At 32.4% G+C, this 288358-nt stretch overlaps 7 protein-coding genes and 1 long non-coding RNA gene across 33 annotated transcripts in view; 4 read left to right on the top strand and 4 right to left on the bottom strand.

The window, feature by feature from the left end:
• Positions 1–9950: 9950 nt before the first annotated feature.
• On the bottom strand, positions 9951–58346 carry LOC148622974 (zwei Ig domain protein zig-8-like). 14 transcript variants are annotated; one of them, XM_088573374.1, is made up of 14 exons: positions 58271–58346; positions 57919–58024; positions 44588–44707; positions 32106–32228; positions 23765–23918; positions 17928–18044; positions 17517–17641; positions 16674–16884; positions 13438–13482; positions 13039–13059; positions 12534–12818; positions 11995–12021; positions 11303–11329; positions 9951–10480 (listed from the first exon to the last, which is right to left on the bottom strand). In XM_088573374.1, the coding sequence occupies exons 6-14, from the start codon at positions 18010–18012 to the stop codon at positions 10377–10379; spliced, it is 930 nt and encodes a 309-aa protein (XP_088429500.1). In that variant the 5' UTR covers positions 18013–18044; positions 23765–23918; positions 32106–32228; positions 44588–44707; positions 57919–58024; positions 58271–58346; the 3' UTR covers positions 9951–10376. The 14 variants fall into 14 exon arrangements, with proteins under 14 accessions (XP_088429500.1, XP_088429499.1, XP_088429502.1 ...); XM_088573373.1 differs by lacking the exons at positions 57919–58024; positions 58271–58346 and adding exons at positions 21760–21833; positions 47626–48040; XM_088573376.1 differs by lacking the exon at positions 57919–58024 and having other exon boundaries at positions 58271–58290.
• Positions 58347–84638: 26292 nt separating this feature from the next.
• LOC148622973 (zwei Ig domain protein zig-8-like) lies at positions 84639–95280 on the top strand. 5 transcript variants are annotated; one of them, XM_088573369.1, is made up of 10 exons: positions 84641–84801; positions 85207–85278; positions 86514–86642; positions 87279–87403; positions 89914–90124; positions 91477–91533; positions 91820–92104; positions 92373–92399; positions 93737–93757; positions 94855–95280. In XM_088573369.1, exons 3-10 carry the CDS (start codon positions 86546–86548, stop codon positions 94968–94970), a joined length of 939 nt encoding a protein of 312 aa, XP_088429495.1. In that variant the 5' UTR covers positions 84641–84801; positions 85207–85278; positions 86514–86545; the 3' UTR covers positions 94971–95280. The 5 variants fall into 5 exon arrangements, with proteins under 5 accessions (XP_088429496.1, XP_088429495.1, XP_088429494.1 ...); XM_088573368.1 differs by having other exon boundaries at positions 84641–84849; XM_088573370.1 differs by having other exon boundaries at positions 84639–85278; positions 92376–92399.
• LOC148622972 (uncharacterized) lies at positions 94957–102893 on the bottom strand. The gene is made up of 3 exons (XR_015920741.1): positions 102802–102893; positions 97269–97297; positions 94957–95087 (listed from the first exon to the last, which is right to left on the bottom strand). It is a non-coding gene; the product is annotated as an uncharacterized LOC148622972 (long non-coding RNA).
• A 13650-nt stretch (positions 102894–116543) lies between these two features.
• Positions 116544–129879, top strand: LOC148622971 (uncharacterized). Its single transcript, XM_088573366.1, has 3 exons — positions 116544–116566; positions 125856–126862; positions 127139–129879. The coding sequence occupies exons 2-3, from the start codon at positions 125860–125862 to the stop codon at positions 129757–129759; spliced, it is 3624 nt and encodes a 1207-aa protein (XP_088429492.1). The 5' UTR covers positions 116544–116566; positions 125856–125859; the 3' UTR covers positions 129760–129879.
• Positions 129880–135913: 6034 nt separating this feature from the next.
• Positions 135914–166902, top strand: LOC148622970 (anoctamin-8-like). Of its 7 annotated transcripts, none has more exons than XR_015920740.1 (16): positions 136319–136500; positions 143308–143337; positions 147893–148142; positions 152286–152518; positions 152757–152873; positions 153178–153305; positions 153869–154030; positions 154546–154834; positions 155386–155441; positions 155939–156013; positions 157381–157725; positions 158099–158296; positions 161947–162078; positions 162339–162449; positions 164067–164983; positions 165022–166902. XR_015920740.1 is itself a non-coding variant. In XM_088573360.1 (15 exons), the coding sequence occupies exons 1-15, from the start codon at positions 136458–136460 to the stop codon at positions 164922–164924; spliced, it is 3027 nt and encodes a 1008-aa protein (XP_088429486.1). In that variant the 5' UTR covers positions 136319–136457; the 3' UTR covers positions 164925–166902. The 7 variants fall into 7 exon arrangements, 5 of the variants coding, with proteins under 5 accessions (XP_088429488.1, XP_088429486.1, XP_088429491.1 ...); XR_015920739.1 differs by having other exon boundaries at positions 164067–165172; positions 165290–166902; XM_088573360.1 differs by having other exon boundaries at positions 164067–166902.
• A 1654-nt stretch (positions 166903–168556) lies between these two features.
• LOC148622968 (transient receptor potential cation channel subfamily M member 3-like) lies at positions 168557–265757 on the bottom strand. 3 transcript variants are annotated; one of them, XM_088573356.1, is made up of 27 exons: positions 265581–265757; positions 250824–250916; positions 220298–220377; positions 214974–215145; positions 210761–210977; positions 210203–210327; positions 209189–209360; positions 205525–205708; positions 202304–202427; positions 201762–201831; positions 199368–199468; positions 198463–198597; positions 197786–197836; positions 196852–196983; positions 196489–196503; positions 194630–194806; positions 194199–194296; positions 193826–194054; positions 193378–193539; positions 191413–191640; positions 188377–188505; positions 176550–176798; positions 175734–175908; positions 175209–175335; positions 174277–174467; positions 173888–174020; positions 168557–172596 (listed from the first exon to the last, which is right to left on the bottom strand). In XM_088573356.1, exons 2-27 carry the CDS (start codon positions 250899–250901, stop codon positions 171237–171239), a joined length of 4914 nt encoding a protein of 1637 aa, XP_088429482.1. In that variant the 5' UTR covers positions 250902–250916; positions 265581–265757; the 3' UTR covers positions 168557–171236. The 3 variants fall into 3 exon arrangements, with proteins under 3 accessions (XP_088429482.1, XP_088429483.1, XP_088429484.1); XM_088573357.1 differs by lacking the exon at positions 265581–265757 and adding an exon at positions 253924–253942; XM_088573358.1 differs by lacking the exon at positions 196489–196503.
• LOC148622969 (thyrotropin-releasing hormone receptor-like) lies at positions 178391–184864 on the top strand. The gene is made up of 2 exons (XM_088573359.1): positions 178391–178569; positions 180731–184864. The coding sequence occupies exon 2, from the start codon at positions 180781–180783 to the stop codon at positions 181996–181998; it is 1218 nt and encodes a 405-aa protein (XP_088429485.1). The 5' UTR covers positions 178391–178569; positions 180731–180780; the 3' UTR covers positions 181999–184864.
• Positions 265758–276325: 10568 nt separating the features above from the next.
• The window catches only part of LOC148622967 (stress-induced-phosphoprotein 1-like), an 18044-nt gene continuing 6011 nt past the window's right edge, over positions 276326–288358 (bottom strand). The window contains exons 2-8 of the mRNA XM_088573355.1: positions 285284–285489; positions 284495–284563; positions 283521–283605; positions 281982–282082; positions 279050–279120; positions 277719–277777; positions 276326–276681 (exon numbers count right to left, since the gene is read on the bottom strand). Of these exons, the coding sequence (XP_088429481.1) occupies positions 276557–276681; positions 277719–277777; positions 279050–279120; positions 281982–282082; positions 283521–283605; positions 284495–284563; positions 285284–285489 (716 nt within the window). The 3' untranslated portion in view covers positions 276326–276556. The remainder of the gene's footprint in view (positions 276682–277718; positions 277778–279049; positions 279121–281981; positions 282083–283520; positions 283606–284494; positions 284564–285283; positions 285490–288358) is intronic.

Here is a 288358-nt window from a genome sequence, read left to right as displayed (position 1 = left end):
AAAAGACCCCACTTTATCAAAAAACATTGTCTACTATACATGACAGGTATGTTGTAGTACCAAACGACAAAGCCTAAAACAACGTATTACTTTAAATGTTTATTATCAGAGGTAGACATGAACAATAAGTAATTAGACCTATACTGCTTCCACAATCTCCAAAGAAGAGATAGTGGAAAGCCATAAATCTGTGCTATCCTCTTTAGCAAAGACGATGATTGTGTTCTACGTCAATGTACTGGATTCATAAACTTCACAAGAATCTATACAAACAACGTTAGATAACTAGATCTGCAAAATGTACCGCCAACTCTTTATACTCATACTCTTCATAGTCAGTTAAAATCCTGACTCAAAAACATTATTCATCGTTGTCACTCAATAAGGACGGTACACCTAGATACAAATATGTAGTTCTTAGTAGAGATTCTCATACTGGGTAAAAAACGATTCTATATCATCTTCCAAATGTACCAAAGAAGATATTTTTAAATTGCTGGAAATTTAGATCTACAGAATGTTTGTCCAGTGTTGTGGACGCGTTTTACAACAAACGGCCGGCATTCCAATGGAAACAAATTGTGCTCCTCTACTTGCTGTCCTATTCCTTCACTAAAATGAGGCTGACTCCATAGCTGATCTGATCCAAAAGAAGCAACATCGTTTAGCTAGATCCTTTAATCTCAGTTTCCTTTATATAGATGACGTATTATCATTAAACAATCCAAGTTTCGGGGATTTATACTTCGCATCTACCACAAAGATCTTGAGATAAAGGATACTACAGACAATTGAAGTCAGCCTCATATCTTGACCTACTCTTAGAGATCGATGGTAAAGGAAAACTACTGACCAAACTCCTGCGTATTGAGTTTTTGTATCACAACTCATACCTTATGCTAGAGTTTGCTGTAACCCCGCAGACTTTTGTACCGTGCTAGACTTCTTACAATCAGTCTCATGGATCGTACGTAGTATCAATCTGCACCATGAAAACTGATTTGTTCAAGGTGTCATAATTTTCCTTTTCACTACAGAAGTTTTATGGTCGTCATCATGTACTCGGTGTTTCCATTTGCGCCATGAAAACTGATTTGTTCAACGTCGTAAAGTTTTCCTTTCCCCTTTCGTTTACCCCGGACTCGATGTCGCTTACCCTACCGGTGCACCTGGTCCATGCTCCCATGTTTTAGTGGTAAGAGTTGCTCATTTACTTTTATTCCTTTATATGTATTGTTTTGGTTGTTTTGTGTTCTTTGTTTTGTGTGTCTGTTTTCCATGTATGGTCGTAGTCCCTGGATTACATTGTTTTAATATCTGCTTGAATTTTGGTTCTTTTGATTACTCGTATATTTAGTCAATACAGTCAATACATGTTTTTTTGGATGGGTAGGTATCTAGAGTTTGAAGGGTACTGTACTTAATTTAACAAAAGCAACGGTGGATATGAGTGTCGCAAAACAAGTTTATGGGTGATGTGTCAGGGGAGTCAGTAAAAGTTTATTTTGAAATATATTCAACCACAAGATAGTAATCTAAATTTAGAAAAATGCTGCTATCAGGAATTTTACACAAGTGAGGTCGTTAATCGTAAAAATGTGCAACTTTATCCCTTGAAACTTGGACCTAACAATGATTTCGTTTGGTCCCATTTGATGAATAATTACAGACGATGTTGTTCTACTCATTGCCTGCAAAACAATCTTTGGAAGTAATAGTAAAACATAAATATAAATGGGATTAAGTATTTATCACTTGCATGAAAGAGTACCCGATAAAACGTCTGACTCAATTGTGCATCACACAAGTTAAATTGTAGATGATGAGTAATAATTTTTAATCATAAAATATACATGGCATTTTTATCTATTATAATCACAATGACATGAGACGAAAAAAATGGAAATTAAGACAAGACTTTCACGATAACAAAGACGATGAGCTCTCACTGGCCTAAAATACAACTGAAAGAGTAATCAAGGGAACCAAGGTTATAGCGGTAATCAAAAGAATGTAATCCAGGGACAAAGACCAGACATGGAAAACAGACATACACAAAGAACATAAAGTAACTAAAATCACACATACAAAGTAACAAAAGCAAATGAGCAACTCGAACTCCACTAAAAACTGGGAGCATGGACCAGGTGCACCGGTAGGGTAAGCGTCCTCTGCTTTTCTAGAAACACCTGCCGATTTGCTCATAAAAAGTCAAGTCCGGGGTAGACAAACGAGGAAAGGAAAACTATGACCCGTTGAATAAATCAGTTTTCATGGTGCAGATGGATACACCATAACGATCCACGAGTTCATGATGATGAAAATTAATCATAAAGTGTTGAAAGATTCTATTGTAAATTAGTGCACTTGAAGCCAAACTAGTTAAAAGAGATAAAACAACAGTCAATTTTGGTATACTGTATGACTCAAAAACAGACCAAGCACACAGTTGCCAGGAGACAAACGCGCTTAAAAGAGTAATCAATATTCGAGTGTTAACCAAAAGAATAAACCCAAGGAAAGAGACTATAGATAAGGAAAACAGATATACACAATAAAGAACATGAAATCGCCAAAACCAACATATAAAAAGAAAGAAAAGTAAATAAGCAACCCGGACTTCATTGCAAAACTGGAAATATGGACCAGCTGCATCAGCAGGGTAAGCATGCTCTGCGTTTCTGGAAACACACTGGCGAATTGCCCATACAATGCCACGTCTAGAGTAAAGGAAAGAGGAAAAAAGAAGTCTAATTGTCAGAAGTTTACAAAATTACCACAGATGATAGGAAAATTGAGAATGAGAAGTCATCGAATTTGTCTTATAGTTTGGCCATAAGTTTTCCTTTTCCGTCGATCTCTAAGAGTAGGTCAAAATATGAGACTGACTTCATAATGTCTGTAGCGCCCTTTTATCTCAAGTTCTTCAGGGTAATGAAATGTATAAAACTCGCAAAACTAGGATTGTTTAAATACAAATGTCATCTATATAGCGGCAACTGAGATCAAAGGATCTACTAAATAATGTTCCATCTTTTGGATGAGATCAGTCATAAAGGCAGCCTCATAAGAGCTTGTTGTTGCTGTTGCTGTTATTGTATTATTTTTTTTATTTCTCTCTGTAAATATTTGTTATATATAAATTACAATCCACTTGATATACATATGTAGAAATACAAAGCATTCAAATTCATGTGTTATTTTTTAATTATGTCCCTTATACCATCTCTGTATTGATAAGGAGGAGAAATATTTGTGAAGTAATTTCCATGAACATTTTAAATGCACGACGTACGCGTTGTTTTCCATGTAGGCAGTATTTTGATATACACGTTTCTTACTGACGATATTATCTTAATTAGTAGTCGCTAAATTTTGTAGGATTCAATTGCATGGCCCAAATACGCCCATTACTTACATCTCACCAGCTGTTACTAACCGGTGCTGTATTTCTTCGCTACACGCTTCCATATATCAATAAATCATGATTAGTATTTATGTGTAGTTTCGCATGAAAGTATCCATGTCATAGTCTGGTGGTTCCGTTCAAACCCCGGGGTTCCAACAAGCATTCGAAATTCAGATGATTTAAGAAATCTAATGATAATTTGCTAATCTTACTGTTAAAGTACGTTTCTTAACATTGGTATTCGGTAATATTTATGTACGTTTGACTAGCAAAATATTGTCCAATTTTACACTGCTAGCACACCCCTACTTATTTTACATTGCTTAAAATAAATGGAATTCAACGTGCAATACCATTGAGTTGATATCCGGAGTGACTGGTCTCTATTTCCTAGGAGTGCAGAGAAGGTGCATAAGAATAAGTTTGTTTTACTCTACTATCCCATCATTCATAAATTAACCATTACGATGAACTTGGTGAAAGTGTGGGTATGAAAATTGCGAAATTGATTCACAAAATACAACTATTCTGATGAAATAGCTATTCAAGAATGTTTGAGTGCTCCATGAAATCTGCTGTAAGAGATATCCGTTTATCGTCAATCAGAATCATGTGATGTCCTACTACATAATTATTATGAGTATGAGCAAAATATCAACACTAACCAAAATAAAAAAAAACAACCACCTTTTCCTAGACAATTATATCATGCATGTAATAGATAAATTGAAGATAAAAATAAAAAGCGCGCCGCTACAAAAGTATGGAACAAATCAGATATATTCATACAGAAAACACAAGACCCTAACCCAAATTAGTCAATCATTCAAAGGGGATCAAAAATATGGAAATGAAAAAATGTTTCCACCGTGATAGGATTGCCAATATACGTAGGGATGAATGAATACGGTACATCCCACCACATACAACATTATCCATGTAAAACAGACAAAGGAAATCGAAAATATGGTAAAGAGAAAATGTTTTCACTGTGATCGGATTGCCAATATACGTAGGGATGAATAAATACCGGTACATCCCACCACATACAACATTATCCATGTAAAACAGTTCAAAGAATACAGAAATCGATGTTATAGTTTTGAATATTTTAATATCTATAATTAAATATCCCAGCTAAGAGACGACTAGCTTTTAGAAAAGCTAATACTTTTAGTGTTTAGTGTTGACGTTCATGTTGTTTTGAGTTTGCCATTGTACCAATTCAGAGATTTGGATGTTGAACCAACCATGGAACATTTACAGATTTGGCAAAAAAGATTTATACCAGTTTCAAATTCAGTACAAAATTAGCTTATCAACTGGAAAGACTTATAGAAATATTTTTGTTTTTAAAAGATAACTTTACCAAGAAAAATATCTTTCTGAGTTGGTACAACATTAACGTGACAAAATGACATCATAAAGCATCATCTTTATACATCTTTCTATAATTTCTTACGAAATTTGGAGGTTAACAGTTTTTTTTCTTTAGTCGGACAAATTGATTACATGCTCCGAAAAAGTGGATATTTTGTCAAAAATTGTCCTTCAAAAATGTTCTAAGGAATATTTAAGATGTTGACGCATGAATGTACAAGCCCCTTTTAAATCAAGGGTTTCATTTGTAAATTACTAGTATTGTATTATATTTATCTCACAAAATTTTTCATTATGTTTCCTATTACAAACTATAGTGTTAACACATATTTTGAGTTATTTTCGACGTAAAAATATCAGTATTGTATATTCTCAACAAAATAATTAGGGAAACACTTTTCTATCAAATATCTGCATTATAATTGTTCTTTTTTCAATTATTAAAGATCTCTTATATCTCTGTAGAAAGGAAAAAGTTGAAAGACCGAACTGAAACTAGAGGTTCTAAAGAGCCTGAATCGCTCCCCTGGGTCGATAAGCAACATTCTATTTTAAGCTTACCTGGCCATCGTCCATCGTCGTCGTTGATAATTTAAAAAAAAAACTCTTCTCCCCTTAAACTATAGGAACAAAAAGAATCAACTAGGTGTAACTGTTCTTTGAAGTTCTCTGCATAGCATCGATCTGCGGATTTTTGATTTGTCAAAAACAGAAGTGGAGAAGACTTTTGATGAAACAAGAACATTTACAAGAGCAGAAAAACTGAAAACCGTCGAAAAAATGGCAATAATTCCCACTTGGCTAAAAGGATTAAAACGAATACTTGACTTCAGATAGATCTGAACACGTCCCTTTTTCAGAATTTGGCTTAACCTAACAATTACGGAGAGATATGCGAAAAACCTCTGTCAGAACCCTATGTTCTATTTTTAGTAACGGCGGCCATGTTTTTCAACAGATAAAAATTCTCAACATTTATTTTATGCAGAATATCCTAAGGAACATTCATAACAAGTTTTGATTGGTCCTGTAGTGTCAGAGGAGAAGATTTCTAAAAGAAAAGAAAAAAATAGAAATAGCACCCCCCCAAAAAAAAACAAAAACAAAACAAAAACAAAACACAAAAAAAAAAAAAAAAAAAATAAATAGATAAACAAAAAAAAACAAAAAAAAAAAAAGAAAAAGATCAGTTTTATACTGAACAGTCCAAGGAACATTTTGGTTCTAATTGATCTGGTAATACAACACACATGTTATAAACAGACGTACAGAAAGAACGAACCTATAAGGGAGTAGTGTTTGCACTATTAAAAACTTGAGGTGAACGTAGGTGGGCAAAAAGTGAGCATGCTTATTACTACATGCTGAAACTTTACGATATGTGTTGTACGCATAGAGATAAATATTCAAGAAATTAATGTTGGAATAAAAAAAAGACGTTATTTGATTACAAATTTCGTACCCATAGACTTATAGTAAAATTCCTCATATTCAATATAAAAGAAGAACAAAACAGTTTGAAAACAAGAACAGATATATATTCATGGAAAAATACAGCTTTCAGATTGAAACTTAAATGTCCAAGTTCTAAACTATTTCCTAAAGACAATTTTTACATCGGATCTACGCCAACTGTGTGTTTCTCTTGGTATACATGCACCTCTCGTATCATTTGTCTGGGATTAAATAATTTTACTATAGCACTCTTCCACAAGAAACAATTTATTAGTTCTAATGCAAATTAGACCTCTCATTATAGACGTCATGAAAGCCGACATAGAATAATGAAGAACATGCTATTCACCAGAATGAAAACCTTGTTACGATCATGTTATTGTGCAAGTCATAAATATCGAAACTAATCTGTTAAATATTCATGAAAATTAAATTGAAACAAAATAATTTCCTTTTCTTAATTAATTAATCGAGATTTTTAATTAGGAAATTTGAATTTCCCGCCCCTATGAGCACCACCATGATCGGTTGAACAGTGATCTCACGAAGTCGGCTTGTAAAGTGAAAGTAAATAGATAATTGATTACGATGTCCGAAGAAATCGCAAATTTGGGACTTTTCCCCTATAATTTCAACCCAAAATTATAGAAGAATAGATTGAGGCACAACATGTAAGCAAATGTCAGACATCATTGACGAACAACGGGATTTGCAGCCAGATGACTAGTATTTGTAAGGAAAATCTTATGGCTACTTCCGAAGAATGTTCGTGCTGCCGGTAAAAAAACCAAACTTTCAGAACATTTCTCTTTTATCATTCGTGCAATTGTAAACATGATCGTAGAAATATTTACGGAATATTCTTTGTTTACATATTATTTGCAGAACTTGTATCAGTTTCAAACCGACTTAGTGACGTCACGAGCAAATCGGAAGCTATCGGTAAAAATCAATAAAATCTGGCTATGATCTTCCTTCAGATAGGAGAGTTCTGCAAGATGGCCATCTACATAAATTTGGACATTCGCATAGCCTAGAGCATTTTGTAAAAGCGCATTTTGCATTAAAGTTTATTTATGATTTATCATAAGAGCCTAACTTAATGCAAAGGTGGTCTTTCCCTTTAATTTCATACCATTTTGATTGATTCCTTGTTGCTACAAAGTGTTTTTGTTGATATTGACCTTTGACTGTTTTAATTCTTATGGACATTTTCCAGTCAAAATTATTTGACGACATCGTGCTATTTTTTTTATTCTTGAGTCTGCAAACCTTTTTCTTTTCTTCTTGTTTTTTTTACATTTTTTTCTGTAATTACATGCAACTTTCCGTGGTAACAGCAGTGATCTAAAACAGCTCCGACAGTCCAGAAGATGAATGCAAAAGTTTAGAAAATTTGCGAATGGCAACAATCAAGTCAGTTGAAACTTATACCTTGAATTTGCGTTGATTCATACGTCCAAAGGGTTTTTTGCTTGGCCAGTAGTTAAGTGAAGTTGTGTATAGTTTTACTGTTTTTCCGGTGTCCCTTCACGGTTATTTCGTTCATTGTGGAGCTTCAATTCATACGACATCAAAAATTCGGACACGTTGGATAACATGATGTATGTGCATATATTTCATGAATAGACGTGGTAACAATAACGATTCCGATGACCAAACTATGACCCTATTCGTATATTTGTGTATGACAGGGCTGGTTGGCGAGTTCAATCCGGACTTAAGCTTACAGTTTTCAATTATAATTAAAGTTCTTGCAATTAAAGTGTAGGTGAACAGGGGTTGGGATAAGGGGGTTAAAGATAACGGGGAACGGTGGTGAGAGGGTACGGAGATTGGACAATAAGGGAAGCGGGGATTATGGTTGCGAACATATAACTGGTATACAATGAAAGGGATCGGGAAGTGGTGGTCAGGAGAGTGTGAGGCGGTGGTTTAATGAGGGAAGCACGGGATGAAGTACCCCCTGACTATCCCTCATTAATCCATGTATAGTTACAATCAGATCTACCTAGCCGTTCTTATAAACTTACATATTCTCCTACAGAATCGTTTTTAACTCTTTCTTTTTATGATGGACGGTGGTACCGCCGGGTATTTACCTTTCATTTGATAAATAAATGTTGATAAAGGTGCATGTAGTGCATAAATATATAACACTAAAACTAACTAACTTTCGACTAAATACAAAGGAAATAACAATGTCAAATAATGTATGGAAACCCATATGAAAATGTATGGAGCTTTATACCCCATTTTACTTATATTACTATGGTTCAGTGTTTACAGCTCTTCATATTGGCATTGAGAGAGGGTCCGCGGCGGTATCGACATTTTATTAATATTTAAAAAATGTCTACGGATAAAATAAGAAATTTAACAGGTTTTATTCAGAAATGCCTAAAATTTTCGCATGGGCAGGTTCGTTCGAACGATTTGTAGCGTCAAGTCTTCATTTGATTGGCTGTTGTACGAACTGCGCAGTTATAAATGGGTTTCATTTAAAAGGTAAATAGGAGATCAGTTCAGTGCTTGAAGTCATTCAACACAACATTTTTCAAAAAACTTTGCATTGAACAGGCAAAGATTGCGGAGGACATTTACTATTAACGTCTTCCATGTTCTATTTTTCATAACATATTCCGAATACAAATCATTTTATATGACTTTGATGATTTACGCCACTATGCATTTGATAGCATATGTTCTAATTTAGGTTGTGTTGTAGTCTATTTTTTTTTCATGATTTTGTTTATTTATACTTGACTATTTGAATGTTACCATAGCCAAACACAACTTAAACATGCATATCTTGCAAAGTATCAAAAGATGGTGACTTGACAAACTAAGAAGCCAGACAAATCTTACAAATACAAACTCCGATTCATTTGATCAAGTTGTAAATTTATATTTTGCGATAAGACCCATAACGTGTCTGAACACGCGTCATCGTAATATATTTGATATATTCACTATGCCTATTCTCGTTATATTGTTCAATAGATATGGGATTACACAATGTAGGCACAGTTTAAAACGTATAGTGAAGAAAAATGGCTAAGTTTATGAAAAACAATTATCAAGAAAAGGTACCCCCTAAGCCTGACTGAGGGACAGTCAAGGGGCTACTTGGCTTACTTTCACCGTTGATGACGCAGGTAAAAAAATAGTGAGGTCCCCAGATCATGCTTAATTTTAGCACCAAATCATCAATTAGAAATGATGGTATCAGCGTGAAACATTAAATATCTGTATATAAACCAATGAAACTAAATTTTAGAAGATTTTTAAAATGGTAAATATATCATACTAAGCAAGAATCGATTTAAATTACAACAGCCAGCAGTTCATTATCTAAAATATGATATAACTTATTCTTAATATACACAATACAGAAAAAGTAATGTAAGATGGGTAGATTTTATTTAGTTCTCATGTTAATTAAATACAATTTACCCTAGCATTCAATGGCAGTTTAACCCACGTGACATACAGATATTTCGAACATACCTATTCTCATTTAGATTAACTTAAATATGTGTTAAAGTACTTTTTTCGAAAAATGGCTTTAATTTTTTATAAGAACAATGATTAATATCAGTCTAGAAGATGACAAGAAAACATACACACAAAATGAATGCATTGTTTCAATTTGTGTATCACATAACTTGTGAATGTCAAGGTTCAAATCTTCTAAAACAATAAGTACATCTTAACTTTTAATGATTGATTAATTTTGTTACTTTCAATACAAAGTGCCTGTATAAGCCTAGAAACTGGAAATACACATACCACAAACCTATTCAATAATACACAAAACCTGAACATGCGATGAAATTAGACAAATGTTCCTATCAAATAGTAATACGAAAACAAAATGAAGTAAAACTTATCTAGAGAGGTAAATATCGTTTTGTAATTTCCAGAATGTAGCATATGTAGCGCGCACATACTATTCATTTTGAATAAAGATAATAACTGATACTATCCTTCTTCTTACTTTTGGTTGCTACCACTAGCGGGAACTACCAACTTTTTTCCAATCGGTGCTCGTCAGTTGAAATCATTTATAACAATCTTAGTGGAATAAGTAACAATTCAATGAGATTTTGATTGCATTGATTCCCTCCAATCATGATATATACCATGGGTGTATTATCCACGACATTAGTGTGCATAATAATTGAACATAAAAATGTACATTACAACATGAAGGTGCTGTGTTTCCTGAAACTCCTGAAATAACAATATCAATGACAAAAATAGAATTTCATATCGATAAAATTTGAATATTAAGTATGTGTACAACATTAAAAACAATAGCGTATACATGGTATGCCTATAACATGTATTGATCAAGGAGTAGTTCTTGCCAGTAAGTAATTCTCGCCAACCGATGTTTCGTTCTCTCCTTTGAAACAAGTTCACGCCCACAATTTAAGAAAAAGCGTCCAACGGATTGGCGATATTTTGCTCCAAAATGAGCTATCTTACAATAATTTTCATTGAGGAATAAAATGTTGGAGAGCAGATTGGCGAGAATTGCTTCTGTCTTGAAAACGGCAAGATCTAGACTCTGGCCAGTGTGTTTATGTAAACAGTTGAGTAGTTACTTTACGGCTCCAATTAAACCTCTATATTTTATTATATGCTCATAGATAATTATAGATATATCGACGGTCAGGTCATTTGAAAGTTTTTATTGTGGTATTCTTTAAAACGTTTCAGTTTAATAGAATTAGCGAGAAAAAAGGAGATAAAAATGCCATGCATTAGTCGCCTTTAAACGGCGGATAGATGACATTGAAATATTAAGTGACAAGTATCGTAGCTGCAGATATGTGTTGTCGTTAAATAAAGACTTTCATAACATTGATGGTGTTATTGTTAGTTTGTATTGTTGTGTGAATTTGGTTAATGTATAGAAAAGTCGTAAGATGGTATAAAGTTGGTTCCGTAAGTGAATTGCATGATGTAAAGCTACATGAAAATATACTGTTTAATACTGCAATTAATTAATTTGACACTCAATAAGTCCTTTAGTTTACAAGTAATTACCTTCCCTGGACGGTTCATCACCATCACCTTGATTAAGAAAAACGTGTATATTAACTGGAATGAGTGTTATCGAACGAAGGCAACCAGACGAAAAGATAAAAATCAATATGTCAAAAACAAAACTTAATAAGGTACTTAGTGTAAATGTTTCTCTTACTCTGTCATATAGTTATAAAAAGTTCAGCTATAAATTAAGTTGTTTGTTCTATGATACGATAGAATGAAAAGTCTTCGCCTAACAATATGACCACAGTGGTAAACATAAGTAGAATTAAGAATAATATATTTGTTATAACATCAAAGACAAAACGTTTGACAGTTCATGTTACTTTATTAAGTATTAGTTAAAAATCATTTCATTTTGAATGAAAATGGAATGAAAATGGATATATGCATTGATTTTGTTTGTTTGTTTGTGGGGTTTAACGTCCGAGTAGCAATATTTCAGCTATAATCAGACGATGAACATGAAACTGATGATAAAATGAACATGAAATGATGATGAAATGAAAAAGGGATGGGACACAACCCCCAGCTAGGATTCTGAGAACTATTTAGTCGCCTTTTACGACAAGCTTAGCGCTGCTGCAGGCCTATTCTTTTAACACCCGGACCTCCACCGGGCTATATGCCTTGACCTTTTTCTATATACATTGCAAAAAAATCAATTATAATGAGGATGTAACTCTTACCTCTTTTCATGTGGTTCGACTTTTCCTCTGAAATATAGTTTGAATTATGAATCTTTTTTCCTATGTTAGGAACTGCCGAATTACACATTACTTAATTACCCCATTTTACATTCCCCACAGAAAACTTTCCAGAGGGAAAAATATTTGTTATATTGATCTGTATCATAACGGTCATTTCATAAGCAATGTAGTCGGTTGGTTCTAGAATGAAGAGGATGCTTGTGATCTTTATTCAATTCAGTGTGTTTTTGTTAGTTTCCCAAAGTTCCTCAATGATTCACAATATGAAGGTTTTTTTTTGTCATTCAAGTTATAGACGTGGTCTCAACAATGGCAACTCCTGATTTCGGTTTAAAAATATTTGGCTTGTTATTTGTATATGAAGTTTTTACAATTATATTACAAACATGCTTATTTCATATTTTACGTAAGTACAATATAAGCTTTTTTTTTTAAATTTGCTGAAGAGATTGTGGCACCTTAAGTTAAAATTCACCAACAATTACAACAAAATGTCAATAAAGAACTTCAAAACATACCATCCAAAATATGTATAGTGATACTTGCAGTCTCTGAATTAGGGCCTCGACAAACATAAATGCCTTTATCCGCCATTGTAGAACGTCGTATTTGTAACGTACTGTACAAAGTCCTTCTGTCATTGTCATTAAAAATTCTAACACGTTGAGTTTGTCGTGAATTCACTTTATGTCCATTGATGAACCAATCTACTTCGTCAGGTGCATAGTCCTCTCCTGTCGCATTGCAAGTGAGAAAGATATTTTGTCCTTTGCTTACAAACTTTTTTCCTGAGAGAACCACACCTTTAATAAAAGTATATGATTAAATTATACAAGTCTTTCTTTTTAAATATTGTTCTTTACAGAAGTTTGAAACAAAAACTTCAAACGTATCATACAGTTCTAGCATTGACTTTTCTTGACTGTTATGTAAAACATATGTAAAAAGAAAATCATTTTTAAGGTGATCGCCAGCACGTATTGAAATAAGCTTCTGATTTGAACAACATAATTGTTTACTTACTTTGTGGTGATTTCTGTGCATCTGAAATGTACATATGTATATATATGTAGTTTTCTTTTCTTTTTTTCTTATTTCCAAGAAAAGACATAGACTGCGGTGACGGAGCAATAAGATAATATACACTTTATACTATCATTCGTATAACTATGGGTTTTAGTTTGTAACTGTTTTCTACAATATCAAAACATCCAGAAGCCTTTCAATTTTAACAAACATAGCATCATATTTATCAAATGTTGCTGATAGCACTATATATCTTTATATATTATCATATACTTAATGATTTCATTTCTATCATATTTTGTTAATATTTTGTATATAAAAAATAACAAGCTTTATTTCCCAAAATAACCTATTTGATTCATTCAACACATTATCAGTAAATATGATTTTACTAACCATCAGTATTGCTTTGTCGATTCTTAATCGTATTGTGTGATTTTTCTAGAAAGACAAATAATAAAATTATTTTTTTAACAAATGAAAGCATCAAATATCTGATAAAAAAAATTAACTGCTATAATGATCATATATATTGCGATAAAAAGAGTTTTCAGCTAAAAAATAGAATTAACACATTCATCAAGATTATACGTAAAACTATCTAAAAAGAATGTCTGACAATGGAATTAAAGTACACTCCGTTTTAAAGCGATTCAACATGACCAGAACATTTGCTCAACAAATGCTTACCCTTCCGGAGCACCTGCCGCCATTTCAGGTATTTGTTGCGAGTCAATAATGCAGGTGCTTTATTATTAAGAAGCGACGTTAACCAAATTTACACTTTTGCACTTGAACCCATTTATATAAATAAAATCATCTGAAACCGTTTTGAATTACAATTATTACAGGAGAATAGCAGCCTAACATACATATTCGACCATATTCCAAACTATTGTGATGTCACAATAACTTGTTATTTCAAGTCAATGACTGTATATCGCTTATACTTTTGCAGAAATACTTTCGACCGCTTTAAAGAGGGTGTATTTCTTTTACTAGAACCTCAGATAGAAACACCTGCCAAGTTGCTAATAAAAAGTCATGTCTAGAGTAGAGGAAAGAGGGAAGAATAACTATGACACATTGAACAAATCAGTTTTCATGGTGCAAATAGATACACCGTAACGATATACGAGTTCATGCAGTCGACCATAACACTTCTGTATTGATTACTTCAATCTTGTAGCAACATAACCCTATTCCAGAAGCCTAATTGTAAGAAGTCTAGTGCGAAACAAGAAGTCTGCGTAGCTACCTCAAGCTCTTGAATAAAGTATGAGTTGTGATATGAAAACTCCACACAGGTGCAGAAGGGATGTTGCCACAGATGTCTCAAATCCCCGAAACTAGGATTGTTTAACAATAATACGTCATCTACACCTCCTGAAACATGTAACGTTCCCAATCCCACGCACACGAAACACGTTGCACGAAGCACGATAAACGAATGATCGTGTCTGCCCGAAGTATTCTTCTCAGTAATTGGTATATTTCGAAATCCAACTTACAAAACGAAACTAATAATGATTTATTATATACAGTGTACATGTTCTTCGTATTTTATTGATTGCTAACATCTTACATGTAATTTTACATTAATGTGAATTAGGCATTAATAAACACATTCGGTATACACAATTTGTAAATGTCTATAAATATTTTGATATAAAATCACGTTAATTTTCGTCATACATCGTATATTGCGAAAACATTGTCATTGGTCTGGAAGTATGAAAATGTTGAAAGCTCTTAAAATTGAAGGAAAATTATAAAAAAATAGTGATTAAGTTCTTTTTTTTTTACCATACAATCATTTTGCTTTGAATATGAAATAAATAGAACTATCTTATATGTAAAATGTCCATATTTGTTAAATTTGGATCTTTGTGATAAAAACACTCTATTTTGAAATAATTGTGCTATTTTAACTGATGCGATATCATCTTATTAGTCCACAAAAGATAATATTGCATTGTTGATATGAAAAATGTCCATTTTTATTATACATGGTATATTGCAAAAGATTTTTCACTACTCTGGGAGTATGAAAATATTGAAATTTCATAATTTGGGGTAAAATATACTCTATTTTTAACGCAAAACAAAAAGCTATAGTTCGTCGAACTTTTCCCCGACCATTATGGAAGGCATTTCAAAGTTTCATTATCAGCTGATTATATATACAAATGATGTACGAATGTTTGAAACTAATTTTTTACTACATGTATTGATTCCTGAATTTTTTCAGTGCAATAGGAACACTGATTTTGGTTTAGAAAACGAAATTGCAACGGTTTTCCGTAAAATTGATCTTTTTTTATCATCCAATCAAAATACAGAACCGTTGCACGAAGACGAAGATCGTTGAACGATACACGAAGAACGAAGCACGAAGTGGTCACACGAAACGCACACGCACACGAATCCCACGCTGCACGTCACACGATCCCACGAAACAAGCACACGAAGCACATGATACACGCACACGAAGTTCGCTTAAATGGGAATGTTACACGTTTCAGGATGTGTATATAGCGGCAATTGAGATAAAGGAATCTAGCCAAACGATGTTCTTTCTTTCGGATCAGATCAGCTTTAAAGTCAGCCTCATAAGAGTGATGGAATAGGTCAACAGGTAGAGGAGCACAATTTGTTCCCATTGGAATGCCGTCCACCACACTAGTCAAATATGTTGTAGATAAAAAATTCAAGCATTTTGAAGAAAATTTCTCCTGTAAATTTGGAAGATGATTTGGAATCAGGTTTTACAAAGTATGAGAAATCTCTACAAAGAGCTATTCATTTATATCTAGGTGTACCATCTTTTTGGAGGAACAACGATATAGAATGTTTTTGAGTCGGTATTTTAACTGAGAATGGGGAATAGAAGTATAAAGTGTTGAAAAATCAATCATAGGTTTTAATGTTATTGTATTGTGATAATAATTTTGAATGGAAGACCTCCAGAAGATCCTTCGAATTTTTAAGAATCCACATTGAATTAATGCCACTAAAATGGGAGTGTTGTGGTAGAACTGGAGACCTTCTTTGACAGCTGTGAGTATAGAAGTTAAACGTTTTGAAAGAGGATTGGTGGTACACTTTTCAAATGCAGCTATGTAGCTGTAGCGTTGTTTGTATGTATTCTTGTGGACTTTAAGAATCCAATACAAAAACCTTGTAATAAAAAAAAATAAGAGAAGAAATAATATAATGTAGTAACACGAAAGATCCACTAGAAGAAACTGTTCAATAATTAAAACGTACTAACAAATCACTACATTTTTTTAAAGAATCACTCATCGAAAATTTAACATTTGGATGTCGACATAGTAGACAAAATGGGCGATTAAAAAATCCTTTTGAAGGATTTTGTTTTCTGATGTTTCGTTTTCAGTTTTAAAATTTTACAAATGATCTTTTTGTATATTTTGTGCATTACCTTGCAATGTATATTGGTTTTCATTAGATTAAGTCGATGTTAGAGATAATTTAAACAAATGTACTTTGAGAAGAACAAATAACGAATCGGATGTGAAGGAATAACATCTTCCTTAATTGCCTTGAATGTAGAAAAAATGAAAGAAACAGAACAAAGAGTGTTAAATGATGGAATAATATTGATTTACCTATAACGTTTAGTATCACATGTGTTCTGTATTTTTCTCTCGAGCTTACAGCACATTCGTATACTCCTGAGTCTCTTAGTTGTACATCTTTAATAATAAGATTCCATTCATTTTTTTCTTCAACTCTCATTAATGAGATTCTGTCATCTGGAGCATAGACAAAATCTCCTATAGTCAACGGATTCGGCTCAGACATTCGCCTCCAGATCAGCTGAAGAAATTATGATAATATAACTATCTACACAAATTCTCTATAGATTCAACTAGAATTGGAAATATCGTATATATTTTTTGTCTAATTTTGTCATAGTTTTAAATTTGATTCTGGAAGAGCTGTTTTATTTGAGCGTAAAATAAAAGAGCAAAGTAAAAACAAATGACATGCAGAAAAAATAGAGACAAACAGAAGTACAAAACACCATCGTGTTAAAAATAATCTTGAGTCTAATCCAAACAGTAATTAACACAAAGTTAAAGAAAGGTAAACCTGGTTTTTGCAGTATATGTAGGGTTTTGCAAACGGTAGATCACTGCAGTTTAATAGAACCGACTTGATTATTGTAAATTCTTAACAATATCATCATAATGCTGAAGAAAACGTTAATTTCATAACGTCGCTTCATTTTGACCCTTTGGTCAATATATAGAATTAGTATCGGGAATAACTTCGTTTCATATGCTCAAATGTATAGGTATAGAGATTTTTTACTCTTTCAGTGCCCTTTACATATATCGACTGCGACTTATGTCGTACTTAAGTACATTAGTTGAACAAAATTCCTTATCTACCGGGATACACGTAAGTTACTGTTGTGTCGAATATGAAAATAGTGTTGTACTTACATATCGCGTTTGAAGACCCTTAACAGCACAGTGCAAAGTAGCAGTTTCTCCAACGTAGGCTGTAATGTTATCTTTTCTGGGTTCAAATATTGGAACACTATTCTGCAGACCCACTACGACCGAAGCTTCATATAAAAGAAATTGAGTAAAGTGTTAATACATTTTCATAAACAATTGCGTTTTGAATTTTTTTTTATCAATTTTATTTTTTATATCGATATATAGAAATAAACTGGAATTTTAGGACAAGTGTAAAAGTAATTATTCCCTAGTCATGTTTTGCTTCCCATAATTTATTATGCTGTGGAGGAATAACTACTAATGCTTTAAATCAAGATGGTGAAGATAGTCAGAGTTTATTTCATGTTGCTATCAACATAACTAAACGTAATAACATTTCAATAGACATACCATGAAGAATCGAAACAACAATCAGAAATTCCAACACTTTATACTGTATTGATATTTTTTGTTGTAATCGTCCATTCCGTACCATCCTTTACATGTTCATCATTTAAAAATCAACATCTGAAATTTAAGAATTAGTAATTGAAACTTTGATGAAACTTCAGTGCATTTCCGCTTTGTTACCCCCAATAAAATTAAAATAGGTTATTGTTTACTAAATATAATGTTATACTAGAGATCCCAGAAGCCGCCCGGAGTAACTCTTTTGTCTTATGAATATTTGATGTCAGGAATAAAAGACTTTCTAGAAACTAAATGAAACAGTTCCTAAATCTGCTACGGTTCTTGAATATAAGCACAAAATGTACGAAGTATAAGTTCACATAACCTCACGTCCAGGTGAACAAAAATTGGAATTGAAAATATTGCGTTGCTCATATTGGAATAAACAAGTCATACCGAAAATCAAAATATTTGTGACAGTGTTTTTTTTGTTTTTTTTTTTTAATTATTAATCTTTAGTGTCAGTTATATACATGGTTTCAGTGGATGCGTTTTTCAACAAACGATCGCCATTCCAATAGGAACAAATTGTGCTCCTCTACTTGCTGACCTATTCCTTCACTCTTATGAGGCTGTTTTTATGACTGATCTGATCAGAAAGAAATAAAATCGTTTAGCTCGATCTCAGTTTCCGCTATATAGATCACGTATTATCGTTAAACAATTCCAGTTTCGCGGATTTGATACATCGCATCTACCCCAAAGAACTTGAGATACAGGATACTACAGACTCTGTGAAGTCAGCCTCATATCATGATCTTCACTTAGAGATCGTTGGCAAAGGAAAACTATGAGCAAATTTTACGACAAACGTGATGATTTTCGTTCTGAACTGTCAACTTTCCTTTCATCTGTGGTAACATCCCTTTAGCACCTGCGTAAGGAGTTTTCATATCCCAGCAGATACGTTATGCCACCCCAGAGCTTGCCGGAACTACGCAGACTTTTTGTATCACACTAGACTTCTTACAATTAGGCATCTGGAACAGTGTTATGTTGCTTAAAGATTGAAGTTATCACTACAGAGGTTTTATGGTCATAATCATGATTGTTACGGTATACCCATCTGCACCATGAAAACTGATTTATTCAACGGGTCATAGTTTTCCTCTCCTCGTTTTTTTTCTAACCCGGACTTGACTTTTTATGAACAACTCGGCGTGTGTTTCTAGAAAAGTAGAGGACGCTTATCCTACCGGTGTCTCTGGATTAAATTCTTTTGATTTCCACTGGAATTTTGGTTCCCTTGATTACTCTTTAAATATCTTGTTTTAATATTGTGATGTCCCAATATTAACTTCTGAGAATATAGAAAAGAGATCACGTTGCTGTCAAAAGCAATTCTATCTAGACAATTAATAGATGTTGTTCCTTTTATTATATATTGGATTTGCTCGTCTAAAATTAACATTAAATTGACTTTTCAAAGCAGTTTGAACAGTCAGTTTTATGAAAAAAAACAACCAAATTTGTAGGTGTATGGAGTATTTCATGATTGCACTGTAATTATACACAATGAACGCCGAACACTGGTAAAATTTACCTCGGAATTAAATTAGCATTACTACAGAACCAAAGGCATGATAGGCCTATTATTACTTTTACTAATGACTAATGCGACGGCAACCTTGTTTATGGTAGCAAGTGTCTAATTTTGCTCACCTGATGTTTATATGACCTAGATGACATGTTTCACGATTAACAAAAAATGTTTTAAGTAAACATATATTTTGTTTTCATGCAACTTGAGGTGAAACGCTGTGGCTGAGTGAAAGATGAGTTGCTATATTACCTCCTTTTTTAATTTGATGTGTGCAAATCGAATTGTTTGTAGTCAATAAGCGCAATATATTGAATACAGTTTTAGCCAAAAGCATGTTGAAATTTTGATAAAGATTCGAAAATCACTAAATCGCCCAAAAGTGATTATATATATATGTACGTCTCAGAATGTGACGACTCTATTCGCTACACTGCTCCATCTTATCAAATTGATACGGAGAAGATAATAGAAACTTATAGAAGGGTTTGAAAAATTTCCAACGATGTTAGAACTCTTAAATTTGCGATGCAAATTGTTGGTCGTTCCCTCCGCGGGACTCAATCTCGTACCGCAGTGACATCTATGGCAACACCGCCTGTACAAATCCCAGTGTAGCGAATAGAGTCGTAACATTCTGAGACGTTTGTATGATATTGATTTGTTGTGACATGCATCATTAATTTGATCCTCTATCCTACATAATAACATTTAAATGTGCAGGCTGTGTTGTCATAGATGTCACAGCGGTACAAGTTCGAGTCCCGCGGAGGGAATGACCAAAACTTTACATCGCAAATTTGACAGTTCTAACATCGTTAGGAATTTTGCAAACCCTTCTATAAGTTTCTATTATCTTCTTCGTATCTTCAGACCTTTCTATACGTTTACATATCTTCCTTGTATCAATTTGATCCGATGGAGCAGTGTAGCGAATAGAGTCGTCACATTCTGAGACTTTATATATACAGTCTAAAGGAATCTGCCAACCAGCAAACTTAATGGGTATCGGATCGTCCAGTCATGACGATGTAGCACAAACAAAATAATTTTATAAGTCTAAAGGATTGAACAACGATACCGATAAAGATGTTAATACACTATAATAAAATATATAATGAGCAAAATTTTTTCAGTCAACAAATGACCTTCTTCAGTGCCTTAAGTAAACTGAGTGGCTCAGTTTACTTAAGGCACTGACGAAGCTCATTTGTTATATATATATTACTTTTTCTACTTCATATTTAACAATAAAACTGCATCATATAGACTTAGATACATGAATTGGGGTTAAATGGGTAGGTGATATTAAGTTGACTCTCTGGTTGAAACATTTTGTTACGTGTAAGTATTTGTAAGAATTAGGCAAAAGGGGAAAAATCAGAAACATGCATGTCAAAACCCCACCGATCAGACAATGTAATATCACTCAAGGATACTTTCTCTATTTGAAAAGACTATTATTTAATCTCTACATCACTGGCTTTGTGCATGAATATTTCAATAGAATTTTAGAAAGATTAGGTTTTTGTCAGAGTTATTTGCCCTTGAAATGTTCTTTTTCAGTGCATGTCAATGAAAATTTCTCAAAATTTCTCAATGGTCCAGTATGATATGGAAAACCTTGTCTGTTTTCCTTAATTCTGAAGGTCAAATAGTCAAATTACACTGTTAAAATGATGTTTATTCCATATCATGTTTCACCTACTATCTGATTCTTACAGGGACTGACAATTAATTGCATTTTGGCAAAAACATACCGAAGCAATCAAAATCCACTGATACAATTAAACCATTGAAAAAGACATGTAACCCATGCATGAAACTTATAGATAAATTCAGATTAAGAATATTTGTAGATGTAATCTAATTCAGTTTATGTTAAAACGTAGTTGCATGCGTAATTAAAAGATGCTTTTAAAACGCTATTCTTTTAACAGGGATTAAAGACTGTTCTGATCAGCAAGACAAATCAGTACATTTCAAGTGTAATGAATGCTGTTTGTAATATTACATATCATTACAGATTTAAAAGTTACCTGCAGCAAAGGTATTAAGTGCAATGACTGATTACCAAAAGATGAACGTAATCATTACCGTGATTTAATGCAAAGAATGTTACAACATTGATATGGGTTAAGAATCACGTTATTATACTGCTGCAGCTGTTTGTTAAAGTATATCAAGCTTTAGTAGATTAATAAACATATCATAGTTGAAGGAAAATCTTACCTGTTAAAATATTGCGTGTTTACTACGATCATAAAAGTTGTCCATAGTAACCTTGCTCTCTTGTTAGCCTATAGCTAACGAAACAATTTAATTTCATAAGTTCCCTTCGTGTTTCATCTATTTATTTCGATATTTATTTATTCATTAGAATCCTTACACGGATTGAATTAAATTTTTGCTTAAGGCAAGCAGGATTTCCGCCTTTTCTAATAATTTTATTGCGAACCAATTTCTGTGAAAAATAGTTACTGCTTCATTATGAATCAAGAGTTACCTGTACTGTATACATGAAGAAAAAAAAACTAGTTCATGCATTCTACTTCAGGGTATCTATGGCATTGTGCAGACCAAATAAAGCGGCATTTTATAATGTTCTTTCAAATGCCTAAAATGCTGGCTCAGTGACGACAATACTACTAATATAAACTGTATGTTACTTGCATATTAACAAAAACTAAAGTTATTATAAGTTGTCTATAAACAAAAGTAATTTAAATTCACTTTTATTTTAATCAAAGTTTAATTGCACATTCGATTGAATTCTTCATACACAGATCAGATGTTATAATGCGACATGAATATGTCGACACATATAGTATAACCAGTTGCCGAAAATCCAACAACTAATAAAAAAATCCGGATTTAGGACCACACAAGAACACAGCAATACAAATCTCTAAAATAATAAGTTGTAAGAGATTGAAGTGCTGAACTGCATTATACATGTTTTTGACTAAAACTAGATAATTTATCAGTGAAAGGAAGAAACAACGATGCACTTAAAAAAAAAAACAAAAAAAAACTATATGTCTATATATAACTGTATACAGAAAAAAGTGACTTTTAGAAAAGATTGTCCCCTTTTTGAATTGAAATGACAAATCTTTAGTTTTTGAATACTATTCCCTATTATTTAAGATCCAGCATCAAGCTAAGTTATCCAAAAAGGACAACTTTTAAGGCATGGTGTGTAATAGTAGGTTCTCAAAAATTTCAGAAATACAATATCCAAAATGAAAACCTCAAAACACTATTTAACAATTAATAAACAAACAGAAAACAGACCTCAGTGAAGAATTAAAGTGTCTTTGAATGATTTACTGTTCTTCACTCATGATATTTACAGTAGGCCATAAAAAACACAAGTATGCGGGTTGTTTGTCATCGACGAAAATGAAACTTATACTCCATAGCAGTTAATATCAGATCCGACCATATCCCATTCGAACACGCTTTGTAGTAATCTCATTAAAATTAGTTCGTCCATTTCTAGTTTCTTCCTATCAATTTTAGTGTTCGTTTAGCGCTTTTAAAGCAAATATGTCCAATATCATCATTAATTTGGTAGACCATTTCAAATACCACAAGTTTCCCCATATTTATTTCAGGGGAAATAATTCAAATTCATATAATGTAATAGGTACTCGACGGAATAAATAAATCTGTCATGTATGTATCTCGAACAGTTTGGAGATATAATCTGTAATTTTGCAGGCAATATTTTACGCTCAATCGACACGTTTTGTAGCATGTATGTTAACAATTGCCCATAGTTGGTTACAATCCATTCAGTAGTTTCAGCGAAGAGCATTTTGAGAGAGAAGTATTTGACGACAACAGACTATAACAACAATAACAGATGCAAAGAGATGATAAAAGCACACAATGACAAAAGGCCAGATGAAACTAACGTAAATATATATTATGACATTATGAAGAAGTACTAAATATTCATGAGAAATATAAAAAGATACTCCTTTAAAGAATTTAAACCCTTTGTATTTTGTTTGTCTCTATAATTCAAGTTCTGTGTTAAAAGAAGAATAAACGATAAAAATACTACCGCGAATGTTGGAAGCAAAGAATGTACTGTCATCCTTGGTAAATCGAAATGATAAAAATCGGTTAACTTGAACTTGTATTAACTTTATCATTTTTTTGTTTGGTATTCTTGTGTATTCAACAACATTTAAGGTGTTCGAAACAAATCTAAAATTATACTTACAAAAAGTGTGAAATAGAACTGCGTGATGTTTATATCATTCATATTTAGTAAACAATATATTTCGGCTTAATATCAAATCAATGTGATTTTTATTATATAACTAGTCCGCAATTATTGCTCAGCAGTCTTTACCATGGATTCATAATGATCATATCTGAAAAATATAAAATTCAAACAACTATTATTTGATGATATTTTTTAAAAGTTCAAATCGTGTCTCTATATTATCGTTAATACGTATAATATATATGAATTGGTTCGAAGTGCCGATTCTTATTCGTGGTTATCAAATCCGGTTTTGAATATGCACGTGAAACAAAACAGTCCATACTATTCTGCAGCTTTGTCCTGGCATACTCTGTCACACAAAACAGTCCACGCTATTCAACAACACAATCCTTTTATACAAAACAGTCCATACCATTCAACAACATAATCCTGTCATACCATACAGTCCATACCATTCAACAGCATACTCCTGCCATACAAAACAGTCCATATCATTCAACAACATAATCCTGTCATACAAAACAGTCCATATCATTCAACAACATAATCCTGTCATACAAAACAATCCATATCATTCAACAACATAATCCTGTCATACAAAACAATCCATATCATTCAACAGCATAATCCTGTCATACAAAACAGTCCATACCATTCAACAACAGAATCCTGTCATACAAGCAGTCCATGACATTTTGCAGGTCAATCCTGTCATACAAACAGTCCATGACATTCTGCAGGTCAATCCTGTCATACAAAACAGTCCACACCATTCAACAGCATAATCCTGTCATACAAAACAGTCCATGCTATTCAACAACACAATCCTTTTATACAAAACAGACCATGCCATTCAAAACCGCAATCCTGTCATACAAAACAATCCATGTCATTCTGCAGTCTGATCCTACAAACAACCAGTATTTCAGCATTAAATGATATGCATACTAGCGATATGTGAAGAATATATACTGCTTCGTATAGTCTTTATTCAAGGGCATTATTAAGTAAAAAATGTACATATTTTAACAAAAACATTATAAACGTTTGGAACAACAGACTAAAGCGGCATAAACTTCCTGTGTGACGAATTAAATTGTTGGCTTTGGGTATAAAAAATTCTGTTTTAAATGTTTTTCTTGTTAAGTTTTTATTAAAGAATTCTTGATGTAAATTTGATCGTGGTTTCTGTTTATCTAACTAGACAATATATAATCCGAAAACATCAATCAAATATAAATATATACATGTATATAAAATCAATTGTTTCCTTATTCCTTACATTTTTACAGGAATTTGTCTATAGTTGCTTTAGGTTGAAAAACTTGTAAATCAAGTAAGACATTCATTTTTTCTACATGACAACATTCTCCGTGAATGGTAACTAGTTTTCATTAAAAATTCTTCCCGAAACGCAATTTCATACTGGTTCCTATCGAAATTTTCCCCGAAATGATAATGCTTACTCTTTCTTATGGAAGTATCGGTAACTTCCCTAAGTGCTTAGCAAAATACTAGTTAGTGTTGTTAAAGAGGCTTATAATTGAAATGAGAAAAAGATGGTTTTTACGACATATTGTCCGCTATTTCTATTTGTATATAATCATTCATGCATACTTTTTTTCATTTGAATTTGTTTTGTATCAGGAAATAGTTAAGTTGCACTAATATGTATAAAAAGTAATGAGACGAAGGTTTAGAAATATTCCTAACATTATTGTACCAGTAACCGTTTAAATAGCATTGCTTGTGTGCATGGCATATGATGTACTTGAAAGTCAATATGAAATTCACTAGACAAAGTTTTAGGCTAAAAATTGAGATAACTAAACAAATGAAAAAAAAATGAAATATAGACACTTTTTCAGCAATTCATACAAGGTATAGAATAGACTAAGGTAATGCAAACAGTGATTCATTCAAAGAGGTTATTCATACTATATATAGCTGGTGTTTTGGCATGCTCAACTATTAATCAACACAAAAAAAGAAAGGCATACAGCAAGAATTGCAGTGTCGTATCACCAACTCTAGAGTCATCCTTGAAAAGTTTATCTAAATTAACATTTTTACGACTGAGAGTTTTACTCGTCAATTTTATTATAATTTTTATTTACTTTCGTCATTAAATATTACTTGTAGACCCTTTACAGCATAGAGTACCTCAGACGTTACTGCTGCTCCAAATTCAGCACTATAACAATTTTGTTTATCACTTTTAATGCTTTCACTAATGCAAATTTTAATTACTGTTAACATTTTTTATAAGGTTAACTGGTTCACATTTCTGAATCCAGGTAGTACACACGAACATGAATGAAAATTAAGCTACACATGATTTTGATTTAAACTGAAATATGTTCAGCTTTTTCAAAGCGGATTACATAGTATTGAGAGATGCAATATGTAAAGCCATGCTAAAACGCTTAGAAACTAGTCAAGAGTTAAACAGGATTTTCTCATACAAAACGGCTTAAACATAAGAGAAAAATGTGTATCTAATTTTCTATCAACACTTGCTCTTTTTCTTATAAAATTAAATGTTTCATGTCTATTTATCAAAATAATAGGCAAGTACCGAACAAGGCATTTTATGCACCTACCTATTACATGGCTATATTATATGTCTTTGGAAAGGTCTGATCGTACTTTTAGAATTACTTAGGCGTAAAAATGAGAAGTGGTCACAATTTTTTTTAAACAGCCAAAACAGCAAAAAATGAGTATTTAAAAATCATATAACATTTAAATAAAAACGTCGTTTAAAAAGAAAACATATTTTAAAATTTTATCAAAATTGTTATTCAATCAAGTTAAATCTAAGCTTTATTCATTTTTAAAGTTACCTTCATGTAGTTCTCTAAAATTTAAGAAAAAAACGCATAATTTTGTAAAAAAAAATAAATTTTGGGGGATTTCCATATTAAACGACCTTGCCTTATTAACAAAACAAAAAAAACTTACATTTGATCACAAGAACATATCTATCTGTAAACCTAAGATCGTGATTGATTATAAAATAAATTGATAAGATTGATAAATATGAGAAATCTATCCTTACTATCCTTACTATTAATTCCGATATATTATTAGTGTCAAGTTGATGATGATAATTGTTTTAGGACCGTTAAATTAATGAAGGTTTAAAACAATTTTGCCATACTCGCTTAATTTATTTTAAGCTCAGGACATGATAACCAAAAATTCCTTCGTATGGTATAGGTTTGAGATTTATTAATCTATGAGGACATATACATATATATACTTAACGGCCAACTCATTCGACCCTCCAATTTGAAATTGTATTTTATATGTATTTTCTTCGCTCAATTTTGGATAGTTGCATTTAAAATACGACTGTTTTAGCGATGAAAGTTTAGTTACAGTCGACATAAATGAGATGGATTTTAAACTGGCGCCTAAAACAAGGTTAATTTTTCAATTGGGGGCCATTTGTAGAAATTGGTCATTGAAAGTCTTCGGACAGCGTGAATTTAAATTGATAAATTGATCTTATTATGTTACATTTGTTATGTTATTTAATTTAAATTAAGTGAAGAGTAAAACTTCGAATTATTTTATTTGTAGACGTTTAAAATAAAAAAAAAATCTTTTTAAACAGCAATCTGAATGCCAGTTACTGTTTTAATTACTTGTTAACCTGATAAAAACATTCAAAGAGAGAAAATGTTATTCGTTTAACTTACTTTAAAATGATATCTCCAAATTCACAATTCTATTCCAATAGACATGATGAAGAGACTGTTAATGGCAATAAAATTAAACTAGAATAGTTATGCGTTTCAAATCTCAACATTAATGCAAGGAAATTTCAATTCTACATTTTAATCATGGATCATCATTTACATTCTTTTGATGAGATTGTCAATTTTCCAAAGTTTCGCTTCCGGCGGTATCATATGTCATTCAGGTTGCAGTGGAGAATTAGATTTAATCTCAGTGGTGATCTTTTATATTGAGGCTTTCAAATCTAACGGCTAAATTGCTTTTTAATATAATGAAATGCAGCACGATGAGTTAGACCCGGGATAATTTAGAACATAAGAAGTACAACAACTCTTCGTAAAATTCTGAGCTTAAAATGCCATCAAAGCCAGGCTACAATGAGCATGAACAATTGTTTGACGAGGAAAAACTGAGGATATATATCCTAAAAATTTACAGAACCGGTTTGACAAAAATGTTTTGTATCATTACTTTTATGAGGCTGACTTTATAGCTGATTTGATCAGAAAGAAAGAATATCGTTTGGCTAGATCCTTCAATCTCAGTTTCCGCTATATAGATGACGTATTATCTTTAAACAATCCTAATTTCGGGGATTTGATACATCGCATCTACCCAAAAGAACTTGAGATAAATGATACTACAGATACTGTGAAGTCAGCCTCATATGTTGACCTACACTTAGAAATCGATGGTAAAGGAAAACTATTGACCAAACTGTACGACGAACGTGATTACTTTTCATTCGGAATTGTCAACTTTCCTTTCATCTGTGTCAACATCCCTTCGACTCCTGGGTATGGAGTGTTCATATCACAACTCATACGCTGTGCCAGAGCTTGCCGAAACTACGCAGACTTTTTGTATCAGGCTAGAAGTCTAACAAATAGGCTTCTGAAACAGGGTTATGTTGCTACAAGATTGAAGTTATCACTACAGACGTTTTATGGTCGTCATCATAAACTCGTGGATCGTTATGATGTATCCATCAACACCATGAAAACTGATTTATTCAACGGGTCATAGTTTGCCTTTCCTCGTTTGGGTACCCCGGACTTGACTTTTTATGAGCAACTCGGTGGGTGTTTCTAGAAAAACAGAGGACGCTTACCCTTCCGGTGCACCTGGTCCATGCTCCCAGTTTTTAGTGGAGTCCGCCGAGTTGCTCATTTACTTTTGTTACTTTGTATGTATGATTTTAGTTACTTTATGTTCTTTGTTGTGTGTGTCTGTTTTCCATGTCTGGTCTTTGTCCCTGGATTACATTCTTTTGATTACCACTATAACCTTGGTTCCCTTGATTACTCTTTTTAACACTTCTAACCAAAATTATATAGGCAAATTTTATTAATTTCATTATTTTTATTTTATAAATTTAATTAAGTAATACTAAATTTGGACGTGTATGGACAAGTTTTAATGTAAACATTCAATGTAAGGTAAGGGACAAACAAGACTTTTTGTGATTGTATAAATTCCTTGCAAGCTTATAAGAAGAAATGATTAAACATATACAAGTGAACAATATAACAAATGTAACATTAAAACGTTTACGTGAGGAGACTATGATTCAAGATTTCTTTGAAATGACTATTAAGCATTTTAATGTAATAGTTTATTGACTATTTTTGCATGGATGACTTTGACATCAATTAAAAAAAAAACAACAAAATAACTTTCCTGTCTTCACACTGAAATCCGATGGCGTTAAAACTATTTCAATAAGGATTTTTTTTTCTATTTTCAAGTATCCATAGAGTATTTTAGCAAACAACAGGCAGTAGGTGGCACATGTCAAATTTCGTTTTCAAACAAGGTTCATCCATTTCACGTCACACATGCACCCTTTTTTAAAGTTGAATGTTGCTTTCTTATTAACTACAACAGTAAAAGAGAAATAAATTACATAGAAAGCATTGAAATTCATTGAAGTGGGGAGATAACTCTTTTATTTTGTGCAAAATTTGGTTGATTTCTTAGGGAACTTTAGAATCATTTTCTGAGCAATCCATTGTCGATTAAACAAATCTTTATTGAATTTGAAACACTCTTTATATTAATATTACATTGGAAGAAAACAATCAGTGAGATAAAAATTTACCATGTGCCAATCGTATTACAGATACTGACTGTTTTTGGTATGGGTAGCCTCTTTCAAACCACTCTTATTTAGATCTTTTTTAAAGAAGCAGTTCTGACATAATCTTGCATTACAAAGGAAAAAAAGACAAAAATATTGGTCTTTTTTCCAAGTCATATAAGTACAAAAAATTCAATCGCTGAAATGACAAACAAAAAGTCTATCTCGTACAGTAATAAAAAAAAAAACGTTTTCCTTAAAAAATCGACTCCTTAAAAATCAAATCAACATCAAACAATAAAATCACTGTAGTTTTTAATGGATTCACTTTTCAACTTTCGTTTCTACGATATTTACATTTCATTTCACATCTTTTTACGATCATAATAAATGTTTAATTAGTTACAATAAAAACCATTAAAGACAATGTCGGTTTACTTAGTCTGAACTCATGAATTCATTCATTTCATTTAAAAGGCTTTGTTTCCAAACACGTCGTGTATTTTTTTAATTCGTTGAGAGGTTATTCAGGTGTAAAACAAATGTATAAACCATTTGACATATTGTTAGCGATATCCAAAGATGGCTACAACTAGTTACGTGATGAAGTACATCATTGATAGCATCAGCCCAGTAAACAATGAAATAAGATGGCCACAACTAGTTACGTGAAGAAGTACATCATTGATAGCATCACTGAAATGAGGGCGTTTTCTACAGTAACTAAAATATAAATCGTTTCAAATATGTTCCTAGTGTCAATAAGTAATCTATGAAGGCTTTCATAGCTGAGAGATTTATAGTTCACCATTTTGGCATCAATGATACTTAATACCAAGAAATTACTACATTAAGGTTTTCAAAATTGTCAAATTTCCTTTCATCTGTGGCAACATCCCTTCAGCACCCGTGTATGGAGTGTTCATACGTTCATACGTTATGCCAGAGCTTGCCGAAACTATACGCAGACTTTTGTATCGCGCTAGAACTCTAACAAATAGGCTTCTGGAACAGGGTTATGTTGCTACAAAATTGAAGTCATCACTACAGAAGTTTTATGGTCATCATCATGAACTCGTGGATCGTTATGGTGGATCCATCAGCACCATGAAAACTGATTTATTCAACGGGCTATAGTTTTCCTTTCCTCGTCTGTGTACCCCGGACTTGAGTTTTTATGAGCAACTCGGTGAGTGTTTCTAGAAAAACAGAGGACGCTTACCCTACCGGTGCACCTGGTCCATGCTCCCAGTTTTTAGTGGAGTCTGAGTTGCTCATTGGCTTTTGTTACTTTGTATGTATAATTTTAGTTACTTTATGTTCTTCGTTGTGTGTGTTTGTTTTCCATGTCTGGTTTTTGTCCCTGGATTGCGTTCTTTTGGTTGCCACTATAACTTTGATCCCGTTGATTGCTCTTGGTCTGGAGTTGGCATGCCAGTTAAATGCTAGTAGTCCTTGTACTTTCTGTACTTTATAATTAGCTTCTTCATTTCCATCGTAACAAGGGACTTATACCTTTTTGAATATAATTTTAGGTATGTTTAATTATGTAATATTTTTTCACAGTGACCAAATTTTAAAGGGGGAGGGTTGTGATCACACTACAGTACTTTAACCCTGTCGTATTTTTGCGTCTGTCAAAAGTCGGGAATATATGTATGCCTTGTTTTAGTTTATTTTTATATTACTGGAGTATATAGGGACTACTTTTTACTGTACTTGTATACAATGATGTTTGGGTGCCAACTGCAGCTTGCTCTGTGGCGTGAGGTTTTCTGCGTCGTTCATTGAAGACCAATGAAACCCCGGTGGGGTTTGTTGTCTCTTTGATATATTCACCATACCTATTTTTGTTATATTTCAGTATTGTTCACATCAAAGATAACCTTGACCAAAAATACTGTAAAATTTTCAGATAAAAAAGAGAAGTCACGATTTGAATTTCGGGATAATTGAGTCCAAATATAAGCGATATTTTTGCAATATTTTGTAGGGGGAATTTTCAGTTTTGCTCTTTACTAAAAACTGCTAAATGAAATGTCTTAAAAATTTGTATAAAGAACACTTATGTGACATCATTTCATGTTTAAAAAAAAAGAAAATTGGGAGTCACCAAACTTGCAATATTAAAAAAGCTAAGATTCCCTAAACATTTCTATAAAACACTATCCCGTCAATCATCCGCTCTTATGGTTACTACTCCGGGAGAATACCACAGTAGCCCCTTGAAAGAGGATTTATGATATTTAAGTTGGTAATTTTACCATATAAAGGTATATACCAAAAAAATCAAAAATGTCACCATTTGTTTTTTGCACCATGCAAACACTATTTGCTCATTAAAAATACACATTTCTATATGATTTTTGAATAGACAAAAATATGCTCCGTGTAATAGGTTTGATTTACCTTGCACAAAGGGAAACGAAATTAATGGTCAAGTTTGATAAATAACAAAACAAAAACAAATAAAAAATAAAAATGAAGTAAAGGAGAAATACTTACAATTACAGCAGAAATTCCTAACATTTTCCCATGACTTCGAAATATTAATCACATAGAATAGATCACATAGTCAGCAAATTAAACATTGACATTCTCACTATAGATAGTATTTCCCATCACAACCTGAAAATAGATTTAAACAAATTATTGCGCACACTAACAATAGTATGATTGCATAATTAAGCAATTTTGTCGTAGTTTTATTATAATTTTGGTTATCTATGATTTTTACAAATATTTTTCTATATGATGACATTTGATCCGTATTCTAGCACAGAGAGTAAAAAAATCGTGAGTACAAAAATAACATATACAGTGCAAATATATACAGATGTTATATAGGTTTCATTTGAATTTTTACATAGTCGTTAACATTTTGTATGAATAAATGGTTAAAAATTCCTTTAATTGTCACTGTTGTAGTATAACTCTTCACATTCACATCTTTAGTCTAAAGTACAAATATTGACGACATACTGTAAGATTAATCTAGCTGGAAACGTTCATTCATGCAGACAATAGGATTTTCTGTACAAAAGGAACTATTTATCCGATATTAATCCGATATTGATATGAAGATTTAGATAGTAGTGCACCAATTATTATGGATTTTATTTATTTTTATTTTCATATTTCACACACACACATATTTTCATCTACATAAGTCATCTAAGACAAAGTCGATATTAACTGTTGGAATTTGCAATAACCCTTAAGCCGTTACAAGACAAAATATTTCAGTGTTACAAAGGGACTATGTCCCCGTGCAGGTCCGGGTGTCAAACGAATTGTCCTGCAGCAGCGCTAAGCTTGTCGTAAAAGGCGACTAAATAGTTCTCAGAACCCTAGCCGGGGCTATGGCGCTCTGCCCACAGTAACTGGGTTGTGTGCCCCTGGTGGTGGAATGGGGTACCCCTGGCGTGTTACATGCTGGGGTTGGCAGGCTATAATACGGAAAACCTGACCGCAAACCATAGTGGTGAACCGTGTTGGGAAAGAAGCCACGTTCCTCGCACGTTAAAGAACCCTACTGTGGTATTCTCCCGGAGTAGGAACGATAGGGCTCCACCACAGGAGGCTAAATTGCCCGACCCTACCCATCCCTCTTTTTTCTTGTGGCAATCAAAATTTGTCGACCCTATTATCCTTGTGTCCCATCCCATTTTTTCTTTTCATCATCATCATCATCATCATTTCATGTTCATTATATCATCCCTTTCATGTTCATTGCCTGACTATAGCTGAAATATTGCTGCTCGGGCGTGAAACCCCAACAAACAATCCAATCAATCAAAGGGATAACTTTCATTCTAGAAATGCTCGAATCAGGCGACAAAATGTCGGAAAAATAAATCAAGGACAGATGTTTTAAAACCACAAGATATATACAACTAAAATGTGTATCCTTGAGGTTTCAAACGTGTCGATAATATTTAACTTTATTTTTAAAATTTAATTAAACTTATAAAAATCAGTCTACCAAAAAGTCTTTCCGAAAAGTGAAGTAAAGTAATATGCAGACCAGTGCGTTTTCATCTTAATCAAGTGTTAATTTATAAGATTTATTCTAAGCATAAGAAATCTCTTAGTCTTAAAGCCGCTGAAGAAAATATGTTAGTTTATGTCAATCATAAGACAGATATAAACTGATGCCGTATAGGTCACGTATAATTATTTGACAACCTTTTGAACGTACAACAAAGCCCTTTCATGCGAAAAGATTATAACACACATCAGACAGTTTAAGTTATCAATAACAACTATTTTACTTCCAGTTATACTTTATGCCACGTAATACAAAGGTGGAAATAATACATAATCTCAGCAGTTCTCCTTTTATAGCAACTTTCAAATCGGGGTCTTGATTGCTGTTTAATATAACGACATGCATGGCGATGAGTATGGACTAAGATAATTTAACTTAGATTGAATTATTTTAAAGCTATATTTGACACCCTTAAGCTCTCGCTGTATTGATTGTACTCTTGAGAATTTCCAATAACCATCGGGATGATTATACGGTTAAAAAAGGCAACGTTTTGTTCCTACATGATACTATGGGGTATGGCCCATGTATAAAATAAAAGAACATGTCAAGAAATCAAGGTAAAGTTTCAGGTACAGGTAATCACTAATCAAATTTAGAAGAAAAAAACAGTGACAAATATATATTAAAAATATGTTTGGGCGTGATGATTATACATTAAAGGTAATGCATGCGATAGTCTCTTCACAACAGTTGCGATAAATCAGGTAGATTATAAAAAAGAAAATTGAGCAATACCATTACACGCTACAGAAGTATACTCAAACCGACATCCATATCCTTACTACTATTGTATTAAGTTTTAAGGGTTATTACATAAAGCGGAATATCAAACTATGTTGATACAGATATGTTAGTTTGAAAATGCCATAGACATATTATTTCATATGATTGCGATAGAAAAATAAGATTTTTGTTCGGTTTTGGTTCAGGAATTTCAGGTGGAAATATTTGGTTAAACCAGGTTTAATAGCGCACCTAACAGCGCTTCGATTAAGATTTATTATTTCCGTTTTGTTGTAAAACATTTATGCGGCACAAATTGCCACTGGATAAAGTTGGTTCAATCAATAATTGAACAATACAGAAGCTATATTGATGATAAGTATGACCAACTCGACGGGTTTGATCTTCCAATTGTCGTACCTTTGTAAGTGTAAGGAATTTATGTTCTATACACGGTGCAAGAAATTGTGATGATTTCATCTACTTTCTTGATAGGGTCAAGGAATACCCTACTAGTACAAGGCTATCTGTACAATATTGTAAGAATGAGTTGAATTTCTATATGGATAGGAATCATTTTGGCTACTTATAAGAATAAGCTGGTACTGATTTTAAAAAAAATGAAACTATGAACTATCTCGTTACGGAAAGAATATAACAAGTCTTTAGAACTAATTTTGCTGATTATCAGTAACTGCACTCTTTGTTTGCCGCAACAGTATACTCAAGAAACTTAAATGACTTGTGAAAAAAATATAGAAAGAAGTAAGATGACACTGCTCTCGGGTGAGTATCTCTAGATAGGGAAAATGAGGAACACTTCTAGTTTCAATTTGCCAACAGAAGTAAGAGGCAAACAAAATGACAAACATTAAGTCATTCTTGGAAAGTTGATGTCATTATTTATTTAGTTTCCAAATAAAACCAAGTCAAAACCAAAGATAAAATGAACTATAGCAAATTAATTACAGAATTCAGAAACAAGACGTACAGTCTTATATCAATCCGTCTCCTGAAATCATGAATAATATTTATTCTCTCGTGGACATAAAGCATAGACAAGTGATCATAACATGCCTTTGCTGAGTTAGGTGCAAAGTGAAGAGGTTGATATTTAATGCTCTAAGTATTTACTCAGGTCAAAAAGAATTTTCAATATTATTCAAAAGAAGTAACTGTGTTATTTAGATTTTTAATTTTATGTGTTTGCGCTGTATCAGAACGTTTTGGGCCTAAGTAAAGATTTTAACGTCATACTCATCTGATCCAAATAGGAGACGATTTGAAATCAGTTGATCAGGAAGTCAAAGTGTCGAGATATGTTATTTCCTAAGGACTTCCTGGCAGAAGTAACGTTTTGTATATATTGAATAAATCAAGACACTACCAAATATAGTGTATTAGTCCCTTAAGTAATTAAACTACAGAAGACTATACGAAAACTGTATAATTAATAAAAAAAAACATGAAAACAAATGACTTTATAATCATATCAATCAAACTACTATAAAATCTATCGTGATAGGATTTTTAGATCAAAGAAAATTTTAAGGGACATATGGTGAATTTTTTGTCTATAATTACTTCATAAGCAACAGTTGTCCATCAAATACGAATATAAGGAATTAGACCGCAAAATGTACGACGAATTAAGCTTTGTCATCATTATAGCTATACTTGGTAAACTTGATAGTTTAAGTATCGGACACAAAAACGAATAAAGTTCTATAATTTTGTTAGTATAAGTACCAAGTCACAACAATTATAACTCAGCTTTTATAATTTGTCGAACTCTGAATTGTGATATCCTAATATGATTTTACAAGGCGTCGTTTTTTGGGTTCCAATTTTGGTTTAAAGTTTTCATGCATACAAAAAATCATTGGACGACAGCGTGTTATTGATAGTTGAAACAGTAACACACAAAAAATTAAAAAAAAAGAAGCAAAAAATAAAAACAAATAAAAACAAATAAAGACAAACAAACAAGCAAAACAAAACATTTAAACGAAATAACTTTAAAAAATTGTCTTTGAGAACAATTTAGTCATAACAATATCGAATTATCGATATAAACTAAACAGATAAATGTCATCATCTTATAAAGTTTTCTTCAAATGTAATGTTAGACTTTTGATTTCAGAAAGAACGGGGGTTTTTCAATTCATAAAGTGGATAACTGAGAATATATATTCCAAGTTAACAACGATCATCGCTACTTCAAAAACAGAACAAATCAAAACAAATATCATGCTACATAATATATTAAACATTGCCAAGTAATAGAATCCGTAGAAATAAAAGTTAATTCTACTCTGATTCCAGTTTTCAATATAAATCCTCTGAAAGTAAATAAGTATTTTATATATCATTCCCAAAGTGAAAGCGATTGCACCCAATCCTTACTTACCAAGTATCTATTATTAACAAGTCCTAAGTAATAAATATAACGATAATGAAATGCAATAAATTCACTCATAAATGTCTTATTAATGCAATTTCAACAAAACTAGTGAGCTACGTCGTGACTAAATAGCGGATTATAGATTGCAAATTTAAATTTATCGATATTCAGTATGAGAGAGGTTTCTCTCTTAAAGAACCATCTGTTCATTCACAACGATTTTTCCTCTTTAACCGTCAGTTGTAAAATCAAAGCTAAAACGGGCGTATTTTAATCTTAAACAAGTCGAACAGCCTTTTTCGATAATAATACAAACTCTGACTCTACGTATTTTTTTAAAAAGAAGTTAATAACGGAGATTGAAAAGATTTAAAATACAAATGAAACAAAATATAAAGTATGAATTGAAATTTGGACATGCTATCCATTGTCCGAGGACAGAGAATAAAACAAGGCATTGAAGCTCCATTGTTTCAAGTTTGATGAATTATTAATACGTTTGGGAAAGAAACAGTCAAAACATCATAAAGTAAATTAAAATAAAACATACACAGAAAGTAATGTATAAATGAATATCCCTGACTCCACTAAACCGTCCATGGAGTATGGAGCAGAGGTATCAGTCCTATACTGTTCTAGAAACATCCGCTAATGTCAAATCCGAGTATAAGCCAAACTACGATATAGTGTATTACACCTATATTGTTACAACATAAAATAAAGTTTGTCCAAAAAGCTTATTTGTAAGAAGTTTAGGACGGTACAAAAATACATGTAGTCTCGACAGTCTGTGGAATAGGGGATGATCTGGGATTTAAATTATATTGACAGTGACCGAAGGGTACAGGCAAATGGAAAATTGACAATTATCTGTAGTGTCGATCCCTTATCTTGAGGTGTATCTTACAAAGGCACGTAAAATAAATCATGGAATCTTTGATGGTTTTTATCAATTAATACCATCCTATGATGAAGAAACTGAGATAAAAGCACCTGACGAAGTGTTATTTGTAATAACAGATATGTTATGAAGTTTGTCCCATTAAAGTAAAGTAACTGATTGACAAACGGAGGAAGACAATTTGACTCTATTAGTACCGGAGGTTTTTTTAAGTAATAAATTTCTCGACTACTTGACAAATATGTTCCATGTATCTTCAGTATATTGGGAATATGATAAAGATCAATTTTTTCAACAAAATAAGAGTTTTGGGCCTAGTATTATGTATTCCATCTTGATGTTCCATCGTCCGTCGAATATAGAATTTATCTGTTCCGGAGTATAGATTTCACCTGCGGGTATGAAATTATAGTTAGAAGTGAAAATTAAAGGCAATTGGGCTATTATATTTTGAGAGCAATCTTTAATCTAGATTTGCAACCCATCTCTAATATTTTTATCATTCATACTACGATAACATGTGTCCTGATAGGACTGAAGGCCATCTGCAAGAACAAATATAAGAAATGTAAAAACAGGCTTGACAGTGAACTTTGCACGAAGAAACTGTCATAACAAGGCCTTGAAGGCACATTGAAGGAAGATCCATATCGACATCCTTTTGTAGATGAAGATGATACCGATGTATAGTTATTATCAATTTCTGGCTTCGATAGCTTGGTAGCTATTTGTAGTATGCATTGTAATACTTCCTTACAAACAAAACAAAGATATTCATCATCTTGATAAAAAATAATTGATTTTTTAAGAACAGGCATACTTGCGGAATATTGGGTAGATTTGAAATAATTTTATTAAAGGGATATAATTCTTTCATAATCAGATTTCATTTTAAAACAAAACTGACATGATGAAAGTGTCACATGTTATTGGGCTGTTGTCATTTAAACTTGACTGGACATGATACATTCAAAGCTTGTCATTTAAACCTTACATGAAATACCTAGCTGTTGTTAATTATCACAATTTTGAAACAATTTAAAGTTACAAGTTAGTTCGTTGGAAATACTCAAAATAGCATATCTAGCTTCATGTTTCGGATCCTGCATTCGTACATCCGATTCTAGATTGTTTTAAATTGTGAACTGCATTGTCTTTTCCGATATTTGGGTTCAAAGATCTGATTTCTTTGCAAACTCATCAGAATAAACAAAAAATTAAATTTAAATGTAAAAACATTAAAACGTACACGAAGAGTACAGAGAACAAGTTAATCCTCCCTAAACCAACCTACAAAACACACAAAACTAAATAAGTAACTGTTACTCTGCTTAAACATGCGCCAGCAATAACAATTTGTTAATGTCTATGAGTTACATACGCCAGCAGTAACAATTTGTTAATGTCTATGAGTTACATACACCAGCAGTAACAATGTGTTAATGTCCATGAGTTACATACACCAGCAGTAACAATTTGTTAATGTCTATGAGTTACATACACCAGCAGTAACAATGTGTTAATGTCTATGAGTTACATACGCCAGCAGTAACAATTTGTTAATGTCTATGAGTTACATACGCCAGCAGTAACAATGTGTTAATGTCCATGAGTTACATACGCCAGCAGTAACAATCTGTTAATGTCTATGAGTTACATACGCCAGCAGTAACAATGTGTTAATGTCCATGAGTTACATACGCCAGCAGTAACAATTTGTTAATGTCCATGAGTTACATACGCCAGCAGTAACAATGTGTTAATGTCCATGAGTTACATACGCCAGCAGTAACAATGTGTTAATGTCTATGAGTTACATACGCCAGCAGCAACAATTTGTTAATGTCCATGAGTTACATACACCAGCAGTAACAATTTGTTAATGTCTATGAGTTACATACACCAGCAGTAACAATGTGTTAATGTCCATGAGTTACATACGCCAGCAGTAACAATTTGTTAATGTCTAGAAACATACGCCAGCAGTAACAATTTGTTAATGTCTAGAAACATACCCCAGCAATAAAAAAATATTAGTTCTAGAAACATACACCAGCAGTAACAATTTGTTAATGTCTATGAGTTACATACGCCAGCAGTAACAATTTGTTAATGTCTAGAAACATACGCCGGCAGTAAAATTTTGTTAATGTTAAACCGCCCACCAAACTTCTAATGTTCATTTCAGTAGACTACAGTAAAACAACACTGATTAAAATACCCAAGCCCGTAAGATCAACATGAAACGTAAAATTATCTGCGAAACAGTTTTCAATTAATTGCATTGTATAAAATGTGTACAAAAATACATGACCCGCTATGTATTTTCAAGAAAAATGCAATTAACTTTGCTTTAAATATACTTAATGCTTCCCGAACAGTATTGTAAATCACATACAATAGCCTTCGAATTTTTAAACTTATTCCGAAATGTTTTGGGTTTTTTTTCCGTCATTTTCAGAAAGTGTTAATCAAAGTTTCGTATTAATCCTTCGTCGCAGGGGAATTACGGGAAAATGAATTGATTGTCTTATAACACTCGCTTACCATTACTGTGACATAATAAAACAAGTAACTTATTACTTGTTTTTATGTTAACATGATCAAATGCAGTGTGTGTGTTACAGTTCTTTAAATGGTCATAGAAGGTTTTGTTTTAATGTACAAAAATGAATACATAAAATCCGGAGTAAAAAAAACTTTTTTACCCATAACTAATTAAGTCGTCTTATTCTTTTTCTTTCTCTTCTTCTTCTTCTTCTTCTTCTTCTTCTTCTTCTTCTTCTTCTTCTTATTATTATTATTATTAAGTTCCCGAACATGAAGTGTTGGGGACTTATTGTTTTTACTCTGTTTCTTCTTCTTCTTCTGCTTATTATTATTATTGTTTTTAAGTCCGCAAACACGAAGTGTCGGGCACTTATTGTTTTTTTACGGTTGTTTTTACCAGTGAACTTGTTCGCGTGTTTTCTCGGAAACTAATGGAGGGAAAGAAAGGAAACTTTCTATGAAGTTGGGCCTCACCCCACAGCTGTGCATCAATGATTCAAACAAACTTCCATTTCAAAATGGTTGCCAAGGCGGTCGAAAATTTGATTTTGATGAAAATTGACATCTAGGTTCTTAGAGCCGTTCTCAGTAATAATCTGTGGCTCCATTGTCAATTTGAAATACGTATCGGTCGCCATTTTCAAAATGGCCGCCACCGTGGCTAAAATTCAAAGTTATCCAATTTTGATGAAAATTGATATCTAGGTTCTTTAAGTCATCCGATTAAGAATTTGCGGATCGATCGATAATTTGAATTACGTATCGACCGCCATTCTCAAAATGGCCGCCATCGCGGTCAAAAATTCAAAGTTGTTCCATTTCGATCAAATTTTATATCTAGGTTCTTTACTCGATTCATTATATGCAGTTCAACTGACGATATGTTTCTCAAAAAATAGACCAGGAAACGGGAGGCGACTTCTACACGTTTCGTTGAAACGTAAATTTTAATTCCTTATTACTTTAACAATACGTCTTTATGATACGATGCTATTATGTTATTTTATTATATATAATATTATTTTAATTATGTATATCAAATATTATTTATGTATTTGATAATATATATTTTAACAAATTATTCTTCCGAGGGAAAAAAAAACGAGACTAAACAGTTTTTGTCCTGACACATATAAATGTCATATAGTACAACCATCAGAAGTTTATCACATAATATGCATTCACTGAACGATAGCTAAATGAGTTTTGATAACTCTACAAATAGTCAATTATACCGCAAATCAAGCTTTTACAAAATTTATTGTCCTTTTAAACGAATAGCGAGTAAGTATTTCAAATCAATCTGGAACACTTAAATGCCATAGTCGTATATTGAATCGGTTTATAATTGTTTACTTAGAAGTACTTTGTAGACTGGAATTATTTACATGCCCTTTTATGTTTTTTATACGACACTATACCTATGTAACAGTAGATTATTTTTGTATTTATTAAAAATACATGTATTGTAACTGCATATTTCAACATTTTATTATTCAAAGAAAGGTTAAATATTATGAGAATGGATGGATGGATATGATGTCAAATAGACAACCCCACCGGGATGAAACATGTGCGCTGAAGGCCTCCCATTGAGCGACTAAGAAACCCTTACTCCACAGGGTTAAAGTTTGTTTCAATAGTTTTTATCGTATTTGTAACCTGATATTAAAATCATGCAGGTATTGTAGGAATCAAGCATGGTGAATAGCTTAGCATTTTCACACAGCAAGACTGTTTATCAATAAGATCTGCTGTCACGGTTTTTACGTTTTCAGATATCCTTAGTGTAAACGATGTTATAAAGCCATGCAGCAAATAAAAAAAATAAAAATGTTATTTGAAAGTATATATAAATGTATGTGGTTATCCTGGATTTTATAAGACAGTTCAGATTATAACAGTATCGATAACTGTTGAAAGGTAGAGTCAGTCGAAATATTGAGCATACCGATAACAATTCTGTTCTGTTTTATTCCTGGACGCGAATCTATTCTTAGTTAAAAGGAACTGAAGTATCAAAAAGCAATGTATGAAACATAAACTTTCCCAAAGTTGGTTATATCAAACTTTTTCAATAATTAAAAATCAATGATTAATTAGATGAATTTCACATTCCTCTTTTGGCCATAAATGTAAAGTGGTAAATATGAGAGGCCGAACACACTATATTTAATGATAAGTTCACGTGCAAATGTAGTAGATGGCATATGTAGTACATTACTATTTGTACTCATTCGGATTCTTATTGTGTGTTGACACATTTATCCACCAAAGTTAACAAAGATGACAGAAATAATTTGATCAACGATAAATTTGTTTTTGGGTTTATATTTATCTTTACCCATGCAGACTTTATGTTGTTCATGACGCAATATGTCTGCTTCGTTTCCCGCCATTTATAAGCAAAATAAAATGAAAATCTTATTTGAAAAAAAATATAGAATATTTAAATTTAATTTGAATTAACTTTTCAATACATTTTATGGATTTAACAGTATATTGATGTAGAATAGTAAGTTGCAGTCATTCTGATATTTAAAAAAATATTACTACTCAAATATTTAGACTATTAGAGATATGACAAAAAGATAAAATGAGGTTATCCACAATGTGACATTTGCGATAGTGATATTAAAAAGTCTCCAATGTTTCTCCGAGCGTTATGTAAATTAAGAAATATATTATAGACATGCAGACTTTTGCTATGACACGAATATAGAAAGTTTACAGGTGATTCGAATAAAAAAAAAAACATGCGCATTTAAATAAGGAAGAAAGACGCAAAAAGGAAAACGTTTACAAAATAGTATACCATGAAATCATGAAAAGTCATAAACAAGAAATAGGAATCATACTTCAGTTAATTAAAAGCGCGTGTTCAAAGCACGGAAAATAGTGATGGATTAGTATACACACATCTTAATGAAATTTACGTGCATATTGCAATGAACAGCTAAATATCTTTCCATATCTTTCTTATAATTTCCTCACATCGTATTTAATGCCGAGGAAATGCGACACATAACAGCAATATCGCAGGTTGGTTTGTGTAAAACAATCAATAAATGGTTTACATGGACAGATTTGTATAAGGCAGTTTCAACTACATATTCTTTATAGGTTAATATCAACATATCAAAGGGCATAGTCCTGTACAGTGGATAGGTATGGTAGTATATCATTGTTAAAGGAAGATATTGTATCAGAGAAAGTGAACCTTAAGACCTACTACAAGTCACTTGGTTCATTTCTAAGGAAATTGTGAAAACCTGCATGACTTTCAGTTTACTCTTCATGGTCAAATTATATGAAGCTGTGCTTAACAGGAAGACTGAAGTGAGTCTAGTGAAATGTCAATGCTTAAATGATGTCTAAGGCTTTTCTTCATAAAAAAATGTGCTTCGAAATTCAATACAAAATAAATTTCATGACTAGAAACGTTGTGATCTTTACTGGGGACAACCAGGTTAATACTAAGTTCAATTTTCTAATACTTTTTGTTTTTATACAGATATTAATGAAGTATTACGGAATTATAGATATTAAATGAAGGATTTTGTATATTTCTATCTCCATGGCACTTCATAGAAATTATTGTCTAATAACGGTGTCAGAAATTAAAGAACATTTGACTACACATTATAATTGGTCTGTCACTGTTTGACATGCAAGCACTACAAATAAACATAGTCTTGCTGTAGAAAACTGTTTTCATTGTTTTGGCATAATGTCATTAAATAGTATGATGTCAGATTGATTTGTCGGCGTATCTTTTTATGTAAAATTATATCTTGGTCTAGCACTTCTGATATGTCCATAAAACGTATTTTCCCACTGGTTTACCTTCTAGAATTATTTTATACCATTAATGTGTCATTAGAAAATTAAATCAAAAAGCGTTGGTTATCTTTCACATTTAATTTTTATTACTGACAACAAATGACTTTTTGATATAATGAAAGACAAGATGATGAGTATGGACTAAGATAATTTCGTTTTGATTGCATTGATATTGAATACTGCTTTGGAGTCATGTAGCTTTTTGCAAAATAACTATACTCTCGTGAATAAAAACTGACATTCAATGCATATTTGCTTATACATCACAAAATAGGTCACACAAATTGGAATAAAATTGAAAATAATTACTTATTGTGATCTAGCTATACGTAGATAAAAAATGATGTCTATATATTCTTTTTAATCAACAAAAGTATTTGTCTGCATATATGAATACATTGTAATGACATGTTCAATAAAACAACAGTTTATGAGACCTCATTTTGTTTCAGGCCGAATTTAGTTAAGATTTTGAAACAAATGCAGGAAACGTATGATCTAGGTTAACATACCTTTTTAGCGGGTAAAATATTTATTAGTCATCAGTTCACAAATTGTTAACTGCCCATTCCATCGAATCAAATAATAATCGCCCAGATTTCGTCGTGAACTAGATTACCAATTGAATAAACCTGAAATTAAACAAAAAATCAAATCGAAAATTGAAGTAAATTAAAAACAATTGACCACAATACTTCCACGAAAAAAAAAACATCTAAAAAAGGACTTGTGAATAATAATGACTTATTAGGATTGTTCAGTGATTATATCATAATCTAAATTTACTTTATTTTAAAATTGAATTAAAAAAATATTTATCATTAATCATTGCTAAGTGTTGACTAGTTGATGAGATTATTGATGGTTAAACGTTCGCTTAAAATTTAAATATGTAGCAAAATCTAATCATAAGACCTTAACCTTGTATTTCATGTATCCTAGAATGATTATAAATCCATTGTTTGATATATCAATATTACCATTACGTATATATGTATGCTGGGAACTCATATATTACAACACTTGTAATGACAATATAAAACAGATCTTTAAAGGGTTTTTTTATGTAATTCAGGAAAACGTTTTGTTATACGATGGGCATCATCATGATATTATCAATAAACCATTATGTGTTTTGAGAAATGGAGAAGATACAGCATGATCTAGCCTTTGAACAGTTACGTAACATTTCATTTATAATATAACTACGTTGTTCGTCCGGTTCTGGATTTGCTATATTTCTTTGTGTAATTTTGTTCTCATCATTTAAGAATATCCTCGTGTAAGTGTTATCTATTCGTTTTGCTATTTTCATTTATTTTTATGTGCATATGATTTCGAATTTATGTTTATTCTCATTATTTATTCATATATGCTCTGTTTTGGAGATTCGAAAAACAGTCTGCATCTCACCTTTTAACATACAATTAACCTATTGTCCCAATGCCAAAGTAACCAAACTTAAGAGTTAAACTGATTTTGTGTTTCAACTAGCTAGTTGCATAAAGCGAGAAATCAGTCGTTCACCACACAGTTGAACTTCCACTGTAGATAATTAATATCGTATTTTTTTTGAATTAACTAACTAAATTGTCAATTATTATAAGTCGAAACAAAATTACCACACAAAATTATTATGATGGAGCGTTGTGAAACTTGGTAAAATATGAACTTAACAAAGTACTTAATGAATAGTGTGTGCAGACATCATGGATAAAGGCGTTTATTTACGACAGAATATGATGATTTTGTTTCTCCTTTTAAATTGGTTAAATGCATGCAAACATTTGTGAAATTACTTTCAGTCAAAAATCAGGTAATGTATATGACTAACATCGTACATCAGTAAAAAAATGCCTGTATTTAAATGTTTCACTGGCTTGCGAGTAAAGTAATGCATGCTCTATTCAGAATATATGCCCAAATAATCTACTAATCTTAAAGTTTTATAATTGAGTAGTATACAAATTTAAAGGTGAATTATCAATGGTGTTACTAAACAATCTTAAACCTTTAGTAAAAATGAGTAATAACACATTTGTATTGATGGACTATCTACAGAAAATCTTTGTATGTGATGAATCTGGATTATACAACTGCCAACTGATAAGATAATTTCGCGGTGAAAGAAGCTATTTTACTTTTTTTAAGTTATCTGATCAGACGCCTGTATAATAAAGCTATGTTTACTGAATCAATGACAAAAATGTTTCTCTGATATGTGCTATGGATATGTTTTAAGACTAAGATTCTAATCAAACAACTGATGCCTATTAAACTACCAATCAGGTGGCAAGCTAAAGTCTTTTCTTCGCTGATAAAACGTTACTGATAAGTGGCTATTTGGATACCAGGGTGTTAAATAAGACAAAACACTCAAAAAGAATAAAATGTCATGTCCGCGGTAGACGAACGAGGAATGGATAACTGTATTAAAGTAAACAAATCGGTTACGATGACGATGGTAAGTGATGACTTTCATTTTTAAGCAACACAACATGTTACAAAAGCCTAATTGAAAGAAATCTAGAGGTGTACAAAAAATCCCGGCAAGCTCTGGCATAACGTATGACATCCATTCGCAGGAGCTGAAGGGGTTTTGCCATAGATGAAAGAAAAGTTGACTATACGACAAATCATCCCGTTCGTTGTATAGTTTCCTTCCCGCTTCCATTAATATAACAGTTCATAACTTCCGTTATGTTTAATTGTACAAAAATTAGTTCAACTAGAACATTATTTTTTTGAGTTTTGTAATCAGATCAAGATTATTTTTATGAAATTAAGAATTGTTATTTTGCAGATTTTAATAAAGGTCTAAAGAAAATGGGTGCTGTTGAGAATTTCGTCGTCAAAATGCCGCGTGTTTTAACGGTTAATTCAAAATGACTTTCTCAGCTTCTGAGAAATCATTTACTGCTTATTACTGGTATACAAGAAAATATATCATATCAAAATTTCTATTAACAAATTTTATGATGGAGTACAATGTACAATCGATAATAAATTTCCTTCCAACAATCGTTGTTTATCATGAGACACATTTTTTTTTATATACATTGAAACTTGTTAAAGTCCTCTCCACCTTACAAAGATATCGTTGTAATGGTTGGACGACGAATATTGAAGAAAAACTGTAACCGTACATAAACTATGAAAATGGAGATACAAGCTGATACTAGTGAATTACTTAGGAACCTGCTTTCAACAAACTTTTAATTTTCCTATTTATTTTCAAATTAAGTCGTGAAAATAAAATATGAGCATTTCATCATTGTTGAATTTTCAGAATAAATTACGAAAAGAAGGTTCTATCGTCTATACCGTACAGTTTTATAATTATATACAGATCTGATATTGTTAAACACTTCTGTTCTTTGCTTTTGAAACTTCTGAAAACCCCGAAAAATCCAAATTCAGGTAGGTCTTGTTTAATCAAAATCAATCATAAACAATATAACAAGAAAAACTTACGGATAAACGTTATCTATTTTGCACTGTATAATATATATATATATTATCTAAGGTGTAAGAAAAGAATACAACTTACCAAATATAACGATACTTTATATGAAAAATAAATTCCGTAAAGAAATAAAAACTAACTATATCATGAAGAGTTAAATTCCCAAAGGTAAACTTTAGATCCAATACACGTCAGTTAAATGTTATCCAATATTCGTATCAAGAACTTTTATGCTGAAACCGTACAATGTATTAGCTGTCAAGTATTTACTTAGAACCACTTTGTAGATTTGTTTTATTTACATACTATTTCATCGCTTGTTATCACACGAACAGGAAGTATTTGAATTATCCCAACCCATGTTTGATGCCATTTATGTAAAACTTAGGTATTTTCATTATTCGTTTAGTATTCCTTTAGTATTAATGCCGCGTAAAGTGGTAACATTTGAGATTTATGCTGATCGTCACATATATGTTTCCGAAGTTCTTTATACATAATGAAGTATAATGCATCTGTATACTGTTTAAAACATATGTTTGTTTTTTTTTAAAGGTGAGGCAAAAGTACATTTGAATCATCCAAATTTTACATTGCACGTAATCAATGAAATTCATGTATATTGTAATTGTGATGTGATGTGATATGACAAAAACAGAACCCGGGATGATACGCTTGTAACAGCTCGTGCCGTAAACAAAATACATTTTTCAGTATTCACAGGTCATTCAACAAAATCATAGTTTTTGTTTTAATGGTAAAACTATTACAATATTTGACTATTGATATGATACAGACTGCAATTGTAAATAATATGAGTCTCGTGAAGCCAAATAACAAATAAACCTGTCCCCAGGGTGCTTTGGAAAGACAAAATAGTCGATAAGAGTATATGTCAGGAGGTATTAGTCCACAAAGTCTGAGACTTGATACCATCAATGAATAATACATTTTTTTATCGAGAGAAAAAAAAAACAAAACTGGCATTAATTTATCCTGAGCAAAGCATATTTTACATCCTATAGAGGAAGAAGCCAAAATAAATCACGTTATGTTCTAAAATAGTTTCTGAAATCAATAAATACTTCAATCTTTCAAAATTTGGAATTTACAGATGAAATGACAAGAGTAAAAATAAAAAAAGTAGTATATCACATTTGAAGAGCTAATTATTCTTTTATGTATTATATAATGGAAGATAAATAGATGATGGAATATTATCCTCTCGCTAAAAATATAATTGTAAATTTTCAAGACCATCAAATTGCAGTAAGAGCTTTTTTCCACGGGCTCGCAAATTATGTCATAGATTCACCACTTTCTATCGCTCGGGAGAAATGATTTGCGGTCGGTGGTAAACCAAATGACAAACTGGATAGACTTGAGACTCCGTGAACAATTACGTCAGTCTACATTAATATTTGCTTCTAACTTAAAACTGATATCGATGACATTGGTTTACTTATAACAAAGTGTTATATTTGATAATTAGATGTTCGTCCAATCGATCAGATAAACAATCTGACATTGACTGTAAACCATTGATGTGCAATATACCAATGATGTTCTCATTAAACTTCACATTTTAAAGATAATTGTTTCCCTATTCCATTAAAATATTGACAACAAATCAAGTTTTAAACGACCTTTCTGCGTGATGTGCGTTCTTTAAATTCACATACAGGAAGATATCAGAAAAATTCGTTACATCATGACTCAGGAATTTTATTGTTTCATTTTGCCATTTTTCAGCATGTCGTAACGGCAAGCAGTAGTAATTGATATTCAATAGATGAATATGATACAGTATATTGGTCCTTTATTTTATCACAACTAGATTGAGAAAATCGTCTCGGTTCAATGTTTAAATAGTAAGCTACAGACAACCTTCAGTGGCAGCGTTTGAAAAAGTGAAGATGAAATGGGTGTTTATTTTACCGCACATTTGCTTCGTATCCACCATATTTTTATAATTCTATAAAAAAATACTTAACGTATTTAAAAAGCAATAAATCCATCAGTGTCAGAACAATCATTTGGTTGTAATTTTTGATGTTTACGAAATAGCAGTCTTCACAAATTAGACTACCCAAGACGGTATCATGACACTTCTAAACACACTAATTAGTTCGCAAAAAATTCTAGATTCAGCATTATTAGCTCGTGTCTTATCATATTTTAATATGTTTATTCTGTTTAGAGATTGATGTAAATAAATAAATCGATGAATGTTGATGAATTCTATACGTTCAGAATAACACCAAATGACAATGGTTTTGCATATCATAACATACTGACAGGAAGAAATGGTTTCAATGATCTTTCAATATGTCATTTATTTGTGCGTTTTATATACTATACTTTGCTGAAATCAAATTATAATTTAAAATAACAGATTTAAAAAATATAGCAGGAAATGGAGGGGAACATATCTGAAAACATCATAATCACAATTGATTAAGAAAAATTTACATACAACTCAAGGAAACAAACCTAAACAATTACAGCAAAAACTACTGAAGAACGAGTTGAACACAAGTGCTCTAGAGGGTGAATTGTTTATTCTTCTAGTAATTATCTTGCCGAACTGTTCATGGACGTGCATATCCAGAGTAAAGTCGAAGACGGCAACAACTTAAGTACCTTAATAGTCATTAAGATTAACAGCGAACAAAACAGTAACATTTTCTACTTAAACTCTACCAAAACAAAGTATTTTTTAACTGTTTTATTTTGAGTATAACTATTTATTTCATGATTTCTTTAGATTAACCAAAGTTGGATTTAATTGTTATTGGAAGGGAACGTCTTATATATGTAGGTTTGAAACCTGATTGTTCCATAGTACATAACGTAATTTTGAAATGAATATGCAAACTTTATATGCTGACACAGAAAATTTTATAAAATAAAAACAAAGGAACAAACACGGATATAAATTGCTTACTTATAATAAAAAAGTATAAATTCAAAGTTTCAGGCTGTTGCTAAGCAGAACGTTTCGCATAACCCGTTAAACTATCTTTGAATAATTTAACTAGTAAATAGAATGTGGTTCTAAAGTACTTGCAATTCTATAAACACGTATATCAATTAAGGATATTCAACTTTTAGAGTGTGACTATCATTTCATGTATTAGAATGATGTTTAATACCAATTACACCAACGGTCGCATTTGATATTCAATCAAAACGGAAAAGGTATCAGACAAGCCCCCAGGAATAGATCAGGAAAGTGAATTCGAAGTGAAAGTAGCCTTTGAATTGATTTAAAATTAAGCTATGCAATTGAAAAACCAAGGAAGAATGAAAACGAATTATTTAGAGTATCTAGATCTGGTCCGTTAAATTCTCTAATAATGGACAACCGTTTACCTATCCTATCACACCCCTTGTCTGTATAATATTGTCCACAGTTTTCCCCTCTAATGTTATCTGTGTTATATTGTCCACGGGTTCTCCCTCTAATGTTATCTGTGTTATATGGTCCACGGGTTCTCCCTCTAATGTTATCTGTGTTATATTGTCCACAGTTTTCCCCTCTAATGTTATCTGTGTTATATGGTCCACGGGTTCTCCCTCTAGTGTTATCTGTGTTATATTGTCCACGGGTTCTCCCGCCAATGTTATCTGTGTTATATGGTCCACGGGTTCTCCCTCTAATGTTATCTGTGTTATATTGTCCACGGGTTCCCCTCTAATGTTATCTGTGTTATATTGTCCACGGGTTCTCCCGCCAATGTTATCTGTGTTATATGGTCCATGGGTTCTCCCTCTAATGTTATCTGTGTTATATTGTCCATGGGTTCTCCCGCCAATGTTATCTGTGTAATATTGTCCACGGATTCCCCCTCTAATGTTATCTGTACCATATTGTCCACGGGATCCCCTCTAATGTTATCTGTGTTATATGGTCCATGGGTTCTCCCGCCAATGTTATCTGTGAAATATTGTCCACGGATTCCCCTCTAATGTTATCTGTGTTATATTGTATATGCTATTATCTGTGTAATATAGTCCACAGAGTCCCTCTTTTTGTTATCTTTGTTATGTTTTCGACGGAATCCCCCTATGCTGTTATCTGTGTAATATATCCGCGTATTCCCCCTATGCTATTATCTGTGTAATATAGTCCACAGATTCCCCTTTATTGTTATCTGTGTAATGTTGTCCACGTACCCCCACCTTTATTGTGATCTGAAGACTTAAAAGATATGCAGTACAAAAAAAGAAAAAAAAAGAAAACTCTGAATTTATATTAATGTGTATTATGATATTCAATTGTTATCATCAGCTTTGTACCATGTCCTTAATATCTGTGTGGCTAATGAAGATTTAATACCCCATAGTCATTTTTAATTCGCATAACTTGGTCAAACATTGGAAACAATACCACATACTATACATCATGTAGGTTATTTGACATGACAGAATATAGCAGATATGAAATTTTTAACACATAAATATAAATTAATCATGAACATATAGTATGATTTTCTACAAAGTAGGGTGAATAGCAGTAGTATGTAATTAACAATTGAGTATTTTTTTTTTAAAGAAAGTCTCTACGAAGTTAAAAGCTCTATAAATAATATTGCACAATTTTCTGATACTTTCTAAATTAAACAGCTACAGAAGCTTTTAAACAAAAGTTTCTTTTCCAAAATTAAGGTTCAATAAGCAGCTATCTTAAATCTTGATAAAATGGATATACAAGTATAAAATGGAATAAGGAAACGAGACGTCACACTAATAAATATAAAACCGGGAGTGACATCAGGTGGTCTGGAATCATAAGCATGTCTTGATCCACCAGTGGCAATTGTCACATTGAAAGTGAGTAATATCCAGTAAAAGTTAAAACAATGAAATAATGTTGTTCCCAGCATCATATGTCAATGCGTAGTCACAAAGGGGTGCCATAAATAACAATGGATCAACTCCGTGTACAATTCATACTTGGGCGATATCACAAAATTTAACAAAGAGTAATCAAGGATACAAAAATTCGAGGAGAAATCAATAGGATATAATCAAATGATAAAGACCAGACAGGGAAAACTGACACACATAAAACAGAACATGAAATAACCAAATAACACGTTCATGATATTAAAAGCAAATGAGCACCTCGGAGACCACCAAAAACTGTGAGCATGGACCAGAGTAAGCGTAGTTTCATGATGTTTATATTATAGAAATGGTGGAAAACCATCCAATATAGAAAGCAAGATTCTGGAATTATAAGAGGTCTGATGTGGAAATGTTGTACTTCAATCCTTACTAATCTTTTCTTTTGCTTGATGCTAACTCATTTGTATGAACATGTTAACATCAGTTCTTGTGTCATTATCAGACTTTATATGTTTGCACATTTCTATAATCAAGCAAATTATGGTGAAAACCTCCGCACAAAACAATAAACAAAATTGAACGAGCTATTCATAGGTTACAAACTGTAATAAATTAAAGTTATAAATTGTATAATGTATATATAATGACTGTATCAAAACAAATTCCAGCGTAGCATATCTTTAGTACTCTTATATCACTATTTTCGTGTTGTCTTTTGATCAAAATATGAAATAAAAAAAATCAAGTATTATTAGAGATATATTTTTTCTAGAGTACAGAACCATTACTAACAGAAGCATGTTGCCAATATCCAGGAAGTTCCACATGAACGATTACATCCATTACCTTGTTTATGACATCATTAACTATCGATGAAAAATAACGAGTTTCATAACAAATCATTAATTCTTGGGCATAATGTATTTATTCAGATAGTTTGAGTACTGCACTTTCATGTTTCATTGAAAGACCAGTTATTTAGAAATTAGGAATGAAGCACTGTAAAACAAGGATGCGTTGTTTTCATTTACTAAATACCACGACAAGGTTCAAAACATTTGTAGTTTATAGTTTATTTAAAGCTAATGTCAACACTTCTTCTAAGGATTTTATCATTCTAGATGAACCCTAAGAAATGTCTAATTATTTGACGCTTTCAATACAGGGTAAATTTAAAGCACAATCGTGCATGTCATTTCCAATTTTAGAAGTAATGTCTCTTCCAACCGTTTTGAATTCACTATTATTTCATGTATTTATTTTTTTGAAAATCCTACTCAATATGCAAACCTTAAGAATAAAAGCTACAGATTGCACATCTGTACTTCCATGCATAACAATAATGACCTTTCCAATGTTATTTTGGCCGTCCAGCCATGTTTCTAGTTTTTAAAATGAAAAGATCGAGAAAGGATTTTAATTAACATGTTGTTGAAAGGAAATTCTAGACATCCCTACATTTGTATGAATTTCAAATCTGAATGTCATCAAGTTCACTGGATAGGCCAAAAAATTAAAGTAATTTATTTATCGACCAGATCCGTATGGTCTTTTATAAGGGGAACGTGCATGAATTGGAATACTGCCCATTTGTTCCGCATTTGTAAATTTTAGGCAAAATAAAGGTGGAATTTTGTAGGACAGCTGGAAAGTATGAACTTGTTCATTACTTATTAATTGCTGGCCTATCAAAACAAAAGATTCCAGGGAGCTGTCTATTTGTCTGTTTTAATTTTAGTAGCCATGTCAATATGTAATTTTATACATACATGTTACATATAGATATAACAACGAAGATAACAAAAGTCTACATTTTGCAACTTTAAGATCATGTAAGCACAAATACACAATGTTCTCATGAACTGTTCATTGTCACTTGCCAAGATATATCAAATAAGAAGCTGCATCAGCATACTGCACTACTACTGTCATCTTTACGAAGCCTGTGTTCGAGATGTTGTGGTCTGTTGCCAATATTACAATCTCTGACTGTTTTGTGTGGTTATGTGGTCGGTAACGTGTACGTTTTCTACACTTTCCTGTAGTACCAGTGGCAGTTCTGCTGATCTGCGTCGGGCTCTGCATACTAACGCTGTGATGACCTCTCTGTATGCAATATGCAATATGTAGTCCCAAATTTGCGATTTCTTCGGACATAGCAATCAATTACCTATTTACTTTCACTTTACAAACCGACTTCGTGACGTTACAGTTCAACCGATCATGGTTGCGCCCATAGGCGCGGGAAATTCAAATTTCCTAATTATAAATCTCGATTAAATAATTAAGAAAAGGACATTATTTTGTTTCAATTTAATTTTCATGAATATTTAACAGATTAGTTTCGATATTTATGACTTGCATAATAACATGGTTTTCTCCTTTAATGAGAGTGGTATGAAAGTAACACAGATGTATGTTTATACACTCAAAGTTTGAAATAAAATAAACAGAACATAAATTGTATGACATTCAACAGTCAACTTAAATACACCAGTCGGATCTAGTGTAATTTCAAAGAAAGGGTTCTCTCATTTTCTGTGAACAGAGTGGCATATTGAGAATACCAATCGGATACAACTGTTGTTTGATGTATAATCAAGATTTTATACATGCACTAACTTGTCTTTGAACTCAAACTACATTAACCGATTTAGAAAACAAAAAAAGTTGTTAGTTATGAGCTATGTTATTTTCGTCTTTTCAAGATAATGTCATAAATATCATCATTAGGAATGAAATTAAATTGTCTTGCATGATAGAAGATAAGGTCAATGGAACAGAAGGAGTTAGTCATAGGTATACGCATACTTTTACCAGGAAACGACAGACTACTCAATAACAAGTGTGGTAAAAAGGGGTAATAATCTTCCTACAAATGTTATCTCATACTGTACTGCGATGATGCCTACTTTGAATATGTTTTGTTTTGTTTCGTTTTGCCTTTGCTTTTGTTTGCGTTTTTTTTTTTCTTTTTTTTTCTTTTTTTTCTTTTTTGATTTTGTCCGATTAAAATAGCAATACCTTTGAATACATTTGATGTCCAAGGTAACGCTCAAATTTAAGTGGTTATTAAGTTATATGTTATAACATCCTTTGTTCTCTATGTATACTGCATATAAATTCTTACATTCTCTACAAGATCTTGTAACACGAATAACCTTGAATTCCCTAAATATTTTAATTCCTTTTAGTAGCAGTCTTTAAAAAAGTCAGACAGGAAGTGATTCATGCATGTCAAAAACCCACTGAAGACAGGAAGTGATTCATGCATGTCAGAAACTCACTGAAGGCAGGAAGTGGTTCATGCATGTCAAAAACCCACCGAATGTTTTATTTCTTCTTCAGAAACTGTTATAGATCACGTAACCAGTAAGAGTAAGTAAGTAAGAGTTATTGTTCTTGATTTAGTGTAATTTGGTTGATTTTTGTGGGATGTTAAAGTGTAGTTTTCTCAAAAGTACAGATCTAAATACAGAAAGGGTCATCGTCACATACAAATATAGCATATGTAGATCAAAAAAGCATCGTTTGATCCATGTTTTTTCTACATCATAAATCACCTTACCATAGGCAGTGTCTGAATTGTATATGGACTGGTATTTAATTAAAGAGAAAATACATCTTGAATTAAAAAATTGCGTGTCGCTATTATGAAAACATCGACCAATATGGTTAGACGAAATCAAAACATATTCGTTCCTTTGACATTGTTTTCTTCTTCCCTGGAATAAACGGTTATTGATGTTATGTAATACATTGGAGAAAAAAAAACCGATTTTAATATAATTACATTACAACCCTTGCACTTAGGGATGCAGACATTGTTTGGCGGAATCGAGAATAAAAATAAACCATTGGTCCAACGAGCTAAGACATAAGTAATAATTCAGATGTGTAAACAACAGGTAGACAATTAACTGAGAAAAGCAGTATTTGCAATATCAAGATTGCTCATTAAAATGCAGAAGTTTTAGATTTAAAAAAAAAATTGTTACTAAGGGATGTTCGCTGGTTATGTTCGGCCATTTTTGTCGTTTTTCAGTCACCTCCGTTTTTATCCATTTCATGGCATTCATGTTTTTTCCCAGTCACCCACTTTTCTTTTCATAAGGTCTTTAACTTCACCTTAAAATACTATTTGGGAAGCTTTATGAAATCTTTGTTATATCATCTATGGTTTTAACAAAAAAAAACCTACTAAGATGATACTTATAGAAAAATCAAAAGAAATCTGTTCTGGCAAAATTTCAAATGCTTCTATCTAAAAAACGAGCACACTGACCTATCTATATGTATTTTTAATCTTATATTGTTCTAGCATGAAATATGTTTAAAGATTTCACAACCCTTTGAAATCATTATTATATTTATAAGATCAGCGAACATTCTTAAAATCATATAAATAAATTTTCCTCTAGAGATGAAAATACCAAAATACCAATCATAAAAAATGTAAATTTGTGTATGCTGTACGCTTGTTTCAAGGAGTAATCTGTCATAAGAATGGCAGAAAATCATTTGAAATAATGTAATTTTAGAATGTTATTTTCTTCGGTGATTAAGTTTCTGGTGATATAATATAACTTGAGTTACTGTAACCATTCACATTCTACCAACAAACATTATCTAGTATTATACAACACAGAAATTTTGTTTTCCTTTAACAGTTTTTAAGACCCCAGGTTTTGTGTTACATGATTTTTTACCAAAACACTAGATTTAATCAAAACAAAAGAATAAGTTACGCCACAACTAATGAGAGTATGTGTTTGTACTGTAGATCGTATTCATTTTAAAGGCAAGGATATAATTGTGTATAAGAGTTCTCCCTAAGGTACTCGGAAAGGAAATACTTCTTATTAACTCATTTCGCATTCAACACGAATATTTTGAACCATTTGTTAATATGTATGTTAAATTGCCTTTCATTGTCTTGGGAAAAGTTTCCCCAGTTTTCTTATAAAGACTGCTTTAGTATATTGCGTTGTCGTCTACATAGATAGATATTGGTTCTATATTACATCACGGAAATACAACAACTGTGAGTGGAATTTCTGTAATTAACATATGTAGTTGTGTAAGCGAGTGTTTCTAGAAAAGCAGAGGACGCTTACCCTACCGATGCACCTGGTCCATGCTCCCAGTTTTTTAGTGGAGTCCGAGTTGCTCATTTACTTTTTTTACTTTGTATGTATGATTTTAGTTACTTTATGTTCTTTGTTGTGTATGTCTGTTTTCCATGTCTGGTCTTTGTCCCTGGATTACATTCTTTTGATTACCGCTATAACCTTGGTTCCCTTGATTACTCTTAAATATATATATTGACTGTTCTTTATAACTGTGTATAAAATGACATATATTTTAGACATCAACCATATATACAAACATGCAAATAAATCCTTAATACTGCATATTTAATATATACATAATGCCCGTTCCATATGTTTCTTTAATTATTCAATCTGAGATTTTCTAAACAGAACCATCCCAAGTAGAGGGATTTGGATCAATGTTACTTACATTGTTAAATATCATGCATAAGAAAATTTATCATGTGAAGTCAATCTTTGCCGGAATTACTGTTGGTTGACATCAAGTGTTCCTTATTTATCTTCTATTTATTGTTCTGGAATGAAACAGATAACAAATATAACGTTATCCTAATTTGGCTATTCTCATTTCTCTTATATTTCTTTACAAACACACGACCCTTTGATTGATGAACAGCCTAATAATTGTATTGAACTTTCAGGGCAAAGGAGAATCTCTAGTGAGTTTGATAAAATTTGTATAGTCAATATTATCTTGTGATTTTCCAAAAGTGTGTATCATTGTTCTCCCTTACTAAAAAATTAAATGTTTCTAAACTTACCCTGTTTTAAAAGTACTGCGTAAACGTTGGTTTTATAATCCTTTTTGATGTTTCATCATATATTCTTACACGAACAATCATGTAATAAATACATAGAATGTGTGTAATCACGTGCACAAATTTCAGAAAGCAGCTAACACAATTTTTGCACTTTCTGTAAAGTGATTATCGCAGTATAAATTGATATAAATCAAAGTTTTTTATTCAGACAATATCAAGGAAAAATTTAATTTCACGGAAGTCGTATATATATATATATATTTGATTCGTGCTATATTAAATCAAATCAAATCTACAACTATTGTTGATTTGAAGTTAATCACGTAGCTAGCATCAAAAAGTTCGGTATAATTCTAAAGACCGTTTTTAAAGTCTAAAATTTTACTTTTCTAAACTCAAATGATAATCAGTCGTATCGTAAGCTTAAAATGATTTATTTATTTAATGAACAAAAATTGGTTTGCAGTAGAAAAGCATGGTTTCTTTAGTACACTGTATCCAATAAGTGCAGAGAAATAAAGCATCAAAGCGTACATTAATGAATTGCCCAATTGATCTTGAAAATAAGTGCAAATGTTTAATGAAATTAAGAGTCTCCATTAACTCCTATATAATTTAATTTTCCAGCCCCTTCCAAATGTCAAATTAAATTATAGTTAACTTGGTATATCACTTAACTAAGTTGCCAAATAAGATCACCGTTGAAGGAAGTAATTTGGATCATTGTTAGAAATTAACGGTTTTCATTTATTATACTCGTAGCTTTAAATTCTAAACTTCCGTCTATTTCAGATTTATGGGAAAAAGTAACTGCACGTGAGGTATGACGACAATAACATGGCTATATATCTGTTCTGTATTCAAAATGTATCGGAAGTATAATTAAGCATAATTATGACAATCAACTTTATATCAGACATTACTTTTTTTACTATTTTATTTTTTTTTATTAACACTTGCCTCTGAACATTAAGTGTCTACACGTCAGACAGATATGTCCGAAATATCAGTTAACTTCAATCGGGGTTTTGCCCTTTTATTTCATTTGACGCTTTCATGAAACAATATGATATTGTTAGGTAATAGCTGTTTTAATCTTATTACTAAATCATTAGTACACTGTCAAACTTTTTACCTAATTTTGCTTATGTTTACGTGTGTAACACATTTTCTTCGTATAAGGAGGGTTTCTGATATCTCACAAAACAGCTCAAATTTTCTGAAAAGCTGTAATACTGCATTGAGATAATCTTTCTTTTCATACTTTATTTTTTATCCAATAGCTTGTTCTTTCAATGCATCGTAAAGACAATGTTCAATTCTTTTAAAAACGTGATGAAAGATGACATCAACTACGATAGACGCCATTTGAGTTTCAAGTTACAATGAACCAATACGACATGACACTTAAATTATATTATTATCTCGTATCGTTCTTTTACTTTTTTTAAGAAGAAGAGAACTTTTTCCGCATCAAGCTGTTATTTGGATAACACTGTAGGAATATTTGTACCTTGCGGGATTTTGTATGCTCATTCTTAGGATACATAGTCTGTATAAAATCAGATGGCCCACGACTTCCATCAGTCCCAGATGCCCTCCTCCCCTCGGGTACACTTTCCAACGGGAAGGACTGAAGTGTCTACATGAAAAGTATCCCTCCACTTTTCAAAAAAACATTAGTTCAACCTCGATTTAAGATCGATGTGCTCGTTTGATTATTTAAATCATTCCTTCATATGTAGGTTATTTGGTGTTCCCGGGTAGGTACACATTTTCCCCCTTTTCGCTACTTTGATGATAATATTTTTCAATCATTTTTTTTTTCAAAACTAACAAATTATTTCTAATAAAAGCAAATGTCGACATCGTGCGTTTATTTGTAGATCAAACTAGCCTTTTGTTTAGGAATTAAGATTTAGCAATCAACTGTTATGTGCATTTTTTATTTAAGACAATATAGAAACTGATCAATCACTGTCGACAAATCAAAATTTTCGTCTAAAAATATGCAAAGCATAGACGTAGTTTGCGATCATTTGATTAGACTACCCAAGATGATACCAGGTTATGTCAAGCATCCAAGTAAAGTGCACTAATTTCTGGTTTTATTGTATGTAATACAGCATCTTATCTTATCGTCTTTTCGTTATTTCTTCTTAAACATCCTCCCAGATCTAATCATTTCGAATTAATCATCAATGTCTCCCTTGTACTTTGTTATATCTTTTCAGAGTGATTTTCACACTGGTAGTGATCGCATATTTTACAATTTTTTGGCAAGAAGACGATTTGATTGGGGTCGATAGACGGAAACTGCTGAGAAACGATTATTTAATATTCTTCCGCTTCGATAATGATATACATGTACTCTTAAAAATGGTTTATTCGATTCCAATTTGTAACAACAAACATATGTAGGATATCATGTGCATATTTTCTTTCTTTTTTATTTCTTTCGGCAAATATAAAAAAGTATTCATGTTTATAGCACCATATTACAAAGAGAGTAGAGAAGAATTAGCTTCACCTGCACTTCAAGTGCAATCAGAATTATTGAAGCTTTCATATTGCATTATTAAAATTTGAAGAAAAAGTCAAAACTGGAACCTAGTTCAGAATTTAATGCTTTAAATTAATGAAAACATAGCGACTAGATCATAGAAATTTATATTTCAAATTTATATGAAAGGAAAACGCAAGTTAGTCGCCCATCAAAACTAATTTTACATACATACAGTGTAAAACAATTTACAAACATTTTATAGTTAGAGCCATATCCACTTGGTAGTATTTCACAAGAAAGACAACTACTCACATGATTTTAAAAAGCTCACATACATTAAATAAAGAAATCGATATTGAGGTTTGATATTGGAAGACAAATTGTTAAACAGAGAAATTGAAGATGAGAAAACATTTTTAACGAGATGTCTACTTTTAAATATTCATAAAAAGTCTTTATTTCAATATACTTGAAGAAAATTAAAAAAAAGAAGAAATTATATTGCTTCATGTTATCAGACGAATACTATTATCATACTATTTGTTCCGTAATTAAACATGTGATTCTTAAAAATGAATAAACCATTGGTCAAACTTGTAAGCAATTACCACGTGGAATGAAACATTAAAACACTTGAAATGCAACATGTTTTTTTTTTCGCAAAATACAGTAACAATGATGACCTCTGTATTTACCTTAATGTTAAAGTTTAAATTATCTCAATTTAAAAAACAAAACCAAAGTACCTATATAACCATAATGAAAAATGACGATTTTAGTATTGGTTTATGACATGACGAGAATGGATATAGTGAATACTGAAAACGTATTAAATTTAGTATTGGTTAATGATATGACGATGTTGGATATGGTGAATACTGTAAACGCATTAAATTTAGTATTGGTTAATGATATGACGATATTGGATATGGTGAATACTGTAAACGCATTAAATTTAGTATTGGTTTATGATGTGACAAGAATGGATATAGTGAATACTGTAAACGCATTAAATTTTGCGGTTGCTAATTTTTGCGGATTCTGTCAAATGACCATATTCGCGTGGATCGATTTTCACGGTTTTAAAAAACATTGATTAGTGTTGATTAGGATAAAAATCAATTTCACGGGTACAATATTTCGTCCTTTTCAGTCCACTGCGAAAATTGCGATAATTAATACATTTACAGTGTGTCAAACAGACAACAACTCCAACGGGAAATGTCAGCTCAAGGCTGCCCAATGAATGACGAGGAAACCCTCACACAAGCAGGCAGGCTGCAGCGAGTCCCAAAACGATATTATGTAGTCGTTATAAATAGTTGCCCTAATATACTCTACCAACATAAAAGTAAACTGAAAACGCCAGAGAAATTCCTGACTCGGGACATACGTAAAAATGCAGCGGGGTTAAAGTACTTTGGTGTGATTACAATCCTCCCCCTTTTAAATGTAGACACTGCGAAAAAATATTACTCAATTAAATACACCTAAAATCAGTCCAAAAAGGGTGAGTCCCCAGTTAAAACAAGAACAAAGAAACTGATTATAAGTGTCACAAATGCACAAACAAAGTACTACTAGAAGTTAACTGGCATACGATCTCCAGTCCAGTTTAAAATTACAAAAAATTATGCCTTCACTGTATATAATATTATTTGCATATTGAGAATGTGTTCCTTGTATCGTTTGAAAGATTCTGTGAATGTTTTTACGTGCTTGTGATATCGAAAAACTTGATATAGTAATTTCTCGGGTATATAAAGATTTCTTCCACCGGAATCGGATATATATTACAAATATAAGCAAATCGAACCAATTTTGATATATAAGCACTATATGATGGTGACAAGGGGGAGCGTCACCATCTGAAAACGGATAGTTACAATAAGGAATAAAAATTCATCCCATTTATCGTAAATAACAGTATTCAGTTTACAATTATTGATATAGAGACTTAGATCAAGAAGTTCGTTATTTCAATATTTGTTTCATTCGAAGAGAGTTCTGTGGACTTTATATCTTCAGTATAAGTAGTCGTCTTTCTTAAGAGCAAAAACCAAATATATGAAGGAGGCTTTTAATTACAACTTTAAGTGTTGTACTGTAATCATAACTCATAAATATATGTGTGTATTTAATGTTTTCATCATACATCGCTGTTCAATTGTAGACACATCATTCATTGGGGATGTTTTCGAATGAGCTTTGATCTATAGGTAAAGAAGTAGTTCGTTACAGTGTAAAATATTAATTAACTTTGGCATAAAACACTTTTTATTATTTACAGACATTTTAGTACCCGTTATGACATCATTCATTAAGAGCTTTCGCCACTTTAAAATATAATTATTGTCTATAATTTATTTCTCACATGCTCTATTTATGAATATGCTGGTAGCATCGTATTTTTCTTAAGTAAAACAAATGTTGTCATCCTTTTTGTTTTGTTTATTTACTGTTTGATTAATTGTATGAAATAGTGTTTCCTTTAACATATTGTTACAACTTTATTTGAAGGGGCAAAAACGCCATTTACTACATCAAAACTGTTCATTAATTTTTTATTCATGCTTGTGACATCTTAAGTTTTGTTGTATTATCGCTTCATTTCTTTAGTTCACGAGTATTTCTGAGGCATTCAAAATAAATCACCGGTTTCAAATGAAACATGCACATCAGAGAGAATTTAAAAAACATATCCTACTTCATGGTACACATCTATACTCCTAACTGTATTTACATTTTACCATATGTTTTAGAATCCTGACTAAGCGAATAAAACAGTCACAGAAACAAAAAAATAAAGAGATAACAATTTCTTCAAATTATACTTACAAAGCAAAAGACCGGTTTAGGACATGACCAGTGGTAGGGAAAATGTCTACTAAAACATCTCTGATATCGGGAAGAAACTCGTGGTGATAATCTGTTATCCCAGTTAAATGGTCATAAAAACCCAAAACAAAACAAATTAAACAAACCAACAAACAAACAAAAACGATCAGAATCAATCATCATAAATCTGCATTAAAATGTACTGATTTGTATCGAATATGAAAATCTATATGATATTGGTAAGATTCCGAATAACTTTTAAGCTGATATTTGGCTTTGTGCAGAAATGATAGAAAATGACCAAAAATTAAATTGAAAGTAACGATTGACAATAAATGATTATCACATTTGTCTAGTCGTTACGCTTCCTTTCTGGTTGCTAATCAAATTTAAGTTTTCATTTGTTTTCGTTTAGTTGCAATAAGCAATTTAAAGATTCTTGTTTTCGTGTCTTGCAATAATTTTAGGTCATGATTTCAATCTATTAAAGAGCGTTAATACCGTATCGATCACATCGAAATGTGATGTTATTTCAGTTCCAAGAAGACGCTTTTGATCAAATGTGAAGTTTAATTAGCTCAAGAGAGGATAATATCACATTATTGTTTAAAAGAAACCTTTTAGTGACAAGTTATTTTTCTGAAACGAAGATAGATTACATCATTATATTGTACATTGCAAACTGTTATTGAATTGAACACATTGTAATATAGCAAGACGTGCTTTGTAGTAGCTATTGAAATGTCAAAATACAAATAGGTTAATCATTCAACGACGATCATATATCAAATTTATGGAACGAATGTGTATTTTATTTAATTATTTTCATTGGTTATTAACATGCAGAATTATAGTTCTTATAATTTATACTATGTTTAAAGCAAAACATTACTGTTATATATATATTTTGTAGAGAGAGAAAGGGTCTGAAAAATTCCCAACGATTTTAGAACTGCCAAATATTTAGTCGTTCTCTCCGCGGGATTCGAACTCATACCATGTGACATCTGCGGCAACACCGCCTGCACAAAGTCCAGCGCCCTAGACCGCTCGGCCAGCTAGGCTATATAAAAATATAGTTTTTGCTGTCCTGGTCATTCCTCCTCGTAGGATTAATCTTCGGCTGTAACTAAGTACACGATGTTTGGTAGTACGGGACAGCTCATTTATATGTTATTATGTAGGATAGAGGATCAAATTAATGATGCATGTCACAACAAATCAATATTATACAACGTCTCAGAATGTGACGACTCTATTCGCTACACTGCTCCGTCGAATCAAATTGATACAGGGAAGATAATGTAAACGTATAGAAAAGTCTGAAAAATTCCCAACGATGTTAGAACTGCCAAATTTGCGATGTAAATTTTTAGTCGTTCCCTCCGCGGGATTCGAACTCGTACCGCTGTGACATCTGTGACAACACCGCCTGCACAAAGTCCAGTCAGTGGTCTAGTGTGCAGGATGAATGACCCGGCTACCGAAAGCTATATTTTATATAGCCTAGCTGGCCGAGTGGTCTAGGGTACTGGACAGTAAGCAAGTGGTGTTGACATAGGTGTCACACCGGTACGAGTTCGAGTCCGCAGAGGGAACGACAAAAAATAAATTTGCTTCAATTTGACAGAGCAGTTCTAACATCGTTGGGATTTTTTAGAGCCTTCTATGCTTACGTTATCTTTCCTGTATCAATTTGATCCGATGGAGCAGTGTAGCGAATAAAGTCGTCTCATTCTGAGATGTTTGTACAATATTGATTAGTTGTAACATGCATCGTTAATTTGATCCTCTATCCTACTTAACAACACCTAGATGAGCTGTCCAGTACTACCATAAATCGTGTATTAAGTTACAGCCATAGATCAATACTAAGAGTAATCAAGAGAACCAAGGCCATAGCGGTAACCACAAGAATGCAATCCAGGGACAAAGACCAGACATGGAAAACAGACATACACAACAGAGAACACAAAGCAACCAAAATCATACATACAAAGTAACAAAAGCCAATGAGCAACTCGGACTCCACTAAAAACTGGGATCATGGACCAGGTGCACCGGTAGGGTAAGCGTCCTCTGCTTGTCAAGAAACATCCGCCGAGTTGCTCATAAAAAGTCAAGTCCGGGGTAGACAAACGAGGAAAGGAAAACTTTGACCCGTTGAATAAATCAGTTTTCATGGTGCTGATGGATACACCAATACGATCCATGAGTTCATGATGACGACCATAAAACTTTTGTAGTGATGACTTCAATCTTGTAGCAACATTTGAGGAATGACCCCGTCAGCTAAAGCTATATTTTTATATAGCCTAGCCGGCCGAATGTTCTAGGGCGCTGGAATTTGTGCAAGCGGTGTTGACATAGATGTCACAAAGCTACGAGTTCGTGTCCGCGGAGGAAACGACCAAAAATTTGATTCGTAAATTTGACAGTTCTAACACCATTGGGAATTTTTCAGACCCTTACGTCATCTTCCCTGCATCAATTTGATCAGATGGGGCAGTGTAGCGAATATTTATTTATTCTTTAAATAGCTTTTTTTAAGTTATCATGTTGAAGTCTGGTAAATTTATTTGCGATTTCATCTATGTACATAGTACTAAATCTGCAGACGTTACGCCCACGATTGAATATGCCCTGTTAGGGTATTCCTTTGGCTCCCATTGTAATGTCTTTCGCAGAGTAACTGATTCGATCGTTCGGGTTGAACTACACTATTAACATCACATATTGGCAACTATATCGGTCTTAATTGAAGTCATACAGGTTTGAACTACCATGAATTTCTCATTGAACAATAATTAACCTATAATTTTTTTCAAGCTATTTGATTTACCGAAATACCATTTTCTATTGATATTCTGATATAATACAATATTAGAGTATTTTATATAAATGTTATTCCTGTATCTTTTTGTGGTGATAGTACACTGTTAGATATTATTAGATATAACACTTCTAGAAAATTTATTTGCATGTTGAGGACTGTTAATACTAATGTGAGCACACAGCATGGACATATTTTTTAAATCCAGTAATGCTTGATATTTCAACAATTACCCTTCTTGTCGCAAAAAAATACCAAAACGGGCTGCAAGCTTTTAACGAATTGTAAGCAGTTTCCAAAGTCAAGAGTCTGCAGCAAATGAAACAATTATAGCGTTTCAGCTAAAAATGTATCACACAAAATTTAGTCAAAATACCACAGAGGATGTCAGAGGGTCATGACTTGGAACAGGGGCAAACGATGATGAGGTGTTGAAATAATTTGATGAGTCTTACTCTCCTAACTCAGGTAAATGTAGTTTATTTGAGAATTGATATGTTTACATCTGAATTTATAAAAATATTTCATTTTTATCTTGTTTTGTTATTGTCTTATCTTATCAAATGTGCTTAAATGTGTTCTCTGAAACTAATTTTTCATCACTTGTGTGAAGAGAATAAGGATATTTTCTTTTCGATTGTATATCGGTGTATAGCCCAAGGTCTGAAATTTTTAAATCGAGCTGCAGAAATGAAAATCAATCAGAAAGAAAGAAAAAGCTACATTTCTGATAACTTCCCTACTTCTGGTTAGAATGTCTCATTTAATATCTATCACATCTTTGTTCGCTTCATGTAAATATCATTTCCATCAACTTGAGTTGCTATCGTAATGGTCAAATAATTTGCCTGTTAAGATATAAATAAAATAGTACAGAAATACTTTATTTTGTTTCTATGCTGATTTAACCATTTATATTTGATTGTAATTTAAAATATTGATGTTTAGTCATCAAATGTATTTGTATCCTAGCTTGATATAGAATGTAATTGAACAATTCGTTTGGTAGAAATTTCTATTTCTTCCTTAAATGTAAAACCGGTAGTATTTTGCAACACAAACAAACAGCATCGTATTATATCTAATTGTATTGCAAACTGTTTATCAGTTTACCTTAATGCACTTTCAAATATCTATATTTAATTGTAAGCAACATCATATATGTCATTATTTTGTAACTGACAATGTTTTGTTCATTTTCTCATCTGTACAAAAAAAAGTGATCCTCTTCTTACTGATCTTTATATATTCTCCTTTTTGAGACTGATAAAGCTTTCTCTAACTTATTGCGGTGTACGCTATATAAATTATGTTTTAAATAACCAAAAAATCCTACAACAGCCTTGCTTCATATAAAAATACTACATAGTTTAGTCTGCTTATTATATTGGCCTCATGTTGAATTTTAGAATAGAGGAAAGATTTTAACTACACTGTTTGATGAAGTCAACGAACTGAATATACCGAGATCAAGTACGTTGGATATTCGATGTTCGATATTCGACAATCAAACTTTTCAATGTCAAACTGAATATCAAACGGTAAAATTTTACCGTTTGCTATTCGTTTGATATTCACTCCTGGCTACTTTTAAGAATGTAAACTCTAAATGAATATCAAATGAATATCAAACGGTTATCTTTGAATTACTCTTTCGCAATAATAAACCATACGTTATGCCAGAGATTGTCCAAATTTTTTATAATTTTTGTACAATGCAAGACTTCTCAGAGCTAGATTTTTTAAACAGGGTATTGTTGCTACAAGATTAAAGTGGATCGTTATGTTTGTCTGCATCATGAAAACTGATTTGTTCATCGTGTCATAGTTTTTCTTATCTTTTTCGTCTACCCTGGACTTGACTTTTTATGAGCAACTCGGCGGGAGTTTCTTGAAAAGCAGAGGACGCTTATCCTACCGGTACACCTGTTGCATGCTCCCAGTTTTTAGCGGAGTCCAAGTTTACTTTTGTTACTTTGTATTTATTATTTTAGTTACTTTATGTTCTTTATTGTGTTTTTGTCTGTTTTTCATGTCTGGACTTTGTCCCTTGATTACATTCTTTTGATTTCAGCTAGAATCTTGGTACCCATGATTGCTTTTTTACCATGTCATATTTCTTTTTCGTCTTTTTTGGATGTGAAATTTGATTACAAAACGTCAGTTGCTTCTACAAAAGCAGAGTCAACTTATAACTGGTTCATGCTTTAAGTTTTTATCGAAGTCAGGGTTTTGTTATTCCACATTCATTGATATGTGTGTCTGTTTTTCTATATTTAGTTGTTGTCCATGAAAATATGTTATTCTTTCTTACTATTTTAATCCTGGTTTCCTTGATAAATCTTTCTACAAGTTTCATCGGAGAAACAAATTCTCCTTCAAGTTATCTACTTTCTAGCTGGAACTCGCGTTCTGCTGGAGTGGAAAACAATTCATTACATCAATTATATATTGTTCATTTAATTTTATTTTCATGTCATGTGATGACTGAATTTCCAGTATATTATTTTCTAAATAAAAACACTGCCCCGATATTTGTAAGAATTATATTCGTCCTTGATATTTTAAAACGATTGCAATTTTCAAGGAAAGGCAGTCTTTATCTTTTCCAAATAAGATCATTATTTTCTAAAAACACAATTTAGACTGCCTTCAAGCTTTTTCTGTATTTGGGTTTATATTTTCTTTAAAGTGGTTGTATTCATTTCTAAAATAAATTGCATTGAAGCAAAAAAACTGTTGTTATCAAGAGGAACCTTGTTTTTCTTGTTACATGAGCGCTATTTTGATGACTTCTTTTTGTTTTTCATTCTCAGATATTCTGGGGGCGTCCATTTTCCGAGGTGTTTCAATACTACCATGTAGATAATTTCATATGGGAACATAGGAGTATTTAATAGAATAGAATGTCAGGAAAGGAGTAAAGTTCGGCATCAACATAAAGTCGTATAGATTAGGAAAAAAATTCAAATTCATTTTTAGCGAACATTATCATAAGTATTAAACATAAAAACAAAGAAATTTAAGTACAAGGAAATTTTGAAATTATTATCTTGAAACTGTTTTGGTCTCAGCAAAGAAGAAACCAGTTAAAACATTCAGATGAAGGGTCAATAAAAAACAGCTGTTGTTCCAGGGTGAGGATGAGGGCAAATAAAAGCTTTATTTTTCCTTTGAACTTTTTTGTGAAGGCGAAGGCAGTTGCTTATAAATATAAGTGTAAGTGAAAGACTAATCAAGGGAACCAAGGTTATAGCGGTAATCAAAAGAATGTAATCCAGGGACAAAGACCAGACATGGAAAACAGACATACACATAAAGTAACTAAAATCATACATACAAAGTAACAAAAGTAAATGAGCAACTCGGACTCAAGTTCCACAATCAGTAAAATCGGAACTAATTGTGTATAACAGTCAGGTAACCGGGGTTGTCACATTGAAATGAAATCATTCGAGGACAATGTAATGGTAATGTAACCTTACGTCAGAAATGAAAATATTCATTTTCAGCATTTCGCATAGTAAATTAAATTAAACATTATTCTTGTTCAAAGCACTGAGTTTTTTTAATGTTTTTTTTTCATTCCTCTTTACCAGATTGCCAGTATGAATGCCATCAAGCTGATAAAATTGTTCGAAATAAGGGCAATAAAATTGTTTTATTGGTATCTGGAGTCTGATTACTTCATCTCAAACTGATACTTTAAAAAGTATAACTCATATTAATGTTCAGCTTATCTATATTCCAGAGATAATTATAACCGCCTCTTTATGGAGCAATACGAAACAAACTTTTGTTTGTTTTGTACTTTCAATAAATCAATAGAATTAATTAGATTTTCATCATATGTTTATGCTTTCGAAAGAATACATTTTTTGTATCTGACAAGCGTTGTTTAATTCTGTTATGAAATATATTTCGAAAATTGGCATAGTGAGTATGACATTATTCTGATTTTAATTGACGAAAAATCGTACAATTATATTTGCGGTATCTCACCAACAAGTATAAAACTGTAAATATACTGAAAAATATGAACGGTACCTTAAAAAGACAATTGACCAAACATTTCCTAATGTCTGTTATGTTTTGAATGTGTGTTTTATGTTTTATAGGTGTCCTTTTTGGTTTTGTTTTGGGGTGTACAGTATCATATACGTATGTTGACTTGCCCCAAAAAATACCCCACGTTTTAAATTAGCTTCCAAGGTTTGTTGAGTGATATTTAACTGTATACAATGATAGCTCTTTATCATCTCGTGTTGTCAATGATTGATATGTATATGTGGATATTTTTTTCTCTAATTCTTGGACAAAAGAACGAAAATCTCCAGAATGTTTGATTTTGTATTCCACAAAATATCTGTAATGTTTACAATGACGTGGACAAGAACTTCTAGAAACTATCAGTTTTCCCAATCAAATAAATGTGTGCACAAATATTTGCAAAACTGTTTCTTTAATCAGTATGCCAACTTTTGATTTAAACGATAGTAAAGAGTATTTGAAACAACGCGAGAAAAGAAAACTATACTATCTTTTCTCCATTTCTAAAGAAATCCGCAAAGGAAACAAAGTCTGTATTGGCTGGTAAGTAACAGGCACACTTTCCAACATATGAACCTCAGCCATCGCTCAGGGTATTTATATTTTTATTTAGTTGCCTTTTTTGTTTCGTTTTATTTTGTTTGTACTTTTGTTTGTTTGTTTTTGTTAGTTGTTTTTTTTAAATTTATGTCTAACTGTTGGCCTAAAACAAAGTGTGATCTTTTCCTTCAATTGTTTATTTACTGGTGAACCTTGGTTATCATTGATTTCTCGTTGAATCCATGAAGGTCAACGACAGAAATCATTATATAAGTAAATCTATCTTTAACTTTTACAGCATTTTCTAATTTCTTTGGCATTACCTTTCTCTTTTTTTAACATCAAAACTTCATTTGATACGAACTTGATAACTTGTAAGCACATTGTGCACTGGCAAGAGTAATCAAGGGAACCAAAGTTATAGTGGTAATCAAAAGAATGTAATCCAGGGACAAAGACCAGACATGGAAACCAAACATACACAACAAAGAACATAAAGTAACTAAAACCATACATACAAAGTAACAAAAGTAAATGAGCAACTCGTACTCCACTAAAAACTGGGAGCATGGCAAGTATATATGGAGAATGGATATGGTAAATATGTCAATGAGACGACAACCTAGTCATCCATGGGTCTTCAATAAATGAAACTATATAAGAGCATACTTGCATGACTGTTATTTACAATAGAATATAAGAACAAATTGACAAATACTTGATGTTATGGACAATATACACGTATACATATTGTGTTCTGTATAGAATGCTATACAAATAACAAAAGCTCACATATTCTTGTCAATTGTTAGACAGTTTATAATGTTATTGCTAATTAATCAAGTGAAAAATAAAATCATTTTTGTGATTCTTTTCCCTGTAATGTGATTTAATGGTGTACTAGCTTGAGATATGACAAGTTGTGTCCAAATACTATATTGTGAATGGTGAACACCGTTTTATGTTTTTTCATGAAGTAACAAATTTGCATTCTATTCTAATTCAGTTGTGAAGAATTACTGACAATGAAAAGTAAGTAATACTTGAGGATGTATCCATCTGCACCATGAAAACTGATTTATTCAACGGGTAATATTTTCCTTTCCTTGTTTGTCTACCCCGGACTTGACTTTTTATGAGCAACTCGGTAAGTGTTTCTAGAAAAGCAGAGAACGCTTACCCTACCGGTGCATCTAGTCCACGCTCCCAGTTTTTAGTGGAGCCGGAGTTGCTCATTTGCTTTTGTTACTTTGTATGTATGATTTTAGTTATTTTATGTTCTTTGTTGTGTATGTCTGTTTTCCATGTCTGGTCTTTTTCCCTGGATTACATTCTTTTGATTACCGCTATAACCTTGATTCCCTTGATTACTCTTTTTACAGATCAAATTTCGTTTTACATGATGCACTGATGTTATGCTTTTGTGTTTGTATAAGGATTTTATTTGAACAAGATTCATGTCATGTATGCAGATTAATATTAAGATGACCAAAAGACAGAGCAATTTGTGTTAAAATTTTTAAAAGCTGAATTGGAAAAGAAGATTATGTACAATGCGTTCTATAAATGCTCTTAATGGAAACATTTAATAGTACTTCATATAAACATGCTTCAAATGAAATGTGGAGTGAGAACTGATTTATCCTGAAGTTATACACGAAAGAATAAATGGAAAGTATAAAATTAATACTATGTATTTCTTTATTTAGACACACCGTTTTAAGTTTTTTTTCATGAAGTAACAAATTTACATTCTATTCTAATTCAGTTTTGAAGAATTACTGACAATGAAAAACTAAGTACTACGTGAGGATTTGTCACAGACAAAGTAGTGTCACAGACTAGTCATGAAATATTAAGACATCATTTTATGTTTTAATTTGTGTTTTATTAATTTGGTGTCAAATGCAGTGCAGGGGGTTCACGTTGCTGAATGGCTGCTTATTCTCAGACTGCAAAAGGGGACTACTTATTTGTTCAAATATGAATTAGCTTTGTCCTATAGATTTAATATAAAACTTTCTTTCAAATACATTGAAATTGGACGGATTATAAAAACCCTTAAGTTTTGATATTACTTAATTCAACAGTTGTTTTTTTTTTCTTCTTTTCTGGAAGTTGTTTTCTACCGTTTTGAAGTAATAGAGTTAAAATATAAAAGCAGTTGTACTAAACAGATTATTTAGAACTGATTTTCTAGTAATCATTGAAATTGGCATAAATTGTTGAATATTATTATATTAATGATTTTACCTAAAATAATGTCGGCTGTATAATTTGATAAGGTCATGTGCTAAATGAATTAAGTCGATAAATTTGAAATTTTCTTGCCAAGAGGATGTTCTGGTTAGAGATGATGATGATGTGCTGATAAACAAATTGAAATTCGAATACCCAGATGAATATTTGTATGAGCTTTTATGGTATATTATTGTTCCAGATGCTTCTTAGCAAAAATCATACAATATTCAATAGAAGTTACGTGTTTTATATTTAAATGACAATGTTAAATACTTGAAATGTGATTCTAATTAATAAAATATGTTTTATCTAATTCATAAATAGCCCCACATGGTTGCATAATAAAAAAATTCATCTCAGCAAAAAGTACACAAATGCAAAATAAGTAAAAAAACTCAGAGATAATTAGAAAACGAAATTTTCATATCATGCTGTGCGTTATCTGGAATCAAGTCAGAATGGGAAAATATTTACGTTCGTTCAAAATACATGACATTTCATGCAGATAAGACTATGATAAATCTTATTCGATTTCAAATTTTATAATATACAAAAATATCATGGTTTTTATTTCTTTACTAACTAGCCATTTTTGTCTATGCGTATCTTTTAGTGTTTTTGCATTGTTCAGCTATAAAATTGTCCTTGATTATACCTTCGATATGGCTACTTTGTCTTACGGTAAAGCTCAGTTATTGTGGATGTTATTTTTAGCGCTTCAAACTTAATGTACGTACACAAGTTATATTTCAATTCTGCAGCTTTTTATTCCTATTCGTTGATGATGGTTAATTCCAATCTAACGAAGATCATTTCAACTAAAAATCTATATACAATACCTTACCATTAAAATTAAACCCCTAACAACAGTGGAGACATAAATTCATAGTGTTATGTTTTTTTTGGTTGCATAAACGTATTCTGGGTGCCATTTTGAACATTCTTAAATGAAAATATTCAAACAAGCTGTTGGGATGTTAAGTAATGAATCATTGTGTTGTAGTGAACATCACTCCACATGATGTTTGCCCTGTAAATGAAGCTCGAATTTAAGACTGCGTCATAAATGATCAATATATTAAACATTTAGTAGTTCAAAAGATAACATTTTATGTTTGTCCTTATTTTTTTTCAATCACCACATCATACATACAAAGTAACAAAAGCGAATGAGCAACACGGACTCCACTAAAAACGGGGAGCATGGACCAGGTGCACCGATAGGGGAAGGTCCTCTGTTTTTCAAAAAACACCCGCCGAGTTGTTCATAAAAAGTCAAGTCCGGGGTAGACCAAAGAGGAAAGGAAAACTATGACACGTTTAATAATCAGTTTTCATGGCGCAGATGGATAGACCGTAGCGATTCACAGGTTCATGATGACGACCTAAAACTTCTGTAGTGATGACTTTAATCATTTGGCAACATTACCCTGGCTCAGAAGCCTGTTTGTTAGAATTTTGTTCATTATTGGATTTACTCAGAAATATTTCAATAGAATGTAAGAAAATGAGTTGTCTTACCTTAAAATGATCATTTTAGTACATTTCAATGAAATTATAACTCAATTTACAAAAATGGAATGGAATTGTATTTTCCTTTGATTCTTACAGAGACTAACACTTAATACAACTGAGAGCATCTCAACCAGTTGTAAAACTAAGTTCTCATCCTATGTTAAATCAGTAAGAAAATGTCAGCCTTCCGGGAATTATACTCAATAAAACTATCTAGTCAATTGAATGAAGTCCTACTTTTCCGTGATAACGGACATGGTATAATTACAGACAGGAAACTTGATAATAAGTTCCAAAATTGTTTTGCTCTCTTGTCATTAATAATAAAAAGCTAATTCTAGAAGCGAAATAATTCGCTTGCCAGATTAACTTACAAATTTTGTCGAATTAGTCTTGCTGATGAAGAACATTGAAACCCGTGAGACTTTCATAACAAATATATAACACTGTATTCATAGACTTCTATTCAATACAGTTGTTTCCATGTCCATAGTCGAACATTTTGCAACCCATTTTAAGACTGAACTAGGTTTAAGAAACGACCTAATAAATGTTGCACCGGCTGATATCTTACCATTAACCCTAGTTTTCTCAATTTTTAATATAAGATCATATATTGATAAAATACCAATACGTGTACATCAAACTGAAATGACCCTCTTCTACTACTATATAAAAATAAAGTTAAACACAAAACAACCTTTCAACACAATGATAGTTATAACCATGTAAAACATGTGGATGATGATTTCATTCAAAAAGGTATAGCAAATAAAGCGTAAAATACGTGAATACGTCAGGCAAAAGTAAGAAGTTTGTAAATCAATTTTAAAATGGGCAATTTCAAGGCAAAAACTGGAAAGTTGGATAATACGCAATTGTCCTGACTGGGTACAGGTAATTACGATGGAAGTGTGGATGGAAACAAATTTAAAAGCGCAATCAACTTTCCCCTTACATTACGAAATATTGTTTCAGAATATTGAAATACCTACACTACATACAAATGGAAATCATTTCATGATCAAAGCAACTCCAGGAACACATAAAAGATAATATATGAGGAATCAACATAAACAAAAGAAAAGGTAAACACAGACAAATAAACGGCTCTATGGGGGAGAAAAACAAATGGTGCGAAATTCTACTGACGTCTAAGTGCGTTTTAAGTAACAAATCAGTTTTGAGTTAGTTTTGAATTATGTTCCTACAAGGAGAACTGGGTACCGTCCGCTCCATGTTTACACAATTGAAATTATCTTTTGTCTATCAACTTACTTATATAAAAATCAAACATGTGTTTAGATTTTAACAGAAAAATATATTGAAATTATTTTTAATGGAAATGTCTACATGATTCTAAAACCTGCTCCAACCAGTCAAAAGAATTTTCAATCGCTGTTAATACTATAAAACAGACATCGCAAGGCGTTAAACATCATTTCCCTATTAATGCTACTCCAGTATGACAAAGGTATTCCATTCCTGAATCACTTATTCAATAATTACGGCCGAATAACACTGACTTGAACAAGAGACACGTGACAAGTCAATTCGAACAGAGAATTCAGTGTAATTAAAGTATTTAAGTATGAACAGATTATCTCAACTTCTTGGATTTGTTCAATTCAATCATGTATTTGGAAAGAACACATAAGAGACATATCAAATACATGTACATATAAGTTGACTAATATAGTAAAGTACCGACATTATAATTATCAATTAAATTTCAGCGTTCACATTCATAAATGACGAAAGCAATTTTATGAGTTTGATGGTACTATTTTCAAATGTTCCGTTATGAATTTGTTCCGTTTTCAAAGAAATTTGACTTTACAGTTTTGATAGAAATTTGTTAAAATTGTTATATATTGCTAAACATTTTCAAAATTTACTTTTAGACAGTTACGTGAAAAGGGTGTATGTTTCGCTATTTTCTACTTATTTCATTATTGTGTATTCATTTTATTTTCCGTCATCTGCTATATATGTTCTCCAGTATGTTTAAAGTTTTGATCATTCACACTTTATTGAGTGTGGTTGTGATAGTTTCTACCTTTACAATGCTAATTGTCCCACCAGATTTAGTTCTCTGTTGTCAGCTCTGATTGGTCAGACAAATCACGTTGGATTTTAAAAATTAAACTTGAAAATGGAAGTTCAATAGTAAACTTGGAAACATTGTGCTACACTCTTGAAATAATTCACATTCTCAGAAAATGATATACATTTAAGTGCACATCTTTAGTGCGGAAGGAACACTCGATTAAGTAGCACTTAATATCTGGTAAGTATATTATCATACTTTGTAGAGTGTAGAGAGTGAATGGCGTATGTACTACGTGTAATGTCCGTAGGTGGTAAGTTTGGCCTTCGATCCGATTGATATGATAGATAAGAGATTATTTATGCATCTGTTAATGTATTATGAAATAAATCTGTAGTTTGAAAGATTCTAAATAGATTCTGTGAGCGACCTTGACCCTTGCAGTTATGGGTTTATATTTGACATCGCATGATTATTATGTATACTAGTCTTGTTGATTGTAACTATGCTAGTATCTACATGTATTAATACTTTCATCATAAAGGTATGTTAAATTGATATTTTTTGAGAATTATATATCTCATGGATCGTGTAATGAGTGTCTGTATTACATGATGGATTCATAGCTTTGATCCGAGTATTTATGCTGTATTATTTAATTTCAGGAGATACTACACGTGCTGACTCAGTATGTTGTTATACATGCAGCTGTAGACTATTAACCTAGTCTTATATATTGGTAGATGTATATGCTTTATAGTGCACCTGGTTTTATATGTGAATTACTTAGAGTAGTATTTTGATAAGGTCTATGATTGTCATTCATTCACGTGAAGAAATTTGTTTATTCATTTATGACTATTTTTAGTATGACTGCTAGATATATTTTTAACTTGAGTATTTTCATGGTCAGTGTTTTCTAATTATATACCGAGAGTGTAAACAGCAGTCTATTGATGATAGTTCGACAGCAAGTTGTTATATTTACTTACATAATCTGTGGTATTGTAACTACTTTATTGTTGTACTGTTGTATTTCAGGGTTGTTTATTTTACAAAATAAAGGTTTAGAGCCCAAGAAGCCGTGTTTGATACGACCTGCTATACTTATAATGGGGGAATTTGAATAATAAATGCATCTCATTCTCGACTAAAAAATGCAAAATCTTTCACTTAGGGATTTTTTGGTTTGGGATTTATATCAGTTTCAATTAGTAGTATTTCTTTTTTTAATTAATTGGGAAATTCTTTTTGAATGTTGAAGGTAAGATATTCTTGCTATTCAAATAGGTAAAAAACTGCACTATAGGACATGAATTTACCAGAAGATCCTCTTTGGGATAATTCAAAATCAATTTTCATTTTGTAGTTATTTCTTGTAACTTTCATATAGAAGGTAGTCTTGAAGTATTAAGCAAATCAATTGTTTGGGATTTTTTTCTGTATTTGTTTGTTTTTGTTTGTTGTTTGTTTATTGTTGTTATTGTTGTTGTTTTTTTTTAAATATGCAATTATGCCACGAATGTTCTATGTCGGTGAAAGTTTTTCAGTATCAAAAGCAGCCTTAAGAATGCTGACCGGACCTTCCGAATGTTCATCAATATAATGTTATCTTGAGTAATAACTCAACATATGTTTATAGCATTTCATGTGAAGTGAGACTGTTCTTAATTCACATCTTACAGCCATTTTCGAAGATTAAGAGTTACATACATCTTGTATAAGCATCGGTAAAAGGAAATATTAAAAAGAAAAACAATAGAACACCTCGTGTCAGACCTTTAAAAAATAGAAATTCATGAAACAAAGAAATGTTACTGTGATATCTTAGAAAACTAGGGACAAAGATGAGGCAGAAAAGCAAAAAGCAAACATAAGGAAAATAAAATTAAAACTAAGTAAGCAAACACATACTCCAGGAGACTCAAAATCCTTATTGGAATGTATAGTAGTTTGTAACTCTCATGTAATCTCAATGCATGCAACATCATATTTTATGATACACATATGATATATTGCCCGAGGCCCATTTTCCACTCACTTAGTGAGTAACTCTACAAATTGTTTTTAAAAACAAATATATTGGTTGACGTTTAATAGGTCGAGTCAAGTACGTGTAGCCAGTTTTTCTTTAATATGTATTCATTTTTTATGCATTTTTGAAAGTTAACAAAATTAGGCAAATACCTACAAATAGACCAATCAATTATTTACTACTGTTTCTGATAATTCAAATACCAAAAACAAAATTACTTCGAATATAAACAGCTTACATCAGCCGTGCAAAATTATTTGTAATCAAAATATCATAAAACAAGAATTTGTTAGAAATACATTGTAAAAATGGAAAATATAAAATACGATATGTAATAATATAATAAATACTAAACCCAAAATCCATCGTAGTTAAGAATAGTCCTTTAAACACAGAGAAAATGGTTGTTACAAATCGATGTAATTTTTTAGAGTGACTCATCAAGTTTGAATTTCCTCATGGTGGACATTGGCATACTATCTTGACAAAGTCATCTAGATTGGCAAAATATCTTGACAAAATCATCTAGATTGGTATGATATACTAACAAAGTAATGTAGGCAGTCGACATTCTGTAGCGTGGACTTAAATTTAAATATAGGATATTCTGAAAGATGATTGGCATACAAGTGTGTAAGTTCCGTGATCTCTGGAATAAAGTATGAATGGAAGTATAAAAACTATTCGCGAGAGCAGATTCAATATTGGACAAATAAATCATTACAAACAGACTGATATTTGACAAATTACTAGAAATATTCCGACTTTAAAGTATGAACCATGTAAACCATCATTGCCACATAAAGGTGATTTTCGAAAATTGTGTTAACGTTGAATTTTCCCTGTGAAGAAATACATTGAGTTGGTGCATAGTACTGCAATACTTTACCCCACATTGACATGAAAATATTGATATTGCTTTATCTTTACATATACTATGCGAAAAAAATGAAATGATATGAAAAAATAAAACGATATAAATAATTGTATAAAGTATATAAAGAGATTTTTCATGTGATAGACGACTTCAAATAATTTTACAATACAATCGATATTATGCCGTTGAAACAGAAAAGAAAACGTATTTATTTCATATGATCATATGATTGGAAAGAATAATCAAGGGAACCAAGGTTATAGCGGTAATAAAAAGAATGTAATCCAGGGACAAAGACACAGACATGGAAAACAGACATACACAACAAAGAACATAAAGTAACTAAAATCATACATACAAAGTAACAAAAGTAAATGAGCACCTCAGACTCCACTAAAAACTGGGACCATGGACCAGGTGCACCGGTAGGATAAGCTTCCTCTGCTTTTCAAGAAACACCCGACGAGTTGCTCATAAAAAGTCAAGTCCGGGGTAGACAAACGAGGAAAGGAAAACTATGACCCGTTGAATAAATCAGTTTTCATGGTGCTGATGGATACACCATAACGATCGACGAGTTCATGATGACGACCATAAAACTTCTGTAGTGATGACTTCAATCTTGTAGCAACATAACCCTGTTCCAGAAGCCTATTTGTTAGAGTTCTAGCGCGATACAAAAAGTCTGCGTAGTCCCGGCAAGCTCTGCCATAACGTATGAGTTGTGATATGAACACTCCATACGCAGGAGCCGAAGGGATGTTGCCACAGATGAAAGGAAAGTTGACAATTCTGAATGAAAAGTCATCACGTTTGTCGTAAAGTTTGGTCAATAGATTTCCTTTACCATCGATTTCTAAGTGTAGGTCAAGATATGAGGTTGACTTCACAGTGTATGTAGTATCTATTATCTCAAGTTCTTTGGGGAAACTTACGCTATTTCATAAAGATTATACGTTGTAAAATGATCATACGAAAATGTTATGAAAACGGCTTGTTTTTGGTCATTTTTGATTTTAATTAAAATTATTTGAAATATAGCCCTCTGTAAAAGCAGGATATAAAACAGAACAAATGCAGTGAAACACAAGAAATGCAAAATACAAAATAGAAAATACTTTCAAAGGTCACAAAAAAGTCTTTTACAGGTGCAAACACACCTTTAAATGAATTAGCAAAGCAAGCATATGATTAGTACAATCAGTGTGAATTTTCATTTATCCTTAAAAAGAAGAACGAAAAGAAACATTTCAAAGACATGAACATCAACACGAAACAAAAATACAGATAATTTTCGCAATTCAGTATATAGGGAACATTCGAAAATTCATTGCTGTCTATATGAAAACATTAGAGATATGTCCTCAAATTAATACTTAACTGAAAAGGAAATTGTAGTACGTATTGGTTTAGTTTCCCAATGTCGTAAAATTAAAGTAATTAAAACATTTTCAGCAGAAAAAAAATATATGTAAGGAGAGCAGTTACTCTTAACGAAAATGCCTTAATTGAAATATAGAAAAGCATATATATGATAATTATATTTTTTAAAAAGATTATGAACTTCAGTCTTCTTAGACTACTAGAGTTACAAAGTGTAGCAATACAGGGATAAGTAGTTATTATTTTAATGACTTTTTATACTCTTACTTCTATATCAACTCAATTAGCCATAAACTGTATGACTCCGGGGTAATAAAATATGTTTTATTGGTATATCAAACTATTTGTTTTATTTTCTTTTTCTAAGTATAAAGATTAAAAAACACTAATTACTAATAGTCCTTATGACGTTATTATTTATTTAGAAATGACAACTGAACTTTTGTTTCCCAACCGAACTACTATACTAGTGTAAACATGACTTAAGGCTTTCAAGTAAATAAATAAGTAAAATAACGCCTTCTGCATTATACGACTTTAAATCCTGGTAACATATATAACAGAATATATGTTCTTTCTTATTACCCAGAAGACAATGTTTACGTTAATGATGTCGTTAATGGAGTGAACAATTCTTACACTTTACCCTAAGTACCTGTACATCCTACCTCGACAAAGATTTAAACCTAGTAAGATAATTAATGCAACATTCTATGTTTTCAGATCTATACACGTGTATTAGATACAAAAGTTTTGTTTTCTCTGGTGTAAATCTAGTTATTGCAATATAAACTTTCATTTTCACATATATGGAATGGAATGAAACAATGAATAACTTGACCGTTTTACCTATACACGATGTGAATCTGAAAACAATAAATCACATTGTTTAATGGATAATGCACTGCCTGAGAGTGCATTAACTTCCGTGTTGGGTATCTGGCCATTATGTGTGTGTGTGTGTGTGTGTGTGTGAGAGAGAGAGAGAGAGAGAGAGAGAGAGAGAGAGAGAGAGAGAGACTTTTCCAACAAAAGAGGATTAAAAAGATTTTGAATCCCCTTTCGTTGGGATAATAAGCAAAAGTTTGGATCGACCCCCTTTTAAAATGAATTGATATTTGGCATCTACAGAGGAGGAATTTCAGGTTACGGCGTCGTAACTATAATTGAAGACCATTTAAATCAACACTTATAATGTGGATAGATTCTCTGAAAAATAAAATGACAAGAATTCAAGCCAACAATCCCAATTTAAATGGCATATTCCGGTAATGAATGTAGAATTCCTTATTGCATTTCTGGTTGTGACATCACGAGGGAAAATATATTTATTATCTAATATTATACTTTTAAGAGTTTCATTTGTCTACTTTCGTCGTCATAGTTTTCCTTTCCTCTTTCGTCTACCCTGGACTTGTTTCTAGAAAAGCAGATGACGTTTACCCTACCGGTACACCTGGTCCATGCTCCCAAGTTTTAGTTGAGTCCGAGTTGCTCATTTACTTTTTTTACTTTGTTATATTGTTTTTGTTATTTTAAGTTCTTTGTTGTGTGTCTGTTTTCCACGTCTGCTCTGGATTACATTCCTTTGATTTCTGCTAAAATCTTGGTTCTTTTGATTATTTATTGACACAGTTGCCGATCTATATAACGTCATATGGACCGATAGGAAATATGGACCGGCACGTCTCAAAATAACATGACGTTATAATGTAAGAAGTCGTGTACTTTTTTCCCTTTTGTCTCGAAAGAATAATCAAGGGAACCAAGATTATAGCGGTAATCAAAAGAATGTAATCCAGGGACAAAGACCAGACATGGAAAACAGACATACACAACAAAGAACATAAAATAACTTAAATCATACATACAAAGTAACAAAAGTAAATGAGCAACTCGGACTCCACTAAAAACTGGGAGCATGGACCAGGTGAATAAATCAGTTTTCATGGTGCTGATGGATACACCATAACGATCCACGAGTTCATGATGACGACCATAAAACTTCTGTAGTGATGACTTCAATCTTGTAGCAACATATGATCCAAATAAGCAATATAAATATAAAAAATATAATATAGAAAATAGTGCAAGTAATTACGGGTCGAATCCCAATTTACGGATCGGTTGGTTGCCCCAAATAATTCAATGGACCTCAGCTACGTTACGGTCCATATAATATTTTTGGGGCAACCGTCCTGTCCATATATTGCCATATGACCCTCAGCGTCATGCTATATTTAATAAATCAAAAACGGTTCGGATCGTGACGCCATGTGCTTAAACAATCATTATTTAGCAAATAGTTAATTGTACGGAGCATCATATGACATTATATGGACTGGTATGTCGTCCCAAAAAAATAAATGGACCAAAGCGCATCTATATTTGCTATATTAAACTTTTCCAGTTAACAAGCTTAATTCAGAAAGGTACTCATCTGTACTGTGTGATGATGAAGATATCATTTTTTTCTACAACATGCAAGCCAATTTTGTCTTTTGTAGTTGTGCTATTGCAAATTTTGCAATTTTTTACTCTTGTATAGCCTTCAATGCGTCTTCGTCTAACGAAGCAAATCTGCCAGATGACATTTTTGTTTTGATTGAAAATCAAATAACGAAATCGAATCGGAACGAGACTGTCAATGAAAATAAGCCACGCTTACCGGTCCAATATAATTTCCAGCCGGTCCATATAACATTTTATGAACTGACACAATTTAAAAATGGAAACGGACATATAATGTCTTAAAAGTATTATATAATCTTATACCGTTTTTTAGACTTTCCATAACAGGCTATGTAGCAAAGTCTCTCTCATATGTATAGTCAAATGGAATGGTCAGTTATTGATTTATCATAAATTTTGCTTGTTCCAAAATTTAATTTCTCCTAAATTCAAGCGGATTGTTTGTTTTATTTATTCTTTAACAGTGTCGTTATTGAGTATTGAATGATAAAATCAAAGTCAATGTAAAAAAGAACGAATAAAACATCACGAAATACATAAAAGTTGTCGGCAACCTTAGTAAAAACTGAAATAGGTAAGAAATGTACATTAAAATAGTCGGCAACCTCAGTGAAAACCTTAGTGAAAACTGAAATAAGCAAGAAATTTATTTTCTTGAACTCAACTTTCACACTCCTGCTCCGCGGTAATCCACAAACTTAGGAATTAAAAAAGGTTTAGAAGAACATAGCAACTAATGAACATAACATAAGATAACTATCATCTTTATGCAATGTTTTACTACATACAATTTAAGTTGTTTAAGCAAGTTTAATAATGAAATAGTTGTAAGAAAGGTTCCGATAGTGTTCGGTCTTTTTACAATAGGTTCCGATAGTACTCGGTCTTTTTACAATTTACTCACTTTTGAATTACAATTGAAACCTATATAAATAAAACTGAATACTTTTTTCATGATAATAAGGTATCCAGAATAGTATGACGCGAGACAGGCGTATACAACATTGATTGAAGATATTTGTCTTAACTAGCACATGGCCGTCTTTCTTTTATAGAAACCAATAGTTATTTGAAGCCGTCAAATCATTTTTCCATTCAGACTGCTTCGATAACCAAACAAATTAGATAAAATTGCAGTTATTTAAAACTGCCTTCAGAAGAGAATGTTCAGTGAAATCACAACCAAGAAAAGTAAGAAATGTTATATCAGAATCATGATATTGAAAAATGCAAATACAAGTGAGTAGTTGTTTGAAGATTTATATCAATTCATTGAAGGATACTGTCTTAACAGAGTAGCTTATAAAATATTTAGCCGAAAACAGTGAGAAGCCAAAAAACAAATGGATATCATTATCAGATATTTAGTACAAAGATTTACAAGATATTTAAAGTCTTAAAGTCTAATGGAATGTATTAAATATTTAAACTGGAATGAAACGGAAAATTTTAAAATATGCCTTTGTTTTGTGATGTGGAGATTTAATCTCAGAAAATGGAATTCAGTTATAAGTGCCTTTTATTGTCATAACTGTACCAACTTGTTATCAATTTATCTAGACAAATTTTTACGTGTTTATCACAATGCCATTGTAGTTGAGGATATTATATAAAGAAGAAGGAGTAATCTCGAAAACACAGCAGCTGTTGTTTAAAATCTATCAAAATGTAAGTACAATACGTGTATACATACTTTTAAATATAAATATATCAAGATGGATTAATAAAAAACTAAATTTGTTTTTTAACTTTATGTTGTATTATATGTGTCATTTGTTATGAGCACTGATAGCTATGTTTAAAAATTCGTGTACAAAACCAGATTAAGTTTCGAAAATTCGCTTATAGTCGTGTAACTGTATGTACTTAACTTGAACTTGTAATGCGATGTGGTCTTATTTAATGTTTTATTGCTCAAATTTTCTTTAGACAGTGAATATAAAGCTCACAATAAAAGGAAATTACTTGTCTGTAGGTATTCTTCATTGATTTTTAAAAAATCTACCTTTATTGTAACGCAATTATTAAAACAGACCAATGTAACAAATTAGATAATAATAATAATAATAATAATAATAATAAGAAGAAGAAGAAGAAGAAGAAGAAGAAGAAGAATGACAATTTCTCTTATAGAAGTATATGCTTTACCCTTGCTGAAGATCCATTTAAAATGTATCTCTTATATTTTCATATTGTGCAGCTTCATCTTCCAAATTTTTGAATAACATTCTTTATTCTTTACAGTATATATATATATATTTCAAGATATTGAAAATGCTTGATATTTTTCGGTTCTGAAAATAAAGATCCAAATTTAATTGAGCATTTTCGAAGGTATTAAGCGTGTGTTATAAATACATTATTCAAACTCTTTCATGCTGAGTCATATAACATTTGTAACAATAAAGCTCAGTTTAAGACAATGAAACTATCCCTATTTTGTGATATTGATAGAGAAATCTTGTGATGTCTATATTGACTACAGAGTAATTTAGAGCCTATGTTTGTCTCAAAAATGAAATTACAAAAGCCAACATTGACAGTAAGCATTAATAAAAGAATCATATTCTGAACCGTAGATTAATTTTTGACACGAAAATAATTTCCAAGCTGATGCTGCGAGACAGTTATAATAAATGTATTGCCATTTCATAAGAATAGGCACGCTGGTACATCGATTGGAAAGTAGTCGTGTTTTACTCAAAATTTATTTTCGTATCTTTATTGGAAGAACATTTGAAAGAGAAAACGTGTAAGAAAAATTGTTGTTATTGGGTAAAAAAACAATTTCTGTCTATGTTTGCATGCAGTTTTAAATTTACTGAACTAAATACTGCCTTTGTTCGAAAACTATTTTTGCTACGTTTACATCAAAAATCATCTGTTCTCTTTTATAATCACAGATTATGAAGCAACTTATGACAGAATAATGTAGATGATGGTGCGATGTAGACGCTTGTATAAACTATCTATAGTGTTGTCACTACAGTATAGCGTCCTGGAAGCTCTTACATTCTTGTCAGTAGTTATTTGTAAGTAGACATTTTTAAACTAATAGAGTAGGCGGTGCGTATTTCAATTTTTCAAAGCTATTTAACTGTCTAATCACACTTATCTTAAGATGATTGAATTTATGTCTATATTGTAACAGAAATTGTAAGTTAAACATCTAAGTGTTTATGTTTTTTTAATAAACTGAATATTCATGTACCATGATAATGTTTCATCATAATTCACCAAATTATAGTCTTTTAAAAAAAAGATTTAGCATGTACAGTACTTGTATGGAGAAAGCTTCCCATTCTATGATATATGGGGGATGGGGAATGAGGAATGGGTGGGTGGGGGGGGGGGGGGTGAGGATGGTGTATGGGGGATTGGGAAATTACTTCTAAAATAATTATTGATATGAAGAAAAATAATGAATTTAATTCAAAACATCAGATAAAATGTTGAAGAATTAAAAAAATATAAAATATAATTTGATAATGTAAATATGTGATAAGAAATACGCAATTGGTATTGTATGGGGGATGGGGAATGGGGATAGGGATGGGGGCAATGGGGAATGGGGGATAGTATATGGTATTATTGGGAAGTGTATACCATACAAGAGCTGTAGTCATTTCATTATTGTACTTTTAAGATGACCTAGTTTACCATTGTAGCTCTACTAGCAAGTGAACTGGAGGAGGATATTCCTATATTTGAAACAAGAGAAAACAACGTTTCTTTTTATGCTGGTGAAACTGCTACTTTACGCTGTGCTGTAAAGGGATTGCAGACACGGTTTGTAAGTTATTGCTACTTTACTTTGTGCTGTAAAGAGACTACGTACCAGGTTTGTAAGTTATTATTTGTTACTTTTTTACTATTCAAATACATTATATATAGACTTTGTGGTTTTTTAACGTTAATAATTGATCATTTAATCTGAAACACTAAAATTTGGCATCTAGCACTATACACATTTTTCAAAGTCTTATATTTATTCACCCAATTGCCCAAGACTTACGTAGAATACATCCTTGAACCAGTTCGTAATTTACTTCATTACTTATTTTACTTTTTGGAACATAGGAAGACATATTTACAAAAGCCAACATCTGTCTCAAATTAAATGAATAATAGTATCTTATTAACGCCTTATATATCAGCAAACGAACAGTAATAGGCTGAGATTTCCCCCTGAAAGTGTGATATAAGAAAGATAACATGTTTAAAATTAAATTGTTTGTCATTTACGGCCACTGATGCCACATTGGAATGACAGTAATAATATGTTAATCATATACTAAATTCGTTGAGGCTTATGTAATTACAATAACGAACACAAATTGGATTAAATGTTAGACGGCGTCAAGTGAAACACGAGGTTGAGTTAACTGGAAGGCTCTCTATTGGTCATCAGATTGTAAATGTTATAGAGCTGTCAGAGTGATAGATTCTATCATATGTCTGTTCACCTCTGTGTAAACAATCCATTGTACCATGAATTGTTTTTCCGGTTTGAATGTTCCGGTAATTGGTAAGTTGAAATAAAGTGGAAACTTTGACGCTTCCTGATAAGAAAATAACTTAGGTTTCCTTCTAGTACTGAATACAAAAATACCAATCATATAAAGTTACTTCAGTGTAAAACATCCAGACAGCCATTGCAGGTAGCTGACAACCGAATTCATCATTAATTTATTAATCGTTACCATTTTAGAGTTTTTATACTTAGTCAACAAAACTTGTTTATGTCTCATGATTTTTTGATAGTCTGCAATTGGTTATTTTTATTATCATGAGACATATCGGTCTGACTTTTCTAGACGCACATTACTTTTTTGTTATTAGACCAACCGGTCTATTGGAAACCATTTTCAAATATAAAAAAGATCGCATATGTAATAAACATTTCATTAGAGTGTAGTTAAAACCTTATTTCTCGTCTGATATTCTGGAGAGATACCTACAACCGCCTGCGTTTTACGCTCTGTGGTATTGGTGGTACCGTACTACTTGAATCAGCAAATTATGTTTAGTCTTCCTTTGGTATTCTTACATTTTAATTGATTAAATGATTGTTTAAATATCTCAGATATAAAAAAAACTGTATTTCATTCGAATGCACAGGCTGTTACCTGCATCGTAACCATTAGGACTCCATGTATACATCTATGAGCTTTTATGTCTGTCAATTCCAATGAGCCCCACAAGGATAAATATTCAATTTCTCAGAATAAATCAGACAGAAAATACAATCAATAAGACTTGTTTTTTCTAGTAATGGGGGAGACAAAAGAATATTTTATAGTCCGACTGAGTCTTAATCAATCTGTGATTCAAATCAAAATAGACAAGCCAATAGTTGAAATATTATCATAACATGTTGTTTCATGATATTAGACTTGAAATACACAACCTTCTCGATTCATGTTATAGTACGGCTTTATCAAATATTTGTGGAACCAATCGCTTTTTACTTTATCTTTTTTTTTGTATTAAATGAATCGGTATTCCAATAGTTGTTTGATTTTGCTATTCTGTATTTGATGGTGTTTAATTATTCTTTTCTACAGTAGTTAGCACTTTTTTAAGAAGCATGATAATGTTGTTAAACATTACTATTTAATGTAAAAAAATAATCATGAAGATAAGAGTAATTGTTCTATATAATGACATTTGAGACAGAAAAAATAATTATCCTAGAACAAAAGCAAGAAAAGTTTATACGTTTTTGTTCTATAGATTAAAACATAAATGCCAGCATAAAAATCTTAAATGGATTTTCAGTAAAACAAATTCAATACGGACCCTACATAATATTTCATGGAGGATGAATCAAATAAGGAAAAGTTTTCATAGATTTTTTTTAATAAAAAGATGCATTGCTACCAAAGTATTGTTAAAAAGATTTGTTTTCTTAAACTTTCCAGAACGTGAAAACTGAAATTAGGTTATATTGACCAGCACATCACACTTTTCCTTATGATTTTGATTTGTCAATATGATTGCACTATTCACCCTTGAATAGAAGTTATATTATGGTTTAGCTTTTGCTTTGTGTGACATTGGATTAGCCGACATGTGCGGTTGTAATTTTGAAAACGATCATCAACCACCTTGAGACCTTTGGGCATGTATTTGAATGATACAAGAAAACTTCATACATAATTATTATATATAAAATCCTTGTGAAATGATTTATAATACAAGAAAGGCGCCGTAAACTAATCATTTCATATACCTTTAAAAACAGCGTGTGGTTTTAATAGATTCGGAATGGAGATATTCTATGTTTTTGAATTGTTGCAGTTAGTTTGGAGACGGATGTCAGAGCCAAACCCTCTTACTATTGGTGACTTCGTCTATTCCCCAGACGATCGCATTTCTCTGAGAAGGATTGAACAAAATGACGAATGGAATTTAATCATTAAGGATGTACAACCAAGTGATGATGGCGTTTATGAGTGTGCTATTAGCTCCAGGAAGAAATACAGGACACATGTTGTTCTTAGGGTCATTGGTAATTATTCAACTTGTTTTCTTATTTTGTGATTGTATCTTTTCCAGTTCGGTTTATGTTATCAACGTCAAATACGCACATCGTTTGTGACTTTTCACATCTGCTTGAATTTTTCAAACAATAAATTGACTATTCACAAAATTATGATACTTACTTTCTATATTTATTTTGCCAGTTTTGTTTTCGACTTGAAGTAATAGGATTAGGGTTCGGTAATTTTGTAACACATCTAGCTGATCTTATTCCATATCAAAGGTTTTACCTGGCATATTTTTCTCCTGTAGATTATACTGTATAATGTAGTTTTACAACCACAAGGAATACTTTAAGCTACCCAGGAATCTGACATATATACCGAGTTTATATCCCTGCTTTGATTTATGTTCATGATTTGTAGAACAAGCTGGGTCTAATTTTATATATATTAAAGAGTAATCAAGAGAACCAAGGTTATAGCGGTAATCCAGGGACAAAGACCAGACATGGAAAACAAACACACACAACAAAGAACATAAAGTAACTAAAATCATACATACAAAGTAACAAAAGTAAATGAGCAACTCGGACTCCACTAAAAACTGGGAGCATGGACCAGGTGCACCGGTAGGGTAAGCGTCCTCTGCTTTTCTAGAAACACCCGCCGAGTTGCTCATAAAACGTCAAGTCCGGGGTAGATAAACGAAGAAAGGCAAACCATGACCCGTTGAATAAATCAGTTTTCATGGTGCTGATGGATACATCATAACGATCCACGAGTTCATGATGACGACCATAAAACTTCTGTAGTGATGTTAACATAACCCTGTTCCAGAAGCCTGTTTGTTAGACTTTTAGCGCGATACAAAAAGTCTGCGTAGTTTCGACAAGCTCTGCCATACGCAGGAGCCGAAGGGATGTTGCCACAGATGAAAGGAAAGTTGACAATTCTGAATGAAAAGTCATCACGTTTGTCGTAAAGTTTGGTCAATAGTTTTCCTTTACCATCGATTTCTAAGTGTAGGTCAAGATATGAGGCTGACTTCACAGTATCTGTAGTATCCGTTATCTAAAGTTCTTTTGGGTAGATGCGATGTATCAAATCCCCGAAATTAGGATTGTTTAAAGATGATACGTCATCTATATAGCGGAAACTGAGATTGGAATCTAGTCAAACGATATTCCTTCTTTCTGATCAAATCAGCTATAAAGTCAGCCTCATTCCAGCATTTTGTAAACATCTTCCTCTGTATATTTGGAAGATGATTTGGAATTATGAGGAATCTCTACCAAGATCTATATATTTGTATCTAGGTGTACCATCTTTTTTTATTAAGTAAATATTCGATACTAAAGCAACGTACCTTTATTACCAGGTAAAACACGAAAAAAAGACACGAAGAAAGCCAACCCAAAGACAGGTGTACTGAAAGGTAAAATCAATTGTTATTTTTAAATACGAATTAATACATGATTATATTGAAATGGTGTCGATATTTAACAAGCTACATGATTAATACTGTTGTTTTTGTAGTGTTACGATATAATGTTAAGATATTCTTTGTGACTATGCAATCCGCTAAATGAATATATTATAAGTACCAGTTGATAAAAAAATTAAAAATTAATATTTGCATAATTACCAATATTATTTTTATAAATGAGATTAACATTATAGTTGAACTTTTTGTTGGAAAGTAATTAATGTATATATTTCAGGTGTCCTTCTGTCAGGAAAATCTTTCGTCAGTAAAGGACATAATATTATTCTCACTTGCAATGCCACAGGAGATGATTATGCACCAGACGAAGTAGACTGGTTCATCAATGGGCATAAAGTTAATCATCGAAGTATGCCACGTGTTAGAATTTTCAATGACAATGACAGAAGGACTTTGTACAGTACGTTAGAAATACGACGTTCTAGAATGGCGGATAAAGGCACATATGTGTGTCGTGGTCCTGACTCAAAAACTTCTAGAATTGATATTCACATATTAGATGGTATGTGTATGCAGTGACAAGTTATGTACAGTTATTGTACAGGTATCAGACAACTTCTATAGGTATTTTATAAGATCAATAATTCACCGTAAATTTGAATTTCAAACTCGAAAAAAACTACCATTTATTCATGTCACTTTAATTATCAGTAACATACATATAAGCGTATTACAAATTTTTTACGGCAATATCCTGGATTAGTTTCGGAAAAATCGTACTTTTGTTCATTGAAAAATGAAAAAGTATTAATTGTTTTATTCTCTTTCAGAAGAAAAGTCAAGTCATATCAAAAGAGGTAAGTACACTTGATTTTTCAATTTTCTTCTAAGTGGTGTTTGGGGTTTTCGTCGTTTTATTTCTGTGGCGATAAAAATTGTTCGTTTCTTGTTTATTCGTTTTCATGCCGTATAGATTATATAATTTCACCTAATAATTTCAGTCAGTTACTTTAAGATTTGTGTTGTTATCTTATTGGACATTCCCTTTGTTTCCAAACGTGTCTGTTAATGAGATACTAAAAACGATGACATGAAAAATAGTCAATTTTTAGCTCACCTGGCCAAAGGCCATGTGAGATATTGCCATTATTTGTTGTTTGTCGTCGTTAGTAATTTTTTCAAAACTCTTTTCATCTGACACTACTCGACCAATTGGTACCAAACTTGGTATGAATGTTCCTTAAGGTATCCTGCATAGAACTGATGTGGGGATTTTTTATCCAACAAAAACGTGGCCGCTGTCACTCCAAAACCATTAGGTTTAGCCAGGTTGGTAGGTAAAAGTGTTCAGCATGATGAGATCTGCGGTCCAATTTACGTTTGATGTGTTAAACCATGTTGGAGTTTATGCCCTTTCCGACTTTTATTTACTATTTTTTTATGTTATTTCTTTCCAAAACCTTCTCCTCTGACATACTTGACCAATTCGAACCAAACTTGGTAAGTAAGAATGTTCCTTGGGTTATACTGCATCAAATTGATATGGGGATTTTTGATCTGTCGAAAAACATGGCTGCCATCACTAAAAATAGCTTATTGGGGTCAGATAGCAGTTTTGTATATTATATCTCCAAAACCGTTGGGTTTAGCCAAACTCTTTCAATAGCTGAAAATGCTCCTTATTATAAGGCCTACACAAGTCTACATAAGTGGGGATCAAACTTATCAGACGACTCCTTGTAAGAGTTATTGCCATTGAAAGAGGAAAATGACGTTTGTTTTGGTTTTGTTTTGTGTTTTTATTTTATTTTATTTTATTTTATTTTATTTTATTTTTTATTCTATTTTATTTTATTTTATTTTATTTTTTATTTTATTTATTTTTTTTTTTGTTTGATTTTTTTTACAATTTTCAGCCAATATCTTGAAAACTATGATAGATAGAAAGAAACCTTTGAGCGATTCAGGTACCTGGGAACCTCTTGTTCTTTTAAGCCTTTATAGGTTTACTTTAGATGATATGTTATTCTTTTAAACGGTTTGCCTATTAAAAGCCAAAATATAATTCATCATTTCAATCATTAGATATATATTTTGTTTATCTGTACAGTCATCATATGAATGGCATCTTATTTTTCCAAGGATTTTTTTATAAATAGTGACAGACATTTCACCTATTGTATTTTTATTGCAGGAGATGAAACCCCTTCAGAAGGTATTTTTCACATTTTTAATTATGCTTGTTAAAATTATCACGATTACATCTTAACTGTTCAAACTACTTCAACGATTAGCTGATACGTTTACGTTTTCCATTCACTCCTCAATATAACAATTATTGACTGCCCTTGTGTTCTTTGTCGTATGTTATTTGTGCAAGGTCAGTCTTAAATATGCATTCATACGAATTCTTCTCCAAAAAATAAACACCACATTAATTATTCGTATCAAAGTAACTCTCGCCTAAAAACAATAGACTTTTCTCTCTTTGAAAAGTTCTTCTAAGGGAAGATGAATGATATTTTCAACAATATTTCTAGTTCAAGACAATTAACAGGTAAAGAATGTTATCATTTATGATCGTGTACTGAAACCTCGACTCCAGACTGAACCATGAAGATGCCAACTTTTTCTATATGATGTATAATGGGGCAGCTGTTGTAATTATTTCTATGCTTTTGTATTAGATCTATGCATGTTGTCATGTTTTCTCATGAACAAAAAAGAAACATCATAGATATCCTGGTGGTATTTAGACAACAGTGGAGTTGTCAATTACTTTTATTCAATCAATTGATATTGTGTGGGTTGTTTTGTTTTTTTTACAAAATATGTGATTATTTTGCTAATCATTTATATAGTCTAAACATATTTTGCGCACGTCATTAAGATACAGTGGGTAACATAAACAAATATAATGTTTGTTGAAGACTTAGTTCTTGTTTTTTTTTCCTGACTGGAGGGAAAAGGTTTCGTCACAGGTTTTGGTTTTTACGATAGATGGAAAATGGGATTAAAAGAATTTTCTGTGACGTCCACAGATCTTGAGGAATAGTTTAATAAAATGTATTATATCGTGTACAAATTCGGATGATGTTTTCTTGTGTGAAAGAAGAAATTTGATTGTTAATTTTTAAAATAAGGGGGGGGCAAATAACTCCTTTATGATATAAAAACGATAATCAACTACTTGCAAAGAACGTTTATGTAGTACTGATCATGTATTTAGGGCTTAGATTAAAACATTCCCAACTATTAGCACACTACATTGTTTTTCAAACTTTCAATACTATATATATATATATTTTCCAGGTCTAAGAACGGGGTCCTTCGCTTCGAATTTATTCTGTGAATGGAGTAACAAATGCGTATCATTCTCTCTAAGTTTGTTTGTCATCTGGATGGTCCATTTGAGGTTCATCACGTGACAATATTATCAATCAATGGATAGTAAGATTCTCAGGAAATGCGTCGTGCAGGTTTATGATAGATCTCACAAATGTACCTCAGTTTGGAAACTGCCGCACGCCCTCAAGATGTTGCTGCTTAAAGTAAGGAAAATGATAAGAAGTTGAATAAACATCAGACGTTGTTATTGTCTTAATGTGATGATGAAGAATATTTGTACTCTTACACTTATCGATAAAAGAATTCAATTATCTCAAAACTAATACATATTTACAGCCATTAATTCGCATATAGCTAGTATTTCTGTATATACATATACTATTTAAAGTATTTTAATGTTTTGCTTTCTGTACACGGTGATCAATTGTTTGACAAAGATTATTTAAAATGCTGCATACCCAAGTCCAAAACAGTCCTTGTTTTACGAGGTATACTTCAATGCATGGTACAGAAAAGTTAACACATGCGCCCGTCTTTTGAATAGTTTCGGTGTATTGATACGAACTCCCTTCCGACTTACAGTGAAGTTTTACATTTTGAGTCATTAGTCTTTATTAATAGAAAGGGAATTTTTTTACTGTTTTTTCTGACTTTTTCGAACTCATGAATGCTTTAACAAAGGAATTATCGCGAAGTTAGGGTATGTTATTTCTATTGATGAATTTCTGATTTCATGTTTTTGAATACCATAGAACTATTTTTAAGTAGTATTTTCTTGTTTTCGGACGCTCGCATAAAATGTAATAAAATTTTGGCACATAATTTATTTCTAATGATAAGAAGTTCACTTTCTGTTCTTTCAGATTATTTTATGCCAAAATTCAAAACAAGAAATATTTACATTTTATGTATAAATCTTACGTACTTTTAGTATGATCTAGAAATGGGTTAAAAAATTCCTGTAACAAACAAGCAAAATACATACAATGTACATCTACAGGTGATAAAATCTGTCAACATTCTCCCCCTGGCGGCACATGTAAAAACAATATTCTGCTAAAGGGCATTTGAGTGCCGTTTATAACGATCATTTAGATGATCCCGTGAATGTAGCGATTTCTTGTCTGAACTATACTGATTATTGTATACCTTTTCTAACAAAATGGACAACGCTATTGGATTAATCCGACAAAATAAGCCATTTGAAAGGTAACATTACTTTTTGCTAACACACAAAAAAAAAATAAAATGTTACATGTACCTATCACTACTGATAAATAGTATATTAGGCAATATCGGTTTATGATACTGGCTTTCTCACGGGGTATCTCATGCTCGCCCTGGGATACCCCATGGTAAAGCCAGAATCAAAAATCAATTTCCTAATATTCTGTATGGAACGAAAAATTTATAAAAAAAAAAGAACCCTGTTTTTCTGAGAAACATTGTGAGTGTAAGATCACAAAGCATTGATTAAATTGATGACCAAACCATAAAAACATAAATAGAAATTAACATTATTTCAATAAGCATGTGTACATTTTATTTATTTATTATTTATAATATGTTCACTAACAATCTATTTTTCATATAATTACGATAAAAATGGATGATGACTTTAAATTGTAAATACTGCCATTTATTTTTTTGAATTTAAAAGAACTGATTAACATCGGTAGAAAATAACGAAGCATGCAAACAATATCGTCAAATTCCCATTGGAAACTGTGCAAACAGGGAACAGAGAGAATCTGCATTCAAAATAAAAATATAAAAACTAAAAATAAAGGAAAAACAGACAGCACACAAAACACTAAAGAAATATCAATATTAACTACTAACAACACGGAAGTAAAATATTTAATAAAATTTCTGACTTCAGATAATATGAAAGTACAAGTTAAGTAAAGAAAAAAAGATGTTCAAATAAATTTTTACGGTGTAAAGTATTTTGTACAGCAAAGTACGTTCCCAATTGAAACATATTAATTAAGCAGTTTGAATATACTATTTTAAGATTCCAAAGTTCTAATCACTCTATGGGTCTATTTATCAAGAGTACATATAGTCAATAGCCGGTGTTGGCTTACTGTATAAGATGAACAGTTATATTTTACTTTGCGTCTTGTCAAGTTAAAATCCTATAAACAATGTATTTAAAACCATGTGTTAATTAATAAAACTATACACAAACCTTAAAGACTAAATTAAACTATTCACATACCCCAAGGACTAAATAAAACTATTGACATACCCCTAGAACTAAATAAAACTATTCGCATACTTCAAGGACAAAATAAAACTACCCACTTACCTCAAATACTAAATAAAACTATCCACATATCTTAAATATGTACTAAATAAAACTATCCACTTACCTAAAAGGCTAATAACAATTCATTGCACCCTACCGTAAAGGATAAGTCATTGCAAAATTCATTCATTTTGAAGTTAATGTTGAACTTGAAAAATGTTCTTGTAATACCTGGTTAGGCATCGATTGCAATATTACTAGACTTCTTGTAACCGATTTATATTTTCGATAAATGGAACAATTCTGTTTTATTTAGAACATAACATTAATTCAATCTTTGCAAGCTTCGTTCTTTGTATTGCATACGGTAGAACCTCTCGGTGATGGATTTGGCTTCCTCTTTCGATAGTTTTGGTTATGAGTACTTCTTGTATACGACTAATATTTTGATTATGATATTCCTACATATTTGCTTTTAGTGCTGTTGATGAGAGGTTACTCCTTGAACCTTGAAATACGTGTACAGCATATCGAAATTTACAATATATAAATTGGTATTTTTTGTATTCAAGAATATCAACCAATTCATTGCAACAATAGAAGAATTGAATTAAACTCAGACAGAATAGAAATATATTCCTTTTAAACTACATAGTACACAAGTACAATAATTCATTTAAAACAAGATACAGTAAATGTTTCCGCCATATTGATTACGTATTTCGCCTAATTATACAGACGAAACAACAGTTATTTCATATAAAGAATTTATTGTTTAAGCAAAAGGTTTGGTAAGATATCATTTTGAGCATACCGTTTTAATATTATGATGTTTAATTACAAATAAGTCTGAACAATTGTTTTATTTGCAAAAATGCAACAAATGAATTTAATTTAACATAAATATATTTCATGCAAATGAAATCGAAATAGAATGATTGCTTTTTGGGCAATATCATTTTAAGTACTACAGTATTTTAGTGAAGCATTATTATTGCTTTACTAGAAATATATATTGGTAGCAGTCTGATATGTCATGAAAAGTGTCAATTTAGAAACATTTAAATTTGTCTATTTTAGAAAATGGTACATGTAATGCAGTCGTTGTCATTGGATGAAATTCAATCCCTTTAAGAAACAAAAATATGGTTGTAATGTTAGGAATAACTCATTTACGATGTTTTAATACACACTACTTAATTCATATATACAACATCATTCAAAGATGCAACATAGTCCAATTTTAAACCATATTCTTTTTTGAAGATCCGCATGCCTGTAATCATCAGTACGTCTTCCGTAGAAAACAAAACATGTTCCACATTTTACTTATTTACGAAGACGCACGCATTATTCCATTTAGATTTGGTGTTAGAACATTTTTGTAAATACCAAATTAAAAGGGTATGTAGCCGATAGATTACCTATACATCGCATCTACTTGATATTGTGAAGACAGCCTCATAACTTGGCCCATACTTAGAGAGTGATGGTTAAAGGAAATTATTGACCAAATTATACGACAAAAGCAATGACTTTTCATTCCGTATTATCAACTTTCCCTTCATCTGTGGCAACATTCCTTCCGCACCTACGTATGGAGTTTTCATATCACAATCATACGTTGTGCCAGGGCTTGCCCTAACTACGCATACTTTTTTGTATCGCGCTTGACTTCTTATAATTGGGCTTCTGGAACAGGGTTATGTTGAAACAAGATTGAAGTCATTACTACAGAAGTTTTATGGGCGTCATCATGAACTTTTAAATCGCTACGGTGTATCCATCTGCACCATGAAATTGATTTGTTCAATGTGTGGTTAGTTTTCTTTGCTCTTTTATCTACCCCGGACTTGACTTTTTACAAACAACTCGACAGGTGTTTCTAGAAAAGCAGAGGAAGCTTACCCTACCGGTGTACTACCTGGTCCTAGTTTTTAGTGGAGTCCGAGTAGCTCATTTACTTTTTATACTTTGTATGTATTATTTTGGTTATTTTATGTTTTTATTGTGTATGTCATTTATCCATATCTGGTCTTTGTACCTGGATTACATTCTTTTGTTGTCGCGCTAGAATCTTGGTTCCATTGATCACTCTCCCACATGATAGACTAATATAAAGTATCTGTTTATGATAAAAAAAAGTCCTGTATGTTTAATAGCACTTTTCATTATGAAATGTCTGTACGAAGCCATGACCATTGCGGTAGTTTTCAATTTTCGTTCGCTCCGTGCAGGTCCGGGTGTCAAAAGAATAGGCCTGCAGCAATGCTAAACTTGTCGTAAAAGGCGACAAAATAGTGCTCAGAAACCTAGCCGGGGGCTAGGCGCTCTGCCCACAGAGCAACGGATGTGTGCCCCAGGTGGTGGAATGGGGTACGCCTGGTGTGTTACATGCTGGGGTTGGCAGGCTATAATACGGGAAACCTGACTGCAAACCATAGTGGTGCACCGTGTCGAGAAAGATGTCACGTATCCCGGACGTTAAGAGTGCACTATACAGTTACATTAAGGCGCACTGTTTCGCACACCAAGTTACCCCGGTCAAATTTTGTAAAACTTAAAATTAAAAGTTGAAATTTGGTGGATTTATTGTTTAAATGTAGTTAAGCATTTATACATATGTATAGATGTAATATATGTAATGGTAAACAGGTGTAATTTAAGGGAAGAATGGTATCCGGAACGTTTCAGTCCCCTGCCGCATTAGGTTCTCTCCTCAGCATCAGATGGCTGATTTTTAAAATACCTTATTTCGCACGAACTTTTGGAACTAAAATTGTGAGAGAATGAATCGAAAAGGGTCTTATTATTTTTACCTTTTTTCCAACTACTCCATGCATGCTTTCATCCTGTGGTAGTGTCTAAGTGCCTGATATTTTATAAAACAGTAATTGGCTGTTAGTTTTGGAAAGGCACCCCTGATTTGTACTAAAACTCAGTAATATTTTTTTCAGTATGTTACCATGGCTACTGGATTTTATAACAATAATCACTAAATAACGTATAAATGACTTGAACATCTACACACCAAGGATTTTAAAAAATATGCACTTTTTTATGACAAAACACAAGAGTTTGCTGTGCGGACTGCCTCAAAACAGCCTTATTTCAATAAAATGAGACCAAATATTCAGAAATGACCTAACTTTATTGTACTACATACAGAATCCTGCTGTGGTATTCGATAGGAATAGGAACCTTCGCGCTACGCCACAGAAGGCTAAATTACCCGACCTTACCCATCCCTCCCTTTTTCTAGTCGCAATCAAAATTTTTCGACCCTATTATCCTTGTGTCCCATCCCTACTTTCCTTTCATCATCATTTCTTGTTCATTTTATCATCCATTTCATGTTCATCGTTTGAATATAGCTAAAATATTGCTGCTCGGACGTTAAACCCTCACAATCAATCAATCAATTTTCTTTCCAGTTTTTTACCCTGATATGCCCATTTGTTATTCCTTTCCACTAGATTTTATCACTTCAGTAACTTTGTTATTACCCTACATCTGCCATGTGTAGTGTTTCTCTTTCGCTTGATGTTAGCGAGCATCATGACAGGTCTTATATTGATAATGCTAACGCACATAATATGTGTAATATAAGGTCTAATTTATGCGTTTCATTGCAGATATAATGACAAACAATGCATAATCTAAAGCAATTCGTGGATCTTTTCAATGAAAAGAATTTGTTTCTTTTAACTTCTAAATGAGAGTTAGTAATTTTGCAAATCTTACCACTCTTTTATACTATATATATATATATATGTATAACTCAGGAATAAGTGTGTTGCAAAATTTTGTCACTTCACTATATCGCTTATAACGATAAAATGATGTGTATATCCTATTCCATTCATACAAAAAGTTCATAATCATCTACTTCGTCGTAGCACATTACTCATCTATTTGAAGATGTAGGTTTAAAGAACGCAATGTAGTAATGCAAATTTTTTCTAGGTTTCTAGGTTGTTTTTGGAAGTTATGTAAGATATTTTTCAATCGCAGGAATTATGTCGATAAACGGCACAAATCCGCATCCAACGATCACGACGGACTTGAATGCATTTCTTCACTGCATGACAAATATGTTATCGTCCCTGTAGACAAAGCTTCAAACAACATTGTATTGGTTTGAAAAGCTCTTTCCCTTAATTATCATAGAATTGGGCATAGTAACAATGCAGGTAGTGCCACATACAAACGTACTACTTTTGACAACGATGAAACAACCATAAGTCCTTCATGTTTTCTTTAAACATCGAAACAAAATGTGAAGACTTGCCTTACCTGTATTGGACTCCCGAACTTCATAAGAATCCATACAAAAAAGTTATATAGCTGGATCTATATCTTGCTCTGCGAAGGTGATATCAATTCACCTCACACAGACTTTGTCCGCGGTAAAAGATTTTGTTTGTTTGTTTGTTGGGGTTTAACGTCCGAGCAGCAATATTTCAGCTATATTCAGACAATGAACATGAAATGGATGATAAAATGAACATGAAATGAAAAAAAAAGGATGGGTCACAAGGATAATAGGGTCGACAAATTTTGATTGCCACTGGAAAAAGGGGGAATGGGTAAGGTCGGACAATTTAGCCTCCTGTGGCGGAGCGCAAAGGTTCCTACTCCTATCGAATACCACAGCAGGGTTCTTTAACGTGCGCGGAACGTGGCATCTTTCCCAACACGGTGCACCACTATGGTTTGCGGTCAGGTTTTCCGTATTATAGCCTGACAACCCCAGCATGTAACACGCCAGAGGTACCCCATTCCACCACCTGGGGCACACATCCCAGTTGCTCTGTGGGCAGAGCGCTTAGCCACCGGCTAGGTTTCTGAGCACTATTTAGTCGCCTTATACGACAAGCTTAGCTCTGCTGCAGGCCTATTCTTTTAACACCCGGACCTGCACGGGGCCCGCGGTAAAAGATGGACAGCAAGCTAGCTGCAATACCACCTACTCTTGTATTGGCATTAATTATATGTGGATATTTAAAAATTCTAGATTTACTTGAAAACCTTAAATCCCGTAGTTTTTTGGAAATAAGTTCTCTTCAAATTTTTTACTTCTTAGCAACTCTTTACACTACGTGCCATATGATAAATTGAAATCTCGATCAAAAGGATGTACTCTCAAAGCGTTTGGTGATTCGAGAAATTATGTTGTTCTAGGTTACAAATCCACATATTTTTTTCGCAAACATCTAAGAAGGGTAAAGTGCTACACAGAAAAGCAGGTTTGCACCATTCTTGATTTCCTTTTTGATAACATATCTGTTACATTTGGTGGAGCTATTTTCAGCAACAAGATAGGATTCCAATGAACACTAATTGTGGTCCTGTCCTAGCCGACGTATTTTCGTATTCATACGAGACTGAAGTCCTTCAGAATCTGGTACAGAATAAAAATATAAAAGTTGCACATACATATATATTGATTATTTATTGTCCATAAACAAACTTTCTTTTTTGTAAATCGTTACCTTCAATATATCCATCAGAGCTCGTGATAAAGGAGACTACACAAACGGATATTTTAGCTTCCTTTTGGACCAACATCTTGAATTCGCCCAAAGTGGTTATTTCAGTACTAAAATTTATGATAAAAGGGTCGACTTAATTTTTAAGACTTTAAATTAACTTACCTGTGCAGCAATATACCTTCATCTTCTGCATATGTTATTTATATTTCACAATTGATTCACTAAGCAAGAGCAATTACTAACTAATCTGATTTCCTTGAACACCATAACTATCTGCGTAACAGACTCATGAATCAGGGGCATAAGGAAATGCGGATCAAAAGGTTTCTTACCAAATTCTTTTTAACATATCAGTCCTTGGTAGAAAAAATACTAATTTTCTTCTGAAACAATGAGTAAGGATTGTAAATTATTCTTTGTGGTGATATGACCACTGTTTTACCGATTATGACACTATAGCATGCAAATACTATGTAATCAACACCATATAATTATATCGTAATGGGAGAGGTGGCGCGCTGTAGTCTTGTGATTTTACCCACAATTTTTTTAGAATTGCATGTACCAAGTTAAGATCATTGAGGTTCCAGCTACTCCGGTGGTGTGATATCTATTTTAGTTGACTTGATTATGGATCGGATAAGTGTTCGGAAAATTTGTTGCTACATTTGTACCCTGAATTTTAAGATAATTGTTTACCTGAGTGACCCAAAAAGTTGTCTTCTTGAAGTATATGAGTGAAAACAGGAATTGCTTCCCCTTCCATGGCACCTGAACTAACTAACATTCGGTTTTTATTGATTGGAGTTCTTGATGTTTGTTTTTTATGTGTACTCAAAATTTTCTGTGATGTTCTTCGTGTATGTGTCGTCCTTTTTGTGTTCCTAGGGGATTTTCCTTAGTATGTTATCTTTCGTGAAGTTCCTTATAAATTATTATGTATATGTTGTCTTTCTTGGTGTCCCGGTGGATTTCCCTTTGTGTTTCCGGTAGACCTCCCTTTTTGGTGATACTGGTGGATTATCTTTCGTATGTCTTCGTAATTTTGTGTACCCAGTGGATATCCCTTTGTGTGTTGCCCTTTTCGGTGTAACTAATAGATTTCCATTCGTACTTCTTCCTTTTTGGTGTTGCTGATGGATTATCTTTTGTATGTCTTCGGTACTCGGTGGGATGTCCCTTTGTATGTCGTCCTTTATGTGGTCCCGGTGGGTTTTACTTCGTTTGTAGCCACGGTAATCCTACTTTTCTTATTTCAACATATTTCCCAAAAAGTGTTTTTGATTGTGAAAGTGGAACAGGTACATGCATTAAGTGTTAAACACTTTCAAACTTGTTCTTTGTTTATCAAACTGTCTAATTCGCCCTAGTACTTGTCCATCGAGGTTTGGTTCGCTGAATATGTAATTTGCCTTGTTCATATGTATGTTGTTTTGTTAAATCAAAGAAAAGTGAGAAGAGAACGATATAAATGCAAAGCAAGACAGAATGATATAAACAGTATAACAAAAAATATGTTACTACAGAAAGAATCATTTAACACAAAAGTATGTACAAGGTATAGTGGCAAAGTCAGCAAACTCTGCTTCTCTGAAATGTTGGCGGATACGAGAAAATTTCAGTAGCAGGTAATCACAGCACATCTTATATAGAACTAATTGAGGCTACTGTATTACTGTTAGAAAGCATGATTTTATTTTTTATGAATTATTCATTACCTCTCACTCAGAACTTTGATGTAACAAATGTTTTGGCTTTTGAATATACTTATAACCTTGACAAGCTGTTAACAGTGTTAAACCGCAAGCAATATTTCACCTCTAGAAATTGTCTTTAACATATAATAAAACATTGCGTGTAAATATCGCATGTGTTTATATGATTAGTTTGTTTGGACTTTAATCACCCTATGACATTAATTATTTAAACGAGGAATAATATTGTCTAATAAAAAGCACCCGCCAATTTTTGCAAATGTCATTTTCAAGTTAATAGATCTTCATCAGTTTAAGTGGTAATATGATGTAAATTATTACCAAAATAGAATGACTTGCGCAAATAAAACCTTGTAAAAGCTCTCATAGTTTTAAGTTTAATAAGAAGGAAACACAAGTTTCAATGTGTTGATTACTTAGTCGAAATCTCAACATGCAATCTTTAAGTTCTCAAAGATAAATCGTAAAATTTTGAAGGTTATAGTAATTGCCAGGTATTTTAGAATGATCGATTTGCTATTTATAAATGTATTTATCGTTATTTAGAAACCGAGTTTCAATAAGCTTCTGTCATCAATTGTCTATGTTCTTTTTTATGTGTGTGTGTGTGTGAACTGTTCTTTATTGTATTGAATGTCTTTCTTTCAGGTTTTTTCTTGTCATAGGAATTTCCTTCTCGTTTTCCCCTGGTATTTCAGAAGTGTATACATTGAATGATCATGAAAAGAAAACTTACTGAAAACTTTTTTTCTAAGGAATATTTTATTAGAACTAAGATTGCAAACTATATAAACTAAAAAAACTTGAGTCAATGAAAATTCAATTGATCCACAAATATCAAGAATTCAATCTGTTTTTAATAATAACAATTAATATATAGACAGTTGTACCAGGGTGGGGTGTTTATGTGCATGGTATTTTATTTTTAATGTGTGTATAAAATATGACGATTTATAAATGCAAAATCATAAATTTCGAGTATCGCTGATTTGAAATATTATGTCTAGCATGCAATATTTATTTGATATGTATTTAGAAGTTAAATCATACATTGAATAAAGAAGTGAAACATACATTACATAAAAAGCTTAGATATACAACAAGAGGCTCCCAGAAGCCTGAATCGCTCATCCGGTTGAATTGTGCAATTCAAGAGCAATAAATTTAACAAGAACTTGTACAACAATTTTGACTCAAGAAGACTTTGGTAGGACATATCATAAAGATCATTTCACTCATTGTACATTTCTTTCTATCTATCATAGTTTTCAAGATATTGGCTGAAAACTGTGGGGGGGGGAAACAAAACAAAAGCATCATTTTTCATCTTTCAAAGGCAATAACTGTTACAAGGAGTCTGACAAATTTTACCCAAGGAAACTTTTGTAGGCCTTATAATAAGGGTCAATTCAGCCATTAAAAGAATTTGACTAAACCTCCCTGGAGATAAATGCGAAAAACTACTGTCTGACCCCTATGTTTTAGTTTTAGTAATGGTGGCCCTATGTTCTATTTTAGTAACGGCGGCCCTGTTTTTCAACGGATCAGAAATCCCCATAACAGTTATATACAGGATGCCCTAAGGAACGTTCATACTAAGATTGATCCTAATTAGTCAAGAAGTGTCAGAGAAGAAGATTTTTGAAAGAAATAGTATTAAAAATAGCAAAAAAATAAAAACAAAAAACAAAAAAACGTCGAATCGAAGAAGGCAATAACTCCAACATGGCTTAAAGGATTAAAACAAAAATTTGACCAGAGATAGATTAAAAATCCCAATATCAGTTCTTTGCAGAATACCCTAAGAAACATTCATACCAAGTTTGGTTCAAGTTGGTCAAGTAGTATCAGAGGAGAAGAATTTTGAAAAATTGTTAACGACGGACGACGACGACGGACGCAGAGTCATGGCAATAGCTAAAAATGACAAACAAAGATAATAAAGGACGAAATAATCTATACGAATTAACATTTGACCTTGATAAGAAACACCGAGAGTTTTAAGCTTATTATAAAAGAGTAATCAAGGAAACAAGATTGTAGCGGAAATCAAAAGAATGTAATCCAGGTAGAACACCGAAGTGTTAAGTTTTGTTTTAATGCTGCTAATGAGAGGTTACTCCTTGAAACATGTGTACACCATCCTGACATTTGCAATATTGATGTGATTGGTACATTGTATTACCTTAAATATTAAATCAAGCTGTGTCCCTTACATGACAATACATATATAGCAATACACATTATGTTATACACTTTTGGTGACAGTTTAATATGTGTGTTTGCATTTTTTCAAATTCATGTTGATTTTTCGGTTCTTAACCTTTCATTGATACTTCCACTTTGTTTAGTTTTATTGGGTTATTTGAATAAATGTCAATCATTTTAACCTTATCTTAATAAATCCTAATATAATTGAATACAAAAAATATACTTAAAGTTCCATATGAGGTTAATGGAACATCCAAACATTAAATGGGATGCCGATTGAAGTTATCTACACGTCTTTTCTCATTTTTTGTATAGTATAAACATCGTTTGGTCGCCTTATCTCCTCCTGAGTGAACGTTCTGGGTCATATGAAAGTAAGTAATGACCTGTATCCACGAACTTGATAACAAATTCAATAGTGATTAAAAAAAAAAAGATAAACATGAGCTAACTTAACGGGCAAACTTATCATGTGAAATGCTGATAATTCGACATGTTTTTTTCATATATATATATACGTCTCAGAATGTGACGACTCTATTCTCTACACTGCTCCATCGGATCAAATTGATACAGGGAAGATATATAAACGTATAGAAAGGGCTGAAAAATTCCCAACGATGTTAGAACTGTCAAATTTGCAAAGCAAATTTTTGGTTGTTCCCTCCGCGGGACTCGAACTCGTACCGCTGTGAAATCTATGGCAACACCGCCTGCACTAAGACCAGTGCCCTGGATCACTCGGCCAGCTATGCTATATAAAAATATAGCTTTCGCTGTCCGGGTCATTCCTCCTCGTAGGATTAATCTAGGGCTGTAACTTAGTACACGATGTATGGTAGTACGGGACAGTTCATCTTTGTGTTATTATGTAGGATAGAGGATCAAATTAATGATGCATGTCACAACAAATCAATATTATACAACGTCTCAGCATGTGACGACTCTATCGCTACAAGGCTCCATCGGATCAAATTGATACAGGGGAGATAACGTAAACTTAAAGAAGGGTCTGAAAAATTCCCAACGATTTTAGAACTGTCGTTCCCTCCGCGGGACTCGAACTCGTACCGCTGGGGCAATGGAGAATGTGGCATTGGGAATGGGGTAAATGAATAGGGCAATGGGAATGGGGCGAGGGAATAATTTTGGTTGGTCAATCAAACAAATTGTTCTGCCTTTTCCCCCTTGCAACGTACCTATCATAATTCTGACAGCAATGAAAATATTTTTTAAACAAGCTTGTATTAGAGTAATTTTTAATTATTACAGGTGTCGCAGTTCATTATTCATTGACATTTTTTTAAATATTAATCGGAAATACATTTGTTCAATATTTAATTTCTGGTCGTTATAGATTGAAAATGTTCACGCTCACTCGATTTCTAAACGTCAATCATTTTTGAAAATTTATACTGAAATAATTGTGTCTCGGAGACATTCCTATGATTTTGATATCGATACATTGAACACATTGACCGATAATAACAAGACCATTTAAAAATTATAATATGCTGATTCCTTTTCAATTGGCAGAAATATGTCATTCGTTGCAACCTAGAAAAGGATAATAATATTGCCAGTTTTAATATTTTATACAAGAATTTTAGACCACTATTGAAATTAAAACTGTTCGCATCCTTACAATCTGCAGAAATATGTCATTTTTGAGTAATTTAACCGAAATCAATATGTCAAAGCCAGACACGTGGTGCTTATTTTGACAATTTTAACATTTTAAACATTAATATAAGACCATTAAGGATACTTTTAGTGTTCGCACTCATTTAATTTGCCAAAAATATCTCATTTTCAAGAATTTGGTCTGAAATATATGTATCACAGCCATCAACATAATAATGATATAGACAATTTTAACATTTTTTACAATAATTTTAGACTAATTGGTATATTAAAAGTGTTTGCAAACATACACTTTGCAAAAATATGTCATTTTTAAGATTTTTGACTGAAATGTGAGTGTCGCATCCACCAACTGGATACAAATATTGCCAGTTTTAATATTTTAACAATAATTTGGCACTGTACTGCCTTTCTCTCACGTGCAGACAGTGACTGTTCTTGACTCTTATCATTGGTATCTATAGTTACATGTTCATTTCTTTCCCCGTATTTTCATTCCTCCGATACTTGTTTTGATGACATTCATGTACTTTATAATTTTTGATGTGTACACCTGATTCTAGCACAGTGTAAGTTTTTATGCTTATTCATAGTTACGACATACGATAAGTTCAATGTGATTTTTACTCTTTTTTTTTTCATAGTTTAAACATGATTTATTTCCGGTAGTATGACCTAGGACATGAGTCAACAATTTCATTGTGGTTTTGTTTATATTTTGCTTAGATAATTTAGGGTACCCCTTTTTAATGTTCCCTTGACCTGATTCATTCATTTTTGTGTAAATTTTGACGTTTCATACACCTTCCCTTTTTTTTGTATTTTCAAAAAGTATGGAACGCCAGTTTGTCACTTTAAATCAATGTCATTTTTTAAGTCTTGAATTTAGGTTAGAACATACATGTATTTTGTCATATATTTCATGATTTTGAGTTAACTGAAGTAATTTCACGATATTTCTCATCAGAAAATATGTTTCATATTTTTGCATATGTATGGTGTGCATTTGGGTTCATTTTTACATGTTGCATTTTTGACTTATTATGATCACATGTGTTATGATAGGTTCTATATTGTCATTTTTTCTTTGATTTCAGCTTTTTGCCGTTTTCTTGTTGTTTTATGTGAAACTTCTTTGAACATCAGCTTACTTTTATGTCTCCATGCTACTTGTGTTTTTGGAAGCTTAAAATAAAGGTTAACTCTAGTGCAATTTTCATTTGTCCGCCCCTTGGGAATGATGGAGGCACTACAGGCACCTTTATTGAAATTAAAATTGTTCGCACCCTTACAATCTGCATTTTGAGAAATTTGATTGAAATTAATGTGTCAAAGTCACACACATGATACTTTTTTGACAATTTTAACATTTTAAACAATAAGACCATTTGGGATATTTCAAGTGTTCGCACTCATTTAATTTGTAAAAAATATCTCATTTTCAAGAATTTGGTTTGAAATATATGTATACCAATCAACACAAATCTTATCTGGACAGTTTTAACATTTTCAAGAATAATTTTAGAAATCAAATCCATTCACAATTTATACGTTTTATGTAATAATCATTTTTATCTCATGCAGCTCGGAGTGGCGATAATACATGTACACAATGCAAATATCGCGTGATTTCGGTAATTCTCGAACTCGCCGGCGAGATTCTAAAATCAATATTGATTGCACAAAACTTTCTATAACCTAATGCATTATATGTGTTTGACAAAACATTTACTTTACTTTTTCTTGGACAACGGGAAATAAGTCTATGCAATGGGGTGGAACAATGGGGAATGAGGCTATAGGGAATAGGGAATGGGGCAATTGGGGATAGGGCTATGGGAATGGGAGATGGGGCAAGTGGGAAATTTATCCCATACAGGGACTGTATGAATTGTTGCAATTATGTAATGAAAGAAGTCGCAGATTTTTTTTTTAAATCTTTTTTCCAATTTAGTTTTAAACATATTTATTTGCTCAAAAATACGAGCAAGGGGATTGGACTCAAGATATAACAACATTATGGAGGTCCTCTCCCATAAAAACAATCATGATTACAAAGAATGCATAATGACAGCAATTAGATAGAACTAAAAATAACAATAGAAATGAAAAGGTAATGCAAATAAACATGAACGATATGAAATCAAAACAAGGAAATGGAATAAAAAGGGGGTATGGCAAAAGGGTGGGGTGGGAGTAACGTGAGAGGTAGTCATTTCATATATACATGTACATGCAGTAATATTCAAACCTTCTAGTGCGTTTTATAAACACAAGCAAAAATATCCGTGTTTTCAGCGTATGTGAGGTTTTCGTTAACAGCCAACATAAATTTTATTGCTACGTTAAAACCGCCTAACCGTGCCAACAGAGAATTTCTATGTTCATTATACAAATTGCATTCGATTGAAAAGTGGATGCAACCTTCGAAAGGATGTCCACAACTACAAGATGGGGGGTTGGCACTACATTTATACAATATAAATCAGCATTTAGGGAATTGCACGTGTTTCTTAGCATGGTATGTATAACTTTCCTTTCACCAAAATTGAAGTATTTTTCCCGTTGTCCTTTAATGAATCTTTTGAAAATACGTATGTTTCTTGCATTTCTTGTCTCTAAATTTAGCAGATTCCAGTCGCTTATGTTGAATAGAAAAATGACCTTTCGGTACTAGTTAATCTGAAGTGGGGTATAGTATAATCCGCGGTGTTGAATAAATTTTACGACGAAATATGGTTATTAAGTGGGGGGATAAGATCACCTAAGTACTGTGGACACAGATGGTTATGCAAATAGTCAAACATGTTAAGACGTTTGAATCGTCTTCTATCTTCCAAAAACCCCCAACCTGTTTCATAGTAAATCCCTACTGGCAAAGATAGGTAATCCTTACGCCCAGCTTCAAGTTTCAATTTTTTCTAAATTGTCGTTAACATCAAGACCACACCCATCCCAGACTTCTGAAACGTAGTCCATGACAGGACGAATGGAAGTTAGATACATTTTAGCTAAATATTTTCTACAAAGGACATATTTAAGTTTTCTACGAACGGATATTTTTTTGCTAGCAGATCGCATGATATTGTCTAAATGGGTTGAAAACGACCCGTTCGAATTACGTTATACCTAAGTGTTTATGAGACGAAACAAATTCAAAGGGTTGGTTTTGAAATAATAAATCAATGTCTTCCGTAATGTTGCGTTTAGCAATGATTAAAGCCTTGGTTTTCTGTGAACTAAAATTTATTAACCATTTTTTAGACCATGTTGTTATATTCTCTAGGTCTAAGTTCATTACATCTTCGATTGTAGAATACGATAGTGCGGAGTATGATAGCAATGTGTCATCTGCAAAAAGTCTGGTAAAACTGATGAGATCATCTCTATGTCGTTAATATAAACAAGAAAAAGCAGAGGCCCAAGGACGGAGCCTTGTGGTACTCCAGCATTTGTTTGTTTCAGAGGAGATTATGAATTGGACATTAAAACACTTTGCGCTCTGTTCGATAGGTAGCTTTTAAACCAGTTATTCAAATTGTCGCTTTCTCCATATGCTTTAAGTTTTGTCAGTAAAGCTGTGTGCCAAACTCGGTCGAAAGCTTTAGATAGATCACAGAAAACAAAAGAAGATATATTATTTTCTTCGAGAGTCATTGTAATTTTATGATAAATTTCTATTAGCTGCTGAACGGTTGAATGGCCTGGGATAAAGTCTGATTGATATTTATACAGTAAGTTATTGAACAACAAATGATTAAACATGTGCTTAAATACAACCCTTTCTCAATTGATTAATACTAGAAATTTCATCATTACTTTTTGTTAATTTTAATTTATCAAGGACCAGTAGTATTTAGAATTAGTGCTTTCTAATTCATCTAGTATAGTGTTTGTATTTGCATATAAGAAAAATTGTTGCTTGTGATATTTTTCCCCTGTTATTAACATGATTTCTCTGTTTTTTTTTCTTTTTTTGTTTTTTGTTTTTGTTTTTTTATATATGGCTATCTATTTTTGGTTTTATTGCTAGTTTGTGGAATCTGTTACGCTTTCTCATTTCTCTACGTATCTCTGAGTTGAAGCATATCTTGTCATTTGGACGAATTGTTGCCTCTTTTCTAGGAACACATTCCTGCATAACATCTGAGTAGTTTAGAGTAAAAATGCTGCAGTTGTTATCTATAGAGTTGGTAGAGTTTATGATCATTTGTCAGTCAAATGCAGAAATCAGTTCATTACATTTTTGAAAGTCTGCATGGCGATAGTCCCATACAAGTCTCTTATATGAAATTTGCGTTTTTTAAGAAATTTGCAATAATACAATCGTAGCTTCGTGATCGCTGTATTGTCTATCAATTTGTATTATATGGGAATCAGAGACAACGCAGCCGTCAGTAACCAGAATATGATCCAGTAAGGATTGGCGATTATTGCTTACCCTAGTGGGTTCAGTTATTTTATTGGCCAAATTGTACAGATTCATTATATGATTAAGTTTATGGTTTCGTTCAGTTAAGAGATCAACATTTAGATCTCCTGTTATAATCACTCTAGACGATGAATCTTATGCCATTTCGATCGACTGTTGGAATTTATCCCAAAACTCAGGGACTTCATTTGAATGACGATAAACCACACATACTAATATTTTTTTCTTTGGGAAAGACAAGTTCAATCCAAAGGGCTTCACCTTCAAATTCTACATCTTGTCGGTGATTAGCCTGTAATAACTTACTGATATAGACCATAACCCCACCCCTGAACTGTTATGATCTTTTCTGAATGGATTATGACAATAACCTTCAATAAGTATGTCTTCGTTCTTAACATTGTCATCTAAGTGTGTTTCAGACAAACAAATAATATCAGCTACATTACACATGCTCTCTATATAGTCAATTTTGTGGCGCATACTTCGAGCATTCTAATGAAAAATTGATATTTCACCTTGATCAGGTCCTGGGTTTAGTTGAACATCATTTGATAGCGAAATTAACGTAAGTATAACAACTGTCGGCATGGGATTACATAAAAAGTATGATAATACAATTTATAACGACTAAACATACAGTTAGTAATAATACATCTGAAAACATACAGAAAATAGAAAAAAATAACTCTGCCTCCGTACCTTAAGACATTTTTTCTTGTCAAACGGAAATGTGCTTTACAGTAAAAACGGCCTATTGAAGAGATCATTACCCATTTTCAAATTGTATAACAAGAATTATAGTAACAATAAAATTGTGCATGACAATCAATCTCTCACAACCCCGGTTAGCCAGACTGAAACTGTATAGAAAGTACAAAAATTGATAAAGCAGTTAACTATGTACATTAATAAGCCTATAGACCCTTTTTAGTCGATGAGCATGCGTAGAGCATGCTCAATATACACTTCCACGAGGAAAATTCTTTTGTTCTACCCAAGCTCTACCTCGCGGAAGTGTATATTGAGCATGCTCACCAACTTACCACAAAAGGGTCTATTACGAAAAAAATAATTTTGAAAAGAAATACATGTATAAACAATACCTCTTGATAAGTCGATTACGTGCAATTTATTTCGGAAATAAAACAAAACATTTCGGAGCATACCAATACGTTTTTATCTGCCTACTGACTAGTAATATCTCGTTTTATAGTCGAGTGCACCTTTAATTTATCACGTGATTTAATTGAAGCCATTCATAAAAAATAGTAAACACTCTTAATTGTAGGCAACGGTAGAGAAACTCGTGGATTTAATATAAACTTGCCTTAGCATTATCATTCAAGGTAAGTTTAATCATTCTAAATTGTTATTACTATGTTAAGGTTTTTGTACAAGATATATGTAGCATTAATTTCTGGGGAAAAAAGAATAGTCTGTCGATCAATTAATTAAATAAGGGTGATAAAGGTATAAATAAACATTCCAAGAAATATATCACATCATGATGTAAGGTCAGAACTGTTAGAGAATAAGGACAGCAATATCGTCTTTGTTCTTGATGAGAGTTCTGCTTGCCCCTTCTTTCACTACAAAAATCCTACCATCAGATGTCCAAAACGAATTGATGTCATGGTCATAGCGATGGTTATTCAATTGTCTCATCAGTGTTTGTTTGGTTCTGGTAAGATCCTCAGAAATGAAGGTCTTTGAGGTTCTTCTTCGACATGTATATTGGGTTTTTGATCTTCCAGTTCCTAAAACAGCATATGAGTTGGCACTTACCACCTTTAATTTCACCAATAATGTGCGAGCGGTTGATGTGGTCAGCAGAGATTCCGGGTTCTAGATTTAGCTTGTTGTTAACAATGCCCACTATAATATCATCAGTCATTTGTAGTTGGTCTCTGTTTATCGGAACGTTATGGAATCAGAGTGAGTTCCTTCGCCCATACTGCTCAAGTTCCTCTGTTTATCGGAACGTTATGGAATCAGAGTGAGTTCCTTCGCCCATACTGCTCAAGTTCCTCTGTTTATCGGAACGTTATGGAATCAGAGTGGGTTCCTTCGCCCATACTGCTCAAGTTCCTCAAACTCACTACGGACAACTGAAAATTGGGACTTAATTGTCTCATATTCATATCTTATGACTTGTTCTAATTTTAAATTAGTAAGTTCTGTTTTGTTTAGCTGTGTGTTCCTCGCTCATGATTCTAAAATCATTTACAAATGTGGTGTATTTTACGGTTATCCTTTTGTTATCATGCATGTATTTAGCAGTGGCGTCAGCAATGTTTCTAAAATTCTCATACTTGGCATGTACAGCATTACACTTTTCATCCATTACATTTGTAACTTTTGATTTGTTCATTATCTGCTTTTCATTTTTTCTGTTCTGGTCGCTCACAAACCAATTGAAGGGTGGCTATAGCTGTTGCTACATCTTCTTATATAACTGATTTTGGTTCATCTTTTAATTCAGATATAAGTTCATTCTTGCTTTCTAATACAACTGATGGAATTGTTGCTTTGATAACACTTGGTTGTGTGACTGTTTTCTGGACCATATCTGTCATGTTAAAAGATTCACATCGTGTTTTGAATGTAACATGGGGACTGTTCGACTGATCGTGACCAGTCATACCTTTGCGAGACACCGAAGACGATCTTAGTCTAGTTGAGGGGGAGTTTCATACTATCATTTGAGTTTGAGGACAACTGACGCTTACGTGAATGACTTCTACCTCTTACATTCAGTTTGTCATTGTCATTTGTGTCGTGTGGCACTATATTTGAAGGCGGTGAGTCGGCCATATTGTTTGTTTATACTTGTATTTGTACAACTACAGGTACACTCTCTTGCAAAAAAACAGGACCCAAACTGACGCAAAAATCACCAAAATCACAAAATTATGAGTCTATAACAGGTTAGACAGAATAATCTATATCGTTTTACAACCAACTCCACATAAGAAAGCCTCAATGCACATAATCGCCCTCCGTACTTTATACTACACCTTCATGGTTGCCGCCATAATCTCCTTTCCAATTTAGTCCTTACATAGTGGTTCAATTTCTTGTCGAAAGAAATTCAGAGTACGTTAGGATCTTATAAACCTTTTGAACTTTTTTTTAATAAACTTAATTTTAACTGTATTTTATTCCTTTTATTTTCGTTTCTTTATGTTCATGTCTACTGTGCTTTTTGGACTGCTGAATTGACCGTTTCAAACCGTGGCAATTTTATGCTGCTCATTTGTGTAGAAATATACCGGAAATAGATGTAATTTGTAATTGACGCTGGAGGTTGAACTATAAAACATGGTTTAACCCAATATTTCCATCAGAAATGCCTGTACCAAGTATGAACCATTGCGGTTGTTTCTGTAACGATTTCGCCTATAGTAATTATGTAATTGTCTTTCTTGAATACATACAGAACCAAAAATCGATAATAAAAGTCGTTGTAAGTTATAATAATATAAAATAATGTATGGTTATAGTTTCTTTAGGTAAAAACTACTTATTAAAAGCTTAAGTAGTATGAAAGTTTTATACTAAATAAACATTCGGTGTTATACAAATCGTTCAATACCAAATGGAAAAAGAAATGATTTCTACATATATATTTTTACAAAAAATATTCGAATTGTCTCGGAACGAACAGTAGCTTAAGTATTGCTCACTTTTAACACATGATTTCATAATGAAATAAGTGTTACTTGAACTTTTGGAAAGTCACTATTTTTCAGAAGCTCCTTTACTACTAAAACATGAATTATAAATAGGTAATTTGTTTATTTAAATAACACCACAGCGTGTTCTTTTCTTGTCTTTTCTTTTGTCCTTCAAATCCAAATTCAAAGTGAAGGTTAAAATATAAAACTGTGTTGCTGGACTTACAAAGTACATGTCTTGAAATGTAAGTATTAGATTTAAATACGGGTGTTTTTGGTGCTTATTAGGGAATAAATAAATGCAATAGTTAAAACTACAATTAATTTTGCTAGCTAAATATACATTTAATATATTTTTGATACTCATTTAATTTACAACTGTTGAATTGAAATGTTTTGATACGACATTGTTATGTTTGCATATATATTATGTTGAATTTATATAAAGTATAAAAACTATAGTATTTTCTCTATATACTGCCATAACTCGATTCCCTGTGATTAAACTTGTAAACTGAGAATGTCTACATATAACAGAGCAACTGCCTCATTTTGCAGCCATTGTCAATTAATCAATGGTCTGAATTGAGCATTGGGAAAACATAGTCGTTGTTGGTGGTTTTTGAGGTCATTGCATTGTCTAAATAAGACATTTTCAGATGACAGCAGGTGACGGAAGAATCTAAGCCCGACCCTCCTGTTACATTTCTAAGTTTCCGGTTCTTGCTTTGATATTGCCATTTGTTATATGGACTTGGCTCCTTTTACGAATACGAATACGAAAACTTTATTTTAATTCGTTACAAATAATAACAGACAACATAAGTTCTGGTGTGCTTTTAACAGAATAATATTGACTATTGCCTAGAATTTGCCCTATTCCTTTTGACTATTGCCTAGAGTTTGCCAATAAATTTGGCAATTTTGAAATTACCCTTTATTTATGATGCAATTGAGTCGAAACTATAAACTCGCCCGAATCTCGTTTTAGGGGTATAATTACTGCAACAATGAGCTCCCTCGTATTCGTTTTTGCATCAAAGGCTATCTCCTCCTTTAACGCACCGGTTTTTTTAACTTCTTCATGTAATTCTAAAGCACTTTACACTTAAAACGTTTATACCAAAGTTACGTAAGAATTTTTAAAACAGGTCGGCTTAACAGGTTATTTGAATATTTTATTGATCAATTTATCCCCACCAACAAATATACAATTACTGTCCATGTGCGGGTAAATGGAAAGGGTATGTAAATGTTATTTTTTACTTCATAGATACACCATTGGTTAAAATGTACAATTGGATTTATTACCACCATTGAAGTCTTTTGATCTATGACTTTTGAGTAAGTCCTGTGGATTATCAGTATTAAATATGGCTTAAAGGAAAGGTGTGCAATGACAATGAAAGGTGTTTGGTTATGGCATAAACGAAAAAAAAAACACACACACAGAAGTTTTGCTGCACATGGTCTCTGAGGATTTTGTGACTTCAACATTTTTCAACTATATTCGTAAAACTTTTTTCTGCGCGGGAATGGATTGCTGATTTTTTTAAGTCCTCTTAGCAAATGTAGCAAATTAGCATTTTGACTGTCTGCATCTGATTATATATATATTAACAGAGTAACTTCCTTTTTAACTAGTTTTGTCTTGAATAATTTCTTTTGTCTGTCACGCAGTGATAGATTTTTTATCTATTATTTTATGACATAATGAAGGTATAAATCATCAACTTTGCTTCTGTGCTCTTGGTCCTTTTTGTTTGTGGTATGTGCACTATATTTCATCATTCCTTTCTTGAATAACAGTGGTTTTCTGATATGTAAAAATTGTCATGGCAGGAGTTAACACCTAAGTATTTGGGATCAGTAACTTATCATTTTTCTGCTGATCATCTTTTTCTCCTGTAATTTTTTCACCTAATATATTTTGCAACGTTGGATGTAAATGTTTATAAAACTTTTGTTGTGTAAAGAATCCTTGCCAATTGTCCATTTTGTCCACTCTAATTCTTAAGACAAAAATATTCCGTAGTTTTAAGGATTATATAAAAAGCTAGAAGCCTACAAATTATTTTCCCATGATTTTTATTAGAAAAGTACTTGGATTCCTTTTTTATATTTCACCAAGTGCATTACAGATTTATGAATGTCATGCTTTTTCTGTCAGTATTATGGGAAGTGGACAATTAAAGAACAGGCTTGTACATATAACGAAAGTCGCGTGATTTGTTCATTAAAGATGAGTTTAACAAAGTATGATTAAAACACATTAAAACGCATACTTATTTGAAACTCAATTCATCCAAGTTCTACTTTCACATGATGACTTAAAATTTGAATAGCTGATTCTGAGATACAAAAGAGTGTATACTATCAATTAACAAAATTACTTTTGAATTATCCAGAGTTGGCTAGTGTCTTTCAAGTCTATTTTTATTATTTTTTTATACAAAGATTGAAAATACAAGTAGATGCTTTATAATATTGATAAGGTGGGAGTAGGCAAACAGGTTTTCCAATATTTTACAGAGATATATACCACTTTATAGCGAAATAGCGACAACCGAAAATTTATCAACATTTAAAAAAAACCGTTGTCTCAGCTAAGAATCATGCACAATAAAAATGGTCACCGAATTGTGATTTGTTAAAAATATTTAACAATTTTTTTTTATTTTAAGTAAATTATCTTTGTGCGTTCTATTGATGGAATGGGCAAGATTTTCGTACGAAGCCTTCTATAAATACACAATATGTGAAAGTTAAATAGAATGTGTGGACTCCAATGAAAAATATAAAATGCATTCCACTGTTGTATTGTTGTTTGTTTTTTTTTTCGTCACAAAAAGTATCTAAAAAAAAAACCGTTGTTGCACAATACTCTGTACCATTCTTATCGACAAATCAAATTAATAAAAATGTGTGATCTTCCATCAAACACCCTCTGCATGATTCTTACGTGGACATGATGATATCCGAGTAGAGCAGAACAGCATTGTGAAAGTTAATCATACGTGATATACCGGAGAACTATTTTTAACCTTGACGTATACTTGTTTCTTGATAGGCTGAAATACAACAGCCTTTGGAGTATAACTTCAAAAAGGTGAGTATATAATTGTATAAATTAACAACTCGTACAGTTTAATATAGGAGTACACACCAATAGATCAGTAGAGAAGTCATGTGATATTAGAATATTGATGTGGAAAAATGGTGAATATTGATGCTTTCATTATGTATCAACGTATATAATCCAGGAAGAATAAAAAAGGCATATACTGAGTTAACAATGCTATGATTGAAATCCGCAGCTATTCGAATGACACAAATATATATGGGATCCACTGTACGTTTGTGTTTCACTGGCGTTAATACGTTTGCGCCGATTAAAAGTACTTTGCACCGAAAAAAGACATGTTTGTGGCTTTAACAACAGTTTGCCAACTCATACGGTGTAACGAATTTACCAACAAGCTGGGAACATTCTAACGTTATTCCTTAAATGATTTCGTTTAAGAACTCGTTCTGGACACGGTTCATAAAAATCTCAGATTTATAATTTCCTTAACCCTTGATTTTCCTCAAATCAGTAGCGGCCCCCTTTTAGGTAAAAGGGGGGGGGGGCAAAAAAAATATTGACAGGAACACCGGTGATGATCACGAAGTGACCCGAATTTGACTACGGGTGTTTGTATGCCCCCAAAGAAATTTTGAAACATTAAACCTCAAATCCTGCATTCTGAGGGTACCTTGAGCAATTTTTCAACAATTTTTAAAAATTGCAATTTTCTAAGGAGGGAGGGGCCTTGATCCGCCATTGCAAATCTTCCGTATTGTTCAATTCAATTAGTCAAAATTTGAGTTGAAGTAGAAATTTAGGAATATCTCTTCGAATTTTTCTATGACACCGGGCTTGCACATAAAATTCTCTAACGCCAATAAATTGCCGGAAACCATCATGTTTCGATATTTTATTCAATGGTTGACACATTATTCTGTATACTAAAATTTTACATACTGCTGTATGTAAGTGTCGTATATGGAAGAGTTAAACATCTTGGCTTGGTATTTAGCTCTGATTGCAAATGGACAAATTATATAGATATTCTAATTGAGAGAGCTTCTAAGCAACTCAATGTATTACGTAAATTAAAATTTGAGCTGGGTCGAGAATTCCTCGAGAGGATTTACTTTACATTCATAAGACCGATTCTAGAATACTCTAGCGAAGTTTGGGGTGATTGTGGATTAGTCATTTCAGATAGACTTGAAGCAGCCAGAATAGTTACGGGTTTAACATCATATGCTAGTAGAGATTCACTCTATCGAGAGACTTGTTGGGAAACATTAAAAGATAGAAGAGAACAAAGGAAGCTTCTTTTGTTGTACAATATGATTAATGGACATTGTCCTGAATATTTATCAGATTTACTTCCCCCTTTAGTATCTGAGATATCAGTGTATAACTTACGCAATAACCGCAATTATAGCGTCCCTCCAACTAGACTTTCATTGTATCAGTCATTTTTGCCAGCTACATTGAGCCTATGGAACAATTTGGATATCTCCTTACGAGAATCACCTTCTGATATATTTAAATTACGTTTAAAATTAAAATATCGTAATAACAATGCTATTAATAGGCCACCACCGTTTGACCTCATTGGTAAACGATTCATGACTTTGACTCATGCACGAATTAGAAATAAGTGTAGTGCTTTGAAAAACGACGTATTTAGAGCACATATTATTTTCGATAAAAGCTGTTCTTGTGGAGCTTTGACAGAAGACGCAGAACATTTTTTTCTCGTCTGTCCCAATTTTACTGTGCAACGAAACATGCTTTTTCAAAATTTGGCTGGTCTAGGAACAAATATTTATCTCAACACTCTGCTTTTTGGAGATGATAATTTGAGTTACGAGTTTAACTCATTGATTTTTAGTTATGTTCAAACGTTCGTTGAAGCTACTAGGCGGTTTTCACGTGAGTAATATAATGTCGTTATATTCAGCTCGTAGGGTATATAGTGAACACTACTTGTGTTTATTTTTATCATGTTCCACTGCAACATTGATGCATGTGTGTCTTGAAAAATTCAACTTATAAATTATTTAAATATAATACATTAAATTTGAGTAAATATTTTTCGATATCCCTGTCTAATTTTATTTATGCTTAATCCCCAGTGCATACATCTATGTTTATGGGTCACTACATATTTGTTTGTCTCTATAGTAACTTCGTAAATAATACTATTTATTGTAAATGTCATAAGTATGTATTATTCAAATGTATATATTAGGAGAAGGCATTAATAAGTTGTACAACTTGTGTCTAATCTGATTGGTTTTGACAATAAAATATGTTTAAATAAATATGGAAGAGTTGTGACCGTGACCAAAATATTTTGTATGACTGTAATGTAAAGTCAAAGCATTAATTGATGGAAACATTCCCAATCGAGATCTCATAACAAGAAATATCTTCTATATCTTGTAAAAAATATGTACAATGAGTCCCTCACCAAGCAATCGAAGTAGGACTCTCGTAATCACACAAGCTCTTGTAACTGAAAATAACAAAATAATATTAGATAATTTAATATTTTTTTCAACGAGAGGGAGTTTCTCATACTGATCTCACCGAGCGGCTTTGCCGCGACACGAGATGAGCATGAGAATCTCCTGCGAGTTAAAAAAAATATATAATAATCTGTTTATCGCTATTTTGCTGAATTGTAAGGTATAAGTTTTTTATTTTCAGGTTTCTTGACCTAAATATGTTAGTTTTATAAGCGCTGCAAAATTTCCTTTAGGGATTACTTTTCAGCGACGTGCTACATGACGTCACGTATGTTGTGCAACTGTGATACAATTTTTTTTGGGGAAAAAAATCGGTTAACTATGGCAGTCGCGTTTAAAATTTGTTGAATGATTTTGGGATTTATTCATTCTAATCGGGTAAGTTTCTGTATTTAATCATTTTCCATTGTAGACTAGAAAATATTGCCACAAATTAGCCATTATTTCATACGCAGTAAACAAACCGACGGTTATTTGGGTCGTCAAATATTCCTACACTGTTGCTTGTATGTCACGCGAGGACATAGAAACTAGCGATAATTTTCATTCTCAATCGACTGGCGTGAGATTGAAAATTACCGTATAGCAAGATCAAAGGGATTTTAACCACTCCAGTGCCAAGATAAAATTTAAAAAAAATATATCGGTTTAGTGTCAAGTTTTTTGGGTGTGAGCAAATGAAGATTGTGGCGTTACAATGGTTGGGACGTCACAAAGCGGCCACTGGGACCGGCGACTTCGAAAAAATAGCTGAAAAAGGAAAACACTCCTTGAAAAGATACTATTATAATTTGCAGGTCTAATAAACACGATTTATAATAAAGAACAGCGATGGTTTGAAAAAAAATGTGTTCATATTATAATGTCATTGTACAATTCATGAAACAAAATATAGAAGGACGGTAGGAACTTTTTGGGAGTCCGGGATTTTGAAATTTATTTAATGCCCGGGAATTCGGGAAATCCCTTAGTTGGATTCGGGATTACTCAATTCTATTGCTCGAGATTCAGATACAAATATTTTTTTCGATGGGAATTCGGGGTTACAGATTTTTTTCTCTTGTGTTTTGCCGGGAGTTTTGGGGTAACACTCTTCCTTCCCACTCTAACAACGCCTCCCAAACGAAATACGTCCAGCGCAGGGTCAAATTTTGTGCATTAACGGACAGACCTGGTAAACTAATCATCATTGCTTTCACATTTTATATATTGTACTTAGGCCATGTTTGATGACAAGTCGAATGTGGATTAGCAGTTCATTATGCGTTTTCCGCGAATCTGAATCCGGAGAATCTTGAATCCTTAACAATACAAAAATGCGGGACTGTTCTCTCTCCTTGTTAAAAATATTGCTTTAAACAGCATAATTTCATCAGTTTCTTTCCAAAGTAGTAAATATTAAGCATGAAAATAATAATTTTCATTCTTTATTTTCAAAATTTATTCATGTTTATACAATCAAATTCGGAATTTTGCCGTTTGCTTATGATGGATTCTCGAAAAAGGCCATTTTCTGATCTTCGTAGAACACTAACTATAGTGTTACGTCATAGACGTCAATTCATGACGTGTGAAAAAAAACATTGGCCCCAAATTGGCCCTTTAGCACTGAACGTAGTATGAAAATATTGGCCCTAAATTGGCCCTTGGCACAAAGGTGGTTAAACAAAATATCGATAACAATATTTATCGTACTAGAGCACTCGAGATGGATTTTTGTGAATGTGTACACATTAGCTTATTTGTTCATTTACGTTCACATTTTGTAATTGATTTTTAATGTTTAATGTTTATCTTAGCTGCCCTGTCAATATTTTCAGACTTCTATCTAGAGAAAAGTAGTTTTAAAAAAATGATAATCGGAAACAAGTGCGTGGTATTCATTCCACCCTCTTGACGCCTCTTATCAGTGGCAGCATTGTAACGTCATACAATCGTTGCACGACGAGACGTCATAGAACTACAGCTCGGAAAACATTTTTGAAAATACGTCTGGCACTCTCTTAGAGAAAACTCTGGCAGTCAAAGGGTTAAGATTCATCATTACCTTTCGACAGTATGGTCTCAACTTCACCGCAAATTTCCCTCTGACTACAGACAAACTTGTGCATCTAGAATTGTTTAAGTTAACAGTATTTGGACAATCGGGGAACAAAAATTGCGATCAGGTGACTTGTGTTTCCATAGAAGAGGGTCTTAAAGGTCAAAGGGTAAAAAGCGAAACTATACCGCATGCGTCGAAAAATTCTATCATAAATTTTACGATATAAAACACACAAAATAAAAAAATTAAACTTATAACAAATAAATGCGTCCATGCTTGGTCACTGCCGAATCCTCGACTACGAAATGATGATGGGGGTTTGACCTAGAATACCCACACAGGTCTCTCACTGTCGATGTTAGTGGGCTAGTGGATCCAACTGGTGTTGGTAGCGGAGCCCAGCCTTCGGGATACCTGACTGAAGAACTCGGTCAGAGTGTGTCCTACTAGCGACTGGGCTGAATCTACTAAATAACAAAGCTCGCTTTAAATACTTGCCGCAAAACCGATTTACTACTTACATGTGCTAACCAAAATTCATACTTTGTAACTGCACTTGAATACATGTACACAGGGAACATCTCAAATCAATATCCCGACGTAGTTCATTTTCTCTGCAACATTTGATAAAATTAAAACAGCAAAAGTCATGCCAGTTTTTGATATAATTTTACATAAATTTAATGTAACGTTCTCATAACTATGGAATGCTATGCCTTAAAATTCTTTTAACAATCTCAGTTTCGGGGATTTGATACATCACATCTACCCAAAGAACTTGAGATAAAGGATACTACAGACACTGCGAAGTCAGTCTCATGTCTTGACCTACACTTAGAGATCGATGGTAAAAGAAACCTTTTGACCAAACTTTACGACAAACATCGCAACATCCCTTCAGCACCTGCGTATGGAGTTTTCATATCACAACTCATACATTATGCCAGAGCTTGCCGTAACTACATGCAGACTTCTTTGTTTCGCGTTAGAATTCTTACAATTAAGCTTCTAGAACAGGGTTAAGTTGCCACAAAATTGAGGTCGTCACTACAGAAATTTTATGGTGGTCATCACGAACTCGTGGGTCGTTACGGTGTATCCATCTGCACCATGGAAACTGATTTGTTTCCTTTCCTCTTTCTTACCACAGATTAGACTTTTTATGAGCAACTCGGCGGGTGTTTCTAGAAATGCAGAGGACGCTTTCCCTACCAGTGCGTCTGGTCCATACTCCCAGTTTTTATTGGAGTCCGAGTTGCTTATTTACTTTTGTTACTTTGGATGTATTATTTTTTTACTTTTTGTCCTTTGTTGTGTTTGTCTGCTTTTCGTGTCTGGTTTTGTCTCCGGATTGCGTTCTTTGATTTCCACTAGAATCTTGGTTCCCTTGATTACTCTTGCATCCATACACAGACCACTCTGCTTCATACATGTATATATAAGCTATTTTCGAAGCTAATAATTAATGTATTAATTTTTTTCGGGCACATGTATACATTTTTAATGTACCGAAATGGAAATTAAGGACAATGATGTAGCATTTCTATGTATGACAATTGAGCGTTACCTCCTGTTTTCATTTATGCATATTACAGTAATTAGGTCGTCTTTAAAACACAAATAAATCATTCTAACTTTATTAAGCGCTAAACCGATGAGAAAACGTTTGTTACACTCGTATCTAATCATACTACATAAGTTTTATAAATATAAACGTTTATAAAATGATATTTTTCATGTCACGACTCCTTTAATTTCTGTGCCGTCTGTGATGGAATGACATCAAATCGTCATGTTAGATTATGTTTGAGAAATGTGCATAGTTATAGGTTGGTTTTTGGATTTTAAGATTAAGGGAAAAATACATATTTATCATACAACTGTTAGATAATTATTTTCAGAAAGATGACAGTTGACAGCAAGGAGAGGGAGTATGCTATCCGTGTCTGTTGGTTAATAATGACAGTTGGAAGGGATGTTGTCCGACAACATCTCGATGCTCTATTTTCACCGGGAACAGGACCTGGGTCATTGGACAAAAAGTTGAAAAAAGCTTCATCTCAAAATACAATTCATAATCTTCCAAAAGTATTTAATAGTTTGGATGTTAGTAAGATATACCCGTCATCTGGAACTACAGGATCGTCAAAAGATTTTGACGTCAGTCTTTTGATTAAACTTTTGAGGAATATTGGGGGATTATCTGCTCCTGTTGGTGGTTGGGACAACCTACCACACCCATCGAATATCGGCATTTCTGATGATATAGCCAGAATCAAATATTATAGGAACAAAACTGCTCACAATGAAGATTTTATGTTATCTGAAGAACAGTTTGATGAATTCTGGCATGACTTGTCAAATGCTTTGCTCCGGATAGGAGGAAATGCTTACGAACCAATAGTCAATGGAATCCTAACAAACCCCCTATCTGAGGCTGCGATGGATGCAAAAAAGGAATTACATCTCTGGTATTTAAAGGACCTTGATGTGAATTCTAAGTTCGGAGTTCAATTAGAAAAACTTAAAGATATGTTAAAAGAGCTAGAAGAGAACCGTCACAATGATAAAATGATGGAAGAAGTAAGATGTTGGTATAAACTTCTTCAGGACGAGCATTCCAAACAAGTAGGTGAAATGTCTGAAGAACAAAGAGAAATTCATCTTCAAAACATTGCAGCTATTGAAGATTTTGGTATTAGACTTCACGAACTAGAAAAGTCTGTGAAAAAACACAACAGTTTTCACGACCATATCATATCTCTCTGGCAGCTTATTACACTGACTGTTATAACAGGAATTGTCGTTGTCTGTTTCAGTCAAAACTCGAAACACCTCGTATCTTTTTCGTTATTAATAGCAGTTGGAGGAATTATTTTCTACAACCTTAACCATAGAAAATCCACAGGTAATTATAATTTTGTATGTCACATTTTTCTCAATCATAATATTAGGGTTTGTTAGGTTGTTGCTCAATTTATATCTACTGACAAAACTGATATATTCTATGTTATTGTTTTTATAGCAGTAATCTCAAGATTTTATTATCACTTTTTGTGAAACATGTTGCAACAACATTTGCATACTTGATAGAGAATGAAGTAAATTATAATAAGCTTCAAAGAAAGTTGTCGTTTCAAATTCAAATTTGAAAGAGTAAACTCTAAATTATGACGAATTTCAGAGCCAGTCCTTACGGCAGTGCCTGTCAGATCAACACCAGACCTCATAGGTAGAGATAATGATATTGAAAAGATAAAGGAAATGTTAAAAGATCAATCATTAGTTGTTATCAGAGCTCCTTTTGGATTTGGAACTTCAGAAGTGTCTGTTGCTGTTGCTAGACAATGGAATGCTAAGGTTGTCCATATTGATATGCGTGACATTGGTTATTTAGTTTCCACTGAGATTATTACTCTCTTAGGTCTCCATCCACTACCAGACACAAAATCGCAACTCCGTTCGCTCTATTCTAGACTAAGTGGTACACTGTTTCTATTTGACAACCTGGATTTCGTCACCGATAAAAAGGAAATTGTTAAAGCCGATTTTGAAATGACAATTCGGTTTTTGACCGATAGCAATATTTGTAAAGATATAAAGGTTCTTTGTGCAACGCAACACACAATGAGTATTTTATCAGATATTGGAACCGAGTATTTATTACCGCCACTTAATAACAAAGAGTCTCAAAGCCTACTAATACGTCTGAACCCTTCGTTATCACCTGAAGACGCAAAAGGTTTGGCAAAGGCATCAATGGGCATTCCATTGGCGATCAGGCTCATTTTTGATCTTCTTCGAGAAGGTCATATCCCACAGGATATACTTAATGGTATAGAAGATGATATAGGCAATTTAGATTCAGTGTCTGGTTTGGAAGAACGCAAAAAGTTGATAACGATTTCTCTGCAGTACATTAGATCTCTGGATCAGAGCATACAGATTGGGTTTAAGTCATTGGCGTTCATATTCGATGGTTCTTTCTCAAGTTCAGCCGCAAAAGCAATTCTTCAAGGATCCGACTTCGACAAGCAAATGATACTTATTAAATTAAATTCCACTTCACTTATGAGTTTCGACAATTATAAGAGAAGATACTATGTCCACCAATTCTTTCAGAGGTTAATGATAGAAAAAAATTCATTGAATAAAGCGATCAAAGCTGTTATAATTAAACGCCACAGAAACTACTTCATGGATTTAATTCACAGAGGAGCAGCAATGTGGTTTTCCAGAAACTCGAAAGAGGCCATTACTTTAATAAGATTAGAGGCAAGTAATATTATGCACATGTTTGAACTAGTCGTTCAAAATGGTATAGACATAGAAGACCTCGACACTATATGTTCTTTTATAGACATCCGAGCTGTACAATATTTACTTGAATTTATCAGATGCGATAAAGTTGCTGGTTTTATTCAAACTCTTAAGAACGCTGTGACATCATTAGATGAGTCCAGTGAAAACAATAAACTTAGTGTATACTTAGTTCATTCCTATTTGGAAGACGATAGTATACATCATCAACATTTAGACGATTTTTTCCAGTCAATGTTTACTTCTATAAAAATTGATAACCTACCATTAGATTGCAAACTACAATTTTTCGTAGATAAATCAAGGTTTTTGAACGAAAACGATGAATTAATAAGAAGTGTGGCAACATTGAACATGGGTCTTGCGATGATCCCCGAGACATATTTTGATAATGATGAACATATTGTTTATGTAGGAAAACTACTTGCTGAGGTCTCATTCTTACTGTATACATACTACAACCGTGTAAATGAAAAACGGAAAATGTTCTCCTCTGACAAAGATATCATTTGGGTAGAAGGAATACGAAAGTCAAAAGAAGTTACTACTTTAGCGACTTACATTCTCTCGATCGAAGTTACTGTAAATAATCCGCTAATCCTCAATATAGTCAAATGTACTGGTTTCTGTCAACAAAACAGTTTAGATAAATGCCTCAAAGACCTTGTAGTATACTCTACTAAGGCTCAAGCAATGTCATTAGCTTTGTACTTGAAAGTATTAGGACAAAACCATAAACTTTCTGCTTTCTCATTTGACCGTCTTGCCTTTCTTTTGAATATAATAGAAAATTACGAGAAATCAGTAGAGTTTAGAAACACTGCTATTAACATCCGAAAGTTATATTTTAACGGTGATCATCCAGATTTAGCTTGGTCGTACTATGGTTTGGGGACCACCCTGGAAAAGTTAAGCCGAATATCCGAGGCTCTAGAAGCGTACCAACACTCACTGAATATCCGCCAAAAAATTTTACCTAAACACTATTTGACTGCCAAGTCGTATTACAAAGTTGGACAGTTAAGCAAAATGTTGGGATTTACAAATGACGCTATAAAAGCTCTCTCTAAATCAATTGAAATCCGAAAAATGATAAACGACGAACCAGAATCAATAGCTCGTGCCCTCTGTGAATATGGCGATTTATTGGCGTCAACAAATGATGAAGAACTGAAGAAGGAGGCACTTAAAATTTATGAAGAGGAAAGAAAATATCAGTGGCGTAAAACATATAGTGAGGCTAAGAAACGCCTTGAGCTTCAGGAAGATGAGAGGAGTGGACAAGGGAAACAAGGCTGGGGTCACTCATTTGTTCAGTTAGACAAAACGGATGACGGTGATAAAGAAATTGAGTGGATTCGAATGCAGGTCTCTAACTCTGGCGAAGTATTGGGTCATGGAATTATTCCAAGAGACTTTGATTCAATACAGAGTTCTGGGTTTATTCCCGATGAAAGCGAACAAAAGCAAAATTTATGGGCCTGATGTACTGTCAATTAAATGAATTTAACAATGTTTTATTAGATGCTCTTCAAGTTATTCCGCAATTACAGAAATATTAGCAGGTCTATTTGTCAAAAACGTTTTAATAAATGTTTGGATTTATCTCTTACTTTACATATGACACACGATAGAAATCTACACCCAGATAAAAATGAACGTCATGTTGTCTATTTTTATAAGTACATTTACGACTTATTTGTTTTATCACATTTGTAATTCATTACCTATGGTCATTGTCAAAAACTGCTAAAATTGGTTTATCGGTTTCCACTAATATAATCGGCTACGGTTTAAACTTGGTATCATACATGTATTATATTTAAATAAAATAAATTATACTAAGGAGCATCCGGAAATTTCTAAAAAGTATTTTTACTACTGTCCCCACTAAAACGAACTCCATATGGACATTTAACACCATAGAAAATCTACATGCGACACATTTTAAAAAATGCTCAAAATATTAAACTTATCTATGGTTTCAACAAATGTGCTTTAAACCTTTTAGATATCAGTGCAATTGGAACAAATAAGTGAAAAGGAATAAGACTTATGAAATTTTAGAAATAATAGAAACTGACTAAGCATCCTAGTTTAAAACGTCTGTGAATTCTCAAATCAATTTTGTCTTATTTGCTACTGTGCAAATATTTTAAGCGACTCGTCGTGTGATTATAAATTGTTAATACCCCTACCATTATAATTTTTCTCAATAGGAAACAATATGCCCATATACATAAACGATGAATTCCGGACAACAGAACTTGTGCATAGTGTGCTTTGATAAAATGTGAATTTTCGGAATTTCAGATTTTTAGAGGAGTCTGGGTTGCTCATTTTCTTTCGTTTCTTTGAACGTGTTATTTTTGTTATTCCGTGTTCTTCCTGTATACATCTATTTCCCCTGTTTGGTGGAGAAATATGTAAACGAAACATTAAATAATAGCTAGACTAAGTTGTTACACATCCTTGCACAGACGTGGACTGACCGACATGATGAATGGAACCGTCCGAAGATTGATAATATATAGAAAAATTAAAGTAACTTAAGTTCGAGCGGAAATCGAAAGCATATTTCGATATAAGATGCATGATGTCTCTATAGATGGTCTTCTTTATAAAAATCTCCTGGACTTCATCACATTGTCATTAAACTCTATTATTCTATGCCTCTATGTTGCTACAAGATTGAAGTCATCACTACAGAAGTTTTATGGTCGTCATCATGAACTCGTGGATCGTTATGGTGTATCCATCAGCACCATGAAAACTGATTTATTCAACGGGTCATAGTTTTCCTTTCCATGTTTGTCTACCCCGGACTTGACTTTTTATGAGCAACTCGGCGGGTGTTTCTAGAAAAGCAGAGGACGCTTACCCTACCGGTGCACCTGGTCCATGCTCCCAGTTTTTAGTGGAGTCCGAGTTGCTCATTTACTTTTGTTACTTTGTATGTATGATTTTAGTTACTTTATGTTCTTTGTTGTGTATGTCTGTTTTCCATGTGTGGTCTTTGTCCCTGGATTACATTCTTTTGATTACCGCTATAACCTTGGTTCCCTTGATTACTCTCTCACTCAACTACATCCCCTTATCAAAACAAGTCTTGACACTCCTGTTTCTGAACCTACCTCATTATTATACAGACTTGTTGCCAGTATTTTGGATATTGGTTTCCACAGACTCTTTAAACCAGTTTGTGTGAAAGGTCAAGATGAAGAAAAACGATCATTTCTTCCACTACCATTTGTTAACAAAAGTAAAGATGTATGGCAAACCGAAAAGAACAAAAATCAATATTTTGTAATATTAGAAAATGAATTTGCAACATCACAAAATCATTTTTTCTAAAATCAGAAAAGATTTTTTAATATTAGAAATTCATTTTGTAATATTAAAAATTCGTTTTCTAATATTACAAATTCCTGATTTAGTAATATTATAAAACATCAGACATTTTGTATTGTAACAAATTGAATATGTAATATTAAAAAATCACTTTGCTATATTGCAAAATCAGTCATATTTTTTAATATCACAAAATGATTTTCTAAAATTGAAAAATCGTGATTGAATACGACAAATCCATTTTCTAATATTAGAAAATCAATTTCTTATAATAAAAATTCGCTTTTTAATATTAGAAATTCATTTTCTAATATTACATATTCTCGATTTAGTAATATTATAAAACATCACACATTTTGTAATATTACAAATTGAGTTGGTGTAATATTAAAAAATTACTTTGCTATATTGGAAAATCAGTCACATTTTTTAATATTACAAAATGATTTTCTGATATTAAAAAATCGTAATTGAATACAACAAGTCCATTTTCTAATATTAGAAAATAAAATTCTAATATTCAAAAATTGTATAGTAATGATTCAATTGAATTTTTATTATTAAAAAATGATTTTTTTTTATATTAAAAAAATGCTTTCTGATATAAGAATTCTACTTTGTAATATTAGAAAATGAATTTATAATAGTTACAAATCATTTTGTAATATTAGAAAATACTCATTTTTGTCCACATTGGCTTGCCATAGGGATGCAATTCATTTGGTTAACATCCTCTTTCAAAAAAAGTAACCAACAAAATTCCCCCATATCTCAAGGACAAATTAATACTGATTATTTCATATTCCTTTACTTCATCTATTGCATCCAAAATTTTCAATTATAAAAAGCTATTGCAGATCCTTGAGATTGAGGACACGTCACGTCGTAACGGGAGATATTTAAAAGTATTATCGAATCTATGCGTGAAGTCCTTTTTATAGGTCCCAAGTACCGTGAACCACGCTCCATAAATTGGAATTATAACTTTAAAGTTTTTATGGATGCTGTGGAGGACTATGCAAGAAAATGGAAAAAACGAGAACCAGAAGACGTTGATTCTCTGTCAGAGTGGGTAAAGGCCGTGAGGTCTTTAATTTTGAAACGTATGAAAGTTTTAAGTAGGTCAATGAGTGTCAATGCTACATCAGTTTTTAAAGATCACGATGTAGCAAAATCATTTTCTACTATACATGACAAAAATGTTTTCCTACCAGCAAACAAAGCCCGAAACTACATTGTCTGTTATCAGAGGTAGACTAGAAAATAATAGCAGTGGTAAGACCTACACTGCCACTACATTCTCCAGATAGAGGAAAACCATAAATCTGTGCTATCCTCTTTTGGTCTCACTACCAAAGACGATGATTGTGATTTACCGTCTATGTACTGAATTCCTAAACTCCACAAGAATCCATACAAACAACGTACATAGCTGGATCTACGAAATGTACCACCAAACATCTTTCATAGCTTTTAACTTCTATACTCACAGCTGTCAAGAGGACCCCCAGTCCAACCACAACACGTGATACTCCCGGAGAGGTATTAATTCAATGTGGATCCTGAAAAATTCGAATGATTTTTCAACAATTTATATTTGTACTCCCCATACTCAATTAAAATCTCGACTCAAATACATTATACATTGTACATCATTGTTTCTCCAAAAACTACGGTACATCTAGATACAAATATATAGGTCTTGGTAGAGATCTCTCATACTTTGTAAAGAAACAATTTCAAATTATCTTACAAATATACAAAAATTTTTTTTTCAAAATGCTGGAATTTTTAATCGACAACATATTTGTCCAGTGTGGTGGACGCGTTTTTTAACAAACGGTCGGTATTCCAATGGGAGCAAACTGTGCTCCTCTACTTGCAGACCTATTCATTCACTCTTATGAGGCTGACTTTAGAGCTGATTTGATCAGGAAGAAATAATATCGTTTAGCTAGACCTTTTAATCTGAGTTTCCGCTATACAGATGTATTATCGTTAAACAATGCTATCCTAGTTTCGGGGATTTGATATATCGTATCCATAAACTCAAAATCAAATAAGAACATTTCTTTAGTAGTTAGTAAAATCATATCAAAATTTCATGACAATTGATCAACCATAACTGTAAAGTCATCGCACAAAATTCAAGTGAATATGGACGACGACACGGACGCCGCCGACGGTGACGCCGCTGTCAGCACCATACCAATATACAATGTTTTGCAGTGACACTATTATATTAAATATATACATATATATAGGCTAATTCGGGGTTTGAGAATGCTCCATTTTCAATTCCCTAAAAAGCCTGTGAATTACTCTACCTTAGGTCTTTGTTTTTACATTAGTCCTAGTTAAAAGTTCTCTAGCAAAAGAGAATAAAACTGCAAAATGGAAAAAAAATCCCACTTACAGTCATGTACTCAACAGATGACATTCGAAATTCTTATGAAACAAAATTACACTACCGGTATATGAAGGCCTTTAAGACTAAATCCGTCGATACTGGCTCACAGTTAACACTTCAAAATCAATATTTCAGCTAAATCTTGTATCAAACAATTTTAATCAACTTCTAAATAGTTATTTACATTTGTAGCGTGAAAAATGTTTCCTTGGACCAAAACTGTATACTATTGTACTTGTTTTGCAGTTGTATAAAATATATCCAGAGGCCAGTATCGTTTGGTTTCAGAACCAACGTAACATGTATGTACATTCAGCATTTCAAAACACTGGCATTGACTTTTCTTTAGAATCTCTATTTCATTAAATCCTGTAAATCTTCACAATTTAATAAAACTCAGTTATTTTTACGTGTGTAGTATTAATGACTTGATACTATAAACAAAACCTTCATCCTTTTAACAGAAAAGCGATTCATCCATATTTGTCTATCTGCAAATATAAGAAAAGAAAAAGAGTAGACATTTATTTTGAATACTTTACAATAATTATCAAAAACATTTTTTTAACATACATGTAGTTGTATATCAATGCCTGCATTTGTTGATTGAGTGTATGGTGTTCCTCTACATCTATAATCATATACAGTAAATCTAACTGTAATTTAAAATCAATGTCTACTGAATATTCTAAGGAAAACATCATCTGATATTTTTTTGTGATTTTAGTGGTTTATATCCACAAAGACAGTCGAATTATCAACTCAATTATCTGCGTACTAGCTTTATAATGCACGAAATGAAGGATGTAACGGATATACAGAAAGTGCTATCGTTTTCCAACTTTATTGTTATAGTGTTATTTAAAAATGTTGCTTTTTTACCACTTTAGCTTGCCATACATATATTCTTCTTGTGCTTTATCAATTATAGTTTTTAATGTAAAAATGTGATCGCTAGTTCTGCAACCCTTTTTAAGCCAATATGTTCCGGGCAAATGATTTTTATTAGCAAATAGCTTTCTAGTCTATTATATAAGACTCTAGAAAAACAAGATTTGACTGTTTTCCTGGATTATTTATTTCCTGATTCTAACATTTTATTTATCATTTTGTTTCGGAATTGTCTATATTTTCCTAATTAGTTTATTTAACTCTTTTTGTAAAGTAATTAAAACTTTTGATCCGAGGTTCATTGGACGGCTTTCCACTTGTCTGTTTAAGATTTCTGTACTTAACTTCACATTCATTGTCATAATATGGTTTCTTTATTTTTCTCAATTTAACTTTTTTCCGTGTATTAGTACCCTTTTGGTACCCAAAATATGTAGCGTTATGACGTAAAAGATATATTGGATACTATTTCATTTATCTTATTATCAGAAGAACTTTTTTATTACTTTTAGAGTGCTCTAATAAATCATCAAGGTTCCTCATTAATGGTTCAGAATCATTTTTTTCTTCTGTCCTCGCCTGAATATAGCTGAAATATTGCTGCTCGGGCGTTAAACCCCAACAATCAATCAATCAATCAATCAATAAGTCAGTCCACATAACTGTCTTGAAAGGGGATTTCAAATTACTTGGAGGATGATTAACAGGTTAGGATATGATATTGACTGAAACGGGACAGTGATCAAAGATTGTTGGTTCAAAGATTCTTATTTTAAAATTGAGAATACTCCCAAGAAATTCAGAACTACATGAACAGTACTGAGTCATCTATTGAAGTTCCGTGTTGATTGAAAAGGTAATGTTTCCTTTTGATCGACTCACCCAGTGTTCTACCATTTACAATCCTCAACTGAGCGTCAGTACATAAATGTATTAGCTATTAGTTTTTATTTTTTTGAAAAATAACTATTTTTTTACGTTACCTAGATACCAAGGTTATAGCGGTTCAAAAGAATGTAATCCAGGGACAAAGAAAAGACATGGAAAACAGACATACACAACAAAGAACACAAAGTAACTAAAATCATACATACAAAGTAATAAAAGCAAATGAGGAACCCGGACTCCACTAAAAACTAGGAGCATGGACCAGGTGCACTGGTAGGTAAGCGTCCTCTGCTTTTCTAGAAACTCCCGCCGAGTTACTCATGAAGGTCAAGTTCATATGTTTATTATGTGTACCTTTATCCAATTAAAAGATTACATTTTTATCATTTGTTTATCATTTCTAATAACCTATTATATTAAAAAAAAAACATATTCATCGCTATGCACAAAAACCATAGCTTTGACTTGCAAATAATGTTGGTTATTGGCCATTCCAGGTAGAGATCATGTGACTGTTCAAGATGGACGACGGATTTTTTACTATTCCATGTACTAATATCCCTGATTCCCTATTCGCTGGCATATATCTTGTTTTACCTACAAATGAGCCACACTAGAAAGATGGAACACAAGATAGTATGAAATGGATAATGAGAGGGCGGAGCGAGGGACTAAAGCAAAGAACGGTATGCTTGGCATAATATACCCATTAATATAGGATTCATTGAATGGGAGAAGTGACTTCTCTCTCACTCAGTTGTGATAGGGAGTAGTGAGTTTCACAAGTGAGAAATGGTTTTTGGGAGGGTATTTTATTGTAAAGTGATGAATATGTTTTTTTTTATGTAATAATTTATTATTAATATTATAAAGTAAATACAAAAGTTTAATATTTTAATTGGATAAAGGTACACATAAAATAATAAACATAACAACTGCAGTCGAACTTCACTCACTCGAAATCGGATGGCTTGAACACCCGTGATTTCTCTAACACAATTAAAAGTATCAAAATTTTCCCCTATATTATCAATGTAAATAACCTTGGATATCTCAAAGTTCAATTTCTCGAACACTTGAACTGACTTGTCTGTCCGTTCAGTAATAAATCTTAGAGAATAACCCTCACTTGAAAACTTGAACTCGTCAACCATTTTGTCAGCTTGGGTAATGAAAGGTGTGAAAAACTGAAACCCTATCATTAATTAGTGTCATTTAAGTTAATTACAGGTAAAATTTAACTCATCACTGATTAAGTAATTTTGATCAGAGCATACTACTGATTGAAGTTCGAGAATGTTCCCAAGTGGGCATGATGAAAGCATCAAAGAAAATCAGATGAAGATAAGTTATTGACTAGGGAACTTGAACTGTAAACGTTTTATAAAAGCAAACACAGCCTTATTAATGTCCACAAGTCAATACAATCTTCTAGAAGTGAATAAAAAAGGTTCACAAACTAACAAAACTTGGTAGGCAGTAAGAAATTTGTAACGGTAAAGTTGACCGGCAATAAAAAAAATCTGGTACTCTACAAACTTCAATTTCTTGAACTTCCGACAACTCGAGCACTTTTCGGTGGTCCCTTGGAGTTCGAGCTACCGAAGTTTGACTGTATTATATCATAAAAACTATATAAGGTCAAAAAGCACTAGATATATAATGTAAGGAACAAACTCAGCGGCTTGAGGTGCAGCCAGTGCAACAGTAGGCCAAACAATGAACACCTATGATTTGTGGATTTTCATTTTGAAACCTTTTAACACACTGTTGTACATATGCTTGCCAGTTATCACACTGGCCCTATTATCAGTGCCAATGCCAATAAGGCCACCGATGTCAATGCCTTTAGCAGCCATCGCTAATTAAAACCTTATAGGTTGTTTACTTATGATAGAGAATAAACAGAACATCTTAACACAACATTCTGTGTCGGAAGTAAAAATCACCGCTATTATGGTTGTTTACAATTGCAAGATCTTTAGACATAGCACTAGAGTTATCTCTCTTTGGTCAAAATTGCACAGTGACTTCATTTCACCTGAAAATGTATGACCGCGACAAAAAGCGAATTTTAAATTTTTTTGGCGACTTAAATCTCCATTTCGGCGGCTAGATTATGCCCTGGTATGTAACCTTTTTTTTTCTTTTTTGCTTCGTTACGTAAGGGACTAAAACTATATTTGTACTGTGAAATATAGTCTTAAATCATACTGAGTGACCCAGTTTTTGACATTGGGAGGTCCATAATAGATATGTTGTGGTATACTCCTTTTACCATACCTGCAAACCTCCTAAAGTAATGTTTTGTGTAATATAATGACCCAACCATATTTATTCATATGTTGAGTCGTAACATATTTTGCAAAATAAAATCAATATTCAACATTATGAATAACAAAAATTATTAAAGAAATTTATTTTAAGCTTGCATTGTATTGTACTGCATCCTTGACATATTTGTTTGTTTCACAAAACACTGTATATACATGTACATGTATATCAAGGAGTATAGTATATACAGATTAACAAACTGTTTCATTTATCCATTCAAGTCTAAAGTCTTTCACAATTTTTTTTGTAATTGAAAAAAAATTCTCTGAGTCATCATTAGACACAGAAATAACCAGACACAACAAAACTATTTTTGTCAAGAAAAGGAATTTCTTTTCAATGTGAAAATATCAATCATTGTGGCTTGTTCTGCACAAACTTTATCACCTGAGGCATTAATTGTCAGGAAGTTCCAAGGATGACATCAGTTGATAATCATCTGTTTTTTGTTTGATTTCCTCCTCCCATAGAATGTTTAATCTTTGACTAAGATGATAAACTACAGTACATGTATGATAAAATTACTTTTTACATTTTTTTCATACATGTACATGTTCATTTGTACATGTCAGGTTGGTGTTTACATGTAAGTTGAGTGTTTATTTTATAGATGGACATTTTTTTTGTCTGTTTTGTACTATTTTTTCTATTTAGGTTCACGGATGCAACTACATTTATGTTCATGTACATGTATGATAATCATGATAAATTTCACTCAAATGTGTTATCAGTGCTGTCTGGTGTAAAATTTATAAAGGTTAACTATAGACTCTTTTGTGCTAACTGTTGAATAGTCAATATATACATGTAAGTATGCAATACATGCTCAATATACATTTGTTTGTACACTTCGGCAAGGAAAATCTTGTTCTATAAAAGCCATATCTTGCAGAAGTGTTTATTGAGAATGCTCATCGACTTAACATGAAAGGGTCTATTAGAGTACATTTACATGTATATAGCCAGCCTGAATCAGCTGCACTAGGGAGTTATCTTTTTAGTTCAGTCAATTGGAGCACCAACTAAAGAACCAGGGCTCCTGAGTTTGATTCCTGCAGCTACAAATATAACCCTGTATGACTTTTTACAATAATGCCTTGAGATTCTCACCCCTTACCTTTACACATTAAAATATGGGGCTGGTGGGAGGATTTTATTCTCTATATTTTGTTTTTTAGCAGATATTTACTGGCCTAATTTTAGCTACATGTCTTTAAAAGTTTAGATACAATGTATGTTCCAAATCCATAGCCACATCAGTTTTAGAGAAGAAACATCGTTTTAATCACCTAAGAATGAAAAAAAAATTGTGTATTAGAGTATTTCAATACTGCAAACTGACGCAAAAAAATCATGATTTTGACATTCCTGTCCCAATTTTAGGCTCACCTCGCCATAGTCCATGTGAGTTATTGCCATCACTTGGTGTTCATCGTCATTGTCCATTGTTGTTATCAATTTTTCAAAACTCTTCTCCTCTGAAACTACTGGACCAAAAATAGCTAAACTAAGTATAAATGTTTCTTTATGTATTCTGCTTAGAACTGATGTGGAGATTTTTGATTTGTAGAAAAACATGGCCACTGTTACAAAAAATAGAACATAGAGGTCAGTCAGAAGTTTTTGCATATATTGCCATAGAACTGTTAGCCAAATTCTGATGAAGTAAAAGTGTTCTGCATGATGAGATCTGTCTGTAGTCAAATTTTGTTTTAATCTGTTGAGGCATATTGTAGTTATTGCCTTTTTTCAATGTTTTTTGCTTTTTTTAAAATGTTTTTTTCTTTCAAAAATCTTCTCCTCTGAAACTACATGACCAATTGAAACCAAACTTAGTTTGAATATTACTTATGGTATTATGCATAGATCTGATGTGGTGATTTTTGATCTGTCGAAAAACAAGGCTGCTGTAACAAAAAATAGAACAAAGAGGTCAGACTGCAGTTTTTCTCATTTATCTCTAAAACTGTAAGGTTTAGCCAAATTCTTTCAATTGCCGAAATTATCCTTATGATATAGCCTACAAAAGTCTGCCGGGATCAAAGTTGTCTGATGATATGTCCTTGTTAGACTTATTTCTCTTGTAAGGCAAAAATTTAACAAGGTGAGCAATTCAGGCTTCTGGGAGTGGGAGTCTCTTGTTTTTATTTTTGTCAATGTTTTAGAGGCAGAAGGGGATGAGAATTAACTAATTAATTGGCCTAATGGTGCTGCAATCAACTCTACTGTACATGTATTGATATTTGAATAAGTAGTAAAGATTTGGGGGACCACATTGCACAGGAGTGTGTAAGACATGGACTTTTGTAGGAGGTGGCCACAAGTATTGGATCTAGAAAAAAAGTTATAATAATGTAGTGGAATCCTCTAGGTTTGCCAATGCTCAGTTTATACACTGTTATAGAACCTGTTGTGGTGGGATTTCCCAGTGGTATATATACATGACCCTCAAAAAGAAAAGGAAAGGAGGTGTTGTGAAATTGGTACGGTACATTAATATATAGTGAGTGTTAATCAACTGGTCCAGGCAGTTAATTATTTAGCTTTGTTGGTAAGAGCCTTGACTATAGAACAAGAGGCCCCAGGGTTGATTCCCAAAGCTACATGTACCACCAGATGACTTTCACAATATGCCAGTGTCTAATAAATATTCATAGGGTCCCCCTTCCAAGGTCAATGGTCTGCATGCCCCCTTCATTGATCAAGGGTCCTCCACCTGAACCCACAAAATTTACTGAAATTTGTTTGAACATATATAATAAAAACTTTTTATTTATGATGTTTATCCCAATACAAAGAGAAATTAAGGGAACCAAGATTGTAGGGAAAATAAAAAAAATGTAATCCAGAGATAAAGACCAGACATGGAAAACAGACACACACAACAAAGAATATAAAGTAACCAGAATAATACATACAATGTAACGAAAGTAAATGAGCAACTCCTTCTGTGCTGAAAAACTGGGAGCATGCACCAGGTACACCAGTCGAGTGAGCGTCTTTTGCTTTTCTAGAAACACCTGCTGAGTTGCTCATTAAAAGTCAAGTCCAGGGTAGATGTAACTGAAGTAGTTTTTGAACAGAAAGTACATACACATGTAGCTCCTTTTTGTGAAACAATGAGGTACACGTATCACACTCCTGGTAAACACAAACAATGAGGTACATGTATCACACTCCTAGTAAACACAAACAGTGAGGTACATGTATCACACTCCTAGTTACCACAAACGATGAGGTACATGTATCACACTCCTAGTTACCACAAACAATGAGGTACATGTATCACACTCCTAGTTACCACAAACAATAAGGTACACGTATCACACTCCTGGTAAACCCAAACAGTGAGGTACACGTATCACACTCCTAGTAAACAAACAGTGAGGTACATGTATCACACTCCTAGTTACCACAAACAGTGAGGTACATGTATCACACTCCTAGTTACCACAAACAGTGAGGTACATGTATCACACTCCTAGTAAACAAACAGTGAGGTACATGTATCACACTCCTAGTAAACAAACAGTGAGGTACATGTATCACACTCCTAGTTACCACAAACAGTGAGGTACATGTATCACACTCCTAGTTACCACAAACAGTGAGGTACATGTATCACACTCCTAGTTACCACAAACAATAAGGTACACGTATCACACTCCTGGTAAACCCAAACAGTGAGGTACACGTATCACACTTCTAGTAAACACAAACAGTGAGGTACATGTATCACACTCCTAGTTACAACAGACAGTGAGGTACATGTATCACACTCCTAGTAAACACAAACAGTGAGGTACATGTATCACACTCCTAGTTACCACAAACAGTGAGGTACATGTATCACACTCCTAGTAAGCACAAACAGTGAGGTACATGTATCACACTCCTAGTTACCACAAACAGTGAGGTACACATATCACACTCCTTGTTACCACAAACAGTGAGGTACACGTATCACACTCCTAGTAAACACAAACAGTGAGGTACACATATCACACTCCTAGTTACCACAAACAGTGAGGTACATATATCACACTCCTAGTAAACACAAACAGTGAGGTACATATATCACACTCCTGGTAAACACAAACAGTGAGGTACATGTATCACACTCCTAGTTACCACAGACAGTGAGGTACATGTATCACACTCCTAGTAAACACAAACAGTGAGGTACATGTATCACACTCCTAGTTACCACCGTGAGGTACACATATCACACTCCTAGTTACCACAAACAGTGAGGTACACGTATCACACTCCTAGTAAACACAAACAGTGAGGTACACATATCACACTCCTAGTTACCACAAACAGTGAGGTACATATATCACACTCCTAGTAAACACAAACAGTGAGGTACATATATCACACTCCTGGTAAACACAAACTGTGAGGTACATGTATCACACTCCTAGTTACCACAGTGAGGTACATGTATCACACTCCTAGTTACCACAAACAGTGAGGTACATGTATCACACTCCTAGTTACCACAAACAGTGTGGTACATGTGTCACAATCCTAGTTACCACAAACAGTGAGGTACACGTATCACACTCCTGGTAAACTCAAACAGGGAGGTACATGTATCACGCTCTAAGTTAACACAAACAATGAGGTACATGTATAAAAAAGTTAAAAATCTTTCTTAATGAGATAATGAATAGAACTTATTTCTATTTTTCCAAAAGACTGCTATACTATTACTAAGATCATAGTCCACCAAGGTTTATACTTTAGTAGATGTTATTATTTTTTTGTAAGCTTTGTTAGATAAGAAATTTAGGAGCACAATGTTATATAAACTGCTACCTGGTTTGTGATAACTTTATATCACACTATTGCTATATCCTTTTATCATTTATTTCCCTGTAAGTTTTAACCTTTTTTAGATTTTGTAGTACTCTTGTTCATCTTATTACCATATTTGGTGGTGTACTCAACCTACATTTTTACAATGTATCAAAGCTCATACTTAAGTTCATTTTGTATCAGTATTATCATGATTATCAGAAATTGTATTGATAACAAAAAAATGTTAAATTATAAAAAACGTCAGCCCAAATTTCCTTATTGATATGTTCATCTATTAGACTTTGGTATGGACATGTCAGGTAAATAATTTTATACAATATTGATGTTTTCAGTGAAAATGAAAGAAAAGATGCTGATTTTGGGTCAGTATGAAATGGGTTAGATTAGATTGATTTTCATCTTCATTTATTTTTGGGCCTTTTACAGCTTACTTTATAGTATGGGTTTTGTCCATCATTTAAGACCATGTGGTGCCCTGTAGAAGTTTAATTGTTTGTTGCTTGACGACAGTCTTACTGGCAATCAAACCAAATCTCCTACTTGTAAATATCAATCATTCAAGAGAAGTTGTAATTAGTAACTGTGGCAAGAGTATTCTTTTGCTTTTCTTGTGACAATTTTGGTAAAGTAAGAAGAACTGAAATAAGGAATATCATTTTCACTAAACTAGCCCATTTATCTCAACTCTCAAATCAATGCAGTCATATCTACTCTGTATATCTGCTATGATTAGAGCTAATGACAAAAGTTCATGTACATGTAACCATTTAGCCAGTGAAACATATATATATTACTAGTTTAAAACTCTATACTGTACCTGTATAAAAATGTATGCTTTAAAACTAACTCTACATTAAACATACTTGAAGTTATGTTGAGTTTCAGATGTTGAAACAAAAAAGTTGTACAGATTATACAATATGGGGTCACTGTAGTAAAGTTCACAACACGTACCAAGGAATATCCAGAGATAAAACCTTTTGGGCTGATAAAAGCTCTGGAAACCTGTATTTTTAGGCAATTATTATCTTTCAACAGACCGTCTAGGGGTACAGTGCCACTCCAAAAGGCTCACTTAATATCTAGATCATCCAGTATTCTGTCATCACCATTTAATTTATCCGGATAATCATGAAGTTTGCTGAAGCATTTTTTAAACTGACATTTATGTGGCAAGGAGGCGACCAAGCAAAATAAGAATTAGCCTCCCAGTACGACATGGACTAGTTACCATTTAACCAGACTCACTGAATATCTAGGTAACTCAACAGTCTGCTTTAACCACTGAACAAGATTCTCTAATTATATTGATGTAGGTCATTCTGCAAGACTTGAATTAAATATCAAGGTCACCCAATATTCTGCTGTCACCTTTAAACTTATTTTAAAATTATAGTTTGCTTAAATTTATGATTAGTATTGTTAAGATGAATAGAAATTATAGGACATGGTAATTAATTAATGCAGTTGTCATAGAGGGGCAGGAGGTATTCAATGGTTCTAGTCCTTACTTGATTTCATGTATAAATAGGCAGTGTACTTTGTTTACTGATTCTACATATATACAGTAGTATCAATATTTTACCTGGAACAGCTGTTTCTCAATATGATTCATCTAACTTTTTTATGTAAAGTCGGATGTTTTACAAGTGATGCTAAATAAGGTAGAATTGTAGATAGCTGGAATGTTATAATGGCAGTGACCACACGACCCGATGGTAAGGTTTGGACTGGACATTTATTGTAGAAATTCATGGGTTTTTTGTTAGGAATTTGTTCAGCTATTATATAGTACTATAAATGATTCAGATCAAAAGACAAGTGAGGGTCTTGTTAAATAATTGATCCAGGCTTTTGATTTTTTTATCATACCCTATAGATACAGAAACAAAATTCTATAGAAACACTTAATCTGTACATTTTTTTGTCTGTTTCATGTTATCTTTTAAAAGTCTTATTGCAAGTATATAAGTTCCATTCTGGGTAAAATATCAAACAATCAATCACAATCCAAATTCCAAGCTGTATCAAGCTTGAATGTCCATATTTGTCTAATCTATTCAGGATTCAACCTCTATGGGCATATCATGTACTCCATGAAGCATTTTATTGATATCTGAAACTTTACATGATCTCATCTTTCTGTCTGATTGTATTCTAAGCATAACATGGCATAGGTTGTACAAGCCTGTTACAGAATACATTTGAGATATGTTTTAATATGACTTTTCCTACCCTTCAAAACTAAGGCTAGAAAATAATATGTTAAATAATATGTTAAAAGACTAGAGACAGAAATGTACATTCACTGTAAGCCAAGTATGTTCATTCTAATGGAAAGCAAAATGTGCTTAAAAATCCAGCAAGGAGGTTGGTGTGGCAGAACATCTCAAATTCAGACTTTATATGACGTTAAATGGCTACAAATTAAATTAGACTTAAGTTTAATTTTGTTGTAATGTAATTTTACTGACAATAAAACCAGGATTGATTGGTTACTATACAACATTCAAATCTAATGAAGTTTACAAACATACCTTAAACAGTCCTGCAGCATGTATTTGACTGTAAGCAGCTTGTATGATACATGGACAGAAGTCTTATCACTCCTATATCAGTCATTAGGAAATCTGATTTGCCATTAACAGAAAGAAGAGTGATCTCAAATTCATTAATCAGAATTGGAGTTGTAGATCCCCTTTAGGCTTTTAGAAGCAGGAATTACACCTTATCACTAGGAACAGTAAAGGGAAAAAAAACTTTAATGATTTTTGGAAGAGTTGATTATATCATTAATTCCCTGCAGGAGGATTTTAACTAAAACTGTTCAGTTGACATTTAGAATATGACAGCGCATAAGATTCTTGGTCGAGACATGACACAGACATTGTGTATATGATTTGAGAATAGCTACCATTTCACACCATTTCATATAAGGACATCTTTGACAGCTTTCAATAATATGATGATATATTGTTTCCAGAAATGGAATAAATCATTTGTAATTACAGTGCAGTAGAATAGGTTTTAGATTGACAGATATTTACATATGTTCACATTGTGAACAATATTTTTCAATCTGGGTTACTGTGAAATTTAAGTAATGTAAATTTTCCTGTTGAGGATGTAACAGTTTATAAACTACTTTTAACCAGGAAGATCAATTCTAAATATATTTCATTAAGGATTTTAACGCTATGAAAAGAACATAGATTTGTTTCAGACAGTCTTGTTTAAGGAATTATGTGAATTTGTTTACAAAAATCAATGAAACTTCAAATAATGCTTGGATTATACACTAAAGGATGGATTTATCATATAAGGAAGACAATAGAAGGTCTATAGTTACACTTCATTCTTGTTTTACATTGTTTTTGTTGTTATACAATTGTTACTGTGTTGTTTCAGGTTCAGCAAAATATTTTTTTTTCTTAAATCTTCTTTCATTAGTGTCATATAAACATTATGTCTTTCATCCTTTTGACTATTATTTAATACTCTTGCTTGTATTCTGTCATTTCTTCCATGGCTATATTAATTTCGATATAAAAAATAATTGGGGTTTTATTACCATAACATGGACTTTACCCAAGACTCAAGAGAGATTGCTTTCCCATTTTGTTTCCCAAACTTCTTCAATGCAAAATGAATCTAATGAAACTTTTAGTGAACTTTAATCTGGTAATATAATGGTGCCATAGTGTACCTGCCATCTTTTTTAAAAAAAAAAGAAATTTGGGTTTGTATTTATAGCATGCAATCGACTCAGATACCCATTTTATATCAGTAACTCTAAATCAGTTGATGAAATTCAGAAAATTTTATTCTGGTACCACTAAGCCTTAATTGTGCATCTGTTCATCTGAATGAATTTTGGATTTCTATCGGTGTAATATAAATGTTTACTCAAATAGGTAGTATATAATACTAGCCAGGAAGATGAGGAATCCTATATAGATGTACATGAAGGAAGATAATAAATGACAGATACTTGCTTGGCCATATTATCCATATTTAGTGTTTTGTTCACTCCTCCCAGACTGCTTAAAATTTTTGACAAAAAATAGCCAGGATGTTTAATGTGCAGATGTGCTTGAAGAAATGTCCAGTAATTTTTCTAAATGGCGATTATTCAAATTAGAATCCCAATATCTTTATAGTGAAAGTTTAGTAGGAGGTAATACTTTTGTATATCTATAGCTCTAAAACATCTACATGTATTCAATACCTTAAATTAATTTTTTAATTCAGATCAGCAAATTATGTTCAGTTTTGTATTTCTGCGTAACTGTGATATATTTGGTTTATAATTGTACATATTATGTTACTTCCTTTTGAAATATCTTGGCCTTGATGTAACCCTATATCTTGGCCTTGATGTAATCCTATATCTTCTTTTATATGTACACATGGTAAGTTTTGAAAAATGACAAGATGACAATAAATTTCAGGAAATGTTATTAGTTTAAAATTCATGTATAAAACTTGTGTAGTAAATGTATCTGAAGATTTGAGAAGGAACTAGAATAAAATTATTGATGTTTTCTAGTTCTCTTATCATCTAACATTTGTATAGTATTTAAGTAGCACTCCAGCTAAGAATCATGCAAAATTTGATAAATGGTTGAAGAGCCTACATATTTTTATTTTTGATATTTTGCTTAAAATCTTATAGTTAACAGAAATTAACACATGGCTAAGAGAAAACAGATAGGATCGAAAAATTATGCATTTCATCATATACTCATAACACAACATAATACCAAAAATGAAAATGCATAGCTTTTTGTGTATCACATATAACAGATTTTGCATGATTCTTACAAAGACTGTTACTTAAACATGTGTTAGAAGTTCTCCAATGGCAAAAATATGAAAATGATATTATGACATTACTTACATTCTATTTCATGACAGGCTACAAACTTTTCGGAAAGAAACTGTTGAAGACGAGTCGCCTTGTAGCCTCTACCCAAGTACTGACTAACAGTACAATACCTACCAGCGATTGTGATGTAGTGGTTACTTTTCCCCCTGAACCAGACACAAATGTCTTGATGTGGTTGTTGGACAAGTTACGAGAGAGGACACCAGATATAATAGTACATGTCCGACATCACACCAGTACCAAGGGACCAGTCCTTCATCTTACAGCTTCACATCAGAGGTTAAGTATCATATGCTTCAAGTAAAACTCGCACTTTTTTTTTTGGGGGGGGGAGAAAAATAGAGTGCATCTATTCTGTTAAGCTATGTAAGAGCTTTGATGTTTTATTTAAGCAGAGAAAAGTTTTTTAATAAACAGTAACAATTACATACAAAATTAGAACAATTAATAAATGGTTAATGGTTTAATGAAAGTTAATAGGTACTTTTGTTAAATTTCTCTTTGGCTGTAAATTTTCTATTTAGGTTGTTATGCAACAGCTATTTAAAATGAGTATGAAAAATAAAGATAAAATGCAGAAACTCATGTATTTACATTAACTGTAGAATACACTGGGTCATATAGATAACATGTTATAAAGAATACATTAAGTCATGTAGAAAACACTAAATCATGTAGAATACACTAAGTCATGTAAAAAACACTAAGTCATGTAGAATACACTAAGTCATGTAGAAAACACTAAGTCATGTTGAATACACTAAGTCATGTTGAATACACTACATGTAAGTCATGTAGAAAACACCAAGTCATATAGAAAACACTAAGTCATATAGAAACACTAAGTCATGTAAAATACAGTAAGTCATGTAGAATACACTAAGTCATGTAGAATACACTACATGTAAGTCATGTTGAATACACTACATGTAAGTCATGTAGAAAACCAAGTCAAGTAGAAAACACTGAGCCATGTAGAAAATGCTAAGTCATGTAGAATAAAATAAGTTATTCAGAAAACACTAAGTCATATAGAAAACACTAAGTCATGTAAAATACAGTAAGTCATGTAGAATACACTAAGTCATGTAGAAAACACAAAGTTCTGTAGAATACACTTAAATCGTGTAGAATACACTAAGTCATGTTGATTACACTACATGTAAGTCATGTAGAAAACACCAAGTCAAGTAGAAAACACTAAGTCATGTACAAAACACTAAGTCTTGTAGAATACAATAAGTCATGTTGAATACAGTACATGTAAGTCATGTAGAAAAACACCAAGTCAAGTAGAAAACACTGAGCGATGTAGAAAATGCTAAGTCATGTAGAATACAGTAAGTTATGTAGAATACACTAAGTCACGTTGAAAACACTAAGTCATGTAGAAAACACCCCGTCATGTAGAATACACCAAGTCATGTAGAAAGCACTAAGTCATGTAGAATACACTAAGTCATTTACAATATGCTAAGTCATGTAGAATACAGTAAATGTAAGTCAAGTAGAAAACACTGAGCCATGGACATGTAGAAAAACACCAAGTCAAGTAGAAGACACTAAGCCATGGACAAGTAGAAAAACACCAAGTCAAGTAGAAAACACTGAGCCATGGACATGTAGAAAAACACCAAGTCAAGTAGAAAACACTAAGTCATGTAGAATACACTAAGTTATGTGAATACACTGAGTCATGTAGATACATGAACTCAGTAGATGTTATATAAATTGTCCATACTGTTTCCAATATAAAAAAAATAAAAACATTAAATATATGATAAACTCCAAAAGTGTTCCATAACTATTTCAAAGTTTTAAACAGTAAAGTACACATTTTGTTTCATATTTTTTTTGGGGAATAAAGTTTAAGATACTTTGTACTTGACTTGATACAACAAAATATCTGAAATTTAGCTCTGCTGTCATTTTACATAATAAAACCAGGATCAGCCACTGTTAGTTATCAATTTGTCAACCAGCAGTCAGTTACAGATGATCAATCTGTCATATACTTGTTGTTTTGTCAACCATCAGTCATTTACCGATGATCAGTCTGTCATATACTTGTTGTTTTGTCAACCATCAGTCATTTACCGATGATCAGTCTGTCATATACTTGTTGTTTTGTCAACCATCAGTCATTTACCGATGATCAGTCTGTCATATACTTGTTGTTTTGTCAACCATCAGTCAGTTATCAATGATCAGTTTGTCATATACTTGTAGTTTTGTCAACCATCAGTCAGTTACAGATGATCAATCTGTCATATACTTGTAGTTCTGCAGATCTGTTTAGGGACTGATGAAATTTAACATGTTATAATGGTCTATAGTGATGTCTATAAGGGTTGTTTAATGTTTAGTAATCAGTTTTACATGTCTTAAGTCACTCAAGTAAGGTTGTGGGTTCAATCACCCATTGAGACTTTAAAATCAGTAGTAGCTCCTTGAGTCTCCACCAAGCACGTAGTATTTATGGAGATGGAGTGATAACTGGTTAGCTTAGGTCAGAATAATGTGTAAGAGTAGGGTGGCATGCTTAGCTTGGAGTCAGAATCATGTGTCAGAGTAGGGCGGCATGCCTAGCTTGGATTTAGAATAATGTGTCAGAGTGGGATGGAATGCCTAGCTTTGAGTCAGAATAATGTGTCAGAGTGGGGTAGCATGCCTTGCTTGGAGTCAGAATCATGTGTCAGAGTAAGGTGGCATTCCTAGCTTGGATTTAGACTATTGTATCAGAGTTGGGTGAAATGCCTAGCTTGGAGTCAGAATAATATGTCAGAGTGGGGTGAAATGCCTAGCTTGGAGTCAGAATAATGTACTGCTGGTTGTTGTTCCTGTGAGCTAGGACATCTAGCTCAGCATGTCAGACTGATACAATGCAGGATCTGATCAATTGGTCATTTGTTCTCATCCTGAAATGCAAGAAATATCTGCCATAGGACATTTAACCATTATTAATCAGTCAATCAAGTAAGGTCATGACTTTTGCTTTTTCAACATCAGTAGAATTCTTACTCAATAAATCATTGTGTTCTCTTTATGCTAACTATGAACAATGATTACATAAAGACTTAGTTGATTTATTGAATATATGTTTAAACAGATTTGCTCTAGTTAATTTTATTCAAGACTTCAAAATGGCAGTATACTAGTTCCTTAAAATGTTATTATTTCATTGTTGTATACAAAAAGCCACATTATCTGGACTTGTAATCAAATTAGCTAAATTGCCATTAATAGATAAACTACAAACAAAGTACATCAATAGATTGATAAGTATTGATTCTTGTGCTGATGTGTTGTCATTTTGACATTAGATAATAGCATTGTCATAACTGACTACCTTAGTTGTTCTGTGGTAGTCAATGATCATTAATCATCAGTTTTCTTTCTTCACTTGTCCCATTATTTTATCATTAGATTTGCTCTACCAAAAAAAATCAATATTTATTACTTTTATGCTGCTTGACTTTGGCCTTGTATCAAATGTGCAACATCAATATTTGTTACTGAAATGCTGATTTCCCTATAATATCAATAGGTTTGCACAGTGTTAGAAAAAAAATAAAACAGTGTATTTTATCTTTAACTCACCAAAAACAAAATTTGTCATTATGTTGCATGGTGTTACCGCTTTGTATAAAATCTTCTGTTATGAAACCACTTAACCAGTGAATTACATATATTACTTATTTTGAGGAATCTTCTTTCTAAATTATGTTGATTATGCAGATCAAGTGTAAAACATGGCATCAGGGGCCAAGTCACCAGATTCTACGTATATTTCAAACTATAAGAGGTACTTGAAAATAAACGTGAGCTTCACAATAGCCTCCATTTTGTCTGCCCTTGAAAGACTATTTATTTTATTTTATTTTATTTTTTTTTTTTTTTGGGGGGGGGGCAGTTTTTAGCCAATATTTTCAAAACCATAAAGAAGTTCATTTGATGACATAACCTTTATAATTAGGCTGATAAAAGTCTCCACTGGCTCAAATTCTTCTTTGTTGTAAGGCAAATATTTGGCATTCAGTTTGGTTACATAAAAAGATTGCTTTTTGTTACACCAGTTATCATTTACCAAGTATTATATACATTTTTGGAAAAAAAACATTTGATCAAAGAAGTACATGTGCATATTTGTATGTTTGGTAAGTCTGACTTTCTAGTTTTTAATATGCCAGAATATTAAGGATATTAGCAAACTAGTCAGACATTTCATTCTGACATTTGATCACTACTCTATAAAAATATACTTTAAACAAGTATTTTATATATTCTGCTTATTCAGCAGCAAAGCAGTGATTACGACTTTAACTACTTCTAAAAAACTGATAACATAATTATAATTGTCAGGGTACTTTCACTCTGTGTGTACTGTATAGATATCTCAGACAACAGCCTATATTTTCACAGTTTGTTAAAGCATGCAGAAGATTTGGGAATAAGGAAGCCATTGAAGGATGACTATGGTGGAGGGATGAAGGAGTTTACATATGATGACCAAGAGTTCTTCTGTGGAGTAGAAGAGGAGGACTTCTTTACCAGCCAAGAAAGACAGAGTGTCCTCTATTACATGCTCAATAACCTGAGGGCCTATAAAGGGGAGACACTTGATAACATCAAGTTCCTGGAAGGACAGGCTATAGGTATCTTATATGTAGTCTCAGAACCTGTTTCAAATCTAACCCATTCATAATCTGAAGAAATGTTTAATATAACTGTGGCACATTTCTGAGTAATCATATTTATATTTTATAAATCTATCACTTGTCACAAATTTTAAATGTTTTGCAGTATAAACTTTATGAACATATCTAAAAGTACTCAGTCAAAAAGATTTTTTGATAATATGCAATTTTTGTGATAATACCTAGACTATTTCAGTGCCATTATTAGAAACAAAGAAGATTATATCCCAAGTGTTCCCACTCCACAGTACTGAAGATCTAGCAGAACTTAGAGAGTCATGGATGCAGAAAATTTATTGTAAACAGCCTCTTGGTAATAGCAATTGTTTAATGTGCACATTCATTGTTCATATCCTATGCAGTTGGTAGTCTTCAACAGTGAGCAAAATGTTAATCAAAATCACTAAATATCCTATTAAAAACTACAATTGTTAAATCATCCCTAAAAAATCATGTCCCCTGAAAAAAAATATTCAGAATTATCCATACTTGCATTTACATTTCCAATAAAAAAAATAAAATAAAGGGTAAGATTGGACCTATGTTAAAGACAAGTAGATATCTATACTTATATAATTTCACCACACCAATACTTAGTTACATCACTTTAATTACAGACAAGATATGTAATTATTTTGGTGTAAAGATAGCCATGTATTTCGCCTACCTTGGACATTATACCATGGCCTTGGTTGTTCCAGCTATTATTGGATTTCTTATTTGGTTCATACAAGGAGAAGAAGAGGTTTGTTACAGTTTATATGGCAGTAACACTATTGGCCATGTTCATGGCATTATAGAATTAGTACATGCATTATTAACATTCAAGGGAAGACATGTTTTAATCTATTAACATGGTTAAAACTATTAGTCTGCTCTGGTTATCTCCCTTCTTAAAATTAAATCAACTTGAGATATGCTATTAAACAATTTATTCACAACTTTTGAGAAAAAAACTGATGTAAGATTCAAATAAGTCAGCTTGTTTTTACTCTTTACAATCAATGGGGAAAGCTTAATCAATCTCTCCCAGAAAAAAAAAAACATGGGATATTCTCCATCTGCTCAATTCTTAGTTTTTGAAATATTTTTTTAATTAAGTTTAGTTTTTTTTTATTATTATTATTTTTTAACTTTTTTATATCCCCTGCACAACAGCCACTCCAATTATTTCATAAATTTTCTATAACTATATAAATTTGAATTTAAAGAAAAATGTTTACTTTTAAAAATAGATGACAATGATGTTAAGTTACAACAATCTATTATTAGTTTAATCATCATTAATAAGCTTGCTATACATTTCAGGGATCAGATGATATAGATTTGGTCATTTTTGCACTATTCAATGCTATATGGGCCACAATTTACCTAGAACATTGGAAGAGAAGGAGTTCTGAGTTAGCTTATGAATGGGGAACACTTGATAATAAGAATGAATTGTTAGAGGATCCTAGACCTCTCTTTACTGTGAGTACTGGTGCATGGGTTTGGCTGATAGATGTTATAATAAATCAAAACCAACAGTACATCAAAGTCAACTTCTATGTTTTGAATCATTTGTTAAAGTTCTGAGCAGATACAGTAAAAGCCTTGTTTATTAAACTTGTTCAAATAACATTTTCAGGGGTAAAATACAGATGTTGGGTTAGTAAGTTACTAATAGTAAAGTTTTGTGTTCTATTTTTGGCCTAGAGGTTTTTGAATGTGTTAAATTTTACTGGTTAAGGACATTAGACAATAAATCAACTATAGGCTAAATTATAAAGACGTTTTATAAAAAGGGGGGATATTCCAAACTATTATGAAGTAAACAAACTAGCTTAAGGGTGACTCTCCTGGTGAAAAAGTATTTTCAATTTGTATTTTCTCATGTCAAGATTTCAAAATTTTGTCAGGGGATTAAACTGTCACAATGTATAAATTTGGTAATCTACTGCATCAAAAAGTGTGGTTTTATATGAATGATTTGTCCTTATTTTCAGGGAGATTTGGTGGAAAGTCCAGTTACAGGAAGACTAGAGCCATATTATCCTCAGTGGAAAAGGAATTTGTTTCGTTATTTCGTTACATTACCAGTGGTACTTTTCTGTCTTTGTGTTGTATTTGTGGTAATGTTACTGATCTTCCAGCTTCAAGAATGGATCAATGTCAAGGTCGATGTGGCAGATTACCCAGGATTCCTCACTGTAGTACCCAAGGTCCTCCTTGCTATTATAATTGGAATTTTCGATGAAATTTACAAGAAAATTGCTCACTGGTTGAATGAAATGGGTAGGTATGCTGAAATCTATGACCAAAATTGGTATGCACACTGAAATCTATGGCCAAATTTCAAATACAAGTTCTGCTTGTGGAGAGAAAAAAAATGTACTAGGTTAACATAATTTTAACCAACAAAATTTGAAGGCACAACCTTCTTTGTCAGTTTAAAATAAAAAATGCCAACAACTCAACTGTTTCATAGATTGTTGTCTTATCTGAAGCTTTATACTTATTTTGAATTACAGTCAGCCAAATTCTAGTTTTAACATGTTAAAAACAGAATCATTACTCACAAGCCCTATGAAATAAGAAGGGTTGCATGTAAGAGTGTGAAAATTTGGCATGTTGCTTACAATATATTTGTAAATTTGTGTGTTGAATTCAATTTTAAGTGAGTAGAAATTCATTTCTTAATTAAAATGCTTTCTAAGTATGAAGCAGTGTTCTTTATTTTGTAACTATCTAAAGAAGAATATAGAAAACAAACATAAAATCTGAGTGTATTCAAAGAGGACTAGACATTTGTTTTTTCATGTGAAGAATATTATTTTTTATTTCAGAAAATTACAGAATGGCAGAGGTTTATGAAAATCATTTGATTACCAAGTTGGCTATTGTAAGTAGACAAGATATAAACTAAAATATATCTACTAGAGTGTATGGTGTTGTATCATTTATTTGGAGACATGTAATTGATTATTAATGTGACATATTGTCATCCCATAAACAATAATTTATCAAATACTAAATATTATATTTATCGACTTTGAAAAAGATAGTGTAATGCAATCAATTGGATCAGTATTTAATATTATTACTTAAATTTCTTTAACAATGAAACACTAATTATAAATGTAGTTACTGTGACAGTACTATTGTTTGTGGGGTATCAATGGTGGGTAGGCTAAACCACAAAATTGGGTTTCAAACAAGAAGAAAATTTTCAATGATGTGTATACTTAAAATCTCAAAACCATGAAATCAAGAATCCACAAACTTGTTTTTCTTCCCTAATCCATGAAAATTGGTATCCAGGAATTTATGTACTTTCACAGTATTACCTGTATAGATTTATGAGTCATACTATTTTTACTTACTGTAAATTTTCACCAGTTTCAGTTTGTAAACTCATTTCTTTCGCTGTTCTACATTGCCTTCTACCTACAAGATATGGACAGACTGAGGGATGTAAGTTACTCTGTAATAACTTGATTTGATTTGTTTTAAGCCTTTTCGTCAAGATAGGTTATTTTCCTTAGTCAAATTTAGTACTATGACAACATTAATTTCACTCAGGCCACAGTATGCATTACCGAATAAGGCTTTGATGAAAGAGTAAGTCTTAATATTGACTGGAATCAATTAGAAGTTAATTTTTGAAGATTTTGTATGCAAGTAATGCTTGCACAATCAACTTTAGGACAGATTACACTTGTTTATAAATGCTTGATGGTTCATGAAGTGTGACCTATATTTGGTTACTTTACATGTTCTTGGTAAAAACAATCCTTTAATATCATATTTCAGAAAAAAACATTTTAATTTCTATTGGACAATCAGCACATGTTTTTTTGGTCTATTCCAAAATGTTTGGTCCTTACATAATGGATGAATTATGATCTGCCCAGATTATGAGATAGATCACCTCAATATATCAACCTCATGAGGATACATATTACTCTCTTAATTGATATCCCAACTGATCAAATGTATTCAATGTATTATAATACATAGTGTATGTACAGTAGTAGAGGGTCGACACAGTAATACCTCAGAAAAAGGATCACCAAGTCTGTGTCGGGTGACGTCTGTATTATGATATTCTGGTTTAATAATCTCTACTTAAGACATTATGTGTATATTATTCTATAGGACAATGAATAACAAATTTTTCAGAATTTTATAAAACCATAAAACTGAGTTCTGAAGAAAAGAAAGGGCACAGACTTTTAAGATAATTTACTAGAAAAGACTGTGCTTTGGATTTGTTGTTAGTTTCATTTTTAACAATTTTTGTCTGTCAACCTTTTATCACACTCAATATAATTTCATGACCATTTTCCACATGTTGATACTTTAAGAACATATCTGTGTAATCGTTCTAAATAGATATTTTGGTAGTTAATGATGCTTTAATACACCAGTCAAGCTGGATGTTATGATAGATATATGAAATTTTATATACTTGGTGCTGCTGATAAAATTCTGCCTGTGATATGACTTAATGTATAAATAGAATTGTGACATTACAAAACTTGTTGTTATCATGAGACCAAACAGTTGGTACGTTTTGTTTTCAGCACTCTGCAAGAGTAAATAAAGCCTTCCTGACATTTAAATTGGTGTCTTTCTCATATTTTATTGACATGAGGTGCTGTGTGACATGTATTGCCTTGTAGATGAAGTTCCTGTATTATGAAATCTTAACTTTCTCTTATATTGTCATATATCTTTTTGTATGTCTATAAATGATAAATTTAATATTGCACTTTGTTAAAAATCTTATACACCTAAATATGTTTCAAGTATGAATTAATATTTTGTTTCCCTTTCAGCAATTAGCAGCTATACTAATAACAAGGCAAATATTGGGCAATATAAAGGAAGCCTTGTTACCATATCTTCAGTGGCAGGCAAGATTGTATAAAGTTGGATATGACCTTGTCAGTGATCTTTCACCAAGTGACTCTTCAGTGAAGGAGGAAATGTGTTTGGAAAATAAATCCCAGAAAGAAGTTGTGGATGGGAATGTGTTGAAACAGAGGGGTGTCTTATCTCAAGATAGCTCATCTAAGGGAGATAATGTGGAACCTGTAAAGAAGAAAGATAGGAGACACAGCATTTATGTAAAAAGAAGCTTAAAATTAACTCAAGCAGAAGTTGAAAGTGAAATGAAAAAGGTAAATTAAACTCATGTGTTATTCAAGATTTTTGCTGTTTTATTATGTCGCTATGTTTTCAAGGAAAGTGAACACACTCTTCAGTGTTTCATGGTTAAATGAAGTAAACATTATTAATATTTGCTTATCTCATTCAGTCAGTGATAAAAAACAAAAACAAAAGTCAGTACTCATTTTAAACACTTTATCAGGTAGCCACATTTAATAGTAAAAAAGTATTATAAATAGTTGTTGATGGTGAAGTAATACAGCTAGACAATCCAAACTTTACTGTGTATTTTCAGGAATTTTTCACTATGTATAACAATTCAATGATGGTTTGATGCAGTTTCCTATACATGTACATATATGTAGTGTATGTTTATTGTTGTAGTATGAAGATACATTAGAGGACCATTTAGAAATGTTGATACAGTTTGGATATGTGACATTATTTTCCTCTGCCTTTCCACTGGCTGCCTTGTGTGCTCTTGTTAACAATGTTATAGAGATCCGTAGTGATGCCTTTAAATTATGTATGCATCATCAGAGACCATTTGGACAGAGAGTAGAGAGTATTGGTACCTGGCAGGTATGTATGGTAGATCAGATAGCATGGAAACACAATAGAATAGTGTTGGTTGGAGTTTATGTCATTTGTTGCCTTTGAAATATTGTTTTGTATTTGTATATTTTGCCTCCATTTGATTTTGTGGTTATTCTGAAATTAGATATAATATCTGTCTGTATAAATATTAATAGGATAATTAATTGGAAAGCGTGAATAACCAAAATATGATCATGAGTGCCGAAGAACGCCTAGATTTAATGAATGTGCAGAACTTGTTCCACGTACAAGTTAAATCTTTATGAGTTCTTGGCATGAGTGATCATATTTTGGTTATCAATTGATTATCCTATTTATTATATAGATTTCCTACATTATTCATTGCTATTTTCAATATGCATTTTATATTTTGTGAATGGCGGATTGATATTCGTGTTGAGAAGATTTGGTGGGAGAAAGTGCTAGAGAAAAATTACCAAATTTATATCACAGTGTGAATTATCGATTTTTTTCACATTGGAAACATTTGTTAAATCACTGCTATCTATATTATAATAGTTCTTATGTTGTGTTAAACTGTCTCCTTTGTAGTAAAAAATTATTTGGAAGATTGATTGATTCATAGTAAGAGAAGGGAGTCATTTAAAATTGTAATAAATTGATTGTGAAAAACTGAAATTGAGTTATAAAATGTCAGTGCCATTTTTTTATAACCCTGCTTGAAAAGCGGGAGATAAATAGTGATCATGGTGTCTGTTAGTTCATCCATCCATTTGATCGCTTGTCTGCTCATCTATTAGTGCGCTTGTCTGTCTGTCCCCATGGTTCATCCCCATGGTCCGTCCCCAAGTGCTAATCCACAACTTTTCTGAAACCACTGGAATTAATTTGATGAAACTGCTTAAACCTAAAAAATAGGTTGTCTAGATAACACATTGAGAACAAAATATAAGGGAGGGGATTGGAGGAATCACCTTATGGGGTTTCCTACTTGGTTTCTTGGAAGATGAGTGGAAGTAACACCTTATGGGGTTTCCTGCTTGGTTTCTAGGGAGGGGAGTGGAGGAATCACCTTATAGGGGATTCTTACTTGGTTTCTTGGGAGATGAGTCGAAGTAACACCTTATGTGGTTTCCTGCTTGGTTTCTAGGGAGGGGAGGTATCACCTTATGGGGTTTCCTACTTGGTTTCTACGGAATGGAGGTATCACATTATGGGGTTTCCTGTTTGGTTTCTAGGAAGTGGACTGGAGGTATCACCTTATGGGGTTTCTTACTTGATTACTAGGAGTGGAGGTATGACCTTATGGGGTTTCCTACTTGGTTTCTAGGGAATGGAGGTATCACCATATGGGGTTTCCTACTTAATTTCTAGGGAGGGTGTGGAGGTTTCACCTTATGGGATTTCCTATTTGGTATCTAGGGAATGGAGGTATCACCATATGGGGTTTTCTACTTGGTTTCTTTGGAGATGAGTGGAAGTATCACCTTATGGGGTTTTATGCTTGGTGTCTAGGGAGGGGAATGGAGGTATCACCTTATGGGGTTCCTACTTGGTTTCTACGGGTTGAGGTATCACCATATGGGGTTTCCTACTTGATTTCTAGGGAGGGGTGTGGAGGTTTCACCTTATGGGATTTCCTATTTGGTATCTAGGGAATGGAGGTATCACTGTATGGGGTTTTCTACTTAGTTTCTTTGGAGATGAGTGGAAGTATCACCTTATGGGGTTTTATGCTTGGTGTCCAGGGAGGGGAATGGAGGTATCACCTTATGGGGTTTCCTACATGGTTTCTAGGAAGTGGACTGGAGGTATCACCTTATGGGGTTTCCTACTTGGTTTCTAGGGAATGGAGGTATCACCTTTTGCGGTTTCCTACTTGGTTTCTAGGGAGGGGAGTGGAGGTATCACCTTATGGGGTTTCCTATTTGGTATCTAAGGAACGGGCCCTGTTCAGGTCAGGATGTCAAAAGAATAGGCCCACAGCAACGCTAAGCTTGACGTAAAAGGCGACTAAATAGTGCTTTGCCCAAAGGGCAACTGGGTTGTATGCTTCAGGTGGTGGAATGGAGTAATTCTGGCATGTTTCATGCTGGAGTCATCAGACTGTGATATGGTAAAACCTGACTGCAGACCATAGTGGTGCACCATGTTGGGAAAGATGCCACGTTTTTCACACGTTAAAAAACCCTTGTATGGTATTCTCCTGGAGTAGGAACAATAGGGCTCCGCCACAGGAGGCTTATTGCCAGACCCACCCCACCTCTCCCTTTTTCCAGTGGCAATCAAAATTTGTTGACCCCATTTTCCTTGTGTCCCATCCCATTTTTCATTTCATCATCATTTTATTTTCATTTTATCATCCATTTCATGTTCATGTTCGCCTGAATATAGCTGAAATATTGCTGCTCGGGCGTTTAACCTCAATAATCAATCAATCAATCAATCTGGGAAAGGAGGTATCACTTGATGAGCTTTGCAATAGCCTGTGGGCAATTTACAGATGACTTTAGACTATTCAGGAGAATTTATACAAAGAGCTTATAGCCTCAAATATGCTACTTTTCTGGATATAATCATTCTATTTATAGCTATAAATGTTATTATATGGATAGTTAAAGTAACAAGAGGGATTTATTACATGGCATGAGTTAATGTTAATAGTTCATTAACATGAACTAACCTCAATGTGTCTATAATTATTTTCTGATATCTGGTTTTCGGGTCTATTATACCATGGGTGTTTCTATCTACAGTATACCTGTAGCTATTGTATCACTTTAGCTATTTAATTGATCTCTCCAGATTTAATAATAGATATGATATCTAGTGAAAGTGTCATTACTGTGTGTAAAAATAAATGGTGGCAAGATGATTTTTTTAACCACTCACCTGTGATAATTTACATTACTATTCTGTAACTACCATCTTTTATTTTTACACATGGGTTGATTCATCATTTGGAGCCTTTCACTTGTTACACCATGTCATTCCATTCATACATAGATTTTTCACAATTTTCAAAACATATTAATACCGTTGAAACAGTTCATGTGGGAGATTCTCTGCCAATGACACTGTCTCCATACCTGTTAACCTTTCGAACAGTTGATGTTGGAGATTCTTCCTCACTGACACTGTCTCCATACCTGTTAACCTTTGTAACAGTTTATGTTGGAGATTTTCCCTCACTATCTCCATACCTGTTAACCTTTGGAACAGTTTATGTTGAAGATTCTCCCTTACATGAAAGCAAATTTATTATATAAAAATTGAATTATTCAGTATTTTTCAAAGAAAATATAGTAATTTAAACAAAAAACTCCCACAAATCTAATGTTTTCATGTGGAAGAGTCTTAATTTTCATTGATTTTGTGGGAGTCTCCCCGCTAATGTGGGAAAGTTAATAGACATTAATCATCAGGCTATTATTAGCACTGCCTGAGGATTGACTGAAGATATAAATGTACCAGCTGAAAAAGATTGTGACACAAACTGTTGATTGGAAATTTGATATATACTGAGTTTTACTTTTATGTCATGTAATAACTATTCTCTATTACACATAAGAACACATTTTTTTTAAACTGTTGATGAAAAATAGTGTATCAGAGTTTCATACCTATATTCTTAATGAACTGCCTAAATATTGTGTAATGATTATCTTTCACAGGATGCATTAGAACTGATGGGCATCCTAGCTGTGGCTGTAAACTGTGCTCTGATTGGTGTTAGTGGCCAAATTTGTCGTCTGTTGCCAATTACAGAAATTTCTACTGTTATCATCATAATTGTTGTTCTAGAGGTAAATATTGTATAATTACTGGCTTATGTTATGTACAGTATTTTATGACTTTGGAAAGTTATTTTACAATCTATAATCAAGTTTCAGTGTGAAATCAAAAGTTACCAATGTCATAATTCAAAGATATATTTTGAAAGTAATTATTTGAGTGCAGCTTGGTTTCAATTTTCTAATGAGAATTTGTGGCCAAACTCTGACCTACCTATATTTCATTTTATCATGTTTGGTATTTTGAAGCAGTGTTGTTTATTATTTTGAAGCATGGCATGCTAGCATTGAAGTTCATGATAGCATATGCTATTCCTGATGTACCAGAAGCCATAGCAACCAAGAAAGCTCGGTTAGAATTTCTGAGGAGAGAGGCATGGAAAGTAAGTTGTTATAAACTATGGAAACCTCAATAAGATGTTGCATGATTTGTTGTGCTAAGAATACCCCCACTCAACTATTTCTTTCCAATTTGTGCATTAAAGAGCTACATGTACACCATAACCCAAAACAAATCTATAAAACTTTTTGTGGGAACAGGTAGTAGATAACTGAGGAACTCGGAAAGGGAGACTCCGCACAAGTCATCATGCAAAAGCAACATACTAATTATCTTGGTATTCCCTCTACAAGTAGCTAAGAAATCTGTTATAAAAAAGTATGATAGTCCATGGGCTGGGAGTGTCCACCATGCAACCCCACTCATCAACTTCATTGTGATTTTTAGGTACCTTTATACCTCCCATTACCGAATCAATTTGTTACCAAAGAATATTCTCGGATTCTTTTTCAGTATAAGCCTATATTTGTACTGCTCTGGGTAAAAAAGCCAAGATCTTTGTGACTCAATTGTTTGAGAGTCTTAGACTTCCTGGGATATCATGTGTGAATAAACTAAACAAATACACCGTATAGCACAATGTCTCAGCTTTACAATAGTACCATGAAAGTTGCAGTAACACTTAAGATTTTGTGGTAAAATGCAAAAAATGTACCCCTACCCCACCGAAAAATCTCAAAAGATACCAAATTTGAGACGTTTGAGTTGAGTAATAACTTGCAGAGTTGAATTAATGTGACTTTTGACCGGAAAATCGAAAATCCCACTTTTCACATTTTTTGATAAATTTTTACTATGAAAATTGCCAAAATTCATCAAAAGGACCCCAGAATTATAAATTGTGATCAAACTAAACAGAAAATACCAAATAAGCCATTTTTTACTGAAGCATTAATACTCTAGGGGTTGTGACATTGAAAAATATGTCAATTTAAGTGATTGATTTTTCGGCAGGGTAGGGGTACATTATTCGCATTTTTCCACAAAACCCTAAGTGTTACCGCAACTTTCTTGGTACTATTGTAAAAAAATAGATTTTTGTCTCAACCAGGTATAAAAAATAGCCAAACAATACAAAAATGCTTTAGTTTATTTTCTGGTAACAAAAAGATTCATAAATGGGAGGTATAAGGGTACCTGAAAATCATATTTTGGTTGATGAGGTGGGGGGTTGCACGGGGGGTTACTTTAGCTAATGTATTATGATGGATGGACTTGCAGACTTACAAGGAATTTGCAATATAGCCCCTACAGTATTCTAATGAGTGGGGATATAATTAGAAATTGGTACATTTTTTTATAACTAGATGAATAAACAATGAATGCGATGAACATTAAGTTAAAAATAACTTAAATTAGTGTTTAAGGAAAATAGTTGTTTTTTAATCAATTCAATGCAAGAATACAAATTAAAAATGAAATGTATTCCTCACAAACAAATGACTGTGTACGAAAGGTTTTTTGTCTATCTGTTTATAAGTACATATTTTATATTTTCAAACTTGTGAATATATATATCATAATATCATCAAGATTTCAATAACTTTTACCCTTAGTAGATTGTCTGGTTATGATATTACCTCAAATCATAATATTTCAACATTTTGAACAATTTTATGGTAGACTTCCATGTCATTCATACACATTTTAATTTTTTCAGAGAATTGAATCCCAAGCCAAAAGTAGCAGTGTTATCAATGACTCAACTGTTAACAGGCAGTTTTCAAAGAAAAATATATTTGCTCAAAGTATTGATCATCAATTCACTGAAAAGCCTTCAAACTTGACCTCTGTGGTTCATCAGGTATACAAAGAAAGTAGCTTTGGTTCAGGTAAGAATAATCCAATAGCAGTTGATAAGGGCCAGATTGTCAAAACTGATTCCAAAAATTCCAGACAAGAGGTTGTTAGAAGTCATTCAGAACCAGCTAGGTCACATAATCCCATACACACAGTTACTAATCCCTATGCTTTAATTGATGGGACAAAGATTGATACAAATAAGACAGCACCCAGAAATATATCTTTGAATTTAAATATTGAAAGGAGATCACAGAACATGGAGAATAGAACTCAGCCACATAGTTCACATCCTGCAAAGTCAGAGAGAAATGAAAGCAGTAGGGGAAATAACCAATGTGATAACCAACCAGTGAACAGAACTAAACACTTGGGTAGATCTTACTCTGTTGATAGTGACTCTATTGAGAGATATATTGATAAAAATACTGGCACTCTCAAAAGAGATATTTCACTACCAGATGAAAAAATTAAGAAATTAATAGCTAACTCTGAAAGAAGACATTCAGGAACATTTGTGTCATCCATGACTATACCATTGCACTCCACAACACAGAGGAAGACCACATTTTCAGTTGTTAAAAGTGGGGGCTCTTCATACAAGATCCCTCCTCACCAACAAACTGGGTCACAACCGCATTCAAATGGGAGGAGGGGATCAGTAAACTCAATTAAAAATAGGATGGAAACGTTCATTAAAAAGGAATCTAGTTTATAATAAATCTGTTTCAAGCCATTGTAACAAAATCTTATGGACATGTGTAAAATAACAATAAGGTTTTATATCTTATGGACATGTGTAAAATAAAAATAAGGTGTTTATCTTGTGGACATGTGTAAAATTACAATAAGCTTTTTATATCTTATGGACATGTGTAAAATAAAATAAGGTTTTATATCTTGTGGACATGTGTAAAATAAAAATAAGGTTTTATATCATATGGACATGTGTAAAATAAAAATAAGGTTTTTATATCTTATGGACATGTGTAAAATAACAATAAGCTTTATATATCTTACTGACATGTGTAAAATAACAATAAGCTTTTTATATCTTATGGACATGTGTAAAATAAAAATAAGGTTTTATATCTTATAGACATGTGTAAAATTACAATAAGCTGTTGAAATTTTAATTTTATTCAGAGTTGTGATTATTTAATTTGTTTTTGAAAATTCATTCATGTATTTAATGGTATGAATGTTGATATACCTGTTATCTCAGGAATTTACATAAAGTGGTCCCAGAAGATGTGTATATTTTCAAAGCTATATTTTCTTTCATAACAGCATATAGTTATATTTTAAAACAGTTATTGGCTTTTTAATGTACCAATCTCTTTATATTTGTAAAGATACAAAGTTTTTGTTTGTGTTTAGAACTGAATCAGTTTTATATGGACAAGATTATCCCAGTACACAAAGCCTATATAGCTATGTTACCATTATTTCTAACAATTTTTAAAATTTGTGCAATACATAATAATATCTGTGCAATCGTAATGTGTTGTTTATTTTATTCTTCATATTTTGTACATGTATGATCACATTTCTGAGAGTTATACATGTATTCAGTGATGGCAATTTTTGTATGTTTGGTTTTATGACATTGTATGTTTGGTTTGATATCTTGTTTTTTTTTTTGTTATTTTAACTGCAATAGTCTTTAGTGTGATAATCATTAAGATTTTTTATTCTGTTTGCAATATATATTATGTAATTATGTCAGTGTAATATGCTTTATAGTGCTCTTTTATTCCTAACCAAGATAAATTGTGGATGCACATCATACATACCAATATTTGAGTTTTGCACTCTTTATTATTCTCTAGTATATTGATTGTCTGTAAAAATCTTAGAGGTATCTTTTCAAGCATAATTCCAAAAATGAATACTGAATTTGTGATTGGCTCAGTTAACTAGCATTTATTTTTGTTGTATTAGTGTGCTGTTCAGTCAGATTTACAGATCTGTTATTGTGAAACATTTACAAACAGTTAGACAACTGTACACAATATAGAGATTTTGTCACATTGTTTTTTTGTTTTTTTTTTTCCATTTGTTCTAAAGTAAAAAGTGTTCAATAGCCTTGGTTCCCTTGATTACTCTTTCAATGATATCATCATTTTTTTAAAAATAAAACAGTGTTATACAGTTTTTCATATTGGTACAAAAACCGTTTTTCATGAAGTTAAAAACCAACATTTTTATTTTTATTAGACATCACATGGATTAAACAAGACCTTTCTAAATTTACAGCCTGTGTAACTGTGAAATTTCCAAGTATGGAAAATCATATCATGATTTTAAATTTTATTATGATCTAATTCCATTATAAGAAAGACATTTTTTGTCCAGTGATCACATTATGTTTTAAAATACACAGCTATATAGCAACCATGTTATTGTGTGACACACCTCTACAAAGTTCTAAAAAATCCCCAAAAATGTCAATTTTATTTAGTATTTTGTAGTGATATCTTATTGTTCTTGATGCAAAAAAAAAGCCTGCTTTTCATTTTTTGTTTTTTTGGATAGGCTTTTGTTTTTGATTAACATTGGAAAAAAATGAGTGGTACAATTATGATGATTATCAGAGGTTTTCTGTTTTTTAGGTGATGTCAATTATTCTGTTATATGTTTTTTTTTGTTATTCTTTTTACCTTGTTACATATCTATTAAAACAATCAACATGTTTTTGTTTTACTTTTGATTATGTCTTCTCTTTCAAAAAACAAAAAAAAAACATCATAAATAACAAAAAGATAGTCAAGAGAGTAAACACAATTTCAAAATTCAAAAGGGAAGTAACTCTGACAAAAAAACAACAACTATGAATGTCACTCCATCTGTCACACTTCGGGGTACATACATGTATATTATGTTGTGGATGGTATATGTTTTGTGAAATATGCATCTCAATAGGTTTTTAAGCAGTATTATTAAAACTTCTGCACAAAGTTTAAATACACATTGAAGACATGCACCTGATATGTAGAAATTTTACAATTCTTTTATTACATTTTTTCTCGGCGGGTGTTTCTAGAAAAACAGAGGATGCTTACCTTACCGGTGCACCTGGTCCATGCTCCCAGTTTTTAATGGAGTCTGAGTTGCTCATTTGCTTTTGTTACTTTGTATGTATGATTTTAGTTACTTTATCTTCTTTGTTGTATATGTCTGTTTTCCATGTCTGATCTGTCCCTGGATTACATTCTTTTGATTACCGCTGTAACCTTGGTTCCCTTGATTACTCTTTCACAGTTTTGTGTAACCCACACTATACGTGTATCTTAATTTGCAAAGTGTTAACACATATATTGAATACACTTGTGTGCTGACAAATATGTGACAGTGAAGATCATGTAACTACTACTCAAATTATCACACAAAACCATGTGACTTAACACAGATGACAACAGCACCATACCATTTTTTTTTTGGTTATATAAAAGATGCTGATTATTGTAAATGTTGGTTTTTCAGGCATATCTGTATCCAGAAAACTATGTCCACATTTAAGAAACAAATTAAAATGTTTACATATGATAAACTACATGTATGTTATAATGAGTGTATTCATTAAATATGAAGTTGTTTCTTGGGTGTGACCAGAAAATGACCAAAAAGTACAAAATTGACAAATATCTTAATTTTAGTCAACTTCAAGCAACTCTTTTGTCTTTATTATGGATGCTAGTCTCCAAAATTTGTAATGAAATTTTTCAACACTTCAAGGTAAATTAATATGACTCTTCTCCTTTACTTCCACAAGTAAATTGCCACACTTGAAATTAAATTATGAACAACCATGCACTTTCAAAAATCCTGGTTCTATTAAGGCGTAAGTATTGTAACAAAACAAGGACAAATCAATTTTCTCCTCATATGTAAACTTAAGCCTGAAATTTCCAAGTTGCACTATGAATCTGGATATCAAAGAGTTTTTTTTTATATTTTCTGCAGGATTAATAAGTATCAGTTTTAATGGAAAATCCAAATTTCGTATACATGTATCAATGACTGGTAAAAGGTAAACTGTAGTGATGACCAAACAAAAACCTATGACTTCAGTGAGTAAAATAAACCACCCGAAACAATGGGATGCATATAGATACCTTCACCATCATCAATTCCAAGAAACAGACAGCTAGTATCCAACAGAACTAACAGACTCCTCTTGTTAGAGGTACTAACCAATAAAATAATTAATACAAGGATTTATATGTAAACAAACAGGAGAATAACAATCTCAATGTCCCTGCTATAATGTGGGGTTGATAATAACCAGTGAACAGAAGAATAACAATTATTATATTTCCCATGTATTCTGGCATACAGACTAATGACTTAAAGTTATCAAATTTTATTTCCTAAACTTTGTTCATTAACCGGCAAAGAATAATCAATAATTCAAAAATAATTGCATAAAAATTTTATACCACATCACAGGTTTTATCAATAAATAATAAAACTCAGCACTTCTACTACTACATATACATATCAACAGAAGTTAAATCCAATGTTATATAAACATGTAGAATCTAATTTCAAAATCTTTCACAAGCTAAAATATGTCTTACAGTCTAGCAGCCATTTTTACTTTTTTCAAACTGAAACAAAACTGTAGTACTTAATGTGTTGATCATTCGGATTTAACTTGTATATAAAGGGCAGGAACACAGTTTCAATTCTATGGCAACAAAGGGCATTTAAACTAAAAATATAATGGCATCAATTGGTTGTAAATTAATTGCGTTTTCAAAAAATAAAAATCAAACCAAACATAACAATAATGAACACAAAGCTGGAATAACCATGTTTGTTTTTTTTTTAAATGCTTCCATTTAAAAATCATAACTTCCTTTTTTTAGTACTAATTATACATGAAGTTCATTAAGTATCATTAAATAGGTGAATAATGTTTGAGAAAATGTGATGTCTCACCATAAAATTAAAATTAAATTTTTACCATAATTAAGTGCAAATGATCAATAAAGGCATTTTTGCTCTGACAAATACATGCTAACAGTATAACATACCAAAGACTATGTCATGATTTTTACCAAGAATTGTTTAGTGCCAGAAAAAAGAAGCATTATGAAAAAGTTCTGAATGAAACAGGCATTTGAAATGTCAAATGTCAGGGATTATATAAGTCAGTATACACCTAAACTAAACAACTTTTTATCAATATAAGTTAGAGTTGCTACTAGTCACCTCTGAAATGATACCTTGATATTTTTTTTCTATTACATTGTCATACATCTCTCTCATAGCATTTCAACTCATTGATGAAAATGAGATGGCAGTACATGAAATGGAATAATCAGAAATTAACTAGTATGAATTTCAAACTTCAGATAGCTTCTCTTATTTTTTGTGTGAAATAAAAGAGGTGCTGGCAACAATCCAGCATGAAAATAAGCATAATCAATAAGTACATAAAGGTAACACTATAATAGAATACTGAATGACAAATTATAGACTGAGGTAATCAAATCAATCTAAATGGTTTAAATATTGATTAAACAAAAATAATAAACATATTGTTCTAGCAGGTTCAAAAACTCAAACATCATAAGTCCAAATCTTACAAACAACAACAAAAAAGTTGCATAACCAACAAAAAAAAAAAAACAAAAAAAAATACAGATTATGAGATATCATTGTCTTTTAGTATCACAGACTAAAAAAATATGGAACTACAATCTCATCACTACAAACAGGTGTAACACATGAGACATACATGGTACAAAAAATCTCATCACTACATACATGTATCACACATGAGATATGCCTGGTAACAAAAATCTCATCACTTCACACAGGTGTAACACATGAGACATACCTGGTGGCTAATCTAGTTTACAAAATAGAACTTGCAGTATCTCAATTATTAAAAATAAAACCCTGACATTAAATATATTCACATGATTTGAGATGTCATTCTTCCATGTTTTTTAACTGACAGGGTAAAATTAATCAAATCTTTAGTCAAAATTTCAGGACTAGGAAAGAAATATCAACAACTTTCACATTTCAATATTAACACAACATATAAAAAAATAATTCATTCATGAAAACATTCACTGTAAAATTAAACCACCATCATTGCCATAAACTAAGTCTGGAGTAGATTAAAAATCCTTATATATCTTTCATCAAATATAAATTAATTGTACAAACATAGAAATAATTTATAAGTCAATAAGTGATTTCATAAAGAAAAATAGATCTTTTTAAAATAGTAAAGCAAAAAATACAAAGCTATGCTAAACATCCATCCTCTTAAAAGAAATGCATAACATAATAAAACCTATGTTCTTTTGTTCAAAATTTAAATTCCACTGTGTATTATGCATTTGGTATAAAGACATATTGAGATTCTAAGACTTGGCATCAAAAACAATAATGTATTTCAAATATTGTGATATGTTATTGTAATACAAAGTACCCTTTTATATACATTGTTTGTCAAGTCAATATAATAAATAAACAAAAGGTGATATTAAAACAACAGTAGGAACTCCATATGGTGCTTCTACAATTAGAAGAAACAATATCCAAATACTACTTAATTTTTTTTAATGTAAAAAAATAATTTCCTGTTCCAAACAGCTCAGAACCAATATTAACTTACTGGAATGCTGATTCTCAAGTCTGTCATCTGACATGAATTAGTGGCAGCTAAAAATGAACATTCCTGCCCCTTAACTTTAAGAAAGTTATCTCTCTTTGCATGTGTCTCAAATTAATTGTCTAGCTTAAAGCACATGAGAATATAATGTACAACCATTGTACATCATACATGTAGCATTTAAATCGACCAAACAACAGAGATAAATGCAAAGAATATAACAAAAAGACTTACCCTTGTTACTATTACATAGAATGAATTAGTACTCATAATTTTCAGAAGATAATTAGGACTAAACCAACCAAAAATGAACATTATTGTGGTTGGCAAGAACTATAGCCCTCAACTAAAACCAACAACCTACAATAGCACCTATATATCTCAGTTCTATTAATTCTTAGATTCTAGATCTGATGAAGAACCACCAACAGTAATCGTAACATTCAATTTTTCCATTTCAGCTACACTTTCAGTGGAACTGTGAAGTTCATCATTTTCCTCTTCATGTCCTGAGTTTTCTTCCTCCGTCATGTTTAACTCAGTCACAACAAGTTTTGCTATGTCACTTATACTATCAGTTTCATCCAATGAAATTTGACGTAAGCGATGACGGATAACCTTCTCCATTTTTCGATGTTCTGTTTCTTCTGCATGCTTGAGTTTCTTATATTCTTTATCCATTGCCTCTTTGTTGTAACTTTTTTGCTTTTTATCTGGGTCAAAAAACCCATCTGGAAAAAACTGTCCTCCAGATGTTGGACTACCAGGAGGACTTCGATCAATCATGCATGAAGTGTCTATTTCATCTGTAATGGTAGTGTATTCAGCGGTGTTCAAAGATGTCAGAATCGGTAACACTGACGATGTGCTGTATGAACTGGACATAGGATATGTAAATATTGAAGAATTGTGGACAAATAATTTCTCTGGAGAAGTTGGGGGTTGTGCTATTGGTCTATCGTCATTTGTCTGGATTTCTGGAGCTGGAACCTCTGTGTGTTCTACATCCACACGTGGCACATCAGACATACTGCTTGTACTCAGCTTTGGTGACATTTTCAGACTGGCAGTGCTATAAAGTGATGCATTTTGGTTGACATTCATCACCTCCAAGTCATGACTAGTAACAATCTGCAATAGTCCATCTTGGTCCTTATCGTCCTTGGCAACAGGTTTGGTACTCCTATGTGTAACAGTGTTAGCTTTATCTACATTAACTGTCAAATTCTCTGGAACATGTCTTCGTAGATGAAGTGGTGCTTCATTATCAGGAGTTAAACTTATTTTTGGGATTGAGTTTCTCTTCATTTGCCTCTCTGAAGATCTTCTTGGTGATACTCTAGGAGAAGGCTGCATTGAAAAGTCAGTATACTTGCGTAAGAAATCATCCTTAATAGGTCTTCTGGAGTGTATTAGTAAAGGTGACGGTATATTGCGAATAGTTTCATTAGCATTTAATGATTTGTCACTACCATCAGTACGCATCGTTAGATCTTCATATAATCCAATCTCGTTAGGGTCAATCATAGATTCTACTTCACTATCCAGATGACTGTGACTACCTGTACTAGATATACTTATTTTTCTTGAGTTCTTGGCCAAGTAATTTCTGATTTGTGTGGTTAATTCAGATGTATGTATACACAGATCTTCAAGTTTACTCAGCCTGTAATCCACTGTCTGTAGAGATAACTTGATAGAATTTTCTTTCTGTGTAAAATCATCCATTCTCAAAGCCATTCCCTCAACTCTATAATTACAGCAATGATAAAAAGAATTAAACATTGTTTTAATTGAATCAGTTTAATATTGGTTTCCTTAATGTAACTATACTGTTGTATTAGTATTTAGTTTTTAGTCTATTTAATTATAAATAATCACACTTTATAACCTATTCATGAATCACAACATATCAGAAGCAGCTCAATTTGAATCAAAGTTAATGACTTATGTTTCAAAGTAAAAGGACTAGATATGTAGTCTGTACAGGTACCAAGTTCATAGAAGGATGTTGAATTGAAAAATTTGCTTTTACAGAGCCAACTAAAAAAAGAGGGCTGAAATTGGAAGAACATAGGGTGAAAAAAGAACTGTAATGGTTAATCTGGATTTAAATCAAAGCACCAAAGGTGCTGAAACTCAGAAGTCGCTTGGCGTGCAACCTGCAAGATAGGTTCCTGATGTTTATTTTTTAAGCAATGCGCTAGAGTGCCGGTCATGACATGGACTAAGGTTTGAGAATGTTTTGGTGTTGAACCCATATTTCCCTGGCAACCTGCAGCAAAACGAAACAAAGATGTACACAAATATCGTGAAAATAAGATTTTTGCATTTGTTTACGTTCTTGAGACATTAAACTTGAAAAAAGGCAGCTGATGATGTTGATTGTGACGCTTCTTGATAAAATGATTTTCATTATACAATTCATGGGGCATAGTTAAAATCCAATACCACCCAAAGAGAGATAACTCCAATTAAATTGTATTGGCTATTATTTCTCTTCTTTGAAATTACTACGCGGCCAAGCGCAAAAAAATAGTATGGCGTCTTTATTTACCAGTTCAACAATATTTAGCTGAAAATTAATACTTAAAATGTAGAGAAACACGCATTAATTTGAAGAAAGCATTTCTGTTCGTGAAGTTATCTGCCTGAAGCCCTTTTGTCATTCTTATAGTTACAATACTCGAAGCCACTAACGTGACTTCCAAGTAAACAGCGGAATTCTGCTTTAAAAGCAGAAGAAATTTGGTTTGATTTAACAGTGTCACAAAAATGAAATACAACACCCCTTTATTTAAAATGAAACAAACAACACTTTGTGCTAGTTCTCCTCAATAAATAAATTATGATAATACCTTTCATTGATGTGCCAGTCCTCTTCAATAAATAAATTATGATAATACCTTTCACTGATATGCCAATTCTCCTCAATAAATAAATTATGATAATACCTTTCATTGATAACTAATTACGATACAACCTTTCACTGATAACTAATTATGATACTACCTTTCATTGATAACTAATTATGGTAATACCTTTCATTGATTACTCGGATTCTTTCATCTGAAGATGAATGAAACTTGAACTCTTTCTCCCTGAAGAAATCTTCTACACATTCCTCTTCAAAATCATGAAGTTTCTCAGTGTCTTCAGGAGACAAAAATAACTCTATGGAAAAAAAACATTAAAAAACTATATCCATTTGTATTCAATACAGGTCATAAAATGAGATTGTTATCTTGAAACAAATTTCAACAAAATCTGATCACCAAAAATGGAAAATATGATGGACATACACACAGACAGATTCTGTTCATTCTAGTGGAAAACAAAAATGAAAAGAGAAAAAGAAAAGAGTTTGCCATTTAATATATGAATTGTATTTTTACATCAATACCTATTACTAAATCAAATTTGTACTCACTGAGTCCATTATCAAACAGATCTCTCTTTCCCTTACACCTCCGTATTATAAACTTGAGAGACAGGAATATATGACTGAACAAAATCATTGGAGGAGGTAACATAGGTCGAAGTTCATAGTTGATAATTAGCTGGTATCGTTGGAACTTCCATATAGCTTCAGAATGGGCATTATTACGGTTGAAAGTAGAGCTGGAAATAGATAGGTACAATGAATGCATAACTGGAATTGAGAGATTATAAAAAGCTTCAATACAATATTATAATGGCTTTAACAGGCGTAATGCAACAAAGAACAATATTTCTATCCTTATTATGTTCCAACTTTACAATACCTATGTCATGTCTCTTTCTAAACTAAATCTTGGACATATTGATCACTCTATGTAAACTTGTTTCCAAAAATAAGTTGTAGACCAAAATAAGTGGCAAGTCTGACATACTTTAACTGATTATTCTTTAGATCAATCCCTGGCAAATAGCAAGTCTGACATACCTTAACTCATTATTCTTCAGATCAATCCTTGGCAAGTGGCAAGTCTGACATACCTTAACTCATTATTCTTCAGATCAATTCTTGGCAAGTGGCAAGTCCGATATACCTCAAATGATTATTCTTCAGATCAATCCTTGGCAAGTAGCAAGTCTGACATACTTTAACTGATTATTCTTTAGATCAATCCCTGGCAAATGGCAAGTCTGACTTACCTTAACTGATTATTCTTCAGATCAATCCTTGGCAAGAGGCAAGTCTGGCATACCTTAACTGATTATTCTTCAGATCAATCCATGGCAAGTGGCAAGTCCGATATACCTTAATTGATTATTCTTAAGATCATTCCTTGGCAAGTGGCAAGTGTGATATACCTTAACTGATTATTATTTAGATCAATCCTTCACTATTTTATTTCAATTTTATAAACAAAAACTTACTTAAATCTGGCAATAAGTAGATTGACGAGTAGGATATTTGCCACCAGTAAGTAAGGTGTCATCAGTAATGGGGCCACCCATGCAGCATAAGTACAGCCATCAGGGTGGCGTTCAGGGTCATAACACGCTGAAATAAATCAAACACATATTTGAAATGGGAAAATAACTTTGAATGGATAGCTCTTTTGCAAAGAAATTATTAATAAATAGTTTATATCTTTAGGTAATGCCAATTACATCATGGATATTTTCATCCCTAACTCATCTTTGAATCCAATAGTCAGTAATTAAACGTTTACTTCAGTCTACTACTTTGGATAAACTTTTATATGATTTTTTTCATCTATGATAAAACAGAGTGCATAAAATATAACTTCCCTGCTAAAACAGTTATACTTGTTTCATTAATACAACAGAATTTGCATTTAAAACAATTAAACATGATTTTTAAAATCAATGAAAATTAAATGAAAATTCTAAAAGTGATAACAATAGAGAAGTTCGACATTTCTTTTGTTAACATACTGTCAATTTCATCAGCAAACAATTCTCCATATATCATCCAATACGGATAATAGAAAACATTCCTAACTAAGTGCCAGCGCCACTCTTCATTCTGGAAGTGTACAGCCTGTCGAACCGTTCCAAAACTGATAAGGACTAATGTAACAATGATGATGAAATATGACATGTCTCTAAGCTGCAATTGAAAAGTTCAACTTTAATGTCAGAACAAAAAAATTATAGGTTTGTTTAGTAGAATGACATGTGACTTACAAAATTACATCATTAGATAAAACTAATGGATATTGGAAGATAAACTGATACAACAGAGTTTTCAGACAAAGTACACCAGAACACCATGAAAACAGAAAAATAGAAAGACTTTGACATTTCATTCAGATTATTTATATTTCTCAACCAGAAATTTAAGCATATAAAATTTGAAGTATACCCCAAAAAAAATAGTGCATAAGAAACAAGACTAATCAACTGTTTGCAGAGTAAGATTCTGTTTCTTTCATTCATATAGTTAGGGCAATGAAAACAAAACAACAGCACACAATAAACTTTATGTCAATGATAACTTCCATTTTCTTTCTCAGTGAATTTTCCTTCATAGTGATAAGGTATTATACCCTCATGTTATGTGTTAAACCAAATATTTTTCTTTGATTAGAAATTGAACTAAGAGTAAGAAAGACATTAATCGACCAAAGCTAAATCTAAAACATTGATAACATTCATAATACATTTATGTCCTAGGTAATACATCCACTTTTAATTTATTACAATAACTCTGAGACTAAAAACCTCTGTGATGTGAATGAATTTACTTACCAATTTGGAAATGATCTTAAGATATGGCCCCAAGTATTTGTTGACAGATAAAATCTCCAGTATTCTCATGATCCACAATACAATGTTGACTGTATAGACAATTCTAGAAGCCTGAAGAGTATATGGATGAAATCTCAGCCCTACACCTATCATGAAGATTAAGATAGCAATACTATCCCATATATTCCATAGCTGGCTGTAATGGACACGTAACTTCATGTGAAACCTAGCCGGCTCTGCTGCTATAATCTACAACAGAAACACATCACCATATCATTTTGTGAATAGAATATGTCTATTAATCCAGATCAAAATCATTTGATTGATTAACATCTATAAACATTCCTAGTACTAAATACATTAGTTGACAGCCCCATTTCCTTCAGATCAGGTCATACAGCTCTTTCTGTAACAAGAGCTGTGAGTGAGCTCCATGTATTATAACCTCACTAAACCTGAAGTGTGATTATAAATTTTTTGCTAACATGGGATAATCATTATCTGGCTTCATGAATATCTGATTCTTTCTAAATTATTTCATACAAATCCATAAAAAAATGAGGAGTTGTCCTTATAAGGTCCTGAAGATGTAACCCCCCTCCATTTTCAACCCTCAATCTAGTTTATCTCTGTTTCATTGGTATTTTGTGGAAATGATTTGTATAATCCTGAACTTTATGTCATTTCAACATAGGTACTATGAAGAGATCTGTAGAGAGTGTAACAATAAGAAGAATCAAAAGAGATAAATATCTCTACAAACAACAGACAATAATTACCAGTGTTTCAGGCATACATGTATATGATGCCAAAATGTAATGCTTAGTCTCATTAAAATCAAAAAATTAAAGAACAGGCTAAAAAAGGATGATCATACAAGCTTACAGGCAGACAGACAGACATACAAACAAATGTTATATGTATTTTTATTGTAAATGAAAAATTAAGTCATAAAAAACCAAAATAATGCTGACATATGTAATATATTTAGAGAGGTTTATTTATTCTGATTATTTAGTTCTAGAACCTTTAAATTCTATTGGAAAAGGCCATTTGTGAGTTGAGACAAGATCACACACACACCTGTCTTGTTCTCTCAGTCAATGAAACACCTTATAAATGGCAGCATCATGGACATATTCAAAACAAAGGCAAGAGAAAATTTGACATCACTATATACTATGTTTCCAGAAATGGCGGCTCTCTAAGAGAAGCGAATAAAATATATATGTTTTCATGAAAGAAACAGGTATAAGTAGTTATACTTGTTAAAGATCAAAGATGGGGTTCTCTTTCACTCTTCAGAGAAATTCTTTTCCCTTATGCTCCAATCAAGCAAAAGAAGTATGTTTTCATGGAAGAAACAGGTACACATATTTAGATTCTTTGAAGATCAAAGATTGGGTTATCTTTCAGTCTTTAGAGAAATTCTTGGTCTTCTCACTTGTTCTGCTATGCGTCACTTATGCAAAAGACCTAGATTTCTCAACCTTGTGAAAGAACCTAATATTCTGTTTTGATAAACTGGACTGCAAGTATTGGATAATTACACACAACATTTTTTTTCATTCTATAATATAAAAAGCCAGCCCTCACGGGATGATGAAATAATTATATAATGCGACCTTTATACCAAAATCAGATATTTTAAATAAGTTTGAATTCTAATACAATTATTGTCCAATACAAGTGTTATATTCAACAGTTTCTATAATGTAATATAAGTATATGAAAACAAATGTTTCATTAGCAATCTGTAGGTAGCAACTGAAATCAATGAAATGACAAAACACCAAATAAATACTACAAGCCTTCCCACAGCACAGGATCAAATGGTCACAGTCAATTCCACCATTAATTAAACAAACACATCATGCCACTTTCTTGCTTGGTATTTATTAGCATTGATCAGACAAGATTAACAGATATAAGCGTACAGTCCAATACATAATTGATTTGACAATACGGAATGAAGCAACCTAATCTGGTATAATCTAATGACTGGAATTTTTCTCAAAAGGTAAGTTTTATATAGTTTAGTCCATGAATAATTTGAAATGTTCAGGTCAATTACATAGCTAATCAAAGATCTTTTAATATTTGTAAACTAAACAGTAACTACCCCCAATATCAACACTAGGCTAACTTAGGTGTGGTACGGTATCATTGTGACCCATACACACATTCTGAAGTTATATAGCTAATATTTATAAAAATGCTTGTTTCTGGTCTCTTATTTGATCATTAGGGCTATAACTCCAAATATCAATTAAAACCTTCCTTCTGTGGTATAATTTCATAGAAATCCATCCATACAGTTTTACATCTATTGTCCATATATCAAGAAAATGCTTGTTAACGTCCATCCCCCTTTCTCCCCACTCCTATTATTTGCCCATAATTTCTATATGATTCAAGTAACATTTTAACTCCAAAATCAATCATTCAACCGATTTTGTTTCAATTTGTCATCTTGACGAGCCCCTTATTCCTACACAGTCTGGGTTATAACATCAAAATTCAATACCATTCTTCTTTTAGGTTTGAAACCTTGTTGTAAAATTAATTAAGATCAATCAACAAATATATAAGTAGCAGTCTTTATAAAAATCAGACAGGAGGTGATTCATGGAACTTAACCCAGGATGACTAGGAAGATTTAAATACTAGTAACGGATTATTTTTCTGTGTATAATTAACCTTCTTTCAAATATTCAAATGAATATGTCTTACTTCATAAAAAAAAACTGTTAGGTATGAAATAATTGAAAAAAACTATTATGCCATCCTGCCAAGATTGTAAAAAACGATATTTCTACCAAAATGCTAAATCTATCTTAGATAAAATAAATGAAGAATAATGAAAAAATAAGCGGAAGAAGCAAGATTTAGTTAGACATTTTTTTGAATTTCATGGCAATCAGAGATTGTTAAGTTTATATCACAGAGAGTAAGCAAACATTCACAACATACAGCTGTAAACTGTGGAGCAGGAAGCTGGTCATATACAGTATATAGAAACAAGCTGAACTATAATGTATGGCTTCTTTACCAGAACTTGAACCATAGTATGTGTCAAAATAAACATATAATGGATATCATTGAAAGCTGTTTATTATAGAATTGGAAACAGAAAACAATAACAAAAAGATTATTACTTGCATTCATACTGGCAATGTATTGATTTCAGAAGTAAGAAACTTAAAGAAATCCTCAGTTTGAGCAAAATGCCATTAAAGAAATGAAACTTTTTGTATTTATGTCTCAGCTACAAAATGCTGTAATAACTTTGGACATGTTAAAAAAAAAGTTAAAAAAAAAATACAGTTGAAGTTTTGAATTTTCATTTCAGTAAGAATGTTTTACAAAAATCTAATCTGCATGGAGCTCTTCACTGGAAAAAAATGTGTTATTTTTATATAAATATTTGTTTATATGAATATCAACCCTTTAAATGCAGCCCAGGACCTGTTCAGGATTGGCCCTGGTTCCACTTTATTGGTTCTAGCACTGTTAATCTTAGTGCTCTATTTTGCCTGGAATCTAAGTAAGAATGATGTCAGTTACCATCATTTCGATGTCAACCCCTTGTATTGACTACTTCCGGTTTTAGGCCAAACAAAGGCCAAAAATTTTTTTCACACAAGTCACCCTTCAGGAGACTCCTGGATTCCCAGTTGTGCCTGTATTGAACTTTATTTGACAGTAACTTTTACGGGGTACAAGGGGTTGTATGAATGTGCTTTGGTTCCTGTTTTGCTCCTGTTGAACACCACATGCAGCAAACAATGGCTGGAAATGAACAAAAATGACCATTTTTGAGTGACAAAGCCATTTTACCATGTTGGCCCACCCACTGTTCCACCAACTCCTCACCAAATCCACCCCACCTCGTGATCATCCATCTTTAATTTATATATAACATTCTGCATCAGTACCATTGTGCAAATAATTTGCATATTAAGTGTAAAATATCAAAATCTAGACTTTCTTTCAGAAATGCTCAGCACCACAAGGGTTAAAACACATAAAAACATTATTTCCAAGATCATTTATAAACATAAAAAGTCCCATGAAAAACATTTAACTACCATATCATTTTTATTACTTTTTTTTTTTATGAATTAGTTCCTCAGTCCTATACATGTTTCTCATGACAGTCATAAACATTTATTTTTCAGTTGTAAATCAGCCAACACATCATCATACATTGACATAAGATAACAATACAATGACAGAAGATATCAGAATGTCAAGTCCACTTCCAATTCAGAACTCCTCTAGTCTTACCATGGCTGAAAATATGATCCTATACAGAGATTCTGAAGAAGAAGAAAACCCACTCAACATCACTTTACCAATAATCAGTATATTAGAGAAACTACAAGGGTACAGACATTATAATCTTGCAATGGACCTTATTAAGTTTGCAATGCCTATTATAATCTTTACAGGAACTGTAGGGAATATTTTTAGTTTTATGGTAATGATGAGAAGAGAAATGAGACAGACCCCAACATTTTTCTACTTGGCTATGTTGGCCATTGCTGATTCTGTCGTACTTTTTGTCAGTGCATTCAAAACCTGGCTAAGGACTGTATCAGGATTTGAGCTAAGTCATATAAATGCTTTTGGATGTAAATTTACAATGTTTTTAGTTCATTTCAGCATACAATTCTCAGCATGGCTTATAGTAGCTGTCACTATTGAGAGATTTCTGGCTGTCTGGTTTCCACTTAAGGCAAATGCTATGTGTAGTCTGTCTCGAGCTAAGTTTGTTACATTCATGATAGCATTAATTTTTATACTTGTCAACATTCACATATTCTGGACAGCTCAACTATTAAGTACACGACAGTCACTAGATGGCTCTAACTATATTTGTGCTCCATATGCCTACGAAAACTTTGTATGTCAAATTTTCCCGTGGATAAATTTAGTTTTATATTCATTCCTACCTTGTTTTATACTAATGGTATTTAATGTTCTAATAATTATATGTCTTCTACGGACAAAACATGTTCCAAGCACTCTGACCAAAGATGACAATCAACTAAGGAACAACCACAGGAAGTTAGCCATGACACTTGTGTTTATATCATTTACATGGATTGTCACGACAACACCCAGACCATTATTTGGATTATTTGCTGTTAAACCAAAGAGTTTAGAAGATTTGGCAACATCTTTATTGTGGAAGGTTGTATGTTATCAACTGATGTATATCAATCATGCAGTTAACTTTTTCCTGTACTGCCTATCTGGAGAAAAATTTAGGATTCAATTCAAGAAATTTTTATGCCAGGTATGTCGAAAGAAACAACCACCAAAGGCTCGACTAACATTTAAATCAAGCAACAGTAACTCCACAGGACAAGACGTTTATAGTTCTATTCCTTTGGTTTCCGTACCGGCTATAGAAATATCGCTGTATGACCTAGAAAACTGACGCTTTCATTTTCTCCTCTATCATATTTATTATCTAATTATTTTTAAGAAACCATATGTATGTTATACTCAGTATCACTAATAAGTAAAGGTTTTGTTGTACCAAGATATATTAGGACAAGTAAGACAAATAAACATTCAATGATGACAGCTTACATATCAATCTGTCTAAGTAATGTCATCTTACTAAATAGCACCAAGTGAGGCTTCTAGCTTAATGATACTTGCAATCTAATCCCAGCATTTGAGGAATGCTCAACCTATCTTATTTCAGTATAAACAGAATCTAAGTGAACCCCCCTCCCCCCCAAAGAAAAATAAATAAATAAAGTGGAACTTCAATCAACTTAAATCACAATGACAAAAACTATTTTTTTGTGAAATCAGTCGTAAATGAAAATTGTCAACTGTAATTTTGACATGCAATATAAGCATTACAGTGACAAATCATCGGCTTGGTAGTTCTTAAAATTTGAAATTACCTAATTTAAGATACTAAAAACAGAGAAATAACAGCCATGACATAACTCTTTCAGATCAATATCTAAAACCAATTTTATCTATGTCAATAGCCCACCCCTAGTGCATTATTGGATCAGTCTTCAGAAATTAATTCAAATGCACTTTATTAAAAAAGAAACAAAGTAAATAATGTCTCTAAAACACTGACTAAAAATACTGCTAACAGAATCTTTATCAGGAGAATCTGGGGTGAACAGTTAGTATTCATCCCACTATGATGACGACATAATGACGCAGAGAAAACAAAATACCAAGCATGGGGTATCAATGTCCTAAACAAATTATCCACTTAGGTGCTACAAGCTTAAATACATCATGTCATTAATTGCAGAAATATATTATATAATATTATTTAACTGTCATGGCTAGTTTCATATTGATAGAGTACTGCTGGAACTAGCTGATAGCATCTTAGAACTCAAAAATAAGTAAGGTGTACAAACATAGTGGACTTGTATAATTAACTTTTATCATACTGTAAAACATCAGCAAACCTGTTACCCTCCATTGCTCTTGTGCAAAAATATTAAAATGACTTAAGCTCTCCTAAAAATAAAGGGTAATTGCATTAACATTACCTCTCATAGTACACATATTGCACTCAAAAACTTGTGTAAATATGAAATACTACCCTGTCTAATATTCTCTGATATTGGTGCAACAACCCTGTATTCTCAGCTAATGATGTATTTATGTTTTAAGTGTAGATGCTTGTAAGAATCAGGCAAAATGGGAAAAATGAGAAACACGCATGTCAAAACCCCTTTGATCAGACAATATGATACCTCTCAAGATCAAGGATACTTTCTCTATTTAAAAATAACACTAATCAATCTCTGCATCACTGGCTTTGCTCAGAAAATTTTCAATAGAATGATAGAAAAATGAGTTTATTGACAGAATTATCTGCCCATGAAATGTTCATTTTCAGTGCATTTCAATGAAATTGTAACTACATGGTCCAGCATGATATGGAAAATCTTGTCTGTATTCCTTGATTCTGATGGTGCAAATAATCAAATTACACTCTTAAAATGATTGGTTTTTTTTCATAACATATTTCACCTACTGCTTGATTCTTACAGGGACTGACACTTAAAGCAACAAATTTATAAAACAATAAAATTTCATTATATATCATTTTATACAACACCAGTTTCAATCCATATGTCATATTCTACTGTCCACAAATATTGACCTATAAAACTCAGAGTAATAAAATCTTTTACTGTGATTTAAATAAATCTAAAGGCCATTTAATTTCAAATTTGTTTCAAATAAATCTTGTCCTGGATGGAATTTTTTCCAGAAAACTTTCAATATTTTCCACTTAATCCAATCAATGATTGGAAGAGAATATTTATTGTTGAGGTGTTAATGATAATGGATAGTAATTTTATAGTATTTGTACTGCTCTCATGGTGTGATAATGTTGATGGTTGTACACTAACTCTGATTTCTATTAGCCAATAGTAGAAAATACAAATAATGTCTGAAGACAATAAATCTAGCATTGTTTTACAGGATGATAGCTTTGGTTAATTGAAAATCAAGAATCATACTTTCTTTCCTGACCCTTTTAATCATAATAAAATATAGAGAATAAAATTAGGGAAAAAACAAGAGAAATATTGCCATTTATCCTGCAATGAGGTTATTTGTTAAACGAATAAAGGTATACGGTTATTTTTTTGCTGTATCCGTACATTAGCAGGTTATCGACTTTCTGGCTCCTCCCACTCCCGTTATAGGCAGAACTACTTTTTTCTGGTATGTGTAAATTAATCATGGCCACCACCATAGATACGATATAAACAAATTGTGATTGCGTATCCGGTTAATCTTCTTTTTTGCTGTTTTGTTTCGTTTTCAACTGAATGAAATAAAAGATTTTATGTAAACCAAATAATGATTTTGTTTGTATTTTTTTCACCGTCATATATATGGCAAATCCCAAATCTCATTCAGATTTGATTCATTATCAGTTTGCAGACGACTTCCCCTGTCATTTCAGTCATGTCGGACTCAGAGCCAGAGTGTCCGTCACAATTTAACATAAACTGGTCCCCACTTAAAGAAATTGAAGCATTACAATATGATAAAACTCTTGAAGAGATAAATGACCAGAAAACTGTTATGGTCTTGGATTTATTACGGCCTAAACACAAATTTCACCCCTGAACTCTACTGCTATATACCAAACAGAAACAAGTCAGCTTCCACCTTCCTCGTGAAATTCAAAACTTTAATGTTCTTAAAATCGACTTTACAACATTCAAAATATTTGTATTTATTGTTCATTTTACTTATTTGTCTCTTGAAATTAAATAAATTTTGATACATTGCTTGTTTTCTTCAAACAGCTTTGATGGATTATATGGTGCGGATTGAATTTCAATGTTTACTGAGTCATGCACCATGCGTACTATTTTTTTTCTTTGGGTTTAACAATTGGGGCTCCTCAGGGGATATGCATTTTAAAATTTTATTTTGAAAATGTACACACGCACAAAACTATTAATATAACAGGATAAAAACAATATAGGTACATTGTCGAAAATTATTGAAGATATGTGTATTTGGCTTGGAACGGGGGAAATAGCTTGGTAGAGCCTCGCATTTCTTACCCATTCTGTCGCCTCATCACATATCTTCAATAATTTTCGACAATGTACCTATATTGTACATATAACAAGTCATTATTATTCAAAATACATGTATATCATATAGTTAGAAAGATCTACATAAGAATCAAGATCTAAATTACAATACAATTGGAAAGTGGTTTTAAAAGTAAATAAGCTTCTTTGATTAATATTTACCAATACATAAGGAAATGAGAATAAAACATCAGTATCTATGTATTAGTAGGTCAGGGTTTAAGGTCACATTTAATAATGACCATAAAAACAAGTTAGTGCCACCAAGATTAGTTTTCTTTTTTGGATTTACATTTAATCTGCAAATATTAATGCTATAATAAGAAGAAATACACCTTTTCTCTATTCATATGGCAATTATATCTACATAATTCTTTTCGACCTTTAAATGACTCCATGCAAGGTCTTCCTTATGCTTATATTTGAGATATGAGGAGAAAGAAAGCGGTTAATAACAAAGAATATTTATTGTAAACATTCAATCAAGAGTTGTGGATGAGTAAAACATAACATTAATCTAGATTTCATATATTAAGAATTAAGATTTTATCATTACTAAAACTAAAATAATAGGCATTAATGAAACATTGAGTGATACACTACCACATTATGGTGAAAATAAAAAGCTTCACTGAGTGCAGCTTGATACAACTGCTGCCAGTTGAACTCTAAAGTGGAACATAGGGACTTACAGTTTATTGTGGACATAACAACCTGTTTGGACACAATATTGCATAATATTTTGAAATTCAATTTAAGTATAAAGCTCATCATGAATCACTTTGTACCTCAATATCTCAAACTCAGTAAATGATAGGATTAATATAGTAAGCATTCTACTTAAAGTTCATGTATTTATGCTGGAATTTTTATACGGAATCCAGTAAAAAAAATTCCAAAATCATAACTTTCAAAACCGTAGGAAATCTGAGTGAAAAATGCAGACAGAAATTATCATGAGGAATCTAATAAAATATTTTTTTTAAAATAGCGCAAAAATAAATGAGATAATTATTTGTGGTGTGGCCCCCTTTGGCCTGTAATATTTAAAACCTATAAAAGATATATGAAATCTGATAGAAATATTCATGAGGAATCAAATAAAAAAAATTCTAATCAGACTAACATAAATACTGGTCCCTTTGTTGCCTCTTATTCATACTTGTTTCTGGTCCCTTTGTTGTCCCTTATTCATACTTGGCTCAAGTCACAACCCCAAAAACCATCCCAGTCTTCCTTTTGTGGTATGGCACCTTGTATTACAATTCAAAGTAAAGTCAAGAAAATTCATGTTTCTGCTTCTCCGCCATTTTTTGGCCCCTTATTTCTGAAAAGTTCAAGTCTTTACCCCAAAATTAATCTAAGTCTGACCATTGTAGTATAGACTATTGTGGAACAATACCATAAACATGTCTATAATTAGAGTCATATAGTTAAATTCAATGAAATACTTGTTTTAGGCCTCTAATTCTAAAACGGATTGAGCCATAACAGTGTGAGAAACCATTTTTTTCACCAACTTGCCATTTTGTAATGCCAGTGGAATATTGATCTTGCTAGCCAAATATAAAATCAACTGACCACATTTTTTGGGTATTTTTGCTGTACTATCATCTGTTTTCTCTTGGATTTGACTATCTTCTGCCTTTCTTTTTTCTTTGCAAGGTAGCAAATCTTAAATTACCACGATAGTTTGGTTTGAATACTAATACGAGATCAGAACGGTCACCTAGGTTTTGGCACATCCCGTTTACCAGAAATTAAAATGGTAGATCATAAACAATGCTTCACAAGTCAATAAAATTGTGCATATTATGCCAAAATTCACTTGACATATTCAAGCTAAACTTCTTAAAATGTAGGGAACATATTTTTAATGTATGATGGATAATTTACTAAATAACATGTTGGCTGGTTAACTTTCCTTGAAACTTGCCAATCAAATGACGGTCCCCAAATTGACGAGTGTAAGCAAATGAGAACTTGCCAAAATACACATCTATTCGTATTTGGCGAGCTGGCGAGCGGTGGTTTCCCACACTGCCATAACCCCCAAAATCAACACCAACCTTTCTTTTGTGGTTTGAAACGTTGTTATAAAATTTTATAAAGATCAACTGACAAATACTCAAATTATTGCATGAAACTCCAGTGTCTACAGATGACAACAATGATAACATGGACAATGCCATATATTACTACATAATACTGCAGCATGCTATGATTTACATTCAGCAGTGCAAAATTATTGAACATATTCAGTTTTCATGACTGCCCTATCTACCTGAAGTTTAGCATAGCCGTTTTATTATTTTGACATTCCATCAGGTTCTTCTTTTCTTTTCATTAATTTTAACATCATTTTAACACATAACAAAAATGCAGCACATCCAGCTATACGACTTTCTAGCAAATAAAATTCAGAAGAGTTTCAAGACTTTAAATCATCAGCTGATTTTTCTAGTAAGAAGATATTTGCCCTACTAGTCCACCTGATTCTCAGTAACCTACTCCTACCAGGGTTACTTTGACAATAACTTTAAAGATTGTTGTGGATTTTCTTTTGGTTTCTAAATGTTTTGTATGTTTTTGTTCTAATCATCTGTTCTTAGTGTTTGTATGCCTTTCATTTTTGGAAATTGTTTTGACCTTAGTTACCATCCATTGCATACAAACCAAACATGTGTCACGTTAAACATTACTTATGAAACTCTACCATATTGAATTTACATCATAACTGTGGCTGTATAACACTCAGTCAGAATACTCAAGGTGGTCCATTGATTGGCCTTAAACTTCAAATTTTTGACAAGGCTTGTAAGTATGGCAGGGAATTTCTTAGCTCAGATCTCCCATTCAGAGGCATAAGATTCGGTAGATAAAAAGTTTAGAGCTGAATATCATCATTGAAACTACACAAAAATAGTGATTAAACATGACAATTAACTAACTAGATATCATTTCGATATCAATATGTCAAATAATATAAGCCTAGGCAGGCTGATCATTATATGGCATACAGACCCAATTAAAAAGTGGCACAAAAAAGGAAATTCTGCTTGCAATTAATTTGATAGTAGAAATCCATATTGGACTAAATAACCTTTAACAACGGAAACTTAGAATTAAGATAAACTACAAAAACAAAAAAATGAAAAAAGCCTTAAACCAACAGACTAATTAGGAGAAATACAAACCTGTCTAAACTTCTCAAAGGCCAATGTAAGTACATAACAAATCATGAAGTACTCCTGCCAGTTAGGTAGTGGATATGTCCGTACTAACACGGTGTATATAAATGACAACAGGAAAAACACATACAGGATCTGAAAAACAGGAAAACAAACCTTAATAAAAAAATAGTGTTCTACAACCCATCCCTGCTCTGTTTATAATAACAAGAGGCTACCAGGAGCCTGAATTGCTCAACTAGTTAAATGTTTGCCTTTCAAGGGCAATAACTAACAAGGAGTTGTCCAATAGGTTTAACACAAAGAAGACTTCGATAGGACTTATCACAACGATCATTTTATCAATTGAAAGTTTCTTTCTACCTATTAAAGTTTTCAAGATATTGGCTGAAATGTGTAAAAAAAAACCATCCTTTTTCACCTTTCAAGGGTTATAACTCCAACAAGGAGTCATCCGAAACCTTAATCCTTTGTACCATTTTGTGGCCTAATAATAAGGATCATTTCGGCAATTGAAAGGATTTGGCTTAACCTAACAATTTTGGAGATGAATGAGAAAAAATTTCTGACTTACCCTTATGCTCTATTTTTTGTCAGTTTGATGCAGAATACCCTAAGGAGCATTCATACCAAATTCAGTTACATGGCCAAAAAACATTAAATAAGGGCAATAGTTCGATCATGAATTAACAAACTTACAAAAAAAAATAACTAAAGATAGACCTCATCATTCTGAACACTTTTATCCCCTTAAAATTTTGCTTAACCTAATGGATTTTGAATTATATATGCAAAAAACTTCCGTTGCACCCCTATGTTCTGTTTTAAGTAACAGTGGCCATGTTTCTCCACAGATTAAAAAACTCAAACATAAGTTCTATGCAAAATACACTTAAAAACATTCAAATCAAGTTTGGTTTTAATTAATCAAGAAGTTTGAGCAAAAATTGGTAAAAGTTTAAAATGCATTAATTTGTCCAAATTTTCCTAAGCAAAAGGTGGACATTGTTATCTATGTTTCTCCCATTCTAAGCTGGTAAGTGAAAATGGCCATGACTTTTTAACCACAGAGGTGACTAAATTTCTGTGAGAATTTTCCAACTAATTTACATTGCAAAGTTTTCTACAGATTTCATGGGAGAAACCAATTCTCCTTCAGCCTATTCTTGATTTGAACTATTTTTCCACTCTCCATTGTAAATTAAGATTTTATTATGCTTGCTTAAGCGCAAATGTTGAAAATTTTAATTTTACTATCTTGAATGGAGAAATAATTCAAACCACCCATTACTGAAGGATAATCTGTATGTACACAATTTATACCTGCCATTGAAATGCAAAACAAAAAAGGATGAAAAAAAAATGACTGTAAATTCCTTAGCCTCTTCTTGAACTTATGGTAGTTTCATATACAAATATACATTCTTTAAAGAAGTGAGTTTTTATGACTTGATACACTTGTAATTTCAACTAATAATGTCACATTTGTGTGTCAGTCTACTTGATAGTTTGTACAAGGTATGCAAAGGTATTGTTCAACCATTCTTAGGATCAAATGATTAGAATTTTCCAACACGATTTTACTTAGCCAACAAAAGAATGGAAATTGATGAAATTGGAATTAAATAAACAGTAAAAAAAGATAAGATGGAAATTTCAAATGTAGTTTTAAAAAGAGAGTTACCACATGATCTACACACATTTGATGAAGTTGGAATGCAATCATTAGATATTAACACAGGTGAAATATCTGAAGATGAGATCTTAAATGCCACCAAGAAACTGAAAAACAACAAACAGCAGGTATTGATCAAATGCAAGCTGAAACATTAAAGTCAGACATAGGATTAAGTGTAGACATTTTGAAACAGCTATTGAATAAAATCATGAGAGATAAAGTTATACCAGCAGAATGGAAACAAGGTATTACTGTCAAACTACCATAGAGAGAATAACTTACTAATTACAATACATGGCTTAGTACATGTATTTGTCTTTTATCTGTGCCAGGAAAAATCTTATATTACACTAGACAGACTTAAAATATCAGTAGATAAAGTTTTCCAGGAAGAACAAAGTGGCTTTAGGAAAAATAGATTGTGTGTTAATAATATTCTTATATTACAATCTATTACTAAACAGACATATGAATAGAACACATCTCTATAAATAAAATAACATAAACTTTGAAAAGACATTTTGATAGTATACAGATTCTCTTTGGAACATCTTTAAACATTATTGGATTGACATCAAAATCATCAAAGAAATGTACAATGAATTCAACTGTGCAGTATGACATGATGGTGAGGTGACAGATTGGTTTTTGATAACAGGGATGTATTTTGTCACCTTTACTCTTTCTCCTTGTAATTGAATGGATAAGAGAAGAGTAACAAATGAACAAACAGATATTCTGTGGGGACAACAGATGCATTGGAAGACATGGACTTCGCTAATGACATAAGTCTATTGTCCCATACTGTCCAGCACATGTAATTGAAACAGAATGACACCAGCAAAGAAGCAAGGAAAATTGGGCTAAAGACAAATTGATAAAAAGACCAAGATCATGAAAACAAACTGTCAACACACTGGAGTAGACTGAAGATTGTTTAGAATAAAATTTAAGAATTAAAGTATCTAAGAATGAACTCACAGAACTGGAATAAATAACATCAACATGGAAATAAAGAAAAGGAGATGGAAATATACAGAGCATGTGCTTAGAATGGATAACATCAGGCATGTAAGGAAAGCACTAAGTTGGACATCAGCTGGCAGAAGGAAAACAGGACGACCAAAGAGTACATGGTAAAAGATGTTAGAAGGGGGATCAAAACGGAAGGAATCAGTAATGGTAAAATGGAAAGAATAGCAAAAGACAGAGCTGGATGGAGGACCCTAGTGGACGCCTTATGTGTTGCATAACACTAAGACAATATGATGAGGAAAGACAGATATGTAACAGTAAAATCAGATTTAAATCAGAAAAAAATCCTGTCTGGAATCTATTAGAATGTATTTAAGAAAGAAACTTACCGTATAAAACCAAAACTTAGTAATTGGTGCGTTGTAAAATTCGTAAATTTTCTTTCCAAGCCGTAGAGAACTTTTCTTTTTCCTGAGAACAAAATGTGAGTATTCTAAGTTATTGCTGGTTTCGGTCATGACTGAGTTACGACGAGACACATTACCATTGGCAGTCTTCTCTGCTGTCTTTGAAATAGATTCTTTACTGGATCCAATGTTTAAATCATCAGAGTAGATCTATAACAAAAAACACATTTAAAGGTAATCTTAGTCAAATAAATCATGCAAAGAACTTGAAATATGTTGGACTTTTCTCGTGCTATTCAACTCTTATTAAATATCCTCCTATTATTCCTAACAGATAAAATCTGGTTTGGTTCTAACAAAATAAAAACTGAATATTGTATGATTTTAAATAGCACCAAAACTTAGGACACATTGATACTCAAATAAGATAATGACGTTTTAATGAAGTTTTAGAGATATCAGTGAATTCCAACAACTGAATAGAAAACAAGAAAAAGTGTGAGCAAAGCTGAATAAAGGATACCCCACATCACTTCCCAACCCACACCTGTTCCAACCCCACGCCTGTTCCAACCCCACACACCAATTCCCACGCCACCCCACTTCCCACCCCAGTAACCATCTAGTAAAAATAAAAAAAAAATACTAAGTTGTTAAATAGGAAGTAGATGTCACTTCAATCTGAAACAGACTCCCACCATATGGCATACCTATATAAAGCTTCTATCAAAATATCATGTGGCTGTGATAAGAAATTTAAGAGATAACTGTAACCAAAAAGTTTTGGATGGACAGACAAATCAATAGAAGGACGAGCTATAAATGGACACCATGATCACTATAAAATACCTCCCACAAAGTGAGGGGTATAATAAACAAGTTAAAGGGACCTTAAAGCAAATGGCTTAAGCTGACAAATGTGTAAAAATATGAAGAAAAAATTTTAATATAAGCTGACACATGACTGAACCACTTCAACAGAAATATCAAATGGTAATTTAGACAAGGAATTTTTTTAAGAAAGGACAAACAACTAAAGCAAAATGTAACTGGTACAAATTATAAAATGAAGGGATATGTTCTACATGCTTATCGATTTAATATGGAAAAAAATGTTCATTCAAAAGAATATTTAAACCCCTTTCATACATCAAATTTTATCGAAACTTTAGTCAAACAAACGTCTGCATTTTCCTCAGTTCTTCACAAATTTTGTAATTGTTTTTTAATTTTCAATACAACTTCATGTAAACAATCCTTAGTAGGTATGGGTATGACTTCCATGCAATAAAAACAATGCTCAGATTATGACAACATGCGTCCAGTACTTACATCTGACAACTACAATATAAAGACTTCCTCAGTCAAAAATAAACTTACTATATTTAAATTGATCACCTTAAGTTCAACAAATTTAATTCAGCCATGTACCTGTATCTTAACAGTAATAAAGTTCCTCCTGCTTTACTTCAGAGATTTCAAAACAGTTATGTGTATAAACTTGCATTGATCAATACTAAAAAATAATTATCAATTCACACAATATTTGGTTGAATACTGTGAAAGTACTATTTTTTGTAGGGTACCAATTTTTGTGGTTTTCGTGGTAGATCAAAGCATGAAATTTGGTTCCCAATGAAAAGGAGATTTCCATTGATGCGTATACTGAAAACTTTAAAACCACAAACTCAAAAATCCTAATCCAATAATTACAGTACTTTCACAGTTTTATTTTATTAATTATCTAATTCAGCTTACTTTTGAAGTGGACTTATCTTTTCACGTTTCTTTCTGCTATGAATTTACACTTTTACATTTCATTTAAAAAAAAATTGTAATAAGTGGTAGATTATGAGATTTAGATAAGTGTGCCAGTATAGTAACAAATATTATCTCATTCCTGAGAGTTTTCATAGAAACCCACTATACATTGTATACTGTACTCACATCCTGGTCATCATTGATAGAGAAAGATAACTCTGGGTCACTAGCTTCTGACTCTAACTCATCCAAATGCTCTTCCATTGTCTGTGGCATCAGTTGTAACTCTTCTTTACTCTTAAAATCCAGCCACATTATAGCAGGTGGGAAAAATACTCCCATAATAACCTAAAACCAGAAAATACTCAGGACCACTTATCAAAATATATATTTACATACAGGTATACTGAAAAGAATAAACGGTACAGATAGGTAAAACAATGTATGTTAATTTTCCTGAGAATCAAACTGTACTTTTTATGATCTGATAGAAGACCATCAGCAGAAGAGAGATAACTCTGTCCGGTTTCTGAAAATTTCTATAATTCCACAAACTTTCCCAATGAAAGATATTTACTGAAATTTTATCTCCAAGCCATTAGGTTTCTTAATGAATCATGACATAAGTATAAACCTTGAAATTGCTATTTTTCCTCATCTGTAATCCTCCCATCCACATATCATTAAGTAACTGCTGACAACATGTGTGAGCTATGAATGCCCTGTGATTGGCAGCCACAGCTATACTCAAACAAGTCTGGTCACTGAAATTCTTCAGTTCATAGGTTAGTAACTGCTGGGTATAGTCATCATCTAACTTATAACAATGCTCTAACATCTCTAATGACAACTTCTGGAACTCCCTATCAGAAAGAAATAGCTGTTACAATTTTCAAACATAATAGAGTTCTAGATTTACTAAACATTTAGTGTCCTTTGTTTGATTTTATTATGACAATTATTATCTCCAGGAATACTGAGGGATGTAAAACACCTTAAATACTTACTCAGCGTAGGACTTGAGTTCAGTAGATATGTCTACCTCTAAATCATCATGATCAGCCTCATGTGCCATGGCTCTATACAGCTTACAAGCCATCAATGCCTGAAACATAATTCACCATCATAACAGTTTTCTGACTGTCAGCTCCTCAAAATAAAGTATTACCGATCACTTAAAATGTTTTGCCACATTAAAAAATCATTTAAGGTGAAATTTAAGAGGTTTTTTAAGACTGACAGTGGTGGCTTTCAAACTTATATCCTATGAAGACAACAAACCCCATTATCCACAGAAGAATCTTACTCTATGTATATTGTAGGGTTTTTTTATAACATGCCTACACTAACATCGCTGAAAATGCAAAGGCAGTTACATTTAATTGTGTTTCAGATATTTTTCAAATAATTATTTCCTTTAAACACATCTATGACAAACCTTTGCCATGGCTTCCTCTCCATGCTGCCACATTGACAATGCCATCTTTTGTCTCTTCATTAAAATGGACCAGATCATAAGATCATGGAATGGATAGGGGAATAATTCCTGGGCTTCTTTAGTATTTATGATGACTGGTAACATTGTCACAAGATTTCCCATGTTCCCTACTGTGCCCTACAGTAATAGACAAACAGATTCATACAAGAATGTATCAAGAAAAGATCAATTCTGACTACATAACCATTTTCTAATATAATTATTTATGAAATGCACTACTTTATGTCTCACCACTGATTAGAGTACACTGATAATTATATTTAAAAAAAAGTAAATAAAGATTTTCCCTTCCCCCAGAACATGTGTACACTTATAATGGAGTATCTCCCCTTTCATATATCCAATGATAATAATTGATATCTAATTTAATGATATCTTCTTTCATGCACATCTACATACATAGATCCATTAAAATCCATTAAATGTCTTTTTTGGGGACTTGGCACTTCAAGATACGGTAAGGGACAGTGGGACAAACAGACAGCCACAATGATTCCAATATAATCCCCAAACAAATATTCCAAAATCTCCAATTAAACATAAAAAGAAACATTTTATCAAGTTATCATTTAACTGTTATAAGGAAGCAAAAGCTAAGATATACCTGATACATGTATACTGAAAAAAAACATCAACAAAACCTACTGTTACATACGTACAAATTAATGCATTCTACTAAAACAACTAGAAAAACAAGTATGGTTTCCTCACACATATTAACATAGGTGTGATAAATATAGAATATAGGGTATTTTAATACCACTTGACACAACAACCTGTCCATTCAACAACTGTTGGAACTTAAAACTCTAAAGAGCAGCCATGTTTTTCTTAAGATAAAATTTCCTAATGCTCATACCTAAAGAACAATCATATAAATTTTCATTGAATTCTGTCTAGTAGTTTCTGACGAGAATTTTTTTTAAAGTAATAACATTAAAAATAGCAAAATACCTTGAAGAAAGGCAACAACTCAAAAATCACTGAACAAATTTACACCAAAATTTGACCACAGATAGATCTCATCATGCTAAACACTTTTACCCTGTCAGAATTCTGCTAAACCTAATAGTTTTGGAGATGTATGCAAAAAATTTCTGTCTAACCCCTAAGTTCTATTTTTAGTAAAATTGATGGTGCAAAAATCCCCACATCGGTTCTATGTAGAATACCATGAGGAACATTCATACCATGTTTGGTTTTAATTGGTTCTGTTGTTTCAGAGGAGAGGAGTTTTGAAAAATTGTTTACAATGATGATGACAGCCGCCCAGTGATGGGCCAGTGGGCCACGTGAGCTAACTATTGGAACTAGCTGCAGATTTAAGACCACCTTCTGGACAATATTATTTAAATGTAAAAGTAAACAGATTGCTCAATTTATTCAGACAGTTTAAAGAATATGTAAATTTATAATTTTAACTCGACAGTATCTGTTTAATTTCTATCAGACATTTTGCCTCTTTTTAAAGATTAGTTCTTCTATTTATAACCTTTTAAAATCTACACCTAATATACCACTACATTGTACACTTTAAGGATGCATCTATCAATTCTCCTCAATAAGTTTATCTATATGTAAAAAGAAAATGTCAAGCTACTTTTAGTCAATACAAAAACCACATTAAGTTGGATTAAAAATTAATTAAAACTTACTAAAAGACATAAATCAAAGGCATTAAATAAAGCAACAAAGGAAGACAAAGCACATGGAAAATAAAATGAAATTAGTTTAAAGTATATAAAAAGATGACAATGATATGTAAAATCTTATTGACAGGATCCCACTCTTCTACTTACTTCAACCAGTTTTTGCTAAAAATTTAAATTTATTATTAAAGTTATCTAATTAATTTAAAAAAAACTATTATTTGAAATTCTGTCCATTAAAATTCAGAGTAGTATTGTAACAAAATTTTTGATGGGCAAAACAATTTTTTTTTTTTTAAACTTAAGTAAAAAGGTAATAATAGTTCATTGTACCTTACATCAAGTTAGAGGAGAATCAATTTCATAAATTAAAATTAACTTTGTCATGTATATGAATTACAACATTAAATTTGTTGGGAATTATTCAATGACATACGAGGTAGCTCTGTTACATATAACATGCACTTCAGACCAAGTTTGTCCACAAAAATCAATGATATTATTATATCTTACATTCCTCTTAATGGCGTGATATTTCTGTCTGAACCTTTTCCTACAGTATGTGGCTCTGAAGGCCCCGTCCATCAGATGTTCAATAACTAACCCAATATCTAACAAACTGTAGTGATAATTGGTAGGAACGTGCTAAAAAATGGAAAATACTCATTTATTATAGCAAATGTCAAACATACAACTGTCACAGAGGTTATTGTGGCAGAATGTTATAATTTCAGAATTAGTTCCCCATCACTGAATCTTGATATAATAATTACAACATGGGATTGTTCTAGATATGGAAAAAAAGCTTCCAATATTTCTAAAAAACTTTCTAGTCCGGAAAAGTTGAAACAATCATTTCCTAAACTTACGTCATCTATACTTTTTACATTGTGTAAAAGTAACACTTTATCAAAAGTATCAAGAAATCTTGTCTTCATTACATAATTTCATTCCTGGTAAATACAAATAGTAGGTGTCAATGTTCTTATTAAAACAAATAAAAACAGACAATAACTGACAAAGCTATATTAGAACAAGGTAAAAAATAGAAATGTATATGTTTATATTGAAGTCAAACAATCACGAAGCACTTAAAGTAACCTAATTAAACATATAGTTAAAATGTGACTAAGGATGGTAAGCTATTGTATTATGTAATTCCCCTAACAAATTCTAGATAAATGTCTTTCTAGGGTTCATAATTTAAGTTTTATAACATGATAGCAATAATAAGGCATGCTAGTACCAATAATTAACTTTATACAAAACACAAGTAATGATTATCTTTTATTTCCTTACACATACTTTAGAAACATCGCAGTACACTAAGGTCACTTCAGCATTACTTTGGAAAGGTATAAAGTGTATATGGAAAACATGACAGGATAACAACAGTCATCATTACTAAAAATATATCAGTGCTGCCTGGCCACAGTTGATTATTTACCTTTTTGATATCTCTGACTAAGTAACGAAGTGTGTTCGATGGACCTTGTCTCTGCAAAATAAATATCTTAACTTACTACATGTATCACTTTTTAGCCTATGTTTATCAGTCTATTTCATTCAAGTTAATAAGTTTAGTATATGAAGCTGTGATCACTAAAGATATATTATTACAAGTTGTGACTATTGGTCAATCTATCATGAAAGAACTTGATTTTTGTAATCAGAACAAATAATTCAATGATGACCTACCAATACAGGTGTAGAGTAGGTTTGACTATAAACATAGTATTAATGAACAAAACAAAAGGGAATCACTCATTATTACAAGACAATAATTCACTTCTCCCTCCTACACATGACCACATATAGTATTATACTAACTGGATTGAGTAAGTTCTATTCTCTGGAATATCAACAACCCATGTAGAATAACAGAAATGATACAGGAATGCTTCTTAGATACTTACCAAAACAATAAAAACCTGACAACAAAAGGGCACTTACTAGTTTTCAAAGTACAGTAGGAGTAAGTCATCATTTCAGTCTTTGTTCTGTTGTAAACAAGTCCTTAAGATCACAAATCATCTAGTTAAGACACCATACATGTTAATCTAAGAAGCTCACTGTATAAAAGTGCCTTTAGTCCGATTATAACTTATCCCATTAATAACTTACAGTATTATACAACTCCTCTAATCTGTCTATAGTCAGGAATGTTGACATACTAACACCATTCTCCAGTAACAACTTGACAAAATCTACCCTGTCATTAATTAATGCATCCATCATGGCCTGCTCTAGCGATCCTTCCTACAGTTTCAGAACAATCAGTCATTTAAAGAGCGCTGATACAAATTACTTTAATGATGACCCTTAAGAAATACATGGCCCTGAAAAATCTTTTATCCATTAGGTTTTTAGACAGCAATCAGAGTTTTTTTTTTTAAGATTCCTTCTAGCATAAAATTCACAAAACCAAAATTAATTTAAATGTCAAGTGAAAAATTTTATAATAATCACAGGCTAAATTAATAAAATTAAAAATAACCATGTCAAAGTTACATCCACTACCCATTAGAGATAACCATGTCAAATTTACATTAACTATCCATTATGATTTCACTCAATATAGTATTCTTTAAAATGATCACTATTCATTAAACATGGCAGAGAGTCCTGAAAGGTGACTGCCAGAATGTTGTAGGTTATTAAAGAAGTTGTTGATAGGTTGAGCATTTTAATGAGTTAATAGCTCATTATACACAACAGTTATGACAAATATGGTCCTCACTCTTTAATAGTTCCAACAGTACAATCATAGTTGAATTAGGTATTTACTGACAATGTTTCACCCACTGCCAGATTCTTATAGAGACTGATACTGCAGAACTTTAATGGTGAAAAGTCATACAACATATGTAAAAGAAAGGAAAAATATGTCATGATATCTTCAAAAAAATATATTATTCTTTTCAAGTTTTCTTAGCATTCTGAGTATCAACTTCATTGAAGCCATGTTAAATATATCAACCATAATTATTTTGTGTTTAATCATTCTTGCTGCCTTCAAATAAACTTACCGGCCATTCTTGGCCATAAACAAAGATATGACTTCTAGCTATATCTACTCTATCCCATGTTAAAGCTAAACTCAGCTGGTCAGGGGCACTCGCATTAGTCCCTAGATAACAAAATAAACATTCCACATTATATTCTAGAAATACCTTTCAATACATAGCTATTCAAACAACCTTACATTTAGGAAGTACAACCCAATTAAAAAATAAAAATTGTGAAAGATATACTAATTTATTGGCAACTTTATTGTTTTTCCGTTGTTCTTACTGCCTCATAATTTCTATCTCAGGCTTCTGCTGTGATACTAAAAAAGTATATGCAATTTCCAATGATAAATTTACATCAAATTGACAGTGACATCACAGATAAACAGAATAACATCAGTTTTGAACATCTCAATAAGGCATCTAATTTCACCCTTACTGGCCCACTGTGATAATTTCTGGCATAACTTCAAAACTACAATTACTCTGTATGGATTAAATTCCACCATTAAGATATTTGTAACCATTAGAAAATGAAAATATGGTTGATAATATTTCAATGGTCAAAATCACAATTCATTACACAGCTGTTTTAAGTTTGATGACATCATTTCACCAGATTTTATATTATACTGCTACTGTTCCAGATTTTATATTGTAATTGCTAGTGTTAATTCTGATTTTTTTATTTGTAGATACTGCATGTTTTGACATCTGTGTAAATGTGGATATTGCTTGTTTATGACAACTGTGATGCTCTTAAGCATCCTGAAAACTTACAAACAACAAATTAGCATTATAAAGTTCAACCGACAAAATTATATCAAATAGGTGTTGTCATGCAATGAAAATAGGATTACAAGAAATGTGAGACTTATGTTTTTACTTCACTAAATTCTCTCCTTGCACAATTTCATAGAAAATGTTAATTTTCCATCAACAATTTTGACTTTTTTCTCAATAGAAAAGGTTATGACTTCAATTATTGATCTAAATATCTGAAATATTTTTATACAAGTAGATACAGTAGTCCTTATATCATATATCTTTTTGAGATATTACAATGCTTTGTTTAAGAGTAATCAATGGAACCAAGATTCTCGCAGAAATCAAAAGAATGCAATCCAGGGAGGACAAAGACCAGACAAGGAAAACAGACAAACACAACAAAGAACATTAAATAACCAAAATAATACATACAAAGTAACGAAAGTAAATAAGCAACTCGTACTCCATTAAAAACTGGGAGCATGGATCAGGAGCACTGGTAGGGTAAACGTCCTCTACTTTTCTAGAAGCACCTGCTGGTTGTTCATAAAAAATCAAGTCTGGGATAGACAAAAGAGGATAGAAAAACTATGACACCTTGAACAAATCAGTTTTCGTTGTGCAGATGGATTAAGCATATCTTTATTTAACCAAAGAAGGCAAAAATAGTTCACATTTTATTAATCAGATATTTTGCCATCTCAATAGTAGCTGAATACATTACTAGATTTATGTGAAACTCAGCATATTTTGTTTTGGGGTTTATTCATAAAATATTTTCTATGGAATGGATAGTAGGGAAATAAATTGAAATATCTTATTTTAATAGCTGTACTTTAACAGAAAGATTTATTTAAGACCTTTTAAAACCATTCCTATTTTTCCAATATTGAAAATATTGACTAGAGAACAAACAGGATTTTTGATTTATTGAAACAGGCTTGATTTGATCACTAATTTGCTTCATTAAACTCTGAGAACTGTTCAAAACACTGCAATTTCTGCTGCAACTTGATATAATTGAAAGTTGCAGTAAGTACTATATTGTAAAGCTGTCAGTTAAACCATTCATGTGACCACGAATATATTACATCATTGATTTTATATCCATCTCTAAATCCTAGAGATAAATGGCTGTTACACAGACAATTATCTAGTTTATCTTGATCAAAAACACCTTAAAACATTTTCTGGGCTTGTGTTTGTATGCTTATATTTCATGGAAGTCATTTGTCATTTGCGTATCAGGTTTTCCTTGCATAATTTTGTCACCACTTGTGAGACTAAAAGCATAAATAGTACAAAAATAAAAATGTTGACGCTATTTCTATAAATAATACTTCATTGAACACTCTACGTAGGTCACTTTGGGTGTTTGTTAACAATTAATTTGTTTTTATTGTAAATAGATTTTTGTTACAGCCATCCATCTGATAGACTTAGCTATAAAACTAACTTGGGTGCAACTAGACAAGAAGATTCTGTGGACCTTTAATGAAGATAAAAATTGCTAAACACCCTAAAAGCCAGTACCGAAGCTGTCATGAGTCAGTCATTGACTGGTTTGTGCCATTATTGAACAATTTGGTTCTAGAGTACATTACATCCTAAAGCTCTGATATTATTAAACCCCTTGAAACAAACCTTTAAGTAAAGCAGTAAGTATAGCCAGATCTATATCCTGAGCACCTTCCCCCATTCTGAAGATTGTTATCTATAATAAAAACAATTATAATCCAGTTAAGGTTAATTTAGCTTTTCTTGTCTTTATCTGAATTAAATATTTATATATATATAATTAAATTTTATGAAATAAACTTTATCAATTTTTGTGGTAATTAGCAGCAAAATTGAAATAATAATTAAGTCATAAGGCACTGTTGCCAATGGCTAATGAACTGATTCTTATGTTTAATGGTATAATTACAGCAAATTAAATAGTTAATTTTACTTCAAGGTATAGAGTTGGTCATCTCTTAATTGAACAACCATTACATGATGACCTACCTTATTTAACGGTACAATGGAGAAGGATATTTAAACTTTCCTTCTAAAATATAGGTTTATATGACATAATAGAAATCTTCTTGTCAGAAGTCCAGTTTACAGCAGCTCATTGAGTATAGAGACAAATTATTTAAGGTCTTTTTGTTTTTACTGTTGGCTTATGTCTACTTTCTACATACTAGTTCTTTCTTCTTGACACAGAGCATCAGCTCAATAAATAGTTTCTCAGCCTGTTCCTGCGTGTATAGGAATGTTTTCTGTATGGTCAGAATCAGCTGATCTCGTAAACTTTCTGGCATAGTCCTGAAACACATTAATAATGACCTTTCAGATTTTGGGACTGTGTTCATTAGTTAAACTATAACATATTTCTCTGACTTCGATAATACATTTTTGAATTTGATGTGAGAACACTTATCACAACATGGCAGAGACACCAATCTTCAGACCAAAATGTTATTACAAACAACATTCCTAATCAAAATTACCACACTTCTCAAAGCTTAAATTGATCAAGTCTTCAGTGATTACAAAGGACATCTACTTTCTTCAGAAATTGCATTAATTTTGACTGTTGAACTTAGCAAATAAAAAAGGGTAATTTTAGAAAATAAAATATTTCAATGAAAAACTGACTAACCATTTGGACAATTGATAAATATTTCTACAAACACAGCTTGTAGACTGCAGCTGTTTGTAATCAATAAAGATAATGAATGGGCAATATCTAAATACAAATATGGTTAACATAATCCACTAAAACTCAGATGTCAAAGTCTCAAACAAGGATGTTTAACATAAACAATTGCATATGTATTAAAATTCAACAAAAAAAGGCCTTAACCATAAGGTGATGCTGGTAACGTCTTTTGATACAAGAAATATAAATTAATCTGCTATAATGAAAATGCTACTGCTACAAAGAGAACAAGTGGGGATTATAAACAATAGGAGAATCCAAATACCAAACAAATATGACATGATATGACGCAATGCATCAAGTCCTAGTACACATAAGATATTGTTTAAATAGAAATTTAATTTACTTTTATGGCAGCACCTGCTTCTTTAGTAGAAACATAAAGTCAGAAAACCCATAATGAAAGATTCTACTGAAAACAATCTACTTATGACCAAGTATCTGTAAGCAAGGCGTACACTACATCTAGGTAGATGACACTCAGATGATATGACTAAGTATCTGTAAGCAAGGCCTACACTACATCTAGGTAGATGACACTCAGATGAAAGGAAAATAAACTACAGAAATTGATTAATTTTTTATGTATCATTCAATGATAGGGCCATGTACATGCTACAAAAAAGACTATAATAGGTTTTTAATGCTAAGAATCATTAGAATTCTTCGGAACTAGAGCCACCAATAAATCTTCTATTATTCTTTGATATAGTTCGATAGGGTACATCACATGTATAAAAGGAAGGATTCTACAGACATCTCAACAGAAGTTTAAAAGACTGTAAATTACTTGAGTCACTTCAAAGAAATGGTTATGCAGACAGATGTGGAAGAATAAACCACATCAAACCAATAAACAACAAACTTCTTCGTACGATTTTGTGTTGTGTTTGCCACTTGTGATTAAATAAAACCATTCATCCAAATAACCGAAGCAGCAATATGCAAATGAAAAATTCATCCACCATTAATGAAAATATTTGAATGAACAATACGCAAATGACCATGTAAGGAAAATCCATCCATCAATGATAACAATAACTGAAGAATGAGATTGACACTAATATAGCTCTATCAATGAAATGATGCACTTTTAAACAATTTGACCTGAAAAGTTCAATCGCGCTACTGGCCAGTGTGTACATTTGACCTGGACACCAAGACAAAAATAGATTTTAACTAATAACCACTGAATGATTTCCAAAATACCTTGGAGGAAATATAGTTCGATAAAAAGAATAATTTATTTCCCCGTAATATAGAAACCTAGGCCAAATCGTACAAAAATGTTATAAGCTCCCATAAACGTCTATGATTATTTAGACAATCAGTAAATCTGTTGGAGGGATTTTACTAACGCCTCGCCCTCCAACAAAAACTATTGACTGTCTAAATAATCACAGATAGTCACTGTGGAGGTTATAATATATATACAGCTTCAAGCTTGCCCAACCAAGCAGAAAACCCACAATGAGCCATGAACTTTAGAGATATCTTCAGAATAATACAATAGGAAATAAGAATATGGAAACAGCATACTTGACATGGAATTCCTGTTACTGGTTAAGATTAATTATGTAGAATGTTTGTGGATTGTGTTCATCAAGATACATGTACTTTTATATAACCCTTTATTACCAATAAAAGTACACATTGAAATAAAAGAAAAATCTTATTCCATCTTTCTGTTTAATATTTTCTTTTTAATGTAAATAACACTGTTTATAGCATCATTTTTACCAGCAAAACATGTATGTAATTGTACTTAAAATTACTTTATATATCAAAGATACAGTTCATGCAAGCACCACTGACATTAGAAAGTATATAAAAGGACACGATAAGGCTTGTTTAGATGGATTCTGGTATCACAGCAAAATAAAACTGGAAGAGCAAAGGGGTAACTAGGCTTAAACAATTAAAACAAAGATATGGAAGATTCCATGCAAAAAATTAGCCAACCTTTCATTCCTGAAATTTAAATAAAATTATGTGGTATAATGTAATCAAAACAGATTTAAATAAATAAAAATTATCTTTCTTTTTTAATTATAATGTAGACTTATTTTTGATTTACGTTACATTTGATTTATTTCAGTAAATTTTTCCTCATTACATTAAAACAAACAAAAATCAATAAGACTTGTTCAAGCCAGAGGGATTATCAGGTTGGTCTACCAGACAGATGATTGATAGTTTGATACCTATTTATGATCAATCTTACATACAAATATTAATGATCTCCATGTCATTTTATGTACACATTGACAAGTTATTTGACACATGTACAATTGAACTTGTCATTATACATGATAGTATGATTGATGTGATTTCAGTTCACATCATCACACTCTCACACCATTACTGTACCTCAAGTAAGGTGAAGTGAGGTGGGGGTGGAAAGTCTAAAACTATAAGTGACACAAATTACTGTGATTAGACATTAATGTGGTGGTTCAGTTTAGAACATTACCCCAATTATCTGACTGGTATTTCTACATCTATAATACCTGGACATCTATCATTTTATTGGTGATATTGAGAGTTATTCTTGCGTATATGCACATCATCAATAGTTTTCAATACTGTATTTTGAATTAGTCATTTTATAGTGAAATTACTTTATATGACTAAACAATAAGTAAAACAAACTTTCACAAGATCCAGAAGAAATGAAACTGACTGTACTAGTTTCCTCACCCATCTTCCAGTGTATATTTATGTGTAAATGCCAACAAATCAGCTGCTCGGCCACTCCCATCACATACAACAACAGGAACAGGGGGTGTGTCAGTAACATACTCCAGAACAGATCGTATAGTGTTAGCTCCACCTTCCAGTACAACACATATAACTGGTACACCCCTTCCTTTAACACCACTAGCTGTAAATAAATGACATTAATGAAGTCATATGTATCTATGTTATGTTCATGTGAAATCTTATATGTCAGCCTTCTATGTTATCATTTTTTTTCAAACTAATACAAGGGTTTAATGGGTTATACTGGGTAAAGCATGAGCTGAAAGAGGAATCTATCTTTAATATTACACGTAACACAGCAGTTAAATTAAGTCCCAAACCTTTTCACTTAATCCATTTTTCCTTCCAGATCTTTAGATACATAAAAAAACAATATAGATTAATAATCAGCAAATGATAAAGGAAAATACAGGTGAAATATAAGTTAGCTTCCATTAAATTTCACTTAGAAACCACATGAAACTTACTGTAATTTATAGTTCAGTTAAACTCTTCCCATTGCTCTTTATTACACACTAACAATCAACGGTTTTAATACATTGTTATTCTAGACAGGGCCATAATGATCCAGTAAAATGTTTGGTTGCTATAACAGTCTACTAATGATTTTATTATTTAACAGAATTTATTTTTATAGGATTTTCAGGATTTTTCGCAAGTCTTTAATTTTCTCAAGGACTTAAAGTCTAAATATAAAAAAAATTCAAAAAATCATTGAACTTCATCTATTCTTTATTTATATAAAAGTTATTTTAACAGATAACTAATGTCAAGTTAGGTGTCACACTTGACAAATACAAATGTATTCAGCAGACTAAATCTGCCATCCATAATATGCCCATTTCTTTCATACTTATTAAATATAAAACACACATTTGCATACATTTTATGATGATGTATTCAAATTTACAAGTGTCTACATGACAAATAACTACCACTCTTTGACATACATGTACATGTATAATAAAGACAACATGTGGCATCAAGAGAGGAAAATGCTAATTCTAATATAATACCAACATTTATATTTTGCAAATCAGCATAATTTGTGACAACTTCCCTATTATGATGAAGTGATCAGAAGTTCATGGGACAACATTCTAATTGATTCATGAGAAAATACAAAAATAAAATTGGGGCATTAGTGGAACATTTAGTGATACCCTGCCATATAATAGTGAAAAAACGGGAATGATTTTGCTGAAAATTGATCTTAACCTGTATTTCATGGTACTACACATCTGTGCAAATTTTTTAAAAATGCATTCACCAGTTCTCAAGTTCTCATCTGGAAACTGTCAGGGGAACAGGCAGAAAGACAGTATCACATAATATCTTACCACATGTATAGGGGTATAAAATGTAATGTTCTAATAAAACATTAAATAAAATGACAAACCAAGTTGTGTGTTAAACTAAAATATAGGATTTTATGATTTTACACCATTCTAGTTCACATTTAATTGCTAATACATTACATGTACACCATATAAAAATTGGTAACTATACAAAGGTCTAATTAGATACTGCCATTCACTGTGCATTATCATTATCACAAACACTGTGAACTAATGTTGGTAAAGTAAACTCCTGTTTGTAGAATGATAATGTCCCAGGGACCAATTTAAAGGTTATAATAACTGATAGATCAATACCAAAAAGAACATCAGTAAGACATCCTTCCAAAACAATAATTTATAGAACAAAATCTTTTAACAAAAAAGTAAACAAAAACGTGAAGTCCCTTTCTCCTTTATTACCTCAGACATCTGATTAATTAAAAGCAATGAAAAATGGGGTGCTATGAGATGAGCCACAGTAAGAGACATTTCACCAAAATTTTAATTATAAGTTCTTGAAAACCTAAACAGGAAACACTGTTCATCAAGACACTGATAAAAAATAACAGGGATGTCCTTATGCAGCATTTGACCTATATTACATCATTCTTGGGACGTTGGGTGCATGTTAAGTTTTTCATTAATGTTAATGGCATCAGGGCTGATGATCATGCACTGGTGACTAACAAACAAATGTTGTCAACATTGTCCTTTTAATGACAACATCATGTATAATGTTTTCATAACTTAACATTTCTAATATAACATTTACTGTAGTAAAATCATGATTACAGAACAAAAAGCAGCATGAATATATCATGCATATATACATGCAAGCTGAAAATGTACTTTATTTTATTCCTTTGATAGGTATCTCTGAACACAAAAATTTTCCCAATCAGTTTCAAAAAATATAATCATTAACTTTAAAGAGATTCTCTAACAAATACAAATTAATTGTGCATAAGTTGAATATAAAGCGTCAACATTCTATAGCTTTTCATAAGAGAAACAGCACTATACATCCTGACTTCTGAATTATTATATTTCTCTAATTTACAATACCAGTAATGTCAAATTTCAAGTTTTCACCAAGCCTCAGACTTAAAATTCTGTAATTCATCTTTAACAATTGAAGAAACTGTGTAAAAATACATCTAAAATACTTGTTAGTCTTCTAAGGACATTGTATCAATCCTCATATCAGGGGTATACATCAGTATGGTAAAGGTATTCTAGAAGTTGTTTACAAAGTTTGAATAAAAAATTATCAAGTATAAAAAAATAAGAAACACAGCTAGCAAGCTCACTAGGAGAGTGTCCTTACTACAAATGTCGAACATAAAAATCCTTAAGTTAGACTGTCCCCAACTAGAAACCTCACATTAACATTTCATGTCGAACCTTTCTATAAAATTTCATCTTAATCCCTTGACTGGCTTGGGCAGTCAATGAGTCACGTTTACAAGGTTCTAACATGTAAGACCTTTAAGTTGGATTCTCTTCCTTTGGAGTTATATTCTTTCATGCACATCTGCATATGATGCCCAACCTTCCTATAAAGTGTCATCAAAATTCCTTGAATAGTTTAAAAGAACACTTAGAAATGTAGACATGACTGAAGTTAATGATTCCTTGTAAAATAATCAACTTCTTCATGGTAGCTGTTAATTTTCTAATCATTTTTGTGTGTTGCTATTTTAGGCCTTTCATTTAAGCAGAGATTTATAAATTTCTAGTTCTAAATAACTGCTGTATACAAAAGAAATTTTTTCAAAGCCATTTACATCTTTATGTTTGTAGTCAGATACAGTCACATAAAACAGCTAGGTTTCAGACAGTTCTTGTCAAATTCTCCCAAAACTACTGACAACTTAACGTAATTAAGATTCCTTGTCATAATATTTTTATGACACCAGACTCTGAAATCTGTTATCATTTATCATACATATATTTTTGGACATAAAGAAACAAATACAGAATTGACCTAGATACATGACATATTGATAAAACAAATGACAATCACAATCTTTATATTACCTTTGGAAATAAAAAATCTTCTTTTTTTGATAATCTTATAATTTCATCTGTCACTCTCAGAAAAAATCCCTAACACAATTTTATTTCATGAAACAATTTTTATCTAAATTTATTTGGGGACTATCTCCTGATAAATTTCCAATGTATGCACTATGGCCAATCTTTTCACTCAAGGAGAATTATGATGAATTGTCAATCAAATGTTTCAACCAATAGCTTACCAATAGAAATTTTCTGCTGAGCAATGTACTTTTCCATTCTTTTTCTAAAAATAACTTCACCACCATACTTTCCCACAGTTCCATTGTCCACCAACAGGAAGTAGGAATGAGATCTGTTGAGAACTGCATAGTTAGACTTGTTAGCAGAAACACAGTGGTATGGAACTGTCACCTGTAAAAGTCAAACAAAAATACAAGAAACAAAGCAAATGTAACAGTGAAGAAGTACAACAGACTTTTAACACAATCTACATGTATCATACCACCACACACTTTAAAACTATATATATAGTGAGCAAACCCCCTGCTCCCCATCCCAGTAAAACATGTAGTCAAAATATATACAGTCTTCCAAGAGGAAACATGTTGCTTCAGTCTGAAACTGAATCCCATGATACAGCATTCTTATACTAAGTTCTGCTTCAGTCTGAAACTGAATCCCATGCTACAGCATTCCGGTACTAAATTATGCCAAAATACAAACACCATGATCATTGTATACCTACAGCAAAGCACAAGGTATAAAAATTACACATGATGATGAAAAGAAGTAAAGTATCCATGTAAATATGAACAAACTCTTCTTATGGAATAATTCCACATTTAACACAAGGTTAGGTAGGAGTAATTCAAATAGCTCCCACATGGCCCTATATTATAGCTACTTAATTACCACTGAGCACCTGTGTGACACTCTCCTTTAACTTTGAATAGCTGTCAATTATGATGACCTTAACCTCTGAATTTAATATCCACTACTGTGTTTAGGTAAACAGATATAATGATAACTCTAACTCACCAAACTTATTTAAGGTCAAAGCATGACACATCATTATATCTCATCTTACTTAATACCCCAATTATTCTGAAGTATAGATATCATGGTTTTTTTTTTGACAATAGCTTTATTAGGGTTTATCAATATCAGTTCGACCCAAATTCATTTTTTTTTAAATACATATCACTACAAAACATATCAGAAGTGCACAAAACTGCTCCAATGATAAAACCTACATCTTTTCCTACTAAGTCCTCTTTATTCTCTACAATGCCCCATGGAGCCAGACCTATAGCTACAACTTTGTTCTTAGCCTTGGTTGTTCTGTCACTAATGGCTTCACCAACATGCCTGGTAACTCCTAAAATGGGCCAATCAATTAGCTATCATAGAGAAAAATAGGATCATGTAATTTAATTTGATAAATTTTTAAAGACCACCATAGAGAGTGTAAATTATGAGAAAGTAATTATTCATTGCTATTTAACAACAATAACCTGCAAGAAGCCTATTAAGGCATGAATAATTTATCCCTAACTCCAACTGCCAAAATATATAATGCTAATCTGTTAGATAAATTAGGTGTTTCCATATATTACTATTAATACGCTAAAACCTTCAATATACACACAATTAAGGAACATGAAAATATCTCATTTATGGTAAACTTTCCTACCTAATAGAAGATAATTGTGTAGTTTGTCTTCAAAACATCAATTATACACTTGTTTTTATCCTGTTAACAAACTTTAACACAGTTTGAAGAAGAAATTACAAAGGTAAACAAACCACACCTGTGTTAGTTCCTCCTGTAACAATCCATGCCCCTGTTGTCCTGGCAGCCTTCAACAAACCCTTTCTAAATACTCTCTTTAACTTTGGCTGGAGATCAAAGTTTAAAATACCACCATGCACTGTGATTAACAACTTAGGTAAAGCGAGCCCCCAATGTTTGTTAAGGAGCTGTAACACTTGATCAGGTTTACTGTCAAAACTGCTTAATCTTACATACTGCAAAAATAAAACAAAAATTCATTTTACAGTGATATCATTTTGCTACTTTAACATCTGGTTCTGATCACGTTAAGTAATATCACTTTCAATAATTCATTATTACAGTATAATGTGATCAGTTGAGAAGATAATGTAGCAAGAATAACATATAAACTATAATTTTCTATGTGTGTATTTCAACAATGAATAAAGACAAACATAAGGCCTTCTGAACCAACAACAAACATATTATATCTGAGGATACTACTCTTCACACTATACAATATATAGTTTCTATACAAGTCCTTTGAGAATTGTAATCGATTAATTGTTATTGATATATTACATAGTTCCTAAGCATCCTCTCACTATCCTTTTATAAAGTGGTATGACTAGAGAATTGATACCATGTAACCAGTTTCACTTCAAAATCATGTCATTGCTTATAAAAATTAACAATATCAAAAGTTCCACTACCATTATGTTATTAGCCCTTAAATGGACAAGATGTTTTTTTACATAAGCTTTGCCAGGAAGTTATTTACATAAGCCTTGCCAGGAAGTTATTTACATAAGCCTTGCCAGGAAGTTATTTATATGAGCCTTGCCAGGGAGTTATTTATATGAGCCTTGCCAGGGAGTTATTTACATAAGCCTTGCCAGGGAGTTATTTACATAAGCCTTGCCAGGGAGGTATTTACATAAGCCATGCCAGGAAGTTATTTGCATAAGCCTTGCAAAGGGTGTTATTTACATAAGCCTTGCAAGGGTGTTATTCAAATAAGATAAGCCATGCAAGGGTATTGTTTAAATAAGCCTTGCCAGGGTGTTATTTACATAAGCCTTGCAAGGGTGTTGTTTTTTTTTTTTTGTTTTTTGGTTTTTTTTTAGATTTTATTATGTACGCTCAGACACATACATAAATGTGTTACATGAGGTCAGTACAGTAAGTAGTACATAAAGATGACGACACAGAAATGAGCAATAATAAATACAGAGATAAATACAGATACTTATGGAGAGTGAAATGTGATAAATCTATCATAGCATAGCAGATACTTTTTTAATGAACACAGGAAGTCTTTTTAACACATTCAAATACCAAAAAGAGAGTAATACACACATTTTGTTGCGATTTGGATACTCATAATAATACACTGCCAAATACTTTAGTCTTAGATTTTTAACAGCGACATTTTCACAAACAAAAAATATGTGGAATTCGTCACCAACATTCTCGTTGCAAAAGAGCATAATCTCTCAGGTTTTGGAATGTTATACCTCCTTCCATCTATTTCCTATGAACCTATTTATATGAGCCTTTCCTAGAAGTTATTTCCATTAGCCTTGGCAAGATATTGTTTAAATTATCCTAGCCAGGGAGTTATTTACATAAGCCTTGCCAGGATGTTATTTACATTAGCCTTGCCAGGGTATTATTTACCGTGATATTTACATAAGCCTTGCCTTGGAGTTATTTACATAAGACCCTTGCCAGGGTGTTATTTACACATGCCTTGCCAGGGAGTTATTTATATCAGCCTTGCCAGGGTGTTATTAATATTAGCCTTGCCAGAATTTTATTTAAAAATGCCTTGCCAGGGTGTTATTTACATAAACCTTGCCAGGGTGCTATTTATACGAGCCTTTCCTGGAAGTTATTTTCCATTAGCCTTGCCAGGTTATTGTATACATAAGCTGTGCCAAGCAGTTATTTACATAAGTCTTGCCAGGGAGTTATTTACATAAGCCTTGCCAGGGTGTTATTTAAATATAAAGCTTGCTGTGTTATTTACTGTAGCCTTGCCTGGGAGTTACTTACATAAGCCTCCCATGGTGTTATTTACCCAAGAAAAATTGAAACAAATGTTTTTCTTTTTTTTTTTCATATATTTAAGACCACCATGAAAAACAGATGAAAAACTTATGTTTTCAATGAAAATATTTATAAATGATACTCTCTCATTAAAATATTAATAGGTAATACAAATAATTCCCAGATGATTTCAATCATTAATGGCATATATTTTCATTTGAATTGGGGCAAGTTATGCAGTTCATGAGTTTAATGGGCAAAGATAGATATATTTTCATACTGGTCCTAAACATATGTATCCATGTTCTAAACATATTAGGTCTCACTAACCACTTCCGGGTCAAATGGCCACCCCCCTATGTAGTACCAAAAACACACTGAACCTAGACATATGCATTGTAAGTGCATTATTTGTGTGTATTATGATTAAAAGTAGTCAAAATGAAGCTGAGAATGTGTACTTTAAAATCATATGTGTAATTAACTACAAAAGTGTATGAATATTGTTTACATCTGTGAGTAATTTGCCTCCATGCTGTCAGTTAGCAGAACAGGTAAAAATGTGGATTTTCAGTATTATTTATTCAAGTAAATTTTGTGAAGAATTTCTACTATCATCGTACCATTAGCATAATGATTTTGGAAGCCATATTTTCCAAGCCTCGCAACGGTATGCAACTTTAAGATGTCATTTGTCCTGGGAATTCACAGTGAGACTTTGAAAATTACTTTTTTAACATGTAAAGTAATGGAAACGTTAGAAGTGGTTAGTGAGACCATAAATTAAATTATGGCATACTTCAGAGAAATGCATAATTTGAGGAAAATTGCCTTTCCTGGTCATTATTTCCATTTTCCCATAAAATCAGTATAGTGATATTGGTAATCTGGCTATATTTTAAGAGGTGCATTGTGCAAGGTATTTTAAAAAACAACATAGCAACAAGATTTTTATCAGTAACAGTGACTCAAAACTTGACGTCATCCATGAAATACACAACATCACTTCTTGAGATATTCAAAGTACTGAAATAGTCACACAGCACAGACTTAGAATCACAGAGTAACAAAATAGGTATGATATAAATTGTTGAAATCTGTTCTTTTTTCATAATGATAAATGATATTTGCTATTACAACTTCTTGAATTATCATAGGTATCACTTTGGTGTGACAAGTTAGTTAAAATTGTAATTTTTTTAGTAATTTAGGAAAAATATCACTGAGGGGCATGATATAAAAATGACCATTTCTTTGTAGTCCTATGTCTGATTATGATAGTTTTGGTCTTATTAGACTCACAATACCACAAGCTTTCATAAAATGTAAAAAAAGAAAAACATAAAAACTCATAAAATGTTTTTAAGGTCTCACTAACCACTTCCGGGTCAAATGGCCACCCCCCTATGTAGTACCAAAAACACACTGAACCTAGACATATGCATTGTAAGTGCATTATTTGTGTGTATTATGATTAAAAGTAGTCAAAATGAAGCTGAGAATGTGTACTTTAAAATCATATATGTAATTAACTACAAAAGTGTATGAATATTGTTTACATCTGTGAGTAATTTGCCTCCATGCTGTCAGTTAGCAGAACAGGTAAAAATGTGGATTTTCAGTATTATTTATTCAAGTAAATTTTGTGAAGAATTTCTACTATCATCGTACCATTAGCATAATGATTTTGGAAGCCATATTTTCCAAGCCTCGCAACGGTATGCAACTTTAAGATGTCATTTGTCCTGGGAATTCACAGTGAGACTTTGAAAATTACTTTTTTAACATGTAAAGTAATGGAAACGTTAGAAGTGGTTAGTGAGACCTCAAAACATATATTTCAATTTTTCCTATGTACATAACATAGGGAGAATGGATATGATGGATATGTTAAAGAGACAACAATCCCATAAGGATGAATAATGATGGTTCAAGGCCACCCATGGACTTCAATGAACAACAAGGAAAGCCTCACACTACTAGGCAGAGTACAGCAAGCCCTAAAACAAAATTGTACACTGGTACAGCAAAATAGTTGCCTATATATACTCCAGCAACATAAAACAAAACTGAAAGTGAAAAGGAAACAAGACATGCAAAGGCCTGAAATTCTTGACATGGGACAGGCACAAAAAAGTGGCTGATTTAAGCCTTGCCACCATGTTATTTACATAACCCTGCAATAAACTGCTATTTACCTGAGCCTTGCTAGGATGTGGAGCTCCCTGAAACTCTATGGTACCATAAGCATCAGTAGGTTTGGACTCTGTGTGGGCATAAGGATGCCATCTCTCTGGTCCCTGTGTCTGGGGGATATCCAGTTGTTCATGAACTTTTTCATGCCATTGCTCTGGTCGTCCACAACAACATCTATAAAAATGAAAGATTATTATTGGTATATATCAATTATTTTGAATTGAAAACCTGTAGATAATAGCAAATATCATGAAATACTGTGCTACCAAGTTAGCTCATCATTTCAGGAGAGCAGCATATTTTTTGTGAAGTACTCCTTATTTTTGAGAATGAAGTCCTCATAACAATTACGTATTTGACCTATGACCTTTGATCACAAAGTTCAGATTTCAGTCTGACAGAAAATAGTGAAAATATCTCCTGCACAATTGAATACCAGCTTAATAGACTAGTAACCTCATTAATAATGGCCACCAGCTACAGTAGTGGGAAACAGGGTTTTTCAAAAGTAATGCATTATAATCTGGATTTAAATTCACAAGGTAACTTAGAAAAATAAAAGGCCTTGCAAAGCACAGCATGATACAACCACAGCCATTTAAACACTGTTCACTTAGGGCAAAGGTGGACACATTTAAACATAGGGACTTACCGTTCATTATGGACACAACATTGCACAATATTTTAAAATTCAATTTAAGTACAAAGTTCTGCTTCAGGGTACATTCATGGATCACTTTGTACCTCATTATGTCAAAATACAGTAAATAATAAAGTAAATTAGCTAAGCATACTTCCAAAAGCTCTTGTATTTAGACTGGCATTTTCATAAGAAATCTAATAAAAAAAAAATCAAAATCAGATCAGAAATGAAAAAGTTCAATTTTTCAGGTGCAGCCTAACTTTTTCCCTCATAAACTGACAATGCTAAATGCCATTTGAAATCTGTTATTTATTCTCCAAATAAAATTTATTAAGAAACAACTTATAAAGAATTGTCAAAATTGAATGAGAAGTTAACCCCTATATCAATTCTAAATAAACACCTATTTCACACTCTTTTGGTCCCTTTTCGTAGAATGGTAGGGGCCATTGATCCCATTTTAAATAGCAAGCTTCCTCAAGCAGCAAGTGACAATATATAAAAAAATCATGACATTTGGTTACTACAACTAAAGTTATGACACAAAAAAAAAATAATTATACCAATGATGACACCAACGATGACAACAACAGCAAAGACGACATTATAAAAATATACAATCACAATATTTTGCAGTTGCATAAAGAACAACACATTTCTGGACATTAATGTTACACCTGCTTAATATTAAATTTTCAAAGTCAGAGAAGGTCAATAATGAAATGATGATTGCTCCAAAAATGAAAACTAGTTCTAACTGGAAAACCCATATATCAATAAAAATTTTAGCAAAAAATCTAAAAATGACAATCACAAACAAGATTTCCATATTTACATGAAAATTCCTGCTTTAAGTTGTCATAGGTAATTCTTGATAATATGGGGTGCTGTCCCACTTTAATCTAGGTTTATTGATTCAAATTCTGTAAATATTAGAAACCATGCTCATTTAAATGTGATGTTGCATTAAATTTTAAAGCATTCCATTATACAATGTATACATTACTTTGTAACCATGCCAACCATTGAAGAACATGCATAACTACAATTTGTTGTAATTTGCAAACAAAAACACTAAACTTAGATAGAATTACAGATTCTATTCTGAATTGTAACACATACCATTCTTATAGACAATATTGATTCTTTGTTTACAAACCTATATACTTAAAAGAAATTTAAAAAGATGAGTAATTATTTAAAATTTCTCATGAAAAGAATCTGGTCTCAAAATTTCATAATTTCCATTTTATTTTTTATTGAAGTTAGTTAAATAGTCAGCAGGTTTATTTAGAAAAGAATCCCTTTTTTTTAAATTCTAGCTAAAACAATAAATGTTGAAATAATCTATAAGCTAAAAACTTAAATTATGACTAGATGTCTTTGGCAAAACAGTTCTATGTTCTATGACAAATCAAATTATAAATTTAATTCTTCTTCAGGTATTTTAAATTACATCAAACAACAAACAATTCGATATTTTAAAATTCCAGCTATGCTGATGGCAAATTTCAGTGAAAAACAGACAGACAGACATCATGAGAAAAACATCTGTACAACTAAGTGACATGTTATACATGTATAATTGACAAGTTTATCATGCAACCATTTCATGACTATTTTACAAAGAAATCTACCTGTTGAACTTGTTAACACCAAAGACAAACAATATTCTAGTCTGTATTGATTAAGAAGGATAAACATAGCTCTTGGCTTTCATATTCATAGAATTGAAGACAAGAAAAAATATCAATAGCTTAAAAGGGAAATTAAAATTCAACTGATGTTTTTACAATGATTGACTATATATATGTCAAACTATGGTACTTTATGAAGTAAGCTTAACGATTAGAATTTATAAAAGGTTCTTGGACAAAAATGCCTAAGTGTGAAAAAGAATTAATTATCTTCATTACAGTTTCCTGATTTTCAGTCCTACATTTTGTACAACAGGGACAAGACCTTATAAATCCATTTACTGACAGATTTAGCAGACAATTGATTTCTATTGCCAATACTTGTTTAAGTGAAAGCAGTTTTCCGCTCCCTGGACAATACATCTGTATTTACTGGGATCTTCAATGGTTAACAAAGAATTAAAAATCAATCCCAGAAGACCAGTGAACAAACATATCTATATAGATATTGATGTCTAATAAAAACAGGAACCTTCTATCAGCACAAAATAGTTTTCAAATGTGAACTTAGTGCCTCTCAGAGGGAGACTAAAAAGTCAATAACCACGACTTAAGATACAGTTTCTGTGCTTACTTAGAATAACTTGACACTTCCTTGAAATGTTCAACAATAACATATGTTCTTATATTGAACTGTGAAAAATTAAGAAACATTTTCATACCAAAATTAACTCAATTTCTGCAAGCAAATAATGTCCAAAAAGGTGTTACATTTATTAAGTTTTTAAAGTCCAATGCCTGTATTATCATCAGAAATAAATGGAGCTAAAGAAAACTTGAACTGTAACACACCAAAAAATCATCTCATCCTTGATATCAACAGCATATCTTTAAGTGTTTTAAGAAAACAAAACTTGGGGTAAACTGTTCACCGTAGAATGGCAGAAAGGCTAATAAGGGTGAAACAATTTACTATAAACTTTAGGTTTTCAAAAATGTCAATTAAAATCTTAAGGCCTAGTATTATATGTAACACTGAGTTCTCAAGCTGAGCAATGTTGGTAGAACAAGATATAATGTATTAATATATAACACTTATTAGGTTTATATAAAGCCAACAATCTTTAAATGATGGATAAATCATAGACTTTAACAGTTGTCTTCATGAATCAATTAAGAGTCACCAACACAACCACCCTCTATTTGCTTTCAACATCACCTTGTCTTCACTAAACAACAGCCTGACAGTGATAAATGACAATATCTCAGACAAGTACACCTTAACACAAGAGTGTCTACCACATCCATTGTATAATATATATTTTGTATTGCAGAAAAGAATACTGGTTACTTCACAGGTTAATGGTTCTGTTGTAACACTGCTAGTCCAGTTATGCTTGGTTGGGTCATCATCTACATACATTATCAAACTCATAAAAAAAAATTACTTAGGGATGAAATAGCTAACAACAAACCATGACCTCTCAAGGATTCCAAACTACAAAGGGGGGATAATCTAAAACAACCAGAAATCTGTGAGGGGTGGCTCACTAGTGATACCCCCCTTCAATCAAAATATCAGGAACATAAACAAAGTCCTTGTACTTTCAAAAATATCAAGTAAAAACATAAACAAAGCCCTTCGTAAACAGAAAGTTGTGTTGAATTTTTCTGAAAATGAATCCCACCATTCAAGCTGATGCAATAAGTAGTTGCTGAGAAAAATGTGACAGAAAAAAGTGTTTCATAAATGCAGAAACACAGACATATGGAAACATGGACAGACAAAAGTAAAACAGTATATCCTCTACCTTTTGGAGCTGGGTTATAATAATGTCTACTAGGTATAGGTTTTCATCCTATAAAGAACTGATCATATCTGACTGCACGGTCACGTAACAACGATTTCTTGTTACTGGATTAATAAAGAATTGATTTATAGAAAAAGGCAACTAAACCCTGAAAGTGTAAATAGTTTTCAATAAGTCAGTTAACTCTTTGAAAATAAACTTCTGAGAAAATGCAACCAAAGCTCATTTCCTTTTGTTTTTGTTAAGTATATCACTAAATAAATTCTAGTAAGAAGTTTTAGATAACAAACACACAGTACTATTCCCCTGAAGTACTGTCTTGTGCTGTCTACAACCAATGACACTGGGGAGATAATTGATGTCAATGATTAAACTTGGTATAGATTCCACCATGATCAGGTAAGTATATCAAAGTATTCATATAAATAGAAGAACATTTAGTACTGCAGGATTCAACACAGCCCTAGTAGCATAAACTATTATATTATATAATTGACCATGATGTATTGGTACATAGAGAAGCTCCATATTGTATGGTGTACAGTCCAATGTTATCACAGCTGATTACAAGGTCTGGTACATACATGTATATAAATAGTCCACTTATAGAATCAACTAAACAATATTGTTTGTGAAAAAAAAGCCCTCCATAAAATTGAATTATTCTTCTGAATGAATCTTTTATCAATAGTGTAATAAAGTTGCTGTGAACACATGCTGATTCTCAGTGTTGATGCACCAATCTATAATGCATCTAAAATAATGTGACATGTTGTAAGACAATGCTTTAGAAATCATTCTTGGTTGATTGATATTGTTCCATTTTATAGGTAACATTATAATAAGAAGTTTTCCATAAATTGTTACTTTGAAATTATAAAGATAGATGTCACAGAAAATACTAGTTTTGTAGATATCCAATCAGCATGAAACATAATTGTTGCTTTAGCAGTGTATTGACATTAACATTGCAAATGAAATGAATGAATCAATTTTTCATAGAAAATGGAGAAAAAGTTTAAATCAAGACAGAAAGAGAATCAGTTTCTCCCATGAAATCTGTAAAAAAAACTTTAAAATTTCAAATGGCAATTAAATTTGGACTAAATTAAATTACAATGTTTCTTCATGGTTTATAAAAAATGTCAAGTGTTAGGGTTAGGGTTAAGTGGCACAAACCACGATGTTTCATATAACCTGTGTTAAAAAATTATAGACATTCCTTAAATACTTACTTGGCTGGATCTTTGGGACTTGGCATAAACTTGATACATTCCCTCTTATAAAATGTTCTTTCAACCCATGACTTCTGGCCCTAAAAATAAGCACATCAAAATTACAAATTTGCATGATCTGACCTGCAGCTGAGAAAAAGATCCTGGGAATATTTTTGAATTTCCCAGTTGAATGTCATTCATTTGCAAAGCATAGGAAATTAACTGCAACTTAAAAATAAGTATAAACTGAAACTAAAAGCTCTAAAGAGCCCGAATCGCTCACCTGATTTTATTAGCCATATTCTATATTTGGAGAAGTGGCCATGTTTTTTCCTCGGTTAATAATTCCTAACACTCACACCTAAGATACAATCATATCAACTTTTATTGAATTCTGTCCAGTAGTTTCACACACGGAGATATTCAAAGTAATAACATAACAAAATCTAATTAAAGCCTTTCAATTGGGTAGACAGATTTTTACAAAAATTTGACCACAGATAGATTTACTTCAACCAATTCAGAATTTGGATAGCACAATCAGTTTTGGAGATTTATGCAAAAAAGCTGTTGTCTAATCTCTTTGTTCTATTTTTAGTAATGGCCACCATGATTTTTGACCACTGAACATCAGTTCCAGGCAGAATACCCTAAGGAACATTCAAACCAAAATTGGTTCTAATTGGTCTAGTAGTTTCTGAGATTTTTAAAATTAACAACAAAAAAAAAAAAACATAAAAAAAAAGAGAATCACTCTAACATGGCTTAATGGATTTACACGAAAATTTAACCACAAATAGATTTCAGCATGCCAAACAATTTCATTCAGTCAGAATTTGGTTAATCTAACGGTTTTTGAGATATATGTGAAAAAATACTGTAATACTATAAGGAACCATACCAAGTTTAGTTTTAATTGGTGTAGTGGTGTCAGAGAAGAAAAGTTTTGAAAAATTGTTAACAACAACTGACGAGGACGATAGACACCAAGTGATGGCAATAGCATCCATTGCCAGGTGAGCTAAATAGCTACATACACAATGCTGAATTCCAAAAATACAACCACAATGAGCTGTTATTAAGACTTATCACGCAATAGACCAAAATTTCCCACATCAAAACAACTCATTAATAATCTATCAAAATGTGTCTGATTAAGGATATGTCCAGTACAAACACTGACATTTTGACCACAATTACTTGTATCATTACACAAGAGAAAAATCTTATTTCCAAGTCAATGGTGTCTGTCTGATACCCTGATGGGTCTCTGACCTCGGTTGACATGTGTAAATAGATATCATTAGGCTTGAAATAGCTCACATAAAGTTTAGTGATTGTTACATACTCAGACAAATCCCTTTAGCACAGGTCTGAAAATAGTGAAAATGATTGGGTCCACCATATCCTTACCAGTTATGTCCAAAATGTATATGGACAAGTATTGTTAACCTATTTATTTTCAAACTTTAGGATGTCAATTCAATTTCATGACAGTTTAATTTTATGACTAACACATTCTCAAATACTATTCTATAAGGGACTTATTCACAGCAACTGGTTTTTGTGTTGTTTAGTTTTTTTTTTTTATCTCGAAATCATGTAGACTAATAATTCATGAAAATAATTTGGGTGACAGTATAATTAGCTTTATTCTCTGCTGAAGCAATTTCATTTCTAGTTTTTTGTCAATGAAACCCAACAGTGGCTGAAATTGACCTAGGCATCACATGAAAATCTTGCTAAATATCATAATTTGCAGTAGCACTCACATGCATCCACGTTCAATACCATTGTGAATGGAAAAGAGTGAAACGTGAAATGGAAAGGAGTAAAAATAACCATGAAATTGATAGTTAATCAAACAGCATGCAAGGGAAATTTTGCATTTTTCATTTTATTTATAGGAATCCATGTAATATTTACGCACTATTAATGACTTGTTTCTTCGGACTGTTGATCACGTGGTGAAAAATTGTTACAGTCACCGGCCATCTCATGCGTATGAATATCTCACGTGACCTTAGAAGAAAAGTTTCTGAAGCTGAAGTGGACGCCATACGGGAAATAGTTTGATTAAATAAGGTGGGTTACTGCACGAAAGCACTCCCTAATGTAGACACAATTCTTTCATTACAGATACTATTTGTGAACAAGTTTTGATTATCTTGAGGGAAAGAATGGATATTTTTTTCTGTATCTGTTGCCCCCGCTAGTACCCTCGCGTCATCCGCCATCTTGGATTTCTCCAGTTGAGCATCATGACAAATCTAAATATATTCTTAAATTTGCCTGACAATTCTTAGATGTAGACTTAAAATAGCTGACAATAGTATCTGAGAGACAAAGTTATATATATTTTAATACTGAAGGGAAAATGAATCCTTTTTTTCTGCCAGTCAAACCGTTAGTACAGTACTATCGCGTCAACCTGCATGTATCTCAACAGATGAGCATCATGTCAAATCTTCTGTATTAATCCTGTTTAATTTTTTTTTATCATTGATGTACAATATTTGTAAAATGTTCTTTGTACTCTGTTGGTTTATGATAAATAGGTATGAATCTATCATGAGCTCATAGTCCTGATAATTTACCCTTTTTTGCTGTGTTATGTATGATTATATTCATGTTAAAAACTTTAGAAAGTTTGAACTTTTTGAATCAGTTTATAATTATGCAACAACAGCGAAAGTATAGGTATTGCATACTATACATACATTGTACGTACCAACAAATACTTGTAACATGTATTCTTTTCCGACGCAGTCATTTCCAGAATGAAATGTAGAAAATTATAAGTAAAAAGAACAAATTTTACTGTGTTAGCTATCTTGTTTTGAAAGATAAGACTTGTTTACAATGTGTTACTTGTAAACAGCACAAAAACCTAGTTTGAAGTAATGTATTTATTTCATTGTTTGGCATCTTAATACATATACACATATTTACAATTAACAACACATGTTGAAAACTGTGTAACATAATTGTTTTTGTCTAAGATTAGAATAGATAGTAAAAATGTTATTTACCAAAAGTTATCAGTTTTTGTTGATTTATAATATTTTGACAGCATTGCATTTAATAGAGATGGGACTTGCTAGTCATCTGATTTAGCCATTAAACAAATATACGGGGTCCATTAGTACTGGGAGATACAAGTTGTTTGAATGATATGAGAATACAGATTATTACTATCACAGTCTTGAATACCCTTTTTGTGTCTCTCAGGACTGTTCCATTTTATGACTCTGTTAGTAACTCTATTTAGTAGAGGTGAAAGAACCTTGGTTATGGGTGAACTACTATGTTGATGCTTTGGTCTGATTGTATGGTTATAATTTATTTTGAAAGTAATTAAGACAGCAAAAACGGCAAATTTACATGTTTTGACACAGGAACACAGGATTCAACAGTGGTTTAACTAAAGAGTCTTTGTCCATGTATGACTAAGGGAGAACTTGGGGCTGTATAAATATTTGCTTCAATTCTATGATAAGTAAAAGCAAAAACTACGTTGTGAAGTGATATAAAAAGGAAAAAAAAAAACATGGAAGAGTGAATTAACATGTATATTTTTAAATGTGCATCGTCAAATCAACTCAAGAAGCCATGGCTGCTCAGCTAATAAACGGTCTTTGAAAAAAAAAATTCTTCTAAGAGAAAGAATGGTAAAAATATTAGTTTCCCTACTTTAAAATATTACAATCCTTTTTCATGATTAGAAATATGATTGTAGTAAGAAACAGAGCAAACTATGAAGGCTTCAATGACTCAGTACTTCAGTACTTTGATTATACAAGTAAGATACATACAGTAGAGCTACAGTTTTTAACATGTAATCATGGTTTACCATAACAAATGATTGTTTTTTGTTTTTTTTTGTTTTTTTTAATTACATAACATATTAATGCATCAGAAAATATTAGCTTTGTGATCAAAGGTATTACTCATTCTCCCTAATTTCAACTGATTATATGAAAATGAATCATGTAAATTCTAATAAAAAACACTGTTTCCTGTATACAAATGTAAGTACCATATCTATCCGTATAAATCCTGGTCTTTATTTTCTGACCAGAAATATAGTTTTTGTGATGTTTAGTATTGAAAATATATGTAAACAAGTTCAAGCTGATATATTTTGTTATTTGAACATTATTAATCATGAAATAGGAATTATATATATTTTTATGAAAATTCAGAATTCTCAAAGGAATATTTCATCAGCCTAGAAATTATACTTCAAGGACATAAATATTAGAAGACTAAGGAAATATGATTCAAAATGTCTCCTCTCTCACCTATGGTTCTTCATTACAACATAACATAATACGTGATCTACATACAATAGAAAGACCACATTAACTATTCCTACAGGACCTATTAGATCTGGACAGGTAATAGAGGGGGGGTAATTATACCTACAGAATCTACTGAATCTGGACAGGTAATAGAGGGGGTATTATACCTACAGGATCTACTAGATCTGGACAGGTAATAGAGAAGGCTATTACACAATTGTCAGTTATACCAGAAATGACAACTAACCCACCCAACCTGACTCTTGTTTATACCAGCTAGAACCATCAACGCCCTCAACCTGGTTCCTCTTTATACCAGCTATGACTACCAACCCACCCAACCTGGCTCCCGTTTATACCAGCATGACTAACATACCACCTAACCTGGCTCCTGTTTATACCAGCTGTGACCACCAACCCACACAACCTGGCTCCTGTTTATACCAGCTATGACCACCAACCCACACAACCTGGCTCCTGTTTATACCTGCTATGACCACTAACCCACCCAACCAGACTCCTGTTTATACCAGCTATGACCAAAAACCCACCCAACCTGGCTCCTGTTTATACCTGCTATGACCACCAACCCACCCAACCCGACTCCTGTTTATACCAGCTATGACCAAAAACCCACTCAACCTGGCTCGTTTATACAATACTCATTCAAGGGTTGATATTTTTGTTGTGAAAGTGAGACCATTTTGCCATGCCAGAACAGAAGAACCTTTATCATTGTATTGAGTTATATGGTATTAATATGAAGATTTACATTAATCTGTTCCTGTATATATTTCTTTACCTGGGTATTAGGATATCCACTTTCAATCATCTATAGCAAAATAGCCCAGGGAAAGTCAAGTTCAATATATTAATTTCCATTTAGAGTAAATCTTCACGAAGAATGCAGTTTACAGCACCATTGACACTACCGTCATTAGATTTCTTACCATCATTTAATGATCAAGTTATAACACCTTTCATCCAAAATTACTCCAGATAATTTCAATGACCAATCATTCTAATACGAGAGTTGTTTTATTATTCTATTAAAGTGATTGTGTAAACCCTTCCACAACAAACAAAGTTATAGAAAAGACATGGAGACACAACCCCAGTATTTTAATTCTGATAAAAAAAACACAACCAAAATGAATGTTTAAGTAATGCAATGGTGAAAGTACCCAAGATAAGACAAATAAATCTCATTTGTTCTACAAAAAAGAGAGATGCAGAATGGTAAAACAACTAGACATTTTTTTAAACTAAATGAGATTACATTCCTATACTTCATGCACAAGATGCTTTCCTTACCCTTCTAGCAACATGTTGGCCTAGAAATTTCATAAGTCTCCAAAAAAGGACTAATTTAGCACTTATATCTTGCTAAAAAGTTACAACCTAAGTAAATTTCATATATATATATGTAAATGGTGTTAAGATTAAGATTGATGACAATATTTAAATATGCACACTGTAGGAATCATAAGCATGAAACACTCAAGGCAAAAATTTATAATATTTGTTGCAGAAATAATAAATTTCAGAGAAAAAAATAAATCATTTAAATAACAAGTGAGAATGTAGGAATTACACTGTAGTTAAACACCAGTAATAAGAAGTTAACAAGAACATTTATCATAATGGCTTCATAAATAATCAAATTTAATTATTTTACTGGGTTTTTTTTCTGTAATAAATAAAAATCTCACTGGACTAATAGCAAGACAAAAATCTGACAATAAATTTAATTAAAAAAAAAAAACAACTACCAAAGTTACTAAATGTATATCTAATTCTTATTTATTTTCTGAATCTTAACTTGTAGATGTTTTTGGATAGAGTTAAATAAAAATGACAAAATCGTGGTTAACGGGATCAGTTAGACAGTTGTATAGTTATAGAGAATGGTGTGTATGGAGAAATGTACACACTGCTGGAAAGCTGGATATACTTACAACTATAATTTGTTCAAAATCTTGTAGGTGAAAAAGAGTTTTAGCAATACATTTCAGAGCTAAAACAATGTACAAATTACACAAGGACAATTTCTATGGCTCAAGTCACTCTAAATATTTATCATTTTATCAACCCTGAAGCTAATGATCATTTTAAGATAGGAAAGTCAAGTGGGATTTTATCTGTCCTTAATTAAGTTAATTACCGTAGCATCCGATTCCTTTTTCCTCCGTAGATTAACAAAATCCTCTAAGATAGAAGTTATACTGGTCCGTGACCTGTTGGCCAATTTACTTTCAACCTTCAGCATCATTAATAGCCACAAATAGATCCACACCACAAAATATCATATAAATAACAATTAATAGTTCAATTGTCTGTAATTACATGTCTTTATTTTTTTCTACAATGCACTATAAGAGTGGAAAAAAAACAATGACACAGGACAGCTTAATTTGACTGTCAATAAATAATTTTATCGCAGCTGATCTATCCAACTGCTGTAGTGGAATTGTAATCCCATAATATCAAAGACTTCCCTTGCTGTCATTCAATCGTCACTGTCACAATTGTAACTATTGTGGATGTCAAACAAACAAAATTTACTCATCTTTATGCATGTTTGTAAAACAATGTTCTTTTGACTCTACCTTCTATGATAAGCCTGGGAGCTATTGTAAATGGTCCACTGTATGTCACTTTTCTGCCAATATCAGTGTAAAGCACATTTCATACATGTTTTGTGATTAGCTGCCTCTTTGTACATGTACAACACAATTACACAATTAAAAATCATTAATACTACAGTTGCAACCTAAACTAATCATAATGGGTTTCAATTTCAAAGTACTCGAGACCCTAATATCTTTTATGGCTTTTATGAATGTATGAAGTAAATTAATAATTTGTAAAAATAATAAGGTTTGAAATAATCCATAAAAATACTTTTTTTTTTTTAATTTTGATTTTGATTTCTAAATAGGTTTTGCCAAAAAAGAAAGAATGTAACAGAACCATAACCATCAAAATTTTAAGTTGGAAAAAAGTCTTGTCACCAGTTTTAATCTTAGCAAACATTGGAAGTTCTGAATGAGTTACTAAAGGTAGTGCTTAAATTTGAAAGAGGAATGGCATATCATTACAACATCTAACATCAACATTTCATTTTTGTGTAACTGAAATGCTGATGTATGTTTTTTTTTTATTCTTTACTAATTGTAACTATTTTAAATGGTCAAAACACTAGGGAAAACCAGTTATAGAACTTCAGAGGGTTATATGATGTTTATGAAAATGTTTCAACAATAGTTAGTAAGTCTATCTATCATTCTCATTAAATATGACTCCATGGAAATAATAAGTAAGGATTGAACTGATTCAAAGCGACAATCTTCAAACTACAAAATCAAGAATTTGTGAAATGAGGCACACATAAGCCACGGCAAGGGATCAATCAATAAATTGTTCATGTATCAGTTTAAGATTTCAAGCATCATCAGCTCTGTAACCTATTATTACTGTATTTATTCTCTCGTACAAATGCAGTAAAAAGTCTAGTATCTTGTAGCCTTTACTATGTACTATGAACAAGCTCACAAAAAAAAAAGGTTGCACCATGCTACACCTGGACTTCAAAACCACCAATGAAGTTTCAACAAAATTGAGAGGTTTAGGAGATGTAGCACATTTGAGATTCACATCTAAAATCAGTTCAAGAACCTTAAAAATATGATTGTCTACTAGAGGATATATACATTAAAATTCACCGAGAATTCCAAAATATGTAGCTATTTCCATTTTGTCCAGACCAATTACACAATTTTGTAAGGGTTTCCACCATATTTGAATAGAATGCTTCAGAGGTCAAACAATGAACAACAGGGGCAAGTACATGTGTAGGCCACACCATCAGCATGACCTACGTGTTATAGAATATTGTGGAGAAATACTACAGACATCCATGTGTTTTTACTGCAGTTATCAACTTACATAGTTAAATTCTATGAGACGCTTGTTTTTGGCGCCGGATTCCAAAAGAGTTGCACCCATAACCCCCAAAACCACTACATACCTTCCATTTGTGGTTTGAAACAATTTTATTTAATTTCATAATGATTCATGCTATTGCAGAAAAACCAAGTGATTACAGATGACACCAGCACCATTACCTATCAAAAATGTCTGCGGTGTAACGACTACTCTGGATAATGACCTGATTTGAAAATATTGTAAAAATAATAACATTTACCAGCACCCATATATGAGGATAAGGTCAATAGGTCAAGTTTCACAGATTTCTGTAGTATTACAGTATATCCAAAACTCCTGCCTAATTATTTGTCTATGTCTTTAGACCAAGTTCAGTGGTATACTATTTTATGAATTCATATCAAGTCTTCCATGTGAATAGGTTTTATTAAAATTCTCTATTTATCTTACAGACTGCAGGCTTCCCAATGACTGAGATATTGGTATGATTAATTAAGTCCAGACTAAGAACTATGGGACAAGCAATGATAGATAGTCTCTAAGAGAGACATTCAAATGTTTTTCATTAGTTACAGAGCATAGAGCCTGGGAAAATCAAGATGACAATTCTTAGAAAAGTCTGTACAACAATAAGGTCAAACAGAATATGTAATAAAAAGCTTGACACAGGAAGGCAAAAATACAACACAGACAAGCTGTGTTATGAAGGTCAAATAAAAAGAAAAGTTCAAAACTAATTCATGTCTAACTTTGATAACTACAGAGTATAAAACATATATTAATGTGTTTTAACTGCAAGAATTTTTATCCTCACACATAAATTGAAGTGAGCACTAATTTTCTGTTCATTAAAGATTTTTAACATCTCAAATTTCCTGTAATCCTACAAATGTACATATACAAGTAATAGTCATAGTCATGGCATACTATTACTGTGGAAGTAACAACACCAATACATTCAAAATGGATATCAAAACTCAAATTTTAAATGCATTAGAAATGTCAAATTGTAACAAATTAAAGATTTTTCTTACTTGCAATTAAAATAAAGGCTGCCAGCTGAGGGAAGCAATTTGAGAAGAAAATGGATTAAATGGTTACAATTGATCACAAGTAATTTTAAAGGAATTAATTTTCAATCCCAGAAGACAAGCATAAAATCCATGAAGATCTTCCATTATGTAAGTTGACAGTTTTAATAAAACTGAAATTTTTCATCAATGAGAGGATACATAATGTGAACTGTTAGAAACAAATCAAAATGTGGGCACTACAGAGCCAGAATTTAGGAGAGCATTTCTTACATTGTCAGTCAAAGGTCTGACTAAATATGGGCACTACAGAGCCAGAATTTAGGAGAGCATTTCTTACATTGTCAGTCAAAGGTCTGACTAAATATGGGCACTACAGAGCCAGAATTTAGGAGAGCATTTCTTACATTGTCAGTCAAAGGTCTGACTTAATATGGGCACTACAGAGCCAGAATTTAGGAGAGCATTTCTTACATTGTCAGTCTGAGGTCTGACTAAATATGGGTACTACAGAGCCAGAATTCAGGAGAGCATTTCTTACACTGTCAGTCTGAGCTCTGACTAAATATGGGCACCCATAGAGCCAGAATTTAGGAGAGCATTTCTTACATTGTCAGTCAAAGGTCTGACAAAATATGGGCACTACAGAGCCAGAATTTAGGAGAGCATTTCTTATATTGTCAGTCAAAGGTCTGACTAAATATGGGCACTACAGAGCCAGAATTTAGGAGAGCATTTCTTACATTGTCAGTCTGAGCTCTGACTAAATATGGGTACTACAGAGCCAGAATTTAGGAGAGCATTTCTTACATTGTCAGTCTGAGCTCTGACTAAATATGGGTACTACAGAGCCAGAATTTAGGAGAGCATTTCTTACATTGTCAGTCTGAGGTCTGACTAAATACGGGTACTACAGAGCCAGAATTTAGGAGAGCATTTCTTACATTGTCAGTCTGAGCTCTGACTAAATATGGGCACTACAGAGCCAGAATTTAGGAAAGCATTTCTCACAATGTCAGTCCAAGGTCTGACTAAATATGGGCACTACAGAGCCAAACTTAGGAGAGCATTTCTTACATTGTCAGTCTGAGGTCTGACTAAATGAAATGATCTTTCTGACCAAAAGATAATTTAACAATGCTGTCAATTACAGCAATATGACAGAATACTGAAGTGTATTGGACATTGGTTCTGCAATGTGCCACCAGAAGCAGGACTGGACCCAATTTTGTAAGAGGCCAAATAAATTTAGTAACTCTTGTGTGCCGAATAAATCTGTACACGGCAGGACAAAAAACTTGTGGCAATACAATTTGATCCAGTAGAACAAAAATAAAATTTTTTATTCACATTCTTAAAACCATATGCTCAGCTAACAACATGGATGTTGCATCAAAATATGTAACCTTTTACTAAAAAGCAACTAAGTCTACATACAATATACCCAATAAATACTAAAAAAAAAATTTTTCTCTTGAAAGAATAGAACTTGTTTATTTAAGACATTAAAGAATCAAACAGGATATTAATTAAGACTAAAACAAATCAAGGAAAAATTGAGTAAAATGATTTATCGATTGTGTGATTTATACTGTACTATAGGATGACATTAATGACAAATCTGTGTGATTGAGGTTAACGAATGATTTAATTATTAATCACTACAAAAGGGTGATGGTATCTTTTACTTGAGAATTAATTGTTCTTCAAGTTTAAATAAATATGGGCAACATTTGTTTCAGCTTTACAATTATTTTTATCATTTCACTCCATAAGTTCATCTGTGGCAACATCCATTCAGCACCTGTGTATGGAATTTTCATATCTCAACTCAAACATTGTGCCAGAGCTTGCCGTAACTACACAGACTTTATGTATTGCACTAGACATCTTACAATAAGGCTTCTGGAACAGGGTTATGTTGCTACAAAATTGAAGTCATCACTATAGATGTTTTATGGTCGTCATTATGAACTCATGGATTGTTACGGTGTATCCATCTGTACCATGAAAACTGATTTGTTTAACATGTCATAGTTTTCCTTTTTTCTTTCGTTTGCCATGGACTTTACTTTTAATGAGAAACTCTGCGGGTATTTCTAAAAAAGCAGAGGACACTTACCTTACCAGCGTACCTGGTCCATGCTCCCAGTTTTTAGTGGAGTCCGAGTTGCTCATTTACATTGGTTACTTTGAATGTATTATTTTGGTTATTTTATGTTCTTTGTTGTGTTTGTCTGTTTTCCATGACTGGACTTTGTCCCTGGATTTCATTCTTCTGATTTCCGCTAGAATCAATGTTCCCTTAATTACTGTTTCTTTATACAACATGAAAAGCAAATATATTGTACATAACTAGAAGACTATAACAATGGCAGTATTCTGTCTTTATTACAGAAAAACCTAAATAACATTTTGAAATATGTACAAAACATCAGTCTTATCATATCCCCCTTTTTGACAATTATATGAACCTTCACTTCATGAAAGTTTTCTACCTTCAGACTACAGAGTTCAGTTTAACTGCCTGTAACAAACTACTTATCATTATTTCTTCTTTTTAGTAAGTAACTCTCTTCCAATAAAACTGATTTTAGAATGTGTGATATCACAAAAGTAGGTTCTTTTTTACAGCAAAAAATTAAATTATATTGAACCTTTAAGTTTTAAAATGCATGAATTACTATCTTTTTTGTTGAATCTGTTTTTTTTTTTGTTTTTTTTATGGAAGACATATTTACAAATTATTTATATCCCTGAGATTTTGTGCCCACTAAGCATTTCCAAGTACATAACATAAAGCTATTAATTATTTTATGTGACAACTGAAAGGATTTGTAGAAGAGGACAAATCTAAAGACACTTTAGGACAACTGTCATACAACATTACAATTCATTTTATCACCTTATAAGTTGTCAACTTTCCTTAAAAAACCTGACATGTTAATGTATACAGATGAGGGATTTATTTTAATATTGGATCAATCAAGTTTTGATAGACACTGCATTTAACCATTCTGTTTTCCATACTGGTGTATGAGAATATTTGTTAATTTCAAACTAAATATTTAACAACAAAGGGGTGGCAAACAACTGTGAAAGCAAATTTCTGATAGTTGCAAATGTAGTAATATATAATGTCTTCTACAGGCAAAAAAATCTACTTCTGAGATTTAAACAACTTATTTCTAAATTCATCCAAATATTACTACTAAGAAAATATTTAAACCTGAAAAATGTCCAAACAACTAAAAAATATAATAAAACTGACCAATTCCACCATTATCTAAAACAGAACTAAAGTGGGAACATAAGGCTATAACTACATACCTAACATCAAACCAATTATCTTGACTCAATTCCCCTTAAAGGGTGATGATAAATGAATACTTCATAAAAATGGACAAAAAGGCCGAAACTCTATTAAAACTGATAAACCTTGATTTGGCCCTGTAATGTATATGAAATGATGATCAAAACAAGTACAAATATTTTGGACAATACTGGAGCTAATATGTTGGCACAATACATTGAAAATACCAACAGAAAGTAACGAGGTAAATTTCTTATTTGCCTTAACTTTGTTAATGCATCTGTTGTTTCAACTACAAGTATGTCCATATTTAATTTAAACATCAAAATTTTACTTAGCAAGAAGTACTGCTAAAAGGATCATAGAAATAAAATATCTATAATGAGCATGCAGACATTTCCATTATGTACAAGAGATGGTTGGAAAAATTTATCAATTTCAAGGATTTAAGAGACTATCCATGTAGAAACTAGGAAGATATGGATAGCACAAGGTAAATTTTATACCACTTAATTTTTTGTTCAAATGGTTTGTAAACTCATTAAAGCATCAAGATTTAAGTTAAGAGTTCCCTCACAAATCAAGCCTGCTGTTCTGTGATCCTCTACAATTAGGCCTGAAGTATTAAATGAGGAGGCACTGAAGAAGTCTGGGTAGTGTAGATGCTATGTGCCAGCAAGGAAGACTAATGCATTAAGCTGCTCCCCTTTCATCTACAGGGTAAAATAGCTGGCAGTGTTAATAGGTCTAAGGGTTGACACTAGACATACTAGGCAAATAACATTATAACCATTTTACTAAATTACAAAATACATGTAACATCTACAAATATCTCAAATGGATGAAAATGTTTTGTACACACAATTTTGGTATGTGCCACCCACTGTCTGGGCCTTACATAGACACCTTCTTAATCAGGATATTCCAAATTATTGCAATATCTATATAAGGTAAAATGATACTACTATTACATGACAATTATTTGTCTGCAAGAGTCTACTGAACTACCTCATCAATCAGTAACACTTCTACACTATTGGTGCAGACCAAATATCAAATAATTATAGATTATGGGTCGAAGGAGGATACTGAAGCCAATATGGATATGCCATGTAATGATCTATTTATGACATATTTAGAAAAAAAGGAATGATCAATTTAGTTTCTTTTCCATAGATAATGTTGAAATTGTTCTAATTCTAGTATAACATTTTGTTTATATCAGCCATGGATGATTTAGCAGTAACTGGAGGTTTTCTTTCTTGTGCTAGGGTTTATCATGTCGACGAAGAATGAATTAGTGTCATCTTCAAAGACTTCTCTGAAATGCTGGACACCCTTTGATTCAGTCATATTTTGGGTTGCAGATGACCAGAAGTGCATGATAACTGAGGTCCAAATTGGGAGGGAAATTGCACACCAGGCACAATACTAGTGTCCTATGGATTTTCTATAGTAAATCCATATAAGGCACATCTGAAATCCATATCAGACTGGAGGACATGATATGGCATATAAAGTCATGATAATATCAAGCATGCAAAACTGCACATATTACCTTTAAGAACATGATAAAGACCCATTACACATCTGGACCTGCATCACCATCAATAAAGTACCAATACAAGTATGAACAAAATGAAGGGTAATGAAAAAATTGCCGAACTGATAAACCCTAGGCTATAGTTTAAAGGAAAAGTCAAATAGGAAAGTCTATATAACAATGGTCCTGACTAGGTACAGACATTTCCCATGGTTGTTTAAACCTCTTGTTATAGCATGCTGAACCTCCCACTTCTATTATTAATTATAAAATTATTTCTGATATAATGCTAAGTTAAATTAAGTATGTACTAATGATGGCATACAATAGGTAAAAATCATATTAAAACATAATTGAAGTTGCACAAGTTGACTCATGCTAGGATTAAGGAATACTTGGATGGGAAGTTGATATCAGACAGCACCCAAAATATGCCCTCTGTCAGTTTTTAAGGTGAATCAAAGTGCTGATAGCACTGGCAGTTTTTGATTCTTGTGAAAATTGTAGCATAAACAAAATTTCAAAGATTATATGATGTTAAATAACATTGTGATCATACATTGCATTTTAAATACAATTAAGAACTGTCCTTTTTTTAATATGTATAAACTGAAAGTCGATCTATACTACTGACCCAACTTCACACACATTTACAAATTTTGTTCCATTTTACCTTTTTCCCCAATTTTAAATCTATCCAAAGGTCAATGTGCATCTACATTCAAAAGCAGTATTAACAGAGTATTTATCCATCATAACAATTCCACTTAAATAAAACCAATATCAGCGTAAGAAATAGTTTCCTTAACACAAGATTAATCAAAATCTAGACATTTTAATCAATTTGAATTTTCCCGCCATTTTACTTGGTTAAAATCACTGCTCTTCACTTCCTATTTATAAATGGTAAAATATTAATGGTAGGATTGATAATTTGACTTATAAGTGTATTAAAATGAAAACATTTAACACATTTTATCCTTCCAGACATGTTACTGCAAGAAATAAATTTCCTAAATGTAAATTTATTACTAAATATCTTTCAAGACCAAAAAGGAGTCCCTCAATATGAAGATATGAAGACTAGACCTTAATTTTATTTGCATAAATAAAAGAATATAATGGAACTGACAAATTGCAAGAAGCATATGTACTTGTTATAAAAGAGGTATTGAAAGATATAAAAGGAATTACATTTGGACTATATTTTTGTGTAGTGTTCAGAAATAGTAGGGTAGTTCCACTGATAGACGGGTGACATAAAGTATTTTGATCCTAAAGGATCAAAACCAAAAAATGGCTAAGTTGCAAGAAACAGTAAGTTGATATCAGTGCCCAATATATAAAAAGCTACACACCTAATCTGAAATAAATCCATCAATTATGAGACAAGATTTTGTGACAAAATTTGTATGGATGGAATGAAGGTGATTACTATATACCACCAGTTGTTGGGTTAGGGTATAAAATTTGTCAAATATTTTCATGATAAGAGGTCACATTTTCAATATGTATGCAAACACTGTGCAAAGTTTAATAATAATAATAATAATAATAAATCATGCATTGTTTATCATGCGTTTACAGATCATTCTGTGTTCATTTAAACACACGATAAACATTCAATAGAAGCATTTTTTTAAACGCACACTAGGAGGATCCATTTAAATGCTCAATACAAGCATTTGTTTAAACGCACAATACAAGGGTTCATTCAAATGCACAATGTGAGCGTTTGTTTAAACACACAATACAAGCGTTCGTTTATTTTTGTACTTTGATTATTTCCTTGATTCAACTGTTATTTTCCTATTTTTTGCTATTATTAATTTATATATTTTGATTAATTCCATTTTCTATTTTTTCTTTATTTGTTAATATTATTATTTTTCATCATTCATCTATCATGCGTATAAAGGCATGCCTTGAGCATTTGTTTATTGGGCTTTTAAATGCACACTGGGAGCATTCATTTATCATGCATTTTAACCCACGCCAGGAGTGTTCGTTTAAATGCATACTCTTGTTTAAAACACACGCTGGGAGTGTTCGTTTAAATGTATATGAGCGTTTGTTTAAAAACACGATACAAGCGTTTGTCTAAATGCATGATACGAGAGATCGTTGAAACGCACGACAGAAGCAGTCGTTTATTTTTGTACTTTAATTATTTCCTTGATTCAACTGTTATTTTCATATTTTTTGCTATTATTTACTTATTTATTTTCATTAAATTCCAATTTTCTATTTTTTCTTTTGTCATTATTTGTTGATATAATTACTTTTCATCCTTTGTCTATCATGCATTTAAACGAATGCTGTGAGCATTTGTTTATCGTGCATGTAACACACACTAGGAGTATTCTTTTATTGTGCATTTAAACACACGCTTGGAGCATTAATTTAAACGAAGACTTTATTTAAACACACGACAGAAGCAGTTGTTGACTTTTGTACTTTGATTATTTCCTTGATTCAACTGTTATTTTCATATTTTTTGCTATTATTAATTAATATATTTTCATTAATTCCATTTTCTATTTTTTCTTTCGTCATTATTTGTTAATATTATTATTTTTCATTGCTTGTCTATCATGCGTCTAAATGTACACTGTGAGCATTCATCTATTGTGCATTTAAACGCATGCTAGGAGCATTTGTTTATTGTGCGATTTAACACATGCTGGGAGTTTCATTTATTGTGTGTTTAAATGCATGCTTTGAGCATTCGTGAGAATGCACGATAGAAGCATTTGTGTGTTAGGTGAGCATTTAGTGTGCATTTAAGTATTGTACCTGCTGGAAACCTGAATGTCTCAAGGAGTGTAAATTATCATATATTTTGCATTTTATAAAAGTTAAGGAAATTGTCTGCTTTTGTTTCTGATTTTATTGACTGCATATTGCTATATTAATTTATGGAAATATCTAAACATATTGATATTATTTTTTTCAAAATTGTAACATAATAATCTTACTTAATTTTAGAGTATTTTTAGTTCCTCCCAGTTGTCAGGGATACAACTGAGTTTAAATTTAGCCTTGAACAGGCAACATGTATTTGGAATACAGTATTAATACAAGAGGCTCCCAGGAGCCTGAATCACATACCTGGTTAAATTTTTGCCTTTCAAGGGCAATAACTCTTACAAGGAGTTGTCCAATAATTTTGACTCCATGAAGACTTTGGTAGGAATCATAAGGATCATTTCATCATTTGAAAGTTTCATTCTATCTATTGTAGTTTTCAAGATATTGACTGAAACCTGCCAAAACTAAGTCATTTTTCACCTCTTAAGGCAATAACTCTAACATGGAGTTGTCTGACAATTTTAATCTCTTGGAGACTTTTCTACACCTTGTAATAAGGATCATTTCAGCAATTGAAAGATATTGGCTAATCCTAACAGTTTTAGAGATATATGCAAAAAACTACCGTCTCTCCCCTATATTCTATTTTTAGTAACAGCCACCATGTTTTTTAACTCATCAAAAATCCAAATGGTCATTTTACTTAAGATACCCTAAAAACCAAATATACCAACTTTCACTGAATTCTGTATGGTAGTTCCTGAGGAGAAGATTTTTGAAAGTAATAACATCAAAAACAGCCATCAACACCCAAAAAGGGCAATAACTCCAACATGGGTCGACAGATTTTCACCAAATTTTGGTCAAAGATAGATCTCATCAAGCTGAATACTTTTACCTGGTCAGAATTTCGTTAAACCTAATGGTTTTGGAGATATATGCAAAAATCTGCTGTCTGACCCCTATGTTCTATTTTTGGTAACGGCTGTCATGTTTTTTAACCAATCAAAAATCCAAACGGTCATTTTGTGCAGGATACTCTAAAATCAAATTTTACCTACTTACATTGAATTCTGTACAGTAGTTTCTGACGAGAAGATTTTTGAAATTAAAAACAACAAAAACAGCAAAAAAAACGTCCAAAAAGGGTAGTAACTCCAACATGGGTCAACAGATTTTCATCAAAATTTGATAGATCTTATCAAGCTGCTGTCTTACCCTATGTCAGAATTTGGTTTTGGAGATATATGCGAAAATCTGCTGTCTGACCCCTATGTTCAATGGTATTATTTTCAATTTCTTACTGGAATTATACTTGTCTGACTTCTTTTCTATGACATACTGAAAAACAATGTTGTTGGTCAAGTGTAATGAATACACACACATTCAACTTGTATTATGTATCATCCCATATAAATTCAGACAATGCAATTGGTAAAGTGATTCATGATGAAAAAAAAACCCACCAAACGAACGATTTTTTTCAGTTCACATATGCTATATTTTCACATAATGAAAATCATTTCTGCATTCAGATCTGCACTTTTTAGAAAATCATACACTCATCTTCCACTAAAATGAACCAAATAAAACCAAATCAAGAAGAATAACTCTTGCAAAGTGCCATTTTCATGTACAATCTATATAATTTTTATCTCAAAAGTGCGACTACCAAATGGAAAAATTAGACTGGTTATGTGATGTGTTACTGTTACTGAACAAGAAATAAAACTGAATCGGTGGGTTTTTGACAAGCATGAATCACCTTCTGTCTGATTTTAAGAAAGACTTCTACTTAACTGTAAAGCCTTTTCTAGCCATATTTTTTAATATTATTTTAATACTTTTAGTTTTCAGAGGTTTCATTAAGAACCAGCTACTGTCAAAATGTAGACAGTTCAGAAAGTGGAAATGGACGGTTTAAAATCACAATGGGCCCCATTCCCTCTTTGATACATTTTGAAGGTGTAGACGGTCCATTTTCTTTATTAAGCCTGTTCACTGAAAAGATAATGAAAGAGTTTTTAATTAACACAGGATGTCTGCATTTACATTTAGTACACTAAGTTGATACACAATCATACATAATACATCAGGTTGTCAAATGTCAGTAGCAAGCATGCCTCATAAAGGACAACCTTGTGGATACATATTAAGGCTATTTAAAAGGCTAAGTGTTTACAAAGCCAAAAGTATGGGTTCAATATCACAATCAGCTTCTCTAATAGTCCAAAGTTTGCTGCAACCAATGTAAACAATAACTATGCCGACTTATAAGCAATGTGTCTGCTAAATATCCATAATTTATGAGTTAACAATGTTGCTATGATTAGCCATAAGACCCCAACCACCACAAAAACAGTTAAATTGCAAAATCCCTGTAACTCCTGTAAAATTTGTTGAATAAAAATGGCAGGACAAAATTTGAACAAATTCCTTAGAGTGGTTACTCAGGAGTTGTGTCAACAAAGAGTGTGTTGTGGCGGGGGAAAATGCAGCAACTTTGTGTTAGACTGAGGGACAATCCATGGTCTGCTTTAATTAATTTATTGCAAATTAAGTTACTCAGTTTTTAAAAAACATTCTTTTGAACTTGATTTACCAAAATATGGACCCATTTACCAACCTTGAATATTGTCACATCTGCAACTGAAAATTTTAATTATATATTTTTAGTATTAATAGGATTTAAATTTAAAATGCATTAATTCTATTGATTCAAAATATCATTCTCTAGTTTTTCTTAATCAAGTAAGGAGATGTTTTTTTTTATTCTTCTTTGTCAGTTAGAAGGCATACAATAAAAAAATAATTTTCTAGCCAAGCAGTAATTCATGTCATTTCTGTAAGTTTGTTAATCTCTATCTGTGTACATACTGTTGTCGACATACAAATTACGTGATTCCTAATAGAATTTAACAAAGAGAATCATAAGTGTCTAAAGAATAAATTTAATTAAAGCAATGTATGGCATATAAAGCTTTGGTTTGTCGATCCTATAGAAAGAATCGATGAAATCTTTGTAATAAGCTTTCTTCAATGTGCGACACAGATTTAAGAAATCAAATCATTGATTATTAGTCGCCATGCAGTCAATAATTATTTAAACTCAAAGTACTCCAATTAAATAACTCGTTGTGACTGAATTAATTAAACATTCTGTCAAGTTAGTTTTTAATTCAACGCTACATATACTGAAAAACAACTTAGATAGTCCTTAGTAGATAATAACACTATATTATTATACAAAAATTATATACTGTAAACCATGAAATTTTTACGGCAATTTTATTTTTGCAATTTTTGTACCAATATCTGATACACAAAAATTAAACTGTCTCAAATATTTTCTTCAAAGAACATTATGGTACAATTTGATGAACAATCACGAATATAAAGCTTTGCAAAAGCAGACTCATAGCAGAAACCACGTAAAAAAAGATGGCACGAAAATCTCCTGGTTTACAGTAGTTTGAATTTCATCTAACTCTGTTTGTTTTTTTTTAATTTAGTTTCAGTTTGGTAAGAATAAACTGATCTTTATGGACTTATCAATTTTGGACATGATAAAAATTCTGCAAAAAATAAACATTTACAGAACATAAATTAAAATCAACTTGAGATAGTGTGAGAATAGCACATGTCGGAGTTGAGATAGTGTGAGAATACCACCTGCTGGAGTTACAGGACATAAATTAAAATATATTTGAAATAGTGTGAGAATACCACCTGCTGGAGTTGAGATATTGTGAGCATAGCACCTGCTGGAGTTGAGAGAGTGTGAGAATAGCACATGTCGGAGTTGAGATAGTGTGAGAATACCACCTGTTGGAGTTGAGATAGTGTGAGAATACCGCCTGTCGGAGTTGAGATAGTGTGAGAATACCACCTGTCAGAGTTACAGTACATACAATAATGATGTTGTTTATATGTGTAATTTGCCTGCATGTTGTCAGTTAGTAGAAAAGGTAAAAATGTGGATTTTCAGTATCATTTATTTAAGTCATTTTTTTTTCTAAAACAATGTACCATTTATATCATGATTTTGAAAGCCTTATTTTTCAAGTTTCATAATGTTAGGCAACTTTAAGTCATCATTTGTCCTGAGAATTCACAGTGAAATTTTGAAAATTAGTTTTTTAACATGTGAAGTAATGGAAATGTTAGAAGTTGTTAGTGAGACCTGAAACCATTGCGTTAGATTGTCTCTTATGGAGTCTTGCAACATAAATTATATTTCTCCATACACATCTACAAATTATACCCAAACTTCTTTAGACAGACAGGTTATTCCTATATATCCCAATACAACTTAGGCTAAATAAAAAATGTGTGTTTCCGGTTTCCCTACCTACCCTATTTATTTATTTTTTTTTTTTTTTTTTTTTTGTGCCTACCCCAGCATTTTTATTGTCGAGGTTTTGGCCCCATTAACTCGGGTAAAAAAAAAATGTAAAAAAAATGCATTTTTTTTAAGCGTGAAACAAGAAATACACATAATTTTTTGGCCTTAGGTGATAATTTTCAATTTTGAAATAAATAATATGTGAAAAAAATTTTAAAAAACCTATCTGTCCCTTCATATAGATCTGAACCTCATAAATACCCTAGTTCTTAAGTGCAGAAAAAAAAATACTCAATTTATTGTAAAACAAAAATACAAACTATACAAAGGGGAATAACCCAATCCTAACTGTTGAAAGGTTTAGTTCTCACTAACCTCTTCTTACGTTTCATTACTTTACATGTTAAAAAAGTTTCACTGTGAATTCCCAGGACAAATGACACCTTAAAATTGCATACCATTGTGAAGCTTGGAAGACTGATTGACTGTTGGGGTTTAATGCCCGAACAGCAATATTTTCTGCTATATTCAGGCGATGAACATGAAATGGATGATAAAATGAACATAAAATGATGATGATGAAATGAAAAATGGGATGGGATACAAGAATAATAGGGTCAACAAATTTAGATTGCCACTAGAAAAAGTGAGAGATGGGTAGGGTTGGGCAATTTAGCCTCCTGTGGCGGAGCAATATGGTTCCTACTCCTACCGAATACCACAGAAGAGTTCTTTAACATGTGAGGAACATGGTATCTTTCCCAACACAGTGCACCACTATGGTTTGTGGTAAGGTTTTCTGTATTATGGCCTGATGACCCCAGCATGTAACATACCAGGGATACCCCATTCCACTACCTGGGGCACACAACCCATTTATTCTGTGGGCAGAGCACCCTAGCCTCCAGGTTCTGAGCACTATTTAGTCACTTTTTACAACAAGCTTAGCGCTGCTGCGGGCCAATTCTTTTGACATCCGGACTCGCATAGGGCACGAAGCTTGGAAGATAAAGCTTTCAAAATTATTATGTAATGGTAGAAATTCTTCACAAAATTTACTTGAATAAATAATACTGAAAAGCAACGTTTTTACCTTTTCTTCTACCTGACAGCATGGAGGGAAATTACTCACACATGTAAGCAATATTCATATACTTTTGTAGTAAATTACAAATATGATTTTATAAGTACACATTCTCAGCTTTATTTTGACTACTTTTGATCAGACTACACATAAATAATGCAAGTGCAATGCATAGATCTAGGTTCAGTGTGTTTTTGGTACTACATAGGGGGGGTGGCCATTTAACCCAGAAGTGGCTAGTGAGACCTTAACTACCTATCAGAATTTTTTTTTTTTTTTGTAAATAACAATTATAATGCCCTAATAAAAGTGCTTTCTTATTCATTAAACTGGAAATTTCCATGTACTTCCAAATCAGTTATTGATACAAGAGATGTTTTGTGGGTTACAATTATTTCATGCATCAGAAAGATATGTCACACACAATAAGATGTAAAATGTTATAATATGTTTCTATTACTTGTTCTATGAAATATTTATTCCTGTAGTAATGAGATATTCCATGTTGTGTTCATACATACGATTCTTCTCTAGGTATGCTTATGTTTTTAATTTCTTTTAAGCCCAACTTTTGTTGATTTTATATTTAAACAATTGTATATAAATAACAAGGTATTTTTAAGATCTTTAATGTAAGGTGTGATTTACATGCAGCAGTAAGGTCAGCAACATGTGATAATTCATGTCCTGTAATCAAATCTAACATTATACAGTTTCTTCAAAGGAAAAGGGATATTAAAAGCTCTTTATGGCCTAAAATACAACTGAAAAGTAATTTCAAGTGTTAAAATGGTTAACTGCAAATTTTGAGATTTGAATCTTTAACAACTAAGATTGAAAATTCCTGTTTTAATAGAACAAATGAATAGCCTGAATTTTGCCAAATTCAGATATTGAATATTCTGTTCATTTTGTATTTTTGGCTACTTCTCAATCATTTTTCTGACAGAAATATGGTGTCCACCACATCCAAAAAACAACTTAATATATACATTCATTATCACATTGTTAATCATATGTGAAAATACAATCTTATTTCTTGGGTGTGGACATAGTTTCCTGGGTGTAGAAATACATGAAAAAAAACAAATTTTACAGTTCCTGCAGTTATGCAAGGTATAACTTTGCTACCATATTTTTACATACATACATGTATCTTAATATGTTTTGATCACAACAAAGTTGATATTTTTGGGCCATAATCATAGCCTAATGCCCCTACACCTTATATATTTAATGGACTTACTTACTTCCTGGAAAGAAATATTTTTGTCAAGCCTAAGTTAGGTAACAACCATGTACATGTATGAGCAAATTCCTGATAACTGATATGGTTATTCCCCTTCATTACAATCATCAATGTTCCTCTTAAGCTAAACTTAACAGAAATCTACTTGTGGTGGTACATATATGCAATTTTACAACAGAAAAATGGTAAAGAAAATCTTCAAAGATTTTAAAATACAGGTTATAGGTATTACTGATAAATCCCTTTAAAAACTTCCTCTTTGTTAATTGTCTGTGAACACATTTTACCTCAGTGAATGCTATTAAAGAACTACTTTTGGAGTAAAGATAACTAATATTTTAGAAAGGAAAATGGACAAGGAATATGGAAGCAGGATGTCTTATATCACACAATCTAATTCAAACTTCCTCTTTGTCGTCCATTGTTGATTCGATACCCTAAAAGAGCTTCATTAAAAAATCAAAGAAACAACATGATATCCTGACAAGATGCATATCTTCATATAGTAAACACATACAGCACCAAGTCTAATGAGATTCTAGTTGTAGTAAGATATCAGGAGTAGCAAACAATTTTATTTTGGTCAGATGCACACAGACAGACAGACAGCTGGCTCTATACTTTGATCGCAGAAGGGATTTACCTTATAAAAGGGAAATTTCTTCAATACCAAATTCAACTAATAACATGAGGAATCTCATTCCATGTTTTAGGCTTACTTGTGAAAATAGTTTTCTGACACATCAAATATAAATGGCCAAAAAAAATTCATTTCAGAAATAAATTATGGAAACTCCATTTTATCATTGTTTTACCACGGGCTGACCATTTATACTATGTACACCGATATTTCACCCCTCACTATCGGTCCGGGTAAAATAATGTGGCATAATGGTCAGCCCATGGTAAAACAATGATAAAATGGAGTTTTTGTGATTTATTTCAAATTTAATAGGACAATAATGGTACTTTTTTACATGTTCGTGACCTATTACAGCAATCTTAGACCCAACATATTTGTCCATATTTGGCTATACACTTTATGCTAGCTATGTCAGGTGAAATGGTGGCCAGTGAAACTTTGCTTCGTTTTTTTTTTAAATGAAGGAAAGGGCAAATTAAGTAGATCGATGTTAGATACGGCAATAATTGCATTATAAGGTCGAAGTGTTCATACATGGACAGATACAATGTTTCATTCATTGACGATTGTTATTATTTGGTTTCATACACAATGGCGCATGTGGCACATAGTGAATGCTACCGAGTATGTGTGTAAGTGATATTTACGGAATATATAACTTTTATAAAACACAACATTTAATATCTTTATTAAATACAGTCTATACGAAACTCGTCGGACCTCCAGTCAAATCCGATAAAATTGCTGCCAGTTCGATAAAGATCGCTACAATATCCAGACCAAAAGTCCAACATCTTTTTCAAGTTTTATTGTACATCCGTCAAAAATAAAAATGGCCGGTCGTGTACTAAACTGTTGAAATATGTTCTTTTTAAGGTATATGGAGGGTGCTGTACCCGGCAAAGCAGTTAAGATTAAAAGAAAATTGACTGGACCAGAAAAACTTCATACGGTCCAGTAAAACAGTAAGCTTTACAGGTCCGAATGACCAGTAAAAAAAAAAGTTTCAAATAGACTGTAAATATGAATTTGATGTTCATTCACACTACTTAAATGAATGAAAACAGCTGATACACATCAGAATGTTACATGTGATTATATAAAAAAATTATATTTTCTTTTGGAACCAATCAATTTTTTTTTTTTTTTGTGAACCTACTCTTGTTAAAACTAACTTGTAAAACGGTCTTAAATAAAAAATTTTAATACACAGGGATATTCAGCATATCAAAGAGTCATAAATCAAAATTTTAATTTTAAACCCTATTGAAATTGGTTCTAAGAAATAAGCAATTTATGCTAAGTTCCTGAAAAGACTTAATTTTTGGGCCTTATTGTTCCGAAATCCTAAGCAGCTTAAACCATAATCCACAAGATCATTCAAATCAGTGATATGAAACCTTGTGGTACTATTCTAAAGAGATTGTCTAACAACCAGTTTGCTTTGGCTCCTAATTCTTGAGTGGTTTAACAACCCCCAAAATCAATAGCTACAGTTGCGATCACTTCTAAAATTGTCAGAATCTGTCAGAATTTCTGTTCTATGACAGCAGATAGAACAGAAATCCTGACAGATCCTGACAGGGTCTGACAGAGGCTGTCCTGGGTCAGGACACATTTTGCCCTATTTCCTGACAGATCCCTGACAGAAACTATCCTGGGTCGTGACAAAGAAAATACGAAAAGCTGTTCTAAACTGTCATACCCCTGGACAGTTCCTGACACTAAATCTTTCTATTCTGTGTGACATATTTTAGAACAGGAAGTCCGTGATTAATAAATGAAACTGTGTGACTAATGTAAATTAGCTAACCCGATCAGGAAACAAGTCTTGATTTCAAAATTTACATTGAATTTCCAATAATATATAGAGAGCTTGTCGTGATCATCAACCCACAATCACTCGATCGTTGTTCATGTTCCAATTTTCGTTGATCACGGTCCAGTCACTCATTTTTCAAAAATTATCATTGTTTACATGTATAATTTTTTAACATTCTGTCATACACCTGTGATATCAATTAAATCAAATTATTTAATTATAAAATTAAAGGTCTACGTTTCTGTTCTAAGTGTAAAAGTCGTAACAGATATATAACTTTCAGATGTTCGGTAATTCTCACAAAGTTCAAGATTGACAAAGTACTTTTTGAGTGAAAGCTACTTTTAATAACAGTGTTCTAGCTAGGATTTGAAAATAGAGGGGTACAGGGAAGAGGGCACTTTAACACGTGGCCTGGTTTGTTTTTTTTTTTAACCAAAAAAGGACATTGATCTTAGTTTTTTATTAAGATTTATGTTTGCATTAGGTTAGAAATATCTTCCTTCATTTTTTTCTTTTCTTGTATGTTTGTATTCTTATTACATACCTACTAACTTTTAAAAATGAAGGTGGGACAATGTGTGAATGGACAGTGTTGCATCATATTTTGCAAACTGAATAAGGTTTACTGCATTAATATATGCATGATACCTTTATTGTATTATAAAACCTTTCTCAATTGACCTAATGCCTTGTGAAAGTTAATACTTGTAGAAATAATTTAGCCGGGAATGAATTACTAAAGCTCAAAGTCACCCTCCATGAAATAATTGTGATCATACACAATCCTCATTTTTATAGAATGGCATGTAATCAGACTTGATCGTTGTTTTAAGAGATGTGCAGCATTTCACCACTATGTTACTTTTTATGAGCAACTCGGCGGGTGTTTCTACAAAAGCGGGGGACCTGTACCCTACCAGTGCACCTGGTCCATGCTCCCAGTTTTCAGTGGAGTCCGAGTTGCTCATTTACTTTTGTTACTTCGTAGGTATGATATTGATTAAATTTCAAAATCTTATTTAATTAAAGAGATATATTATTTCTTATAACTATTGCAATCAGAACTTTTGGAAAATGTCTTGTACTGTTGAAGATATTATAATGTTTTTAAAGTATTGAAATTATAAGGGAGGTAACTTAAATTTTGAATAAATAAACATGTGCAACATGCAATTGTTTACAACCGTGGTACTACAAAATTTGGACTTCGAAATTAATTGTACAGTAGAAGTTAATTATTAACCAATCACTGGCTGTCCATGAAATGGTGATAAGTCCAATCAGGACCCATTTTCTACTTGTCAATCATTGTCCAATAACCTTGATTAGCTGATTTATGACCGATAATTACCTGAGGTTTACCTGAGGGTTAATTAGGACAGGATGTAGGTAGTATAACATAAGGGTCACAAATCATTCTAAAAAATGTTAAAATTGACAATTTTGCATTAAATGGGTGACTGATACCTAAATATTTCAGTAAAAATTCTTCAAACTGGCACTTTTAGCAACCAATATGAGTGATAACACTTCCAATTTCCCTACATAATGTTATATGTAGAATATGTAGAAACTGAAACTGTTAGTTTCATATTAGTGACAGTGACACCATTATTTCAGTAAAAATTCTGCAAAATGTATGAGTGCAGGCAGTTTTATTTTTCAAGGAGCTCTAAAACTATTAACTAAAATGCTTATTTTTTCAATACAACTATCATGTGGGTGACTGTGACTCATATATTTCTGTTTGTTTGTTTGTTTGTTGGGTTTTAACGTCCGAGCAGCAATGTTTCAGCAATATTCAGATGATGAACGTGAAATGGATGATAAAATGAACATGAAATGATGTTGAAATGAAAAAAAAGGACGGGACACAAGGATAATAAGGTCGAAAAATTTTGATTGCCACTAGAAAAAGGGGGGGGATGGGTAAGGTCAGGCAATTTAGCCTCCTGTGGCAGAGTGCAAAGGTTTCTACTCCTATCAAATACCACAGCAGGGTTCTTTAACGTGCGAGGAACGTGACATCTTTCCCAACACGGTGCACCACTATGGTTTGCAGTCAGGTTTTCCGTATTATAGCCTGACAACCCCAGCATGCAACATGCCAGGGGTACCCCATTCCACCACCTGGGGCACACATCCCAGTTGCTCTGTGGGCAGAGCGCCTAGCGCCCGGCTAGGTTTCTGAGCAATATTTAGTAGCCTTTCACGACAAGCTTAGCGTTGCTGCAGGCCTATTCTTCTATCACCCTGACCTGCACAGGGCCATATATTTCTGTCAAAAATGTCACATTCCAGCATATGAGTGCCCACACTTTTAATTCTATGAGGGTCTAAAATTGATGATTAAAATCTAACTTTTTTCAATATAACTATCATATAGTGGCTATGACACATTAATTTGAGTCAAAATTCTTCAAAAATGTCATATTCTTGATAATATAAGAGTGCGAGCACTTTTAATTTCCATGAGGGTCTAAAAATAATGAATAAAATGCCTAATTCACCAATATAACTATCATGTGGTGGCTGCAACATATCATTTTAGTCAAAATTCTTAAAAAAATGCATTATTGCTGCAAAATATGTGAGTGCACACACTTTTAATTTGCTTGAGGGTCTAAAATTATTGACTAAAATGCTAATTATTTCAATATAAATATCATGTGGTGGCTGCGACATATTATTTTGAGTCAAAATTATTTAAAAATGTCACATTCCTGCAAAATATGTGAGTGCGCACACTTTTAATTTGCTTGAGGGTCTAAAATTATTGACTAAAATGCTAATTATTTCAATATAACTATCATATAGTGGCTGTAACACATTAATTTGAGTCAAATTTCTTAAAAAATGTCATATTCTTGCAAAATGTATGAGTGCACACACTTTTAATTTGCTTGAGGGTCTAAAAATAATTAATAAAATGCCTAATTCACCAATATAACTATCATGTGGTGGCTGCAACATATTATTTTAGTCAAAATTCTTCAAAAATGTCATATTCTTGCAAAATGTATGAGTGTGTACACTTTTAATATGCTTGAGGGTCTAAAAATAATGACTGAAATGCTAAATTTATTATATAATTATCATGTGGAATGCTGTGACACATTTGTTTGCGTCAAAATTAAAAAATCTTATTCTTGCAAAATGTATGAGTGCGAGCACTTTTGATTTCCATGAGAGCCTAAAATTATTGACTAAAATGCTATTTTTTTGTAATACAACTACCATGTGGGTGACTGCGACTAATATATTTCGGTCAAAATTCTTCAAAATGTATGAGTGTGAACACTTTAAAGTTCCATAAAGGTCTAAAATTTCTGTATAAACTGTTTAAAAATGTCAATATATATAGGTTATCTGTATCATACTGGTGCCTAGATCTGCAACCAAAAAGAATTCAGTCCAAATTCTTTAAAGTCAAGAGCGTAGCAAGTACCCATGACAAATTATGGCAGCGCTTGTCTGAAGTCCTGACAGACCCTGACAAGGTGTGTTGCGGGTCAGAACAGTTTCTGACAGTTTAGGACTGTTCTATGACAGTGAATCCTGACAGGATCGAAAAGAGGTTAGAAGAGATTGCAAGTGTACCAATCAAGGCAACCATACTTTTGGGATATAAAATGTTGTAGTACAATTTCATACTTAGGTCATTATCTTGACCCTTACCTACTACAGAATACACTACAATGTCTATAATGACACTAATGACAATGGCTATAATGACATTAATGACAATGTCTATAATGACACTAATGGCAATAACTATAATGACACTAATGGCAATAACTATAATGACACTAATGGCAATAACTATAATGACACTAATGACAATGGCTATATAATGTCATTAATGATAATGACTATAATGACCCTAGTGACAATGGCTATAATGACATTCATGGCAATGACTATACTGACAATGGCTATAATGACAGACTATTATGACACTGCCATGAAGTAATTATAATTTTTAGTTGTAAAAAAAAACACCTAAATGATTTCTGAATATACATTAATAAAGTGAGAGTACTTTATGGCACTTCTGCCTCATTCATTATTAATTCCTTGTTTTACAATGACCTTACACATACAAGTATTTCATCTAACATGTCATGTTTGATATCAGTAAACATTACCTGCAACTAAATCCTCCTTACACTGAAACATTAACAGCTCTTTAAGAGAAATACAAAGGAATGAAACCATATGAAATCACAAAAGGCTAAAATCAGAGGTACACTATCTCCACAGCTTGCTGAGGAGGACTAACTTATAGCAAATTATATATCATATTAAAATCAGATATTAAATATAATTTATATTGGATACAACATCAAGATCTACTTTTTATAGATATTCCTTTGTAGACCTGTAAGAACCGTTGCAAGTTTCTTGAATAAAAGCTTCTACAAAGTTTGGTTCAATGTAGGACTTACCTGATATATACTGGACTGTCGTACCAGAGATATCACTTCAGGTGAATCTTTATGGGTTGATGTCCGGAAGAATGCCATACCAGGCTACCATATCTGTCAAAATGGAATTTGATACATGTATAGAATTCAAAATCCTTACATTGTCTGTAAAGACTCTATTTTGATATCAAAATATAAACTATTTAAACAAATCAGAGAATTTCACTGAACATACATACATATTTTATTTTCTATCCCTAATGGCTATTTTCATGAAAATTATTCAGCTAAAACCATATAGACTCAAATCTAATATCACATGAAAATATAATTATAGCAAAATCATACTCTCATGCTGCTTGTAACACTTTCTCTGTTAAACTCCCTATAGACTTACATCAACTTTCAATAATTATTTATCCTTCAAGGCTTCTTCTCAGATTTTAAACTGTCACAAAATATTCAAGAGATATCATGTGCATTACTTGAAGGGCAAATTTAGATCTTCAGTTGTGATACGGCAGTATTAAAGGAAATATTATGCTTCCTAAGTTTTCTTTATTTTTCTCTTCCCTTCCTCAAGATTCCCCAAAAGAAAGCAATAAAAGCCAACATTTATATGCATTCATGGATACTGCCGAATTAACTAACATTATAATCCTATCTTACAAAAAGAAATAAGAAGGGGAATTTTTGTTACAAACATTTATAAAATATATCTTACTAGAGTAGAATCCAACTAACCCCAGGCTAATAAACTAATCCTACATGTACATGTATGTCAACATGCTAAACATTATTGATAGCACATGTAGAGGATTAGTATGCTTATGATGTATAACATACAAGGATTTCACACATTCACTTACACAAACATGTAGTTTAACTTTACCCAAACTGTATGTTAGAGCACATTATAGCCCAGTTAGTTCTGGGTAGTAGTGGGTTATTATTAAGACACATAACAGGAAGTTCAGACCCTTACATAAACCAGTTCAATGACATGAACTTGTAGGAGTTTAGCAGTATAAATCAGCTGGCAATAGTGACATATACATGTACATAATACTGTTAGAACTATGGTCAGGATTAGTATGGATAAGCACATAGTATAAATTCCTCTACTTACATGTAAATCTGCTGTAAGAATAATCAAGGGAACCAATATTGGAGCAGAAAACAGAAGAATATATTCCAAGGATAAAGACTTAGACAGGAAAACAGACATACACAACAAAGAATATGAAATAACCAAAATAAGACGTACAAAGTAACAAAAGTAAATGTTACAGTTGTAGATATTTTGCTTTGTCTATATGAATATATTCAGCCCCATATAAAGTATTTATTGGTTTGTATTATATTTTAGTGCATTTGTTGTGTTTCACAAATATCCATTTTTTTCCATACCAGTAGAATTCTAGGAATTTGATTGGCTAGGAACATATCTTCATAAAAAATATCCCATACACAATGTACCTGGGAGTTACTAGGTCATATACCTGGTGTAACTAACCATTTCCCTTGGAACATCCCATTTTTAGGAACATCCAACATTATTTAGTACTAATAAAACATACACTTTCTTGATATCAGTACGATTAACATTTTATATTAACTTTGAGAAGAAGAAAAACATTTTAAACATTTTCTACCAAAATGAGAAACCACTTTTCAAATTCCTTTACTTAAATCAACAATACATTAGATGTGGTAATTTTGTTTTTTTTCAGTGAATTGTATGTAAATTTATCCCAGCTATATGCAAATTAGCTTCATTGACAGAGAAATATGGCGCAAGAATTGAAATTTGGGTAAAAATCTTAAGAAACAATTCTGAAAACCTTGTATTTTCATGACCAGTGGGGTTCTTTCAAAAAGGTAGATACCTACACCTGATTAAACAAAATGCCAAACTATATGCTGAAGAAAACATTTCTCTTAAGTCACTTCATTGTGGCCCAGCTCTGAGAATAAAAAAGACATTATTGGACATACTATGAGAATTAGATAACAAATAAACAGAACAAAAATAAACAAACATTCTCAGAGTACTTCAAAACAATACATAGTCCTGAACCGGCTGTTCATATCACTGACCCAAATACTACCTTGGATCATCAAGTATAAATGACAAACTGAGGAAATGACATTGATTTTGAACAGAAGAAAGGAAATGGGCAAAGACAAGAAAAATGTTCAAATCCATTTAACAGACGCAGATTTGCAAAGTTTTATGCACAAACAATTGGACAGATTAGGTTTCAAATTCCATACCAATCTGAAAGAATAATTACCAGATCTTTTGTTATATTAACATATTGTCACATTGAGATATTGTTAGGTACCAGTCCATATAAAATTCAGACACTGCCTATGGTACAGGTGATTCAAGGTGTAGAAAAACCCACCGAACAAATAATGATTTTTTGGTCTTCAGATGCTATATTTTTAGGTAACATTAGCTTTTTCTGTGTTCAGATTTGCACTTTTGAGAAAATCATACATTCATATCACATTAAAATCAAACCAATTCAAAGCAAATAAAGAACAATGACTCTTGCTAAGAGCTAATTTCATGTACAATCTAAGTAAATTTTATCTCAAAAGAGAAACACCCAAATGAAAAACTACGACTCATTATCTGGTCTGTAACTAATTCTGAATAAGAATTATTAGTAAAGTCCATGGTTTTGACATGATGAGTCACCTCCTGTCTGATTTTTATACAAACTGCTACTTAACAGGTTTTATTTAAAAATCAGAATGAAATGTGGACTTGATCTGTAACTCATCAAGGTAGACTCACATACACAAAAATCAATGTAAACTTGATCTGTAACTCATCAAGGTAGACGCACATACACAAAATTCAATGTAAACTTGATCTGTAACTCATCAAGGTAGACTCACATACTAAAAATCAATGTAAACTTGATCTGTAACTCATCAAAGTAAACTCACATACCATAAATCAATGTAAACTTGATCTGTAACTCATCAAGGTAAACTCACATACCATAAATCAATGTAAACTTGATCTGTAACTCATCAAGGTAGACTCACATACCAAAGATCAATGTAAACCTGATCTGTAACTCATCAAGGTAGACTCACATACCAAAAATCAATGTAAACCTGATCTGTAACTCATCAAGGTAGACTCACATACCAAAAATCAATGTAAACTTGATCTGTAACTCATCAAGGTAGACTCATATACCATAAATCAGCTCAATATCTGTAAGCGGATAGAAATAAAGTGTAGAAAACATAAATATTGGTAATATCAAGGGACAAAACACAAACCAAAATCAGTGAAGTGAAACGAAACCAAAACTTAACCTAAAATTCATCAGGGTAGACTCACAAACCAAAAATCAGCTCAATATCTGCAATCGTTTAGAGAAAAAGTGTGGAAAATTTAAATTACAGTAAATTTTTCAAAGTTCAAGGGCCAAAATTCAGACAAAATTCAGCGAAGTGAAACAAAATGTAAACCTGATCTGAAACTCATCTAGGCAGAGTCACATAACAAAAATCAGCTCAATATCTGCAAGCATTTACAAAAAAGTGCAAAAAACCTAAATTTCAGTAGATTTTTCAAAGTTCAAGAGTCATAATTTGGACAAAAATGAGTGAAGCTGAACGAAACATAAACTCATCAGGGTAGACTCACATACCAATAATCAGCTCAAAATCTGCAAGTGTTTAAAAGAAAAGTGCAGAAATTTTTTTTTCGAACAGACAGAGTGTAAATCTAAAGCCCCTTCAGCTAAATTTGGTAGGGGACTTAATATAAGAACACACTCCTAAAGAATATAATTATTATTCTGAATACTCAAAGGGAATGTTGGTTTATATTCCTTGTTACCGTTTTATTTACCCTTCACCTACCACAAAGTCAATAGAGAAAGCTGACAGGAAAAATGAGCCCATGCTGACAAAGAAAATTAGCAAATATACCTTTTGAATTTCCTAAATAACATATAACATATGTATATACACTGACACCCTAAATTTACCTTAATACACAATACAACAAATGTTTATAACAAAACTGTACGTCACAAAGTCAAAGGGGAACTGAATCATCTCCATATTATAATAAATCATTTTAAAACACTTCATCATTACATACATACAAAATGTATTTGCAGTACATAGAAAATAATAAATGATATATTTGTGTTTTCCAAGCAAATCAATACAAGTGATATCCTATATAGCTACAGACTTAACAAAGGTGAACCAAGTGTACACTGTATTTGTACAATACAAAAGGTGACATGGAATATCAACCAAGTGTACACTGTACTGACACAATACAAAAGGTGACATGGAATATCAACCAAGTGTACACTGCACTGGTACAATACAAAATATAACATGAAATATCAACCATATGCACACTGTACTGGAACAATACAAAAGGTGACATGGAATATCAACCATGTGTACACTGTACTGGTACAACACAAAATGTGACATGGAATATCAACCATGTGTATACTGTACTGGTACAACACAAAATGTGACATGGAATATCAACCAAGTGTACATTGTATTGGTACAATACAGAGGGTGACATGAAATTTTTATCATTTGGAACTGTTTCTAACCCTGTATTCAAACAGTCAGACACTTAGCTATATACTTTCAAAACTATTGACCAAACTTTATGACAAACGTGATGACTTTTCATTCAGAATTGTCAACTTTCCTTTCATCTGTGGCAACATCCCTTTGGCTCCTGCGTATGGAGAGTTCATATCACAATTCATACGTTATGCCAGAGCTTGCCGAAACTACACAGACTTTTTGTATCGCGCTAGAACTCTAACAAATAGGCTTCTGAACAGGGTTATGTTGCTACAAGATTGAAGTCATCACTACAGAAGTTTTATGGTCGTTATCATGAATTCGTGGATCGTTATGGTGTATCCATCAGCACCATGAAAACTGATTTATTCAATGGGTCATAGTTTTCCTTCCCTCGTTTGTCTACCCCTGACTTGACTTTTTATGGGCAACTTGGCGGGTGTTTCTAGAAAAGCAGAGGACGCTTACCCTACCGGTGCACCTGGTCCATGCTCCCAGTTTTTAGTGGAGTTCCAGTTGCTCATTTACTTTTGTTACTTTGTATGTATGATTTTAGTTACTTTATGTTCTTTGTTGTGTATGTCTGTATTCCATGTCTGGTCTCTGTCCCTGGATTACATTCTTTTGATTATCGCTATAATCTTGGTTCCCTTGATTACTCTTTGATTACCGCTATAACCTTGGTTCCCTTGATTACTCTTTGATTACCGCTATAACCTTGGTTCCCTTGATTACTCTTTGATTACCGCTATAACCTTGGTTCCCTTGATTACTCTTTCAAAAGCATGTAAAATGAAAATACACCAACTGTACACATTCATATTTTAGAAATCAAAAGCATTTAATAAGTAACATCTATGACATCCCTATCAACACTTATTCACCCAGGGACTATTTGAATGATCTACTAAGATATCCTTCCTTTTAACCAGGAAGTAACAAGCTATACAACTTAACATACAATGTACTATTATTTCTTTACATAAAAAATCAATTTAATGTCTTTTAACATCAAATTTTAAGAATGCATTCAAAATAATTTATAAGTGATTTACCGAAAGTTCCCTGTGTAAAAATTTTGATACTTCACACTGAAATAAATTGATTAATTTCACTTGCTGACTTTCTCCTGCTACAACATCACAATCCACTGTTCACTAAATTAAAAATTCACGCTGAAAACAGGGACAAATAATGGAGGAAATCTATATAATAAATAGGATAATCAATTGGTTACCAACAAGTTCTACACAGCTGATAAATCTAGGTGTTCTTTGGCACTCATGATCACATTTTGGTTATTCACGATAACCAATTGATTATCCTATTAATATTCAATAACAAGAAATCTGTAGACGATGCCAACTTGTGATACCCCTACACACCAACTATGGTCAAACAGAATTGTTAACCAAATTGTCGAACAAGACTAGAAATTCTACAACATGGCACACCTACAGATGTAAAAGCTAATGTCAAAATATCCAGTGACTGTGAGCAGTAGTTACAGAGAAAACTGTTATGAAAACAAAAGTAACAGATTTCGACAGACAGACAAAGGTAAAACAATATATTTCTTTTCCCTTGGATTAGAGAAATTACCCGTTAATTATGGCATTGTGACAGAAAATGACTATTCCAGCTTTAGATTGGCTCCTTGATATTTTCATCTTTATGAATGAGGCTGCAAGTCACACAATTTAGTCAAAATTTCTCCAAAACTACTCTTTACCATACAATGTACCCAGCAATAAACTCAACAGAAAGAGCAGCAATCAGGTCTATCAATATTTCTATATTTCTTTAGTCTGAAAATTAAAATTTAAGAAACTTGGCAACTGAAGTATTTTGATTAGATTCTTGCTTCTCTTATATGTTTTAATTTCAGCAAGACTTTCGTTTTACTTTCAGCAAGACTTTTGTTTTAATTTCAGCAAGACTTTTGTTTTACATTCAGCAAGATTTTCGTTTTAATTTCAGCATGACTTTTGTTTTAATTTGAGCATGACTTTAGTTCTAATTTCAGCAAGACTTTCGTTTTAATTTCAGCATGACTTTTGTTTTACTTTCAGCAAGACTTTTGTTTTATATTCATCAAGACTTTTGTTTTAATTTCAGCAAGACTTTTGTTTTAATTTCACAAGACTTTTGTTTTACATTCAGCAAGACTTTTGCTTTAATTTCAGCAAGATTTACTTACAGCAAAAGACTTTCGTTTTACTTTCAGCAAGACTTTTGTTTTAATTTCAGCAAGACTTTTGTTTTACATTCAGTAAGACTTTTGTGTTATTTTCACCAAGATTTGTTTTTCTTTGAGCAAGACTTTCGTTTTAATTTCAGCAAGACTTGTTTTACATTCAGCAAGACTTGTTTTACTTTCAGCAAGACTTGTGTTTTACTTACAGCAGAAGACTTTCGTTTTACTTTCAGCAAGACTTTTGTTTTACTTTTAGCAAGACTTCAGTTTTAATTTCAGCAAGACTTTTGTTTTTATTTCAGCAAGACTTTTGTTTTACTTTCAGCAAGACTTTCGTTTTACATTCAACAAGACTTGTTTTACTTTCGGCAAGACTTGTTTTACTTTCGGCAAGACTTTTGTTTTAATTTCAGCAAGACTTTTGTTTCACTTTCAGCAAGACTTTCGTTTTACTTTCAGCAAGACTTTTGTTTTACTTTCAGCAAGACTTCAGTTTTAATTTCAGCAAGACTTTTGTTTTACTTTCAGCATGACTTTTGTTCTACATTCAGCAAGACTTTTGTATTACATTCAGAAAGACTTTCGTTTTAATTTCAGCAAGACTTTTGTTCTACATTCATCAAGACTTTTGTATTACATTCAGCAAGAATTTAAGCAAGAGTTTAACTTTTAGCAGGACTTATGTTTCACTTTCAACAGGACCTTTATTTTTGGAGGGACGTTTGTTTAACATGGATCATACTTATTACACAGAGCATTCTTTTCTGTTATCTTCCAAAAAAGTTTTCTTTAATGGTGAGGGGCAAAAATTATCTAGTAATGGTATTGTGTGATAAGAGTATGTGAAATTTTCCTTGGTTGACCAGTGACAAAGTCCATGTTCTGCATCAGGAAACTCCAAATGTCATCTAAATGGAAAAAACTAAAATAAAGCTTTGCAAAATGGCATCATGTGATAAATACAGGCTTTCAAGTGACTTTATGTAAAAAATAAGGGCTATTTTAGGGCCAAATTATTAAAAAATAAGGGCTAAATTTAGGATTTTTTAGGACTTTTGACACAAAAATAAGGGATGACATTCTTTCTTTTTCAATTATAATACTAATTATAAAAGAAAAACAAGTTACTTACCACTTGCTAAAGACAACAATATAAAAGCTATTTACCAACCCAGGAGATCATGTTAGTGGCCATCAATAGTTGTATTCAGCAACTGCTAATAACCACCAAAATGTCTTCTGAGGTGTTTATTTGATCATAATACTCATTTTCTGAAAGTATACTAATCTAGATTTCATTAATACAAACAATATAAAGGGAAATTTCTATTTAAAAATTTCTAAATTGAAAAATAAGGAATTTCTCAACAAAAATAGGGCTTTTTTAGGATTCTTCTGCTGTTATTAGGAAAATTAAAGTTGCTTTTGAAAAAATAAGGAAAATTAGGAAAATAAGGACCCACTTGAAAGCCTGTGAATAAAGAATATGAGAAAGTTTCATCAAATTCCATACAGTAGTTATAGTGTTGCCGATAGGAACTGGGGATGGACAGACAGCAATAAAATTCCCTCTTTTCAAGCAGGAGGTGAGTATAAAAAATACTCCAAATGCATTACATTTTTGTTTCAAAAACATTTTCAGATTTATGGCTTCCCATGGGTTTTTGTTAATACTTTGGAATAGGAAAAATAAGAGATGCTAAGATGTTAGTTACCATTAGTCTGACACTAGGATACAGCGACTGACCAACCAACACTTAAATATAGTAATTAGCTTACATTGTATAAAATTCAATTATTGACCAGAAGTTCATAACTATCACACTGGTATGAATGGAAGTTAGGACATGATAATTTGGGTTTCAATTGGTAATTACTGACAAAATGTCAAATACTTATAAACTCCTATCAAAATGTAAAGTCTTTTAAAAATTTTCCTTTTCCAACAAATTTCCTGCATGCCAAGCACAAAGAATTATAAAACCTTTGGAAGCATTGACTTGCAAGATAAATACTTATTAATAACACTACAAAAACTGTTTACACATACCATAATGGTGTCATGACTGAACTATATCATATGGCTGGTATTTCTATCAACATCAAACCTGTTGTTTGTACTAAATACAAGACTGGCATACCAATAGTATACAACAAACTTATATAACAGGATTCTCTCATTATAGTGTATATATATATATGTATTGTACATTTGTTGGCATGTAAGAAACCTTCTTTGAACACAATGAAGTTCATTTTACATCATATCCATTCAAAACTGATTTCCAAAATTCAGTCACACACTTTAAAATCCTTCTGAGATAACCAAAGATCATAAATTCAAGGACATTTGAAACAAAATCCACACACACTTTAAGAGATTGTGTACACAATAAATCATTGTTATAAGTTACCATTCAGTGGAATTGTCATTGATTGGTACAATATTGATATTTCATCAACTAATGACTTGAGTAGACTTTTACCATTACTACAGTCCTGGTGCATTAGTTCTCTATTGTGACATTAAAGACAATGTCATAATCACATGCAAGTCTATCTAGTCATACATCACACAAGCAACATCCCATCTTGGTTTCTTTGATTTCGCTTTCAAACCTATCCTAATTATCTGTAGTAGCAATAATAGACTTTATACATTTCCTAGAACTGGAATCTTTCACCTGGATATATCCTGAATGTTTGTCAAGCAGTGCAATGCAGACAACCATATATTGGGAACTTGAATCAAGATGAATTTCCTCATAAGGTTTCAACATTAGCCAACAGCAATCCAAGGAACCACCTTTTCAACAGCAGCCACAGCTATCCAAGGAACCATCTTTTCAACAGCAGCCACAGCCATTCAAGGACACACCTTTTCAACAGCAGCCACAGCCATCCAAGGAACCACCTTTTCAACAGCAGCCATAGCCATCCAAGGAACCACCTTTTCAACAGCAGCCACAGCCATCCAAGGAGCCACCTTTTCAACAGCAGCCACAGCCATCCAAGGAGCCACCTTTTCAACAATCATCTTTTTTTTTATATTGCTGCTTGGGTGTTAAACCCCAACAATCAAACAATCAAATGAATGAACTTTTAATATTTTGTGCCAATCAAAATTTGATAAGATATCGTGTGCCCATCTTGTTCAACCTAGCAGAAGTTGTACAAGGGAATATGTTCTTGTTATTGGAAAGAATGTATGTACAATTACATTGTAAGCTTAGCCTTTTGATTGATTTATACTCAATGGAATAGTTTCAATTGAAATTGAATTGTAACAAGTCTTTCTATTTATCATTCCTGCAATGTTCCGCTACATGTACAAAGGTCCATAAAAACTGCTCAGATATCGCCCTATGTGTTTTGCTGAAAAGTACAATGTAGAAGCGGGCTATGCAAACTGTTTTTTTTTTTTCAGGAATTACTCGCAGTGAATTAAAAATCTTTAGAATACATGACAGAAAATATAACATATACATGCACTTGAGATGATATTTCATATTAAACCAAATTCTAGTTTTCATGGATTATTTTTAGCATTTTAAAGAACTTCAGGTTTAGAGCCTAACAAAAATTTAACATTTGACAGCCTCATAGGAGAGTTCTGTGTAAATTCTAGTAATTTTAAGTGGTTCATAATATCCAGTTATATGTACAATATTCATGTAAATGATAAGGCTCAAGCTACAACCAAAAATGTGAGTCTATTATTAGGATTATCAGTAATTAGGAAACCCTGGCCTAATGGCTTCAATGTAAAATGTACATGTAGCCAAGAAAAATAAAGACTACAATAGATAAGAGATAAATTTGTGATATAGGCCTTTATGATAGGGACATTAATAATACATATCTAATGTACATATAACTAATTCACTGTTTTTTCTTTATTGATACTTTAATGTCTAAAACCTAAGTAAGTAAAATATTACTGGTTCTTGAAATATTGTAACGGGAGAGCGTGATTTTTCGGCACTGTGTGCTTGTGTTCCCCATGCTCAGTTGAAATCCCGATTTAGAGACATTGCACATCGTTGTTTTTCCAAAAAGGATGGTACACCTGGATATAAATGTGTAGTTCTTGGTGGGGATTCCTCATGCTTTGTGGGAGATGGTTCCAGGTCATCTTCTGGGTGTGCAGAGGAGAATGTGTGTAGGATACTGGAATTTTTTATGGACAACATATTTGTGCATTGGGATGAGTGTGTTTTTCAGCAGACGTTCGGAATATCAATTGGAAAAAATTGTGCTCCTTTACTTGCTGACATATTCCTTCACTCTTATGAGGCTGACTTTATAGCTGATTTGATCCGCAAGAAAGAGTATCGTTTGGCTAGATCCTTTAATCTCAGTTTCCGCTATAAAGATGATGTATTATCTTTAAACAATCCTAATTTCCGGGATTTGATACATCACATCTACCCCAAAGAACTTGAGATACAGGATACAACAGACACTGTAGGGTCAACCTCATATCTTGACCTACACTTAGAAATTGATTGTAAAGGAAAAATATTAACCAGGCTTTACAACATGATGGCTTTTCATTCATAGTTGTCAACTTTCCTTTCATCTGTGGCAGCGTCCCTTCGGCACCTGCGTATGGGGTGTTCATGTCACAACTCATTAGTTATACCAGAGCTTGCCGAAACTAAGCAGACTTTTTGTATCGCGCTAGAAGTCTAACAAATAGGCTTCTGGAGCGGGATTATGTTGCTGCAGGATTGAAGTCATCGCTACAGAGGTTTTGTACACATCATCATGAACTTGTGGGTCGTTGTGGTGTATCCATCTGCGCCGTGGGACCTGATTTGTTCAACGGGTCATGGTTTTCCTTTCCTTGTTTGTCTGCTCCGGATATGATTTTTTATGAGCGGCTCAGTGGGTGTTTCTAGAAAAGCAGAGGACACTTACCCTATCGGTGCACCTGGTCCATGCTCCCAGTTTTTAGTGGAGTCCAAGTTGCTCATTTGCTTTGGTTACTTTGTATGTATAGTTTTGGTTACTTTATGTTCTTTGTTGTGCGTGTGTCTGTTTTCCATGTCTGGTCTTTGTCCCTGGATTGCATTCTTTTGATTACCACTATAACCTTGGTTCCCTTGATTACTATACCACACAAATTATACCCTGCCACCAAGGATCAAACCCTAACACGCTTAGTGACAAGTCAGCGACAAACCGGTTCATCTGAAGAATTAATCCTTTTGCCAAGTCAATTAACTGGCTATCTAAATCTCACTACCTACTACAACACAGGTAGGCCTTCCTGCCACAAAATCAGTTACAACCCCTTAATTGTTGCTGGGATTTTACATGTAAGACCCTGCATACAAAAATACATGTAGTTATCACAGGGATATTAATGGGTAGGAACAAGTTACTAGGATAACACTGAAACTGGTCTTACTTCTTGTCCTGACATCCATAGCTTTATACATGTAGGATTAGCTTGTTTTTAAAGTTCTTGGTTTCACTGCTGACAGAAGCATATACACTTACAGTGCTAATTAAATATAGTACTAAAAGCATGTTGTATTATTTAGTAATACACCTGGTACACAATATCATACATGCATTTGAGATACATTGTACATGTAACAGAATAAATGTATATGTTCGTTTAAAACTCCTTATACACAGTATATTGATCTAACATTCCTCTGTCGATAATATGAAGTTCATTTTTGTACATTTAAGGCAGGAACACACCTTTATCATTCTCTTATTTTTTGACTTGTAAAAATACAACACAAATAAAAGCTCAAACAAAAAATACTGAAGTGGTGACTCAGTCCATGGAGTTTGTTAAGGCTGATTATGTATATCACCAACAAGAAATTAGTTGAGCATATAATAAAACTGATACCAAAAACATTTTAGAAATTCAGTCATTAAGGAAATGTTTTCATTCCAAGTAGTCTAATATAGTACGTCATATACAATGTACACTATGTATGATATAAAACTCGTGACCTTTGTAAGGCCGAATAAAATTATACCTCTGTATCCTGCTACATGCCAGCAAAAAAAATTAGGTAGGTAGGTAAGCAATTGACACAATTCAATGGTGAAATTTGTGTAAGGGGTACATATGAGATTTAGGTACACTGGTTTTAACAATAGACAACTAACATTTCATAACAAATTTATTTTAGCAATCAATCATAAATCGATTCTGACATTTCAAGTTCATTGAAACAACTGATCTAAATGGTCTAGCGACCACTGGTTTCTTTCCTTTAAGTTGACATTTTTTCATCAAAAGCCTCTCGGTGCCCACATGCTGACATGTTATGTTGTTTGCGGTCAACATGTGGGCAGCCATTTTTTTCGAGAATAATCTGAAAACTGGAAACAGGAAGTAGTCACGTAGGAAAAAAAGACGGACCATTCGGCTTTTTCATTTTTTTTTTTATTTTTCTTAATTTTGACACAGTCAGTCAGGTAACAGGAAACAGAGGTATAATTTATTTGGCCTAAGCTAGAACAGTTTTTCTACCACATAGACACATTTCAAGAACTCTAAAATGGTTCAAGAGTGGTGTGTGGGATAAGGGAGTCATACCATTTATCACATTCCAGCTGAAAATATCCCATATAAGTCAGAATTTTTTACAAAGTACAGTATATCAAATAGTAGCTGTTTGAAATTCGGAAAATCATAAAGAATAGCCCATTATCAAAATTTAAATTCTTTTCACTGCAAACAAAATATTTATACATCTAAAAGCAACTTAAGAGATATAATAGTTTTAGTAAACTGTGACTCCACCACAAAAAGTGGAGAAATTAAAAATTGTGTTGACAGTAGTGTATGCATGCAGATGTAAAAAAAATTACTGAAAAAAATTAATTAAAGGAAAAAATAGTAGTATTTATTTCCCTGTATTAGGTTGACCAATAGTGTACACTATTCAGATGAAAGGAAGTAGAACTTTGGAAGGACAGATTGGTGTACTGAATCTCAGATTCTTAAAGGATTAAGGTTTTTAAACAAAAAATTATTTTATTTTTTTATCCCTTAAAATGCATAGTTTATGAAATTTTAAATAGACTGCATATTACAAATGAGTGTGGAACCCAAAAAAATGCAAAACTTTCAGTACCTTCAAACTTTTGATGGTGGTTGAAAAAAAAAAGATGGTCAACCTATATTGCCATGGTGATTTTTCCATCTCTGAATGAAAGTACTACAACAAACAATGGTTTTTAAGCCCTAGTTTTAATTAGAAATTACTGAAAAACTTGAAAAGGTTAGTATTGTCGGCTATAGGAAAATAAATACTACGTATATCTTCAGCACCTCCTGCCAAGAAAGCAAAGTACTGTTCCAAATTCAATGCTGATTGGAAGTCAAAGTTAAAGTGGTACCAAGCCAGTAATGACTATTTGAAATGAAATCATTCTGATGAATATTTATGCAATAGTAGCAATTGGACATAGTGACAATTTTTAAATGAAAATTATTTAATTAATTATAGTAGATATATCCAAGGAGCTATATATAAATCCTTGATATACTGAATTGTCAATAATAAATAAAATCATTAAAATGTCCAAGTGCTACTCCATCAGAAAGGTCTTTCCAACTATACAAATAGAGTATTCAGCATTCTTTTCTCATGGAAACAGACTTAAAACAAGGTCTACCATAAGTTTCATGCATATTCGACTTGTTACACCACGAAAAAAGAAAGCCGATAAAAAACCTCCAGTTTTCAAACCAAATCTCCAGCTGAAAAATGACAAATCTCCAGTTTTGTCTTTGAAGGAATGACTTCATCACATGTATGCATGCATGTGAAAATAATTAATTTGATCTGGTAGGCTCATTCAAATGTTCCCATAATGAAACATTCAGCAAGTTGCTGCATTTTGCTTTTTGGCTTAATCATTCAAATTTTGACAACACAATGAATGAATGAAAATTATGTTCAATAATTATGAACTTAGTTCATGTAATTACTTACCAGATACAACTGCAGTGGGAGACAGTTTAGTACAGAAGCTATACACCCTTGAACAAAACAAATTAGATTTCTCCATGGAATATAAGATACAGCGCAAAATGATGTTTCAGGCAGCAGAAGAAACGATACACGTTTTAAAAAAGGTGAAGGTTTGTTTCAACTGGTACCGAAGACGAAGAACCAGTATATCAGTATAAAATAAACCAAATACCGAACAAGCTGAAAATAATTCCGTATACTGCCTCGCATTACCATTTTGTAATCAAAGTACTCCTGTACTTAATCAATTTTAATCGATTGTTTGATTTTTTACGCCTAAAAGCCGTCAAATTGCAAAATTATGAATAGGAGTAAAAGAAAGAACCAGTTTCGACTTCAAACGTATCTAAACATAAGTTTCTTGTTATAAATTGTTAACTCTTTGATTTGAATTCACCATTCTGATTACGAATACAAACTAGAAAAAATACAAATAAAACGTAAAAAAAAATATAAAGAATATAAGCCCAAATTTCCAGCTACACGGACTTCGTCAGGGGCAAAAAGTATTGAAAAGAAGACTTACAACAATCGACCCACACCAAGGAGACGGTGTCCTCCAAAACCGATCTTGATCATTGTGAAAGAATAATCAAGGGAACCAAAGTTATAGCGGTAATCAAAAGAATGCAATCCAGGGAAATGACCAGACATGGAAAACAGACACACACAAGAAAGAACATAAGGTAACTAAAATCATACATACAAAGTAACAAAAGCAAATGAGCAACTCGGACTCCACTAAAAACTGGGAGCATGGACCATGTGCACCGGTAGGGTAAGCGTCTTCTGCTTTTCTAGAAACACCCGCCGAGTTGCTTATAAAAAGTTAAGTCCGGGGCAGACAAACGAGGAAAGGAAAACTATGACCCGTTGAATAAATCAGTTTTCATGCGAAGCCTTGTCAAGTTCAAGATGAAAGAAATATAATTGAAAGTGTAGCTGATGGAAAGCAATTGAAAATCGTGTTATGGTGACTAAATAAGGTTTTGACATTCATTCCAAAGGAATGGGTGATCCCAAGAGAGCTGATGATCCATTGTTCTAGCCGTAACTGTTGTTGTTTTTCGCCTGAACATGTTTCCAAAAGTACAGTTACTCAAGCTCCACACATCGCCAGACGTTCGTTTCCTAGATCTTACTAACCGCTGCAGTTAATCTGGTTCCCTGGTCAATATCATAAGCGACCCTAGGATCGCTAAAATATATTTGAGAGAAACTTGTGGAACGAAAATATTACCCGGGCTGCATGCCAGGTTACCACTGCAGTCAGGCCTGTCGAAATTCTCTGCAGTTATTGAAATCATACGTCGTTTGGCAATTGGATAACGTCGCGTAAAATGATTCACTTTTTCCAAACTTTGCAAGACTCTTGCATTTTCTGAGAGAGCTGGTGGAAGTGTCTAGAGTGAATTTTGAACGTCAGACGCTGTTTCAGAGCTTGACAGTTACTTTCATGATGTCAATGCTGTGGTTTGCCTCCCACAAATGTTCACCTGACCTTGATACCTGACCTCTCCCATAAAACCACTTTCATTAGAATGGTTGCAAAACAATACAAGTTAACATATATGAGGCACTTCACACGATGATGACTGGGGTTTTTTAACGACCTTGAATACCTATACAGGCCTCTCACGGTCTATCTTAGTGGTAAGTATAGAACCAACTGGCGTTGGTAGCGGAGCCCTGCCTTCGGGATTCCTGACTCGGTCAGAGTATGTCCTACTAGCGGCTTGGCTGCTGTGTAGACGCTTTGGCCTACTCTCAGACCCCACGTGGGTCTGGGTGCATTTCCCCCTCTAACTGTCTCAGAAGTACGCCTACCGAAGAGTGGTACTTTACACTAACTGGGGGGGTTTTTTAACGTCCTTGACTGTCGGGTCTCGCACGGACGGAGTACTTTACACATCATAATCCACCATTAAATATGCTACAGGAATCAATCGAACATCAGTTTATAGGAAAATAAGCCTACGTTGATCACAGGGACTAGAGGTCATGAGTTACATAAATGTAGCTTCATCAGATGGGCAAACAATTGTACTAAAATGCTGTTTTAACCATTTTTGATATTGTACCATCTAACTCATCACATCAAGGCATGTAAAAGTCACGTAAGATTAGATACTTATTTTAAGTCCAACTTTCAACTTATAAACTCAAAACTACGAGATCGAACATGAAATTTTGAATTTTTTAATGTTTCAAAAAGTCAAAATAGATAACCGAGAAAGAAAATCTTGACTGAGGAAATGTATGGACTAAAATTTTCAATTTAAATTATCTCCCAGTGGAACCTGTGGAAAAAATCTATAACTTCAGGGGTCAACTCTGGCTTTCCATATTTAATGTATACCCCGGTAACCATAAATTATGTTGATTTTAAGCAATTTAAGTTATTTTGTTTTCTTCATATTTTATGATTTGAATAACGGGAATCATAACCGAGGATAAGACCAAGCATGAGACTTGATAACGTCGGTTATATCTGAACTGTCATACATTCGATCTTTCAAAGCAAAAGATTCTTTCCAGAGATATTCAAAATATGGGTCGAAATGTCTCGTCGCATTTACTCCGCCGAATTTGTCATCAAGTATTTCTCTAATAACTGAGTCTTTCTGTTCTTTCTCGGGATCTGATTCGGACTCGTCGGTCTCTACGATGTAATAGCATTCATCCTCACTATCATATTCGACCTCTTTCTTCGCCTTCGGTATATATAGCCCACGATCTTCCCGTTGCCTAGTGGAGAGTTCATCTTCGGATTTTCCACCAATTTTAGATGAAAGAGTTATAACTTTTTGTTTCCTTAATTTGTCTGTTGAAAACGCGTCAAGTTTTCTGGTTTTATACTTCGGATGGATACCACTAACTTTTATGGAATATGAGTGCTCAGTTTCCATTTCATCTTCCTCTACAGCTTTTTCCTCTGCAATACTTCGCGTTCGCACCTGTGGTACTGCACCTTCACTATCTTCACCTTTGGGTATTATACGTAGAGCATCTTCGTCGATCTTAGATCCAGGAGAAATTACTTTTGGAATTATCAATCTGGGAGCCAATGTGTGGGTTTCCTCCTCATAAAGATGCATCAAATCATGGGTAAGTAATTTTTCCATTTGTGATATATGTAAAATCACACATTTTTCTTCATCAGCTTTTGACATTTGCGTAGGTGGTGGTTTGGTTCTCGTTTCTGGTGGTACGAAACCAGTTCTTTCCGGTGTCACCTTGTCGACACTTGATGGCACCGAAGTTGACGTTGATGGCATCGTCAAAAGATCTATTAAAGTAAGTTGACCCTGTGCAACAAGCTGTTCGTTCTCTACTGTTTTATTTTCTTCTAGTTTATCACCAGTAAGCAGATGTTCCAAGCATGCTTTTCCCTCAGACTTTTGTTCTTGTGTAACTGTGTGCGACGATTCTCCGTAAAAGTGTCTTCTTAATATTTCAGCGTAGTTTTTCCTCCGAGCGACTATTTCCTGCATTTCTTCAGCCCCAGCGGAATCTGTGTATTGATCTTCCATTTGCACATCTCTATGCAGTGAACCTGAATCATCTCGCTCTGATGTTACTCTTCTGGGACCGGTGGTGTTATCCTGTAGACCACAACCCTTATCGTATCGTTCTGGTGGTTCAGTACCTGGACCTGGGGACTTGGCCAGACCGGACAAGAGTTCAGAAACATGATACTTCTTTATATGATCATACATTTGATCAAAAGTCATATATGCTAGTTTGCATTTGACACAGTGGAAATTGCTTCCACCCCTTTCCATGTCTGACTACTTATATTCCAGAAAGTGGTTACTAACGGTTACTTGTGTGACGTTGTAAATGCTAACTTGTACAAGTTGACGCATTTGAACATCAAACACCGCCGTCTCGATCACATGATGTTGAGTTCATGAGTTAGATACCAATTTAAAAAGTACTACCCGTGCATGGTCCGGTGACGGACATTTTAACGATTTGTAAAGACTTTTAGCGCCGACAAAGTGGACAGTTTTATCTCCGACATATATGATTTTTTAGCGTCAGATTTTTTTACCCATTTTAGCCCAATTTAAATTATGCAAAGAGAATTTAACGCCGGAAAAAATGGTATACAAGCTATATATGTTTTATTATTTATTTTTAACCATACAAACTATTCTAATTGTTTAAAACGGTATGAAGCACTAAAGTATTCACGTCTATTTATGTCTAAAATCTGGTAACTAATAATTGGCTTGATATTTAAAAATCCCTAAGTACGTGTATAGTGATCGCAATGGACGTAACTTTAATAAAAGTCTGTTTGTTTTCACTGTCTTGTCTCGATTGTGGAGCGGGAAGATATAAATATTTTGCAGAAAATTTGCTAAAATTTGCTACATTTTGCTGTACTTTGCTTAAAATTTGCAGTTATTCTGTAGCTTGGATTTTAAATTTTTGTGTCAACCAGTGTCATGTCCATTTTGAAACAATGTATCTTCAATTAAACGACGTTAATGACTAAAAAGGGCGTTTTTATTATATATATTAGATGTAATAACTCAAACCAAAAATTGAAGAAAAAAAAATTGTGTCATGTTTAAGGAGATAGACCTAGGTTGAGGGACATAACTCTTGAAATTAGTGATATGTTTGCATCATATTCAATTTCACCAGAGCCTTTCAAGCTTTCCTTTGAAACAGAATGAAATCAGTCCTAGGTACTTTGATGCTTACATGAAATTAGTGTAAAATGGTGAATACAAACGTTCCAATGATTTGTAAGAGTTATGCCCCTTACCCTAGGTCTACTCCCTTAAATGTCAATACATTTTTCACGGATAGTATTTTATTTAAAACATTAAATAACATTTTAGGATTATTGACACTTCTTTATTTTTTTCCAAAGACATCTTTTGTTAAATACAAAAAGGGACAAAATGAGGTTGGTAACTGACACAATTCTTTATGTAACTTTAAAGTGGAGAAAAATAGAATTACATGTACACCATAGTTACAAAATTGAAACTTACAGTCTTTAGGAATACGAATACAATGTCAGTTTTAATGGGAAATTAGAGTTGCATTTCATATAGATTTATTTTCATATTCTATAAAATTTACTATTATTTTTCTGATTTAAAATATTTCGAAATACATACTTCTGATTTTCATGCGATTCCGTCAATTCTTTGTGACGTTTTTGTGATGGAGTACGTTAGCCAAATTAATTGCATCTATACCTTTGTTGACAAACGATATTGGAAGAAATAATCCATTACCCAGATGTAACCGTACCTGTTTTGAGTGTAAGCCTATAAAGCAGAGAACGCTTACCCTACCAGTGCACGTGGTTCATGCCCCAAATTTCAAGAGGTCGGGGTTGCTCGTTTATTTTAATTGCTTTGTACGTATTATTTTGATTATTTTAAATTCTTTGTTGTTTGCGTCTGTTTCTCTATCTGTCCTTTGTTCCTTGTAATTCTTTTGATTTCCGATGGAATCTTGGTTCTCTTGATTACCCTATCCAGTGTCTAAAGTATTGAGCTCTACTCCGACGGTACATGTGCCCAAAATCAGAATAAAATCTTCCGAAAAGTTTATAATAAGTTCATGATGACGGGCAACAATATATGACAATAGCTAGGTATCAGTAAGCTAAAACTCATGAAGTTGTTAATTCTGTACAAGAAAAGAAGGTACTGCGCACGTAGAAAAAAATATGATATAATCAATTCCAAGCCCCAACCCCGAAAAAGGGCATCTCCCTGCGACGGTACCCATTCCACCCATTTTATATACGAGCCTGAATTTACATTCAAGTGGTACTCATTTCACAAAAAAAAGTATATTGTATCCTCTCTATGCATCGCAAAAAGTTCATCAATTCCTGTTGGGATGTATGGAACGCCTAAACTGTCTGGTGCGAAACACATTTGTTTACGTGTTGTCAATTTTGTATTACTTGCTGTGGTTTAATAATTACATGTGGTCATTTTGTATTTACGTTATGTAGGAACATCTTTACATTACAGAAATGTTTTTCCTTTCAGAAACTGTTGAAATTTTTTAAATATTATGAGAACTTTTTTCACAGCACTATGAGGAACAGGGGTAATTTCTGCGTAGGACTATTTTTGCGTACGTTCCGAATGCTCATTGGTTGAATTGGTGGTCTGTAACCTAAAGAGTCACTTTTTGTCTTAGAAAAAATAAATAATTATACAGGTATCTTCCTACACACATACTGAATGCATTTGCAAAGTTTCAGTGAAATGTGACAAGCACTTTTTTAAATATTTGATTTTTAAATATAGGGTAACCAAGTTGGGCGAGCAAAAAAGTGACCATATTCTACCATACTTAAATGCATTAAATATTTGCAAAGAACTTTTTCTGACTTTCCAAATAAAAAATATCAATCACAACTTGCTTTTTAACAATATTAATGAAGAAATAGTTTTAAAAGTAATCATTTTCTGAGAAATTGGTCTATTTTTAAAAAATTATTTCTGACATGCCTCCCCCTTTTTCTTGATCACATGTCAAAAATCCTAAATCCTTAAATTTTCACAAAAGGTGATATATTTGGCTTTAAATTTGTAAATACAGTGTTTTCACATTAAAACATGACCAGTAAAGGGCACCTAAAGCAAAAAAAGTACTCAATAATGGATTTTCCATGTTGCCATAGGGGAATGCTTATATGGCCTTAACCGCAGTAATGAAAGTGAGTTTTTCCTCATTTCTAACCTAATTTTTGCTCAAATCTACACAAAACTTGATTTCAAGTGCTTATTACCACCATATGTAGGTAAATATAGCACTCAAAGTTTAATATTTGATATTTTTACTAAATTTTCTACACTTTTTACAAGATAGGACATAAAAATCAGCCAAAAAGACCAATTTTCCATAATTTGGACCTATAACTTAAAAAAATGCATATTTTGAAGGATTTTTGTAGTGTATTCCTCTCATGGCAAAGTTAACAAGATCTTCAAGTAGTTTAAAGCTATTTCAAGAAACTTTTCATTTTGCCATGGCTTCCGCTTAAGGCTAAAAACCACTAATTCCACTTCCCATAGGCTTCTATGCTAATTTCACAATATTCAATGGCTTCCTGGACTTTACCTTAACTTTAACCTACAGAGGACTATATATCAGCATGATTCTACATATGTCAGCTCACAATCCTCAGAATGGCATGTGGGGTTAGCAGACTTGCAGTGCAGTACTGGCCACCAGAAGTGAAGGGTCTATAAATAGCATGGGAAATCCCAGTGTTTTCACAAGATAGGGGTATATTTAAAAATCATTATGGAGATTAGGCTTCACATCACAAGAAGCAAAATGCACCTATAAAATGTACAGAAATGTTTTTCCTTTCAGAAACTGTTGAAATTTTTTAAATAAGATGAGAACTTTTTTCACAGCACTATGAGGAACAGGGGTAATTTCTGCGTAGGACTATTTTTGCGTACGTTCCAAATGCTCATTGGTTGAATTGGTGGTCTGTAACCTCTATGGTAGAGCGGTTTATAATTTAGTAATCGGTTTTGGTCCGATCATATTCTATCATGCCCACTCCAATTAGCAGTGATTGATATACATGCAAGTTGGGTCATTATTGAACTGATATTTAAATCCAGTAGCAACTATAGTGGTAAGTTTCAATTCTATAAAAAAATGAGTAGACTACCCAAAGCAAGATTATTTGGAATACTTTCATGTAATAATCCATTCAAGTTATTTGTATTCAAACAAGTGCTCACACATGCTGGGAAGACAGATGCTTGCAATTAATATATCCCCTAACCTTTTTGTTGAAGTGGGGCTTATGGCAAAGGTTATGTTATTAGGCTTAAATATCCAGGCATCTAGAATATAATATAACGAGAATATGTATGGTGAATATGTCAAAGAGACAACAACCCTATCGGGAAGAAAATATCACCCCAAGGCCACCCACTGGTCTTCTATGAAGGACGAAGAAAGTTTAACCCTCAAACCACAGTGCAGGCTGCAGCTGGCCAAAACACATCATTATGCACAGGTACAACGAAAGAATTTGCCCCTTTATACTCAAGAAACATAAAAATAAACTACAGGTGAAAACGAAACAAGACCTACAGAGGCCGGAAATTCCTGACTTGAGATAGGCGCAAAAAATGCGGCGGGGTTAAAGTAATTTGACGTGACCACACATCCCTTTAAAATCTTGCCACTGGGGAAAAAAATCACACAAGTAAACACACCTAAAAATCAGTTCAAAAAGGTCTGAGTCCTTGTTTACAACGGAAATAAAGAAAAAGAAACTGAATATAAATTACGCAGATGTAATAACTAAGGACAACTAGCAGTTAACTGACATGCCAACTACAGACCACTCAGTTTAAACCTGCAAACAGTTATGCCTTATCGTATGTAAATCAATTTCAATTCTTCCCATGTGGGGTTATCATAACTTGTACCATAAGGACACAACCCATGTCATGCCAAAAACTGTTTTTTTTAAATGCAGTGTTTTAATTTCTATAAAAACTCCTATGAGCGAATCAATGTTAATTCTAACAAATGCTATCCTTAATGATTTGACATACATACATATATCATAACTATATCCTCTATGAATTAGCCTATTCAGCATTGGTAAGTATTGAGCTTTCCGTGGTAGAATATTACTGTAAAACAAAGGTGAGCTATACCCGTACATATTAATCCTTTACATGTACATCTGTACTTTAGTGTAAGTTCCTTGTAACTATTTTTGCGAGTTTGTGATATCGAAAACCTTGATGTAGTAATTTCTCGGTTATATGAAAATTCTTTTCGTTAAAATCTGAATTCTTTTTGTAGAATTTCAATATATTTCAATAATATTATTCATCAGCAGGAACAAAGACAAAGTCCTTCCAATTTGTGTTTTATTTAGGAAATACGATTTTGATGTTGTTTATTTGGAGTAAAATATTTTATTTGGATGTAAACTATTTTCATAACCATTTTGAAGAAAGAATCTAATGCTTTCTTGTCTACTTAAGTACCAGTCAACATAAAATTCAGACAATGCCATTGGTAAAGTGATTCACGATGAAGAAAAACCCACAAAACAAACTGCTTTTTCAGTTCACATATGCTATATTTTCACATAATGAAAATCATTTCTGCATTCAGATCTGCACTTTTTAGAAAATCATACATTCAACTTCCACTAAAATGAACCAAATGAAACCAAGTCAAGAAGAATAACTCTTGCAAAGTGCCATTTTTATGTACAATCTATACAATTTTTATCTCAAAAGTGCAACAACCAAATGGAAACATTAGACTGGTTCTGTGATCAGTAACTGTTTCTGAACAAGAAAATAAACTGAATTTGGTGGGATTTTGACATGCATGAATCACCTTCTGTCTTATTTTTAGAAAGACTGGTACCATGTTAACACATCATTTTCTCTTATGTACACATTTTTTATTAACTGAGATATATGCCACATATTCCTAGACGGTAGATCTAGTTCAATTTGACTGAAAGTTTGCAAGGACTTGCATCATCATAATATTTGAGTCTTCTTTATTATCTGAATTAACATTTTGCTCTTTGAAATCAAATAGAATCAAATATTTTCTCTTTAAAATTTTATGATCAGTATGCCATTCAAGTAGATGTCAAAATTCCTGTATTTTATCTCATTCATACAAAGGGGAGGAAAGGAAAGCTCAAAAAGCTAAAAATAGTGACATTATTTTCTAAACAGTGAGGGAGAAAAATGACATTTTATTTTTATATTTTTTACTTTATGGCTTCATCATAGTTTTGAATAATGTTATTCCTTGTTTACATACCTTCTATTTTCAAAATAAAAGGCTATTTGGTCAAACTTGTTATTCATTCATCAGACATGTTTTATAGTTATCAATGAACTCCAAGTATTAGTTAAACATTTACTAAATGTAACTACATGAGATATTTTCCACTGCTATTGTGTTGTTCTGAATGCCTACATGTTCTTTTTAGTGTGTTGTCATTTGACAGGTCATTTCTTTGTTTATTTCCATTCAGATAGCATCAATTCCTGAAAATATCAACTAAATAGTTTAGTGTGAAAGCATTTTAAACAATTTCTTAATTTTAACACTTACTGATCTACCTATATAGTTTCTGATAAATGAAAAAAAATTGGCAATTTCAAGCACTATTACTATTAAAATGTAGAGTCCAAACATGGAAAGGTTGTTATAATTGTCCATTTTTAATAGTAATTCCAAAGAACTGCTTAACTGGCCATCTTGTTTCTATATATAGAAAGTAGACATTTAACACTTCAATAAATAAATTTCAGGAATAACAGGTGTTCTTGTTAAATAATTTTTTTTGTCTATCATAGCATAAACATAGTTTTGGTATGTGACGGTGATGTCATCAACCCTTATAATGATTTACTTTTTGATACTAAATTGAAATAATCAAGAATGACAGTAATATTTTTTAGTCTATTTGAAATGACCACCATGCCTGTGATGCACTTCATTATAACCTGCAAAAAGTAATTTCTTACATGAAATAACTTGTGTGGGGGAAAGCAATTTTAATTAGTGAAAATAATAAAACAAATACAATAGAAATGCCCATGAATGCAAGTGCCTTTTGATTTACTTATTTACTTATTTATAATTTTATAAAAACAGAGCAAAACAATTTCTTATAAACAGGAAATGAATTGAGACAATTCAAATGATATTTTAATGCATTTGACTCTACATATACAACAAAAACAATTATCTGTAAAAGATAAAAGGGTAATTTATCTCAGTTGGTTTCCTCTTCAGAAATATTTTGTTATTTATAGGACATCTCAGATACACCCACTGTCCAAATTTGATGAATATTCTGGTTAATAAATCAGAAACATTCATTATCACAGATTAAATCAATACTTTGAATGGATTCTTCAACTTTTACCCATCTTATATCTTTGTCTTGCCCCACTTGGGCCACCTTTCCGATGGGTTTTCTTTTCTGTTGGCTTAGATTCTCCATCTGATTTGTCAAGCAAAGTATCTTCTCCATTCATTTCTATTACAAAAAAAAAATACTTAAATTGTTATCTTATTGTTAGAATTAAAGTAGTCCACATGGTGCTATGCTTGTTTTAGTTTTCCACCTACATTAATTAAATTGTACCATAAAGCTTAGAAATAAGATCTCAGACCTTTATCAATTATCTTATATGCCGAGAATATACCACCAAAGTTTGTAATACAAACAAGAGCTTCCTAGGAGCCTGAATCGCTAACCAGGTTCAATTTTTGCCTTTCAAGGGCAATAACTCTAACAAGGAGCTATGGTCTCACTAACCACTTCTGAGTCAAATGGCCACCCCCTATATAGTACCAAAAGCACACTGAACCTAGAAATATGCATTGTAAGTGCATTTGTTGTATGTATTCTGATAAAAAGAAGTCAAAATAAAGCTGAGAATGTGTACTGTAAAATCATATTTGTAATTTACTACAAAAGTGTATGAATGTTTACATGTGTGAGTTATTTGCCTCCATGCTGTCAGTTAGCAGAAAAGGTAAAAATGTTGATTTTCAGTATTTTTTATTCCAAGTAAATTTTGTGAAGAATTTCTACAGTCATTGTACCAGTAGTTTCAGAGGAGAAGAGTTTAGAAAAATTGTTAAGGACGACAACAGATGCCACACAACGGCAATAGCTCACCTGGCCATAGGTGAGCTAAAAATCAATCTGTCTCCAAAATTTTGCTATATAAACCCTAAGAAGCAAATAACAGAATGTTCATGATAAGTATACAGGGTTTCATTTTAATCCAATAAATAACACAGCATATCCAGGGAACACTTACTCTGTGACTGACAGATAAACTAACGAAAGGACTGGTGAAGTATCCACTCATTATCAAGGATGTTTGATCATCAAAAATAATCTTGTATACAAATGAAGTTTTATGATTTACTTTTCATTTTCCTGCACTGAAATCCTAAGTCAGCAATATGATACATTTCATTAAAGAATGAATCCTAATGAACATAACCAGAAGTAAGCAACACTGGACCTTTATAAATATTTTTCTTGATTAACATCCTTACCTTTTAATAAATCAACTGGCTCTTCCAATAATGAGTTCTGCTGATTTTCCAACACAAACCTAAATAAAAAAAAACAATACATGTACTACACAGGCAAAATTGCAACATACGTTTTCATATGTTTTAAAGCATATGAAACATGTTTAGGAACAGTATGGTAAAAATGTTTTTGTGCTTTTGAAAATACACAGAATCACACATGTTCAAAAATCAGATGAAAACTGTTCTCTTTTTATAAATATAATCTATTGAAAACTTATAAATAACATATGACATTTATTTAATATTTTTTATCAATTAATTCAAAAGCCAGAAACATGATTTTCATATAATTTTCATGGTGGTCCTTAACATAAGAAATACATATGTTGCAATATTCCTGTGTAAAGAGTCTGTAATTTGGATGCATGAAACAGCATTATTACAGACAAAAAATGTATCACAGAGGGCTGCTTGATTATAGAAGCTAAACCCTTCACAGCAGAGGCAAGTATAGACACAAGATTAAGACTTGATACAGTTAGGATTGATACAGCATTACTTGTTATTGACTAAAGATGATAAACTACAAAAATTCTGTATAGAACTACTTATAAATCAAATAAAAAGTACAATATTTTTGTTGGTAGTGAAATGAATGCTTGATAGGGTGCAGCTTGATACGACCATTCAAGCCAAGATCTGAACAATGGACACACTATTCAAACTTGATAAATCCATGAATTTCAATTGCAAGTATTTCAAACAGGATAAGAATTTGATCAGAATCAAAGTGCATTCTTTTTGGCCCCTTATATTTGAATTGATCTAATCAGAACCCTTTATTTTTTGTGGTACAATTTGAAAGATCTATTTGGTTATAGTCAAGGCATTATCTGGACATGATTGTTCCTTGTCCCTTTTTGGCCCCTAATACCTAAATGGTTTGAATTCCCAATCCTAAAGTAAAAACCAGCCTTCCTTTTGATCGCCTTGTAGTACACTTTTATAAATATACATTTTCTTACAGTCAACTTATTGTCTAGACATCATAAAAATGCTCGTTTCTGGCCCCTTTTAACCCCTTAATTCTAAACAGTTAAAGTTTTATCCCAAAAAATAAATCCCAGCTTTTCTTTTGTGGCATAGGACCTTGTGGTATAAGTTCATAAAGATCTTATTGGTCTATTTATTTTATTTATAAGTTTTTGTATGAAAACCAAAAACCTACTAAAGATAACAATGAAGACACATGATACCATAATATAATCACAAATTTGTTTGGGGTCATTTTAAAAGAAAATGAATAACAGCCAATGATTAACTTAAAATATGAATTATCTGTTTCCTACCTATATGTTTTTAAAAGTACTAAACCCAATCCTCCAAACACCAACACCAATATAACTTGAAGAATTATATGCTGAAAAATATAGCAGTATTCATAATACGTTTGATAATGTATACAAAGAATAACATATATGTCACTTATGGAGGGACAATTTTTCAACAAAGTATCAGCATTCCAATGGAAACATATTATGCCCCTCTCCTTACCTGTTCCTTTACCTATATGAATCAGAGGTCCTTTAAACTATTGTGAAAGACAAAAAGGTTAAAGAGGATAGATCCTTTAATTTCACATAACGATACACTGACAATGTTCATTACTAAACCTAAATTTAGAGAATGGCTTCTGTTTATTTATCAACCAGAACTAAAATTCAAAGAGACTACTGATACAGCTTCCTCCACATCAATTTAAGACTTTAACCTCGAATTTGACAACAATAGTCATCTCGGTACAATAATATGTCACAAATGAGATGATTTTAGTTTTAAATTGTAAATTTCCCTTTTTTTTGCAGTAATATACCAGCTTCCCCTGCCCTGCTTATAGTATTTATGTTTCTCAGTTGTTATGATGTGTAAGAGCTAGCAACAACTGTTCTAACTTCTTGAGACACCACCATTGCCTTAAAGAAAGGCTTTTGGATCAAGGTTATAAGAAAATAGGTCTCAAGAAAACACTGTTTAAAAGTTTTATTCCCAATATCCCTATCATAATGAAAAATATTCTGCTTCTGATAAACAAATTATGGATGGTGGATTTTTATAATGACTACAAATTAATTACTTGTATATTTCATCTTGAACTTGACACATCTTCCCCACAAAGTTCAAGACTTATTTTTGAACTTTTAGCTTGGACTTACATAATTTCTATCATAATAAGTTCTTTTTATTTTCATATATTTATTGTTCATATCTTTGTACTGTTTTGACTACTGATTTTGCTAATTTTGACTGGTGGCAATTTTATGCTGCCCATTTGTGTTGAAGTGTACCAGAAATGGAGAATCATAATGGAAGGTTTAGCATTTTTAAAACCTGGTTTAACGCACCTTTCATTTGAAATGTCTGCACCAAGTCAGGACAATTGCAGTAGTTTCCAAATTCTTGGTTGTTTACCCCGATATTGTTATACAGACTTTCCTATTGACCACTGCTTATATTTATCAGTTCTGTACTTCATTATGTCAGCACAAAAGTATTTTCAAAAAGCATATAAATACTGAACAAGTTAAAAAATTCAGTGTAGGTTACAAATTATCTAAATATCTTCAATATGTGTGTAAACACTGCACATGCAAAGTTTGAATAATATTGGAGAAATTAAAGAACCTTAGTGATCATGCTGAACTACCCCACACATCCCCATGTTGGATACTCAAGTGAATTTGAATGTAAGAGAAATACATGAAGGAGGACCCTGATAAAAAAAGGAATAAGAGTGTTTTTAGGCTTTAGACCTTTATCTTCCAACTAAATTCTGTTACTCAGAATAGTAGTTTCAATCTCCAGACTGTGATTTCTTGGAGTCATGTCATAATCTGCAAGTGTTTAGAAAAAAAAAGTAAGAAAACTGTTATTTCTGTGGATTTAGCTAAGTTCAAACCCCGTAATTTTGGTAAAAATCATCCCAGTGGAACCATCTACAAACTTGTCCTGTAACTTGTCATGGTGAACTTATATACCAAAAATCACATCAATACATGTATCTGCAAGCATTTAGAAAACAAATCTGGAAAACTTTTTTTCTGTGAATGTTGCTAAGTTCAAGGCCCATAATTTCGGTAAAAATCATCAGAGCAGAACGAAATGTAAACTTGATCTGTAACATATCATGGTGAACTTATATACCAAAAATTATGTTAATATCTACAAGTGTTTAGAAAAAAAGTCCAAAAAATGGTTATTTTTGTGAATTTTGTTAAGTTAAAGGCCCATAATTTCTGTAAAAATCATCAGAGCGGAACAAAAGTTAAATTTGACCTGTAACTTATCATGGTGAACTTATATACCAAAAATCATGTCAATATCTGCAAGTGTTCAGAAAAAAGTCCAGAAAACTGATGATGGACTAACAGACTGGTCAAAGACATTATACCCTTCGCAACTTCGTTGCATGGGGTATAATAACTTTTGAATTACAGATTAATCAGAGTAGATACTGTCCACAACAAGAATTGACAAAAAAAAGTTAAACACACAAAAAATGTACAAACAAAATTAATCATCAAATGTAAAATGTTTTAATGATGGTTTTTGAGATATAAATCAATATTAACTAAGATAACATAAGGAGATGTGAAAATTCTTGCATTAAAGGACAAAAGAATTGCTTGAAGTTTACCAAAATTTATACATTTGGTTCATTTAGTCCTTTTTGGTCACTTTCTGGTCATAGTTCTGACAATAAATGGTGTCCACACCCAAGAAACAACATAGTTTATCAAATGTGGAAATACAAAGATATTTCTTGGGTGTGAATATTTGTGAGTTTTCTGGATGTAAATATGTCAACAACAAAAAACAAGGAATTTACAATTCTCAACAGTTTCTGTTAAATGACATATAATAATGACTCCATTGTGACATCATTACAATCAACTGAAGCCACAAAACATTTATTTTCCAAAAATTTATATGTTTTATGTTTTGGACAATTTTTATGCTTTATAACAAATGCCCTTCGAATAAATATTTTTGGGCCATATTCATAGCCCATGACCCTACAACTTTCTCTTAAATGAAAGGTGCACATCTTCAATATGTACATAACCATTGTGCAAATTTTGAATGATGTTTCTTTAATACTTTTTGAATACAGATTATTCAACATAATTACCCTCTAAGTTGAGCAGCTACTAGGCCTGCATTTTTGATGAAATAGGTACAATGTACATATAAATACTAAGTATTAATTAAGTCATTATTTACCTGTATAGATGGTTTATCTGTTAGGAACTGATCAGCCAAGACAATTACTACACCTACCAACACACCACATCCACCATACAACCATGGCTGTCGTGACTCCTCTGAAATTATAGTTCATGTACAAAACAGTTTTTATTCCACCACTATTTATAGTAAAGTGATTCATCAGAGAGATTTGTACAAGTGATGATTGTTGTCTGTAACATACCACTACAAAGGTAAAACATCATCTAAGTCTACTATGGGTACATTCTAAATTCTAAATAAGTCTGCAAGCAAGAAACTGAATAACAAGACACATACATGTATGGACAGCCATCAACATCATATATTGTCAACATATAAGTATCTTCAATATGTATAATAAACAGATGTGCTTTAAGTGCATGATACGCCCATAGCCATTTCAACTTGTCCTTATGCTTTTAATGAATTTATATGATATGATATAACTAGAAATACTCCCCCCCCCAAAAAAAAAAAAGTAAATAAAAAAGGCACAAAAAATTTGGCACAGAAATGAAAAATTCGAAATTCATAAAAATGGAGCTTACGTCAATAAATAGGAACAATTCACCAAAGCTTCATAAAAGTTGCTGAAAGTGTTTTTGAGTTATTGTCTAAAGTGTTGAAGACAGATGGACGGAAAATGGTATACCATAATACGTCCCGTCTTAGACAAGCTTATAAAAGCACAAGCAAGTTAAAAGGTGCCTAAAACAACATCTTCAATATGTATATAAACTGTGTACAAAGTTCAAATAATATTGGTACAATACTTCAAGAGTTGCAAGTACCCCAAATCATGATGGACAGATGGAGTTGAGTGGCTACTAGACCTGCTTTCACCGTTGGTGATAGAGTTGAGTGGCTACTAGACCTGCTTTCACTGTTGGTGATAGAGTTGAGTGGCTACTAGACCTGCTTTCACCGTTGGTGATAGAGTTGAGTGGCTACTAGACCTGCTTTCACCGTTGGTGATAGAGTTGAGAGGCTACTAGACCTGCTTTCACCGTTGGTGATAGAGTTGAGTGGCTACTAGACCTGCTTTCACCGTTGGTGATAGAGTTGAGTGGCTTTTAGACCTGCTTTCACCGTTGGTGATAGAGTTGAGAGGCTACTAGACCTGCTTTCACCGTTGGTGATAGAGTTGAGTGGCTACTAGACCTGCTTTCACCGTTGGTGATAGAGTTGAGTGGCTACTAGACCTGCTTTCACCGTTGGTGATAGAGTTGAGTGGCTACTAGACCTGCTTTCACCGTTGGTGATAGAGTTGAGAGGCTACTAGACCTGCTTTCACCATTGGTGACACAGGTATAAATTTTATATAGTATGGAAAGGGAATTTACTTGGAAAAAGCAAATAATAAAGATAGCGTATGTGCTATTCTTGCTCCTCACTTAGGTAAAATAATACAGTGATTGATTAGTCAAATTTAAAGATGAACAAGTGATTCTCATTGGTTGTAATAATCAGAGAAATCTATGTGACCTCATCTTATCAGTTAAAAAATATGTAATACTTAGAAATCTAACAAACCTTGCCTTTTTCTGCTGACTTCTCTTGTAGTTTTTACTATGGCATTCTTAATACCTTCGTCAGTAGGATCCAGGATTTCTGCTTGCTGCGATCAGATTCAAACATAGCTTTAATGAATGTATTGGCAGAATGTAATATGAAAATTTTTCACGATCAATTATTTAGAATTATCATCAAGAAGTTTAATATGTGTACTATGCATAGTTTGGTTAGATATACATGTAATAATAAATACACACCTGTGTTATAGATACAAGGGAGACCAAACCTATGATATGCACATGAAGCCATATTATACAGAAGTACCTTTTAGAATCTTGATTCCCTTGATTTCTCTCTTAGAATCTTGATTCCCTTGATTTCTCTCTTAGAATCTTGGTTCCCTTAATTTCTCTCTTAGAATCTTGGTGTCCCCTAATTTTCTTTTTGAAATATGAAATTATGTCAGATAAGTGTTCTTTACACAAATTTTTTCAGAAATTTTATCTATCAGTTTTTTTTTGTTTTTTTTATAATTAGCGAAACTGTCAAAATATCCTACAGAATCTATGTAAAATTTTGTAAAAAATCACTTATATTTGGGCTCAATTATCTTGAAATTAAGATCGGTGACCTGTATTTTTTTCTTATAATTTTATATTATGTTTGTTCAAGGTCATATTTGAGAAAAATTAGAAAAATCTATCTGCTTAAAGTATTCTTAAAAGAATATTTTTTCAAGCACTTAATGCTGCAGTGGTACTTTTTACATTTTAGTATGTACACATAGCTATCAGGAATGAAGACAAAAGATTACATCTGTTCTATAAGTTTCAGTTTAATGAGTATACAGGTAACCTTCATTTGAAGAGTAACAAAATAATTCACATAATTTATTTAACCTATTAACAAATTTAGTATTTATAGAAGTGGAAAATGTATAGAAAATATGAGATTAAAAGTTGATTGACCACTTATAGGATTAATCAGAATACCTTGTAAGCCATTATAGCAAGTGTGTAATTTCCAACCGCGAACTCAACTTCTCCCTTTCTGTAATAACTCTACAAAAATTATCATAATGAGTATATATATGTTTATATGTGTGTATGTACATGTTGATGCTAAATAAGATATTTTCCACTCAAAATCATGTCGGACTAGGCTCATATTTCATACATGTAAAATGAGACTACAGTTAAATGACATGTTCAATATGCTACATGTATTAGTCACCATTCAGTTGATACGACAAATTTGTCTGGGTGATATAACTGATGGTATCCATGTCATACTTGTCTGTTTAAACAAATATGAGCAGCAGAGGTTATTATAACTACATTAAGATATCAATGCCTCACAAGCACCAAAAGGATGACCTTGATCACTCCTATGACCTTGCCTGGGTTTCATAAAAAAATCTCTGAAGGAGAATTTTCAACAGCAAATGATCTAATTAATCAAAATGATCTGAAGAAAGATTTGAGGTCTTGCATTCAAATTTCATAAAATTTTTATCAAGTAACCTATGCAATTTTATTTTCAATCATAACATCTTTCTTTATAACCAAGTTTGCTCAGTATCAAATATGTTTGACACTGGCCCTAATTAATGTTGAGAAAATTGTTAAAGAATTTGAGTGTACTTCTAAAGGGATTAGAGCTATTTCTACAATAGAGTGCAACTGGGTGAATCTGTTAATAACAATTTTACAAAATCTTTCTATAGCACAAAGTATTTATTTTGAAAGAACAACATTAAAATCACCTGTTATAAAAAATACCTTTGGCCAATCAGGCTTCAGTTTGATGGTCTGTTTAGCATCTTTCATGGCATAGTAATATTGATGAAGTTTAAGGAAACATAATGATCTGTTGCTATACAATGTATGGTTAGTATTGTCTTGATTGATAGCATGTGTGTAATGTAGAATAGCCTCACCATAATTTCCTTCCTTAACACATCTATTCCCCTGCTCCTTCAAATCTTCTACCTTAACATAAAGAGTTTATATAATCATAAGAACCTTGTCATGTTCATTTTCAACATTCTTATTATTTTTATAGGCTCTTATATTTATACTTTTGGTTGTAGCTTGGACCAATGTTTTAGGATTTTTTTTCAATTAAAGGTTCTTAATGAAGATCAACAGTTTACTTTCCAAACTTAACAAATCAATTCAGAAATTTAAGTTCTCTACAAAGTGAAAGTGGAAGATAATCATCAATTAGTGAATAAGTGAATTAGCTATTCACTTGCCATGGGTGATGGGAAAGTGGAATTCTAGAACACGGTCGGACCACTTAAAAGAAAAGAATTTTTCACACATCAGTAACTAGAGGTGCTAGAAAGCCCGAATTTGCTCACCTTGTCAAAAAAAGTCTTTTTAGCTTACAAAGCTGGACTCTCGAACTTACTTTATTATTGTCAAAAGAATCATTTAATCAATAGAGAGCATCTTAATTATCCACTGGATTTTCATATCATATTACAAATCTTTCATTGTCATTTTTTTACTCTTCAAGGGCAATAACTCTGACATTGGTCAATAGATCTTTATCAAAATTTTGGCATAGGTCAGTCTTTTAGTTTACATTTACGAGTTATTTCCAAAAATCTTCAATTTGACCCCTATGGTCTTTTTTTAATATCATTGGTCATGGTTTTTGCCAGATAAAAAATCCAATAAAAAGATTGTTAAGGATATTGTAAGGTTACATTCATGCCAAGTTCGGTTACAATCCATCCAGTAGTTCAGGAGGAGAAGATTTTCAAAGTTAGAAATATGAAAATTCTAGAAAAAAATCCATTTCAGAACTCACAACTCATTCATCCGTCAAGGGATCTTTCTGAAAATTTTGGCATGGGTCAATCCAATCAACTTGCACAATTTACTCCCTGCCAAATTTTAGATAAACCCAACTCCTTTGGAGTTTGTGCCAAATTCTGCAATTTGACCCCTATGATCTATTTTTTAGTAACAACGGCCATTTTTTAAGCAAGATCACAAATCCCCACACACAAATTGTCAAATATCTTCTAAATAACATTTATGCTAAATTTTGTTTTAATCCATCCAGTAGTTTCAGTGGAGAAGATTTTCAAAGTTGGAAATGTAAAATTTGGAAGAAAAAAAAATTTCAGATCCCATAATTCATTCATTCTTCAATGGATCTTTCTGAGAAAATTAGCGTAGGTCCATCCCATCATGCTTAATAATTTTACTATCTGCCAGATTTTATTTAAACCCAACTGTTTTTGAGATATGTGCGTAAATCTGTAATTTGACCCGTATGGTCATGACCTTTCTGCCAGGTGAGCTAAAAATTGCATGGAAGCTAGTGCGATAATTGTTCTTGGTAATCTCTATTCAGAGTTGACGAGTCAATTGTCCTTTACACTCAGACTACAATACCACATAATGAACACAAATGAATATTTGCGGCAGTTAATTTTTGTAGATCTTTCAAGTGAACATTTTCCTAGGTATCAATTTTTAGGCTTTTAAAAATTGATTAGACATTTCTTAGTTTTTAAAATTACTTTTTCAGATGCAAGTTTTAGTGGATATCTTTCCAACATGAAAATCCATTCATTTACAGCTGACATGTGCTCTTGGTTGCTCTTTTACTTTAATTGCTTTGTATGTGGTATTTCTGTTATTTTATGTATTTTGTTGTGTGTACCTGTTTTCCCTCTCTGGTCTGGTCTTTGTATCTGGATTACATTATTTTGATTTCCACTAGAATCTTAGTTCCCTTGATTACTCTTTTAAATCTCAGATGCACTACACTCAGAGTTTGTGAAAATGGTCTATCCTGACTGACTAAATTTCTGCATTATTTGTTCAGGACTGGCAATATTGCAATAGAGACATACATGGAAGTTTGGACTAACAGGATTTCTTTATAGACCACCTAGGTAATATCAGTTTTCACCAACTCTGTACACTCAATGTACAAATACGCATATAATAGCATACTGATACAAATGTAATAGCATATAATAGCATACTGATACAAATGTAATAGCATTGATATTATCACACTTCAGTACAGTACATGGACTATCAGAATTCAGTGTCCGTTTAGTACCATGTACATAATGATTCTCTAGTACTGCCAAACATGGTTATACCACCGTAAAATATTCAGAATGTTACTGCTTAAATTTAAGGCTCTAAAGAGAATGAATAGCTCACCTGGCTTTATCAGCAAAATTCTATTTTTGTAAAAGCAGAAATGTTTTTTACTGAATAAAAATTCCTAACTCTAATACCTAAGGAACATTCATATAAACTTTCATTGAATTCTGTCTAGTAGTTTCTGAGGAGATTTTTTTTTAAGTAATAACATTAAAAATAGCAAAAAGATGTAAAAAAACTGCAATAAATCCACCGTGGCTTAACAGAATTAACATGAAAATTTGACCACCGATAGATTTCAGCATATTGAACACTTTTACCCCTATCAGAATGGTTTTGGAGAAAAATGGGAAAAAAACTTCTGTCTGACCCCTATGTTCCATTTAAGTAAGGCAGCCATGTTTTTTCTATGGATCACAATCAGTTCTGTGCAGAATACCCTAAGAAACATGTTCAATATTCTAATTGGTCTGATGGTGTCAGAGGAGAAGATTTTTAAAAGAAATAATAGCAAAAATAGCAAGCAAAAAAAAAAGCAAAACAAAACAAAAAAACAGCAATAATTCCACAATGGGTTAACAGAAAAAAAAAAAAAAAATTGACGTCAGATAGATTTCATGATACTGGCCATTTATACCTGATGTCAGAATTTGGCTAAACCTAACGGTTTTGGGGATATAGGAGAGTTCGCCAATCTCATTAGTGATGTCATAT

The sequence above is a fragment of the Perna viridis genome, chromosome 3 (assembly GCF_037379345.1).
Source record: "Perna viridis isolate PV_CMFRI_1.1 ecotype Kerala chromosome 3, ASM3737934v1, whole genome shotgun sequence".
Taxonomy (NCBI): domain Eukaryota; kingdom Metazoa; phylum Mollusca; class Bivalvia; order Mytilida; family Mytilidae; genus Perna; species Perna viridis.
The sequence above is the reverse complement of the archived record's forward strand: the minus strand, read 5'-3'. Positions and strand labels throughout refer to the sequence as shown.

Bases quoted from the DNA above. Each gene is read 5' to 3' on its own strand.
- LOC148622968 (XM_088573356.1), bottom strand. From the start codon at position 250,901: ATGGCATTCTTCCGGACATCAACCCATAAAGATTCACCTGAAGTGATA. The intron at 215,146-220,297 runs GTAAGTATTTAA...TCATTTTTATAG, and splicing joins AGTCCCAAAGATCCAGCCAA to ATGTTGTTGTGGACGACCAG. The intron at 174,468-175,208 runs GTAAGTTTTTGT...ATCTATTTCCAG, and splicing joins CTACTTATTGCCAGATTTAA to CTCTACTTTCAACCGTAATA.
- LOC148622971 (XM_088573366.1), top strand. From the start codon at position 125,860: ATGACAGTTGACAGCAAGGAGAGGGAGTATGCTATCCGTGTCTGTTGG. The intron at 126,863-127,138 runs GTAATTATAATT...GACGAATTTCAG, and splicing joins TAACCATAGAAAATCCACAG to AGCCAGTCCTTACGGCAGTG.
- LOC148622974 (XM_088573374.1), bottom strand. From the start codon at position 18,012: ATGGTACGGAATGGACGATTACAACAAAAAATATCAATACAGTATAAA. The intron at 17,642-17,927 runs GTATGTCTATTG...TTTTATATGAAG, and splicing joins TGTTGTTTCGATTCTTCATG to CTTCGGTCGTAGTGGGTCTG. The intron at 12,819-13,038 runs GTAAGTAAACAA...CTTTTATTAAAG, and splicing joins TGCACAGAAATCACCACAAA to GTGTGGTTCTCTCAGGAAAA.
- LOC148622973 (XM_088573369.1), top strand. From the start codon at position 86,546: ATGATGGTGCGATGTAGACGCTTGTATAAACTATCTATAGTGTTGTCA. The intron at 91,534-91,819 runs GTAAAATCAATT...TATATATTTCAG, and splicing joins AAAGACAGGTGTACTGAAAG to GTGTCCTTCTGTCAGGAAAA. The intron at 92,400-93,736 runs GTAAGTACACTT...TTTTTATTGCAG, and splicing joins GTCAAGTCATATCAAAAGAG to GAGATGAAACCCCTTCAGAA.
- LOC148622970 (XM_088573360.1), top strand. From the start codon at position 136,458: ATGGATAATGAGAGGGCGGAGCGAGGGACTAAAGCAAAGAACG. The intron at 136,501-143,307 runs GTATGCTTGGCA...TGATGTTTTCAG, and splicing joins AGGGACTAAAGCAAAGAACG to TGAAAATGAAAGAAAAGATG. The intron at 156,014-157,380 runs GTAAGTTACTCT...TTTCCCTTTCAG, and splicing joins ATATGGACAGACTGAGGGAT to CAATTAGCAGCTATACTAAT.
- LOC148622969 (XM_088573359.1), top strand. From the start codon at position 180,781: ATGACAGAAGATATCAGAATGTCAAGTCCACTTCCAATTCAGAACTCC.